This window comes from Capra hircus, chromosome 8 (genome assembly GCF_001704415.2).
Source record: "Capra hircus breed San Clemente chromosome 8, ASM170441v1, whole genome shotgun sequence".
Taxonomy (NCBI): Eukaryota; Metazoa; Chordata; class Mammalia; order Artiodactyla; family Bovidae; genus Capra; species Capra hircus.
In genome coordinates, this window is record NC_030815.1 from 69,000,128 (window position 1) to 69,250,347 (window position 250,220).

General features: G+C 52.1%; 12 protein-coding genes and 1 non-coding gene across 45 annotated transcripts; 7 read left to right on the top strand and 6 right to left on the bottom strand.

Annotated features, from left to right (window-relative positions):
- On the top strand, positions 9,381–23,664 carry NPM2 (nucleophosmin/nucleoplasmin 2). The gene is made up of 9 exons (XM_005683971.2): positions 9,381–9,406; positions 9,605–9,684; positions 9,853–9,938; positions 10,110–10,235; positions 20,652–20,742; positions 21,844–21,998; positions 22,123–22,157; positions 23,309–23,338; positions 23,461–23,664. Exons 2-9 carry the CDS (start codon positions 9,627–9,629, stop codon positions 23,480–23,482), a joined length of 603 nt encoding a protein of 200 aa, XP_005684028.1. The 5' UTR covers positions 9,381–9,406; positions 9,605–9,626; the 3' UTR covers positions 23,483–23,664.
- FGF17 (fibroblast growth factor 17) lies at positions 29,168–34,355 on the top strand. 2 transcript variants are annotated; one of them, XM_005683972.2, is made up of 5 exons: positions 29,168–29,367; positions 29,552–29,588; positions 32,552–32,729; positions 32,899–33,005; positions 34,057–34,355. In XM_005683972.2, the coding sequence occupies exons 1-5, from the start codon at positions 29,333–29,335 to the stop codon at positions 34,348–34,350; spliced, it is 651 nt and encodes a 216-aa protein (XP_005684029.1). In that variant the 5' UTR covers positions 29,168–29,332; the 3' UTR covers positions 34,351–34,355. The 2 variants fall into 2 exon arrangements, with proteins under 2 accessions (XP_005684029.1, XP_005684030.1); XM_005683973.2 differs by having other exon boundaries at positions 32,585–32,729.
- Positions 35,020–66,356, top strand: DMTN (dematin actin binding protein). Of its 11 annotated transcripts, none has more exons than XM_018052259.1 (16): positions 35,020–35,297; positions 52,873–53,079; positions 53,326–53,400; positions 54,137–54,292; positions 55,232–55,276; positions 55,616–55,715; positions 56,119–56,175; positions 56,426–56,578; positions 57,018–57,142; positions 58,006–58,111; positions 63,925–63,989; positions 64,136–64,184; positions 64,379–64,386; positions 64,571–64,636; positions 64,903–64,983; positions 65,108–66,356. In XM_018052259.1, the coding sequence occupies exons 2-16, from the start codon at positions 53,062–53,064 to the stop codon at positions 65,219–65,221; spliced, it is 1,218 nt and encodes a 405-aa protein (XP_017907748.1). In that variant the 5' UTR covers positions 35,020–35,297; positions 52,873–53,061; the 3' UTR covers positions 65,222–66,356. The 11 variants fall into 11 exon arrangements, with proteins under 11 accessions (XP_017907748.1, XP_017907747.1, XP_013821553.1 ...); XM_018052258.1 differs by lacking the exon at positions 35,020–35,297 and adding an exon at positions 40,036–40,235; XM_013966099.2 differs by lacking the exon at positions 35,020–35,297 and adding an exon at positions 41,271–41,394.
- On the top strand, positions 72,598–88,558 carry FAM160B2 (family with sequence similarity 160 member B2). Of its 7 annotated transcripts, none has more exons than XR_001918461.1 (18): positions 72,598–72,741; positions 77,861–77,939; positions 80,612–80,784; positions 81,385–81,489; positions 81,809–81,931; positions 82,145–82,369; positions 82,472–82,668; positions 83,202–83,310; positions 83,535–83,611; positions 83,965–84,154; positions 84,740–84,885; positions 84,994–85,122; positions 85,270–85,375; positions 85,697–85,840; positions 86,186–86,326; positions 86,544–86,644; positions 86,879–87,946; positions 88,131–88,558. XR_001918461.1 is itself a non-coding variant. In XM_018052266.1 (17 exons), exons 1-17 carry the CDS (start codon positions 72,697–72,699, stop codon positions 87,015–87,017), a joined length of 2,229 nt encoding a protein of 742 aa, XP_017907755.1. In that variant the 5' UTR covers positions 72,598–72,696; the 3' UTR covers positions 87,018–88,558. The 7 variants fall into 7 exon arrangements, 5 of the variants coding, with proteins under 5 accessions (XP_017907755.1, XP_017907756.1, XP_017907757.1 ...); XR_001918462.1 differs by having other exon boundaries at positions 86,879–87,242; positions 87,827–88,558; XM_018052266.1 differs by having other exon boundaries at positions 86,879–88,558.
- Positions 89,631–93,555, bottom strand: NUDT18 (nudix hydrolase 18). The gene is made up of 3 exons (XM_013966112.2): positions 92,867–93,555; positions 91,738–91,951; positions 89,631–91,368 (listed from the first exon to the last, which is right to left on the bottom strand). The coding sequence occupies exons 1-3, from the start codon at positions 93,026–93,028 to the stop codon at positions 90,773–90,775; spliced, it is 972 nt and encodes a 323-aa protein (XP_013821566.1). The 5' UTR covers positions 93,029–93,555; the 3' UTR covers positions 89,631–90,772.
- Positions 99,052–115,057, bottom strand: HR (hair growth associated). Of its 6 annotated transcripts, none has more exons than XM_018052274.1 (19): positions 114,728–115,051; positions 112,783–113,433; positions 111,188–111,968; positions 109,802–109,952; positions 109,535–109,722; positions 107,413–107,580; positions 106,466–106,555; positions 106,175–106,290; positions 105,067–105,148; positions 104,364–104,527; positions 103,993–104,247; positions 103,483–103,648; positions 103,206–103,275; positions 102,894–103,024; positions 102,652–102,771; positions 102,439–102,554; positions 100,437–100,601; positions 99,881–100,009; positions 99,052–99,741 (listed from the first exon to the last, which is right to left on the bottom strand). In XM_018052274.1, the coding sequence occupies exons 2-19, from the start codon at positions 113,392–113,394 to the stop codon at positions 99,679–99,681; spliced, it is 3,567 nt and encodes a 1,188-aa protein (XP_017907763.1). In that variant the 5' UTR covers positions 113,395–113,433; positions 114,728–115,051; the 3' UTR covers positions 99,052–99,678. The 6 variants fall into 6 exon arrangements, with proteins under 6 accessions (XP_017907763.1, XP_017907760.1, XP_017907764.1 ...); XM_018052271.1 differs by having other exon boundaries at positions 106,466–106,558; positions 114,728–115,049; XM_018052275.1 differs by having other exon boundaries at positions 107,413–107,577; positions 114,728–115,048.
- REEP4 (receptor accessory protein 4) lies at positions 121,875–125,892 on the bottom strand. 4 transcript variants are annotated; one of them, XM_018052280.1, is made up of 9 exons: positions 125,826–125,881; positions 125,366–125,553; positions 124,502–124,574; positions 124,046–124,122; positions 123,835–123,955; positions 123,306–123,419; positions 122,767–122,902; positions 122,461–122,615; positions 121,875–122,366 (listed from the first exon to the last, which is right to left on the bottom strand). In XM_018052280.1, the coding sequence occupies exons 2-9, from the start codon at positions 125,395–125,397 to the stop codon at positions 122,301–122,303; spliced, it is 774 nt and encodes a 257-aa protein (XP_017907769.1). In that variant the 5' UTR covers positions 125,398–125,553; positions 125,826–125,881; the 3' UTR covers positions 121,875–122,300. The 4 variants fall into 4 exon arrangements, with proteins under 4 accessions (XP_017907769.1, XP_017907768.1, XP_017907767.1 ...); XM_018052279.1 differs by lacking the exon at positions 125,826–125,881 and adding an exon at positions 125,672–125,819; XM_018052278.1 differs by lacking the exon at positions 125,826–125,881 and adding an exon at positions 125,666–125,819.
- LGI3 (leucine rich repeat LGI family member 3) lies at positions 129,688–137,696 on the bottom strand. The gene is made up of 8 exons (XM_005684200.3): positions 137,057–137,696; positions 136,113–136,184; positions 135,327–135,398; positions 134,941–135,012; positions 134,766–134,837; positions 133,590–133,759; positions 133,293–133,457; positions 129,688–132,392 (listed from the first exon to the last, which is right to left on the bottom strand). Exons 1-8 carry the CDS (start codon positions 137,260–137,262, stop codon positions 131,575–131,577), a joined length of 1,647 nt encoding a protein of 548 aa, XP_005684257.3. The 5' UTR covers positions 137,263–137,696; the 3' UTR covers positions 129,688–131,574.
- Positions 143,810–146,889, top strand: SFTPC (surfactant protein C). Of its 3 annotated transcripts, XM_005683986.2 has the most exons (6): positions 143,810–143,972; positions 144,702–144,860; positions 145,454–145,576; positions 145,819–145,929; positions 146,278–146,425; positions 146,623–146,826. In XM_005683986.2, the coding sequence occupies exons 1-5, from the start codon at positions 143,904–143,906 to the stop codon at positions 146,413–146,415; spliced, it is 600 nt and encodes a 199-aa protein (XP_005684043.1). In that variant the 5' UTR covers positions 143,810–143,903; the 3' UTR covers positions 146,416–146,425; positions 146,623–146,826. The 3 variants fall into 3 exon arrangements, with proteins under 3 accessions (XP_005684043.1, XP_017907772.1, XP_017907773.1); XM_018052283.1 differs by lacking the exon at positions 146,278–146,425 and having other exon boundaries at positions 143,846–143,972; positions 146,623–146,889; XM_018052284.1 differs by lacking the exon at positions 145,454–145,576 and having other exon boundaries at positions 143,847–143,972.
- Positions 147,643–193,375, top strand: BMP1 (bone morphogenetic protein 1). 3 transcript variants are annotated; one of them, XM_018052285.1, is made up of 20 exons: positions 147,653–147,821; positions 156,025–156,147; positions 159,136–159,306; positions 159,506–159,623; positions 159,926–160,104; positions 160,831–160,936; positions 162,580–162,704; positions 163,246–163,361; positions 174,314–174,416; positions 176,131–176,247; positions 176,500–176,645; positions 176,740–176,935; positions 178,598–178,723; positions 179,564–179,724; positions 180,348–180,528; positions 184,473–184,598; positions 187,598–187,725; positions 188,028–188,241; positions 190,212–190,462; positions 192,617–193,375. In XM_018052285.1, the coding sequence occupies exons 1-20, from the start codon at positions 147,668–147,670 to the stop codon at positions 192,749–192,751; spliced, it is 2,976 nt and encodes a 991-aa protein (XP_017907774.1). In that variant the 5' UTR covers positions 147,653–147,667; the 3' UTR covers positions 192,752–193,375. The 3 variants fall into 3 exon arrangements, with proteins under 3 accessions (XP_017907776.1, XP_017907774.1, XP_017907775.1); XM_018052286.1 differs by having other exon boundaries at positions 156,025–156,138; XM_018052287.1 differs by lacking the exons at positions 184,473–184,598; positions 187,598–187,725; positions 188,028–188,241; positions 190,212–190,462; positions 192,617–193,375 and adding an exon at positions 183,793–184,153 and having other exon boundaries at positions 147,643–147,821; positions 156,025–156,138.
- On the bottom strand, positions 198,796–212,245 carry PHYHIP (phytanoyl-CoA 2-hydroxylase interacting protein). Of its 2 annotated transcripts, none has more exons than XM_018052288.1 (6): positions 212,059–212,245; positions 210,838–211,073; positions 207,154–207,347; positions 205,562–205,736; positions 203,107–203,224; positions 198,796–200,944 (listed from the first exon to the last, which is right to left on the bottom strand). In XM_018052288.1, exons 3-6 carry the CDS (start codon positions 207,316–207,318, stop codon positions 200,410–200,412), a joined length of 993 nt encoding a protein of 330 aa, XP_017907777.1. In that variant the 5' UTR covers positions 207,319–207,347; positions 210,838–211,073; positions 212,059–212,245; the 3' UTR covers positions 198,796–200,409. The 2 variants fall into 2 exon arrangements, with proteins under 2 accessions (XP_017907777.1, XP_017907778.1); XM_018052289.1 differs by lacking the exon at positions 212,059–212,245 and adding an exon at positions 211,601–211,691.
- MIR320 (microRNA 320) lies at positions 225,985–226,070 on the bottom strand. Its single transcript, NR_129697.1, has one exon. It is a non-coding gene; the product is annotated as a microRNA 320 (primary transcript).
- On the top strand, positions 226,126–232,471 carry POLR3D (RNA polymerase III subunit D). 3 transcript variants are annotated; one of them, XM_018052293.1, is made up of 9 exons: positions 226,126–226,298; positions 226,487–226,656; positions 227,627–227,670; positions 228,898–229,049; positions 229,215–229,339; positions 229,747–229,915; positions 230,443–230,708; positions 231,402–231,554; positions 231,713–232,471. In XM_018052293.1, exons 2-9 carry the CDS (start codon positions 226,492–226,494, stop codon positions 231,833–231,835), a joined length of 1,197 nt encoding a protein of 398 aa, XP_017907782.1. In that variant the 5' UTR covers positions 226,126–226,298; positions 226,487–226,491; the 3' UTR covers positions 231,836–232,471. The 3 variants fall into 3 exon arrangements, with proteins under 3 accessions (XP_017907782.1, XP_017907780.1, XP_017907781.1); XM_018052291.1 differs by having other exon boundaries at positions 226,126–226,246; positions 230,443–230,720; XM_018052292.1 differs by having other exon boundaries at positions 226,126–226,246.

The following is a 250,220-nucleotide window of genomic DNA, read 5'->3' on the forward strand; positions in this document are numbered from 1 at the left end:
ATATGCTCGTGGGCTGGGCGTCACTCATAGACCCTGACAAGTTCAAGGATAAATATTATCCCCCAAAATATTTGGCAGATTTCATGAGCCAGAATTGTCAAATGAAGAACAGAACTGCCGTAAAAGGGACTATTTCTCATCCCCTTTGCTATGTAGGACCCAGATGTAAAAGCGTTGAGTTTCCAGGAACATTGAAAAGTATTAAAGTACTACAATATCTTGCTGTACCTTAATGCAGAGTGACATTCAGTAATCACAGGCTCTAGAGAGCCACTCTTGTCCACTAGATATACCTTTGTCTGCTGTTTTGGTCTCTGGTCCAAAGTTATTTCAGAGGCCAAAAGAATATATATTCTAATACCTAGAAGGGAAGTAGAATTGATTCACCTTAGTCAAGTCTGTTTCTAAGCCTAATAGAAAATGGCCAGTGTTCATTAATACGCAGAACACTCCAGTCACATGATCCCTTGACCTGGACTTCTAATTCTGCAGTAAATAAGACAAAAAATAACTTTCTCACAGATATTTGAACATGAATCCCTCTCTCCCAACTACCCTGAAATTCTGACTGATGAGCAGAACCCCATACCCCTCCCTCTCCTTCCACAAAAACAATTTCAGAGGCAAGAACCTCACTAGAGGTGGTGTCTCCCCAGTGCAGTCCTAAGCCCAGTCCAGTCATTACCAAGTGCCACAGTTAAAATCTTCCCCAACCACATCAGACTTTTTAAATAGTGAAGCTGCTCCTTTCTTGATAGTTATAAGAGGGATACCCCCAAAAGAGCCTTTTTTCCTGATCAATTATCAGCTATTTCACATGAGTCAACCTAATAAATGCAAAAGCCAGTCAGTTATCTTTAAACTTTGATTTCCTCAGGACATCTTGTGGAGCTTTTATTCAGTTGAAAAATTACTTTCTTTCCAGGCTATCCTAGGCATCAAGTCAAATGTCTCTGGACAGTGTTTCCCAACACAAACTTAACCTTACGTTGACAAAAACACCTAGAATCTTTACTGCAGATCATCAAACTGTGTGTATGTATTTGTTTTTGTTGGCTCTGCCAACAAATATGGTTATCCATCTTCACTAAAGTATAATTCAAAGAAAAATCAAATTTTAGGTTTTTAGATTTTAAGAAGTACTTTCAGCCAAGTACCAATTTTCTAATGACAAGTGAAAGCCTACTAAGTAATAGTTTTATGTTCTGCAGACTCAAACTTATTAAGAACTTGCTTTTTTCCCTATCAAGTGCTAAAATGTTCTAGTAACTTAGAAAGTTTTAAGAAGAGTGGAAGAAGACCACTTTTGAAAATACCCATGGTTGTGGGGTAAGATGAATTAACTCCAGAGAGCCAAAACACTTCTATCTTAACTACCACCAGCCAACCCGTCCTCCACCCAAGATTTTTAGCTAGATCTACAGCAACCCACTCCAGTACTCTTGCCTGGAAAATCCCATGGATGGAGGAGCCTGGTAGGCTGCAGTCCACGGGGTCTCGAAGACTCGGACACAACTGAGCGACTTCACTTTCACAGCAAACCTACATTGCCACATGAAGTGTTACCCAAGTGCTAAAGCAGAAAGGGAAAGCAAAGATGATTACAGGGAGACTGCAAAAACCATAACCGATAACAAGGGCTGGAAAAAATGTAAATAAGTATTACTTTAAAAGTCCTAGTTCTTTAAACCTTTCATGTTTAAAACATACTCACCAGCCATAATTAATACAACCACCAATCAGGTGAGAGAGAACATCTAAGCAGCTGCTTGCATCAGTAGTGTGTCTCCCAGGTCTATTACGTTTATCTTGGGTTTCTTAGATAACCCTGGAGTTCACTAGTCAGCCAGTTTGGTTTATTTCAGGATCAATGGGTCACTAAACAAATGAGCTGCCAGATAGTGGGACATCAGATGATCAAAAGGGAGGATGAAATCAAGCCTCGGATATTATCCTCTTCCTCAGAAAACCCTTACGGTTCTCAGGACTGCCTCACCACTGCTGCTGTCTGTTCATTCATCAGAATCTACTCTAAGCCATATAACTTTTTGAGGGTCAGCAACAGAAAAGGAAACTAAAAAGGAAAAAACATCATTTGCAAGGCAAACTGGTACAAACACCCCAAAACAATGTAGTGAACAATACTTACACAAGCACAGCTATACTTGAAATTCTGCTTAACAATCATGAAGACAGACCACTCAATAAACAGAGGCATAACAGCACCACCTATATGGGCCAGAACATCCCATTGTTGGGTTACAAATGAATGAAGAGTGTCAAGTGGGAAATCTAACCCCTCCTCAGTTCAGTTCAGTTCAGTTCAGCCACTCAGTCGTGTCCGCCTCTTTGCGACCCCATGAATCTCAGCGCACCAGGCCTCCCTTGTCTACCATCAACTTCTGGAGTTCATTCAAACTCACGTCCATCGAGTCGGTGATGCCATCCAGCCATCTCATCCTCTATTGTCCCCTTCTCCTCCTGCCCCCAATCCCTCCCAGCATTAGAGTCTTTTCCAATGAGTCAACTATTTGCATGAGGTGACCAAAGTATTGGAGTTTCAGCTTTAGCATCATTCCTTCCAAAGAACACCCAGGGTTGATCTTCAGAATGGACTGGTTGGATCTCCTTGCAGTCCAAGGGACTCTCAAGAGTCTTCTCCCAACACCACAGTTCGAAAGCATCAATTCTTCGGCACTCAGCTTTCTTCACAGTCCAACTCTCACATCCATACATGACCACTGGAAAAACCATAGCCTTGACTAGACGGACCTTAGTCAGCAAAGTAATGTCTCTGCTTTTGAATATGCTATCTAGGTTGGCCATAACTTTCCTTCCAAAGAGTAAGCGTCTTTTTAATTTTCTGGCTGCAGTCACCATCTGCAGTGATTTTGGAGCCCAAAAAATATAAAGTCTGACACTGTTTCCACTGTTTCCCCATCTATTTGCCATGAAGTGATGGGACCAGATGCCATGATCTTCGTTTTCTGAATGTTGAGCTTTAAGCCAACTTTTTCACTCTCCTCTTTCACTTTCATCAAGAGGCTTTTTAGTTCCTCTTCATTTTCTGCCATAAGGGTGGTATCATCTGCATATCTGAGGTGATTGATATTTCTCCCGGCAATCTTGATTCCAGCTTGTGCTTCTTCCAGCCCAGCATTTCTCATGATGTACTCTGCATATAAGTTAAATAAGCAGGGTGATAAGATACAGCCTTGATGTACTCCTTTTCCTGTTTGGAACCAGTCTGTTGATTGAACAACAAATTAAAGGAGTTCTATGTATATCTGGATGCAAGGTCTGGAGAACAACCAAACCCAGAATACAAACTGATTAACTGGACAATGGACTTGGCCTTTTGTGAAGATAAAAGGGGCCACGCCAGTGTCTGATATTGAAAGGATGGGTGAAAGTAAAAGCATGTCTCCCCTCAGCTCGGAAAGACTGATGACAGGGCAATGAAGATAAAGCTCTGCAAGGCTCCATTAGTTCAGCTGGAAAATTAGTGGAAATGAAACCATTCTTTGATCTAACAATATGACAGGACTTCATCATTTCTATTTAGCAAGAAATCAGTTCCACACCCTTTAGTCTGGGACATGTGTCACAAAACAAGTCATAAACTACCAGTCAAGCTACAAACGTTGCAAGGAAACCCTTCTACTCAGAGGACTGCCACTGCTATCTCTTCCTTCACAGTGTACCTTGTGCCTTTTCCTGGTCTGCAGGGCCCTCTCTTCTCGATGTAAACTTATTTGTTCTTTACCCACCTTTTCAAACTAAGAGTAGAGCTCTACTTGTAGTACCCCTACTGTCCCCAAGTCTCACGGGATTATCTGAGGCATTGCTAGCCCCACTCCCGCCCTGTCTCAGCAACCAAAACATGTTCCTTACAAGCTGGGCCTGACAGAGAGAGATTATACAGAAGAGATAAAAATGAACGAAGGGATGTGTATCAGGGGCGTGGGAGCGTCTGCAGAACCGGAGAGTGGAGGGTAGTTGGACCTCCTTTGGGTGAAGCCCCTGCGGAGAGATCCCAGGCTGCCTGCGTGGTGCGATTAAGCTCACATCATTACCATAGGCCTCTCTACCGAAAGGAAAAGGGAAGTCTCTGACACAAACCCCGAGGCTCTGCGAAGTAAAGAGGGAAAGAATTCACCCCTGACCCGGCACGACTTCCCGACAAGCCTCCACGCCCGGAGGCAGTTCGGTGCTGTCTTTCGGTGCCCACCCCCTCCCCCCCCACGCGCCTGCGCACAGAGGCCGGCTCCACAGGCGCGTGCTCTCAGGGCCGCCGCTCACCCCACCTCTGCCTCTCTGCGCAGGCGCAAGTCGTGACTCCCAGCGTCCACTGGCCGCGGTGGCGGCTGGGAGCAGGGCTGGGCTGCTGTATGGTTGCAGAGCGTTCCTGTTAGGGAAGGTCAAAGCTGGGCATTGTACTGGGTAGAGGTATCCACGGTGACAATCACAGAGGCACTGTTCAAGGACTTGATCCCTGGCTGGGAAGAACTCAGTGGAATGGGCAAACAGGCTGAAAAGGATGATAACTGCATGCTGTTTGCTCTGAGATACAAAGGAGAAGCCCCCAAGAAGAGCAGTAACAGAAGCAAGTTCGTCGAAAGAGGGCAAGGGAGAACATTCAAACAGCGTAAAAATCCTGAAGCACGAAACGCCTTGTACCTTTGTGGGGGCTGCAAAAACATCATGACTGGAGGGAGAGTGCAACCCTAAACAAGTCTGGATGAAGGGTGGAGCACAAGAGGTTGGGATTTGATACTAAAAACCATTAAGTTTGAAAGCAGCCTAGTGACCAATCTTTAACTCACCACTGGTGAGTAAAAGCCTTTAATTCACCGCTAGTGAGGAGCCTGGCATGCTGCAGTCCATGGGCTCACAAAGAGTTGGACATGACTTAGCGACTGAACAACAAATGAGTAATAAGGAGTTCGAGAGAGGTAGGAAATATTGGGGGTGAGGGGTGGACTCAACAGGACTTGGGGAGGGTAGAGAAAAGTAGATTGTAGTATGATTCCCCCCAGGATCCAGAGTAGGACAGCAGCTGAGTCAAGGCGGAGGAATCGTGGGACATTATGGGAAAGAGTGCTTGGTGAGCCTGAATGGAACTCTGATCTAAGGAGACTTCCCTGCTTTTACAAGCAGAGCACTTGGAATTCAACAAGAAATTAGAAGAGGAGGGAACAGTACTCAATCATAATAAGATATAAACAATCAAATCCAGGAATATGTCAAAAAGCATAATACATCATGAGCAAATAGGACTGGTCCTAGAAATGCAAGGTTGGTTTAAAACATTCAAAAAAATCAGTAAATGTAATTGACCATATAAACAAAGGTGAAGAAGGTGAACCTTCCAGTGAAGAAAAAGCGTAAGATAAAAATTCTCACCAACTAGAATTAGAAACATTTTTAGTATGTAGAAATATGAAATATTTCATAAAATATGAAATCAACTATATACTAAAAGATACACTATCACTAGATGAAATTTTGAAATATATACTATTTGCTATAGCATCCAAAAGTATGAAATACATCAGAATAAATTTAACAAGATATGTGCTGGATTGGAACACTAAGATCTATAAAACATCACTGGGGAAATTAAAGATCTAAATAAATGAGATTAAAACATGTTCATGGACTGTTGACTCAAAACTGGGATGGCAATTCTCCCCACACTGAACTACATTCTACAGGATCCAAATAAAAATCCCAGAAGGCTTTTTTCTTTTTTTAAAGAAACTGGCAAGCTGATTCTAAAATTTATATGAAAATGCAAAGAACCTGGGAGAGCCAAAATATCTGTGAGAAAGATGAGCATTGGCGGGTTCAACTACCTGACTTCAAGGTTTACTATCATGCTACAGTAGTCAAGACAGGATCGTATTGGCACTAGGATAAACAAACCAGTGGAACAGAATAAACTCCAGAAATAGACCAACATATATGGTTAGCTGACTTTTGACAAAAGTGCCAAGGTAATTCAATAGAGAAAGAGCTGTCTTTTCCAGAACTGGTGCTATAAGAATTAAATATTCACTTGAAGGGGGGTGGGGAATGAACCTCGACCCTTACCTAACACCATGCACAAAAATTAACTTCAAATGGATCACAGATGTAAAAGTAAAAGCTAAGACTACAAGGCTTCCAGAAGGAAACTTAGGAGAAATTTTTCACAACCTTGAGTTAAGAAGCAAAGATTTCTTAAAATATCAAAAGCATGATCCACAAATAAAACTATTTGACTTCAAGCTTTAAAATTTCTGCTCTTCAAAAGATACCATTTGTTTTTTAAATGAAAAGGCAAACCATAGACAGGAGTGAATATGTATGCCTAACACAGTCATCCGAGTATAAAGAACTACAATAAGAATAACTCAATTTAAAAATGAACAAAATAATTGAACATATTTTTTTTAAAAGCAGATACACAAATGACCCATAAACAATTGGAAAAAAATCAACATCTTTTGCTATTGAAGAAATATAAATAAAAACCAGAAGAGATGTCACTATATACATCCACCAGAATGACTAAAATTAAGAAGACTGACAATGCCAAGTGTTGACAAAGATGTAGAGCAACTGGAATTTTCATACATTTCTGGTAGAAATGCAAAGTGGTACAGGAAATTTGGAAATAGTTTTACAGTTTCATATAAAATTTAATATACACATACCAAATAACCCAACAATTACACTCCTATGTATTTATCCTAGAAAAACTAAAACATATTTCCATGCAAAGACTTGCTCTCAAATGGTACAGCATTTTTATTCATAATAATCTAAAACTAGAAACTACCCAAATATTCATCAACAGGTTTATCAGTCAGGGATGTAGCACAGGGAATTGGCTAATGCAATCATGAGCATTGGCTAGACAAGTCTGAAATCGGTAGGACAGGTTGTCAGGAAGAGCAGGTTGGTAGCTCTAGCAGGAGCTGAAGCTGCAGTCCAGGCAAAACATCTTCAGAGAGACTTCAGTTCTGCTCTTAAGGACTTTCAACTGATTGTACCAGGCCCACCCATGGTATTGAGGCTAATCTTTACCTAAAGGTAACTGTGGATGTAAATGTCAGCCACACCCTCATTTTGATCAAATAACTGGTTGCAATAACCTAGCTAAACTGACACCTAAAACTGACCAGCAGGTGTCTAGATATACAAATTGTGGAGTACTACTCAACAATAAACAGAAACAAACTACTGATACAGCAACAATATGGATAAATAAATCTCAAACACATTTTGCTCAGCAAAAGAGGGCAAACAAAAATACCCGATATGAATCTGCTTATATGAAATTCTAGAACAGTCAGTACTAATCTACAGTGTCAGAAAGCAGAGAAGTGTCTTATGCCAGTTAGTAAGGGGAGGATATTGACTGCAAAGGGAAACAAGGAAATTTGGAGGAGTAACAGAAATTGTAACTTGCCTGAGGTGATGGCTACCTGGTGTGTTGGTGGTAGTGTTGTTTAAGCACTCAGTTGTGATCAACTCTTTTGTAACTCCGTGGACTCTGGCCCATTATGCTCTTCTGTCTATGGAATTCTCCAGTCAAGAATACTGGAGTGGGTTTCCATTTCCTTCTCCAGGGGATCTTCCTGACCCACAGATGGAACCCTCGTCTCCTGCATTGGCAGGTGAATTCTTTACCACTGAGCCTGGTGTATACATCTGTGAAAATTCAAATTATATGCTTTAGTTCAGTTCAGTTGCTCAGTCGTGTCCAACTCTTTGCGACCCCATGAATCACAGCATGCCAGGCCTCCCTGTCCATCACCATCTCCTGGAGTTCACTCAGACTCATGTCCATCGAGTCCGTGATGCCATCCAGCCATCTCATCCTCGGTTGTCCCCTTCTCCTCCTGCCCCCAATCCCTCCCAGCATCAGAGTCTTTTCCAATGAGTCAATTCTTCGCATGAGGTGGCCAAAGTACTAGAGCTTCAGCTTTAGCATCATTCCTTCCAAAGAAATCCCAGGGTTGATCTCCTTCAGAATGGACTGGTTGGATCTCCTTGCAGTCCAAGGTACTCTCAAGAGTCTTCTCCCAACACCACAGTTCAAAAGCATCAATTCTTCGGCACTCAGCTTTCTTCACAGTCCAACTCTCACATCCATACATGACAACAGGAAAAACCATAGCCTGGACTAGACGGGCCTTACTCGGCAAAGTAATGTCTCTGCTTTTGAATATACTATCTAGGTTGGTCATAACTTTTCTTCCAAGGAGTAAGCGTCTTTTAATTTCATGGCTGCAGTCACCATCTGCAGTGATTTTGGAGCCCAAAAAAAAATAAAGTCTGACACTGTTTCCACTGTTTCCCCATCTATTTCCCATGAAGTGATGGGACCGGATGCCATGATCTTCGTTTTCTGAATGTTGAGCTTTAAGCCAACTTTTTCGCTCTCCTCTTATGAGTACATTTTTGTATATGAACTATTTCTCAATAAAGTCAGTATTTTTAAAAAATAAGCCCTTTCCTGCACAGTTGAAGCTCCACTCCAATCCGGATTCCAGAGGGATTCCTCCAGCACCATTTGTGGAAAAGACTATGCTTTTCCTTGACGCCTTTGTTGAAAATCAGTGAAGCTTATATGTAGGTGAGAAGTTTCCAGGATAGAAGTGATGCACAATGAGAGAGGTTCCTGGTTAATTCTGACTCCCAAACAGAGGAATCACTTAGAGGAGGAGGGGGTTAGATGAGTGGCCCTCGGAGTCACTGTGCCCCATGGTGCATTGCTCACCAGCTGCGTCTGCTGTCCCCTTCCTCATCCCCACTCCTTCCTGGCCTTGGGAGAAGTGAGCCTTTTGGAAACTGGGCTCTTCATCTTTGGGGACCACAGCCCTGGGGGTCCAGCCCTCTGGGCCTGGGGAGAGGCCCACACTTGGCATGGAGGGAAAGGAAACAAACAGAAAAAGGCAAAGGAAGGGTGAACAAGGCTATGCTTCCTACCAGGTGGCAAAGGGTCTCCACGGAGGGCGCGGGCGGGCTCCCGCCTCAGGCCGCAGTTAGTCCCCATTAGTCAGGACCGCGGTTCTCACGGTGTGGTCCTAGACACGCAGCATCCACCTCACCTGGGCACCTGTTTAGAAATGCTAGTTTTCTGGATCCCCCCCGTAGGAAACGGTGGAGGTGGGGCCTAGCGCTTGTTATTTTAACAAGCTCTCCAGGTGCTTCTGAGGCGCCAAGGGGAGGAAAGAGTGGAAGAACGGGATGGGGGCTGATTAGCCCCCTCCCGTGGCCCCTTCCCAGGCTTCATAACGACCCGCTGTGGGCGGCCGGGCCCTCAGGTGAAGCCGCGATAAGGTGGGAGTAAGGAGGCCCGAGAGGGAAGCGATCCAAGGAGAAGCCGATGAAGTGAGCGGAGTTAGGGACGGTGAGGTGGAGGAGAGGTTGCGAGAGGGCTGAGTCCCAGGGTAGGGTGGACCTGAGGCCGGGCACCGAGCCGCCTTCCCCGCGGGTGCCGGGCGCTGTACCTCGGGGCGCTGGGAGGGCCAGCGGGGCAACCCTTCCGCTCGGGGCGCTCCGCGCGGGGTCTCCAGCCAGGGGATTGCAATGGGCCTTTCCTCGGCAGCTGCTCGGCCCCCGCCCGCATCATGAATCGCAGTGCCATCAGTAGCACCTCCGAAAAGGAGACACTAAGCCTGCTCTGGGGTGAGTGAGGCCCCAGGGTGTCCTCGGAGCAGCGGGTGTCCTGGTGGCGGGGAACGTCTCTGGGGGAAGAGAGAGGGCTGGAAGGAGAGAGAGGACGCCTCTCTGGAGCCCTCCCTCCGCCCTCTGTCTCCCTGTCCCTTCGCCCTCTGTCTCCCTGTCCCTTCGCAGGCTGTGAGCTAAACCAGGAGAGGCCGACTTGGACCTTCAAACCCCAAAAGGTGGGGAAGCAGGACTGTGTGCTGTTGCTGAGTACGGTGGGTACCGCTCTTCCGAGGAGGGGAGAAAGGGTGGGGCAGGGAGGAACTTGGCCAGACAAGCAGGAGCAGGTGGCATTGCCTGGTCCCCACACCTGGAGCCAGGCTTCCCTCCTCCGCCCTCGCCCTGGGGGTGAGGACGCTCCCTGTCCCTTTTTCCAACCCCCTCAGATTTCCCTGGGTGAGAAAGCCAAAGAAGAGGTGAACGTCGTGGAGATCCTGCCCTCGGCAAGCCAGGAGGACAAGAAGAGGAGGCCCCTCATCCTGGCCTCGCTTCGGGCCTCGGTCCTCCCCATGGTGAGCTTCCCTGAGGGCCTAGGAAACCCTGGCTCCAGCCCTCGGAGGCCCTGCTCAGGCCTCAGCCCTTGTGTGCAGACGGACACAAAGGTGGTGTACAGGCTCCTACAGACGTGCGGCTGGTGCCCCAGAGAAATATTTTTTGTTGTTTAGTCGCTAAATCATGTCCCACTCTGTGACCCCATGGACTGTATGTAGCCCACCAGGTTCCTCTGTCCACAGGAATTCCCAGGCAAGAATACTGGAGTGGGTTGCCATTTCCTTCTTCAGGGCATCTTCCCAACCCAGGGATCAAACTTGTGTCTCCTGCATTGGCAGGCGAATTCTATACCAATGAGCCACCTGGAAAGCCCTAGAGAGGCGTATAGCCCAGCACTAAAAGCCTGGACCCGGGAGCAGGGAGCCAGGTTTCCATCCTAGACCACTGCGTTTTGTGGGGGAGAGGGGAGAGTTGTGTGACTTTGGGCAAGTTAAATAACTTTTCTTCCAATCCCATTTTTCAACTGTTTACTGCTGGTGACCGTATACTGTTGGTAATTTACACACTGCTTGTGTATCCAGACTGTGTATCCAGAAATCCTCACTTCTAGTCATTTGAGTTTTCTGTGTAGATCTTTGTGAATAATGGCAGTTTTTGTATTTGTCTTTTTTAATCCAGTACACGGGCTAGGACCTCCATTATAATAGTGGATAAAATAATGGTAGATATCCTTGTTTCATTCCTTTAAAAAAGGAATGCTTCTCACATTTCTCCATTCAGTATCAAGTATGTGGTAGATACCCTTTGTCAGGTTAAGAAAGTCTCTGGCTAATCCTACTCTATTTTGAAAAATTGACATTTCTTCTTTTTAATCATGATTGGTTATTGAAAGTGTTTCTATTCATATGATCACGGGCACTCTCTCCTTTAATCTGTTAATGTGGTAAATTATAGTAATAGAATAATATTAAGCCAACTTTGCGTTCCTGAGATAAACATTACTGATTGTATTATAAACTTCTAGATTTGCTGTGTTAATAAGACACTTTTTTTAAAACTTACATACTCATAAGTGAGCTTGGCGTGTAATAAATTATCTTATTTGGATATCAAAGCATATTAGCCTTATGAACCGAGGCATAAAGTGTTCCCTTCTTCTCTGTGGACAACAGTGATTTGAAGACCAGGATTATCTGCCCTTAAAGATCTGGGAGGTTGATGTGTAAAACTGCCCTTAAACCTATTTTTTTCTCTATCAACAAGATCTCCTTAGATCTATCCATTCCCATAGTTTTGCAGACCACCTATACAAATGAAGACTTGGAGATTTATCCTGTAAACCCAGTCTCGCTTGTGCTCCAGATACTCTGTCCAACTCAATACGTTAACAGTTATCTAATAGTTATCCCTGGTGGGTCAGCCGGTAAAGAATCTGCCTGCAATGCAGGAGACCCAGGTTCGATTCCTGAGTCAGGAAGATCCCCTAGAGAAGGAAATAGCCACCCACTCCACTGTTCTTGCCTGGGAAAATCCCATGGATAGAGGAGCCTAGTGGGCTACAGTCCATGGGGTCACAAAGAGCTCGGCACAACTGAGCAACTAACACTTCACTTCAACAGATATTACAAACTTAACCTACTAAATCCAAATTCTTAATTTTTATGTATGACCTCTTCCCCCATCCCCAAATCTGATATCCTCCCAGTAAATAGCTATTTAGAAAACCTTCGAGTAGCCATAGCTAGGACTTCAGAAACTATATTGAATAAAAGTGGTGAGAGTGGACATCCTTGTCTTGTTCCTGATCTTGGAGGAAATGCTTCCAGCTTTTCTCCATTGAGTATGATGCTAGCTGTAGGTTCAGAAATGGTATTTTTAATTTTTATTTTATTATTGTTCAGTACTAGCATATAGTTATATAGGTGGCTTTTGTACTAACTGACCTTGCTAAATTTGCATATTAGTCCTAACAGCTCTTTATTAATGCCACCGAATTTGCTATGTTCTTATACATGTCATCTGTGAATAAAAGCAGTTTAACATCTTCATTTTTTAATCTCTATACCTGGCATTTCTTTTTCTTGTCTTATTTCACTGACTAGGACAGCAAGTACAATGATGAATAAAAGTGGTAAGAGCAGGACTATCCTTGCCTTTTTCCAGAGGGCAAGTATTCAGTATTTTACCATTCAGACAGATAAAAGATTTTTGTAGATACGCTATGTTAGGTTTAACAGTTGTATCAGTCTTTTTCAAGAACCAGATCTTGGCTTCATCAGTCTTTCTCTATTGTTTATCCACTTTAGTATTTAATCTATCTGTTGTTAATTTCTTTCTTCTGCTTATTTTTGTTTTAATTTGATCTTTTTCTAGTTTCTTACAGCATAATCTTATATTATTCATTTTGAATCTTATATTATGTTTTAGACCTTTTTTGGATATAAGCATTTCATGCTATGATTTCCTTCTGAACATCTTTCTGGCTTCATCCTTCCAATTTTGCTAAGAATATTCATTTTAATTTAGTTCAAATTATTTTCTAGTTTTATTCTTCACTCCCTGGGGTACTTAGAAGTATGTTTGCTTTTTAATTTCCAAATAATTAGAGATTTTCCATTATTCATTCTTTACTTGATTTCTATTTTAATTCGATTGTGATATGAAAATATACATTATTCGATTTCCATCTAAATAGGGTTGTGACTTATTTTATGGCCCCTAATGTATTGTCTTGGTGAATATTTTATTTATACTTGAAGAACATGTATTCTCCTGTGGTTGGGTATATTGCGATGTAAATGTTGATTATTTTATGTTGGTTGATGATTTTGTGTGAGCCTTCTAATCCTTACTCATTTTCTGTCCACTTGCTCTCTTAGTCACTAAAAGAGGAATATTGAAAACTTCAACAATCATTGTATCTTTTCTCTATTTCTCTTTTTGATTGTCAGTTTTGCTCCATGTATTTTGAAGCTCTTTTGTTAGGTACATCCTAATAAATTCTGTGTTTCTAAGATTATTAAATCCTTTTGGTTAATTGATCCATTTATCATTATGAAATGTTCCCTTTTTCCCTGACAAACATTTTGAAGTCTATTTAGTCTGATTAATATAGTCAGTCTAGCTCTCTTTGTATTAGTGTTTGTGTATTTTTCCTATTCTTTTATTTTGTTATTTTACTGAAACCTCTGTATCTATAAATTTGATTTCTTTTCTATAACACATAATTGAGTTTTACCTTTTGTTTTTTTATACTTTGATCATCTGACTTTTAGAGCATTTGCAAACTTTTGAGCATTATTTCTTCGAATATTTTTTTTCTGTTCCATCTCCTCTCTCATCTCTACTGAGGAGTCCAATCATCAATACCTGCCCCACACTTCATTTCACTTTGTCTTAAAGTATTTTTCCTGTGTATTTCATTCTGGATAGTCTTTATTTATTCAATGTCATTTTTCTTTTCTTGCACAGTACCTAATTTGCCATTAATCTCATTAGTGTATTTTCATCTAATTAGATGATAAATCCACAGATCTAAGAAATTCTATGAACCTCAGTGTGTCTTATAATCAAATTGTTCCAAATCAGTGATAAGGAGAAAATCTTAAAAGCAGCCAGAGTTTAAAAAGGCATCTCACACAGGGGAACGAAGACAAGGATGTGAGTAGATATCTCCAAGTAATGCAAGCTAGAGGACAATGGGAAAATTTTTTCAACTGTTTCATCTTGAATATATCTGTTATTATATTCCTCTTTTTAAAACTCTTAGTAGTGCTTATCATCTTTCCTTTTTTCCCTTTGTTTCCATCACTGGGTATCAGCCTGTCTTTTGTTTTCAAAGAACAAGCTTTTGATTTTGTTGATGTTTTCTATTGCTTCCTTATTTTCTATTTTATTAATTTCTCTGGTTACCTGATTTTTGGTTTGCTTTGTTCCTTTTTCTTACTACCTGAGTTAGCTATTTAGTCCATTCATCTTCTAGCTTATTTTTTCCAAGTACATTTTGCTTATTTATTTTGAATATTATAAATTTCCCTCTGAAGATTTTTTAACTGCATCATTTAATTTGTGTTTTGTTATATTTTCACTATTTTATTTTAAATGTTTTCTGATTTCCATTATGATTCTTTTTTGTTTTGTTGGTTTTTTTTGTTTGTTTTGCCCATGCCTCAAAACTTTCGGGATCTTTCCCTGACCAGAGATCAAACCCACGCCCCCTGCAGTGGAAGCGTGGAGTCTTAACCACTGGACTGCCAGGGAATTCCCCCCAGTTACAATTTCTTATTTGACGCATGAGTTACTTAGAATTTTTAATTCCCAAAGATATGTATATATATACATTCTGTGGTATTTGAAACTTGATTTGTGGCTTACTACAAGGTAGTATTATAGGATTATATGTATGTCCATTAAATCAAGCTTATATAGTCAAACCTATATATATTTTTTCTCCCTAATCTGTTGATTACCAAAAGAAATGTTAAAACTTCCTACTGTGATTGTAAAGTTTCAGTAGATTCTTCTCATAATTTTGTTTACTTTGTATATGCTTATTCTTTAATTGAAAAAAATTGTTAGATAATTATAGATTCACATGTATTTATAAGAAAAGATACTGGGAGATCCCTGTATATTTTGCCTAGTTTTCTCCAGTGGTAACATTTTACAAAACTGTAATATAATATCAAAGCCAAGATATTGACGTTGATACAACACATGGGTATTGTTCTATACTACTTTATCACCTAAGTTTCTTTTTTAAATTTTATCTGTTATTTTCGCTGCACTGGGTCTTTGTTGCTGCACGGGCTCTTCTCCAGTTGCAGCGAGTGGGGGTTACTCTCTAGTAGTGGTGCACCGGCTTCTCATTGCAGTGGCTTCTCTTGTTGCAGAGAAGCCTAGGGTGCACAGGCTTTACCCTAGGTAGGTCAGTTCTTGGGCTGTAGACCACAGGTTCAATAGTTGTGGCCCACAGGCTTAGTTGCTCTGCAGCATGTGGGATCTTCCTGGACCAGGGATCAAACCTGTGTCTCCTGCATTGTCAGGAAGGACTCTTTACCACTAAGTCACCAGGGAAGCCCTCACCTAAGTTTTATATCCACTATCGTAGCCAAGATACAGATATCATAGCCAAGTTTCAACAGCCCAGAGATCCCGCATGTTTTCCCTTTATAACCACTCACCTGTCTCCTGTTTCCTCACCCACCCTCAAATCTGGCAACCACCAGTCTGTCCCCCATTTCTAAAATATCGTCATTGAAATATAATCAGACATACGTAACTTCTTAGGAGCTGGGTTGGGTACCCCCCCATCCCCACCGCTCAGCATATTCCCTGGAGATTCATTCAAGTTGTGTGTATGTTTTTTATTGCTGACTGGTATTCCATGGCACAGAAGTAGCGCAGCTCAACCAGTCATCTGTGGAAAAACTAGTCTGATTCCAGTTTGGGGCTCTTAAAAATAAAGCTTCTATGAATGTTTGTATATAGGTTCTTGTATAAGCCTAAGTTTCAATTTTTCCTGGGATAAATGTCCAGGAGTGCAATTGCTGGATCATATAGGGTGGGTGCACATTTAGTTTCTTAAAACTGCCTAATTGTTTTATAAAGTGGCTGTACCATTTTGCGTTTCTACCAGCAATGCATGCGTGGCTGAGTTTCTCTGCATCCTGACTGACATTCTTGTTGTCACTAGCTCTTGTTTTAACCATCCCAATATGTGAGCTTCCCAGGTGGCACTAGTGGTAAAGAACCTGCCTGCCAGTGCAGGAGACATGAGAGACATGGGCTCAGATCCCTGGGTTGGAAAGATCCCCAGGAGAAGGGCATGGCAACCCACTCCAGTATTCTTGCCTGGAGAATCTCATGGATGGAAGAGCTTGGTGGGCTACAGTCCATAAGTTTGCACAGAGTCAGATACAACTGAAGCGACTTAGCATGCAATATGTATGTAGTTATGTCTCACTGTGGTTTTAATTTGCATCTCCCTGATGGCTAATGACGTTGAACATCTTTTCATGCAGTTTTTGCCATCTGTATGTTCAGTTAAATGGTCATGTCTTTTGTTCACTTTCTAATTGCATTGTTACTGTTGAGTTTTGCTAATTCTTTACATACTGTAGACCCTAATCATTTGTCAAATACATGGCTTGCAAATATTTTCTCCCCAAGTTATCGCTTTCTTTTCATCCTCATCACAAAAGTTTTTAATTTTGATAGGGTCCATTGTATTAATTTTTCCTTTTATGACTTTTGATGTTAAGTCTAAGACTGCTTTACCTAGTTTGAGATCATGAAGGTTTTCTATGCTTTTTGTCCAAAAGTCTTACAGTTTTACATTTTACACTTTAGTCCATGATCACGGTCACATATGCCATGAGGTTTAGGTGAAGGTTCATTTCTTTGCCTGTGGACGTTCAATTGCTCCAGCTCCATTTGTCAGAAAAGCTTCCTCCATTTCATTGATTTTGCACTTTTGTCAAAAAGGTTGCAAGTATTTGTGTGGATCTATTTCTAGGTCTTATGTTCTCTTGATCTGTGTCTATCCCTCTAATATCACACTGTCTTGATTAGTGTACTGTAGTTTAATGTATGTCCAGACTATGTTGATACATATAATTTACAGGTTTATCTTTCTTGTAAAATTGTTACCTTCCTGTATAATTGTAAATATCTTCCTTATCTAATTCTTTTCTTTATGTGGTGATCTTCTTTATCCCTAAAATGCTCATTGAATTAAAGCCTGTATTGTTGTTGTTGCTCAGTTGCTAAATCATGTCCAATTCTGCCACTCCATGGACTGCAGCATGTCAGGCTTCCCTATCCTTCACTGTCGTCCTGACTTTGCTCAAACTCACGTCCATTGAGTCAGTGATGTTATCTAATCATCTCATCCTCTGCCACCCCTTCTCCTCTTGTCCTGAATCTTTCCCAGCATCAAGGTCTTTTCCAAAGAGTCGGCTCTTTGCATCAGGTGGTCAAAGTATTGGAGCTTCAGTATCAGTCCTTCCAATCAATATTCAGGGTTGGTTTCCTTTAGGATTGACTGGTTTAATCTCCATGCTGTGCAAGGGACTCTCAAGAGTCTCCTCCAACACCACAAAGTCTGTATTGTCTGATAATTATTTTGCTTCCCGGGTACCACTAAAACACTGACAATGTGATTCCATTCTTCTGATTTCTGATGTTGCTGTTGAGATCCTCAGTCTGTCTATCGTTTCTTTTTTGAAGATGTGTCCTCTCTAGCTGATGTTAAGATCATTTCTTTGCTCTTATCTGTCATTTCACCATGGTATGTTCAGGTGTGGGTTCATTTTTATTTACCCATTCATGGCTGAGGATCTGTCTTGGATTCTTTCTGAAGAACTCTTAGTTGTTATTTCTTGGAACACTGACTCCATCCTCTCCAGTCCCTAACTTTGATTGGATGTACAATGGACCCTCTCATCTGTCCACCATGTTCGAATCTTCATATTTTATTCATCTCTCTCTCTCTCTGCTGCATACTAGGTAGTTTCTACCCAGCACTTCTCCAGCTTATCAATTCTATCAGCTGGTTCACTCTGCTTTTTAACCATTTGTTCACTTGATTTCAATGCATATTTAAATTTTTATTTAAATTTATTTTTAATTGGAGGATAATTACTTTATAGTATTGTGTTGGTTTCTGCCATACATTAACATGAATCAGCCATAGGCATACTTCTGTCCCCTCCCTCTTGAACTTCCCTCCCACCTCCCTCCCATTCTACCCCTCTAGGTTGTCACGGAGCACCAGATTTGAGCTCCCTGTGCCTGCACTCCATGGGGTCGCTAGGAGTCGGACACGACTGAGCGACTTCACTTTCACTTTTCTCTTTCATGCATTGAGAGTCCCAGGGATGGGACAGCCTGGTGGGCTGCTGTCTATGGGGTCGCATAGAGTCGGACCCAACTGAAGCAAGTTAGCAGCAGCGATACAGCAAATTCCCACCGGCCATCTATTTTGCATATATGGTAATGTAAGTGTCAATGCTGCTCTCTCAACTCGCCCCACCCTCTGCTTCCCCCACTGTGTCCACAGTCTGTTCTCTCTGTGTCTCCACTGCTGCCCTGCAGTATTTCAGTGCTTACGTTTTTGATGTCTAGAAGCTGCTTTTGGTTCTTTCTCTTTTCATTAATATCTTGATCTTATGGTTCTGATTCCTATTTTACATTTATATAAATATATTCCTATTTTATATTTATATTGGTTTTCATCAAACTTATTTCATGTTGCTTAGGTTGTTATTCTCCTTTCTCAGATTCATGATTGTACTAGGCTGCGCCCTTCTGTTTCCGTCTGGTGCTTCCAGCAGTGTTGTTCCTTGTGTGTTTTGTAATTTTAGATGGTGAACTCATCTTCTGGTTGGGTTTGGTTCTGTTTTCTGAAAGAATTCTGCATGAAAAGAACTCAGTCTCCTGAAAGATTGCTTTCATTTGCATCTGCTATTTGCCCCAGATATATCACAAGCCTGGGGGTTTTATACAGTTCTCTTAACTTGGCAGTCACCACCAAGTAAATTCAGACTCTGTGTAAGTGACAGGTACAACCGCAGCTCTTAGCTTCTCACAAGAGGCTCTGTTATCTCACACGGGAGTTCTTGCTTCCCTCCTTTGATGGTGGGTCATTCCCAGTTGGATGGGTTGGGGTCCTTCAGTCCACTCTCCTCAATCTGTTACTGAGATGTAGCCATTTGAGGGTCCCAGCCTGCATGAGGGGCTGTGTTACAGCTCCCCTCTTGAGCCCAAGCCGTTTGTCTCCTGTCCACATGAGTGTCACAGCCCAAGGACATTTTATTCTTTGGGGGGCTGTGCTGGGTCATCTTTGCTGAGCGCAGGCTTTCTCTAGTTGTGGTGAATGGAGGTGGCTGCTCTTTGCCGTGGTGTTCGGGCTTCTCATTGCAGTGGCTTCTCTTGTTGCCACTGGTGGGCTCTAGAGCACAGGATCAGCATGGGGCTTAGTTGCTCTGTGGCATGTGGGATCTTCCTGGACCAGGGATGGAACCAGTGTCCCTTGCATTGCGAGGTGGATTCTTGACCACTTGACCACCAAGGAAGACATCTTCCCTTCTGCTGCAGCATCAGCCCCTACAAGGGCTGCTCTTTCTGACCACAGGGAGCCTCTTTTCTGTCTTACTGTTCAGGCAAGCAGTAAAAACATCAAATTACATTTTGTCTACCATTTCTAGGTGTTTGTGGCTGCAGAGTTTGTTTTCACTTATCTGCTCCCTGTCTGAAATAGGAACTCTAATTTCTCTAAGCCTCAACGTCCTTCTCTGTAAAGCAATAGCACCTCCTTTGTGGGCTCCTTGTGAAGATTTACATAAGATAGATGAGGTAAAATGCTTAGCATGGGGCCTGGCACATAGTAAGAACTCAAGGAACTTAAGTATCATTATTGTTACTCTAGAAAATTTGCAAGCTTTGGAAAAGTAAAAAGAAAATCAATACAGTACTGTGCTGTGCTTAGTCACTCAGTCGTGTCCGACTCTTTGTGATCCCATGGACTATAACCTGCCAGGCTCCTCTGTCCATGGAATTCTCCAGAATTCTGGTGGGTAGCCATTCCCTTCTCCAGAGGCTTTTCCCACCTGGTCTCCTGCAGGTGGATTCTTTACTGTATGAGCCATCAGGGGAGCCCATTAAGCAATAGTGAAACTATAACTTTGCATCTGCTTTTCTCATTCCATCAGTGCTTTAGTCAGCTTGGCCACAATCACAAAATACTAGAGTAAGTGGTTTAAACAGCAGACATTTCTTTCTCACATCTCTGGAGACTAGAAGTCTGAGATGGGGATGCCCACATGGTTCCTTTTTGACCAGGGACCTCCTCCTGGCTTGCAGGTGGCCACCTTCTTTCTGTGTCCTCACACAGCCTAGGGAGAAAGCAAGCTCTCTGGTCTAGCCTTCTAAGGGCACTAATCTCATGATGAGGGCCCTGCCCTTATGACCTCATCCAACCCTGATTACGTCTCAAAGGCTTCATCCCCAGTTACCATCACATTGAGGGTTAGGGGACTTCAGTGGGAGAATTTGACAGGATGCAGGACAGTCCATGGCTATAAGATTTCTCTGTTTAACAGCTGCCCCCCAGCTTGGAAGCCCACCTATGATCTTGGCAGGAATGAAATGATCAGATCCATGTTCTTCTCTGACAGAGTCCACCTCAGCAGAGAAGGCCAGGGGGTTGGGAGTGCAGAAGGTTTCAGGGAACCCCTGAAGTGTGTGGCGGAGGGGAGGGAATAAATTGAGTATTTCTGCCTGAGGCAAACCCCCCCACCCCATCCCACCCCCCGTCTCAGGTGCCAGGTCTCAGTAGCTCGTCCTGTCTCCCCCTCCTCCCCTCGCCCTGCCCCTCTTCCTCCCCCTCCTCTGCCTCTCCTTCCCTCCCCATGCCCCTCCATCTCCCCCTGCAGGTCGTTCTGGGGTTGGAGTTTTCCCCTCCAGTCACGTTCCAGCTCCGGGCTGGCTCTGGACCTGTGTTCCTCTGTGGCCAGGAACATTACAGTAAGTCCAAGCTTGGACCCTAGTAAGGTCTTCGAGTACAGTGCCCAGCACAGGGACAAGGACGTAAGAGGTCCTCAAACACTTGATAGATTCTTGAATGGTTAGAAAGGTTGCCAAGGCAACAGAATCACCAGCAGCCTGGACCAAAGGCGTGGGCACGGGTCCTAGCCCCGGTTCTCCTTTACCCTCCACCACATCCTCTGTGGACCACGGACCCCTCAGCTGTAACACCAGGGAGGGTGGGGGTATACTTGGTTTCATCTTCCAAGACTAGTTGTAAGGAATGCATGCCATATTCAGCAAAAGCACTGAACATAATTCCTGGTAGCAGCACACATTTAAACATTACCTGCTATGAAGTATTATTGGTCAGTCCCTGAGTTGTGTCTGACTTTTCGTGACCCCATGGACAAAGCCCAGCAGGCTCCTCTGTCCATGAGATTCTCCAGGCAAGAATACTGGAGTGGATTGCCATTTCATTCTCTAGGGATTGTCCCAACCCAGGGAGCAAACTCACCTCTCCTGCATTGGAAGGCAGATTCTTTACCACTGAGCCACCTGGGACGTATTGGGTTGGCCAGAAGTTCCTTCAGGTTTTCTGTTTGCTGTTATGGAAAAACCCAAACGAACTTTTTGGCCAACCCAATATGGAGCTGTAGCAGTGCCATGGTCCCCGGCAGATGGCTGTGCTCGTCAGGTCCCTTTAACTGCCTTCTTCTCTGTCCAGTGGTGCTGCTTTCATCAGGGTTCTCTCCTGCTCCAAACCCCAGAAGGTTCCGCCTCCCTCAGGATCAGGCCTGAGCTCCTTGGCTGCTGCGTCCCCACCTTCCCCCTCCTCCTCTCACATGCTCCTTCCCGCATCCCCTTCCTGCCACCAGAGCTGTACCTCACCCTGTTCCCCCACCCTCCTGCCACGGCCTCAGCCTCACCCACTTGAGCTGCACTTTGTCAGGGAGGCCAGAGAGTGTCTTTGGGAGGCGGGCAGGCAAATGCTTCCCACTCCCAAAACTGGGAGATCTGGGAAGGGGAGCTGGGCAGAGGTCCCAGGTCCCAGGGCCCCGAGGCCCTGCCCCATCTCCCATGCCATCGCTGACATTTCAGATGGATCCTGGGAGGAAGTGGAAGAGGAGGAGGATGACCTGGAGGAGGAGGAAGATGATGATGACGACGATGAAGATATTGATATGTTCCTGGAGGAGACGCCCATCAAACAAGTGAAAAGGCTGGCACCCCAGAAGCAGACAAGTGCTGGCAAGGTGAGGGAGGGTTGCCCCAGGGCTCCCCAGAAACCTGGGCAGAGGCTCCAGGCACCCCCTGCCAAATGTTTTCTCTGGCCCTGGCCTCGGCCAGACTCCCCCTAATGCTCGTGTTGGTTTCCAGGAAAAAAAGGTGGAAAAAAAAGACGAGGCAGTAAGGTAACTCTTTCCATCTATTAAATTAACTGACAATTAGTATCTCTTTTAACAGAGATACATAGTGCTTGAAAGAGAATGCTACACGTGTGTGCAGGTGTGTGGTACGCGGGGACACAGTGGGCTGCTACTGTTGGTTGGCAGAGCCTTTTTGAAAGGATTAAGCAGTTCTGATTTCATTCCACTTATGGCAGTTTCCAAAGAACCCCATCTGAAATATGGGGGAAATTATTCCCAGGTGGCTCTACCTGCCAATGCAGGAGATTCGAGTTCGATCCCTGGGTCGGAAAGATCCCCTGGAGAAGGAAATAGCAACCCACTCCAGTATTCTTGCCTGGGAAATCCCATGGACAGAGGAGTCTGGAAGTCTACAGTCTATGGGGTCACAAAGAGTCCAACACAACTTAGCAACTAAACATGTGCACTAAGAAACTTATCACTTCATTATTCTAATAATAGTATAAAATGGAAGCATTCTAACATCCATCTATGTAGCAACTGCTTAAACTGTCACGTCTTCTCAATGGGATGCAACATAATGCCCACGAAGAATACAGCAACCTGAAAAGTGTTTATGGAATTCAGAGAACAGGATATTGTTTTCATTTTATTTCACATGTTTTCAGAACAAAAAAAAAAAGTTCTGAATGGAAAAAAAATGTTAATATTGGTAGGAGGTAAAGAAAATTATAGGTAGTATATTCTCATCTCTATTTGCTATATTTTGTGCAAGGTGGTTAACATCTTTTATGATGAGAAAGAAATATTTGTGTCTTATACACAAATAAAGCAGATAGAAGTTTAAGAGAAAAAAAAATCTTGTTTTGAAAAGAGTCAGGAACTTCCATTGAGGGTCCAATGGTTAAGACCCCATTCTTCCACTGCAGGGAGCACAGGTTTGATCCCTGGTTGGGGAACTGAGATCCTGCATGCTTTGTGCCACAGCCAAAAAATAATTTTAAAAAATAGAGAGTTGGTTCCTGGCAGGTGACAGGTGGAGAAGTGAACCTCTAAATCAGTCCCTGCTTCCTGGGAGTGTCCAGGGCTCAACTCTGCAGCCTGGGCTCTAGTACGGGGCCTGGGGCTATGGGCATGGAGCTGAGTCTCTCTCTAATCCGTATTCCCGCCCCTTGTCCAACCCCACCCCATTCCAGACACCATCTTAAAGGGAGCCCTGCTGGAAAGTGAGTATTGCTAAGAGGCCGTCCTCCTGGGAAAGTGGGGATGGTCTCTGGGAAGGTGCTAGGATGGGGAGAGGGTGGGACACTGGAGCCTCTCTTCTCTCATATGCCAAATCCACACCCAGACCTAAAAAGCCAGGACGTTAAAAAGAGATGAGGAGCCAGGAGCGCCTGGCTGCAGTGACCAAGGGAGAACCCATGAGACCACCGTGCTGAGTCTGAATGTGATGGACATGATGGGGGGCGCAATGCAAGAGCCTCTCACCCCAACTCTCGGTTGCTGTAGGAAGAGCCCTGACTCACAGTCACAATAAAGTTTGCTTTGCTAGGACTTTGTTTCTGCAGTGTCTCCCTGTCCTAGCCGGCCGCAATGAGCCCACGTGTCCAGCAGAGGGAGGCCTTGTGCCAGCACACCAGGGCATGCCCACGCCAGCCAGCTATGTTCTGCTCTTTACCTTCCTCTCTTTCCCTGGCATCACCCCCATTCCCACCTTTGGGGGGAGGAACCAAGCGTCTCAGCCCCTTCCCTAGCTTTGAGAGAAGGAACTAGAGCTGGTGTGGGTCTTCCTGCATCCACACTCCCTTCTGGCAGGGCCTGGCTGTCCAAGATACACAACTGAGGGGTGATAGCTGCCCACCCCCACCCCCACCCCAACCAGGAAGGGGCCAGCCTGCATCTCAAGAGCCCAGCCTAGACCTGCTCTCCCAAGTCTGCATCCTTTTTGGGGGGAGCTCCTCACAGGGCGAAGGTCTGTGTCAGTCTGTACCTTCAAGGGAACCTCCCAAGTGGGGAGACAGGCAGGCTTCCTGAAGCCTTTAGAAGGTCTCTTCCAGAAGGTGGGCAGTGAACACTTTCAACTCCCAGGCTAGCATTCCCTGAGGGCAGCAGCCAGAGCCACAAGAACAGGGCTCAGTAAATTGCTGGCTTGAGGCCAACAGAGGATTGGAAGAGGGGTGAATGACTCATTGCCTGGCTCTGGGCTTCTGCTCCCAGCAGCCTGCAGAGCCACTTTGAGGCCAGGTTCAACCATGGTGACATGCAGGTGGCTGTCCCGTTGGGGTCTACTTGTACAACCTCTCTGAGCTTCTCCTTGCCTCTAATCAGCACCCCACTGGCCAGGCTGAAGTGGACCAATGGGGAACTGGCCCTGCCCTCCCTCCCTAGGACCCCCAAGTATGGGTTCCAGGAGGCTGGAGGTCTCTGAACACCTGCATCAGGAAGGCAGGCTTCAGTCTCCCTATTCAGCTTCTCTTGATGCCAGAAAGAGGTAGAGGTGGGCAGGGCTGGCTCTTTTTGGGTTCTTTTGGCCTTGCTGGGTGGGTGTTCATTGCTGTACGGACTTTTCCCTGGTTGCAGCCAGTGGAGGCTCCTCTCTAGTTGCCCTGCTCGGGCTTCTCACTGCGGTGGCTTCTCTTGGTGCAGAGCATGGGCCCTAAGGCACATATGCTTCAGTAGTTGCGGGTCACAGGTCCTACAGCACAGGCTCAGTAGTTGTGACACATGGGCTTAGCTGCTCTGCCGCACGTGGGATCTTCCCAGACCAGGAATCAAACCCATGTCCCCGGCATTGGCAGGCAGATTCTTATTCACTGTACTGCCAGGGAAGTCCAGGGCTGGCGTTCTTGCTTCTGCTTTCTACACCCCATGAGGCAGATGTGAGTTTTGTCCTGCCTTCTAACAAGGGAGGACACAGCACTGACCTCAGTCACCCAGAGTGACAAGGGACGTCAGGTCTGGCTTCAGGTAGGCAGCTGGCACTGACTGTGGCCTCATGCCACCAAGATATGGGGCGGGCAAGACAAATTCCTTCAAGTGGCCCGGGTCTAGTAGAAACAAAGAGCCAACAACATAATTTCAATGACCATCGAGCACTGTGGAGGAAGTAGAATAGGCTAATTTCAATGGCGGGGGTAGGCTGTTCAGTTAGATCTGAGAAGGTGCCTCAAAGGAGAGCATGGACAGGAAAGGGATGATGGCTACATGTGGAGCTGGCAGAAGGACATTCCCAGGAGCAGAGGGTGCAAAGGGCCTGAGGCGGAACAAGCACAGAGATATGGGCAGAAAGAAGGCTGATGTGATTGCGGTGATGACACTATTCTGGGCACTGCTCTGAGTGCCTTCAATGGATTCATGCCTTTAATCCTCATGACTCTGCCCAGAGGAGGGTATTATTAGCCCCATTTCTCAGATGTGGAAAGTGAGGTACAGAGAGGTTAAACAACTTGCCCCAAAGTCACACAGCCAGGATTCAGGCTCAGATAGTCTGGCCCTGTTTTTAACCACCCTGTGGGTGAGAGGGAGACATGAAAGTTGGAGGGCACTGGGAAGTCTCAAACTGAGAGCAGAGGTTAGAGTTGAGTCCGTGTGTGATCTTCTTGCCCAGGACTCCAGAGCTCAGTTATAGCAAAGCCTATGTTCCCCTCAGGACCTTCTTCCCTGCTCCAGCCTCAGGCAAGCGCCACTGTTGTTCTCCTTTCCTCTGACTCAGCCACAGGCAGTCAACAGCTAGACTGCTGATATTTGATTTCCACGTGCTGGCTGGTGGTGGGGATCAAATAGCAAAGATGGGGGGATATGCACTGGGGCAGAGGCCTTTGCCCTTCACCCTTCCTCGGCCCAACCTCTTGTTTGTCAACAGGAAAGGGGTGGGCTGAGGTCGAGCAGGTGGTGACAAGTGGCAGGCCTGCAGGTGGCCGCCTGTCTGCACAAGCTGGGCTGCTAGAGGCAGGCGTGAGACGTCCCTGCTGGGGGGGGGTGTTGAACTTGGCACTAGGGGATGGGATTAACCACCAGGGCCCAGGCTACTTCTCACTCCCCTTAGCACCTCCTGCCACCCCCCATAAATGTTAATGAACTCTACCCTTCTGCCCCCTCCCAGCTCCCTCATATCGGGGAGAAAGTCAAAGTTTAGGTAGACTGAGGATGGACTACATAAGAGGGTCTCTGCCTCTCTCTCCCTCATTCCTGTAGCTCTTGACCCTTTGCAGGAAGTGTCCTTCCTCTTAGCTGATGTGATGGATGGTAGTTTTGACATCGTCGCTTGTGGCCATTTCCTTTTGAAAAATTAGGAAGCTGAGACCAGAGAGGTGAAGGAACTTGCCACAGGTCACACAGCCTGGAAGGACCTGGGCCAGGGAAGGAGGATAAAATTCAGAGGCCGGGTCTGAAACATTCCTCACTTGGGGCCCATCACTAGGGTTCCCACGGGGTAAAGAAGCAAACAGAGTCAGAAACCAGGCCTGCAGGTGCAGAATAGGAAGGGATGAAGAGCACAAACAGGCTACCCAGCAGTGCCCCAGAGTCCCTGGCACCAGCCCCCTGGCTGAGCCCCAAGGCCAAGCTTGACAGCGGGCATCTGTTACCATGGAGACCCAGGCTGGGCTGGGGGCTGGCCAGTTAGAGCAGGCCCTTCCCCCACTGACAGGAACCAGGCTCTCTGGCTCAGAGACCTTGGACCTGGATGGAACTCCTCACACCTGCCTCTCCTCACTGCCTTCCATTCCCTGAGCTTACCCCATCACCCCAGACCCCAAGTTTAAGCCTCTCTGCTCTTACCTGTGAGTCCTAGGGATTGAGGTCAGAAGAAGGTAGCTCTTAATACTCTTCCAGGGAGTAAGAGCAGGTGAGGATGAGGGCATGGCTTCCATAGAGGGAGCCGGCACCAATCACAGTGGAGAGTTAGAATCAGGACATTGCCATGGGAGAGACAGAGTTTAAATGGGGCCCCTAGTGATGGTGCCAATGTGGAAAATGGAAATAACCAAGGGGACCATTGGTACCTTGTCCCAACTGCGCTGCTAACTAGCTGGGAGACCCTCTCTGGACCTCGCTGGCAAATGAGGAGGTGGGACCAGGTGAAGAATCTCCTAAGATCCCTTCCAGTTTTGACATTCTTTCCGATTGCATCCGGGGCTTCCCAGGTGGCACAACTGGTAAACAGCCCGCCTCCCAACGAAGGAGACATAAGAGACATGGGTTCCATCCCTGGGTGGGTGGGGGGAAGATCCCCTGGAGGAGAATATGGCAACCCTCTCCAGTAATCCTCTCCAGCCTGGAGTTGGGCAGGCTACAGTCCGTATGGTCGCAAAGAGTTGGGCACGACTGAGGTGACTGAGCATGCAAGCACGCATGCTGACTGCTTCCAACTCGGGCACATAGTTACAAAGATCAGGGCCAGGGCCGAGGCTGCAACCCCCAGGCCAGCTCAGGCTCAACTCACCCTTGAGCTCCCAGCGGGGCACCTGGGGTGGAGCTGGGAGTGAGCATGGAGTTGGACCCGGAGGTGTCCCTGCTTGTTGGTGGGTGGGGAGGGGTGGCAGACAACTTTGTGGATTGTTCCAGCTCAGGAAGGTGAGAAGGAGGCCTGAAGGTGAGAGTTTCTCCCTTTGCCTCATCTCTTTAGGTAAATAAATCCCCAGCCAGCACTTCCCCTTCTCTTCCCAAGCTGGGGGCACTGTGACCTCCAGGGAGCCTAGAGCTGAAGTGTGAGCTTCCCTCAGAGATGCCCCCTAAGCACTAGCCCCGTCCCACAGCCACCATCAGCCACCTTCTGCAGGGAAGGAACCCTGGTGTAGAGTCCGTGCTCATCAGCTTCCAGGACCAGGGATACTGGGTCATGTTGAACGGGTGCTGTGCTGGGCCGGGAGTGCGTGGACACAGCAGAAAGAATGCACAGCGGAGGAGAAAGAGCAGGGACTTTGGAAACCTGACCACATCATTCGCTAGATGGCTATGTGAATGTGTGTTAGTCGCTCAGTCATGTCTGACTCTGAGACCCCATGAACTGTAGCCCACTGAGCTCTTCTATCCACGGGATTTCCCAAGCAAGAATACTGGAGTGAGTTGCCATTTCCTTCTTCAGGGGATCTTCCCAACCCAGGGATTGAACATGGGTATCCTGCAGTGCAGGCAGATTCTTCACCATCTGAGCCACCAGGGACTAGCTGGGTGATCCTGAACAAATGACCTATTGGTGTGCCTCAGTTTTCTCGCCTGCAGAATGGGGTGATACTTGGCATGGTACCGGGCAGTGGGACCACTGGGAGGTTGCTGGGCACTTTATCCCAGACAGCTGCTGGGGTACGAGAGGAGGAGGCCCCAGGCTCCTCTCAGCTCCCAGAGGCACTAGAGATGGCTGCTGGCCTGGGGGGAATGCCAAGTGGGGCCCAGAAGATATATCTCTGGCTTCTGCTTAAGCGTGACAATCTCACTGGGTCCTCCAACATCCTGAGGCATCACTGTGCCCATCTCTCAGAGGAAACCGCGGAGACCCAGAGGCAAGCGGCTGATGCCGGCTCTCCTCCAGGGGATCCACCCAAAGCCCCAGCTGAGCGGTCTCCCTGCCCCTGGCTCCCAAGCTAGAGCACCCCCTATTTTCTGCTAGTCAGGAGAGCCTTAACCCCTCCTTCCTGGTGGTCAGACAGCAGATAGGGGGAGCAAGGGGTGACAGAGGCAGTGGAAGCGCCTAGCCAAGCCCACCTCCTGCCCCCTGGAGGGAGGTTCCTCCTTTTAAGGCTGCTCCTGGTAATTTACACCCAGAGAGCCAGAATCAGCGACCCCAGGCCTGGACTGATTGATACCTGCAGCTCACCCTTGGGGAGGTGGGCCAGGAGGAGGAGAGAGAAGGAGGGACCCTGTCGTTGAGGTCCTTGAGGGTCTGGAACAACACGGGAGCCTTCCTGATCCAAAGCCCCCCGCAGCTCCATCCTCTGCGCTTGGGTAGCCCTGCCAGAGGCTGGCAGCGCCCCGCCAGTGGCTGCGCTTTGCAGTCTCACTGGCTGGGAAGGTGGACTCCTCACACCTCAGTCTCCCAATTATACCCTCCTCCCCCTCCCCCCTCCGCCCCTCTCTCCTCCTCCCCTCTCTCTCCTCTTCACTGAAAACCTGTGGCTCGAAGAGACCTTGGCTTCTCTGGGACTCTGCCCCTGGGGACTGCCCACATCTGCTCCTGACTTTGGGGGCAGGAGGGCAAACAGCCCCAAGAAATCTCTCCGGCAATGGGAGCCGCCCGCTTGCTGCCCAACCTCACACTGTAAGTGCACTGCTGTAGGACCCCGCTGTCTTGTTGCCATTTCCAGCCTTGTTGCCATTTCCAGCCTCGGGGGCAGACTTAATGGTCCCGGGACTGCCACAAGGACCGTGGGGTGGGCACCTGGTGTGCCCTTTGGCTGGCTGTTCCGGCACCCACAACCAGGTCCACCTTGTCTCCCACACAGGTGCCTGCAGCTGCTGATTCTCTGCTGTCAAACTCAGGTAGGTGGGCATCCCCCCGACCCCCACCTAGCTTTTCCCCATCTCTCTCACGCTACCAATGCGGGGGTGGGGGTGCAGTCTCCTTTCGGTGGACAGAAGCATATCCTGGCCTCTTCCTCGGTGCAGAAGACTCAGGTTTGTGGGGCTGGGATGGCATGGGGTAGGAGATTTGGGGATTGATAGACGTTTTCATTTCAGCCCAGTTCCCCTGGGGTCTCTTCCGCTCCCTCCATCCCTCCACACTGGGTTCCCCCCAAGGCTAAATGCACAGGGGCAGCCAAGCCTGAGGGATGGAGCCAGGCAGTGGTCGGAAGAGGGCGGAGGTGATGGCTCAGGTGAGGCTTGTATCAATACTTGCAAGTTCCTGAGAAAGGACAGGTTTCCATGCAAAACCACCTGTGTGCACCCCGCACCCCACCCCACTCCCACCAACACAGATATCCTGCCAGTCCTAGTCCTGGGGGGCATCTCGTGGGCACTCAGAATGCCCAGCCAGGGCGGGCGACTCCTTACCTATAGGGCAATGAGGTCAAGCCCAGAGGTTTGTATGGGACAAGATTCAAGGGTTTGCTTCTCCACAGCCCCCAACCCCAAGTCAGCCTCCCCCCAGCCTCAGCCCCCCGTGCGAGGCTCGGTCCCTTTTTGTGATTCTCCATAAAAGTGCAGCTATTAAAATGCACTGGTCCAGAACCGCTCTGGGGAGACATCGCTTGGCTTTCCCAGGCCAGAGGCCGGCTTCTCTTCATAGCCAGTGGGGACTTTTTTTGAAGGTAAATGCCTTTTCTCTGAGCGAGGGAAAGGGGCTGCCTTTGAAGCGGTGGGGGGGTGGGAGAGAGAGAGACACCCCCCTTTTCCTTCCCCCTTTTGCTCTAGCCCCCGTTCCAGGCCTTTTGCTTCACACATCCAGGGAGAGCAAGAAGAAAGCCCCCAGCCCGGCCAGGAGGGGGCTGGGGGTGGGCCCAACCTGTTCAGGAGGGGGAATTAGCACAATGGTGCGGCTGGCCAAGGCGTTTATGGCCTGGCTGAGGCCCCATTCAGGACTCCAGGAAGGTGGCAAAGCTGTCCTTTCCCCCTTGAAGTGCCCCCTCTCCCCCCTTGGTGGGGGGGCCAGCAGGCCGGACCACAGCCATGCTTGAGGAGCCGTCTGACAAGCAGCTGTCTGCGGCAGGGGAAGGGGAGGTCCCCCACAACCCCCACCCCGCAGCGGGAACATGAAAGGGACAGGCCAGGTCCCGCGGGGAGAGCGACTTGTGGGCTGTGGGCTGTGGGGGGGCGTGGGGCTGCTTTTGTGCAGGGCTAGAAGGGGGATGGGAAGAGGAGGGAGTTTGGGAGAGGGGGCCCCCTCTCTGCTCCTGACCTGGAACAGACAGACAGGAGGAGGCTGCCCGCCAAGAGGGGCGGAGGGTCTGAACCTGGGCCAGGAGGCTGGGGCTGGGGCTGGGGACGGGCCGGACCCCCTCCCCCTGGCACGGAGGCAGGTCCCCTACCCCAAATGCTGGCCTTAGGTTTTCTCAGGGCCGTGGAGAAGTGGGATGGGCAGACCCTGCTCCCACGGGATGGGGTTGTGGCAACACTCCCAGGCTGTGGGGAGCTGGGGTCCGCCTTGGGCAGTGACACACACACATGAAGGGTTAACCCTGCGCAGGTTCCGCAGGTTCCGCTGTCAGCCTGGAGCTGCTCCCTCACCTCCCACTTCCTCCAAGCTGATACTTCCTACCCCTCCCTCCAGGAGACACAGGCCCCTTACAGATGCTGGGGCTGGGGGGTCTAGCTCTGTCCAGATGGCTGTGATTGAGCTGGGATCAAGGTGGACTCAGGAACCTGGGGCATGGAAAGGCTGTCCCAGCACAGGCCAGCAGGATCCACGTGGAGAAACATTTTAGAGCTAGAGCCGGAGCTGTCACCAGCAGCTGGGAAATGTCATCCAGGTGTGCACCTTGCCAGAGAGTGAGCAGGCAGGAAGTGGTCTGCTTCTTTCCCATTCAGCGCTGCAGATGGATAAGGAGAGACCATGCTGGAGAAGGCACTTGTCCTGGCTTTGTATGGAGCACAATGCATGGTGGCAACAGCCCCTTTCCCCGCTGGGGAAGCAGTGGGAGGCAGCATCACCCCCGACTGGCCATGAGCCTCTGTGGCGCAGGCAGGCGGCCTCCCAGAACAGCCCCTGGGCCCCCGCTGGTAGTACCTCTCCACTTCTTCCACGAGGGAGGCCGCTCAACCCTAGAGCGGGGAGGAATGCTGGATGGGGCAATGGCTTCTCTGAGGGCCCTGAGCACCCAGGGGGAGTGGCAGAGGAGATGGGCTTGAGCTCAGGAGTTCTAGCAGTGTAAAGAGGTGTAAAGAAATGCTTCCAGGGGCCCTGCAGGAGCTACAGAGAAGAGTCTTAGTGCCCCCACAATGGTCCATAGACCAGCTGCTGTGTGTGCACATACATGTGTGTGAGCATGCACACATCTATGTGTGTGCATGTGCTAGGCTTGGGCTGTGCAGAGGACTGGGGAGACATCTGGTCACCCTGGCTAACAGAACCAAGCCCCTGGCATTTTGGAGAAGGGACAAGCTCCCATCCTAGAGGCAGAGCAGGGGTCTGTCACTAACCAGCTGTGTGGCCCCATGCCCCTCCTCCCTAGATCACGGAGATCATATAGCACCAGCTTGAAGCTTCCCTCCAGCTCCCAGGGTCACCATTCCAGACCTGAACTGTGTCCCCAAGTGTCCCTCAAGCCTGGGCAGCTACCGGTCCTCTGCTCCAGGGCAGACGAGGAGCCAAGAGATCATGATGACTGGTTCACACACTGGCCTGGGAAGGGCACGGCCAGGTGCCCCCTTCCCCCACCCCCTCTACTTCACAGGGCAAATGACCTGCCCTCACCACACTCACCTCCGCACCCCTCCCCCGGATGGACCTGCGGTGGTGTCACCCAAAGCAAATTGACACTATTTTTCCCTTGGTAACCGCAAAGGGGGAGAATCACCCGTCTCCTAATTTTAACCAGTACGTGAGGGACCAGGGCGCCATGACTGACCAGCTGAGCCGGCGGCAGATCCGTGAGTACCAGCTCTACAGCCGGACCAGCGGCAAGCACGTGCAGGTCACCGGGCGTCGCATCTCCGCCACCGCCGAGGACGGCAACAAGTTTGGTGAGACCCAGCCCTCATGGGAGGCCATCCCCACACCCCTGTCTGGCCTCACATGATCCAAGGGCCTCCCCATGCCCCTCACCCCCACCCCAAACTCAGAGGTCAGGCCCCCCGCTGCACCCCTGGGCTGGCAGCCCCAATGGACGGAGGTTTCTCCCCCTCCCCACAGCCAAGCTGATAGTGGAGACGGACACATTCGGAAGCCGGGTGCGCATCAAGGGGGCTGAGAGTGAGAAATACATCTGTATGAATAAGAGGGGCAAGCTCATCGGAAAGGTGAGGCCTAGGGGACAGGGAGTAACAAATGAGTCGTCTTCCTGGGGTGAGGGCAGGCCGGGTCCTGCAGCATCCCACCACCCTCTGCCGGGCCCCACCCAGAACTGTGACTTCTCTCACCCCACCATTCAGCCTCTCTCTGATCCCTTTAGTCCCTGTGGGTCTAAAAGTCCTCTGAGAACACTGGCTGATCCATAAGGATCCTTGGCTCTGGTTTATGGGGTAATTTCTCAGTATAGTGAGGAAGAATTTTAGCACCTACATCACGTGCCAGCCCTCGTGTTGAGGGCTAAGGGCTGATCAGTGTTGAGAAGGCCAGAAGTTCCCCTCTTAACCCCTGCCCAAGGTAAGTGGAGTCCACAGGCTCCAAGTGGCAAAATTCATACTAACCACTTACTAGTGTAACCGCTAGTCACTCTCTCTGCAATGGTGGGTCCAGAGTTGTGCAGGGAGAATTCCACTTCCTTTTGCATCAGCCCATCCTGCATTCTGATTCTGGCTGTTCTCAAATATTTGCTTATTTTTGTCAAGTCTCAGTCTTCTCATCTGTAAAATGGGCATAGTGTCAAGATTATCTATAGAGCCAGATGGGTGGATGCCTGGTTCTCGACATAGTTGGTGTTTTACATACGTTTACCCCTTCTTTCCATCACATTGTTGCCTACCCTCCCTCCGCCCAGCAACACCATTCACCCAGATGGAGGACTGTTCTGCTTAATGAGTGCCCACTGAGTGTGCACTGAACTGCATAGTTACCCTGATCATTACCCCCAGCTGGATAAACCAAGGCTCAGTCTGGCTACATACCTTGCTTGAGGTGTACAACTTAAAGGACAAGGTTGTGTTTAAGTTCAGATCCGACTTCATCAAAGTTTGTTCCTCCCTCCACCTTTGCCTCTCCATCAAGAGTGCCCACCTCACCAGGCAGACATTCTTGGGCTCCCAGTCTCTGTGGTTCCCTCCCTGGTCCTATAACACAGGCCCATAAGGCAGACACGCCAGCCAAGGTGGGCAGACAAACTCCCCTTCTCTCCTTCCTACCCCCCGGCAGCCCAGCGGGAAGAGCAAAGACTGCGTGTTCACCGAGATTGTGCTGGAGAACAATTACACGGCCTTCCAGAATGCCCGGCACGAGGGCTGGTTCATGGCCTTCACACGGCAGGGCCGGCCCCGTCAGGCCTCCCGCAGCCGCCAGAACCAGCGAGAAGCTCACTTCATCAAGCGCCTCTACCAGGGCCAGCTGCCTTTCCCCAACCACGCCGAGAGGCAGAAACAGTTCGAGTTCGTGGGCTCGGCCCCCACCCGCCGGACCAAGCGCACGCGGAGGCCACAGCCCCTGACGTAGTCGGGACCGGGGACGCCGCCCCTCGCTCTAGGGCTTTCCCGTTCCCCTCCCTTCCTAATCCAAAGACTGGGCTGGGGTGGGGGCCGGGGAGTCAGAGCCCCCAAGGGGGATGCTGAGGACCACCGAGCATCACAGCCGCACAACCCCCACCCCACCCCCGCTGGAAAGGGGCAGGACTGCCACTAACCAGGGCGGCTCCCCGGGGCCTCACGCTGGAGTCTCCCCTGAGGGTGGGGCGGGCCCCCAGTAAGGAAGGTAGAAAAGTCAGTCTCCCTGAACCGAATGGGAAAGTCAGCGGATTCAAGGTTCCTCAAATTCTCCTCCCCATTTCCCTCAGTCTGCCCCCAGCCTCCGAATTCTTCCTGGCCAGACGGTAGGAAGGGACTTTTGTTTCGGTGTCAGAAAAAAAAAAAAAAAAAGTGGGAGGAAAAAAAAAAAAAAGAGCGCTGGCCATTCTTCACATTCCACTACCGAGGCCTGCACCCCCAATCCCTCAACTCCCAGCCCCGGAATAAAACCATTTTCTTGCAAACAGGTTATCTGAAGGGGCGCGGGAGAACTGCAAAACTGAACTGGGGACAAACTGGGACAAACGCCTCTCCGAGAGGAGAGGAGGCGAGCGCACAGGCCCGGGCGTGGTGCGACAGGTGGAGGCCGGGCTGGGCCCCGCACGTCCCTGCAGGGGCAGGGGACACGGACAGGGGCAGCCAGGAGGGAGGGATGGCCGGCAGGCTCCGCACCTCCACCCCGCAGGAGGCTGGCGGCCCACGGCGCGCCCCTCCTCCGCGGGCTCGAGTTTCCTGGCTGGCACCGCGCGTCCCGTGCGACCTGCTGGGGCGCAGAAACCCCAATCCTGGGGCCGGCCGGAGCCACCAGGGCCGAGGACGCCTCCAGGGCAGCCGCGGGCGCTGCAGCCTCCTCGCCCGGAGCCAGATTGCTTTTTTCCGGTGAGGAGGTCGGGTGGGGGAGGAGCGCGGAGGGGCAGAAGGGGAGGGAGGACGAGCCCGCGTCCCGAGTGCCCAGGTCCCCGCGGGGGGCGGGGCGGGGGCCACACCTGGGGGAAAACGCGATTAGAGGCTGCGGCTAGAAAAGGCGGGGTGTTCCGGGCGGCAGGGGCAATCCTCCCCGCCTTCCTCCCAGCCCCGAGCTCCTCTGGTGGGCTTTCCAGACGCCTCCAGGTGTGCATTTGGGGAGTGGAACTAAGAGGCCGTAAAACCCGCCCCTTTCCTCTTTTGCCACGGCTTTTAATCTTGTCAAGCGGGGAGGCCCTTCCTAGCAGTGGCCCCTTCTCTGCTCTTCTCTCGGAACACTCTCTCGGAGCCCTCTCTTCTGCGGATGGACCCCCCCCTCCCCCAGCCTCAATTTCCCTTCCCTTTCTGCGAAAATGTTAAGGGGAGAGGGGGTGTGGATTTTGGAGAGAGAAGAAAGGATGAAAGACATCCCTTTTTCCCCTCTCCTCCCAACAGTGGCCTAAAAATAAGGAAAGAATGGAAAGTGGTGGGGGGGATGGGGGCTGGTTTAGTCAAAAGGGGAGGTGAGTGGAGTGTGGTCCAAGTGGATGGGGGTGGGGGGATCAGTCACCTCTCCCTGGGTGAGGACTGGAGCCCAGGCTGACACCCCCAACTCCTGGGGAATTTAGACGGCCATAGCCAAGAGGGAGGTCCCCAAGCCATTCTCCCTCCAGCTTGTCATAATTGCTTTTCACTAGGTTGCTTTTTCCTCCCCCCCCCAATCACAAAGAGTCTTAATCCTGGCGGGGACTGCGGGAAATGTGTAGGGGTCGTTTTCTGCAGGGGAGAGTAGGGAGGGTGGTCTGGAACTACTGCACATAACAGGCGAGTTCAATGGGATTTTCAGGGAAGGGGCAACGCCCCGTAATTACCTGAGGACAAAGGGTTGGGGCCCTAGGTGTGGAAGACTGGACTTGGGGGGCTGAGGGAGGGGGCTGAGAAGGAGGTGTGCTGAGGAGGGGGAGTTCTTACAATCCCTCCGATTTCCGCAGGAATTTGAGACATTCTTTAAAACTCTGGACCATTTCCCCCCAGCCGGGCTCTCAGGCCCACCCCCACCCCTCCCTGGCTGGGGTTAGAGAGAGCTTCAAAGGTGCACGGGGCCCTTTGTCTTGCCTCCCCTTTCTTCTCTGCCTTTCTCCGGCCCCTCCCTCCCTCTCCGTGACCTCCCCAGCTCAGACAGGCCTCTGGGGGCCGGTTCCAGAAAGCCCTCACTGTTTCCTTTCTTGCTTTTTGAGGTGGTGAGACCTGGCGGGGAGGGACAGGGAACGGGGAAGGGTGAGAAAAGAAGGCAGCTGGGGAGGCCTGTGCCACCTCTGACAGTGCCCTAGCCCCACTCCCACCCCGAACCTGGCCAGTCTCGGCCCCACTTGTGGTCATGGGTCCCCGGCTGGGCCCTAGGAGCCATCTCACCCCACTGTTTCATGCCTCTGCGGAGTACAGGCTCTGCACCTGGGGTGCCTCCTCATGCTCTGTGGAGATATGGAGAGTGTGGAGAAAAAAAAGTATGTTCAGCTCCCACCTCCCACCTGGCGGTGATTTCCAAGATGCTAAAAGGAAGAAAGCAAAGGAATGGTCTCTAATAATGGGACCTGGTGTGGGGGCGTGGGGGTGCAGAGGTGGGATTGAAACTATCTGTGACTGTGGCAAGAACTTGAAGGAGAATTCCCGTAGACCTCCAATGGCAGCAGCAGCTCTGGTTGCTTCTGGGTGCCCTAAGTATTCCAAGCCAGTGTGAGGGTTGGGAATGGACATAGTGGGTTGGAAGACACTTAGGGTGAGTTGAACACATCCGCTTCAGGGAGGGTGTGGCAGGAGGGGGGCAGTGGCAGCTCACCTCAAATCCTGTGCTCCGTTTAGGATGCCCAAGAACTCTGGCTAAGAATAGCCTACCTATTGATTTCACCTTTTCTGTCCTGTCCTCCAAACAGCCAGCTGAGGCAAGAGGGCAGCTGAGGCAGGAAGTCAGGGCAGAGATCCTCTCATGCTTTAGCCCTCCAAGCTGGCTTCTAACTAACGTCTGTCTGTTCAGTCCCTCTGACTCCCCTGGCTGGGAAGTCAGTCACCCAGCCCCAGTCTTACTACCCTGGACACTTGGAAGGACCACCTGTCCTGGAAGCTCTTTCCTCCCTGGCCCGCCCTAAACCGTCCTTTCTTCCTTCTCTCCGTCTTAGACTGTTTCTTTCCTGGCCCTGCTTCATAGAAACATGCCCTGAGATTTGCGCCACTCGCTTATTCCCCTGTCTCTGAGAAAACCAGCATGTCAGCCTTGCACCCAACTGCTTTCTCCACCAAACTCTGCACCTTGGCTGGACTTCCCAAGGTGCAGAGACACTGAGCTCTGTCTCAATGACTGCAATGGCTTTCCACGTGGTCTCTCTCCTACACACACATTCCTCAGGACATCACATAGTTTGTTCAACTCGCCTTGCTTCCTCTTACACCACAGCTCTGCCTCTATCACACCATCTCTAGCAGACTCAGCATGGCTTGCAAGCTCCTGCCCAGTCCTGCCCAGGCCCCCCCTTCAGCCCTATCCTTCCAGCTCTCCTTCAAGAATGCTGGCAAAACTACAACTCTTGCCATCCAACAGGTACACTGGGCCTGTTTTTTTGGGGGTTTTTTGGCCATGCCACACAGCTTGTGGGATCTTAGTTCTCTGACCAGGGATCAAACCCTTTCCCTCTGCAGTAGAAGCATAGAGTCCCAACCACTGAATTGCCCAGGAATTCCCCCTGGACCCATCTTTGCTGAAGAGTTTCCCGTTGCCCAGGATACCCTTCACCAGCATGCTGGCATGTCCAGACCACGGCCATCTCCTCAGCTCCACAGATGCCCTTCACTCTCCCAGGGACGATGGCCATCTCTGCTGTCCCTGGTTCCTCTGGCCACAAACTTGCCCTCGCTTTAGGGCACGTATCATGGCTTTTCCAGAACTGTGCTTACTATGGTCCTAATAATAGCATAGTCCTGGTTCTGCGGGACAACACGGGACTCTGATGTAGATTTAGTCAGTGTTTGGCTCCCCCGTAATACCCAGCACAGTATGTTACACAGAGTATTTATTGAAGAAATAAACCAACTGGAGACCCAGAAAGAAGTCCAGCACCTTGTGGTCCCTGAAGGTGGAGGTAGGATGAAAAGTCAGAATCCTGCCTCTAAGCTCCATCCTTAGGTGGACTTGAGCAGGAGTGTCCTAAGCAGTTAATCCAAATCTTTATGTATTTCCTACAACATACAACCGCTGTGTTACTACAAAGATGGACAGGATAGTGTGTCATCCTCTGTCAAACTCAAGATGCTGGAAATTTAATCGAGGCGGGGGTGGATAAACCTATGGGGCTTCCCAGGTGGCCGGAATGGTAAAGAACCCACCTGCTGGTGCAGGAGATGTAAGAGATGTGGGTTTGATCCCCGGGCTGGGAAGATCCCCTGGAGGAGGTCATGGCAACCCACTCCAGTATTCCTGCCTGAGAAATCTCGTGGACAGAGGAGCCTGGCAGGGTACAGTCTACAAGGTCATAGAGTCGGACTCAACAGAAACAACTTAGCACATAGGCTATACCTACAAAAAGGCAGTTCTTTTAAGGACTGTGGGAATCTGTCTCTTACCCCTAATGGATATATCATAGATTGCAAAGCAGCATTTGGTACATTCATGGGAATTCCCTAATGGTTTAGTGATTAAGGAGCAGGGGTGTGGGTTTGATCCCTGGTCAGGGGACTAAGATCTCACATGCCACACTGTGGCAAAAAAAAAAAAAAAAAAAAAGGTGCTATATCCCCAAAGAGTGAAAGGGGAGGAAATAAAGACATTGATGTGTACTGAACTCCAGAGATGTGCCAGGCAGCACACAAGGCGAGCTCACATTGGAACCCCTCATTTAGTGGGTGAGATTATTCCCATGTCATGTGTGGATGGGCTCAGACTCCGAGATGTTAACTCACCCATGCCCGCAGACAGGGAGGAGGACAGTCAGGATTCTCTCCTGTCTGTGACACCTATAGTGCGATGTCCTCCACTCCTTGGCCAGGCACAGTGGCTCCAGGGATGTATACAGGGGGGCGGTGCTGGGAAGAGCTGGGGTTTGCATGATCTTGAAGAATGAACAGGATCTCTGTTAGCAAAGAAGACCCACAAGGGGGAAATATTGAGAGTGAAAACAGCAGGGGAAGAAGGGCTTTGAGACAGGGAAATGTTGAGATTTGTTACAGGGCAAGGAGGAGCTGTGAGCAGTGAATGGGTTTGGCTGGCACTGAAAGTTTGCATTCAGGCAGTGGCAGGAAAGGATTGAGCCACGTTATGGCGATTAGGTCTCTGCTGCCACAGGAGGAAATGGTGAGGGGCTTTGAGAAGGGAGGTGACCAGGTGCGATTGTGGGGTAAGGGACTGGAGGAGAAGGGCTGGTCTGGGGCAGCCGCTGGGACTAAGGTTCTGGGATCTGACAGTCAGTCCAGTGTTTGGAGATAGGGGATGTATCTTCCAAACTGATGAGAAAGGCTCACTCGGAGGCCCTTGTCTTTCTTTTTGTTCTGCTGGCCCAGTTCTCTGGCACTGTCCCTTCTGGGCCGCCCAGGGGCCCAGCCAGCCTCTCCAGGAGTTAATGTTTAGACCTCCTCGGGCAGGTCATGCAGGGGGCGGGGCAAGGGGTACTGGAGTGAGACCAGAGGAGGGCACAGGCCCCAGGGAAGGGGCAGGCTGCAGGGCCAGCATCCAGTCAGGATAGCTGGCACCAGTGACCTTGCTCGGGAAAGAACCAAGAACTAGGTATCTTGGGCCTGGGACCACCCTTCTGAGAGGGGCAGGAGCCCCCGCCCCCTCCTGTGGACTCCAGCACCCATCCTCAAGGCCTTGAGGCACTGCTGAGCCTAAAGGTAAGCTCACTCCTCCTATTAGCAGCCCGCTGGGTGCAGCCCAGCGGTGCCCAGGAATCCTGCCCAGGCCCAGCTTACAGGTAACCTGGTGTTCAGGTGTGCTTGCTTCTGGATTGAAGCTTTTTGCCTCCAGTCTCCTCCCAGCCTGATGGGGTGACCGGCAAGCAAGGGGGAAGACTGGACCATTCCACTGGCCTTGAGGAGTCTGGGACCTCCGCAAGAGAAGAGGGCTAGAGGCAGAGCAAGTCTCCCCATAGGGCAAGACCAGAGATGAGGGGAGGCAGGCGAGGGAAGGCCTTCTGGTCTGGCTGTGCCCTCGCAACACACACACACACATCACATACACACATCAGGATCCCTCAGCAAGGAATGACCTTGACAGCTACCAAGCCTCAGGTCGACAGAGGGAGCCCTAACTCCGCAGTCCCCTTGGCTCCAGGGCTGGCTCTTGGGAGTTTCACCCAAGGTATTGGCCTGCCCCTGGATGGACGTTCCTATGGACTGAGGGACTGTGGGAATGGGCCCTTTGGGAATGAAAGAGCTCTCTTCCGAGCTCCGACCTTCCTCTCAGTCAGGGGAATGAGAGAGTCTATGGCTGGGAGGAGGTGCTCAGAGAAAGTGGAGGGGTGGCACCGGGAGACGTCTGAACCCCCATGGCCTGAGTGCCCAACCCCAGCCACACCCAGGGCCTCTCCTTCCTGCCAGAAGCCGCCCTCTGACCCTTCAACAGAAGCTATCCCTCCCTTGTTCCTACTGTTCTTCCCAACTCCACGCTGTGCTTTCTCCACTGGGGGATGTTGCCCAGTGCCGTCTCCCTCCCCAAGACAGGCCTGTTATCTGGCCCTGAATTAAGGTTCTCCTGAGGCCTCCTCGGAGCCAATCCCAGAGCCTTATAGAAGGAGAGGGAAGGGGAGAGTGGTGGGGCTCCTGAAGCTCCCCCACCCCCACCCCAGCACTGAGGCCCCCTCCCTCTATCACCGAAGAGGAGGCAATAGGAGTCACAGCCGCCTCCTCCCCCCTCCCTGCCGCTGCTGCCTCTTCGGCTGAGCTGGCAGGTTGTCTTGGCAACCGGAGGCGGAGAGGAGATGCGCCGAGGGATGGAGGTGTATGTCACCGAGGAAGCCGCTGTGCTCCTGCCCCACGCCCCAGGCCCTTGAAGGTACCAGAGAACCCCCCATCCCCCCCTCCCCCTGCCCTTTCCCCTCACCCCCCAACTCTCTATCCAGGGTGCTTGTTTCCCTGGGGAATGCTCCACTCCTATCCATTCCTCCTGAGCCACCGCATTCCAGGCCCCTGTCCCCGCTGTCTCTCCTGGCGACAGCTCATTCCAGCCCTACCTCTGGGGACCCTGGCACCGGAAGGCAAATCTCCTGGACTGGAGTCTGGGGGAGGGGGTGGCACATGGAAACAGAGAAGGAGCCGAAGCAGTGGGAAAAAAGGAAAAATTCTAAAGGGCTCTCTGGCGTTTGGTCTCCTGGAGTGGGAGATGGAGGCTGTGCAGGACTAGGGTGGGGCCAGGACAATAAGGGTGGGGCTGCAGGGTCAGAAAGCTGAGAGGCCAGGCTGGCTGTCTAGAAAGGCCTGGTTCTCCTCTGCTGGGTGTGTGGCCTGCTCCTGCCACATCACGGGCGCACCTCTTCCTGCAGCATCTCCTGGCCTTTTTCTTATGGTTCCATGGATCCTGTGTTTCTCCCTGTCTCCCCGTTCCACAGTACATCCATCAGCTAAGCCCAGATTCTTTCCACTCTTCCTCAGCCACTCAGCGACCTGTCGTCTTAATTTCTCCTTTCTGGAGCCCATCCTTCAGGATTCTTTCTTCTCTGTCTCCCACTAACCCAGACACATCTCTCCCTTCCTGTCCCTACCTGTCCTCTCCTGCCCTTCTCTCTTTAGAAAGAAGTTCCAGAGCACACTCTCACCTGTCCCCTCAAGACCCTCCCCCTGTGATTTTTCCATTCTGTTACCCCAGAGACCCCTCCCCAGATTCTAGATTTCCCCAAAGACAGCTGATAACATCAGCTGAACGGCTGTGGGCAGTGGTTACCAGGGCAACAGTAAGGACTGCCTAGGTAGGCAAGTGCACAGAGGTGGAGAGGGGGCAGGGCTGGGGCCAAAGTCAGCTGGCAGGGTTCCCTCACCTGCTCCCAGGGGTCACACATGAACCAGACTCTGGGCTGAGCCCAGAGGGAACCAAAAGGCCAAAGACAAGGTCCCGGAGTGGGGGGTGGTTTTCCCAGTGTCTCTGTTCCCACAGTTCTACGGAGGGGCCTGGGCATGCCCTGGCAAGAACTTCTCTTTTGCAGACCCCGCCCTGGAGAGAGGATTGTGTCCTTCCCACTAACCACTGCTGTGCTCTGTCCCCCAGAGATTTGGGTTATGGAAGGGCCAACTTGGTCTCTTGTCCTGAGGACCTGGTCTTCTGAATCCTCCCATTCTGTCCTCCCCAGGAGAGGGTTAATCCTTGGGTAACCAATTCTGGCATCCAGCCCACACACTCCTCCCCTTCAGTCATCTCTGGGCTTTCACACCCTTCACACCCCGGCGGGGGTGGGGGGCAGCGGTGTGGAGGGGGAGGCACAGACCCCAGAGGCCTGGCTGGTGGTGGGTGATGAGTGGGAGAGACAGGTGCTTGGAGAAACCAAGTGTTGTCACCCCTTCTGTGGTCAGTAGAGCCCCCTCCCCCGTCCCCCACGCAAATGCTGGCTGTTTAGGAGGCTCGAGGGGCTGTGTGTGTGAGCATGAGTGTTGCTGGGCAGGGGGTGGGTGTGGGAAAGGGAAAAAGGCCAGCGGCTGGCCGTGTCTGCTTCCGATTCTGCTTCGTCATGATGCCTGGTTAATGCTTCTCTTGTTTGAAATGGATTGAGCTGCAGCGAGCAAGCGAGGTGGAAGAGCCGACACACAAACACACACCCGCAGGCCAGCGGCCACACGCTATCAGCTGGAGGTGGGGAGGGTGCAGGAGTGGGGAGCTGTGGCCCGCCCTGCCGCCGTCTGCCTGGCCTGCCCACCCGCGCACACGCCCTCCCGCCTGGCCAGGGATCGAGATCCGGGATCAGCAGAGGAGTAGGGTGGGGGTGAGGGAGTGGGGACCCAGAGGGTAGGTCCCCTCCTTCGCCAGCTCCCCACCCACTCGCCCACCCCAAGCCAGCTTTTATCTGGTTATTTGTACTCCGGGAAAGCACGCTCGGTTCCTGGAAGAGTCTCCTATTACCTGGACTCTGAGCAAAAGCTGCAGCCCCGGATCTGCGTCTGCCCCTGCCGGCTTGGGGCCTCAGAGCATCTGGGCCTCAGTGTCTGGGAAGAGGTAGGTGGCAGGACCCCTGACATCCCCCCCATTCCCCTCCCTGCCTCTCTTCTCCTCTGTGGGCATTTTGGCCATAGCACCTGCCTGGAAGTGAGGTTCTGAGTGGGGGTAGGAGTCCTTGGGGAGGGGTCAGCTGTGGCCCCTTGTTCAGTGGGAGAATGGGCTGGACCCTGAGGCTAGCCGGGTTTGGTCTGATCCACCTCCTTCTGATTTGGGGGGCTGGGGTGAGCCGTGGTATCACCGGTATCACCGGTATGACCGAGTAGCCCTCTTCACCTAGCTATGCTGGCCAGAAGTCCCAGTGATGGTGGGTTGTGGGGGGTGGGGTGAGTTGCCTGGTTTGGTTGGAGAGCTTTCTGTCTTTGCTGAATGATGGGAGGGGAGTGGGGGCTGCCGGTCTGCCAGTCTCCTGCCACCTTGCCACAGATGCTCTTGAGAGGGGAGTAGTTCACTCGGAGGCCTGAGTGCCATTGGTGTAGGGCCTGCTCCTTCAGGGAGGGGCCCAAGGAGCCCCCTTCCAGCCCTTAGCTGGCCAGGCTAGGTGGCAGGGCGTGGCCACAGGCCTGACTACGGTGCTCTCCGTGTGGGCTGTAGAAATGCTTGAAGGGGAGGTGGGTGCAGGGGAGCTAAGCAGATGCAAAGGCACCCAAGGAGGATCAGAAGTACCCCTTGCTAGCTCTGCCCCTCCCTCTGCCTGGCAGGTCAGGCTCCCTGCCCTTTAGGGGCAGAGTGTTTTCTTCCCAGGGGACTGGGTTGCCAGGATTCGAGTCAGGGGAGCAAGGACAGGTATGGGAAAAGGCAAGCAGTCTTGCTTTGGGAAGGAGGGGACACGGGGAGTGCCCACGGGATGGGTCAGTGGGGGCTCTGTGTGCCTTGCCATGCACATGCTTGGGGAGGGGGTGTCAACCCATGGGGCAGGTGACTGTGAGCCTGGAGAACAGCAGACAGGTGGGGGGTGTGAGCGGGTGTCAGAGGCACCGCATGGCAGCGTGGGGGGTCCTTGCTGGAAAAGTGGGGGCGTGATCTTGCAAGCAGTGTGCGTTTGCTCTGCACCTGTGTTTCAGCGGGGGCTGCCTGTGTAGGTGAAGTGCCTGTGCCCCTAAGGGGGAGTCTGCGCTCCGTGCTGCCAGCCTTGCCATGGCCACATGTCCAACACCTGAGCCAAATTGTCCACCTGGGGGTGCAGGTCTGAGGAATTCCTCCTTCGGAGCTTATGCGTATATGTAAAGACCAGGATAGGGATGCCCCCAGGATTCAGGAAACTGAATTTGAGAGGCCATCTCCCTTGCATCTCCCTTGCACCAGCCCTATCCATCCAGCTGGTTAAAGTGACACCACCATCTGCCCACAAGACCAGCTATAAATAGAGGCCAGAGCAGGAACAAGCCGAGGACCAAGCAAACCTGAGGGTCTGGGGGGCATAGAAAGATGAGCCTCTTCAGAGCTGGGGGTGTAGATTGAGGATACAGAAACCCAAGAGAGAGCTAAAAGAAACCGGAAGATGAGATGCATATTTAGGGGAGCGGGGAGGAAGGGGGTGCCTAGGGCCGGGCCCTGCTGTCATCAGAAGTAAGGGGCAGCAGGGCCTTGAGCAGGTTCCCGAGATGGGACTCAGATTTCGGGCCCTCCTGCCCCTATGTGATGATGCTTCGCCAGAGCGTGAGGGGGTGCTGTTGGGGGTTGGCATTAGAGGAACCTCAACCCTACTCCTAGCAGATAGACCAGGGCTTAAACATGGGGGTGGGGAAGAAGGATAAAAAGAGAGGAGGGGAGTGGAGACTCCAACAGTCTTAAAAAGGTGCAGGCGCAGGCTTGGCACAGGATGTTTCCATGAACCACCAGCCCAGGGTAGGGGAATCTGAGGGGCGACTGTGGGTGTCCCCCCCTACCCAGACACAGACACAGACCCCACCCTCAGGGCCTCCCCTGTAGGGCCAGGCTGCTCTGGCCCACCCTTCCCCTCTCCACCCTGGGATGCTGTTTTGGAAACTGGTGACCTAGCTGGATCCTGCCTTTATTTCTGGCATTGAGTTGTTGCCACAGTAACTGCGGGGGTGGGGCCGGGAGGGGGAGAGGGTGAAAGGGAAACAGAGCCAAGGGAAGAAAGATGAAGAAAGGAAAGAAAAAGGGGATGAAAAGCAGAAAGAGCGGGATGGGACTCAGAAATGGAGCGAAGCAGGCAGGGACACTGTAAATGAAACTGGTGAAAAAGGAGAGTAGAATCGTGCTCGCCTGACCCTTAACCTACGGGGACAGCCTGCCCATTGCGTAACCAGTTTACCCGTTTACTGTCTGCACAGCCAGCCTCCAGCCTGGCTTCTCCATGCCCCAGGGCACAGAGCCCGTACGCCAACCCCTTCCCCCAACCCCCAGCCTCTCTGCTCCTTGTCCACAGGCCAGTTCAGCGGGCAGGATTTTAGTGGCTCCGCAGTATAAGATTAGCGCACGGGACCCCAAATCGCAAGTCCCTATTAAAGTGGGATCTTTGGGGACCCACGGAAAAGAGCATTCATTGGCTTTGATCCGAGATAGACCTGGGTAGGAATTCCAGCTTGACTTTTATGGGGAGGTGCGAGGGTAGGGGCCGGGGGGGAGTTGGCAAGTTAATCTCTCAGCCGTATTCTCATCGCCTAATGGGGAGACGTAAACGTGTGTGAAGCTAGAGAGGATGGGTGCAAGTCCCTGGCCCAGAGCAAGTGGTGGTTGGTTTAGAACGCGGGCGGGGGAAAGCTGACTAGAGGATCCAGACCACCGGTCGAGCCTCCATTTCTCAAAGTCCAGGGAGCCGAGGCAGGTTCAGCTCCTACCTGGAACCGGCCCCTGCGAGGATGGGTGGGCGGGCCTTATCACCCAGGCCAAGCGGCTCTAGTTGCTATGGAGACGGGGCGGGCGGTGTGAGGTGCAACCGGGCTGGGGGTTAAGATAAGGCGCAGCTGCACAGCTGGGGGAGGGTGGGGCGGCGATGGAAGGACTGGGAGCAGCGGCGCAGCTGAGATGGCCCTTCCGCCACCTGGGCTGGCCTTCCTCCGCGGCGCTTTCCCTTTCCTCTCATTGAGCCCTCCCTTCCTGCTGCAGCCTGCCCTCTTGGTCTGTACACCGGAGGCAGCCCGGACCTGGGAGTGCACGTGCAAAGACCAGGGGTGTGCACCGGTTGGGAGCAGGCGCGGATCGAGTAGGGGTAGCTAGTGCGGACGCGCGAGGAAACTGGCTTTGGGAGGGGCTACGCGTGGGTGGAGTAAGCAGTTCGCGGGCGTAAAACGTGATTTGAGAGAAGCTGCGAAAACACTCCCTCCGTCCCTCCCTTCCCCTTCGCCTTTCCCTCCCCCCACGCCCCTTACTCCACCGCGAAGCATTTTCTCTGCTGGCTTAATATTTCACTAGTAAGACCTTCACTCCTTCAGGTTAGTCCCGAATTAACATGCCAGGTCCCCGAAAGGATAAGATATTAACAATTGCCGCAGGGTGCTTTCCAACACACCAGGCGCTGTGGAGAAAGAAGGTGGATCAGAGCAGAAAGCGAGGAGACCCAGCCCAAGGGATGAGCCGGGCGCTGTGGAGAAGGGGCCGGGGCTAGAGCGGGGACGTAGTTATTCTGAATAATTTGAGTGGCTGCGCCTGTAGGACCGTGTTCGTGCAGGGGAGAGTGGGGCGTCTCAGTTCAAGACCTTGTAACCTGTGACCTGGTTCACGGTGGCCCTCTCCCCTCCCTCTCTGGGCAGTGACCACGCTGATGGGCAGTCACTGCCCCACGCTGTAGCCACCCGCAAATGGTGTTCAAGGGAAGGTTGCATGGGCCACCCCCAGCTTCAGCCTGAGGCTCCAGGACCCGTAGAAGCTCTGTTCTCCCAGCTGCTCAGCTGTCCACAGGCCCCACCATGACCCTTACAGTCCTTTCTACTCTCTTCAGCCTCTGCCTAACCCACCTGGGCTTCCCTGGTGGCTCAGATGGTAAAGAATCCTCCTGCAGTGCAGGAGACCAGGGTTGCATCCCTGGGTGGGGAAGATCCCCTGGAGGAGGAAATGACAACCTACTCCAGTATTCTTGCTTGGAGAATCCCATGGACAGAGAAGCCTGGTGGGCTACAGTCCATGGGGTCACAAAGAATCTGACACAACTGAGAGACTAACCCTTTCACTTTCAACCCACGTGTTGGGTCTGCATATGCCCTTCTGTCAATTTTCCTGGGAAAATAGAAGCCTCCTGATTGGGATCAGCTCCCTCTAAATGCCCCTAGGTTGCAGTTACCAACTTCCTTTTCTTCTCCTTTCAGAGGAGCCATAATTTCTTTCTCTCTACTCTTCACTCTCCACTGAGAGCCTTTACTCCTCACTCCCCACTGCTTACAAACCTGTTCAAGTCTCCCTTTTCCTGAAAAACCTTCAACCAGGCTCACCTCCTCCATAGTTACTCTCCTGCCTGCTTATCACACTTCTCAGCACTGCCCCTCCCTGGCCTACGCATCCTGGCCACCTGCACCCCTCCACCCTGCCCCCCATTACTAACAAGGAGGCTTCATGCTTCCACCTGCACCCCTCCACCCTGCCCCCCATTACTAACAAGGAGGCTTCATGCTTCCTTTGCAGATCCTCTCAGAGGCTGCCAAGGCCTTGACAGCCAAACTGATGAGCTGTCTCTCCTGTACACACATCTTCCCTTCTCTGGGCAATGGACTCTGGGCTTCTCGACATTCTTTCTCTTAAAAAAAAAAAAATTATATATATACATTTGGCTGCACTAGGTTTTAGTTGCAGCATGCAGGATCTTTAGCGGTAGAATGTTCCCTGACCAGGAACCCAGCTTTGAGAATGTAGAGTCTTAGCCACCAGACCACTTGGGAAGTTCCTTCATGACATTCTTTCTCAACCCCTCTTTCCCTCCCCAAATGTCTTTCTTTCCAGGTGGCACAGTGGTAAAGCATCAGCCTGCAATGCAGGCAACTTGGGAGTCAGGGCTTCCATCCCTGGGTTGGGAAGATCCCCTGGAAAAGGAAATGGCAACCCACTCCAGTATTCTTGCCTGGAAAATTCCATGGACAGAGGAGCCTGGCGGGTTACAGTCCGTGGGGTTGCAAAGAGTAGGACACGGCTGAGCATGAGCACACACCACCCTTTCTCTCATATTTATTGCACCTTCACTGTTTATTAGGTCCTTTACAGAAAATACAAAGAATCACTAGGTATACCCCCAGCCCTCGTCTTTGCCCTCCCATCTCCAGATCCTTTTTTTCTTCTAGTCCTCTAGGTACTTCCCAGAATGCTATTTGTGATCTTCTTTCTCCATTGGCAACCTCATGTGCAGACTACCACCTCTAGCTCAAATGGCTCCCAAATTTGTGTTTCCCGCTACTGCCCCCACCTCAATATCAACCTGGCAAGAAGTGAACTCATTGCCTCCCCTTCTCCTGTCACTATCTGCTGCTCCTTTTGGTGGGGTTTCCAGATCCAGCTCTGTTTTGCACATTCTGCCTCTTCGGCCCCAGGCCCAAGTCTAGCGCCTCACCATGCCCTGCCTGGACTGCTGCCATAACTTCCTGGCTGGTCTTTCTGTGGACCTGAAAATTCATCTCCCAGTCTGCAGCCAGACTCATTTCCCCAAAGCACTGCTTAGATCTATCACTTCTTCATTTTGAAAAAAGTTCCTAAGCATTCCATAGCCCCAGTTGCCCACGGAATACATTCAGAATCCTCTAGTCTAACTCAAGGCATCTACAGTCTGGTCCCCAGCCTCCTGCCCTAAAACTGTCTCAACCTCCTGAGCTCCACAGTTCAGCCATGTTTGCTGTCCCCAGACAGACAGTGCTTCCCCGTGTCTCCAGTTTCCATCATGCTGCTATCTCTTCCAAGGATCCCTTTTTAGTTTTTGCAGGATCTCCAATTAGTCATTTTTCAAGGCCTGCCTTAAATACCTCCTCTTGAAAGAAAGGATTTTCTTTGGGGCTCAGTCAGCAAAGAATCTGCCTGCAATGCATGAGATGCAGGTTCAATCCCTGGGGAGGGAAGATCCCCTGGAGAAGGAAATGGCAACCGACTCCAGTATTCTTGCTTGGAAAATCCCATGGACAAAGGAGCCTGGTGGGCTACAGTCCATGGGGTAGCAAGAGTCAGACATGACTTAGTGACTAAAACCACCAACACCTCTAAGAAATTTTTTTTTATTCCCCCCTCTTGATATACTCCATTAGGAGTGATTCCTCTCTCCTGTGACCTCTCACAGCCCCTTATACCATCTTTTTTTGTTTTGGCTGCACCTCATAATTTGTGGGATCCTAGTCCCTCAACTAGGGATTGAACTCTGGCCCTCAATAGTGGGAGTACAGAGCTCTAACCATTGTATCACCCCTTATACTATCTTATCTGGCATATGTAACTGTTTGTTTGCATGGGTATTATCTACACAGATGGCCTCATTTCTGGAGAGGCAGCTTAGCTTCTTTGACTCATCACTCTATTCTCCATAAGACCACAATGGTCTGTGGTCATTGAAGAGTAGGTGCTCAGAAAGTATTTGGTGAATGGATGGATAAAACAATACACAACCCGGTGGGTAGGTGGATGTATGTATGTATGGGTAGGTGGATGGGTGGATGGGTGGATGGGTGGAAGGGTAGGTGGATGGATGGATGAGTGCTTGCCTCTAGGACTAAGTCAAGTGTATGGCTATTTTGATATTGTCTGTTAACACGGTAAAGATGAAAGAGGAGTAAGAAGGAGCTAATAGCTCTTTGAATATATACTAGAGTTTATTCTGGTCCTCAGACACCTAGTTAAAAGCATTACAAAGTAAGTATTAAGAAAGCAAGAGTAAGATGAAGCTCTGGAATGAAGTCTTTCCATGGGCACCAAATACCTAGTGTAACCCTGATGGTCAGAATCTCATCTTAGAAATGCTTGACTCTAAAATTCCAAAAAGACTTAAGAAGTGTGGCAAATGCTAGTCTGTCCACACCGTGAACCTGACACAGTACTGGGAAGGCACTATGACTCATGCCAGTGCTGAAGACACAGTCATTTTCACCTCCACAACGCTGGACAAGTTTTAACCTCTTTGAACCTCAGTTTTCTCACCTGTAAAACAGGTCTACCTTATAAGGTTGTCAGGGGGATGAAACAAAATAATCCTTGTAAAGCGCTTGTCAAAATACCCAGCTTAAAAAAAAAAAAATACCCAGCTTGAGTATTCAAATAATAGCTATTATTATTGTAGAAATTAGCAGTCATTCTAGTTGGCAAAAATACATATCAAGCAACATATAATCAAGGACTGAGTTACATGGCCTCTGTTTAAGTTCCACTGGAATTCAGAGTAGAGTTTATCAGTGAGGACTAGAATAACTGGGAAGGTCTCCTAGAGAAGTGTTAAGGATGACCCTTGAAGGATTGGTGGGATCTGGAAGAAGAGAGTAGTTCAAGGGCATACACGAAAGCAGGGGAGTGGGAGTGAGCTGCCTATGCTCAAGGAGGCAGTTTGGTGGTAGAGAGATAGTGAGAAATAGAATGGCCTGATATAGAGTAACAGATAAGACTGGGAGCACCAATGACCTGTCATTCATGACCTTCTGTGGCAAAGAGTGGCTATAAAAAAAGCCATCTAAATTCATCAGTCCTCAGGGAGATAGACATCATGCTGCTGCTGCTAAGTCACTTCAGTTGTGTCCGACTCTGTGCGACCCCATAGACGGCAGCTCGCCAGGCTCCCCATCCCTGGGATTTTCCAGGCAAGAACACTGGAGTGGGTTGCCATTTCCTTCTCCGATGCATGAAAGTGAAAAGTGAAAGTGAAGTCACTCAGTCGTGTCCGACCCTCAGCAACCCCATGGACTGCAGCCTTCCAGGCTCCTCCATCCATGGGGCAAGAGTACTGGAGTGGGGTGCCACTGCCTTCTCCGATAGACATCATAATAGTTAACATTTTACATAGAATTTATATTTCAAACACATCACATGTTATAACTTGCCTAATAATCAGAACAACCCTATAACAGATATTGTGACCATCTTCCAGTTTACAGATGAGAATATGAGTCACAGAAAGGGTAAGTAACTTGCTCAAGGTCACACAGCTTCTGAGTAGCCGAGTCTCCTCTCCCCAGTCACTCCAGTCCAGAGCCCACACTCTTAACCACTACATGATTGCTGCCTCTTCCCTGTACCTTTTGTAGCCATCAGCTTTCTCATCCTGTGGCTTACTGCCAGCAGCTGGAAGACAGTCTCACTGTCACCATCACATTGGAAACTCAGCCAGGCATTAAATGAATGGTTATTATGTGTTTGGTCCAGGGGTGTGTGGGGAGGATGGGAGGATTGCTAAGGGAGTTACCGAGGAGGCAGATCTGGGCTGTGCCCAAAGGGGAACTCCTAATCTTTGCAGCAGATAGGACCCAGCTCCCCAGGATCCAGCCCGGAGGCCTTTCTGCTGAACCAGGGGGCTCTGGCTTTACAGCAAAGTAGTACCTCAGAGGGCAGCCTCAGCTCAGGCATTTGAAGATGGTAGGGAAACTGGGATGTGGCCTTGGTCCCCAGGGTGCTTTACCAAATGCCTGCAAGTGAGATTGCCTGTTGTACCGGGACAGGCACAGGGGGCTGTGGCTCCCTCCCTTCTCCACTGGGCAGGGATCCTACCCAGGGCAGTGAGACAGTTCCCAGTCAGTGGCCTGACTGCTTCCCACCAAGTTGCCTTCGCTCCGTCCTTCCCTTCTGCTGTAGCCATCTCATAGTATTACTAAGACCTTCTGTGTTAAAGCTTTCTGGGGTGGCAGGGGACTTCCCTGTCAGTCCAGGGAAAGTTAAGCCTCTGTGCTTCCAACGCCCAGGGTACATGGGTTCCATCCCCTGGTGGGAGAACTAAGATACTATATGCCATAATGTGGGGCAAAAAAATAAAAACAAACAAAAAAACCACCACACCTTTCTGGGCTATGAGAGGGTGTGGTACCTCGGATAGTAGGTTAAGAAGGAGAGGGGCAACGGCCCAAGAACAGAGCCAAGGAAAGGTCATGGCAAGGGAGTGAAACCCTGGGCCTGAAACTGACCGCAGGCCGGGCAGGGCAGGTGTGAGGAAGAAGGGATGTGGAGACTGCCTTGGGAACGGCTGACCCCTGCCGTCATTTCCTTTCCAACCAGAGAACAATGGCTTAAAAACAAGTGCAGCCCGTCCGCTTTCCCGTCTCGCCGAGGGCCACAGGCGGCTCGCTTTCCCCGAGGGCCGAGCAAATGAGAAAGCCGAAGCCCTGCTCCCCGGAGATAAGCTGAGCCAGAGAGGGCTGTCCTCGCCCCCGCCCTCAGAGATTGCGGGGTCCGACAGCCCCGGCTGGCACGTTCTCCCTCCCCTTCCAGGCCCTGCACTCGGCCAGCAGCCTGGACAGTCACCGAGGGATGAGGGCGCCACAGCCTGGGGGAGCGCCCTCTCTGCTCTCGCGGCCCCGAGCGCGCAGCGCCCAGGAGCTGGACAGAGCCTGACGCCTGCGTCGTCTCCTCTCGCGCACAGGATCCCGAGAGTGATCCGACCGTCCACATCCTTGCTGCATGGAACGGCTGCAGAAGGTGCGCGGGGCTGCACCCACGCAGGGGCAGTGGGATGCTGGAGACAGAGGGGCACGCCGTGGGGTCCCGGCTCCCTGCAGAGGGTCAGGTCCGGGAGTCAAGGGTGCCACCTGGTGGTTGCCCATGGCACCGCACCCCGCGGCCCCGGAGGCCTAGGGAAGCCCTCCTCTACCCCAGCCCGCTTGCTCCAGCCCGGCCCTGACACCCACACACATTCCCACCTGCCTGCCTTCTCGCTCTCCCCAGCAACCACTTACCTCCCCTGGGAGCGTCAGCTCCTCCCGAGACTCCAGTGTTCCCGGCTCTCCCTCCAGCATCGTGGTGAGTACCCGTTGGCCCCCAGGCGTCCTCAGGCTGGGAGGAGGGAGGAGTCAGGGACAGGCTGTGTGCTGGGCAGCTTCACTCAGACGACGATGGTCCTGCCAGGGTTGGCAAGCAGAGAAAGCCCCAGATCCAGAGAAGATTCCACGCACCCCCTCCTGCTGGTCTGGTCCTGTCTCCTTGTATCCAAAGTGCTAGGTGAAGGACCATCATTGTTTTAAGATCACTCTAGCATCACCGACTGAATGGACATGAGTTTGAGTAAACTCTGGGAGTTGGTGATGGACAGGGAGGCCTGGCATGCTGCAGTCCATGGAGTCCCAAAGAGTCGGACACGACTGAGCGACTGAACTGAAAACCCCTTAGGGGCTGCCCTGGTGGCCCAGTCGGTAAAAAATTTGCCTGCAATGCAGGAGACCCAGGTTCAATTCCTGGGTTAGGAAGATCCCCTGGAGAAGGGAATGGCAACTCACTTCAGTATTCTTGCCTGGAGAATCCCACAGACAGAGGATCCTGGCAGGTTTCAATCCATGGGGTCACAGTCAGACACAATTGAGTGACTAACACTTTCACTTTAAACCTTTAGAATGAAAAGAATAGAAATGTTAACTTATAGGAGCTGGTCTCTATCATGGCTGCCCATCTTCTTCCTAATAAATTGAAATCGGGCTCATAAGGTCAGTATTCTAGATGAGGCTTTTGGCTCCTCTGTTCCATGGGTACCATTTCCCTTCAGGCCAAGATGGACAATCAAGTGCTGGGCTATAAGGACTTGGCTGCCATCCCCAAGGACAAGGCCATCCTGGACATCGAGAGGCCTGACCTCATGATCTATGAGCCCCATTTTACCTATTCTCTGCTGGAACATGTGGAGCTGCCCAGAAGCCGGGAGGTAAAGGGTGGGAGGGTCCTCTTGGACGGGACTCGGGGCAAGGGGTCCCCCAGCTGCACTAGGTGGGGGGCAGGATCCCTCTCACACTTTCCTTCCTGGAGGCCAGATGCCAAAACAAGAAAGAGAACCTGTGCACGGGAATCACCACTCAGCTGGTGACTGAGTGTTTGTACTACAAAGCAGGTAGAGATGGACTGGCCTCTGGCCGGTTCCAGGTGGAGAGCAGGAGAGGCCACGTCTGAGTGGTAGCACCACAGAGTGAGGTCATGCAGGAATGGGGCGCGAGTGGGCAGAAAGTGAGCACATTTGTGGAAAGCATGCAGAAGCCAGCAGCTCAGAGGTCGAGTTTAGCAGCCTGAACTTGGAGGCCGGAAGTCCTAGCTGAGTGTGAACTGTGTGATGGTGTGGTCTCAGTTTCCCCTCCTCCAAAATAGAAGTGATACCTTCGCCCGTCCACCTCACCAGGTAGTAAATGCATGAGATAACTCGGGACAGGTACTTTGCAAACTGTATTGGAGAAGGGGGCTGTGTCATGGCTGAGTGGAGAGAGACGGCCAGGCTATGGGGAGACTTAAGCCTGGTGAGGGGCCCTGACTCCATCCTGGATACTGTGGGTCTTGTCCCTTCCCGTCGTTGCTCGGCTCTGGGATCAGAGCCACCTTCAGCTGGCCCTCAGAGCACATGGACACTGCTCCAGAATCCTCAGCTTCTTCTGCTTCTTCATGGGTCCTCGGGAAAGTTTCAGGACCCTCTTCAGGAAAGAGAGGGTGGAAGGCCAGCCCTGAGAGCTGGCAAGGACTGAGAGAGAAGAGGTGGCCCAGAAATCAGCGGAGCAATTGCAGGATTGGGCGCGGGGGAAGAAGTGGCCCACCTGGGGCCTTAGGGACGAGGGTTTAATCCCACCCTTGTGGCTCTGACCAGCCTCCTCTCCATTCACAGCGCTCGCTGTCACCCAAATCCACATCCCCCCCACCATCCCCAGAGGTGAGTCTGCCCCGCGCCTGACACCGGTCCAGCCCTGCTCTGATGGGGCTAGCCCCTGCCCCACACACATCCAGGCTGGGCTTGGCAGAACCTAGGGGGTGATGGAATCAGTGGACCTTGTCCTGTCACTGGCCAGCTCTGGGTCCATCTGTGTCTGACCCAAGATCTCATTTAATCCTTTCTCCTGGATCAGGCATCATTAGTAGATCAAGTCCTTGGACAGCCCTCCTCTGCCCTGGGGTTGGGGACGTGTGGGCTGCTAGGGTGGGAGCACCAAGATAGTGGAAGGGGTGGGGTGGGGGCCTGGGAGCTGCAGGGAACCGCACTTCTGCTCTGCAGGTGTGGGCAGAGAGCCGGTCTCCTGGAACCATCTCTCAGGCTCCAGCCCCCAGAACTGCTGGGACCCCCCGGACCAGCCTGCCCCATTTCCACCATCCTGGTAGGTTTTACTGTCAGCATGGCTACGTCCTTGCCCTAAGACCTCTTTTTTTCCTTCAGGAACCCAATTGCATTACTCTCAGTCCCCTATTCTCTGGAGTATATGCACACCACCAGAACTGGCTAATGCTGGAACCCAGGCAGAGCTCCCAGAGAGAGTGGACCTGTTGTATTTTCCCTCCCACCCAGACAGAAAAGTGTGAAACATCCCAATCCCTGAGGGAGGGATAAATTCTAGGATCTCCAGTTCTGTCTTGGCTCTTGGCAGGCCCCTGAGAACTTCCTACCTCCTCCCAATCCATGTCTTCATTCCCTTCTCTGACCCAGCCTTCCCGTCATCATCACTGTCATCTCTCCCCATCATCACCACCTCCTTCTCATCCACTGTTGCTCCCTCTCCACAGAGACCACTCGCCCAGATTCCAATATCTACAAGAAGCCCCCCATCTACAAGCAGAGAGGTGAGGGTTCCCCTGACGGACCAGCACCCCTGTTCCCACCACCTGCTGGGAGGCTGCACTGAGGGTGGGAGGGCCATAGGAGCAGAGATGTTCATAACATGCCCTGTTCTCTTCCTCGCGTATTGCTCTTGTATCCACGATCTTACAGGTGTGAAGAGGGAGACGTGAGCAAGTGGGAAGCTGAGGTGGGAGGTGGCCTGCTGAGCAGGGTATGCCCGGGCTGACCTTGACCTCCCCTCCACCCCTGCAGAGTCCACTGGAGGCAGCCCTCAGAGCAAGCACCCCATTGAGGACCTCATCATTGAGTCCTCCAAGTTCCCCGCAGCCCAGCCTCCCGACCCCAACCAGCCAGCCAAGATCGAAACGGACTACTGGCCGTGCCCCCCATCACTGGCTGTCGTGGGTAGGAGAAACTGCTGGAGAGGGGAGAGGGAGGCCCAGACACGGCCTTGTAAGCCCTGCTGAAGCCCCAGGAACCCACTCCCACCCCCTACATGAACCCAGCATCCGCATCCCTCTCAGTGTAAATGACCCTGCTTGTTAGTCATTCATTCACTTTCCGTTCGTTTCTTTCACTGCTTAACAGATATTTGTTGAATTTCTGCTGCATCCCAGGCTCTGTGATGAGAGTTCTGGAAAGAGAAAGAGAAATGAGACGAGGTCTTGGTCCCTGGTGACTTTTAAGTCTCATGAGCATGTGTCTTGCATCTTCACTGCAAGACTAGAAAACATTGCTTTGATTTTAATGATTTGCAGTGTTCCCTTCAAGGTGCAGCCCTAGAGAGATGCGAGTTGAGTGCGTGGTTGATTGACTGATGTGCCTGTTTGCCTGTGTTCCCTAGAGACAGAATGGAGGAAGCGGAAGGCGTCGAGGAGAGGGGCCGAGGAGGAGGAGGAGGAGGAAGATGACGACTCCGGGGAGGAGATGAAGGCTCTCAGGGAGCGGCAGAGAGAGGAACTCAGTAAGGTAGCGTCTGGAGACCCCCGCCCGCCTCCCTATGTCATCCTGGGCTTCCTTCCAACGTGGCGGCTGGAGAGGAGAGAGACCCAAAACTGGAAGCTACCAGCCCTCTCAGAGCCTGGCCTCAGAAGCCACAGGGCAGCCTTCCAGTGTCCCATTCTGATCTGAGTGACTTCATGTCTGAAAAGCATGCTGGTCAGAACATGTGAGGAATTCCCCTTCTTTGCCAGGATGTCAGGCTATGCTTTGACGGGGACACAGGGACTGCATGTCACTGTGGGGGACGCCACTTATGATTAGGACCAAAGGCACAGAAAAGGGTGGCGTGGACAGTGCTAGGCTTCAGCAGCCACAGTAGTTCATGGGATGAGGAGAAAGGAGTGAGCAGACTGCTGGCCTCCAAGCAGAGAGAGGGGGTCCAGGGAGTCAGAGAAAGGCCACTGTTGGTGACATGGGCTTGTGCTCTGGGCATTGTGGCCTGGGATACAGAGGCCCGTGGAGCAGAGGTAACACCAAGCAGCTCTGACTCTTTGCTCTCAAGGGTGACCAGACCCAGTGCGGCAGAGCTTCCCACAAGAAGGACAGGCTCCATGGGCTCCAGGCTACCAACCAGCCCCTCAGGAGCTCTGTCCCCACTCCTGCCTGTGCTATACCAACTCCAAACCTTTTGGAGATGAGAAACAAGTATCAGGACTTCCCTGGCAGTCCAGTGGTTAAGACTCCATACTTCCAATGCAAGGAGCACGGGTTCAATCCTTGGTCAGTGAACTAAGATCCCAGATGCCATGCAATGCAGTCAAAAAAGTTAAAAACAGAAACAAACAAGTACTGATGCCGCCTTGGATCCATCTTCCTTTCTCCTTCCGCAGGTTACTTCCAACTTGGGAAAGATGATCTTGAAAGAAGAGATGGAAAAGTCATTGCCTATTCGGAGGAAAACCCGCTCTCTGCCTGACCGGACACCCTTCCATACTTGTGAGTGTCATCGAGGGGGCTGAGAATCACCTGGCTAGACCATGAATCAAATACTCTGCTGAGTCTGTCACGTGCCCAGCCCTGTGCTACTGTGGGTGTACAAGAGGGAGAAGATTCTGGTGCTGGCCCAGGGTGCTCACACTCTCCTTAGGGCAAGAGCACCAGCTATGGAACAAAATGAGATGACAAAAAATGGCATCAGTTAAAACAGAATTAGCATATTTCATTTAATTCAACAAGCATTTATTGGGTGTCTACCGTGTTCTTAGGGCTTCCCTGGTGGCTCAGAATGTAAAGAATCTGCTTGTAATACAGGAGACGCAGGAAATGCAGGTTCTGTCCCAGAGTTGGGAAGATCCCCTGGAGAAAGGAATGGCAACCCACTTCAGTATTCTTGCCTGGGAAGTCCCATGGACAGAGGAGCCTTGTGGCCTACAGTCCGTGGGGTCACAAAGCATCGGACGCGCCTGAGTGAGCAACTCACACTTCACCATATTCTTGATCCCCGGGGATATAAAGAGTAAAACACTATAGTGCTGCCTTCTGGTAGCTTCAGGGCATGGGGAGAAGTAACATGGAAATGGCTTTTAGCACAGCATAGCAGGTGCTGGGAGATGAGAGCTACATTTGGAGTTCTTTGAAAGGATGCTGACAGGGCCTGGGTTCCAGAGTTGGAGTCTTGCAGAATGAGACACAGTGAGTGGGGGAGAAGGGCAGTGAAGATCCCAGGGATGGTGTGGGAGCAAAGGCCAGGAGCAGCAAACATCCAGACCACGGAGAAGGCCTCTGGAAATCTGGAACTACAGAGCACAGAGCCTGTGGTGGAGTGGCCAGGGCTTTGGTGCCATAGTGCTCATCACCAGGACTAGCCTGGGCTTCCTTCCAACATGGTGGCTGGAGAGGAGGGGGGCAGATCTGAGAACCCCAAACTGGAAGCTTGAGGCCTCTCGCTGCCTGGCCTTGGAAGCTGTAGGGCATCCTTCCAGTGCCTTCTTCTGGTCAGAGCAGGTCATCAGGCCCCCCAGACACAAGGGAGAGGAAAGAGATTCTGCTTCTTGATGAGAGGAACCACCCAAGGGCACACAGGCTCAGAGATGATGTTGCAAGCCATCTTTGGAGACAATCTGCCACCCTTCCCAGTTGTCTGGGTATAAGCTAAAGATTTTCATAGGCCAGGGAAGAGGGAATGAGTTTGAAAATTATACAGAAACAGTCTGTATAGTAATAACCCAGAACTTGAAATTTTTCAATTTTACAATGATGCAAAAGCAATATGCATTCAGGAGAAACTAACTGTACATCCAGTTTTGAATGTTACATTTTCCCAGGCTAGTGATGTACAGTATGATGCTCTCTTGACTTTTTTTTTTTTTTGGCCACATTGTACAGCATAGGAGATCAAACCTGTGCCTGTGCCCTCAAGAAGCCCAGAATCTTAGCCACTGGACCACCAGGGAAGTCCCACGGTGCTTTCCTGAGATGCTGGACAGCATCAGTGAGCCATAGCTCCCAGTCAGTCACACCATCAAGACAGGAAACAACCCGTGCACTTAACAACCCCAGGGGGCTGTTCTGTTTCTCACTTTGAGTACAGTATGCAGTAAACTACATGAGCGATTCAACACTTCATTGTCAAATAGACTTTGTGTTAGAGGATTTTGCCCAGCAGTAGGCTCCTGTAAGTGTTCTGAGCACGTTTAAGGTTGACTGGGCTAAGCTCTGATATTTGGTGGGTTCAGTGTATTAAATGCATTTTTTTTTTTTTTTTTTACTGTGATGGGTCTTCATTGCCATGCAGGCTTTCTCTAGTTGCAGCGAGCTTGGGCTAATCTACTTGTGGTAGAAGTGCCTCTCATTGAAGTGGCCTTTCTTACTGTGGAGCACAGGCTCTAGGGTGTGTGGGCTTCAGTAGTTGTGGCACATGGGTTCAGTAGTTGAGGCTCACGGGCTCATTAGTTGTGGCCCATGAGTTCAGTTGCCCCGTAGCATGTGGGAATCTTCCTGGACAAGGGACTGAACCGGAATACCTTGCATTGCAAAGTGTATTCCTAACCACTGGACCACCAGCAAAGCCCTGTTAAATGCATTTTGACTTGCGATGGTTTATGGGCTCGTGACTCCATCATAAGCCGAGGAAGGTCTGTAGAGAAGTTGTAATCAACAGGACTGAGTGGCTGATTGGATTTGGGCAGTGAGAGAGGGATGAGTAGGGGGTTTTGCCTTGGGTTCTGGGTAAAGACAGACCTGGGGCAGGTGTCAGGGGAAAGGTGAAGACACTGTTTGGGATATGTGGGTCTTAAGTGCATGTAGGTGGGATGCTGAGTTTGACTGAGTTGGAAGCTTGAGGGGTGTGTCAGGGCTCAGGTAGAATCTTCAGCTTTTATGTGGTAATGGGACCATGAGAAAAAATCTCATTGTGTAGACAGAGAGGAGAGAAGGACAGGCACCGAGGGCTTAACAAGGTTCACCGAGGGCTTAAGGGTTTGAGGAGCACTTAACTATGCTCTCCTGGGAGCACTGGCTGGGAAGAAGTGGGGAAAGAGACCCAGTCTTAGGATGCAGGAGGCTGACCTTGAAAGGGTCTGGGACTTGGACCTGGGAGCAGGCCACATGAGAAATTGGGCAAAGAATCAGCCTGCGATGCTGAAGACCTGGGGTTGATCCCTGGTTTGGGAAGATCCCCTGGAGAAGGGAATGGCAGACCACTCCAGTACTCCTGCCTGGAGAATCCCCATGGACTGAGGAGCCTGGCAGGCTATGGTCCATTGGATCGCAAAGAGTCAGACATGACTGAAGCGACTTAGCCCACATGCACGCTGAGCTCAGGGTGAGGCTCAGTGAGAGTGGTGAAGGTTCAGAACAGTTTCTGCTGGGGATGGGAACTGCGTAGAGGGTTTAGGGTCTGTAGTGATACTCATCCACGCGGGGCGGGCTTCCCTGGTGGCTCTGAGAGCCACACAGGGTGGTGCTTCCCATAGCCTGTGGGCTGAAGGGGAGCACAAGGTTGTTGCAGATTAGATTTTTTTGTTTGTTTGTGTTTTAACAAGAGGAGTTTTTTTCTTCATATTAAATGTTTAAAGTATTTACTTTATTTATTTGGCCGTGCTGGGTTTTAGCAGCAGCAGGCAGGATCTTCGATTTTCATTGTGGCATGCAGGATCTTTAGTTGCAGCATGTGGGATCTAGTTCCCTGACCAGGGATCGAACCCGGGACTCCTGCATTCGGAGCATGAAGTCTTAGCCACTGGGCCACCAGGGAAGTCCCAGGGTTAGAGTTTTGTAAGGCAGGTGCTGAGGGACTAAGTGCCCAGATGAGCTGCTAAGTGTGGATGGAAGTGTGAAAGTAAAAGTGTTAGTCGCTCAATCGTATCCGACTCTTTGGGACCCCTGTAGCCCACCAGGCTCCTCTGTCCATGGGATTCTCTAGACAAGAATACTGGAGTGGGTTGCCATTCCCTTCTATAGGGGATCTTCCCAACCCAGGGATCGAACCTGGGTCTCCTGCATTGCAGGCAGAGTCTTTACTGTCTGAGCCACCAGGAAAATCCAAAATACTCAAGGTTATATGCCCAGTCACAGGTTGAAGGTCAGGGGAGAGTGGGGGATGCAGATGCTGGAGGCCCCATGAGACTGACCAGCAGCTGTGCCAGCAATGTGGCTGATGGAAAACTTCAAACAAAGAAAGGCGCTGTGACCCCAAAGTGGGATACCCAGGCTTCAATGTCAAGGTGAAGCTGCTATGGACAACAGGATCCAGGAGCTGACCATTGGAAGGGGTTGCCTGCTATGGAGCAGAAGTGAAGGTCACTGGGTTGGGGGACTCAAGGAACTGTTAATGCTCATATATGGCTGGGACATCCACCTGGTCATCGAAGTGATATTTCAGCTGGATGATATTTCAGTGCGGGTGGGAAGAGTCATGGTAGGCTTTTTTAGAGAATGTAGAATAAATAGTTAAGGCCTGAAGAATGAAGCAGAAAGAGAGAAATGTCCCGGAGGTTGGATTCAGCCCTCATGCTCCACCAGGATTAACGAGTCAGGCAAAATTAGCTCTTTAATGTGCATTTGGCCTTGCAGAGTTGAGTAGTGAAACGCCTGCGTCAGCATCATTGTTGGCATCCCTGAACTTGTATGGGACCAATGGTCACATGATCAGCATAGCTGATCAGCCTTGACAATTGCAGAATTACAAACAGGCTTGTCATTCTGACTTAATGGTGACATTGAAAGTAATGGTCACTTTCAAACATAATCGAGAAGTAATTAGGAGTGAAAACCTTATGGCTAAAATTCTACTGGTCCATCAAGGGAGAAGTGCATGCTCACTATCACTGAGGTGAAGCACTTCAGTAGTGAATGAAGGACTTCTCTGGCGGTCCAGTGGCTAAGACTCCACACTCCCAATGCAGGGGCCCCAGGTTCGATCCCTGGCCAGGGAACCAGATCCCACAGGCCACAACTAAAACCTGGCACAGCTAAATAAATAAATACTATTTTAAAATAGTTAATGAGGGTTGTGTAAACAGACAATTCTCTATATAAAAGTAAGGAGTATCAAGAGGGAAAAAACGAGGTTGCCCTAAACACATTTTATTCTCACAAATTTCCAAATAACATATCTTACAAGAATGTTTGAAGAAAACAATTATTCCTCACAGTTTTGAGTCTATCCAGGCTAAACTTTCACATATACACACAAAAAAATGCTGGTCAAAACAATTGCTATGCAATGTCTAGCCAGCAATGTCTAGCCTCTGGAGATGAAGGAATTTTGAGATTAGCCCAAACAAGCTTTCTAGGAAACCTGTTACTGAAAACCAATTTTCCTGAATTATAAGATGTAGTTCTTGAAAGCTTAGTGATGTTGAAAGTGAAAGTGAAAGTTGCTCAGTCATGTCCCACTCTTTGTGACCCCACAGACTGTAGCCTGCCAGGCTTCTCTATCCATAGCATTTTCCAGGCAAGAATACTGGAGTGGGTAGCCGTTCTCTTCTTTAGGGCATCGTCCCCACCCAGGGATCAAACCCAGGTCTCCGGCATTGCAGGCGGATTCTTTACCATTTGAGTCACCAGGGAAGCCCTTAGTGACATTATTAGAGGTCTAATTGCAAGTGGCATCTGACTTGGGAATGTCAAGTCTAAGCGACCGCGGTGCCAGCTAGCAGCTGACAGTGCTGGGAGAATGACTGCTTCTGTTTTATGACATCAGGCATTTGAAATTCGATTACTAACATTGCTAAACATAAAACTAATAATTCTATCCTTTTTACTTATATTAGACTTCTTTTTGTATCCCAGAGGTTCACTGTATGATGGTGAGCCTCATCACCTGGGGCTTCCCAGGTGGCGCTAGTGGTAAAGAACCTGTCTGCCAGTACAGGAGAGATGTGGGTTTGATCCCTGAATCGGGAAGATGCCCTGGAGAAGGGAATGGGAATCCATTCCAGTATTCTTGCCTGGAGAATCCCATGGACAGAGGAGCCTGGCGGGCTATGGTTCACAGGGTCGCAAAGAGTCAGACATGACTTACCTCATCATCTGACTCTGAATTTGAACACTTGGGCCTTTGGCCCAAATGTCTATTTCGCTCACATCCGTTAAAGAGAGGTGAGGCGTTAGGGGCAGTTCAGAACTGCAGCATGCTGTCACCTGCTGCAGGTAACAGGCAGGAGCTGGAAACCAAAAGAGCTCCACTGGGTTCCCCCGATTCCCCTCTCCATGGCCCTGCCCCTGGCAGGGGCGGCCAAGGAATGACCCTCAGGAATGACTGTCAGGCCAAAGGGACTGAATCGGGGCCTCCTGCTCTCTTCCAGCCTTGCACGCGGGAACGTCTAAATCTTCTTCCCTCCCCGCCTATGGCAGGACCACCCTGAGCCGGGTAAGGTCCCAGCATCGAACTCACAGGTTGCTAGGGAAGAGCGGGCATGTGGGGCCGCCCGTGAGGGATGGGGTACTCGGGCAGGGGGTGAAAGGGAACGATGCAGTACACTCCCATTTCCTCTGATCCTTTTGTGTCCTTTCCAGCTCCAGTCTACAGACTTCAGCCCATCTGGGAGTGAGGCTGAAAGCCCAGGTGAGAGATGGAGCTGCCGTGATGCTGGGCAAGGGGCTTGGGCAGGCCCCGGGGGCAGCCTGTGCGTGCGACGCGGGCAGGGCTCTGCGGCTGCAGGTGGGGGAGGCTGAACTGGCAGGCTGGAGGCCTGCTGACCTCAGGCCTCCAGCTGAACCTCAGAGCCACCTCTGAACAGTGACTCTTCTCTCCCGCAGGCCTGCAGGTGAGTGCCCTCTGCAGGGGAACATGTGGACCACGGAAGTCACGGATGGACGGGGAGACTGGCAGTGCTGGGGGAGGGGGTTGTGGGGCCACGGAGTCACCTGGTGAGGCCGCAAGAAGCACATGAAAAGGCTGGGGAGGTCTCCTTGCCGCACTCTGGCTCACTGCGGCTTTGGTCTCCCCAGAATGGAGAGGGCCAGAGGGGGAGGATGGACCGGGGGAACTCCCTGCCCTGTGTGCTGGAGCAGAAGGTGAGGGGCAGGGGCAGAGGCAGGGGGTGGTGGGCAGGGGACAGAACTGTCTCTAGCGGGGGAGGGCCAGCTTGGGAGAAGCCAGAGAAGTGAATGCACTGAGGGGTCCTCTGGGCTGATGTTGGGAGGGGCAGCACGGAAACTGAATGGCAAGATGGCATGAGACCCCACGGCCCCTTCAGGCTGATAAGCGGGCCTGGGGGACGGCAGGGGTAAGGTTGACCACTATGCGCCTAATACTACCCCGCTGTCCTCCCAACCCCCAGATCTATCCTTATGAAATGCTGATGGTGACCAATAGGGGGCGAACCAAGTTGCCTCCAGGTGTGGATCGGATGAGGCTGGAGGTATGCAGGGACAATTTGCAGGGTGGGTGAGGGGCTTCCTGCTGGGGAGGACCACCTCCTGGTCACTCGGCCCAGCCCCACCTGTGCCTCCTCCCCTAAACTGCCCCCGTGTGTCCCCTCACAGAGGCACCTGTCAGCAGAAGACTTCTCTAGGGTCTTCTCCATGTCTCCTGAAGAGTTTGGCAAGCTGGCTCTGTGGAAGCGGAACGAGCTCAAGAAAAAGGCCTCTCTCTTCTGATGGCCCCCACCTACTCCATGACTGATCCTCACCCCTGCCGCTTCAGGGCCCTGGAGCTGGGGTCCCAAGACCCCAGAGCATCATCTCTTGGTGGGGGGGAGCAGGGAGATGGCGCAGGGGTGGGGTTGGCTCCGTCATCCAAGTTGAGGGGGAGCAAGAAAGACCTCTGCCGTGTTGGGGTTGTAGAATGTGGACTTTCTTCCCCATAATGAGCCAGGACGGGGGAGGGGGCTCTCCTTCTCTCATCCCTGGTCCTCACAGTACAGGGCAAAAGCAGTGTGGACTCCCTGTGAGTTAACGTTTGCATCCTCTCCCTGCCCCACCCCCACGTGAATGTCCCAGAAGAGAGTGATGAGAAATGAACATGGCACTTAGTGGCCAAGCCTGTCTGCTGGGTGGGGAGATCTCTTGGGCCTGGTAGGAGGTCCCGTGAGGATGGGGAGCAGCCAGGTAGGCAGAGAGCACCCCAGTACCCCATGTGTACCCAAGCACTCCTCTGCAGCTCACCTGGGACAGGTTCCCCTGCATTTGGGCCTCCCGCCTCTCAGCCTCCAGCAGGGAGGCCACCTGGTCCTCCAGCTCGCGCCCTACCCTGCCCTTGTGACCCCCAAGCTTCGAAGCCTCTTGCTCTAGCCCCGTGGCTTCCCCAGAAGCCTGCGGCATAGAGTGGAGATGTCGCCTATACAGACCCCCAGCCCACCACCAGCCTGCAGGCGGGGTTGGCTAGAATGCTGCCTTCTAGCATCCAAGTCTTGGGTGGAACTCATCTCCTTGGATGGGATGAGGAGCCAGGCTGAGAGTCCTGGCCACTGGTTCCGCCCATGCCTGTGCACCCCCCCACCACGCTCTCTAAAGAATGTAATTTATTGGGGCACCCCCAGCTGCTTTCCTCACCTTACTCTCCACCCTACCCTAATCACGCTCCCAGCTTTTCTTCTCTCCAAATACACATGTGTATATAATTATATATATATTTTTGCCCGGGTCTGGGTTTTGTTCCTGCCCAGACCCTGAGATCCCTTTCTGCAGTGTGTGTGTGTGTGTGTGTGTGTGTGTGTGTGTGTGTCTGTGTGTGTGATCATGCTGGGGGAGGGGGACTCTGCTTGGAATTAAAAGGTTGCAATGGGGCCCCAAATCTATTTGTTCTTTATGAGCTTCCAGATCGGGGCAGGAGGGACAAGTGATGCCAGGCTGAGAAAAGCCATGGAGCAAGGGTTCAAATGAGGGAAGGGGGAAGGCAGAGTTGGAGGAGGGAGAGAGATGGCACACATACTACCCGCCCCCTGTCCTGCCCCAGGAAAGCCGGGGCAGGCTAGCAGTTCCTGTCTGCTTCCTCTCCTTCAGGGGCTGAGCGATGGTGGCATGGACAAGGGAACAGAAAGTCACACTCTGGAGGGTGATATAGAGCCAGCTGGGAAAAAATGCTCTGTCCTCCACTGAAGCCCTAAGTGTAGCCTTTGGCAGTCAAGCTCATCAATAGTCAACATGGTTGTACCCTTCCGGGCCTGTGATACCCACAGTTTAATGGGGAGGCCAAACACCCAGGAAAGGTCAACGGTGTGTGAGTGGGCAGTGAGCTGATTGTCAAGGGTCAGGAGGGAAAAACTGGGGGCTGTTAGTTGTGTCCAACTCTTTGCGGCTCCGTGGACTGTAGCCCGCCAGGCTCTTCTGTCCATGGTGGGATTCTCCAGACAAGAATACTGGAGTGGGTTGCCATTTCCTCCTCCAGGGGATCTTCCCGACCCGGGGACTGAACCCACAACTCTTGCATCTCCTGCATTGGCAGGTGGATTCTTTACCACTAGCGCTACCTGGGAAGCTGGGTGAAGAAATGATGGGTGAAATCTAGCAGGAACAAGGGTCAAGCGGAGGCTGAAGGAGAAGGGGTAACTTGGTTGACTTGGCAGGACCGTCCAAGGCAACTGGGCAGGGAACAGTCCTGTTTGAGTGGGTGGAGGGGGTGAAGACTGCACTGGAAGATCAGAAAAAGGACTTTGGCTGTGGGTGCTGGTGGGGGCAGGCTCAGATCACCCAGCAGGATCAGAACCTGGGTTTGGGGACCTGAAGAGGTATGCAGTCTAGAGTACCTGGTGAGTTGGAGGAGGGCCCGACTCTGAACCCAAGACTGTACCTGATACCTGAATCAACTTTCCTGCCTCCCTGAGTTTCTAGGCCCTTCAGCTGAAAAAAATCAAAGTGGATAACAGTTGCTCAAATGGGAATGATTACTTCTTTTTTTTAACTTTTATTTTGTAGAGTATTTATTTATATGTATTTCTTTTTAGCTGCACCATGCAGCATCAAGATCTTGGTTCCCAGACCAGGATGACCAGGGATCAAACCTCAGCCCCCTGCATTAGGGATGTGGAATTTTAACCACTAGACCACCAGGGAAGTCCCTGAGTGATTGCTTTAAATGGTAGGAGTTCTGTGACATCCAAAACATTGTTTGATCTTCTTAACAAACTCGTGAGGTCAACAACACACATAGGTTGTTTTCATCCTTTTCCAGAATGAGAGAATTGTGGAATAGAGACATTTCATGTGAAGTTTTCACTAGAGGCTACAAGCAACTAACAAATGCAGACTGGAGACACACATCCCAGTTTCTTCACCACTAAGCTGGGACTTTCCCAGTACAGACAGTTGTCTCTCCAAGGGCAGCAGAGAGAGGAATGGGTATTTAGTGAATGTTTGGAAGGCTTACCGTGTTCTAGCATGATGGACAGGAGCTCCCAGGATGCTTTGTACCAAGAGGTGGGAGGAATGTTTGATCCCAGGGCACTCTGGGAAATGTTTACAGTAGGGGCTCAACTGGACTTGAGGTCCTAAAGGATTTGAGGTTCCTGAGAAATTTAGAGCAGCTCAAAGTAGAGTGTGCGAGCTCAGACTCTCAGTCATTTCCAGCTCTTTGCAACCCCACAGACTGTAGCCCGCCAGGTTCTTCTGTCCATGTGATTCTCCAGGCAAGAATACTAGAGTGTGGTGCCATGCCCTCCTCCAAGGGATCTTCCCAACCCAGGGATTGAACCAAAGTCTCATACCTTCTGCATTAGCAGGCTGATTCTTTACCACCAGCACCACCTGGGAAGCCCTCAAAGTAGCGATCTAAAATAAAACCTAAAATAAAACCTTGGTGATTATATAGTCCAGTGGTTTCCAAACCTTTTTAGTAGCCAGTCTTTTTTTTTAAATTAGATCTTACTATTAGTAATTAGAATACATTTACAAGTGAATTTTATAGTCAACTATTATGAAATCAATCAATGAGAATAAGGAAGCTATTTGATGGATATAAAAAATTTAAGCCAGGGATTATATATGACCACTGCCCTTTCAACAAGTGCAGGACCTAAATTACTCTTATTTTTGGTTGCAAAGTATCAACAAAATCCTGATTCACATAGATTCAGATAAGGAGCTCAGTCATGTCCAACTTGTTTGAGATCCTGTGAACTGTAGCCTGCCAGGTTCCTCTGTCCATGGGATTTCCCAGGCAAGAATACTGGAGTGGGTTGCCATTTCCTTCACAGATAAGTAGTTTACATAGATAAATAGTTACAAAATTTTGGTGGTTTAAAAATGCACACAAGAGACTTCTCTGGTGGTCCAATGGTTAAGAATCTGCCTCGCAATGCAGGGAACTCCTAGTTGGGGAACTAAGATTACACATGCCCTGGGTGACTAAGCCTGTGTACCCCAGTGAAAGATCCTGCATGACACAAGGAATATCCATCATGCTACAACCAAGACCCAATGCAGTGAAATAAATAAATAATTTAAAATAATGGCACACACAAATGCGAACAGCCACATTCCTAGTGTTGAGAGATAGCAGCTAAGTCCCGTCTCTTTGAATCTGGGCTTAGTGACTTGCTCTTTCAAGCTGTTTCTTCTGCAACAGCCTTCTACCTTCATTTACATTGACAGAAAAGAAAAAAAAGAAAAGTGAAGTCGCCCAGTCGTGTCCAACTCTTTGCGACCCCGTGGACACCAGGCTCCTCCGTCCATGGGATTTTCTAGGCAAGAGTACTGGAGTGGGTTGCCATTTCCTTCTCCAGAGAACTTCCCGACCCAGGGACAGAAGGGGAGGTTTATTCAAACCTCTTCTCAGTAAGGTAAACTGGCAGCAGAATTTAGCTGCATCAGTAGGCTCTAGCACATACACAAGTGTGTCCACTGACATTTATTAGGGCTTTTAAAATTAAAAATTAAACCAAATAAAATATCAGGAAGTTCTTATACACTTCCCCTATATCCTACATTTCCTTGAAATATCTTGAAGGGGAAAATAAGTGGATTTAATCTATCCAGCCTGCTTCCTTTACCTATGAGGAAGGAGACCCAGAGAACAATGTTGGACTACACTCTAGATTACTTCTGTTTTAATTTTTTTTAATTTACTTATTTTGGTGGGATCCAAATACTAGCTCAGCCCGGGCTTGGCCGAACTCTAGCCTCTGCATCGCTGCACAGGCTATTCTCTAGTTGCGGCGAGGGGAGGCTCCTCTCTAGTTATAATGTGCGGGCTTCTCGCTCCGGCAGCTTCTCTCGTTTCTGCAGAGCATAGGCTCTAGGGTGCGTGGGCTGCAGCTGTATCAGTTCCTGGGCTCTAGAGCACAGGCTCAGTAGTTATGGTGCATGGTCTTAGTTATTCTGACATATACGGTATCTTCCTGGACCCGGCATCGCACCCTGGTCCGAAAATACTGAAGATGATCTTATTTGCAAAGCAGAAATGAACACACAGAGAACAAATGACTGGATAGCAAGGGGGGAAAATGGGGGCGGATGATTTGGGAGGTTGTGAATGACATCTATACAATACTATGTATAAAATAGATAACTAACAAGAACCTGCTGTATTTAGCACATCGAACTCTACTCAGTGCTCTGTGGTGACCTAAATGGGAAGGAATTCCAAAAAAGACATTCCAAAAATGTCTCATGCATTGTTGTTGTTGTTCAGTTGTCAAGTTATGTCCAACTCTTCGTGACCCCAAGGACTGCAACACGTCAGGCTTCCCTGTCCCTCACCATCTCCTAGAGTTTGCCCAAGTTCATGTCCATTGAATTGGTGATGCTATCCAACCATCTCATCCTCTCCTGCATTGGGAGGTGGATTCTTTACCAATGAGCTACCAGGGAAGCCCTAGATTGCTTCTTAATACACAATACAGGCTTGTTTCTTGTCTTTGTTCTTATATTTTATACTTTTTTAGCTTAAAAAGCCTCCTCTCATTTCCCATAGGCTTTTCACCAGGAACCAATTGTAGATGAACTGTTTGAAACATCTATTTTTCCCCCAAGCAGCTGCCAGAGAACTGAGATCCAAATACTAGTGCAGCCTGGGCTCAGGGGAACCCTGGCCTCCCCATGACTTAGTTTGGACTGCAGGCTCCACTCCACGGCACACAGCCACCTCTGGGCAGGTGCTGCCTCTGGGGCCTCAGTCTCACTGGTGAATGGGGCCCCCAAGGCAGGGCTGGAACAGTGAAGCTCCAGAATTCCACAGCTCCAGGTCCTCAGATCTGTGACAGGGGCTACCCCCTTCCTTCACAGAACCCCTGGTGCCTTACTTTCTCATCAGATGGTGTCAGGGGTCAGCAGGAATACATTCTGAACAGACATCAGCCCTGTAGTTGTGAGGAATATCTTTCCATTCTGGGCAGGTGGAGGGGTGAGGTGGGGAATGGGCTTTGACTCGGCAGAGCTGGCTGCTAGAAAGCCTCCTCCCAGCTTTGGACATTAGGGGAAAGTCTGCTCCTGTTGAAGGTTCTGCCTGTGTGACTCTGGGGTGTACTTTTCCAGTGTGGCCCCCCACTTTTCCAGGAGACCCACCATCTGTATCTTTCCTTGGTGTGTCTACAAGGGCAAAATGGGGCCAGTGTGACTTCCTTGACAGGAACTATGGACCAGCACTGTAGCCACTTAAAGTAACAAGCATCAATGAAATTAATTTTTATAATATACTTTGGTTAACTCAATTTACCTGATTGCATTTGAACTTGCAATCAACCTAAAACATCATTGTGTGTGTGTATGTGCCAAGTCACTTCAGTTGTGTCCAAATTTTTGCGACACTATAAACTAACTGTAGCCCTCCAGGCTCCCCTGTCCATGGAATATCTCCAGACAAGAACACTGGAGTGGATTGCCATGCTCTCCTTCAGGGGATCTTCCCCACCCAGGGACAGAACCTGTGCCTCGTATGTCTCCTATATTGGCAAGCAGGTTCTTTACCACTAGTGCCACCTGGGAAGCCCAAAATATCCTGTGACAATTTATTTTTAATTAAAAAAATTTTTATTTATTTATTCATTTATGGCTGCACTAAATCTTCAATGCTGAGAGGGCTTTTCTGCAGTTGCAGCAAGCAGGGGCAACTCTGTAGCTGCAGTGTGAGGGCTTCTCATTGCAGTGGCTTCAGCGTCACAGAGCACGGGCTCAGGGGCATGCAGCCTTCCGCAGTTGCAGCAGGTGGGCTCAGTAGTTGTGGCAATGGGCTTAGTTGCTCTGTGGTATGTGGGATCTTCCCATACCAGGCACCAAACCCACGTCTCCTGCATTGGCAGGCGGATTCTTTACCCCGAGCCACCAGGGAAGCCCCGTTAGTGACTATTTTACATTCTTTCCTTTGTCTGACATGTCTTCAGCATGTGTCAGTTAGGAGTAACTCCATAGCCACAAGTGGCCAGTGGCTACTGTGCTGGACCGGGATGGGGGAAGGAGTCACACTGGCCTGGTTCTGCCCTTCTGGACTCAACAGGGGAAGAAACAGTGTCTAACTTGGGGAAGGGGATAGCACACTGAGAAAATCAAGGCCAAGGATTACATAGGGAGAACCCTCAACCAAGCAGGGCTTCCTGGAATGTTCAAAGTTGGGCCCTTTGGCAGGGTGCTTTCTAGTAGGCAGCTCTGCCAGTTCAAAGCCCATTCCCCATCTTCCCCCCCAGCGCTCCCCCCCCCAGCCCCCCAGGAATGGAAAGAGATCCTTCATCACAAGGCAGTCAGCCGTTCAGAATGTATGTCTGCTGATCCCTGACATCGTTACGATGGGGGTGGGGGGCGGTAGGCATAATGGGATCCCAAGAGGGACATCTAGAGACTTCCAGACCCATGGACCTTCTCATCCCTCATGGGAAAAACGTGCTTGGTCCCACGCGCCCTTCCCTAAGGGTCGTTCGCACGCTGCCTCCGGGCTTCCCCAGGGGCCCCGGCGGACTTGACCTTGTCTTTCTGCTGCCGCGGCGGGCGGCGGGCACCCCCAGCCTCGGGGCCCCTCCTCGCTGCCCCGCCGGGCCACGTCGGCTGCCGGCCTCCTCTCCGACCCCGCGCTGGGCCGGGCGGGGGCTGCGGGGCGGGGCGGCCGGGGCCCCGCCTCCCTCGCTGCGCCTCCGGGTCGCCGCCTGCGCCCGGGAGCTCCGCCACCGCCCCGGAACCGGGAACCGGGAACCGGGAACCGGGCCGCCGTCATGCTGAGCCGGCTCGGGGCGCTGCTGCAGGAGGCCGTGGGGGCGGTGAGGCCGGAGCGGGGCCGGAAGGGCGGGCGCGGGGCCGGGAGAGGAGCCGGCGGGCGCGCGGGCGGGCGGAGGGCGCAGGCCGCCTCGGGGAAGGGACCCCTACCCGGGCCGCACGGAGCCCCGTCTCGGGCCTCTTCGCTCGCCCGCCGCGCCCCCTCCCGGACCCCTCTTCCCGTTTCCAGTGGCTTCTTTCTTGATCGTCCCTCTTCTAGCTTTTCTCCAGGTCGCTCCAGCCCCTAACCCTTCTCCCCGAATTGCTTCCTATTTATTTTCCCTGCTCCCGGAGTCTCCCAATTCCCAAACTCCTCCGTGCCGAGTGCTCCCCTGTCACCCAATAATTTCTTCCCAAAATTCCCCCCAAGTCCCCTCCCCCAGCCTGTGGGCCTTCCTCTTCCCCCGCGCTCCTCCCTTCCTGGTCACCTGGCCTTAAAAACTAACTGCCCCTTCCCCTGGTTCCTTGCCTTCCGACGCCTCCAAGACCTCACTCGCGCTGTAGGCCTTCTCACCTTCGACTTGGGAAGTGCAGGCCCCAACTGCCCAAGTCCCCAGGAAGGGTACAGATAACAATCGAAGTGTGTTGGGGGGAGCGGCGCCTAGCCCAGGAAGCAGTCTTATCCTGGGTACAAGTGCCGTTTCCAGAATGTTATCTCAATCCCAGGCCACCGCAAGCCCCGTTGACCTTGAGTCCAGAGGGGCCAGCTCTGGTGGTGCCTGGGGTGGCCAGGGGGGGCAAGGAATTTGTGCTTCTGCCATTTTGTGTTGGGTTTGAAGGCTGGTCAGAGGCGCCCACAGTTCACTCAGCAAGATAAAAGTGCGGGTTTAGATAGGGTAGGCAGGATGCCTTCCAGTCAAAGTAACCCTGCCAAGAATCTGCCTGTGAAGTTAACAATTCTTTTGTCTAAACTCTCCTAATTGATCAGTTGAGTGTATCAAATGTTCTCAGGAGAAACAGCCTTGGGTTCTATCCTTTTCCTTCTCAATGCATGCCTGGGTGCTCAAGCTCTCAGTCCAGTCATTTCCTACTCTTTGTGACCCCATGGACTGAAGCCAGCCAGGCTCCTCTGTCTATGGGATTTTCCAGGCAAGAGTATTGGAGTGGATTGCCATTTCCTTCTCTGGGGTATCTTCCTGGACCAGGGACCGAACCCACATCTCCTGTATTGGCAGGGGGGTTCTTTACTGATGAGCCACCAGGGAAGCCCCACCTCCCCAACACACAGCTCAGATCAGGGCTTATGACTGAGAACAGTCTCAGCCTTAAGCGAACTCGTGGAGAAAGTGAAAAGTTCCTGCTTTCTCAACTCTGCCCTGCAGGCACCTCGGGCCATCCTGCCTCCGGAGGGGATTCCAGAATGATCTCTGCTCCCCTCCTCTCTGTCCCCAGTCAAAATAGCTGTCATGTTAGAACATAGTCTGACACTCTTTCATACCTGTCTGGGAAAGCTCCAGACACAAGGTGGGTGAACAGGACAGACAGGACCCTAGCCCTGAGTGAATTTCTAAGGCTTCCTCTGTAGAAATTTCAGTGTCTTGCTGGAGGCGAGTTGGTGGTCACGGGAGATATTTTTAGGCAGGTGTCCTTAGGCCCCTCAGTATACAACATATAGTCGATGCCCTAGAAATTTGGCTGGTCCCATGTGACCACCAGGGGAGATGGTCCCCTCTCCCTCCTCAACCCCAAGCTTGAGCACAGATCTTCCCAGGGCTGGGTCACTAGGTTAAAACCCCCAGCAAGTGTTAAGGAGAAAGAGTGCTCTTTCCTGCCCTCTTCTGACAAAATAGAATAGCAATCATTACAGTTATTTGTAAAAAATAATAATAATAATAATATTATCTTTAAAAAGAAATCATTTGGTGCAGTTTCTTTTTTCTGGAGTTACAGTAGCTAACAATATATTCAGGTAAAGATTATCTAATGAGTTTTTTTTAGCTTTAACGGTCTGTTTTGGCTAACTTTTGTTCTGTTTCTCCTTTTTTTTTTTCCCCTGGGTTGTTCTTTTTTCATTTAAGTCCAGCTTAAGGCTTTAGGAGACTATAAGTGAATTTTAAGGTTAGATGAGACCCCATCACAGGCTTGTGAGACGATCATAGTGTGGTTAAGGGTCAGAGGGTTTTCCCAGAAAAAGGAACTGTGGGAAGGGCTTAAGGAGGGTTGTTTCTGTTTTTTTCCCAATGTATTTACTTGTTATTTATTTATTTTTATTTTGGGCTGCACTGTGTCCTCGTTGCTGCGTGCGGGCTTTCTCTGGCTTCGGCAAGCGGGCCTGTCTTTCGTTGCGGTGCTCGGGCTTCTCACTGCCATGGCTTCTGCTGTTGCGGAGCACTGGCCCCGGGTGCATGTGCTTCAGTAGCTGCAGCCCTTGGTTCAGCAGTTGCCACCCTCGGGTTCTAGGTGCATGGACTCAGTAGCTGTGACGCTGTGGGTTTAGTTGCTCCACGGTATGGGATCTTCTTGGACCAGGGATCGAACCTGTGCCCCTGCATTGGCAGGCAAATTCTTAACCACTAGACCACCAGGGAAGTCCAGGTTTAAGGAGTTTGCTGAGATATTTTAGTAAGTATCAATGAGTAGTCACTCTGTGCAGAGCCCTTTAGGGGCTCTCAGAGATAGAAACACAGAACCCTGGCCTTGAGGGAACTCACAGTCTCCTACAGAGATGATTGTTCACCCAACAATAATAGCATCATGTAGACGGTGATAAGATGCAGTCACTCCATATGGTCTGTGTGTTTAGAATGACTGTGGGAGGTGCCACTTCTATAAAGGTCAAGGCCCCCACAGCTGACTCTGAAAGAAGACTGCCCAGGCCACCAGGGCAAGGGGCAGTATCTCTGATTCAGTGTCATTTCTTCCTCCCCTTGTCATAATAGCCTGCTAAACCTTCATTTTGCATTTGTCTCCCACACACTTACCAGATGACTCTTCTTCAGGAGCTCAGAAGATGTCACTGACCTGCACCCAACTGCCTGCAAAGAAAAAAAAAAAGGGACTTCTTGGTTTTGCCAAGAAGTTTAATGCCCCACACACTCATCTATCCATCCTTTTGCCGGACACACTTTGCAAAGATCGTTCTGCAGGAAACGTCTCTCCTGTGTCTCTTATTGTTGAAATCAGACCAGTTCTTCGGGTTTTAGTTCTCGCATGATCTCAGCATAGCCTCTTCATTTCACTTGTTGGAACTGACCCTTCTTCGCCCAAAGGTCACTGTCCACCTCTCCTGTGTTCTTACACCACTACTGCTTCTTTTATTTGACTGCCCTGGGAAGACCTTTTGATTTTCATTGTTGCATGTGGCATCTTCTGTTTGTGACATGGGGCATCTAGTTCTGAACCAGGGATCAAACCCAGGCCCCATGGATTAGGAGCATGGAGTCTTAGTGACTGCACCAGCCACTATCTCCCACTATTTCCTGTGGTTGAGTCATTCAGTGCATTGTATATTCTCTTTTCCTCCATGGCACGTTTCTGGAGGACTGGCTCTTAGACATCCTTGTGTGGCTCATAGCATCAGGCATGGTGTTTCGTACACAGTAGGCATCAATAGATACCTGCTGAGGGAGTTATGGAAGGAGGAGACACCCTGTCCTGTGGTGCAGTAAAGCATGAAGTTAGAGAGAGGTGCGTCCAGGGACCCTGGAGACAGCTTTGTGGAGGCAGTAGCTTTGAGCTGGACCTCACTGGGGACTGCTAGGACCTAAACAGGTGTAGGGGGATATACAGAGTCTCCTAGGCAGAGGAGCAGCTAGAGGAAAGACCATAAGGTAGGGATGTGGGTAGGGACTACTGGAATATGCATTTTTCCCCTGGGAACATTCACTCTGCAAGGAAAGAGAAGAAATGCCCTTTTTGGAGAAGTTTTCAGAGGTAGTGGTTGTTACCAGTTCAAGGTTAGTTCCAGCTGGGGCATGGGAATGGAGAGGTTGCTTTAGGAGAAGGGGGAGGTTTGAGGGCTGCTCATGGAAGATCAGAATTCCTTGGGGTGATTGAAGGAGCTGGAGGTGTGGACATGAGCAGAACTGAGAGAAGATAGGGCTGCACACCTCACACTGTGAACAAAAGATGCAACATGTTATAAGTAAGGTGGGCCTCCCAGGTGGCACAGTGGTAAAGAACCTGCCTGCCAATGTAGGAGACCCAGGTTCAATCCTGAGTTGGGAAGATCCCCTGGAGAGGGAAATAGCAACCCATTCCAGTATGCTTGCCTGGGAAATCCCATGGACAGAGGAGCCTGTCGGGCTATGATCCATGGGTCACCAGAGTTGGACATGACTTAGTAACTAAAACACCACCATAAGTTAGGCACTTTTTGGTGGATGCAAGCCACATGGCACATGGGATCCTAGTTCCTGATCAGGGACCCAACTGGCGCCCCCTGCATTGGAAGCACAGAGTCTTAACCACTGGTGTGCGTGTGTGAAGTCGCTCAGTCGTGTCTGACTCTTTGCGACCCCATGGACTGTAGCCTACCAGGCTCCTCCCTCCATGGGATTCTCCAGGCAAGAATACTGGAATGGGTTGCCATTTCCTTCTCCAGGGGATCTTCCCGACCCAGGGATTGAACCTGGGTCTCCCACTTAACCACTGGACCCCCAGGGAAATCCCACTTGCTTCATATTCTAACATTACCCACCTAGCTGAATTGAGTTGTGATGGCCTTCAACCCAAATTTTCAGACCCATTTCACTCAGAGTGAAATGGACCCAAATGCTTTGTCTCTGCCACATTTTCCATTTACATTTTGTTGTTTTGGGGGTGCTTTCCTGTTTTCCTGTACATACCTCTATTGTAGCATAACCACATTGTACGGAAATGATCTGTTTCTGTGTCTTGTTTTCTGTACCAACCGTCTTAGCCACTCTGGGATGGGGGGTGATCATGACATGTTTTAAAACCACAACATCTCAAGGAGGGAGGGGGTGTCTGGGGAGAGGACACAGGAGATTATTGGGAGATATGAAGACAATGTGCAGATGTCCTGGAGAAAATGTGTTACTAATTCAGTTTGAGAACCCAGGATCCCAACTGCCTCCGCCAGGGCCCAGCAGCCGTCCAACACTTAGCAGATGGTAGAGTGTCATAGTGGCAGCCACTTAGGTGTGTCTGCTCTCTCCACAGCGGGAGCCCAGCATTGACTTGCTGGAGGCCTTCGTGGAACACTGGAAGGGCATCACGAACTACTACATCGAAAGCACAGGTGGGGCCTCGTCTCCTTCCGTGTAGGGATCCCTGAAGGGTTTGGGGAGTGAGGGGTGGGTGGGGGTCACCCCACAGCTCAGAGATGCAGGTGTCCTGGGGAAGGTGACATCCACTGCCCACTTCAGAGTGGGGGCTGCCTCACCCTGACCTTCCAGGAAGGGACCTGTGTGAGTAGGAGTAGGGACAAGGAGGCTGGGTTTCACTGGCCTGACTCTGCATCCAAGATGTTGAACTCCACTTGCCCTTAGCTGGGCAGAGTATCCAGGCCTTCAGTCCCCAGGTACCTGTGCCCAGGGCTTACCGACTAAAGAAAAGAAGTGGAATAAATTCCTCTTTTCCTTGAGCCAATTTAGAGGGCATTTCCCTTGTAGAGACCTGGCACAGGAGGAAAAAAACCAAGGCACGTAGCGTGCCTGGTCCTTCTCCCCCAGCTGACACTCTAGCTCTGGTTCATCTGGGCCCACCAGGATAACTCACTGAGGGGGCAGCGTCTCATTGGCTGCTTGGTAATCAGTATGCTGGGCTTGGTGGAGATGCACTGGTTGCTAAGTAACCCTCCCTGCATTCCTAGCCTTCCACTTCCTAGAGTTCAGACTGGGGATTGACTCCAGTTTTGTCGTTTGTGGTTCAGTTGCTCAGTCCTGTTCTGTCTGACTCTTTGTGACCCCATGGACTGTAGCCGGCCAGGCTCCTCTAGAGTTTGCTCAAATTCATGTCCATTGAGTCGGTGATGCTGTCTAACCATCTCATCTACTATTGTACCTGCCATCTGCCTACACCTTTCCTAAAGGCTTTACTTCCAGCCTGAGCCAGCCCCCAAAATTAAAAGTGGCCTTAGGACACTCTGAGGGGCCCTCTGAGTGTTCTGTTAGACCAAGGTCCTCAGTCTTGGCACTGGTGACCTCTGGACTGGATCATTCTTTGTTGTAGGAGGTTGGGGGGAGGGTGGTACACCGTATGTTTAGCAGCAACTCTGACCTCTACCCACTAGTTGCCAGTAGCACCCCCTCCCCATCGTGATAAGCATAAATGTCTCTCCAAACATTGCCAGATATCCTGGGGAGCAGGGGCAAAATTGCCCCCAGTTAAGAATAATTGCTTTAGGTGGTGCAGTGGTTATGAGTCCTTGCTTCCATAGCAGGGGGCATGGGTTCAATCCCTGGTTAGGGAGATAAGATCCTCATGCTGCACAGCAGCAAAAAAAAAATCCTGATCCATACCAATAGGTCATTTTATGGGATTAATATAAATGTAAAATATATACTATTTTATATAATCTAAAATAACAAGCAGTAGTTTTTAAAAAGAATGCTTTAGATTGACGATCTCTTTTTTTAAATTGAGATATAATTGACATATAACATTATGTTAGTTTCAGGTGTACAACATACTGATTTGATACATGGATATGTTGTGAAATGATCTTCACAATAAGGTCTAGTTAACATCTGTCACCACCTATAGCTACAATTTTTTTTTTTCCTGTGATGAGAAATTTTAAGATCTTCTCTGTTAGCAACTTTCAGATATACGATATTATTAACTCTAGTCTCCGTGCTGTGCATTACATCCCCAGGACTCATTTTACATCTTGAATTTTACACCTTTTGGACTGAAGATCTCTTGTCATGGAATCACAAGCAGAAAACTAGGAAAAGTTCTAGAACTGCCTCACGTCCACCTGGGGCTTCACCTGGCCCAATTCATTAATTACCAGATGGTCTCTGGACCAGAAGTGCAGGGCTGGGTGAGGTGAGCTGCCTTGCTCAAGAGCCTATGCTTTCAAGAAAAGCTAGGGGGTGCTGCAAGGCCAGTCCCAAAGTGCCAGAACTTTGTAAAAATCCTCCACCCTGTGAGACTGACTGAGAGACCTCCACTGACCAGCAGGACCTGGGCATCAGGCAGTGAGTTTGAGTCTGAACCCATGGTCATAAATGGATTTTTTTTTTTTCAGCTTTTTTTTAAAAAAAAGAAAATAGAGTATTGCCTTCCATGAGTATAAAAGAGACATAAATAGGCCCCTGGAGGTTATCTGTTAGGAAGCTGAAGACAGCTTCTAAATTATCAGAGACCCCTGAGCCCATAGCTTCTCACTCAGGCCCAGAGCTAGCCGGCAGCCCACCAACTGTCCTTCCCCAGAGTTCAGAGAAAAAAATGCTGCTTGCTTTTCTTTAATAAAGTGCTGGGACCTGTACACATGTCCTGTCATATAGCTATATCCTGGGCTTCATCTAAAATGTCTTTCATCTTTTTAGCTAGCATATGCTAAGTCAGTTCAGTCATGTCTGACCCTTTTGCAACTCCATGGACTATAGCCAGCCAAGCAACCCTGTCCATGGGATTTTTCAGGCAAGATTACTGGAGTGGGATGCTATGCCCTCCTCCAGGGGATCTTCCGACCCAGGGATCCAACCCATGTCTCAGTCTCCTGCATTGGCAGGCAGGTTCTTTACCACTAGCGCTACCTGGGAAGCTCTTTTTAAGGTTAGCTAGAGAGGGATCAACTGTAAACTTCCCTTTGCTCTGGTCTTTGAAGAAAACTGTTAACCTGGCCTTCTCTAGGCTGTTCTGTCTTCCCAACTACCTCCCCTAGACCCTGTGGGTTGACCCTTTAAGCCACAGTGTCCCTGGACTTCACCCCATTCACCTTGTTTCCTGGATCTCTGTTAGATGAAAACACCCCCGCCAAGAAAACAGATATTCCCTGGCGGCTAAAGCAGATGCTGGATATCCTGGTGTACGAGGAGAAGCAGCAGGCAGCGGCTGGCGAGACGGGGCCTTGCCTGGAGTACCTGCTGCAGCACAAGATCCTGGAGACCCTGTGCACACTGGGCAAGGCCGAGGTGGGCCGGACCTCGGGTGCCTTTGCAAACTTCCGCCTGAGCTGGGGCCCCAGGGATCCAGGTCTTTCTACCTGTGCTCCTCCTAGTGCCCACCCTGGGGCAGGGGGTCGGGGGCGGGGTGGGATTGGGGTGGGGTGGGGTGCGGTGTGAGCTCGGTGGGGACGGGATCACTTGGGATGGCTCAGAACAGCCACCACCTTTCCCAGGCTTCAGGCCCTCACTGCTTTGCCTTGGTGGCCTGTTCTCGCTGTCCTTGGGTTGAGGACATGCTCCCTTTCGTTCAGTCCCCGTTCGTTCATCAGTGATGTACTGAGGACCAACCATGTACCAGCCGCGGCCTAGGCGCTGGGGACCCGACAGTGATTGAAACAGGCGAAAATTCTAGTCAGGTGCATCAAAGGAGCCCACGGATAGTATGTTCAATAACGATAAGGTTAGGGACAAAAATTAAGGGAGAAACGGGCAGGGCAGCAGCAGGAGGCCAGTTTCCTAGTGTGAGAGGAGGAGGCGCTGGTGGAGAAGGCAGTGAGGGGAGGAGCAGTCCAGGCGGGGGTGTTGCCTCGCCGACTGACTGACAGGCGCTCCGTCCCTGCCCCACAGTACCCACCTGGCATGCGGCAGCAGGTGCTCCAGTTCTTCAGCAAGGTTCTGGCCCAAGTGCAACACCCGCTCCTGCATTACCTCAACGTCCACAGACCGGTGCAGGTGAGGGGCCCAGAAGGTAAGGGGTGTCCGGAGGTGAGGCCTGTGCTTTCAAGCCAAGCTGGTGGGGGTGGGGTTGCTCCAAGGCCAGGCCCAAAGCACCAAAACTTCCTTGACAAAACGCTCCGCTTTCTGAGACCCTAAAAGAGCTCCCCCTGCCCCCCGCTGCATCCCCGGCTTCTCCATCAGGCCCCGGGCACCGTGCCGCAGGACTTGAGTTTGAACCCTTGGCCGTGCACAGATTCTGTTCCCTGCTGCCCCATTCTTCCATCTCTTCCCCGCCACCCCATCCCCCCTTGTCTCTGTCCTGCTCCCCTTCTAGAAACTTCTCCGACTTGGTGGGACAGTTCCTGGATCCCTCACAGAAAAGGAGGAGGTGCAGTTCACCACAGTCCTCTGCTCCAAGATCCAGCAGGACCCAGCCCTGCTCACCTATATCCTAGAAGTGAGTGCCTCTGGGGAGCAGGAGGGGGAGGGCCCAGACCCCAGGGCAAGCCCCTGGTGGCCCTGCTGAGGGGCAGAAGGATGGAGCAGGTACTGAGGAGGCACTTGGCAGGCTCCCCTCCAGCTCTACACTGAGGCCCCCTTTGGACTCCCAAGGGGCTGTCATGGAGAATGGTCTGCACCGCGGCCTGGCCTTACCCATCCTCCCTTGCAGGGTAAAAAGACTATTGGTAGGAAGGCATCCAGAGAAGCCACCGCCTGTCTGAGAGAGGCAGCCAGTGTCAGGGACAAGGACCGCCCACACAGCAAGGCTCCGGACAGTGGTACCTGTGGGGCCTGGGCCTCAAACACCCAGCTGCCTGCTGAGACCCAGGAGCCAGATGGAGCCATTGGGGAGAGCAGCCTCATTACCACCCTGATTGGCTTGTGCAAGAGCAAGGTGCTGGCAGCCTCCAAGACGCAGGGGGCGGGGACGGGGTGGGTGAGTTGCTGGGAGGTGGGGATCAGCCACAGGTCTCTGAAGTCCTACCCTTATTCCCAGAAAGGTCGGGTGGCCCTGAAGGCCCGGGAGAACCTGCTGCTCCTGGTAACTGTGGCGTCCCAGGCGGCCACCACCTACCTGGTACAGAGCAGCCCTTGTTGTCCTGCCATCGTCGAGCACCTCTGCCAGCTGTACCAGTCCCTGCCCAGCTCCCTGGACCCTGCAGACATTGCTGCTTTAGAGGGCATCAGCTGGAGGTAGGCGCTTAGCCAGGGAAGGCAGGTCTACATTTTCAGCAGCTGGAAGCCCTACCTGGCATATTCCTGGTAGCCTCTCTTGTTTTCCAAGGGGAATGGGGACCCCTGCTGGCCACCCTCCTCCTGAGGTTATAGCCCATGCCAGGGGCCTTCTCACCCTCCAGGAAAGCATCACTCTGGTTTCTGCCCTCAGGGAAAGTGAAAGTGTTAAGTCACTTCAGTTGTGTCCAACTCTTTGCAACCCCCTGGACTATAGCCCGCCAGGCTCCTCTGTCCATGGGATTCTCCAGGCAAGAATACTGGAGTAGGTTGCCATTTCCTTCTCCAGGAGGTCTTTCCCACCCAGGGATTGAACCCAGGTCTTCTGCACTGTAGGCAGATTCTTTACCTGCTGGTCTGAGCCACCTGTCTGCCCTCAGAGCCCCCAGTAGAACGGCCCTCTGGCAATGGAGGTTCCAAGGCAAAGGGTGAAAGAGCCCACTTCCTGGCTATACCTGAACCAGGCCTCACACACTTCCTTTACTCTCATGCAGGTTACCCAGCGCCCCATCTGATGAGGCTTCCTTCCCCGGCAAGGAGGCCTTGGCTGCCTTTTTGGGCTGGTTTGACTACTGTGACCACCTCATCACAGAGGCACACACGGTGAGCAGAGCGGGTGCTCCGCCCCATCTCCAGCTTCATGCTGCTCTGTTCTGTCTCTACCTGGAGGACCCAGGGGATCTCTTGGGAGCTGGGCAAGGCCCAGGATCAGCAGACCCCCCCTCTACTTGTTATGTTAGGCTCTGTACAAGGACACAGCTATTTCTCAGTGGAAAATTGTCGGTGGTCGGTAAAACGCGTTTTAAGACATGCTCTTTGGCACCCAGGTGGTTTCGGATGCCTTGGCAAAGGCTGTGGCTGAGAAGTTATTTGTGGAAATTCTGCAGCCCCAGCTCCTACACGTGTAAGTTCTATCTAGTTCCTTCCAGGTGTGGCTATGCCCCGGGCGAAATGCCCACCCCACCAAGCCCTTTCCTGTGCTTGAGGCCAGGGACCTCCTTGGCCAGAGTCATGGGGTCAGTGGGCTCCATTGGTCGGTGTTCCCCTTCACACACTTGTGACCCAGAGCCATGTGGGCTAACCAAGGCCTCCCACCCTCAGACTCTAGGACCTCAAGTGGAACAGGGAATGAACAGAGAAATACCAGCAGAAGATGCAAGAGAACCAGGAAGGGGTTCTGCGCCTCTACACCCTGTCCCTCCCTGCTCGTCCTCTGCCGTCCCCTGCCTGGCGTGGCTCAGTGCACTCTCCCCATAGGTCTGAACAGAGCGTCCTGACCTCCACTGCCCTGCTCACAGTCATGCTGCGCCAGCTCCGCTCCCCGGCGCTGTTGCGGGAGGCTGTGGCCTTCCTCCTGGGCATGGACCAGCAGCCTGCAGCCCCTGAGGACAGCCCCCGCACCCTGTGTGCCCACCTCATCAGGCACTGTGACCACCTCTCTGATGAGGTGAGGCGGGCGGCCCTCCTCTCTATTCACCTGCACCCCACCTTGCCCATGGGATTTCCAGAAGCTTCTTCCCATTTTCATTAGTTTTCAAGGCGGTTCTACCTTTGAGGCATTGAAACCCAGCTCCCTCTCACCTCCAAGCAAAGAAAGACAGTGACCCAGTGACTGGTAGCTAAACTCTTGTCCCGCAGTAATTTTCTGTGATTACAAACTTACGATGACACTTTTCATTTTTACAAAGTGCTTTTATTATATTCACTTGGCTTGTTGGAGGCTGACAGCCGCTCTGTGAGGTAGGCGAGGCCGGTATTCCATTTTTCAGACATGGAAACTTAAGGTGCAGAGGAGCCAACTGGCTTGCCCGATACCACACCTCAAATTAGTTAATGGAACCGAGACCAGCCAGACTTGTGGTTCTCAGGCCAGCACCCATTTACTCCCCTTGAAACCTGCCACCTGAGCCCCCGGCCAGAGGAGGCAAACCCCCATCCTAGGGGACCTCTTCTCACCTGGGTGAGCAGTTTCCAGGCACCCCTGGAGGCCCGCATGGGGAAAGGGTGTCCCGCTGACTCCTTCTTGCCCCAGATCAGCATCGCCACACTGCGGCTGTTTGAGGAGCTACTGCAGAAGCCCCATGAGCAGATTGTCCGGAGCCTGATCCTGTGCTACCTGGAGGGCCGTCCTTACGTGGCCCGTGGCTCACCTGAGCCCGAAAGCTACGAGGATACCCTGTAAGTGAAACCTGGCGCCTTGGAGGAGGCCTGGGGCCACTCAGAGCCCCTCCCCAGCCCCTGCTGGTTCCTATGCTCACTGGTGCTGCGCTTTTCCGCCCGGCACAGAGACCTAGAGGAAGATCCCTACTTCACCGACAGCTTCCTCGACTCTGGCTTTCAGCCCTCCGCAAAGCCTCCCCCGGCCCCTGCCACCAACCCTGATGGCAAGACAGCAGTGACCGAGATTGTCAACAGGTAGGGGCCCATCAGGAAGTGCAAGCCACCTGAGCTTTGTTCTGTCTTTGGCCAGAGCCCTGATGGGGCACAGGCTGGGATGGAGTGCTCCCAGGGGCTGGAAATGGAGCAGGGCAGCCCAGGCTGGGCCCTCCTCCCCACATCTAGGGTCCTGTCTCTCAGTTTCCTCTGCCTCGTTCCTGAGGAAGCCAAGACATCGGCCTTCCTGGAGGAGACAGGATACGACACGTACGTCCACGATGCTTATGGACTGGTGAGTGTCGAGGCCTCTGCCCGTGCTCAGTCCTTGCCACTTAGAGTGTGGGGTTAATGCACTCTGCCCCTGTGATCTCCAGCCCAGTGCTCCCAGCTCTGGCCAAGCGCCCGAGCCCCATCTGCCTGTGTGGCTCTCCCAGTCTGCTGGCACCCCTGACCACTGGCGTGTGTTAGTCACTCAGTTGTGTCCGACTCTTTGTGACCCCATGGACTGTAGCCTGCCAGGCTCCTCTGTCCATGGGATTCTCTGGGCAAAAATACTGGAGTGTGTTGCCATTTCCTCCTCGGCCTATGTCCTTGACTCTCCCGCCTCTTTTAGTTCCAGGAGTGCAGCTCCCGAGTGACACCCTGGGGCTGGCCACTGGCTCCCCCACCCCTGGACCCCCATGAACCCGAACAGCCTTTCTTTGAGGGTCCCTTCCTCCAAATGCTGTTTGACCGCATGTCCCGGATTTTAGAACAGGTAGACAGCAGGGCTGGGCCCTTAGCCATGGGGTGAGGTCTCCGGAGTCCTTCGGGAGAGCAGGGCCCAGCCCTGGGGGTCCAGTCATCTTCCCTTTTCTGGCTCCACGACCCCCCTCAATCCCTACCTTTCTCCAGCCGGGAAGCCCCGTCTCGCCTCTGCTTCACACGCCCTAACACGTCCTGGCCCTCAGCCCCAGGGAACCCATGACGCACACATCACGTGCGTCTCCAACCCCCGCACACGTTCACACTGGCCAGGCACAATGTTGGGGTGGAGGAGGGCAGGGGGTAAAAATGCTAAGCACCCCTGCCAACCCTTGCTTGTCCACTGCGCTCCCCACAGCCATACAGCCTGAACCTGCAGGTGACCTCAGTCCTGTCCCGGCTCGCCCTCTTCCCCCACCCCCTTATCCACGAGTACCTCCTGGATCCCTACACCAACTTGGCCCCTGGCTGCCGAAGCCTGTTCTCTGTGCTCGTCAGGGTAAGGGCGCCCAGGCCAGGCCAGAGGAAGCATGCCAGTGCTGGGGGCAGGAAGGGAGGGCAATGGGATGGGGGCGGGCTGGGGGCTGCAGGTGTGGGCACCCTTGCCAGCGCCAAGGGAGAACCTAGGTACCACCCACCCTCCCATGGTATGACCAGGCCAGGGACCCCACAGCAGGGTCTCTGGTCTCATCAGTCCCCTCTTGTTCCCACTCCAGGTGATCGGGGACTTGATGCAGAGAATTCAGAGGGTTCCCCAGTTCCCAGGCAAACTGCTCCTGGTGCGCAGGCAGCTGATGGGCCAAGTCCCCGGGGAGCAGTAAGTACCCGAGGGAAGCGGGTGCCCAAGGAAGAGCCCTGGGTTGACATGGCGAGGGCTTCCAGGTGGGGGAGACACCAGGCCAGGGGCAGAGGAGGGCTCATGGCTGAGGCCTGTGGTCCCTCATAGACCCTCAGAGGTGGCTGTCCCTGGGTAGTCCCTCAGATACTGGGATGTCCCACTGGGCACACTCCTCACACTTCCCAGCTGTGACCCCTGTGCTGTCTCCCTCAGGCTGGACCACCAGACCTTCCTCCAGGGCGTGGTCGTCCTGGAGGAATTCTGCAAGGAGCTGGCTGCCATTGCTTTCGTCAAGTTCCCCCCACAGAGTCCTCACCTGCATCTCTCCAAGCCTGGAGAAGGGCATGTCTGAGTCAGGAGGGGAGACTCCCGTTCACGCCTCTGCCCAAGAGCTGCCCCCTGCCTGGCGGTGGTGCTGCCACTGTCCTGGAGTGGGGGGCTGGCCTTGGCTCCATCTCCTCTATATCCCAGGGACTTCCACCTGTGTGGAGGTCTGGCCTTCCACTCTTGGGTTGACTCAAGACCACCTTGGCCTGTTGGCTGCACCAGACTGGATTTCAAGGAGTGGGTCTCTGAGGTACCAGGAACCAAGGAGCCAAGGTGGTGGCTTCCTGGGCAGCATGGTGTCCTTGGGGCCCTCTCTGGGGAGTTGGGTGACAGCCAGGTGAGCCCCCCGAGCCAGAGCCTCATTTGCTCTGTGCCTGTCACCTGTGTCCATGGGTCTTCTATGGCCAGAGCCAAGACCTGAGACTCAATTATAGGGGCACAATGGGGAGTAAGTCAGTGGCTCTGAGGCTGGTCATGCCCCTAGGCCAGAGAGATGGGGGCACGGCCCTGTCTCTGTCCCACTAGGTACCACAGATACTGCTGACACTTGATGTTTTTTCTCCTGCCTTCTCGGTTTAACCCTTGGGGAAGGGGCCATGGATGGCAGGGGAAGCCCCTCTTCCAGCTCACCCTCCTAGAGACTGTTGCAAAATTCCAACAGCCTCGTGGCAAATGCCCAAAGCATGTTCCACAGCCAGGCGGGGGCAGCTGCTAATGAGAAGCTTGATGTAACTGCAGCCAGGGCAGGAGAGGGCCTGGGAAGCCGGGGGGCTGGATGCCAGGCTCCAGCTCCAGCTGGTTTCTCGTTGGCGCCTTCTGAACCCGTCTCGGCAGGTCCACAGCACCTGGGCAGAGGGGCTCAGAGACCTGGGGAGGCCAGGCCTCACCCCAAGCATTCGGCTGGGGTCCTCCACAGAATACTGTTCCCAGCAGAGCCGGAAGGTCCGGGTCCAGGTGAGGCCAGGGTGCCCACCGGACCGCAGCCTGCCCCCACGTCCCTCCCCCACCCCCTCTCGACCCCAAGGCCTGGCAGGGTGGGGCTGGGGCACAGGCAGTCCTTTGCGGTGCCGTTCTCCCAGCGTGCCCTCTGCGGCTGGGGCTGCCACCCCACCCGGCCCAAATCTGTCTCGACCTGCAGGAACACACAGGCGGCGCCAGGCATTACCTCACAGCAAACTGCAGTTGCTGGCTTAACTCCTGGGCAAGGAGGAGCAGGCCAGAGCCCCTTTCGCTTCCTTTTCCTGCCCATGCCGCTTCTAGAAGCCGGCCACAGGTTGCCAGGAGGTGACATGAAAGCAGAGGAAACTCAGTGACCTCTACCTCTCCTGCGTTCCTCCAAGCTGGGGAGGATTTACCTGCTGTTCCCGAGGACACCGTGCAAGTCCCTGCGTGTGCCCACGCATGGGCATTAGCATGGAACGAGGCGGTGAACTGGGTCTGGACTCTTCGATTCAGAAAGAACGTTCAAGCGTCCGGGAGTCAGACCCTCCCCTCCTCAATGCACTTGGGCATTCGCACAGTGTCTCCCCAGACAGCATGGCAATAAATGGTGTGGTTGCGTGGTCATGGCTGCCCCATTCTTCTCTGCCCTCCCCGTGTCCTTCTGCCCAGGGCTCCACTGCTCATTCAGGCACATCTTCCTCCCTAAGGAAGACGAATTCCGTTCCTCTCCCAGCACAGGAGCAGAGGGAGGGCAGTGTCTGTGTGGTGGGGGCGGGTGGTAAACAGGGGCAGGCTCTGGCAGCGCAAGTGTGATGTTCCCCCAGCGCCTGCCAGGAACCGGGAAACCGGCCTCTCTTGGGCAGGGAGCTCTATTTCTGCTCGGCCTGCCTACAGCTGAGAGCCCGCAGCTCCAGAGACACTCTAGGGAATGGGCCACCTGGGGCATCTGTGCACAAGTCTCCTTTGCAGGGTTTGTGTTGTGAAAGGTATGACTGCTTTAGTGGTGAACAGTGGGCCTGATTTTTATTTTTTGCAGCACTATGCAGTGTGTGGGATCTAGTTCCCTGACCAGGGATGAAACCTGTGCCCCCTGCATTGCGTGTGGACGCCAGGGAAGTCCTGGGCCTCATATTTTAAAAAATCTAGTCCCTGAGTGCGTGGAGATGCTCTGGGGAGGAAGAGTCCTCCAGGCAAGGCAAGAGGGAGGGTTGATCAGTGGCTTTCACCTCCTGGCATGTTCCAGTCACTTGGGCTGCTTTTAAAAATACCGATGCCCTGATCCCACCCTCCCTCCATCAGTTAATCAGATCTCTAAGGGCACACCCACAGTTGCTCTTTTAAGGCTCTCCAGGTGATTCTAGTGGGCACCTGGGGTTGAAAGTGCTAGAGTTAGGTGCTCAGTCGTGTCCGACTCTTTCTGACCCTATGGACTGTAGCCCGCCAGGCTCCTCTGTCCATGGGATTCTCCAGGCAAGAATACTGGAGTGGGTTGCCGTTCCCTTCTCCAAGAGCTCTTCCAGACCCAGGGATGAAATCCAGGTTTCCTGCATTACAAGTGGATTCTTTACTGTCTGAGCCACCAGGGAAGGGTTGAAAGCTACTATTAATAATAGGCTAAATAATGGAAGTAAAGGTCACTGTCCAGTGTGCTTACAGACCGGTGGGTCCCTCAGACACTAAGAGAAGGGATCCAGAATAAAAGGGTTTGATTCCTTCATTTGGAAGAAGTCTTTAGAGGGAACAAGTGGGTTCCTAGCACAGCTCCAGAGGTCAGAAAAACAAGATGGCAGCCCAAAGAGGCAGGGCAGGGGGCCTCTGAGGTTGTCCTGGTCCTTGGGCGTCAGAGTGGAGTTACTTCAGGAGGGAAACCCAGCCAAGTATTTTCCCTGCTCAGAACCAAAACTGTACATCCAGTGATGCGTGTATAGCAGTCAGTACATATTTCTTCATTTCCTTTGGTTTTCCCTTAAACTTCAGTAAAGTTCTTTAAAAAAAAAAAAAATTACTACCATGATTCAGCTGAGCTAAGGGGAATGAAGAGAGGGTTTTGGTCTGGCTTTGGGCTGGAGTTGTACCAGGGCAGAGGCAGGAATGAGCCTGGGGGTGGAGCGACGCTGATCCCTCAGAGAAACTCAAGGAGAAAAGAGACGGGCAGCTCTCACAGCTCCTCGCCCACCTGAAGCTTCTGGGCATCTCACCGCTCAGACCTTGGAGGGGATGTGCCCACATCCCACCCGGCAGGCCTGCGCCAAGCTGTGGTGGACAAAGGGAGTCTGCCAGCCGGTCACCTGCTGTCTGGGAAGGCCTGTGTGGTTTCCATGGGATGAGCGGAGGAGCTTCTCTTGATAGCAGTTCCCCCTTCCAACTCAAGTCCGACCCACAGAAACATATAGGTGGGAATGCAAAGTCAGTAACACTTATTTACTCAGCCAGGGACCCTCTCCCTTGGAATGACCTCCCCCACACCCATTCCATGTTCTAAGTGCCTAGCATCTGGCAAGGGCACAGAAAATGAGGAGATGCCACCTCAGGTCCCGAAGGTCCTCACGTCCCCTTAGGGAGTCCTGCCCTCATTGGAATTTCAGGGCAACTGGGTCCCCGAGCTCTGGACTCCTTGTTCAGCTGAAGGCATTGTCCCTTTGGGTGCTGTGCAGGGACCTGCTCCGTGGTGACAAGAGAGGGCAGTCCCCCTGGGAGCCAGGAGAACTGCTCAGGTCCTCATGCAAGAAGATCTCTGACTGCCACACCCCTGCCCTGCTCCAAAGCAAAAACTTCCTCCAAAGCAAAAACTTCCTCCAAAGCACGAATGCCTTGCTCCGGCCCACTGACGCCCACCTCCTATCTGTTGATTGGGACGACAGATGAGTCCCGAAGCCGCTGTAAAAGCTGGTTTTGCAGGTCTTCCTCCACCACCTTCCACCAAAAGAAGTTCTCACCCCGAACCTTTGGGGGCTCGTTTTGGAGACCCGGATTCCGAAAAGCCACGGTGACCAGCACGTTCATGCAGATGCCATCCGTTAGGTCTTTGCCCAGGTGTTGCAGTCCAAGCAACCCCTTGGTCTCTACTGCCAAGTGGTGCAGGGTCAGACACTCCTGTAGCAGCCGCAGGACGGCCATCTTGATGCCACCCCTCTGCTCCATGGGAGCGAAGCCACAGGCGGTGACAGGCAAGTGAGGCGTCCCCACTGTGCCCACCAACACCCACACTGTCTGGACGCTGGTGAAGGTGGCCACAAGTCGCTGGCAGACCAGACTGCAGGGAAGCTCTTGGGGAAGGAGGAGAGGGTGCCTGGCTCGCTGGTGATACTGGGCAGCGAGGTTGACCAGATGAAGAATGTCCTGGGCCCGCAGTGGGGTAGGCAGTGAGGTTCGTGGGTACCAGCCAGCCTGTAGGGACTCTGCATCTGCTTCCTTGGGAGTCTTGAGAATTCCACCTGGTGGAGATGCAGGGGATGTGCTCAGTTGTGTCCAACTCTGCAACCCCACAGACTGTAGCCCACCAGGCTCCTCTGTCCATGGGATTTCCCAAACAAGAACATTGGAGTGGGTTGCCATTTCCTTCTCCAGGGCACAGGGAGGGAGAAAAGGTCTATGTTGAATGAAGTGCTGGGCCTGGTAGAATAAAGGGCCACCCAGGGTTCCAGCTGTGACTTAGGGGGGAGGCCCAGGATCAGGTGTTCAGTCTGGAATCTGGAGATGCCAGGGTTATCCTAGCCAGACTAGGGGCTCATCTCACCTGAGGACAAGCCAGGGGACTGGTGTCTACTGCCCTCAGCCCACGCTGCCCACCTGCTGGGCCATACCTGTGGGGCGGGTGAGGAATGCGAAGCGGATCCAGGAGGGGCCCCGCTCCTCCACAGACAGCAACGTCAGAGGCTCACACTGCAGCCCGGCCTCCTCCTTCACCTCCCGCTGCAGCGCCTCCACAATGGTCTCCCCAGGCTCCATCCGCCCCGCAGGAAGGTACCACGACCCACGGCACTCCTTCTTGGCCTCCTGGACCAGTAGCACCTCATCCTGAGGGGGAGAGAGAGGGTCCTCGCCCACCACAGCTGGGATGGGAGCTCCAGGGGGGCAGCAGAGCCAGCAGCCTTCACTTGCTCTGGGTCCAGCTCCAATCTCAGATATAGTCGCTCAGTACCCACATCCCAGGGGCCACCCTGAAATTGCTGAGTTCTCCAGGGGACTGGCCCTGGGTATGGGGACTGCAGCGGTCTCTGCAGTTCATCTTTCCCTGCATTCAGGTTTCCATTTCAGAAAGGGGTTAAGAATTCTGGTAGCTACTTCAGGGGCTGGAGATTAGGCCTCCAAGGAGGGTTGCCCTGCGTCCTGCACTGATTAGCATCTGCACAAGTCACAGTATATCTCTCACCTCCCCTCACGGTTTATAAACTCTGTGTGGCCTGCTTAGGCTTTAAAACACACCCCAAACCCTCATGCCAAACAACTCCTACCTATGGCTCTGACCCGTTCTAGCTGTTGTTACCGCACCATGTACAGGGATCAACACCAATCAGAGGATCAAACAGGGGGTCAGAGGCCTGGGTGTAAGGAAAAATTGTGCACTTACTGCCCATGGGGCCCAGGGGAAGCCCCTGAAGCACTGGACAGGTTTTTAAGCCCACTCCGTGGCGGGCACCGCGCTAGCTTCTGGGGAAAATGGAAGAGGAGTAAGACAGCCTCCTCTCAAGGAACTGAGGCCTGGTGGGATTAAACAGGCTCGTGAACCTCAGTTTCCTCCCTTGTACGTTGGGAGGATCGCAGGGCTGCGCTGCTCAAGGCTCAGATGTTAAGTGTGAAAGTGCTTTGCAAAACTGGGAAGAGCCACACACCAGGAAGCTGTGGCTGTTGCCGGTACGTCCTTTGTTCCCTACCGGGACTGGCTGCGAGCCCCAGAGACGTGGGCGGTGGGCCCGACGGGCGGACGCTCACCTGCTCGTTGAGGAACACGGCCAGCACCACGTAGCAGACATTCTTCCGTAGCCGCACCGGCGCCGGCGGCTCCCCAGCCGGCCCCGAATCATAGTTCTGCACGAGCAGCCCCCGGCCCCCCAGCACGGCCGTCAGCGCCCCTCTCAGGCCTTCCGAAGCCATAAGGTCCCCCGAGAGGCGGCGGGCCGGGAACCGCAGATCGGCCGAGCCGGGTGGGCTGTACTTGGGTGACAGTGGGGCCCGTCGGCCTCGCCCCCTCCCCCTGAGGACTCGGGTCGGGTGCGCTCGCGAACACGGAAGCGCCCGGCGTGTTGTGGACGTTGATAGGCTGCGCGTCACCGCGGCCGGCTCGGATTGGCTGGCGCGCAAAGGTCACGGCGGGGGCGGAGCCAGTCCATAAGGGGGCTAGGCGCCCAGCCCTGGTGGTGCGAACGCCACACCGCATCTGCCGTTGCATCGGTTCCTCCTCTTTCCCGGCATCTCAGGCCGCCAGCCTCGCTAATTCCTCCGGCGCGCACTTGTCTGCACGGGTTCCGACGGTGACGTCACCTGCCCGCAGGCTGCGGAGCGGCGCAGCAGCCAGCGACGGTGACATCACAAACCCGAAGACGTCACCGGGCCCGCGGCGTGGACCCAGTGTCCACCACTTGTAAACAAACCACGGCATTGCCCTAAATGACACTTCCCAAATAACCTTATTTCTCTACTGAGAAAGTACTGGCTGTCACGTGGCAGGGAGGACAAGAACTCCTGCCTTGGAGAAGATTCTGATCTAGTTGGAAAGGTGGACGTAGACAAATAATGGAAAGCCAGCTGACTTATAAGGCGAGTGCTACAGGATTGGTTCAAAAAATTGATTTGGGCATGAGATGCTGCAGGCGCTCAGAGGAGGGAGATTGCAGAGCTGGGATGGTCGAGCTGTGCCTGGCCATGGGAGGCAGAACTTGGAGCAGAAATCAGTGCGCGTAGCCGTCATCAACCTTGTCCCGGCCTCCAGTCCAGCGCATTTCCTAAGCAGGGTCCGGGCCCTCTCCCGTTCAGGGGATGGGTACTGCTCCTTCAACTTTGTTATTACCGCCCCTGCCCCCTCAGCCCCTCGCCTCCCCTCCGCCCCCCCTTCGCCCCCTGCCCCACGCTCCGCCACCGCTGCGTTGGTGGGGTTCTGGTCTGTTGAGAGCAAGGTGTGGGTTGATTTCAGGAGCTCCTTCTTCTCCCCCAGCCTGACCTTTCCTTCTTCCTCTAACCTCTTCTCAGGACTGAGGAGCTCAGTGCCAGTGAGGGCTCCCTTTTCCCTCCTCCTGGCTTTGGTCATGCCCCTTTTTGGGGGGACAGTAGCTTGGTGGAGCTAAGCATTGGACTTGGAGTTGGATGCCCAGCCATTGCTCCCTGGTTGATCCTGTGCCCTAATAGCGTCAGGGACTTGTTTGTGGGTCTGTTTTGTGGGCCTGTTTCCTTGTCTTTCTTGTTGTCATTCAGTTGCTAAGTCATGTCCAACTCTTTGTGAGACACGGACTACAGCACGCTAGGCTTCCCTGTCCTTACCATCTCCCAGAGTTTGCTCAGACTCATGTCCATTGAGTTGGTGATGCCATCCAGCCATCTCATCCTGTCGTCCCCTCCTCCTGCCCTCAATCTTTCCTAGAATCAGGGTCTTTTCCAGTGAGTTGTCTCTTCACATCAGGTGGCCAAAGTATTGGAGTTTCAGCATCAGTCCTTCCAATAAATGTTCAGGGTTGATTTCCTTTAAGATTGACTGGTTTCATCTTCTTGCTGTCCAAGGGACTTTCAGAAGTCCTCCAACACCACAATTTGAAAGCATCAGTTCTTTGGCATTCAGCTTTTTTTATGGTCTAACACATCCATACATGACTACTGGAAAAACCATAGATTTGACAATATGGACCTTTGTTGGCAAAGTGATGTCTCGGTTTTTTTCTACAATAAGTTGCTAACAGCTCTTCCTTCCCAGGACTACTGGGAAGGTGAGCCATCATGAGAGGAACTCTCTGGACTGTCCAGCATGGGTCACCACCACCAAGCAGCCCAGCAAGGCTCCAGCCTGGGCTCTCCTGGCCACAGCCTTTGTGGCTACCAAACAAAGGCTCACTTATGAAATGTGCCTAAGGGCCACCATGAACTAGACCTTAGTCTGGGGAATTCCAGCCACACCAGATAAGCCTCCTTAGGCCCTTCTCAAATACTAAACTGACTGCAGGGTCTCTGGAGGCAGGGCACTGGATTAAGCTGTGGGTTATCCCTGGGGGAGCTGCAATCATGTGAGGCACTTGTGAACGCTGCTGCCCCCACCCCAACCAAGACCTCAGATGTTCCAAACAACTGAATTCACAGGGCTGAAATCAGGCTCCCAGGACTGCAAAGCAACTTTTTCACATATTTGCCAGGCACACACACATGTCTGTGTGTGTTTAGACCTTTATTTTCACATCTGTGAAATGGGGACAGCATTCATCCCAGACTCCCTTCTGCCTCCCAGGGATGATTTGAGAGAGAGTGAGATCATGTCTGGGCAGGGCTCTGAAAGCCTCAGAGGCGGCCTAAGATAAACACCAGACAGCCTAACTGCCTGGAAGAGCAAAGACTGTGGCAAACCGCGGCTCCACTCTCCCCATTATCACTGGGCAAAGCGTTCCTCGCCAGTTGAGTGGACCTAATCACCCCGGTGATGGGAAGCACATGAGAGAAACTTGAAAACCAGCTGTAAACAGTGAAGGGCCCCATGGGTGGAAGGCCCTAGAGGGGGTTGTGCTGTACCATGCTAAGCCACTTCAGTCATGTCTGACTCTTTTTGCGACTCCATGGACTGTAGCCTGCCAGGCTCCTCTGTCCATGGGATTCTCCAGATAAGAATACTGGAGTGTGTTGCCATGTCCTCCAGCAGGGGATCTTCCTGACCCAGGGGTAGAACCCACCTCTCTTATGTCTCCTGCATCGGCAGGAGGGTTCTTTACCAGGCCTTCCGAGATGCTGAGAAGGACAACAGAAAGTGACTCTCTCCAGGTGTCAGAGGGCACACACCAGATGGAGACAGGAGACAGGAGAGGCCCTAGGGCAGAACTGGAAAAGCTGAGGGAGGGAGAGGTGCTGAGATAGAAACCTCTAGAACCTGAAACCAAGGTAGGGCTCCATCAAATGTGCTCTGCGTCCTCCATTCCCACAGAGGCTAGAGCACTGGCTTGTGTGGGTGGCCGCATGCAGCCCAGTGGACAGAAGTGGCTGAACTGGTTGGCCCTGCAGTGCAATGCTTCCAGCGCCCACAGGAGCCAGGCTTGGACCAGCCATTTCAGGGCCTGTGGACAAGCATGTGCATGTGAGCACGTGTGCAGAAAGACAGTGTAGGCAATCTCAGAATCGGGCCGGGCAAGCAAGGTGGGGTAAGGGTGTCTATAAAGTTAGAGTTCTTTAAAGGAGCAGCAGCCCTGGCCCTGGACAAAGCAGGAAGGGTGAGGAGGGCAGCAGCCCAGGGCACTGGGAGGAGGAGGCCGGACTTCAACCTGTGCCCTACCACTAGCTTCCCGAGTGACCTCGAGGGAGCCACATCTACCCTCCAGGCCACCTGTAAGGAAAATGAGTGGATCCTCAAACATAACTGGTGAAAGCCCAATAAAGTCTGTTGCTTAGTTAATAGAGTTGTATCAGTACCAGTTTCTTATATTTTGATCACTGTACCCTGGTTACATGGGCTTCCCAGGTGGTGCTAGTGGTAAAGAACCCACCTGCCAATGTAGGAGATGTTAAGAGACAAGGGTTCGATCCCTGGGTTGGGAAGATCCCCTGGAGGAGGACATGGCAACCCACCCCAGTATTATGCCTAGAGAGGAGCCTGGCGGGCTACCATTCGTAGGGTTGCAAAGAGGTGGACACGACTGAAGCAATTTAGTACTACCACCATGGTTATTTAAGATGTTACCATGCGAGGAAGCTAGATGAAGGCTAACTGGGAACTTCCTGTAGTATCTCTGCGACTCAACTGGAAACCTCAAATCATTTCAAAATAAAAAGTCTAAAAGAAAAAAAGAGACTTACCACCTTCACTGCCTAGGGCTTGGCTTCAGTCCTTGTTGGGGAACTAAGATTCCACAAGCCACAGAGTACAGCGCCCCCCGCCCAGAAAAAAAGCCTAAAAAATGTATTTGATAAGAAAAAAAGAGAAAGGCAGAGTTGGATATGTACATTCTGATGTCACGTCCGGCTCTGAGGTTGTGAAATCTGGGCCAGTGAGCAGGACTAGAGCAGGTAGACCACAGGATGCTGGGAGAAACAAAGGCCCAAAGGACAGGGCTGGACTGGGGGTGGCCCACTGAGCCTCCTTGAGGAAGAGGGCCACCAAGGGCCCCAGGTTGTTTCAGGGTCAGTCCCCACCTGGACTGGGCTTCATTCCCAGGTGAGTCCTGGAACATTTGGTCCACCTTCTGTTTCCTAGGAGCCCGACCCAATATGCCCTCAAGGATGCTACAACGCGCCACGAAAAGGAAGGTGGCAGAGAGGACTGGAGTGGGGAGAGGCCCGGAGAGGGGAGAGGCCCTGTCACGAGGCCTTCCCCGTCTTCCCACAGGAAGGACCCCATGTAGGGAGTTCTGGGGTGACATTAGGACACAGCATTACAAGGTGAGATATAGGTAAGGACAGCTCACTCTGTGCCACTTGGAACAAGAGCAGCTGAGAAGTGGCTGTCTGTACTGGAAGGAAGAGGACAGAGGAGACAGCAGCAAGGCCATCTGCAAAGCCCATTAAGTGTGAAGGCTGTGATATCCATGAGGTAGCTCAAGTCAGGAGACCTGGCTCCAGCCCCAGGGCTGCCAGTAAAATTGCTGTGTGACCTTGGGTGATGCTGTGTGACCTTGGGTGTGACTTAACCCCGGCCTCCCTCTTTCCTCTTCTGTAAAACAGAATTAAATAATATTGACCCCAGTTATGGGGGGAAAGTTAAGATAAAGGGTTTCAATGAGATCAGTTAAAACACTGACACATCAAAGGCAGCAGTTCCTTAATTTTCTCTTCTTTTCCTATCCCCAGAAAAAAAATGAAAATAGCCTAGCCTTGCATACAAGGAAGAAATTGAATTATTTGGAAAAATGGGCGATGTTTATGTAAATCACTGCCAAGCCTAAAACAATATAATTGACCATTTAAAATAAATTGGCTTCCCTGGTGGCTCAGTGGTAAAGAATCTGGAAGCAATGCAGGAGACTGGGGTTCGATCCCTGGGTCAGAAAGATCTGCTGGAGAAGGGAATGGCAACTCACTCCAGTATTCTTGCTTGGAGAATCCTATGGACAGAGGAGCCTGTGGACTACAGTCCATAGGATGGCAAAGAGTCGGACACAACTGGGCAACTAACACTTTCTTAAAACAAAGGTTAGAGAGCAACCCAGAAAATGATGATGATCAGTGTTAAAGAAAGAAACTTAATGCAAAACACCCCCAATTCAACCATGTGTAAAACAGATCCCTGGAGAAAAAAAAACTAAAGGAAATACACCAACATAAGAGTGGTTGGATTGAAGGTGAGTAGAGATAAATAGTATACAGGTTTCTTTTTCTTATTTTCTAAAAGTTCTGAAAGTATATTAAATTTATAATAAAAAATTTTATTTCATAAAAAAAATAACATTCCCAGAACCACCGCAGGAACAATTGTAACAAGAGTCAGAGCGTGTTGAGGGTGAGAAATACAAGGAAGAGGGGAGGGATGGAGCCACACCAGAGGGCCCTAGGGGTGGGGAGGGACTGTCAACTGTCTCCAGCACCAGCCAGTGGGCATGGGGCTGGCCATGGGCACCGACGGCAAAAGGCTGGTCAGGGGCTTTCTGGGGCCAGACTCCCAGAGCTCCAGTTCAGACAGGAAAGATGTTTGGCCTGAAGTTTGCAAGGTGAGTTAGGGCTTCTGGGGCTCTAGTGTCACACAGGGAGATGCCATGCTGCTGTGACCGAGACCTCCGCCTTGCCTGCTGTCAGGAGCATCCTCAAGGTCAGCCCCTCTTTGCTCCTCTGTGGGAGGGAGGGACACAGCGCCCTCCCCCACCCTAAGAGGAGCAGGCACGGGTGTCTGAGGTCCCTGTCACCACTGCTTCAGCCCCCTCCCACCCTGCTCCAGTTCCAGGTGTCCCCCTCCCTCCCTCCCTGTCCACGTGGCCTGCAGGAGCAGGGCCAACCACAAGGCAGCATTCACAAAACAACAGCATTTAATGGAAATCCAGAAGGAAGGAGGCAGAGGAGGGAGCAGGGATGGGGCCTCACCCATATCTATCGCGCCCTCCGGCCAAGCCTAGATGGTGACCTGAGGCCGTCCCCTCCCCACACTTCACAGCTCTGTGGCAGGAAGGCGGGATGTCAGTGACCCCTTGTCTAGCACACCTGCAGGGAGAAGGGCCTCTGGGAGCCCAGGAGGCTGTGGGTGGTATGAGCAGAGCTCAGACACAGGAGACAGCAGGAGGTGAAGCAGCAACAGAAGGTGTCGCTTAAGCCAGAATGATGTCTGAGGTCCCCCAGGGAAGGGCTGTTTGTCTGCTGGGTTGGGGGCAGGGGTTAGGAGACAATCACCCCCAGTCTGGGTCTGATACTTGGAGAAGGGCTTAGGGGCAGAGCAAGTGCCAGTATGCAAAGGGCAGGTGTAAGCTTCAGTGGCACTGTGGTTGTTGGCATCAGGGCTCAGGTCAAGGGCAGGGAACATGGTGCCTGCTTGTGTCCAGAGTGCGGAATTGATCCAAAGTCCCCAAGTTCCCCAGTGCCATTCTCTGCTGAAGCCATGCCTGCCCCTGACCTCCACCCCAGACACCTGGGACCTCCCACCCCTATTTAGCCTCTTGCAATGTTCCCACAGCCACCTTCACTGCTTGGAACACAGCCCAGTCCATCTAGGAGAAAGAGAGAGGACAAGGAGTTTACAGTCATGCCCCTGGGCTCACCCTGCCAAGAAGGCCCTCCCTGGACCCAGCTCTGCTTGATGGCGAAATTGGGCAGCACACCCAGGCTCCTGGCCAGTGTTCCACTCACCTGGGCATAAAGCAAGCGGTGGTCAGTGGGCGGGCTGGGCCCCTGGTGGCAGAGCTGAGCAGAGAGGGCAGAGGTCTCAGGGGACATGAAGTGCTGAGTGACGCTCACTGTGCTTACCAGGCCCTGCACCTGTGCCAGGGAGGAGACAGGTCGGGGGGGCGGTCAACGGAGACTCAGGGTGACGCATCCTGCCCCTCTGATCCCTGAGCTCTACTTCTGGTTAATGAGCCCCACCCAACCAGCTCTCAGAGAGCGGATGCCCTGGATCCAGCAAGGGGCACCACAAAGGGTGTGGCCAAAAGCAGGCCAAAGGGATGCCAGAGATGGTGCAGGCAGAGCAGACATCGAGGAATAAGCTTGATGCCCAGTAAGCTTGATGCCCAGTAAGCTTGATGACTTCAAGACCACAGGATTCTCCTCTTCCCTCCAATGGAGGCATGACTTCCTGTTCTGCCTAGCTCCGCAGGAAAAACAGAGGGTGTAACAGCCTGGGGACTGCTTCTGATACTCTGAGCTCTCTGCAGAGAGCCCCCACTGGCACGCGCTGGGGAAGCACCTGGTGGGGAGCCCCCGCGGGCACCAGCACGGCTTCTCCGGGGGCCTGCAGCAGGGTCCAGCAGCTCACACCCCACTCCTCCCGCAGGCGCCGCCGCAGCCCTGCGTCCAGGTAGCACCTGCCAGGGGTACCAGGCTCCAAGTTTCCTGCCCCAGTGGGGCACACCTCAAAGAAGAGAAGGAGGGATGAGCAAGTGGAGTGGGGGAGAGGCTAGGGTAGGGCTGCAGGAAGATGGGGCGTGGGCTTCCCAAAGGCCAGAGACACAGGTAGGAGCTGTAGAGTCTTGAAGGGCAGGTCGGGGAGGATGTAGAGGTGACGGGGACAGGACCCGGGTACTGGGGCCTGGGGCCGCTTAGGCCAGCAAAGCAGAGATCTGGCTGGAAGAAGATCAGAAGGAAGGATTAAGAGTCTGAGGCAGAGGGTTCAAATCTCTGCTTTTCCTGGGGATAGATGGCTTGAATAGCCTCTGTGTCTCTGGCCCTGGGCTCTCTGCTCCCTCCTCCAAAGGTACTCCTTTCTCCAAAACCCAGGAAGACATCCTGCAGAATCGCAACTCATAAACTGTCTATGCCAGGAGCTCTTAACTTGGTGGAGCTCTTAACTTGGTGGAATCCTGGGACATCCTGAACTGCATGCTAAAGTGGATGAGTAGGTAGCCATATGTCCCTAGGAAGACAATTTGAAGCTTTCATCAGATTCTCCTAAGATCCCAGATCCAGACTCAGAAGTTCTGACTCTCAGTGGATGAACCTAGACTGTCTAGGCTGAGGCCTTTGAAGTAGGCAAAGCTTTGGGGGGCCTTCACCACCCCTCCCCTCTCCAACCAGAGTGGGGAGCTTCTTGTGCAGACAGGGGGCTCATGGAGGCCAGGGGCCAGGGGAACCCAGCCTTGTACTCCAGGTGCCCACCAGCTCCTTCCAAGCCCTTCAGTTAGGACCTCAGCCATTATCCCTGGGCTCAGGGTTCAGACCTCCAAGACCAGGCTGATGAGTCAGGCTGGACCGTAGGTTGGACTGTAGGGTAATCCAGGCAGGTGCCAAGAAGTCCCACCTGGAATCTGAGCAGTGTTTCCCAGGCCTCTCAGTGAGGCTATGCCCCTCTGACCCTCCCCATGAATCATCGGCTTGGCCATTCAGGACTGCCCACATCCGGCCACACCCAGCCCAGACAAGGCCATGTGTGTGTGAAGGCATACTGTGGTCTGCTCCACTCTGTGTGTTCCAGCCCACGTGAGTCCACCCATCTTTCCGCGCGTGTGGGTAGGGGGGTGGTGATGGACAGCCGCGCTGACACTTGCATGTCTGTGTGTGCACATGTGCCTGAGCAGGGGTGACCCTTGGTGGGCGTCCCTTCCCTAGGACAATCAGGGCTCCACTGGACTTTGGAACCACAGGGCCTCGGCCACCTTCTGCTCAACCCCTCCTCTTCTCCTTCCCTGCCCCTTCTCTAGGTCCCATCTCTCCCTCTGCCTACTATGGCTGCCCCCCCTCAGCTGTTCCTTGCTAGCACCCCAAAGGGCACCTCCTCATAAAGTGTGTGGGTTAGTCACTCAATCCTGTCTGACTCTTTGCAATCCCATGGACTGTAGCCTGCCAGGCTCCTCTATCCGGGTAATTCTCCAGGCAAGAATACTGGAGTGGGTTGCCATTCCCTTCTCCAGGGCATCTTCCCGACCCAGGGACTGAACCCTGGGTTTCCTGCACTGCAGGCAGATGCTTTACCATCCTGAACCCCCAGGGAAGCCCTACCGAATGTGGTACCGGTGACAACTGACGAAGACGATAGACCCAGGGCCCAGCCGGTGGCAGCTCGTGCCTCACTCCATCACCAGGTCCTGCCTCAACCCCCCACTTCCTGTGCACCCCACCACACACCTCTGCCTCCTCTGCACCTGTCCAGTCCAGCTCACCTGAGGCGAGGGAGCGAGCACACAGGGTACACACAGAGGGAGAGCTCCTGGGGCTGGGAGGGGAAGGGGAGGGGTCCCCGGCTCCCTCCTCACCATCTGGAGAAAGCGGCGGATGCGCTGGGCGTCCTGTGCCCGGAACACATGCCACACGGTGCTGACCTGGCTGCCCGGGGACCACAGCCCCTCTCCGTCCAGGCCTGAGAGGAAATCTGGGAAAGAAAGACAGCTCAGGAGGACCCGGGGCCAGCAGAGACACCACTTCGCCTCAGAAGCTCGTGCCCACCCTGCTTCCAGCTGAGGACGCACCTTTCTGTGTCCGGTGCCAGGCGGGCAGGGGGGCTTCAGCATGTACCAGGACACTAACCAGGTCGGTCACCTCCACACAGAGGTTCTTGGTCCCCAGGTGCCCACGGTGTGGGCTCACACCTGTATGGAGGTGGAGAAAGGCTAGTTGGGAATAGGCCCCAGGACCTTGGCACAGACTCATGGGTTCTTGGGGATGATAGGTAGAGGGGTAGGGACTGGGCAGGAGTGGAGTGGATACTCACCATAGGCTGCCCACAGCTGGGGCTCCAGTGGACGCAGGACAGGGCCGGGAGGGAGGTAGGAAGCCAGGTTGAGTTTCCCATGGCGGGCACAGTACTCTGGGAGTGGGAGGCTGGCAGCCAGGTTCTCTACCCTGTGTTGGGGCGGGCAGGGGGAGGGTAATGTCACACCCAACAGACTCAACTCAGGCACCAGGGACCCTGTCACAGCCCCTGAGACTAGGGTAACCCCCCTAAGGCAAGCACAGAGCACTGAGGATCCCAAGGCCAAACAGGAGATGTAGGGAGGCCCGGGCAGCCCTTGGCACCACATACCTGATGGTGTCCTCGTCCCCCAGAGTTCTGTGCAGTAGGAACACCGAGCCCTCATCTGACTTCGGGCGACCTAGCAGGGAGACAGAACAGCTGTTGGCTCAGGGAGAAACCTCATGGGCCCAGAGGGCCCTGCTCCCATGGTGGTGATAGAGTCTAGTTTCTGCAGGGGGCTCTGCTTCTAGTCTCCCCCAGGTCCACTCTGAGACTCCACGGCCTTGCCCACTGCCACACCCCAGGCTCAGGCTCCCGCCTCTTCCTCCCCATCTGTGATACTCACTCTCAGGCCGGGAGAATCCCTCCCAGAATGTTGCGCTGCCCAGGCTGGTGGGCTGGGGAGGCCCAAGGGGGGTCAGTGCCTGCACCTCGCCTCTGAGAGCCCCGAGAGCTTCTGACCCCCAAAGGTGGCCCTGAAGTGTCCTCTGAATTCCTGACACCAGCACAGGCTGCAGTGGGAAAAGAAAGGGGAAATGGGGAGAATGGAGCGGGTACCCAGTGGGGCCAGACTGTAGCATTTTGTCGAGCACCAGAACTGCATGGCGACCAGCCTTGTTCCCTCTGAGTGACTGACCAGGTCTGCCTTGGCCTCAAGATCAAAGACCCTGTGTATATTCGGAGGAGGGTGGTCATGCCCAACAGACTCAACCTAGACACCAGGGACCCCATCACAGCCCCCCTGACTAGGGTAACCCCTCAAAGCAAGCATAGAGCACTGAGGATTGCAGGGCCAAAGAGCCAGGAAGCCTCCTTCAGGCCTCTCAGGCAAGGCCGTGAGATCTGGGAGCCTCACCTGGCCCTGCCTCCAGTGCTCCTGGAAGAGGTGGAAGCCTCGCTGAGGCCTGGGCTCCTGCAGCCACAGCAGAGCTCCAGGGGGAGGCAGCCGGGGCCGAACGGGGGAGAGGGGCAGGCCCAGGCCCTTGCGCAGGCCCGGCCCGGCCCGCATTCCCGGCCCTGCCCGCAGCCCCGGCCCCAGGGCTTTTTCCTGGATCTTCCGCTCCACGACCTGCGCGATGATGCTGTCCAGGATGTTGGTGATGCGGTCGTCCTGCGGGGAGGGAGGAACAGAGGGGAGGGAGTACTTAGGACCCACCTGAGCCTACAGGGGAGGGTAGCCCAGCTTGGGTCCCGGGCCCCCAGGCCTCCCTTTATGCCCTTGCTCACGCTGGGCAGGGCCGGAGTGACAGGGGCAAAGGCCATGTGTATCCGTTCATGCCCCAGGCAGAGTTTGACAGCGGTGGAGGCAAGCAGTTCACACAGAGAGGGACAAGGCAGGGGCCCTCGGCTGGCACGGTCTTCTGCCGGGGTCTCTGTGGAGTCTGGGGTCTCTGTGAAGGAGGAGAGGGGTGCGGGGCTTCACCTTTCTGTAGGGGTTCCATTGCCCACACACGTGCTTCCCTCATCTCCTGGCTATGCCTGTTCAGCCTTGCTCATCTCAACTCTGCCCTAGATGCACTCACCTCCCACCAGCTTTCCTGGCAGGGTCTCTAGGGCCTCTCCAAACGAGGGACTCAGATCAGGGGTCTGGACAGAAAAGAGCTAGAAGTCTTGTCCTAGATTTTACTGAGATTGATTTTCTTTAGATGGAGGAAGGCATGGCACCCCACTCCAGTATTCTTGCCTGAAGAATCCCATGGACAGAAGGGCCTGGTGGGCTACAGTCCATGGGGTCTCAAAGAGTCAGACACAACTGAACTGACTTCACACACACACGCACACACATACACTACACTTTCTTTAGGAAGACTTGAGGAGAGAAATGGTGATGGGGATAGGGATGGCTAAAGCAATTCCAATCTCTCCTGGGGATTCCAACCTGACTCAGCTTCCCCCACACAGTCTGAGTGAGGGGCAGGGGGCTGCTCACCTTCTTTAATGTCCTTGGTCCTGTTGGTATCCCCATTGCAGGAAGGTTGTGGAGTTGGGGGAGTTTTCTCCGTCGGCTCCTTCTGTTAAACCCAGTCACCCCCCCCCCCAATCCAATCAGAGATGTAAAAATGGCAAATGCAACTCAATCCAATTCAACCCCCAAGTATTCACAGTGGACCCCTGTAAGTCCTAAAATGGTGTTTACAAGGAGCAAAATGTCATATGATAGAGCATTAGGTGGAGAAAAGTTGCCCATGGACTCATGCGTGCAGCCGGATCTAAAGTCTATGTAAAAGAGGCTGGAATAAACATGGAGGCAAATGATTGGAAAGAAATATGTCAAAACGACAATGGTGACATTAGAAGCCATTGCTGTTTTCTTATCTATATTTTCCACATTTTCCACAGCTGGAATGTATACAGTATCTTAACACACAAAAACCATTCTCTAAACTATTTATTGAATATATGACTTTTACAGTTAAGTACATGAACTTCATAAAAAAAAAAACCTGTGAAATGCATATTGAGCACCTGCTCTGTCTTAGGTGTGGGGAATACTAAGAAGAGGACTTCCTACGGTGGCTCTGGTGGTAAAGAACCCATCTGAATCAATGCAGGAGACATAAGAGACGTGGGTTCGATCCCAGGGTCAGGAAGATCCCCTGGAGGAGGGTGGCAACCCACTCCAGTAATCTTGCCTGGAGAATACCATGGACAGAGGAGCCTGGCAGGACACAACTGAAACTGGTGAATACGCGTGTGCATACTGAGAAGATGGGCGCACACTCTGCCTGCAGGCGCGCTCTCCCAAGCGGAAAGAAGAAACGCTGGCAGTTATACCAAGAACACACATAAAGAAGGTGGGAGCTCCCGGCAGGCAGAGTGAGGACTTCTGGGGCCTGGGTGGGGGCAGATGCTCGAGCTCACTCCAGGGATCCTGGTCCCCAGGGGAAGAAGAGAAGTGTCCCAACTTCACCCAGCTTCCACGTCCCTCTTCATTCCCACTGAAGGACCAAACCCTGCCGAGGTCAGAGATTTGAAGACACACTGCCTTATCCTGGGCCCCACAGGCTAGCGCCCTATCCCATGCCCTGCTTTCTTACCTGCAGGCCTCCATCCCCAGCAGTCCACACTCGGGCATCAGCTTGGCAGGGGCAGTGCCCCCGAATGTCAAACTTGACCCAGACCTGGTGCATTGCAGCGCTTAATTCTGCCAAAGCTGTAAGGGGTAGAGGGGAGATGGGACTTGCCAGTGACGGCAGACAGGGGGCCACTCCTGCACTGCTTGGCCTCACTCACCAGGAAGACATGGGATAGCGCTGAGGGATAGCCACACAGGAAGCTGGCCCCCTGAACCCGCCCTCTGTCCACCCTGCCCCTCCAAGAGAGCTCACCCTGACTGGAGACAAACTGGGTGAGCATCAGGGAACCGGCACTGTGCCCAGCTTCCTGGCCACACTTCTCTGTGGACTGTCCCTGAGAGCCTGCTGGGGTGGGAAGGCAGAAGCTGTGGGTCAGGAAATCAAGGTAACCTCAGGTTAAGGTCAGGAAAGAAGGGCAAGGGCGTGATATTTCAATCGGGGACCTTGACAATCTACAAAACACGGGCCTTCTGGGAAACTTGGGTTCCATAGTGACATAAGATCCTCTGCTTGCAGAACACAGAGCCTTTAATATGCTGAGTGCATTGCAAGATGATCGTGTAGAATACGGTGTTCCGAAAGGTTTCTGACCCTGGAACTCTTTTTGGCCATGTCTGTTGGAACACTGGGAAACTTCAAGTGTTGAGGTGGCCGAGTTGAGCCAAGGGAGAGAAAGCTGAGAACCATGAAGACAGCAGGACTTGGAATCAGAAGACCTGACTTTAAATCCTGGACCTAACACTTACTTGTTGTGTGACCTTGGGCAAGTCACTTAACGTGAGTTTTTCTTCCTATCTGGAAAATGGAGGCAATAATATCCACCCCCCCAGTGTTGTAAGGTTTAAAAAGGTACAAGCTGAGTAAAGGGAGGGGCAGAGAGTAGGCATGTGACTTCTTTCAAGGGTGGGCTAGAACACAGGCATGGCCCTCTGATCTGGAGAGGAAACTGCCCGGCCCAAGGGGCACTGAGCAGGCTGGGGAGGGAGACTCTTGGGGAGACTCAGCCAAGAAATGGCCTTGAACTCTTTTTTTTTTTTTGGCCCATGCCTTGGGGCATGTAGAATTTTAGTTCCCTGACTGGGGATTGAACCCGTGCTCCCTGTAGTGGATGCACAGAGTCTTAACCACTGGACCACCAGGGAAGTCCCTGACCATGAACTTTAAAGCAGTCCTTCCGAGGCCCCCAGCTCCTTTCCTACCTGCTTTCTCCCTGGTCCTCCCAGCACCTGCCATGCGACCACAGGCCACACACAGCCGGTGGCTGCAGCGAGGGCATCGCCAGTGGGTATTGAACAGTCCGTGGTGGCAGTGGCTGCAGCAGCGTGGAAGGCTTGGGTCGTCCTCAGTCCCGACTGGTGCCTGGCCTGCTAACCACAGGAGAGAACAGGGTCAGAGGGGCCTCAAGCCAGTGGCCCCTTTGGGGACCTCATGTGGGAGGGATGCACAAACAGGGGCAGTTTTCACTGAGGGGCTACCCCAAAAGGGAGACAGGCCTCTTGCAGTCACCCTGGATCACTCAACAGCCCCTCTACCACACCACCATCTGCAACCAACCCACCCAGGACAGCTCAGTCAGTATGCCCCTCCAATGCCTGTCCCAGGGCTTCCAGATCCACCCAATACAAACTTTCATCCCTCATCCTCCAGGGCAGTGGGGTCTTCTCAGGGGCATGTGTGCTAAGTCACTCAGTCATGTCCAACTCTTTGCGACCCCATGGACTGTAGCCCACCAGGCTCCTCTGTCCATGGGATTCTGGAGTGGGTTGTCAAGGATACTGGAGTGGGTTGCCATGCCCTCCTCCAGGGAATCTTCCCAACCCAGGGACTGAACCTGCATCTACTCCATCTCCTGCATTGGCAGGCAGGTTCTTTACCACTAGTGCCACCTGGGAAGACCATTTCCTCAGGGACTCCTCTGTATCTCAGAAGAGGAAACCTTACTCCCTGTCTCACCCAGAGTTTCAGACTAAGCAATTGCTGGCAGGTGGGAGGTCGCTGGTGAGCAGACGTTCATTTACTCATTAGACACACACTTGTCCCATCTCGGACTGGGTGCTGGTAGTTCAAAGCTGGTCAGAACCTGGTGCTTGCCCTCCCAGCACTCACATCACAAGGCGAGAGATGAGCCCACGAACACGGCAGTGATCATGGCATCACGGGGTGGCTGCTAGATTATGAGCGGGACGGAAGGGTGAGGGTGGGGACAGTTGCCCAAACGGGCCCCAAGTGATGAGTAAGTTTTCATTCACCAGGTAGGAAGGGAGGAGAAGGGCATTCCAGACGAGGGATCTGAGGGTGCCAAGGCCCGAGGGAGCAGACAAGCTCAAGTGAGCTGTGCAGACAGTGATTCGGTGTGCCGGGAATCCGGACGGAGGGAGTGGTAGGGTGGACAGGAGCTGGCTGTGAGAGGGGAAGGGGCTGGACTTTCTAGGATAGGAGGGAGCCACCACTGCCTGGATGGGAGGGAAGGTTGAGGGAGAGTGGATACATATATATGTGCGGCTGAGTCCCATTGCTGTCCACCTGAAACTATCACAACATTGTAACTTGGCTATACCCCAATACAAAATTAAAAAAAGAGGGAACCACCTATGGGCCTCACCCAGGGAGTAACAAGGCCGAGGGTGTGTGTTTTCCAGGATCCCATGGAAGGGAGCCTGGAAAAGACCCTGATGCTGGGAAAGACTGAGGGCAGGAGAAGGGGTGACAGAGGATGAGCTGGTTGGATGGCGTCACTGATTCAATGGACATAAGTCTGACCGAACTCGGAAGATGGTGAAGGACAGGGAAGCCTGGCATGCTGTGGTTCATGGGGTCGCAAAGAGTCAGACATGATTTGGTGACCAAACAACAACAAACAGTAGGGAGAGGCTGGAGCCAGAGGCACTAGCTGAACACCTCGCCGCCTTTGCTGACCTCTAACCTTGGCCCTAATCCTACCAGCCTCCCAGGGCCTGACAGCTGGCCGCCCCGGAAGCCTTCCCTCCCGTGCAAAGCCACAGGGAGCTCCCCTGCCACCTCCTGGAGCTCTTACAAACACTTGGCATTCAATCTTGTTTCCCTAGCAAGCCCAAAGCTCTAGAAGCGTTGGGCCAGACCAGGTTTTACACCTTCCCAACATCCTCCGCCCAGGCCAGAAACTTCAGAATACAAGTTGACTCAGAGCCTGAGCTGGAAATATGGGCACAGCAAGGCAGGAGCTCCTGAGCTGAGCTGGAGGCACGATGGGCAGGCAGTACTGGTAGGGAAGGAGGCCCCATGAGAAAGCAATGGCCACAGGATCAGGCCCTCGCAGGGTGAATACCCCATGGGCGCACTCACCTTCCTGGTGCGCCCAGACCAGGGCCTCCCGCTCCCTCCTCAGAACGCGGCACAGTCGGTCTCCCAGTGCGCTGAGCAGGTGCTTGGCGAGGCCCATGCTGAGCCCAGCCTCCGGGCCAGACCCTCCTCCCTCCTCAGAGCTGGCTGCCGAGTCCTCCTCCTGTGGCTGCTCCCCTCCCAGCGGCAATCTGGAGACAGGGTGGAGGCAGGTGAGCGGGGAGCCCCCACTGGGAGGGTGCTGGGGGCAGCCAGGGGCAACAGGCTCACCTGGACAGTGGCTGGGAGTAGCGGGCAGGCCCTCCCGTCTCGCCAGCTGCCTGGGCACAGCCTTGGCACTGAGTGATGCCTGCCACAGGAGGCACGCCAGGTGTATCCTGGGGCCCTGGGGCCTGCAGGCTGGCCCCGTCGTCCCGGGGTCCTGAGAAGATATGGCAGCAGGTCGGGCATCTGGGCCTCCTGGGCTTTGGTGAGCCCCAGGCCCTGCCTTAGCACCCAGCCCGCCCCCACGTGGGGCCAGCGCAGCTCCTAGGCCCAGGCCTATGAGGCCTGATTCGGAACAAGAGAAGCAGGCCTCCAAAAACTTCAAAAGAGCTGAGCCCTGACATGGACTGATGGGCCATGAGGTGGGCTCTACGATACTAGGGTAGCTGGGGCTCTAGATACAGTTGGTGTAGACTTGGGATGGCTTTGCCTCAGGCTCAGTGATGCCACTGGCTGTGTGAGAGCGTGAAGAGGCAATCCCAACGTGGATGGAGGGCGCTGGAAGGTGAGAAGGCCGCAGAGTTTCAACACAGGCCACAGGTGCAGTAACCCAAGAAGGCGGTGGAGGAGCCAAGAGCTTCCACTGCAGGCAGAGGCCTGGGAGAGTGCAGAAAGACCCGTGCCAGGTGCAGGGGTGCAAGGCCAGCGAAAGAGTCCTGATTCAGGCCCAGCTTCCAGGAGGCCAAGAAACTGAGGTGGTCCCGAGGAACCGAGGCTGGGTCGGCAGTGCCAGCCTCTGTGAAGGGCACCGCGTGACACAGGGGTCCGAGTCGTGCCCAAGTCCTAACACCAGCAATGTTCACACTGACTTTCCATGATCCAGCTGGCCCAGAGATTTGTCATTTGTTCCTGGGGCAGGACAAGGGGTCCTTCAGGAGAGCCAATTCTCCAATGGGGTTTGTAGCCCAGATAATCACAGAGATGCCTGTTCATTGGGTGCTTACTTAGTGTCCTTCATGTGAATGATATGGTTTCATCTCTGCAGCAGTCTTTACGAGGTAGGTGCTGTCTTTATCCCCATTTTATAGATGAAGAAACTGAAGTCCAGAGAGGTGAAGTAACTAGCCCAAGGTCACACAGCACCGAATCAGTCAAGTCAGGACCCAGGTCCTTTGACTCCACGCACTGAACCCTGTCATTATATTCTCACTAGTATGCCATGACTTGGGAGGAGGCACAGGAAAATAGGAGCCACTTGCTGGAAGGCTCTGGCTTGTAGATGCTAAGGGACTCAGTGAACTACCCCATTGAGGTAGACAATGGGGCAGCTGGGTGTAACCCACTCATAAAGGTATACTGACCCCACCTCCCTGGAAAGCCCCTGTCCCAGTGGTGCCCTCCCAAGTAGGGCCCCCAGCAGCCCCCGCTTCCACCCCATCTCGGTCCCCTTACCTCTGTGGTCATCACGCTGTTCTGTCTCCGCCTTGTTCCCAAATAATGAGTCCAGCACTTCCTGCCGGCCTCTGGCCCCCTGACCCACACTGCCTGGGAAAGGACCGGTCGGGCGCTTGGCAGCTGGGCTGCTCGCTGTTCCCTGGACCTCGGGGCTGCTTGACCTCTTGCGGGCTGGCAGCTGGGCTGCCGGGCTCTCCTCCTCCCCAGGGCAGCTGTCTGGGCACCCAAACTGCTCAGAGTGTCGAGTAAGCCACGTCTTCTTCAGCTTGGTGTGATGGCTGGGCGGGCAGGCCCTAGGACCGGGGGTCTTATAGGCTTCCTCGCTGGATTCACTGGGCTCACTGGTGGCCCCCTCCAGGTCCTCCTGGCACTGCCCACAAGGGTCATCTCTAGCTGGTGGGTGAGATGAGCAATAGCCTGCCTGGGTGATAGGAGGTCCAGGAGATGGGCACCTTGTTGCGGCTGATGGCCCCAGCTGGTACCCAAGGCTCCCACCTCCAGGGACAGCCCAGACATTGCCAAGAGTATGAACCAGGCCTGGGGAACAAGTGGGCCACGGGGTCCGGGCCACAGTGTCTGGATGTCCCAGGAGAAGGGGACAAAGGTTCGGATGCCTGCCAACTCCTGTCTCTCCATCCCTCTGGTGGAGAGAAGGGTGTTCCACCTCCCCAGTTCTCTGGAGATGCCCACGAGGGGCTGAGCCCAGCAGCCCAGGTTCCACAGTTGCCAATGGGTCCTTTGCCAGCCTGAGTATGCTTGGATCCTTGTGGTAAAAGCCCTAAAGAGAGGAGAAGGGATTAAGCTAGTGCTGACTTTGCTTCCCAGTGCTTAAAAGGACAAGAACGGGTGTGTGCCTGTGTGGCTTTAAGAGTTGTGAAAATACGGAAGAATGTACTGGTTAATAGGCACTGGATCTCTAAATGCCTGCTCCACAGCCTCATAGCCTTGGATATCCCAGATCCTTCCCCAGGATTTCTCAGGTCTCCCCACAATCCAGCAACTAAAGGGTTAATGCCACACACAGTCAAAGGGCTTTCAGGATCCATTCAGATGGTATGATACCCTGTACCATACTGGATTCAAAATATTTTACATCTCATCCCCGAGATGACCCTGGAGGCCACTTGGAGGAGAGGTGCCATAGGTACAGGTCATAGGACCACCAGCACATCCCAGAGGACCTTGTCTGCCCCTCCTCCCAGAACAAGACCACACATTTCTGAGGCCCCAGTTCCCAGGGTCTCCTTCTGGGTGGACAATGGGTGAGTCAATTCCTGAAATGGCCCAAAGGCCACAGGGTCACTCTTGGGATGGCCACCCTTATGCTCAGGAATCAGGGGGCTGTAGCGAGGCAGGCAGAATGCCAGCGGATGGGTAAACATCACCTAATGAGAAGGCTATGCCCAGAAAAGGAATTGCTTGGTGTTGACTCTGTCTGAGCTGATAGCCTCCTCCCCAACCTGGGTACCACGTTATCTTTTCATCAGAATGGATTGGCAGAGTGGTCTGGCCCTGCCAGTGTTGCCCCCGGGGCCTGCTGAGCTCCCATGTGTGGCCTCAGCCCCAGGTACCCTCTCTGCTCCAACACTCACCTTGCTGCCTAAGCTGAAGGCGGAGGGCACTTTGGGCTGGCCCCCGGAGTACACCCAGGGGTGTGGGGCCAAGGGCCAGTCACATGGATGCTCTGGGGGCAGGCTGGACACTAGGTAGGGTGGCAAGCAGGTGGGCATCCAGAAGGGAGCTCGCTCCAGGATCTTGGTCTCCAGAAGGAAGGGGCAGTGCAAGGGTCGGAAGGCCACAGGGTCACTCTTGGGATGGCCACCATTATGCTCAGGAACCAGGGGGCTGTAGCGAGGCGGGCACGGTGAGCCACAGAATGCCAGTGGATGGGTAAGCATCGCCTCCTTCCAGCGCAGCCCATCCTTGCTGCTTGGCCAGCCAGCCTTCCTCTCTCCATTCCGGGGACCTTCACCCTCCACCAGAGGGAGCGTGTCCTTGGGGCTCTGCGGGAAGCCAGGGGGCAGCCAGGAGCCTGGGGTGCTCAGGACACCCCTCCAGAAGGGAGCGGGCTCTCCCAGGCACAGTGCCGCAGGGCGCAGGCCATCTCGTGGTGGGGTGTCTAGATCCCGTCCTGCGATCCCATTCTCAGGGGCTGTCTTCTCCCAGGCTGGGCTGTCCTTCAGGAAGCTGGGCGGACCCTCCATCACTCTCCTGCCCTCATGGGGCTCTCCCAGAGGGGGTCCCTGGAGCAGAACCATGATGGCATGAGTTGCTTAGAAACATGCTTCAAGCACCCCAGTTCCTGGCACCGCCCTTGCAGCACCAAGGCACCCCAAACCAGTAAGGCAAGTGCCAACCTACAGCTAGGTTCCATGCTACCTGCCCACATGAGACTCAAAGGACCTGCCTGGGTGGGATGCCCCAGTAGGGGGGAGGTTACCCTTTCCCCCAAGTGCCTGGGACCTGACAGCCCACCTGGGCCAGAGCTCCTTGTCAGAGACTACCATTTCTAGGATGACATGTCCTGGCCTCGCTGAGCCTGGAACTGGTCATGAGCCATGGGGAAGGACAGAGGGTGAGAACCCAAAAGATGAGCTCTGTAGAAGGTGCTGCCCTGGGAGACAAGAAGGTTGGATCCTGGCCCTGATCCAGTCCCCTGCTGTGTGACCTCAGGCAAGTCAGTTCACTCCTCTGGGCCTCAGTGTGCCCTTGTGTCAAACACGGTTGGGAGATGCACAGTTTCGGAAGCCTCTTCCTGCACTGCATCTTTGGTTCCTGGGGTGCTGCCAGGCCACCCCGAGCCCCACCTGGGCTTCTGTGGATGGGCAGTGCAGGCAGGGCAGGCTGGAGTCATCGGGAAGAACAGGGCTGCTGGCCCGAATCCGTCTCTACACAGAAGCAGCCTCTTAGCGGTGCTTTACAGTTTCTTGGCTCTTGAGGTAGAGCCCAGGACAACTGCTGGGGGCTGGGGTCCCCACCGCTGCCCCAAGGGAAGGAGTGAGCCAGTCTGGGAGAGGGGAGTTAGAGGCCTCAGGCCAGATGGGTCTATATACCCCAGTCTAGCCCGCAATGCAAGGGCGGCTGTGGACGCTGGTAACTGCAGCCTGGCCGGGGGGGAGGGAAGGAGGCGGGGAAAGCAGGCTGGGCCCCAGAGAGAGGCAAAGGAGGGAAAATTGAATGTGCGTGCAAAGGACCAGGATGACAGGTGGTACCGGAGCTGCTGCACTCTCCCAGCAAGGCGGCATGGCCCAGTAGGGGAAGCCCCAGGAAGGAGGCGAGGGAACCCAGGAGAGCCGTGACAGAGGGCGCTTGGGTTTTCTGGGGCCACTGCTCTGACACAGTCCAGCCCTGTCGGGCATCCTAACTTTCCGAGGTGTGTGGCCCAGCCCAGAGGAGCAAGCAGAGCTCCTCTGCTTGTGGCCGGCTCGGTTCGGAAATACAGGGCTATGGGCGTCTCCTGTGGCCGGCTCGGTTCGGAAATGCCCGGCTATGGGCGTCCCCAGAAGGCGCGGGTCTGGCGCCCGTCTCTGCGCTTACCTGGGCTTCACGGGCCCGGCGCGGCGCGGGCGGCGGCGGTCGTGGTGGCCGACACCGGGCGTCCTCTCCCCATGGGCCGGTTCCGGGGCCTCCTGGCCGGCGGGCGAGGACTCTTTCTCCCGCTCTCTGCTCAGCGCGCTCGCGCTCTCTTTCCCCCGGGGCGGCGGGGGCGCTCTAGGGCCGCAGGCTGGAGGGGTCGGGCTCCGGGATCTGCAGGATGCGGCACACGGCGCGAATCGGCCGCACCAGCTTCTGGGCCGAGGCCGTGGGTTGCGCCATGGGACGCCGAGACTCCGTGCTGCGCCGCGGGGAGGGCCGGGCCGGGGCTAGGGAGCGGGTGCCCCCGGAGGGAGAGAGGGAGCCGGGCCGGGGGGAACGCGCGCCCCGGGTCGGAGATGGCGGAGTTGGGGGAAAAGGCCGGGGGGCCGGGGGGAGGGGGTTGTGCCTGGAAGGGGGGCCGATCCCGCGACCCGGGAGAGAGGCACCAGCGAGGGCGCAGCGCGGAGCGGCGCGGCTAATGGAGGGAGAGCCCAGCGGAGAGGGCAGCAGGACCTCTGATCGCCATCGCCAGACGCGCAACTGAGAGTGGGGAAGCTGCTCCGCCGGTTTCCTCCTCCAGCACCCTGCGGGAAACAGGAGCCCGTGATTCGGCGGCCCCGCCTGGGCCTGCCCCCTCCCGGGCCCCGGGGGCTTCCGCCAACGCCCCGGCGATGCCACCGGCTGCGCACGGGGAGAATGAGCCCTTTGTTCCCCCCTCCCCCCCGCGGCACCCGGGCGCCTGCCGAGAGAGGCTCCCCCGGGGCAGCGTGCCAGCTTCCCAGCCGCCCCACCCTCCCGTGGGCCCGGCCCCGGAGCCTGGCAGGCGGGCAGCACCCCCACTATAGGTGCCAAGCCCGGGAACTGGAGCAAAGGGCGGGAGGGGCCGGACCAGGCCACCGATGGGGCGGGGTGCCCCCAGGGGTGCCAGGGCAGGGCGGCTGGGAGGGGTCAGTGCCAGAGCTGGCAGGGGCAGTCGAGTTCTCACGGGTCAGTGATGGGCGCTCTGACCCACGCCAGCCACCCCGTGCCTGCTGGACCACTGGCTCCTGGTCGTCTCCAGCTCTGGCACGCAGGCACACTTGCTGGCCCCACTCTGCCCAGCCTGGTCCTCATCTGGCCAAGCTGCTGTCCACCGTTCCAGACCCAAGCCCCCTTCCAAGGGGGTGTCCTGCACTAGCCGTGCTAGAAGGGTCTAGACTCTATTCTGTTCTTGGTCTAAGGGTCCCAGTTTCATCCGTTGCCCAAAGAAGTGGGACTAGATGCCCTCCCACCCTATGTTCTGGGGGTCGGCCCCTGGCCTGGGATCCCAGTATCTCCAGGCCCAGGACTGGAGAGGAGCCCATGGGAGTGGCTCCTGGGAGGGAGCAGAGAGGAGGAGAGGAAATGGGAACGCAAGGCACCCTCCACCCGAGGAAGCATCCCAGCTCCTCTGCGGGGGTGGTTCCAGAGCACAGACACAAACAGACAGATTCAAACACACACAGACAGATTCAGACACACACAGAAACCCACACGCCCAACGGGCGCTTCCCTTCCCCTGGGGCACCCACCACCCACCCCGCACAACTCCCCTGCCTCCTTGTGGAAGCCATCCTTGGCCTGCCTTTACCCAGCCTGGGATATGGGCAGTGCCACCCCACCCACCCCCGGTCCATTGAAGGGATGAGTTCACGGATGTGGCCAGCCTTGTCCCGGGTCACTGCACCATTCCTGGAGAAGGGTGCCATGAAAGGCCTGAAGGGAGCCTTCCTCGAGAGGCCAGAGGGGAGGCAGGGATCCTTGGACCAGCTGAGAAGAGGAGGGGTCCTGAGGAGAGGAGGCTTGAAGGGGTCAGCACCGGGCACGACTTAGGTCATGTTGGCATAGATTCTCCGGCCTTTTGCCTCCCTCCAGAGGCTGGCTGGTAGGGGTTGTTTACATGACTGAGTTGTTAACACTCCCTTCCTCCCCTGGCTCCCCTGAGGGGTGGCCTGGACCTGAGTGTGCCCGAGGAAGTGATCACGGAGGGTCTAACTCAGATTGCAGTCCCGAGGCCCCCGAGCCCTATCCTCCCATTCCTAGGCTGGTTCCGTGATGCGGATGGGGGCCGGGGTGTGCCCATGGTCCCCCATTTGTGTCCTCTGGCAGCCGAAGCTTGTGGGAGAGTCCGGGGGAGAGTCCAGGGGGAGAATCCTGCGGCTCGAGGCCTAGAAGAGGCTGGGCTGGTCAGGGTGGGAGTCTGGGCTGTCCGGGGCCCCGAGGGCCGGTCACTGTCATGCCCCAAGGGGATGGGGACTGTCCTAGGGGAGTGGAACAGGCACCCATCCCACCCCATTTGCCAGTCTCTCGGGTCACTGGACTAGACCAGGACTCTCAGGACAGGCTCCTAAAAATGCCCAGGGGGTTGTGGGGGGGGGAGTGCGGCGAGAAGGAGCCCCTTTCCACCCTCACCAGTTTTCCATCCTGCTCCATAGCCCATGCCACAGGCCCAGAGCCCTTGTAGCCGGCTGTTCTGTGCCTGAGGACAGAGCAGGTCTGAGGAGACACACAAAGACACAAACACAGAAGGAAAGCCACGCAACGTGGGGACACAACACCGGCTCCGGCTCCGTGGACAAAGGCGAGCTGACCAACACCCTCCCCCCACGAGCAGGCCGCTCCTGCCCCGCGCCGACCCCTGGAGAGCACACACACTCACACACACACACTGAGACACACGTTCCCGCTGACCCGCGCAGCAGCACTCACAAGCCAGCTGACCTCACGCTGTCCCCAGAGCCCCTTACCTGGGCAAGCACAAGTGCCCCTCGGGCGGAGCAGCCCCCTGCCCAGGGGAGGGCAGCAGGCGGGGGCGGGGGAAGGAGCCCCGGAGAGTCAGGCCAAGCTGCCACTAATCCGGGCGGGGAGAGGGGGGGCACCCACGTCAGAGCGGGGACTGCCGGGTGGAGGGCATCTCAGGACATCCCCTCCCACACACGCGGCCGTCTGGGCACCTAGCCCTGCTTCCCCAGCCCCTCCATCCTTCAGACAGCTGAGGCCGGCCTCCCCCCCAACCCCCCACCCTTGTGGCAACGCCTGGGGCGGGGGCAGGGGGGAGGGGGAATACCGGGGAGATTTCTCCCAGGACGTGGGGGAGGGGCGGAGGAAGGGAAGTGTGGAGATGCTTTGGAAGCCAGGAGGAAGCCCTGTGGCCGATGCCCGCTCCCCTCTGACCCACCCACCCACCCACATCTCTACCTATTTCCTCTTCTACCTCCCCGGTGCCCCTCCCCCCTCAACCTTCCCTCTCCTGCAGTCTAGCCACCCCGTAGAGAAAGCCACCTCATGCTGCCCCAGACTCACTCAGGACCTTCTGCCTAGCAACCCAGCTCTGGTCCCCCACCCTGGGGTTTCCCCAGCAGGGCATCATCCTCTTGCCCAGGCTTCTGCCCCTACCCAGCTACGGGGCATCCCTGATACTCTGCGGGCAGCGGTGAGGTGGGGACAAGGGATGAGTGCCTAAGAGTTGTGTCCTCAACCCTCTCAAGGGTGGGGCCGTGTCAGCCAGGACTCCCCAACTCAGCCTGGGCCCGGGCTGTGTTGAAACAAGAGGCTAACCACGCTGCCGCCGCCCACAGTAACACTGAAAAATGCACCAGTGAGGCTGGGGCACCTGGAGGCCAGAGGTGGGGAAGGGGGACCAGGATCCAGAGGAGCCAAAGAGGCAAGGAGAGAAAGGAGCTGCCTGAAAGGTCCAATGGACTGTGGGCGTGGGAGGGGGGTGCTGTAGGGAGGAGGGAGTAGGAAGATCTGAAAATGAAGGACCACTAGGGAACTTGGAAGCATTGGGGGGCATCCCTCAGAAGCAGGCCAGGTGGATGGGGAGGCTGGAGTGAGCTCAAACCAAGCAGGGCTGGTACCTGGGCCAAGCAGAGGTGTGTGCTTCTAAGGGGACTGGCCTAGGCTCTTTATCTCTGTACCGATGCCCGTGGCAGCAGAACCTGGCCCATCTGTGCTCCAGGCCAGTTGGAATTCTGGCCAGCTCTGATTCTGCCTGGGGAGGCAGTGGGCACACTTGTGGGTAATGGGGATGGGGGTGTGGGCAGGCCAGGGCACAGCCCAACCTTCCCCTAGGGGCCAGGCCAGAGAGGTGGCGGGTTGGGCTAGGAACCCCATGCAGAGGGAAAGGATGCCAGGCAGGTGTCTCAGTGATTCTCAGAGGGAAGCCCAGTCTGCATCCAGTGCTGCAGTCTCAGTACCACACGTGCTGGTTGAGAACTTGGATTTCTCCTTGCCCCTTCCCCTCTGGCCCCAGGAGGTCTTGGAACCCATACAACTGCAGCAGACATTCACCAAACATGATTACAGAGACTCGGGCATTTTCAAGGCTCTGTGATGGGCACCCAGGAGATTCATAATACAAAAATGAACATACAAGTTTCCCTGGCATCGAGGAGCTTCTGCTCCCTTGATGCTTGTTCTTTTACCAGCAAACATTTGCTGAAACCTCTCAGGTGTCAGGCCCTATGCTGGGTGCTGTGGGTGAAGACTGGGGTCAGGCATGTTAACAGACTATTAAGGGGTTTCTGGTCCCAGGCTGGGAAAGTCAGGGGAATGTCACAGAGGGGGCAATGCTGAGCTCAGAAATGAGAGAACAAGTATTTCACCATGAACCACAGTATGTCACCTGCTCTAACCACTATTTGCTCCAGGACAGGATACAAAAGTAAGATGTAGATCTGTTCATTATGAAGCCACAGTGCAGTGTGGGAGGTGGTCTGGATGAGCAATCAACCCCAAGGGGACATGGGGAAGACTCACAGAGGGCTTCCTGGAGGAGGTGATGTTTGAGTAAAGTTCAAAGGGTAAATAGGAATAGGACGGAACATGGTGGGGGGTGGGGGAGGGTGGAGAGGAGGACAGGAAAAGAGCCTGGAGTCATGAGGCCAGATTGATAAGGTGGGGAACAAGAAGCTATTGGCATCTGGATGGGCAGGAAGCAGAGCAGGCAAGGAGCATGCAAGCACAGCCCAGAACAGGGTGAACTGGCCAGAGATCAGGAGCTTCACAAGGGCCTAGAGTCAAGGAAGGCTTTTAGGTGGCATCTGATCATGAAGAAACACTGTGACAGCCTGGAAGGAAGACCATAGGAAGCACAGGAGATTTAGAGAGCGGAGCAAAGGCCTAGAGGCTGGTGCTGGAATGAAAGAGATGCTTCCAGAGACAGAAATAGGAGCAGCGGGGGCAGCCAGGCTAATGAGAAGGCTGGGGCCATCTCTAATTCAGCCCCGGGGCCCTAGTGACCCTGCCACTCACTGTAAGGTGCCATCCGAGGAACAAGGGCAGGTGAAGCCCCACAGCTCCCAGGAAAGCTCCCTTACTGCCACACACTGTCAGCCTCCTGCAGCTGCTCCCTGCTTTGTGTTTTTATTTCATTTTGACGATTTATCACATGCTCCTCTGTTTTGTCCTTTTGGTACGGCGCTGTGGATCCTGCCATTCCACCCCTACCAAAGCAACCTCTGGGCAGACTTGCCTCAGGAGATGGTGCTCTGACCCAGGGGCAGCACAATCGTGGAAAATTGCTTTATTTTTCCAAGTCTCATCCTTCCAGCTGTAAAATGGCTATAACTCCCACCTGACAGTCTTGTCAGGAGGATTTAAGGAAATCACCTCTTTAAAATGCACAAGGTCCGGGACACAATCAGTATTTCATCTCTACTAGTTTCCTTCTCCTTTTCTCCCTGGCAAGAAACTTTCTCATTTACTCTCGTTCTGCACAGTGGTTAAGAATCCTGACTCTGGGGTCAGACTACCTGGTTTCCAAGCCCAACTCTGCCACTTACTAGCTGTGTGACCTCAGGCAAATAACTCGCCCTCTCGGTCCCTGTTTTCCCTTTTGTGAAATAGAGATTATAATAATAGTAACTGCTCTGTAAAGATTGTTGTGAGGAATAAATTAATACCCGTTGGGGGCTCAGAGCAGCCCCTACTGGGGCAGCCATAGTCTAGATGCTAGCTATTACTAGACTTTGCACCCCAAGTTTCTTGAAACATGCCTGGTACCTGGCAGATGCTCAATAAAGATTTTTTGAATGAATAAATGAAGAGATAAGGCAACCCCATGATGCAAGGGAACATCAAGATAGGAAATCACTGAACACCAATCTGTGAGGAGCTAAGCCACCCAGCAGATTAAGTACCTCTCCCGAATAAACCCGGATAATCCCCACACCAAGAGTTAATCCACACTCCTCAGGTCACTCTGGGTGACTACCCCATATCCCCTCTTCCCACCTGACACTCTCCCCCATCTCTCGACTTAATCAAAGGTGGGAAAGGACAGCAGGCGTATGGGTGGGAGAGGGGAGCAGCCCTAGGACACTACAATAAGACCAGGGCAGGAGAGGGCAGGGCTGGGCACAGGCTGCCCCAGGGATTAAAGGATGAAGTGGAGCCAGCAGACAGCCTGGGTTGCAGAAGAGATTCGAGGATGGGGCAGGCTGAAGACCAATGACCACAAGCAGCAGGGAGGGCCTTTGGAGGCAGAGCCAGGGTTCTTGATCAGCCCTCCAGCCATCCAGCGGCCAGGCCCCTGCAGGGGCAAGGCTCTGCTCAGCCTCCAAGCCCCGCCCTTCTTGACCTGGAAGCTGAGGGCAAACCAGACTCTGGCAGCTGCTGCCCCCCTGTGGCCACTCCATAGAGGTGCAATGCTCCCACCGTCAACCTGAGGGTTTGCAGACCTAGGCACCCCTGGAGGTGCCCAGAGGCCCGGCAGGCCCTTGGAGGAAATCGGCCTATCCAGGCCTCATCTGGCATAGCTCAGGCTAATCCCCTGTGAGATTATCGTGCTACCTGAGGTCCCTCCCCACCTTCACTCCCACTGGTTTCTACTTCCCGTAAAGGTCCGCTTCCATCTCCTCCTGACTGCTTTGTTAGACTGTCCCCTTCCAGGGCTGTCCCCCAACTCTCCTATCTCTGAGGTCCCCAGGAGCTTTCTGTAACAGTATTTTCCACATCACAACTATCTGTCAATGGCCATCTGGCCCTACTGTAGTCTCAGGCCTTTCAGCACTGGTCCTAGGCTGACTGGCCTGTGGCGGCTGTTTAATAACATGTGCTGTGAGGACAAGGACTACAAACCAGAAGAGATGGAGCACTTTTATGAGTTTATTTATCAAAACTTCCACAAACCCAGCCTCATTCATCAACACAAACCGTACAATGAGCAACCCCCCGCAACCCCACACACACACAGGCCTTGGAAAAGGCTGTCAAGTACTTTAAAGGACAGGAAGGAAGGAACAGAGCTGGGTGACCTTTGGGTTTCATTTTCCAGGGGTCTGGGGAGGGCTCTGGTCCCACATCTGGGAAGGTAGAAGGGCGAGGAAGGCAATAAATAGAACCGTAAGCCCAGCCTGCTTTGGTACATTGTGGGTGCTGCCCTGCACGTGGCCAGGAACCATCAGCAAGAGCCAGGAGGGCCAGGAGGGCTGCTGGTATGGCCAGAGGTCCCTCGGAAGGGCCCCAGCACCCCAAAGGGCAAGAGGTAAGACCCGGCCTGGCTCCGCAGACCCTAGCTGTCCACGTCTGAGGGTGCGGTCTTTTTCCTCGTCCGAACCTTCAGGGAGCGCGAGGTGCCCTGTTGGGGGAGAGGAGGCAGGCACATTGTGAACAGTCGGGGCTGCGCCGGGGTAAGGATAGCCCCCTTCCCTCGTGCCTGCCTCACCACCGACCTCCCGGGCCAGAGGCTTCCTCTTGATCACACGCAGACTCTGGCTGCGGCCCAGCGGCTTCTCTCGGGGCCGGGCTGGTGGCTGGGGGGCCACTTCTGTGTCGGACCAACACTCATTATCGGTGTCACTGTCTCGCAGGCCCCCTGCCCGGTACCCTGTGTGGAGGAGAAGGAGCCAGGAGGCAAAGCTAGGCACTGACACAGTCTGAGGGCTGGGGGCAGACTGAGCCAGGCCTTCCTCCGCCCCAGGGGAGGAAACCATTCCTCTCTCTGGGGGGCACAGTTTCAGGTCCCTCTGCCCACTCACCGATAGGTGGCCTGTGGCGGGGTACCTGGTCCTCCAGGTAGAGGGGATCCTGGTAGGTGGGGGCGGGGCCGTCAGGGATGGTGCGCAGGTCCTGCATGGAGAAGCTCCGCAGCCTCCCGGCCAGTGCACCCTGACTCTGCAAGGGAGCAGGAGCCGCTGCACCACCTGATGGAGGGGGCAGGGCTTCGGGCAGAAGGGGCCTCAGGCAGGGGAGCTGCCCAGGGAAATCAAGGCTGACCTGTGAGCAATCCCTGGGGCACAGGCCCAAAGGCAACATGGCAACCCTTCTAGTCCTGCGCCGGGGCGCCAACAGCAAGGTTGGGCCCAGAGACAAGGAGCAGTGGCTCACAGTCAATGTTAGAGCGAGAAAGTCTGAACTTCAGCTCCATGCTCCCGCCAACACCGCAACCTGTCACCTCTCACCCCGGCTCCCTGGCATGGACAGCTGCTATCCCTTGGCTCCCTGACTGAGAGCTGGACCCGCCCAAAGGGCCCTGGGGGTGGGCGTAGGGCTGTTGGAAGGCTGGGGCCCAGGACACCTTGGTAGCAGCCTGCACAGCAGCAGAGGCGGCAATGTTGAGGCCCCGCTTCCCAAAGCTGAGCACCGTCTCGTAGCTGCGCTCCTTGGCTTGCACAATGTAGGTGTCGATTTCCTGCAGATGATGTTGGGGAGGAAAGCTCAGGCGGACCACCCGGGTCACTCCTGTACGGACCCAGAAAAACCACTGGGAGTCATGCCTCCTGGTCCACCCCGTCCACAGAGCAAAGGGCTCCCCACCCACTCACCCATTCCTCCACCTCAATGATCCACCACACTCCAGGCTCCCCACACCATCCCCAAACCAGCTTCTTGCTGATGTTTTACACCCTCCAAAGATCATTCACCTGTGCACCCATTTGATTAGTCCAGAAGAGGAAGAAGGCAAGGCTCTGTCAAGGTCCCACAGTTCAACAGCAGTAGGACTGAGATTAGAGCCCAGATGTCGCCCAGTGTCTCAGGCCCCAAATCCAGGGCTCCTCCCTTTGCACCCACCCCTACGCTGCCCACCCTGCCTCCCCCTGGGGTACCTTCTCATGGCGAGACAAGGATGGGTGGACAAACTTTCGGTAAAGCATGCTGGCTCCCCTGGTGTAGGGCGAAAGCAGCCACAGCACAAACGCCATCTTGATCTCGTAGTAGAAAGGGAACCTGTGAGAGCAGAGGGGCAAGGTCCACCAGGGAGCCAGGCCAGGGAGAGCCAGCCCCTCCCCGCAGCCCACAGAACCCCGGTGCCCATACCAGGAAATAAAGATGTCCGTGAAGGTCTCCACCGCCATGAAGAGCGCAAAGACGATCCAGTACATCATCCATCGGACCTGGATAGGGTGAGGCAGGGGGAGATGTCAGGAGCCAGAAGCTGAACCGGCAATACCAACTCCCCTGTCCTGGGCTGACCCAGTCCAGAGATTCCAGAAAGCCCTTCCCACTGCATTCCCCTGGCACTTGGCTGGCCTTACAGAATTGCCTCTGAGAAACTGCCACTCATTCCTGTACCCACCCTCAATCAGCTTCACCCACAAGATCTTACAAAGAACCCCAACAGCCCACCCTCCATTCACGCCCATGCTGCTTCAGGATATCCTACCAGATTATACCCCTGAAAAAGAGGGAGCCCAGCTTGGACCCCACACACCTCGCCAAATCCTACCACACCCCCCACCTGGGCTGAGCCCTCCTGCCCACCCCCACACTCACATATTCACGAATGTTCTTGGTCTTCACAGCCTTGTAGGAAGCATAAGCTGGGTACAGCATCCCAAACACCAGCCTGAAGTGCAGCTCCCAAAACAGAGGAGAAGTGTGAGGGGCACCATTCCCCACCCCCTGCCAGGTGGCCGCCTCCCAGGTTCAAGGCGGCAGTACCTGCCCTGTTCTTCCCGCTTGGCTTGCACAACCTGTGCCTGAGTCAGTGCCCTGGAGGCCACCTCCCTACCCTGCTGTTTACAAACACCCCAAGCCTGCTCAGGCCTGCATAAGTGGCCCATGGGTGCATGATGCAGGGAGAGCACAAGGTGGGTGGGAAGCAGGCTTCGGAGCTGTGAGAACACCAGGCTGGACGTGCCATCAGGCGCAGGGCCATCAGATCCGGCAGTGCCAGGTTGCAGACAGAGATATTTCAGCCAGGTGCTGGAGTACCGAAAGGTGACAAGTAGGACTGAGGGGGGAGGCTGAGGCCAGGATGGTGAGTCACGTGAATGACTACTCAGTTGGGAAGCGCCCACAACGTGCCACATCTTGTGTCTGCCAAGGGGCTGCTGGCCGGCCTGTGGTCCTCTCTCCCCCACGCACCTGCCTGCAATGTGTGTCTGACTGCAAGGGGTTTCGCCTGGGCGTCAGCCAAGTAGGCTTGAGGGTGAGGGTACCAGCGCGCCCCACCCCCCACCCCCGCATGCCTTGTGCAGGTTCACAAATCCGTTAACCCCCGCAGTGAATGTTGGAAGGAGGGAAAATGTGTAAGGGAGCTCAGAAAGCCCCCTTTCCACCTGACAGTCCCAGTTTCCACCCCAGGGGCGGGTTGAAACCCAGGGACAGAGGGAGTATTAGAACGGCCATACTCACACCACCAGGCGACAGATCATCCACGACACCATTCTGCAGCCTTGGGAAGGAAGGGCGATCCCTCCAGGAAGACGACCAGAGAGAGGGACGCTTACGCCACGGTGGAGGTGCAGGAACCACAGGGGCACTAGGGTTGCCCCTTTGTGGAGGCGGAGCCTGCCGCTCACTAACTTCTCTGTGCGGAGAGCCTAAAGAAAGGGGAGATGAGCGGGCCGGGGCAGGCAGGACCGACTCGGGAGCCGGTACCCGCCAGCGCGCTCCTTCGCCCCGCCGCGCCGCTCTGACAGTTACAGCCCTGACCCGCACTTCCTGCTCCGGAGAACGAAGCGTTCGGCCCTTGCCAGGGGCGCCGGGAGTCCCGGGCCAAGGGTGGCTGGTCGCAGCCTGCGCTCGTGCAGGTCCCGGGACCTCAGTGCGCCGGGCCACCGGCACCGGCTTCGGGGCGGAGTTTGCAACTCACTTGAAAGTTGCACGGAACTGGGCGCTGCCCAACCCCAGGTCTCCGGCGCGGGGCGCAGGCGCAGAGAGGCTCCGAAGGGGGCGGGGCGAGGTCAGGGAGGCGAGAGGCCTGCCCCTTAAAGTGGCGATGCTCAGCCGTCTCGCGGCTGGGGCCCATAGGTTGGAGTAGCCCTTGAAATGGGAAATTTGGAGGTGGGAAGCGGAAACAAAAAGGTGGGGCCGGGGGAGGAAGAAACGAAGGAAATTCGGAGTCTTGACTTTTCGGGGCTCTTTACTGGCTCCCCTCTTTTACCTCGTTTTCCCGCCCTCTGTAAGATGGGAATGGGCGTGAGATGGGTGGAGGTCCCGGGTTAGAGGCTCAGTAGAGAACTAAAGGAGGTTTGGCTGAGCGCCGGCAAATCTCTCTCTTACAAGCACTAGGTCAGGAGATGGATAAGCGCTTCAAAGATGCTGAGGTGACCTAGACGGAAAGCGGAGAGGACTCGGAGGAGAGGGAATCTGAGGGACTCATCACCCCCATCCCAACTCACCCTGAAGGGTGGGCTGCAGGAGTTGACCTCTCCCACGTCCCTGGGCAGGCAGATTTGAGAGATTCTGGGTGAAGTCCTCAATCCATCTTCCCCCAAAGTTTGAAATGCCACCTATTTTCGTGAGTCAGGAGCACAGATATCCCTGAGAGCTTTAGTATCAAGAATCGCCACTTTGTGGTGCATTTTTGAGCACAAGGCTTGAACTTTACAAGACCCCTTTTTACCATTTAGGAAGTAGGCTCAATGGTGGAAAGTAACTTGCTCAAGGGCACCTGATGATGTTTGACGGTGGACTATAAACAAATGTTTGGCTCAGCCTTCTTTTGAGGGCAGCTCTAAGAAGGGACAGGTAATGGGAAAGCTCCTCTAGGAGGAAGGTATGTATCTGGAAGAAGGTGGGAGGCTAAAAGAGAAGACTTGCAACATTGTAACACATATTTTAGTATATATGCCACTCGACTGAGTGATATATATATATATATATATTATATATATATATATATATATATATATATATATATACATACGAAAGTGGTAGTCACTCAGTCGTGTCCACCTCTTTGTGACCCCATGGACTGTAGCCACCAGGCTCCTCTGTCCATGGAATTCTCCAGGCAAGAATACTGGAGTGGGTAGCCATTCCCTTCTCCAGGGGATCTTCCTGATCGAGGGATTGAACCTGGGTCTCCCTCATTGCCAGCAGATTCTTTACCATCTGAGCCACCAGGGAAGCCATATATCTATTTCTATAAAAATTATTTTTGAAAAATCAAAAGAAGGCAATCTTTGCCGCTTCTACAGCTTTGCAGGTGGGGTTGCATTCTTTGTACCTCTTCTGCTAGGTGCCCCATTCCTCCTTCTGGACATGGGGAGCACATCACCCTCCCCCGACCCAGCACAGCCTCTTCACTGCCTCACGGAGCTAAAGTGAGGATGACAGCTGAGCAGCCCCTGGGAGCAATTACTACTTTTTATTACAGCCATAGTTAACCCTCGCCATCTTTCAGAAGGACGGAGTAGCTAATGATGGAGGCCAGGGAAAGGAGGCTTCTTGGGAGTAAATAAACACTCAGTGATTATACAGTCATAATTATGATCATCAGTTTTATTGGTACTGCTGAGTGGGAGAGCTTGCAGTGAAACCAGCCCACAGGAGAAACTCCCCCAAGGCCCTGATGCCTCCTTCTCTCCGCCCCCACCTGCTCATGCTTTTTGGAGCTCCCACCTAGACTGGAGGAACAAGAGCCATCCAGGGCTAAGGTAAGGGCAAGAAGGTCCTGACCACCATGCAACATTGTAACAAAGGTGAAAAATACCCTTGTCTTCTTGGGGTAGAAGGATGTGATTGATCCTCTGGACAGCTCAGGAGGAGCAGGGTGGGGAAGTGCAGAAAAGGGAAAAGACATCGATTCTTCTGGAAGTAAGGCTGCCTGGGCCGACTGTGTGCATGTGAACCTCTAGCAGCCTTCAGTACTTGCTGCAGATCGGCCTCTCCTCCCCTACCCTCAATGCCTTCCAGAGTCACCTGACCTCAGCATCACAGGCTTCGCTTTACCCCCATTCACTGGAGAGGAGCTCCCCTGTGCCCACTCTAAGCCAACCCAACTGGGACTATCTCTCAAAGGGAGACTCTTGGTCCCAGTGACTGTGCTTGGAAAATGTAAGAGACAATATGCCAGAGGTCTGTGGCTCAAAGCAGAGCTCAGCAGGGAGGGGCGTGAGGCTGACAGCTGAGAGGGGTTACCCTCTTGGGCTTTGGCAGAGTGAGTGGACTCTACCTCTCACGCCCTTTGGTCCTGAGCTGTTGACACAGTCACCCAGTTACATTGGGTTGCTAAGCAGCTCTCTGGACATACAGATGACCTGCCCCTGTCAGGTGACCATGCAGGCATACGGTGGATTCCAGCCCTGCCTTGTGCAAAAAGCTGGGCATTCAGGAGGGGGAGTGTCTCTCTTCCCCGGGAGGTGCCCTGGTGGGGGGTGGGGAGCGACACAGTGATGTTTATCTTTCTACTGGGTGACAAAATGCCAACATGTCTAGAAGACTAAACCCACTGTCCCTGGCAACCTCTCCCCTGGCAGAGGATGAGACCCCATTTGAAAAAGTAGGACAGGCATTCCCAGGACAGTATGGCTGGGGGACCCAAGAGGTCCCCGTGCTAAGCCAAGAGCACGTGAATGTGGTTTCAGAAGGTGGAAACCCAGACATATCACCTATGCGGTTCCCTGTTGTGAGAACTGGGCATCTGAGGCTAAAGGTAAGATGTACGGTACAGGGGCTCTGTGAAGATACTGAAGGACAGGGAAGCTTGGCGTGCTGCAGTCCATGGGGTTGCAGAGTCGGGCATGACTTAGTGACTAAACAACAACAACAGGGGCTCTGAGACCCAAGACGGGTAGGAATCCTAATCCATAGAAAGCGGGTCTCCTCAAAGATCAGCCTTCTCCCTGCCATTAAACAGTCTTCTGTGAGACACTTGGGTATCTCATAGAGTCCTACAACCAAAAAGTCTTAGCTTTGTGCCAGACACATGATTCTAAGGGTCATACATATATTATTGTTGTTCAGTAGCTCAGTTGTGTCCAACTCTTTGCGACCCCATAGACTGCAGCATGCCAGGCTTCTCTGTCCTTCACCATCTCCCAGAGTTTGCTCAAACTCATGTCTATTGAGTCACTGATGCAATCTAACCATCTCATCCTCTGCCGCCCCCTTCTCCTTTTGCCTTTGATCTTTCTCAGCATCAGGGTCTTTTCCAATGAGTTGGCTCTTCACATCAGATGGCCAAAGTATTGGAGCTTCAGCTTCAGCATCAGTCCTTTCAATGAATATTCAGGGTTGATTTCCTTTAGAATTGACTGGTTTGATCTCTTTGCTGCCCAAGGGACTCTCAAGAGTCTTCTCCAGCACCACAATTCAAAAGCATCAATTCTTTGTTGCTTAACTTTCTTTATGGTCCAACTCTCACATCGGTACAAGACTACTGGAAAAACCATCGTTTTGACTATATGGACCTTTGTCAGCAAAGTGATGGCTCTGCTTTTCAATATGCTGTCTAGGTTTGTCATAGCTTTCCTTCCAAGGAACAAGCATCTTTTAACTTCATGGCTGGAGTCACCATCCACAGTGATTTTGGAGCCCAAGAAAATAAAATCTGTCACTGTTTCCATACATACATCAACATATTATAAATCTAATGCATTCAAATCTCACACTAATCCTGTCAGGTAGGTAGCATGGTTAGCCACATTTTTCAGATGAGGAAACAGATTCAGATAGGTGAAGGAACATGCTTGAGACCTCCCAGCTAGTAAGTGGCACAATCAGGATCGGGCAAAGTAGGTTTTATTATCTACTTTACAGAAAGAGACGCTCAGCTGGGGGAAATCAGTCCACTTGCTTGAAATCTCACACCAGGTCTGAGGGTGGCAACCATGATGCATGTTTGTCCAGCAGAGGGGGATGGAGAGGCGACGAACCACTGAGCTTGTCCTTAGCCCTATTGGTTGGACTTGACCTGACCGAGGGACAGACTCTGATCTCAATGGGCCCCAAGACTGTGATCTCCAGGAAGGAACACTTGGCCATGAGTCAGCCCCAGGTGATGGAGACTAGTCACACTGGCCCAGCAGCTGAGTGTCATCAGCGTGAACTCCTGACCCCAGCACCAGCTGACCATGGGATGCTTACTCCTTCCTTAGAGGGAGGGGAGCAGGGAGGAAGGGGGTCTGACATCTGATGCTGGTCCCCTCTAAGCATCAGGGACAGAAAACACAGCTTTGTTCTTAAGGAAATAGGAGCTGCAGATCATCGCTATTGGATACCTGAGAGCCATCAGTGGGGTGGGATTTTTATTTGAAACAAGTGAATCAGATCATTGCCCCCAAGTGCCTCTTGGGGTGGGATCTTGCTACCTGGGGGCCCTCACACCATTTGGGCACAGGGAAGAGCCTCCCCACCCTGCGCCTCCCCCACCAATTCTGCATCTCAGAGCCTTCTATTCCCAGTGTACAGCAGAGGGCAGCAGAAGCTTGGCTGTCAGGGGCCGCTTCCTCAGGACCCTCCCTCCCTCCCTCTCTCCCGCTTGAGACTCAGCTTGCACTGAAAGGCAGTGCTCTTGGGGTGTGTCTCTGTGGTTCAGAGGGGTGCCAGGGCCCCCAGGGTGCTCTCCACTCCTGGCACCTGCCCAGATACCTAAGGTGCTTGGCCAGCCCATGGACACACCCAAAGGAGCCCACACAGCACAGGGTCCACGTCCCAAAGGTAGGGCTGAACCCAGAGGGCAGCCAGAGGCAGGGGCAGCTACAGGAAAGAAAAGCAGAAGGCCTTTACCTGGGTGGTCTCCTGTGAGTGAACCAGATTCAGGGTGAGAGAAGGAACCTCCAGTGAGAACAGAGACAGCGCTGGGAAGAAGTCAGGGTCGGCTGTTGTTATTGCTTCAGGCAGAGGGGCTTTGCCCCCCCAGGAAGTCCGGCTGGTACCCAGAGGCTGGTACCACCATTCCCGTCTTATCGGCCATGGGTGGGCACACCAGGGGGTGAGTGGAGGAGGACCGGTACTATGTGCCCCTCCAGGAAGAGAGGCAAGGTCACGGAGGAGACCCCCTTCAGGCAGCACTGAAGCTGTACATGTGCACACGGAGACAGGCGTGTAGACAGATGTGTGTGCATGTCACTGAAGGAGTGTGTCCACGTCCACATGTGCCCACAGAGGGCATGTGGCGTGGGAGAGTGTGCCCGGCAGCATGAAGGATGTGGCCACGGGCTGCAATGCGGAGCGTGAGCAGGTAAACAGACACCCGGAGCACCAACAGGAAAGACTAGAGGGTCAGAAGGTTAAGCCGAAGAGCAGGAGGGAGCAGTTCAGCCTCCCTCCCTCCCTCCCTCCCTCCCAGGACCCCTCCCCAGGCCAGAGCATGTGGAAGGCAGCAGAGCAACAGCGGCCGCGGGCGGGGTCAACAGGCGTCCATACGTGGGAGGGCACTGGGCGCTGGGTTGCCAGGTGTGCATATAAGTCTTCATGCTGATTCCAGTGAAGATTAAGGGGCATCCCTGGGCTATAGTTCATGGTGCGGCCCATGCTCACTGGGGTGTGTACACGTGAGAGCACGTGTGTGGATGGGCTATGTGTGTCTTCCCACAAGCGCATATGTGGCTCACCTGGAGGCTCCCACCCAGCCTCCGGCGTTGCCCGAGGAACCCCGAGGCCCCCGCAGCTCCCTAGGCACTGAGGTCCACCACCACATGTCGGTACACCAGAGTCTGTCCCTTGAAGCTGGGCGCCAGGAGCAGCTGGGCATCCCCAGCTGGCATGTAGCAGAAAGCCCGAGGGGCCTGCACTGCCAGCTCTTGGAACCGCAAAAACTTCTGCCGCCCTTCATCCCACTGGTAGATCTGTGTGAAGGAGAAGTCGCTGCCTAGTGCCAGGTAGCGGCGACCGCCCACCAGGAAGGGTTGCAGGGCCAGCGAGCCCCGGGAGGGCAGGGCCTGCACCTCAGAGAAGCGGGCGCCCTCCCAGCGCAGGATCTTGGAGTCACCGATGTAACGGCTGAGGCACAGGTAGCTGTCGCGGCCCGCACGGAAGTGTTTCACTGCCTGGGCATCAGGCACCTGAGTCACCTCACCCTGAGTCACAAACTGCTTCTGGGTGCGACTCCACTGATAGATGACGGGAGCCTGCGAACTGCTGGACACGATCAGACGCGGCTTTCCCTCGCCATCCACAAATTCCAGGTCGGTGTCACGGTGCCAGGGGTGCAGGGCCTGGTGGGAGTAGAAGCCATTCTGGTGCCAGCGGTAGAGGCTGGTGGCACCCGCCTTGGAGCTGTCGGCCACAGCAAAGTACCAGTCACCATCGATGCGGAAGGCCTCGAGGTCGTTGGGCTTGCGCACACGCTGAGGGTCAATATCCTGCAGCTTGGTGAAGCGCGTGGTGTTGGGGTCCCAGTGGTAAATGTAAGAACCCCCAAACAGCTGGGCCACCACCACGTACAGCTGGCTGTCCACCACCATCGGCTTGCAGTGCACTGCAGAGGGGGCTGCAGGGCGGAGGGGAGCAGTATTAGGGGGCCCCCACACCACACCCTCAGAAAAGAGGGTCGGGCCCCTCCAAATAAGGCTCTCTGCTACAGCATTCTCTCCCTGCTGAATATCCATCGTGTGCTCAATGCGTTCGAATTGTCTCACAGCTAAGAATCCATCTCACCGTCACCCTCCCTTTGCCTTTGACCCCAGAGTTCCAATATAAGCTTACACTGAGCACAAAATAAGTGTTGCTAGATACTGACCAACTGAATAACCATCATGTCAGTATATTGTATACAAAGGCTCAGTGGTAAAGAATCACCTGCTAGTGCAGGAGACACAGGTTCTATCTTTAATCCAGGAAGATCCCACAGGCTTCAGAGCAACTAACCCAGTGCACCACAGCTATTAAGCCTGTGCTCTGGAGCCTGGGAGCTGAGACTACTGAGCCTACCTGTGCTGAGCCCATCCGTGCCACACCTGCTGAGGTCTGCATGCTCTAGAGCCTGCGCTCCACAGTAAGAGAAGCCACTGCAATGAGAAGCCCATGCAGCAACGAGGACCCAGCACAGCCAAGATTAAAATACATAAATAAGTAAATATATATATATATATATATATATGATTCAGCTTAGGCATCCCCTCCACCAGGAAACCTTCCCTGATTGCCCAAGGTAGGCCTCTCCTTTGGCCCCCAGAGGATTGTGGTCATATCTTCCTCCTAGCACCTATGTATTATGTGGATGTTATCTGTGTATGTATCAACCCCCGCCCCTCGCCAAAGACTAGAAAAGTTCTTCTTATGGACAGAGACCATGTCTCATCTATCCTTCTACCTGTAGGAACTCAAGGAAGAGGAACAACAGAGCCCACCCCACCCTCAGGGCCACAACAGCCAGGCCAGGCCTAGATACCTGGGATTCTATCATAGTCTCGAAGCTGCCTTTCAACGTAGTCCCACTTGAGGATGGTGCAAGCGCTGGCTCCTGGCTGGGCCAGAGCCAAATAAAGATCGCTGGAGTAGAGGAAGGGCTCGGCTGACACTGCTGGGAAGGACAGCGTCTGGTACAACACGAAATCTGCAGGGATGAGGGGTTAGGGGTTAGGGTTAGGTTAGGGAGAAGGGTTAGGGCTACTCGACTAGCAAGGCAGGGCACCGGGAGCATCCCAGGGGAGACCCAGCCTGATGCCCAAGGTGGGGCATCTCCTACCTGTGGTGATGCAGTCGAACTCACGCAGCGGTAGATCCTGCACCTTGTGCTCTTGGAAGCGGGGTGGGCTGGCGCAGTAGATGGGTGCCACCGTGGTGTTGGTGTGTGCCAGCCACTCCACCAGCCACTTCACCTTGCAGTCACAATTGAGCGAGTTGCCCCGCAGGTCCCTGAATCATGAGGGTGATGGAGGAGGCACAGAGAGGGGCAGGCTCTCAGCTGCTCTGCCCACCCAGGCCCTCTAGGTTTTCAGTAGATGTTGGCAAGGCTGCTGCTGGTTGCTTATGTGGCATCTTTGTGCCAGTTAGAGAGAGGTCCCCCATGGGGTGGGCTCAGCCCCGCAGACATGTGCTTGACCAGGAGAGTACAGGCTGAGTTTCAGCCCCTGCTTGTCTCCTTGGCCAGGTGCCTTTTCCTGTGTATGACTTCCATATCAATCTGTTTCATCCCCGTTCCTCCAAACCTTCCTCAGTCTGGGGCTTTTGTTTTCTTGTAGAAAAACTGATCAATGACTGTGGCTATGCCACTAGACTTTAACACAGATTCAAATCAAACATATGTTTTAAAAGCATATATTCAAAAAGTACAGTGTAGGAAGAAGGCTCAAGAGGGAGAAGACACACGTATACTGATTGGTTTCCCAGGGGGCGCTAGTGGTAAAGAACCCATCTGAGATGAGGGTTTGATCCCTGGGTGGGGAAGATACACTGGAGGAGGGCATGGCAACCCACTCCAGCATTCTTGCCCAGAGAATCCTATGGACAGAGGAGCATGGCGGGCTACAATTCATAGGGTGGCAAAGAGTCAGACACGACTGAAGCAACTTGGCATGCACAGAGCTGATTCACGTTGTTGTACAGCAGAAACCAACACATTTTAAAGAAATTATCCTCCATTTAAAAATAGATTAAAAAATAAAATACTTCCCAAATTGGAAAAAATATACACATAATGTCTTGCATGCATTTTAAGAGGGTCCACAAATGCCTTGAAGAACCTCAACTTGAAAGGCTACCAATCTCTGTATAAATCAACCTAGCCTTCTTCCCCGCCCAAATCTAAACCCTCCCAGCCTGTCAAGACCTTATGATCTTCCAATTCTGGCTCCCACACTGCTCCCTCCAGGGCCACGCCCTTCTGTGCCATTGTCAACAAAAGGTAGAACTCAGGCCTTACAATTCACTCAGGATGTCCAGGGGCCGAAAGATGTCTCTAGGCAGTGTCTGCAGGTTATTGTTGGCCAGTGAGCTGAAAGAGAGACCTCTGGGTCACCTACCTGAAGGTCATGCCCAAGGCCAACGGCCACAGGAGACAGGGGCTTTGGGCCGGTATATGAGCGTGATGTACTCACAGGTGCGTCAAAGACTTGAGTCCTCGGAAGGTAAACTTGGATAATGCCCAGATGTCATTGTTCTCAATGAAGCTGGAGAAAACAAGAAATTTCAGCTGCCATTCAGCATCCCAGACCACTTCCCCCAACCCCAGCTGCTTCCCTATGGCCCTCCTAGATTCCAGCCCATGACCCTAAGGCAGGCTTTCATTCTGAATCGGGACAGGAAGCCTGTGGTGACAGGCATCCAAGCAGGATGGTTTACGCAGAGGGATGGATGAAACGACCTTCTGCTCGGGCCCTGCAGTCAGAGGATTCAAGGGCTCTCTTCCCACCTCCCCTCCAGCCCTCCTCTCTCCATCTCTGTTCTCAGCCCTTCTCCCAATTCCCCTTTCCTTCCCACGCACAGGTACTGCAGGTGTGACAGTCCTGTGAAGGCATTGTCTCCAATCAGTGTAAACTTGTTGGAATTGAGTAACCTGCAGAGACAAAGGCGGATTAGTGTTTCCAAGGGCATGCCTGCTATGCCAGCTTCCAGCCAGTTGCCTCACCCCCAAGCCATGCCTCCCACCCTGGGGACCCTAGCAGAGAGTCCAGGAGCAGCCTGGGTGGGAAGTCCAGGCGGGAATCTGCTCTGGTCCCAGAAGCTCCCAGAGCCCCCATTTGCTCCTAGGGCATGTCTCTCCTGTCAAGTTCGGTCCTTCCCCACCGCTCTGCCTCCCACCCTCACCCAGCTCACTCCAGTTCCTCTCAGACCAATGGCAACTTTGAGGATAATCACGTTTATCTTTTCTTGTGACTGGGGCTTCACGCATAAATATCTCCCTTTAGAATTCCAGACCCTCCTGTCTTCCCTCCCTTTCAGCTCCAAGCTCTTTTTTCAAACCCTGATCCTTGGGGTCACTTGTCTCTAAGGTGACCTCTCTCACCTGCACTGTCCACCCTCTGGCTCCAGCCCAAACTACCGCACCCAATTCTTTGGGGTCTCCAGAGGACACAAGTCCATTCCTAACCGGGCCCCAAATATCCCCGTCCTTTGCTTTTGCGTGGAACCTGGACCTTCCTTCCCCAAATTGCTGCTCTCTGCGCCCCTCCACAGACAACTTAGGACCACTCTCCTCTCCCCTCCCCCTAGTCTGAGATCCTTCCCTTCCCCTGCCCAACCCTGCCCTTCAGCAAAGCCCTGTCCATACAGGAACTGCAGCAGTGGCAGGTGGGAAAACGCTCCATCCTGGATCTCCGAGAAGGCAGCATTCACCAGCGTCCTGCAAGGTACATCTGAGTGTCAGTAACCAAGGGGAGAATATAGGACTGTGCTGGGATGGCATGAGGTGGACAGGGCAATGTCTTCTGTATACACTCGCCTTGGAAACTCCCCATGTCACCTGGCTCCACCCTCCTCTCCCTCAACCTGAGGCTATTTTCCCCTTCTCACAAGCTCATTATCATCCTTCGCTACTGACTCCCTGAGTACCAAGGACCTCGGCCCAAAGAAGGTTCCATTACCCATACCTGCTTCATCATCCAAACACCCACAGTGTGCTGGGTGCTGTTGAGGGATGGAGCACTGGGATGGGGCGGTGGATTAGCATCTTTCCCTCAGGGACCAACCACACAGCCTATCTAGTCCCTGAGGCTGCTTGCTGCAAGTGATAGGCTGGCTGGCCCCGTGCAGGGTGCTGGCGAGACCAGTGGCAGGCGTCCACCAGTGCCAGGGCACGGTAGGGGTGTATCTCCCTTCCACCCTTCCACCCTTCCCCCTGCTGCCACCTTCCCCCTCCAAGAGGCCTTCTGTCCTTGGTATGACATCACAGGCAGGGGCCCCCATGCTCATGTAAACAACCCCCTCCCTCCAAGTCCAGCGCCCGCACACAGTAGGTCTCATTAATGCTCATGGTGGTGATGATTCTTTCTTGGCCATAAACACTCTTTTTTCCAGCCATGGCTGCTTTCCCCAGCACGACTGCAGAACTCCCAGCCAGGCTGCTGCCTCTAATCTCCAGTTCCTGAGGACCCCTGGAGCCCTCCTGGTCCTCACACTCTGTAGAGAGGGAGCAGGGGTTCTCCCCAGGGCAGGGTTTTTGCCTTCTTCTTTCCAGCTCCCCCACCCAACCGCACCCCAGTCCAGAGCACTCACAGAGAGATGACCTCGGAGGGCAGGTTCCTGGGCACTGCCTTAGAGTCCACGCAGAAGGCAGTGTCCCTAGTGCAGGAGCAACTCGGGGGACAGGGGGGCGTCTTGGGGGGTCTCTTGGCGCCGACTTGCAGCATTAGGCAAAGGCCCAGGGTAGACAGCGCCAGCAGCGGGAGCCCTGAGACCCGCCTGGCCTGCAGCCCCGCCATGCTGCCTGCGAGCTTGCGGCCCCCGCCCCGCCGCTCCCGGCCACCCCGTGCGGGCGCTCCCGGGCAGCCGCTGTGACAGCTACGGCCCCCCTGGCTGTCCTCTGCAGAGCTACTTCTCCGGCCTTCGGGCGCCGGCGCCGTCCCCGCCCCTGCTCGCTCTCGCGAGCCGAGCACTCGGAGAGATGCAGAGATGCGCGGAGCCGGGGGCCCAGCCAAGGGCTGACAGGTTGGGAGGACGCGGACTGCGGCGGGCGGCGGGGGCGCGCAGGGCGGAGCGGGGGAGTCCCCAGTGCAGGGAGGGGAGTAGCCACAGAAAGGAGTGGTTGCGCCCCGGTCAGCCGCTGCGCGCCCTACCGGCGGTCTCAGGGACCATCGGCTTACCGGCCTGGCACCCAAAGCGGCTGGGCGTGTGTGTGTGTGTGTGTGTGTGTGTGTGCGTGCGTGCGTGTGTGTGTGTGTGTGTGTGTGTGTGTGTGTATACGCGCGCGCGCGCGCGCAAGATCTCCCTGTGAACCTTCACGCGTGCACACTTGTCTCTGCACGGACATGTATTTCCCCGGGGCAGGCATTTCTACGCTTTGGATATATGTGCCTCTGTGCTTCTATTTTGGCCCCCAGCGGCTTGTAAGCAGAGTTCGTGGGCATGCCATGTGTCATAAGTGACATGTGTGTATCTGTTCACATCTCCAAAGGCTAGTCAACAGAATGTGCCTTTGTGTCTGTGCGAACCTAAACGGGAAATATCACTGGAGCTGGAATGGGAACGTGTGGAAATCCAGAACATTCCTCATGAGGCACAGTCTATGGTCGTGGGTACTGGGAACAGCCTTGGGCATTTCCAGTCCAACCCTTGGTTTAACAAAGGAGGAAACTAAAGCCCCAATGCAGAGGAAAGCAGCCAACCTTGTTATCACATCTACCAGCGTGCTGTGTACTCTGTGTACTTAATCGCCTCAACCTTTTGAGGTCTTTGTTATTAATCACCTTTTGCAGATAAAGAAAGTGAGACCTGTAGTACCCAAAAAAGAAAGTGACACCTGTAGTACCCAAAAAAGAAAGTGACAGCAGGGATTTAAAATGCACTCTGCCTGGTAGCTCCTTGGGCTCCCTGGTAGCTCAGCTGGTAAAGACTCCGCCTGCAATGCAGGAGACTCTGGTTTGATTCCTGGGCTGGGAAAATCTCCTGGAGAAGAGATAGACTACCCACTCCAGTTTTCTTGTCTGGAGAATCCCAAGGACAGAGGAGCCTGGCAAGCTACAGTCCATGGGGTCACAAAGAGTCGGACACAATGAGTGACGGAGCACACACTACCTGGCTCCAGAGTCAACAACTGTTCCACACAAGGGATTTTCAAAGTCTGGTCCAGGGAGCCCGGGATCTGAGGACCTTCCAGGGAGTCGTTGAGGTCAAAACAATTTTCCTAATCATGTTAAGGCATTATTTGCCCCTTTCATTTTCACACTCTTACAGAAGTACCCTGGAATTTTCCAGAGGTCACAAGACATATCTTCTATGAAATTAAAGAAATTTGCAAAAATGTAAAACAATGACTTCCTGCTCCATAATTTTTTGTTTTGTAAAGTAGTTAGTTTCATTACATAATTTATCTTATGTGTGCTACAAAACATTGGTATTCAGTCGCTAAGTGGTGTCTGACTCTTTGCAACCCCATGAAGTGCAGCACACCAGACTTCCCTGTTCTTCACTATCTACTTGAGTTTGCTCAAACTCATGTCCATTAAGTCAATAATGCCATCCAACCATCTCATCCTCTGTCGTCCCCTTCTCCTCCTGCCCCAAAATTTTCCCAGCACCCCAGGTCTTTTCCAGTGAGTCAGCTCTCTGCAACAGGTGGCCAAAGTATTGGAGCTTCAACTTTAACATCAGTCCTTCCAATGAATGTGCAGGGTTATTTTAGCTAAATTAATTCATTTTAAAAAATTTCTTAGTAAATATCAATATGGTAACTATCAATAGCTGTAAGTCACATAAACAAAAGCACTTTGGGGTTTTCACTGCTTTTTGAGAACTGCTGCTCTCTACTACGTTATTTCCCAAGGGTGTGTGGGCGGGGCGGGGGGGTAGGGAGGATTGTCCTGAGAGCTCACAGATACAGTCAGGTGGAAGGGCTCCCAGTTCAGTGCTCTTTCCATCAGTCCAGAAAGCCAAGATCACTGGGTAGAAGATGCTTCCCCAGCTGTCCCTGGCCTCTGCCAGACAGGGATTCTCTGGTGTGAGTGTAAGCCCATGTTCTCCCAACCAGGGATGCCCCTGCCCTTGGATGCTCACTTGCTACTGCCCATCCAGCTGCCCGTGCTGCCCTCCCCATGCCAGTTTGTGGGAAGACAAGCAGTGGGGGTGGGGAGGGTGGTGTGGGCAGCTGGACAACCATCGCCACCCGTCCCTGGCACGGCTGTGCCCAGCACACAAAGGGCAGAGTGAATCTTGTCCCTCCCCTGCAGCTGAGGGGCCAGAAGGAGGAAAAGAGAAAGCATACACAGGAGTGGCTACCATGGGCTTCTCCATCACCCATGGTTCTTGGAGAGCTTTAACTCAGATACAGACAGAATGGGGGAGTCTGTGTCCTATTCTTAGCCAGTGGGAAGAGGTGCCCTGGGGATGAAGTCCATGATGATAATCATGACGACTGAACTTGCACATCGTGATGTCATTGGATCCTTACAACAACTTGGAGAGAGGAGCAAGGTAGGCTGCATTAGTCCCCTTTCACAGATGAACACGTAGGTGCACGCGAAGTTACTTCAGTCGTGTCCGACTCTTTGTGACCCCATGGACTGTAGCCTGCTAGGCTTCTCTGTCCATGGGATTCTCCAGGCAAGAATACTGGAGTGGATTACCATGCCCTCCTCCAGAGGATCTTCATGACCCAGGAATCCGACCTGCACCTCTTATGTCTCTGGCATTGGCAGGTGGGTTGTTTACCACCTGGGAAGCCCACAGATGAATACACTAAAGCCAAGAAAGGCAGATGACTTATTCATGGTCCCAGAGCTGAGCTGATCAGTGAAGCACTGCGTCTTCTACATACTGAGGGAATAAACTACTGACCCCTCATTAGGAGCCCTGTCTTGTTTGGTGACGGTCTCATTATCACTGAGTAGAGTTACAGGTTGGCTGCGTGCATGTGCCTGGCCCTGTGTGAAGCCTCAGGAAGGCATGGTCTCAGGGCTGGTCCCAAGGGCTGGCAGCCTGGTTGGGAAGAAGGGCAACACAAAACACCCACAGAGCTGAAGGGGACAGCAGTGCCTGCTAAGTGGCAGGTGAACGTGCAAGAGGGAAGGGGCGCTGTGGTCTAGGGTGGGAGCACAGAGGGGGTGCCACTGGCTCTTGCCTGGTCTTTTAGGGTGGGTGGTATTCAGAGAGGTGAAGAGGCATTGAAGGTACGCTTTCCAGCAAGGAGAAATGGCCTAAGTAAAGGCCAAAAAGTGAAAAGCCCAGAGCAGAGGGCTGGGATAGTGTGTGGAGGGGGGTGGTGAGAGCCCTGCATGCTTAACTGAAGGTCCCTTGCCCCTTTCTGGGAGGAAGAAAAGAGTCCCAAGGCCTTCCATGTCAGTGCCAGCATGTGCATTTCCCTTATGAAACTTGAGAGCACCCTTCCTTCCCCAACTTCCAAAAAGGCAAAAATGAATTAATAAAGAAAGGGATAAAAACAAAGTTGTAAGAACCACAGCCTAAGGGCAGCCGGCAGGGGAGACTTTCCCCAGCAGACAGAGATGCTGGCAAGCTCCAGGCACAGCGCCTGCTCAGAACAAGCCCCACAGCTGGATCTTGCCCCACCCACCCCCAGGATGCCCACAGGGACCCCCGAGATGCTTGCCATTCTCCTTGGTTCTCCCGCTGGCCCACTGCCCATCTGGCTCAGGTCCAGTACGTGTGAGTCAGCCAATCAATCCCAGTGTTGCCAGGACAACTGGGGCGGGAGTGGGGGCCCTGGGGCCAGCAGGGGTGGGCATGGCAGGCGGGCTGTCTCCTGCATCTGGCACCTGCAGCAGCTGAGGCTGCATACAGTCCCCAGAAGGATGCTTCTCCTCCCTCCTTCTTCCTGGACTCCCATCCCTCTCTCTCCCTCCTCCTAGGACACTTGCTGCTAGAGGCTTAGGCAAATATGTAAAGCGGCAGTTGGGGGTGAGGAGGGTGGTGGGAACAAACACTTCTGTCTCTCTCTGCTTTCCGGAGCTTCTCTTCTGGGACTCTCAGCTCAGATGCCATGCCATTGTGCAACCTGGAGGCTAAAGGCTCTCCAGCTGGAGAGGGGGTCCTTGTGGAGACAAGGGAACCTGCCACGGCTGGAGAGTTGGGGGCCAGCTCGTGACTGAAGGGCAGGGCCAAGGTGGGAGGGGGTGCCCAGCAAGGGACAGGAATTGGGGTGAAGTGTTGGAGTTCAAGTACAAGGAGAATAGGGTGAGGCCAAGAGAGGAGTGAGGTGTGGGGCTCTGACTTACACTCGAGTTAAAGTTCAGAGGTGAAGGCAATGTAGAGACCACTTGGCCCAGCAAGTGGAGGAACCTGGAGAGAAAGGAGGCAGTCATTAATTGATGAGGTTTAGTACTACAAAGCAACAGAGATGACTTTTGGGAAAGAGACAGGAAAGGGGTAGAGAGGAGAAGAAGAAGATCCAGAAGCGGTTCAGATCTGGGTAAGAGCATCCTCAGAGGATAGAAAAAGAAGAGTGTTGAGAGGGTAGGGTGCAAGGCAGCACTAAGCAAGTGGGCTGATTCAAGGACAAAGAGATGGGGACCCCCATCAGACACCACCACCAGCCCTGTGCAAGGCTGTCTGGGCATAACTGTCAGGTGAGGAACTGCTATCAAAAGCCTCCAGCTTGGGACTTCCCTGGTGGTCCACTGGCTAAGACTCCACACTCCCAATACAGGGGGCCCAGGTCCAATCCTTGATCAAGGAGATAGATCCTGCTGCCACAATAATGATAAAAGGTCTCAAGTGCCCAGTGCAGCCAAAAAAAAAAAAAAACCAAAAAAAAACCCACCTCCAGCTTGATCTCTGAAAATGGTTTGCTCCTTCTTTGATGCAGAAAACCCACAGAAACATGCAAACCCAGAAGTTCAAACATTCGTGTTCACTTTAGGAATATTCATGAAACGGCACAGGCTATCAAGGGTATGTATATCCCTAAGGCCACCAAGTGTTTGAAGGATGTCACTTTAGAGAAGCAATGTGTGCTGTGCCCTTGTTCCAATTGTGGAGCTGGTTGATGTGCCCAAGCCAAACAGAGGGGCTAAACATAGATTTGGTGACCCAAAAAGAATGCTTGAGTTTTGCTGCACGTGCTTAAAAATGCAGACAGTAATGCTGAACTGAAGGGTTTCGACGTGGATTCTCTGGTCAACAAGCCCCCAAGATGCTGCACAGGACTTCGCAGAGCTCACAGTCGGATTAACCCCTGCAGGACTCCCCCCGGCACACAGAGATGATCCTGACTGGGAAAAGAGCCAGTTATTCCTAAACGTGCACAGAAACTTGCGCGGAAGAGAAAGCTGTCCCAGAAGAAACTGAAGAAGCAAAAATGTATGGTCTGGAAAATAAATTCAGCATAAAATAATTTCAGGGACTTCCCTGGTGGTCCAGGGGTTAAGAATCCGCCTGCCAATGCAGGGGACACAGATTCAATCCCTGGTCCGGGAAGATCCCACCAGCCCTGGGACAACTGAGCTGGTGTGCCACAATTTCTGAGAACTCACTCTAGAGGCTGTGCTCCGCAACAGAAGTCACTACAGAAGAAGCCTGTGCACAGCAACTAGAGAGTAGCCCCTGCTGGCTGCAGCTAGAGAAAGCCTACAAGCAGCAGTGAAGACCCAGGACAGCAAAAATAAACAAATAAATAAATACAACTTAAAAATAAATGCAAAAATGGTAAAACCAGGTTAAAAAGAAAAAGCCTTCAGCTTACAAACAAGCCCATACAAAGAAAGAAAAACTGCATGTTAGTAAGAATTTATAACTAGAAGGGACAGTTTTCAGAATTTGGGAAAGAATGACCAGGGGCATGTCTGAGGTTAGGTACAAGACATGTGTGAATAGGCAAAGAAGGTATACTTGAATTGAAAATCTGACACTCCCAGGAAATTTATGAACCATTTATGAAACTCTGCACTGATGCCAAAGCACCTCGTGCCTTTGGTACTATCCCTGCGGGTCCACAAGATTTCCCCTTCCTGGAGCTTAGGCTCCAGGGGCAATTTGGAGGCAATTCTGGGAGCAAATCTGTTGGGAAGTGTGGTGGACCCACTGGGTCTGGCCCTTGGTTGCCAAAGAGGTTCAGCCTGGCAGAAGAACAAGAAAAGCCATAAGATGGCAGGGGCAGGTGCCAGCAAGAATGGTAGGCATGCCAGGAAGACACCCACAGTGAGAAGTGCAGATTTCTCAAGGGCACGGTTGCTCAGCTTACCCAGCTTTGCTTTCCCTGGGGCCAAGAGGACTCACGCGCCAGGGCCAAGGGCCCTTAGGTGCTCTTGCAGCTGGCTTATCCGGCCCTTGGCTCTGAAGGGCCAGGAACAAACAGGCTTCAAAGCTGAGGGCTTGGTTGGCAGACAGGGGCTGGGTCTTTTACCTCTGTCCTGTGTCCATGCTGGCACATATAAGACCCTAGTCATACTCAGAGATGAGGAGGGAAGGTGTCTACAGCAAGATGGATGTGGGCAGCAAAGAGGTCTTGATGGAGAGCCCGCCGGTGAGTCTGATCGTGTGTACATGTATGTGTGTGTGTATGTGTGCAAGAGTGTATCTGTGAACGATGGGCTCTGCCTCCTCCAACTTCTCCGGGCCTGTTTCCTACCCAAATTCATTCACTCAACTAACCTAGGACTGTGCTAAATTAAGACAGGGACGCCAACCACTAAGACAGAGACTCTTGAAGTAGCAGACTCAGCAGCCACTAATTCCCATACAAGGGGCTGTGAGCCATTAAAGGGGTCTGTGGAAAAGACTGTAGAGAGCACTGGGAAAGGAGCCACTACACGGGAGGTCACAGGAAGCTTTGCAGAGAAACTAACATTTGAGCTGGCTCCAGAGGAACAAGCCAGAGCTCAGCAGGTGGAGAAGGAGGAAGGCATTGCTGGAAGAAGGGATCATACACCTAAAAGCATGGATTTGGAGGGGAACTGGAGGGGATGGGTGTGGCTGGGATGTCAGAGGTGTGGAGGAAACAGCAGCAAGTGAGACTGGTGAAACAGGCTCTCTTGGATCTGTTCAAGCTAGACCTCACTTCTAAGCATCTATGAGTTTGTTGGAATCCAGGCCCCCTCCTCCAGGAAGCGTCTAACCGGCTCAGCCCTCTTCTGCACATCCATGGCATTCTTTGTTCCGTCCCGGGAGAGACTGGGAGGGTGTCCCGGTTGTGCAGGGAGAAGTGGCATCTTCATGACCTCATACCTGTCTCCTCGCCTGCCCCACATGTCAGGACTACTCAGCAGTCCCCAGGGGCCGGCTCCGCATCCCCTGCTGTCCCGTGAACATCAAACGCCTTCTCATCGTGGTCGTGGTTGTGGTCCTTGTCGTCGTGGTGATCGTAGGAGCCCTGCTCATGGGTCTTCACATGAGCCAGAAACATACAGAGATGGTGAGTAGGCTTGGGATGGGGTGGGCAGTGGATACAGGGCAGGTCAGATAGAGGCCCTGGGATGGGGTGGGCAGAGAGCAAATTGCCCATGGGGAATGAGGGGAGGAGGCAAGTGACACCTCAGGGAAGGACAGAGGTGGAAACAGGGTGGCAAACTCTGCCTGGGCTTTTTCGCCAGCCCCCACCCCACAGTTGGACAATCTGTTCCCTCCAGTGCCTGGTTCCCCTGGGCCTTTCTGAGCTCCCAGGGAAGAAAGAATTGCATTTGAGTAAAGAGGACTGGGGCCTCCCAGGTGGTGCTAGTGGTAAAGAACCTGCCTGCCAATGCAGGAGACATAAGAGATGAGGGTTTCATCTCTTACCGGTCGGGGAAGATCCCCTGGAGGAGGGCATGGCAACCCACTCCAGTAACCTTGCCTGGAGAATCCCATAGACAGAGGAGCCTGGAGGGTTACAGTCCACAGGGTCTCAAAGAGTTGGGCATGACTGAAGTGACTGACCACAGCACAGCACAAAGGGAACTGAGGGTGGGCATGAGGTGCAGGGATGAGTGGGGAAAGAGGAATGCCAGGCAGCACGATGCCCTCCTCTAGGTTCTAGAGATGAGCATCGCAGGCCCGGAAGCACAGCAACGCCTGGCCCTGAGTGAGCGTGTGGGAACCACTGCCACTTTCTCCATCGGCTCCACTGGCACTGTGGTGTATGACTACCAGCGGGTGGGTATGCGCGGACCTCTTGACCCCAAGGCTAAGGAACCAGTGATCATTCTGTGCTAGACCTCTTCAGCTTTGGCCTTCCTACAGGTTCATCTCTCCCCACACCCAGCGCTTTTGCTAAGCGCCAGATTCCTGTACGACTCCTTCCAGTGCCCAGCCTAGAGGGGGATGGCCTAGGACCAGAGTTAGGAGTGAGCTAGGCAGCGCCTTTCGAACTGACCCTCGTATGTTCCCATGCCCAGCTCCTGATTGCCTACAAGCCAGCCCCCGGAACCTGCTGCTACATTATGAAGGTGGCTCCGCAGAGCATCCCAAGTCTCGAGGCTCTCACTAGAAAATTGCAGAACTTCCAGGTGGGTGTACGGGTAAGAGGGAGTGGGCTGGTTTTTCCCAGGGCTGCTGGCAGGAGCATTTCAGATGATGATTTTGTCACCTGTAAAATGCTGCTCCTCGTGGACTGCCAGGTGAATGTTCTCCCTGGATCCCCCTGCACCGGAACCTTTCCTAGCCAAGTTCCCCATCCCTGCCCCGCAGCCAAGCTGCTGGCTTAGCTGAGCCCACACACTCCCTGGGGGCTCTGACTCCAGCACAACACCTTCTTTACACAGAGAGACTGCCTGGTACACCTGAGGTCCCACGATAAGGACCACAGGTGAGACAGAAACTCAGTTCCCAGGCTCCAAACCAGATGCTCTTTCCAGGCCAAGCCCCCAGTGCCTTCCTCGAAGCTGGGCCAGGAGCAGGGCCGTGACGCCGGCTCAGCATTCTCTGGGGACCTGGCCTTCCTGGGCAGGACCGTGAGCACCCTGTGTGGCGAGGTGCCCCTGTACTACACTTAGGACTGGTCAGGTGAGCAGGTGTGACCTCCAGGGCACAGGAACAGACGCAGTCCTGACAGTTTGGGCCACCTCTTCATGTCAGCTGACCAGGCACTGGGGGACCCAACAAGATGGGGTCACCTACAGAGCTCCAGGGAGGGAAGGTTCACAAACACCCCCTCCAGTCCTTCTCCCTCACATAATAAACAGTATTTCTTCGCTTCCCAGGGCCTCAGGAAGCCCCAAAGGGACAGCGGAGATCCAGGAGCAAAGGGTCTTGTGCAGACTGGCAGGAAGCAGATACTGTCGACACCACTGGGACTGACCCTGGAGAAATGGGAGCTGTGGGGAGAGGTGGGCAGAGGAGAAGCAGTTCCTAGGGCCCAAGGGGGCTCCTACCACCAAAGATTAAAGCATCCTGATTGCAAAACGCGTCTGTCCTCTCACAGCCTGGCTCTTGGTGGGGGCCGGCCAGGGGAAGGCTAGAGCCTTGGGGGCGCCAAGCCGGCTTTCCCGTTCTCCCCCATCCCAGGGTAAGGAGACTGGGGAGCAATCCGCGGGCTCCAGGCGCCCTCCAGTGGCGTCTCCCGAGGGAGGGAGCGAGACGGAGACGGCGAGCGACCGAAGGACTGAACTAGAGGGACAGGGACCGAGATGGGCGAGAGCGAGGGTCCGAGAACCCGAGAGAGCGAGAGCCGCAGGCGGGGAAACGCAGTCCGAGACGAGGAGGGCTAGAGCGGGGCGAAGGCTGCACGATCGACCTGACGGCGTGTCCGGAGGCCCAGGAGGGGGCTCGGGCCGGACACCCCGGGGACCGGCGCCCCCTTCCCGGCCCCGCCGCCTCGCGCCGCGCGCCGCCCGAGCCCCCTCCGGGTCTGCCGGCTCCGTGCCCTCCCCACCTCCGGCTGGCGTGCGTCCCGGCCCGGCCGATCGCCGTCCCGGCCCCGAGGGGGGCCGAGCTCCGGGCGAAAACCCGCCCTCCAGCGAGCTCATTTCCCTAAAGAGGGGGAGAGGGAGGGAGGGAGAGAAGGAAAGAGACGGAAAGAAGGGAAGGGAGAGCGGAGAAGCCGGGCCGGAGAGGGGGCGGGAGACAGGAAGGAGGGAGGGCGAGCAGAGGGAAAGGGAAGAGGTAGGGAGAGCGCGGGGGGAGAGCGGGCGGCCGGGAGCGCCCTCCCCTCGCCGCCAGTCCTCCGCTTCCCCTCTCGCCCGCTCCCGCGTCCGGGCGCGACCCGCCGCCGCCGCCGCCGCCGCCGCCGCCGCCGCGCCCGCCAGCATGCCCGGCGTGGCCCGCCCGCCGCTGCCGCTGCTGCTCTGGCTGCTGCTGCTCGCGCGCCCCGGCCGGCCGCTCGACTTGGCCGATTACACCTATGACCTGGGGGAGGAGGACGACGCAGAGCCCCTCAACTACAAAGACCCCTGCAAGGCGGGTAGGTGCCCCCGACCCTGCCGGCCCCGTCCCCGGGGCGCCAGGGCCGGGTGCGGGCGGCCCGGGGCCCGGAGGGAGGCGCCGGCTGCTTGAGGGTTCGGGGGAGGACAGTCCGGTGTGGGAAGCTGGGAGCTGCCTGGTTGGCAATGCAGTGGGGAACAAAAGAAAGGGAGAGAGTCGGGGGTGGGGGGAAGTTTGGGGGAATTGTAGGGACTGAAGTTTTCCTGCGATGGGTGTGAGCTGCCCAGTGGCTACCTCTGGTGTGACCCTAGGAGGGTTCCTCCCGGGATACCCGGAGGAAACCTGTGGCCAAGGAGGCTTTTCCTTCTACTGGAAACTTTTCCGGCCAAACTCTTGTGTGTGTGCGTGTGTGTGTGTGTGTGTGTGTGCACGCAGTTTTCCCTTCTGCCAGATCCGGGGCTCCAGCACACTGGTGTTTTCCATCCTGTCTGTCTGGGCTGCCCTAGGGGCTGCACATCTGTCCGGCTGGGTTCAGGGAGGCCTCAGTCTCCAAGCAGCTCTCCTGAGACCTCCCCCCCAACCCAGTCCAAGTGGAAGAAAGTTTTTTTCAAGGGATCCTCTGAGATCATGCCCCCTGGGGATCCCATTTCCCCACCAGCAGCAGCAGCTTACTGAGACCTCAGAGACAGCTGTCAAAAGTCAGAGAAGCCAGCTCAGGGCTGGGACTGACTTCTGTCCCCGTGTGCCAGAGGCCCCTGCCAAGGCCAAGTGGTGGTGGAAAGGGGGAAAAACAGAACTCAGATACTGTATATCAGCTCTCTCCATCCTACAGACATTGGAGGTTAATTAGCCCAGGTCAGGGCCCCGGAGGGTGTGTGTGTGTGTATGTGTGTTCTTTGTCCATGAAGACCTGGTGTAACCCCTTCACTCCTGCTGGGCCCAGAGGGATTCCCCCCTGCCCCCCCTACCAGAGTGACCAGATGGTCTTGCACTCCAGCCGTTTGCCTGATCGGGTGACCCTGAACAGGCTGCCATGGACAAGAGAACACACAGGGCATAAGATATCAGAACCTTTCCTCGACTTCCAGCCTCTGATTTCAGACTGTCTTCAAATAGCCAGGGCCAGGGGAATGACTCGGGGTGCTTGGAATTCTAGACATACCTGTGGGTGGCACGGGGGACTGGGGGTCAGGTTGCTCTGGTTCTGACCCAGGGGACCCCTCTTTGGGTGATGGAGCAGAGCAAACTGCAGGCATAAGGGACCTTCCAGTGGGAGGAGGAGAAGCCAAAGCCTCAGCCCTTCCTCCTTCACCCCAGCTGGGCTGTGAGCAAACCAGATGTTAGCCTCCATCTTTCTCACTGGGCTTGGGGTGGACATAAGGCTAAGTGGCTAGAGTGTGGGCTTTGCAGGCAGGCAGACATAGTTCTCAATCCTGGACCCACAACTCATTAGCTGTAGCATCTTGGGAACAGCAATTATCTCTGGACTTTGCTTTTCTCACCTGTAAAATGGAACTGATAATACGTTTCTCCATAGACTTGGTGGTAAAGATTAAGTGTGAAAACACATATAAAATACATATTAGAGCTTAACACTCAGGAAGCACTAAATAAATGTTGGTGGCTTACCCCCTGTTTTCTGTGCCTCACACACTTACTTCATTTTTTTTTTTCTGAGAAAATAGGCTTGGTTTTCAGGAAAAGAGAATAGCTTCCTAACCCCATCCTGTGTCATTTATTCATTCAACTGCCCTGCATTTGGGCTTCCCCGGTGTCTCAGACAGTAAAGAATCTGCCTGCAATGCAGGAGACCTGAGTTCAATCCCTGGGTGCGAAGATCCCCTGGAGACGGGAATGGTTACCCCTCCAGTATTCTTGCCTGGAGAATTCCTTTATGGAAAGGTGCCAGGCCATGGTCTTGATGTTGTGAGAGATAGAATTATAAGCCAGGCTCCCTGCCTTCAAAGAGCTTACAGTCCAAAAGGGGCAAAAGACATCTGTGGATGAACCAACTGCAGAAACCAAGATATCTTACGTGCCATCTTGGAGGGAAAGCCCTTAAAGGCTCAAGGAACCTCTTGCCCCATGGTAGTGGTGCTGGCAGAGAAAGAGTGATCACAGCATGCCGGGAAGGTTTGGGAGATCTTCACGGAGAAAGAGAGCTGGACAAGGCCTTAAAGAATAGGAAAGAAGCCAGGCTGATGTATTTCACTACCAGTTGGAAATTGGAGCAATTTTTTGGAGCAGCGAAGGTTCAGGGCTCCATCCCAGTCTCAGATTTCATGCTGGCTGGGTGGGGCTAGCTGAGTTGGAACTTCAAAGGAGGGCTTTGGAGCAAGTTCTCCACTAGGGTGAAGTGAGGCTCGTGGGGAGCTGGGCCAGGCCTAGGGGTGGCCAGGAGAGCCTGACAAGGCCAAGACTTGGGGTTGGAGCAGGCTTCCCTCCTTAGTGTGACTGGTACAGCCCTTCCTCCCTCCTGCCTGCCTCCTAAGACCCCATATCAGTACCCTTGGGCCTCAGGTCCCCAGATTCTTTCCTCTGTTTGTGTTAACTTCTCCTGCCTGCTGTTACCTCTTGCCCCAGCTGAGCCCTGACCTCCAGATGCTGGTGGCAGATGGTGTCTGTCTTAACTTCCTTTGAATGCACCTGGCTGTACCTGCTTGATGCTCTCCAGCTCCCTTCTCTTCCTTCTCCTTCTTCTGACTGTCAGAGTTCCGGTTACTGTTGGCAGTAAGGACAAAATGAAGACCCTTGAGACCCAGGAGAGGTTCAGGCAAGACCAAAGCAAAGGGCAGGAAGCCAAAATAGCCTGTGTGTGCTCAGAGCTGTTTCCACCAGGCCCTCTTTTTCTCTCCCAGGGAGATTGCGACTCAGCCCTCATTTTTTGTATGCTGGGATGCCAAACCATCAAGGAAATCGTTTCCCAAGATTCCCAGTTCCTTCTGGCTGCCCCAGATGACTCAGGGTTCTGGGAGAGACCATAAAGGCAAGAATTGGGACGCAGCTGCTCCATTCAGCAGAGAAGCCCACAGGGATGCTCCTGAGCCAGCAAGGAACTTAATTCTGCCTCAATTGGCAGCTCAGAGATATGCTATGGGGAGGCCAGGTGGTCTAGTAGCTCACCATCCTTATCCCAGGGGCTTTGTAACCCAGATTTGGATTTCACAGGGCCTCAGAGGAGTAGATTATAGGCTCTGGAGGTTGAGAAGCAATTCCTTCTCCTGCCAGACCACTTTCCCCCTCCAGACACGCTGCATGAGTCACCCACCCACCTATACCCCTGCTCCATGAGTCACCTTCTCTTTTCGGTGCCCCAAGGGAGGAGGAAAAGTCTTATAATCTCCCTGGACTCGGGATGAATGGCAAACAGTGGGACTCCCCTGGAAGAAGAAGCTCTCAGAAATTCTAGTTTCTCCAGGGATTTTGGGAGAAGATATTGGGGGATGAGGTGATGTAGTAGAGTGCATCACTCCTCAGGCCACTGAAGACCTAAGGAGAGCTAAGGGATTCAGCTACTTTCCCTTTCTCCTCTCCTCTCTCCATTTCTAAAGGTGCCCCTCTCCTTCAGTGAGGGGGTGTAGCCTGTGAAATGGAGTGTGCACATACAGTTCTTTGTATATTTGAAAACACTGGGATTTGCACAGGGAAGCAGTTAGTGTGTTTTTACACGTCTGTGGGTGTGTCCCTGCTTAATGGGCAAGTCTATTCATCTGTGCATGTAGGTACTCCTGAGAACATGTGTATGTGCAAATATGCCCCTGTGTGGAAATGTATGCCTATGATTAAGTACATGCAAACACTTGCAGGGGGGCTTCTAGGTAACACTAGTGGTAAAGAATCTGTCTGCAACGCAGGAGACCCTGGGTTTGATCCCTGGGTGGGGAAGATCCCCTGGAGGAGGAAATAGCAACCCACTCCAGTATTCTTGCCTGGGAAAATTCCATGGACAGAGGAGCCTGGTGGGCTACTTATCCATGGCGCCACAAAGAGTCAGATATGACTGAGTGACTAAACACACACACAAACACATGCAGGAGCTTAAGCATGTCCTCCCCCAACTAGAAGCTTGCTAGAAGCCTGCATTTGTGTGATGGGTGGGACCTGTGTAGGATGCCTGGTACACATGGCTCTTTATCACACCAGCCAGGCTCCTCTCCATTCTTCCAAAAGAGGAGGCGACTCTGTGGAGTCCCAAGGCCAACTGAAGGATGTGCTCAAAGGATGCAGCTTGATGTCTTTCATCTCCTGCTTGAGGTGGGGGGACTGGCTATGGAGCATTCATAAATGCCCCTGGCTGATTTATAGCCTGAAAACAAAACAAAACATTGGATTCCATGTTGAAAACAACTACTACTCTGACCTTGACCCTTCCTTCTGGGTGAGGAGGGTATTCCTGGACTCTCCAGAATCCAGTTTCCCTAACTGCCCTGGAGGGTATCGCGCATGGTCAGGGCCTTCAGCTCCTGGCCATAAGGCTCTCCTGCCCACCCCATCAACCCTTCCCCCTCGGTTCCCTCGCATTCCTCAGTCATGACACTCACACCACTGGGTGCTGCTGACAGTGAGTACTCCACTCCTAGACTAGCCCAGGGCTGCTAGACTAGCCCAGGCCTCTAGCCTAGCCCAGGACTGGTCCTGCCTTCTGCTCAGCTAGCCCTCCACACTGCCTTTCTCCCGCAGGCCAGCACAGTTCTGTGGCCTCTGTACTTGGAATTAAAGGTTCTGCTTCTCAGGGGCTTCACTGAGCCCAGAGGCCTGAGTGGGTGAAAACTGTATGGCCTTGAAAGTAGAGAGCTGACCTTGAGACCACAGGGCTATTATTGGGGTGATGTTAACAGTGGCCATTTAGTGGGTGCTTACTATGCTCCAGGCTTTGGGCTGGATGCTCTCTTTACATGCTTTATTTTGTGCAGTTATCCTGGGAGACAGATTCTTTTATTAGCTCCTTTTTTTTTATGTAGGGGAAAATTGAGCTTTAGAAGAGTTTTTGTGACTTGTCAGTGAGAGGGTAGTCACTCAGATTCAAAGCAGATCTGTCTGACTCCAAAGACCTTGTTCTTTGCTGCTGTGTCCGAAGATGAGTTTAAATATCCAGTCACACTGCATCCCTATGATGCCTATGGTTGTGGCTATGTGAGCCTGAGGGTACAGTGTCTGTGTAGAGGTGCAAAGAGAGAAGAGGTGTAGGGGCATTTACACTGGGTGCTCGTGTAAACTTTAGCACATAGGACCCGCCACCACCTCTGTGGGGTGTATCTCCCATCCCATGCCCTTGCTCAGACCACAGCTGAGAAGCACCTTGTATTGCTGTCCCATCAGTTGCTGAGCCAAGGCCACCAAGGGTGATGTTTTCAGTAAGAAAATTTTTCCCATGTGGAGAAAGAAGTTCTGGGCCACTTACCAGTTGGTGACCTTGGCCAAGTCGTTTCCCATCTCACATTCAAGTGTTCTGATCTCTCAAGTCAGGGCTGGTGTGAGTGTGCGTGCTAAGTCACTTCAGTCGTGTCCGACTCTTTGCAACCCCATGGACTGTAGCCTGTCAGTCTCCTCTATCCATGGGAATCTCCAGGCAAGAATACTGAAGTAGGTTGCCATGCCCTCCTTCATGGGATCTTCCCAACCCAGGAGTCAGACCTGGCTCTTGCATTGCAGGCAGATTCTTTACCACTCAGCCACCAGGGAAGGCCCACTCAAGTCAGGGAAGAGGGCTCAAATCTAACCACTAGGTTATTTCTCCATGAGTTTGTAATGGGATGCTCCTTGGCAAGTGTATGGCTGGAGTTTGGCTTATTGGGAATATCCCTGGTGGGCCAGGATTAATGAATTCATTAATGTGAGAGCACTTCGTCAACAGGAAAGCACCAGGCAAATTTCAACAGATATTTACATAAGGTGTCATTATTGCTACTATTACTGGCTTAAAGGGTTTGGAACTTGCTGTTGGTTTGTGTGTGTTGGAGCTTCTGCATGTGTGTTTTAGGACTGTCTCTGATGTGTGTATTTTTTGGTGGATGTGTGTTTCTGAATGAGTATTTTTGTGTATATGTATTTAGAATATGGGGCTTCCCTAGTGGCTCATTAGAAAAGAATCTGCCTTCCAATGCAGGAGGTGGGAGTTTGATCCCTGGGTTGGGAAGATCCCCTGGAGAAGGAAATGGCAACCCATGTCAGTATTCTTGCCTGGGAAATCCCATGGACAGAGGAGCCTGGCGGGCTGCAGTCCATGGGGTCGCAAATGAGTCAGACATGACTTAGCAACTAAACAAACAATTTAGAATGTGGGTTCTACAAGCTGACAAACTCGAGTGCAGTGAGCACTGGACTGGGAATTGGGAGGCCTGAGGTATAAATCCAGCCTTGGTAGTGACTAACGCATGATCTCCATTAAATCATTGCCCTTCTGGGCCTCAGTTTCTGCATCTATAAAATGGGACACTGGCCTAGACAATTGCTAAAGTCATTCCACATTCTGCCCATCCAGCTCCAGATCACACCTGTCGAAGAGTGAGTGTCTGTTGGCACATGTTTGCATGCCTGACATACGTCAGCATGACGCTTCACTTGAACAAATGTATATCGAGTGCCTCCCACCACCAGAAGGGGTGGTGTGGGTGCTGCTTGTGTGTGCAGGAGTGTCTATGTGACTTTTGTAGCTCTCTTTTGGATGGCACAGGTGTGGATGTTACTGTGAGTCTGGCAGAGCACTGACGCCTGTGTATGATGCTGTGGTGATGACTAGGGGTGTGTGTGTGTGTGTGTCCACCCAGTGGGCCAGCTGGTGAGGAAAAACCTGTGTGCAAGGCCTCAAGGTTAGAACAGTTTGTGTAATGCTGCCCGCCAGGCCTCTGTAGCACTGGGGATGAGAAACAGATGTCGCTGTGGGTGGGTCTGCGGGAGGCTGCTCTCTGCTCCACCTCCAGCATCGCCTCCTGCCTCCCCCACGGCAGCCCAGTGTAAAGCTTGCATCTGAGCACCTTCCAAAGCACTTTCCAAAGGGCTCAGCTCCCCCTGTAATTCTCAGAAAGCAGACTGTTCAGTCCATCCCTCTAGAAACCTCATGAAAAGATGTTCAACATCACTCATTATTAGAGAAACACAAATCAAAACCACAATGAGGTGTCATCTCACTCCAGTCAGCATGGCCATTGTCAAAAAGTCTACAAACAATAAATGCTGGAGAGGGTGTGAAGAAGAGGGAACCCTTCACTGTTGGTGGGAATGCATACTGGTACTGCCACTATGGAGAACAGTATGGAGATTCCTTAAAATAAGTTGGGAATAGAATTGCCATATGACCCAGCAATCCCACTGCTGGCTGGGCATACCCCTCAGGAAACCTCTCCCCACAGCACCAGAAATCAAAATGCCCTGGGGTGGGGGACTCTTTTCCCCCAGATCTTTCTCCCTCCCAAGAGGGGACTTGAGACTCAGAACAGGAATCACTGTTAAACCTTTTCCTCCAAGCCCATCAGGTGTCCTGACTTCCCTACCACACTTTCCTGCTCCCATTTTTATTCATAGGGTCCCCCTCAGTGTAATTGAAATGGCAATTGTTAAGCGAATTCCATATGCCCAGCACAATGCCAAGGTTACGGACCCCCAAAGTAGACACTCTGTCCTCTTAACGCCTTTGATTTTGTTGGTAATACCCATCCCTTCCTGGAATTCTCCAGCTCTGTTTTTGTTTACTTGTATATGTTTGAAGGTCAGTTTCCTACAAGCGAGTGGGAACCACTTCTGTCTTGCTAATCACTAGAGTAGCACCTGGCCCACAGTAGGTGCTTACTGTGTGCTCAGGCTCTTTGTGACCCCATGGACTATAGCCCACCAGGCTCCTTTGCCTGTGGGATTCTCCAGGCAAGAATACTGGAGTGGGTTGCCATTTCCTCCTCCAGGGGATTTTCCTGACCCAGGGATTCAACCCCCATCTACATCTCCTGCTTTGCAGGTGGATTCTTTACTGTTGAGACATTACTAGGCATTTGCTAAAGAATGATGGAAGATGTGAAATGACTCTGTCTTTGAGAAGTCTGGTGGAGCTGAGCATCAGCTTTGATGAGATTTCAACTGAAAAATGAGCTTGAGTTTCCCTAAAGATCCTCAAAGCTGGCCCCCCACTACTGTTCTTCCTTAGAAGGCATTTGAGGATTACAGCTGCAGTGAGGGCCAGGGGCGGTGGCCACGGGGTCAGGCTGTCAGTGCTGCACTGGGGGACTGACTGTCCTTGCCTCTTCTCTTTCCAGCTGCCTTCCTTGGGGACATCGCCCTGGACGAGGAGGACTTGAGGGCCTTCCAAGTGCAGCAGGCTGCGGATCTCAGACAGCGTGCAACCCGCAGGTCTTCCATCAAAGCTGCAGGTACACTGGGTACGGGCCAGCCCTCCTCTGTCCCAGAAACGGGTTCCAGAATTGGAGAAACAGGGAATGCCTCTGTTCTCAGCCAGGCCCTTCCAGGACAGAGGTGGTGAACTTGAATCCAGCATAAGGGCTTGTCTTCTCCTAGTGTATTTTTATCCCTTCCCCAGCGTAGTGGCAAGTGTAGACATACCCAGAAGCTAAGCACCCATGTTGTTTTTGCTTACAGTTTAGGAAGTACTTTCAAAAACATTATCTAACTTGACTGTCCCCAACCACCTTCAAAGGTAGGTCAGGACAACTCCCACTTTACAGACACAGATCTTCCTCACCTTATGATTGGGCTGAAAGTGTCAAAAAGTCAAAGTTTTAGTTGCTCAGTAGTGTCCAACTCTTTGTGACCCCATGGACTGCAGCCCCTCCAGGCTCTTCTGTCCATGGAATTCTCCAGGCAAGAATACTGGAGTGGGTAGACATTCCCTCCTCTAGGGGATCTTCCCGACCCAGGGATCAAACTTGAGTCTCCTGCATTGCTGGCAGATTCTTTATTATCTGAGCCAAGATGCGGTACATCCTAATAAACCCATCATAAATTGAAAATAGCTGAAGTTGAAAATGCTTTTAATACACCTAATCTACTGAACATTGTAGCTCAGCCTAGCCTACCTTAAAGGTGCTCAGGACACTTACATACACCTATTACTGGGCAAAATCATCTTAACACAAAGCCTATTTTATAATAAAATGATGAATCCCTCATGTAATTATTGAATACTGTCCTGAAAGTAGAAATAGAATGATAGTCTGGGTACAGAATGGTTGCAAATGTGTGGGTTGTTTCCCGGTACGATGGTGTGGCTGGTAGGGAGCTGCAGCCTGCTGCCACTGCCCAGCATCTCAGGAGAAGATACTGCCTATTGCTAGCTCAGGAAACTTAAAATACGAACTTTGAAGTATAGTTTCTCCTGAGTGCGGATCACTTTCGTCCCATCATAAAGCCAAAACACGGTAAGTCAAACCATCATAAATCAGAGACTGTCTGTACAGAAACCAAGAATCACAGAGGTAAGGTGACTTGCTCAAGATCCCAGAGCTAGTCAGTGGCGGAACTAGGACAGGAACCCAAGCCTTCACACTCTAAATCCGAAGTTCTTTGCTCAGCCCCACAATCCCTCCTGGCCTCTCCTCCTGCTCCCATTTTGCAAGCCTCTACGCATCCTTCATGGCCCATCTCAAGAGCTTCTCTTGGGAATCTTCCCTGATCGTCTCCCAGGCATGACCAGGCCACCATTTGCTGTGCTCTCTCTGCTCTGGGCTTATACTATTAGCACCTCACAAGTTGAATCACACTGCAATGACTGGTTTATACCTCTCTCTCCCCAACTGGACTCGAAGCTCTTCAAGGTCAGGGGTGGGTCCAAGCACCTCCCAGCCAGCCTGGCACTTGTGAATGGGGGAGGGGAGGGTGGGGTCGAGGCCCTGGGCTCTTTTAGTTCTGTCCAGCCTTCTCACTGCTTTGCAACGTGGTCCTGCTCACAGATAACCCTCCCCTTGCCAAAGTGGGGGATTCTCACTTGGGGCCTGTTCTGGGCACACTCTGGTGGTGTTGGGTAGTTGTCCAGTCTGCATGAGGGAGGATCTTCTCTGGGCAGTCCATGGAGTAAAGGTCAAACTATGCCAGTGAGCAGCTGGCACTGGAGGGTGACCTGGTAGCCTGATAACTGGCAAGGCTTATTTGACCTTAGTGGGGGGACTAGGATACATGGGATAAAGGGAAAGACAAGGGGAAAGCTGAATGGAGATTTGGATCACCTGGACCTGCCACTTACCATCCGACTTTGGACAAATCTTAGGCTTTAGTTTCTTTATCTGTCAAATGTAGATAGTGACACTTGCCCAGTCCAGCATGAGAGCTACTGTGTCAAATGAGGACCTGTACTTGGGAATATTTAAAGAAGACATTAAGTTCTGTATGCTCCACAATTATGAAGGTTCCCTGGTAGCTCAGGCGATAAAGAATCTGCCTGAAATGCATGAGACTCAGGTTTGATCCCTGGGTCGGGAAGATCCCCTGGAGGAGGGCACAGCAACCCACTCCAGTATTCTTACCTGGAGAATTCCATGGATAGAGGAGCCTAGTGGGCTCTAGTCCATGGGGTCACATACAGTCAGACATAATTGAGCGACTAACACTTTCATTAGCTGAGCAGGAATATTTCCTAGTCTCAGGTTCCCTGTAGGTCCATGGAAATGAGTACACCGCTGTTCTCTTATTCACTTGTAGTCTATTCTTATTGTTCATGACAGTTACAGTTTATAGTTATAAGGTTATAACTATAACCTTATAGTTAGTTATTCCATAAAGTCACTGCAAACGCTGAATTAGTGAAGTCTGAGCCATTACTCCTAAGAGAAATACAAGGTTAAGTTCCTACAAGCCTCTGGTCACATTTTCATCAACTTGTTAACGCATAACCAAGTCATATATGTGTTTCTATTTAAAGACATCTTATTTGCTATATCATTGATTTATTAACACTGAACTCATGGTCAACAGCACTGTAAGTCAAGCCTGAATGAAGATTATCTAACACAGGTATTTTCTGTATATACATCCCAGCCCTCTTGTACCTGGGAGTTAAGGGGAGGGTCATTTTAGACAGTGAAATCACCAAGAAAAGGCATAAAAATGCAAAAAAAAAAAAAAAGTGGCGCTAACTAAATTATGAAGAAGATATTTACCTACAGAATGAGCTGAAACAGGGAGGCAGCCTGTCCCCTTGTTCAGGCTCAGCCCAGGTCATGTACATTGGGTGACTCAAATTTTTCACTGCTCTGTGCGTCACAGCCAGTGACCATGAAAGAGCTGATGGTCTTGATTTGGGGGTTTTACAAATTTTAGTGAGTGGGCAGGTACAGAACCCCTAGACAATGAGGATCAGTTGTCATTTGCTTCCTCCTGCCCTTCATGCTCTTGCTACTAATGGCTTCCTTTTTCAGTTTCAGGAAACTCCTCTACCGTCAACAGCCAGAACGCTAGTATGAAGCCTCAGAGGAGAAGCCGTGGGAGATGGAAAAGCCGGTCCCGGAGCCGGCGGGCAGCAACGTCCAGACCAGAGCGGGTGTGGCCTGACGGAGTCATCCCCTTTGTCATTGGGGGCAACTTCACTGGTGAGCATGATGCTGGGGGCGGTTGGGGGTGGGGGCCCCCGAGCAGCCTGCACCCCACCCCAGCCTCGGCGCGGCCCCGTCCTGTGCGGTGGGGTGAGTGGTGCCTTCTGCCTGTCTGATGAATGGCTGACTCTTTAGCGGAAGCTGGAGGTGAGCCCACCTGGACACTGTGGCAGCCTGGCCTCCTTTGTCCCCACAGGCAGCCAGAGGGCAGTCTTCCGGCAGGCCATGAGGCACTGGGAGAAGCACACCTGTGTCACCTTCTTGGAGCGCACGGACGAGGACAGCTATATCGTGTTCACCTACCGACCCTGCGGGTGAGCAGGGGCCCCTGGGCGCTGTACCCTCGGCCATCGCCCTAGCCCGTGTTCGGTCCTGGGCACTGCAGCCGTCCCCCCGGGCACGGCCCTGGGTCATCTGTCCCCTCCCGCCACGGGGGCATTTCCCCAGGAGCTGCCCTGGATGTGGCTCAGACCCCAGCACACAGCCCGGGCATCACGCGCTCAGGCCCCTCCTCCACCCCTCTGCTCCTTGGCCCCCCTGGCAGCCACGCCCGGCCCCTGAGTGGATGCACTCCCCCAGCTCGGGACCGCCCCCCTGAGCTGGCCCCGCCCTCCAGGTGCTGCTCCTACGTGGGCCGCCGTGGCGGGGGCCCCCAGGCCATCTCCATCGGCAAGAACTGTGACAAGTTTGGCATCGTGGTCCACGAGCTGGGTCACGTCATCGGCTTCTGGCATGAGCACACGCGACCCGACCGAGACCGCCACGTCTCCATCGTGCGGGAGAACATCCAGCCAGGTACAGACCTCTGCCTGCCCCTCCAGGGTCCCTGGTCAGGGTGGGGGCTGCTCCCTTAAGCCATCACCTTTGCTCAACGTGGTATTACAGTCCCAGCTGTGCCTGGGGTCCAAACACTCCCCCTGAAACATCTTCTCTGGGTCAGTGGCAGCTCAGGGACCACAAATCCATTGTCAGATGGGGGCCGGGACAGGTCTAGGTCCTGCACACAGGGCTGCCTGGAGCAGCCAGGACCCACCTGGCCTCCAGGGTGGGGGTTGGGCAAGGGTCGGCCCTTTCTCCATGTTTCCCCAGGCTTTCTCTTCACTCTTACCGTCTGCAGCTCTCTGCCTATTCTGTCCTCTAAAGGGTTTTTTCTCTCTCCTTTCTCCCGACTATGCTCTCTCTTCCCTCCCTTCCTGCTTCCTCCCTCTCCTCCCCTCTTCACTGCTCTCATCTCCCCGGTGGTTCTAGAAATGGGCGCCTCCTTCCTATCGTCCCTTGAGTCATTTCTCCAGCACATCCTCACCCCACCTACACCCTGCTGGACAGACTCTTCTAGAGATTTCATCTCTCCCCAAGGCTTCCCTGGGTCGCTTTTGGACCCCCAGGTAGGGGGGTCACCTCTCAAGAGCAGAGGGGACCCCATCCCTGACCCTAAAGAGGTAGCGCTGCAACCCCACAGACCTGCCCCCTCCCGCCCCCACCCCCTCCCCCTCCCACACTCCCTTCTCCTGGTCTTCACAGGGCAGGAGTATAACTTCCTGAAGATGGAGGTCCAGGAGGTGGAGTCCCTGGGGGAGACCTATGATTTTGACAGTATCATGCACTATGCCCGGAACACATTCTCCAGGTGAGAGATGGGGGCCCCCCTCTTCTGGGGCAGCCCAGCCCTGCCCTCTGTAGACCTCCCACTTTGCACTAGCCTGCCCCACTGGGGTCATCAGTGAGGACAGCAGTGGGCCCCTGGGTGGTTGAGGACCCATGGGTGCTGCCTGCCCTGCTGTTCTCTTCCACAGTGAATCGGTGGCAGGACTGGGACTCCCAGGGCCTAGGTTCCTCACCTAGTACTGGGCACAGTGGGCCCAGGAGGGTGAAACCCAGCTGCTGCCCAGGCACATGGGATGCCAAGGCCCGGAGCTGTATCAGCCCGAGGGAGCTGAGTTTTTCCCTCAACCATCTGCCAAAGGGGGCACATTTTTCTGGTGGGTCTGCCTTTTGGTAATTGACTGATCTGTACAAAGGCTGGCTTCTGTCCTGGATCAGCCCCGCTCCCTAACTCATGAGCACATATACACCTACTCTTTATCCTGAGCCCAGGCTTCCTGGTGGCTCAGACAGTAAAGAATCCGCCTGCAGTGGGAAAGACCCGGGTTTGATCCCTGGGTTGGGAAGATCCCCTGGAGAAGGGAATGGTAACCAACTCCAGTATTCTTGCCTGGAGAATCCCATGGACAAAGGAACCTGATGGGGTACAGTTCAGGGGATATTGCAAAGAGTCAGACAGGACTGAGTGACTAAGCATAGGTTCCCAGAAACCACAGGCAGAACCCCCAGCGGTCTTGGCCCAGCCTCCCCATCCCAGCTTCTCCTTAGCTGAGTATGGGACTCTGCCCCTCCCCCTCCTCAGGCTTTCCCTCACCCGCCACGCCTGGCCTTTCCCATGCCTGGCTCTGCCCTCTTCCTCCATCTCTGCTCTCCCAGACACTGGCCCTTCCCCTCTCCTCGGTCGCTCCTTCTAGACCCTCTCTTCCTGCCTCCAGACCTGAGGGAATAGACCAAGGAAGGGTGGTGAGGTCACCCCAGCCCCCACCCACAGACCACCCATTTCCCACCAGTCCCACCCCAGCTCCTGCTGAGGTCTACCCAGCTGGGTGTGAGTCAGGGGCCCTGGGGAGGTGGAGGGCTGCCTGCTCTGCCTGCATTCTGATCTTCCCAGATGGAAACACCCGGGACCCAGCAAGCAAGAACTGGGGGGACAGGAGACACGATGGGTCAGGAGCTGGAGGGGCTGTTTTGGGGTCTGGTCTGGCCACAGTGAAACCTGCCCTTTGGCCTTGTCCCAGGTGCCATCAGGAAGGAAGAAGGGCTGGCCCTGGGTAGTCCTGGGAGAGGTGTCAGCAGGGCTGATACACACAAGGGGCCTCAGAAGCAGGGCTGAGACACGGCTGACTAGGGGGTCTGAGGTCTCCCAGGGTTGGGAGGTGGGCCAGACAGAGCTAGGGCACGGGTGGGTCCCCAGGGCCTCCTAGGTCTGTGTTCTCGACCTCCCAAGTGTTCCCGGGGCTCCCCCAGGCCCTGTGGCGTGGCTGCCACGGAGCAGAGTGGCAGCTGGTCAGTGGGCAGTGTAATGACAGGGTGAGATGTCTCCACCCGTCCCCGACCCTGCTGAGGAATGTCTGGGCTCTGGCAGGGTCGTGACCTTGGGTGCATGCAGGCGAGCCGCCCTCCTTCCGATCGATTCTCACCCCAGGCTGGGCTTCTCCTCCTCCCCAGGGGCATCTTTCTGGATACCATCGTTCCCAAGTACGAGGTGAATGGGGTGAAGCCCCCCATTGGCCAGAGGACACGACTCAGCAAGGGGGACATTGCCCAGGCACGCAAGCTCTACAAGTGCCCAGGTCAGGGCAGGGATGGGGACGGGACAGGGTGGGGTGGAGGGCAGGCCCTGGGGCCAAGAAGGTTGAAGCTGTGAGACTTAGAAGTCAGAAGCAGCCTGGTTTCTGAGGACGGGTCACCCAAGTAGGAGCAGTGTTCAAGTTACAGACCCAAACTGGGGCTTGGATCTAGTGGGGAGGTGCTGAGCCACCCACCTTCTGAGGGCCTCTGAGAGTGAGGGGCAGTGGGAGTAGAAAAAGCCAAGGGCAGGGGGGCGTGCGTGCAGAGCAATTCCCAGGAAGTGAGACAGAGTGAGGCCCTCCCAAGGAGCTTGACCTTAACTCTGGGAGGCTTGTTGCCTTGACAACAGGGCATCCCTGGCACTAGGTAGAAAAAGAGGAGAAGGAAGTGGATCTTAAAGGGACAGAACCATCCCAGACTCTTTCCTCTGCTCAACCAGTCTCCTGTCCCCCAAAGGGCACCAGGGCTCAGGACGAGAAGCCAGAAGGTTGCGGGGTCTGGGTACCTGCAGCAAGCAATCTGATCATTTCCTTTCCTTGACAGCCTGTGGAGAGACCCTGCAGGACAGTACAGGCAACTTCTCCTCCCCCGAGTACCCCAACGGCTACTCTGCCCACATGCACTGTGTATGGCGTATCTCGGTCACACCTGGGGAGAAGGTAACTGAGCATTACTTCCTCTGCCAGGACCCCCGAGTAGGAGAGCTGAGTCCTTATGGCTGTGAATGACCTTCCTGGGAAATATACTCATTCACCCCACAGGAGGATGGAAAAGTGTGAAAGTCGCTCAGTCGTGTCCAATTCTTTGTGATCTCATGGGCTGTAGCCCGCCAGGCTCCTCGGTCCATGGAATTCTCCAGGCCAGAATAATGGATTGGATGGCCATTCCCTGCTCCAGGGGGGTCTTTCCAACCCAGGAACTGAGCCCATGTCTCTTGCATTGCAGGCAGATTCTTTACCATCTGAGCCACTAGGGAAGCCCAGGAGGATGGGAGGCTTCTACTGATAATTGTATACAAACGCTAACTCATGAAGAGCATTTACTATGTGCTAGGCATTTTTCTGCTTGCTTCTCAGATCCATTCACAGGCTTTTCACGTGGAGTCTGGACCTCTCACCCACCCTTGGGCCTTCCATGTCCTTCATATTTTTATTGCACCCACAGCTTTTCAGGCTTTATTTCCTTTGACTGGAACTTGGTACTTAATGTTCTAGTGCAACCTTAAGCTGGGTTAGATTTTATTATCAGTCACATTGCTTATTCCAACAGTTCTCAAGATCATTTTGAATCAGAATTCCACCATCCACCAGGTAGTCATTCTCACTCTGTCATGAGCTCATTGGATATGCATGTCTTCTGGGCCTTCCAAACTCAACCTTTGATCAAAATATTGAACAGAACATGAATCAAAGCAGATCCCAAGATCTCCCTCTGAATTGACATTGACCCAGTAATCTGCAGGCTTCAGGCAGAGCTATTCCACTAGCAATGACTACTTTAAGAGTCATTACCAGTCAGCCACAGGTCACCACTGGGTTGACCAACCACAGTAGGAGGCGCTTCTGAGACCAGGCCTGTGTCATCTGTATGTCTTTGACATAGGAAGTGATTAATAAATACCAAATAGGTGGGTGGATTGCCTTAGCAAACATAAGTACTATTTCACCAGTTGGTAAAATCCCTTTTAAAAAGGAAGTAAGATTTGTCTAATGTGTCTTGTTTCCAGTGAACCCAGACTGGCTCCTAGCAATCAAATGTTTCTTTTCTAAATGGTCACAGGCTGTCTGTTTTAAATGGTCTGACCATCTGTTGAATTGGGGATTAACATTGAACTCCATGGTTTGCAATTCCCAGAATTAAACTCCAAACTCTCCTCCCCAAACACTCATACGTACGTTCTCGCACACACCCCTTTTGAAAGTTGGAAAGATTCTGTTCTGACTTCTCAAGATTACAGACACTGATCACATCTGCAAGTTATTTGAATGTCCTCTGATGTCATTTTAAGTCTAGAGACAAAAGCCAATTTAAATAGGCGCTTGCTGACTCTCCTCCTATATTATTGAGCTTCTCTTTCCTTTTCAAATGATGTTTACTTTTTTGTAATTTGAAGATTATCCTTTCTTATGAAAAACTTTCATTGAGAGTTGAGTAATTCCCTGTCTCTCTTGCTTAGTTTTCTACCATCGTCCCTCTACAGTGAACCCATCCCTTCCTTGTTCTTCTCCTTGTTCTGAATCTAACTTAAAAATTGCAGTCCTTTTTGCTGTCTTGTACTGACCTTGCCCTGGATTCTTTCATTCCTCTACTGAGGAATTTTGAAATCTTACCACAGATAATAACAACATGTAATGACTACTGAGCATAATGATTGGCCAATCACATGTTAAATTCTTTGTGTTATGTCTTTTAGTTAGCCCCACAACGTTAAAGGCTGGGTGCTAATGTTAGCCTTATTATTATTTGTTTGGCTGCACCATGCAGCCTGTGGGATCTTAGTTCCCTGACCAGGGATCAAACTCGAGCCCTTGGAGTAAAAGCACAGAGACCTAACCACCTGACTGCCAGGGAATTCAGGTTGGCTTCATTTTGTATATAAGAAAGCAAACTTAGAAAAACTAACTTGCCCAGGATCTCGTAGAACCTGGATTATGATATCAGAGTCTGCGATTGTAGTACTATGTGTATTCCAAAGCCTATTCCGTTCTTACAACAACTACTTAAGTGCCCTTCGGCAACAGTGTTGTCTGGGCACTTTGTGCCTGGCGCTGGGCCTGGCACCGGAGATGGACAGGTGCCCGAGATAGTCCCTGGCCCTGAGGAGCACTGAGAAGGGTAGAGCATCCTTTCTTTCCTGTTTAGGAGGTTTGCTTTGTCAGAAGGCATAGGGCAACTTTTGTCAGGACCCACTTCTTCCCTTCCTGCTCTGGGCTGATATGGGCTGGCCCTAGTCTCTAGAGCAGGGGTTCCTAACCTTTTTGGCACAAGGGACTGGTTTCATGGAAGACAGTGTTTCCACAGCCCAGGGTGGGAGGGATGGTTTCAGGATGATTCAAGTGCACTGCATTTATTGTGCTAATGATGGTATTTGTAGCCACTCCCTGGCACTGGCATCACTGTCTCAGATCATCAGGCATTAGATCATAAGTGTGCAACCTCTATCCCTCGCGTGTGTAGTTCACAATAGGGTTCATTCTCCTGTGAAAATTAAATGCCATGGCTGAACTGACAGGAGATAAAGCTCAAGGAATAATGTGAGCAATGGGGAATAGCTATAAATACAGATGAAACTTCACTCACTTGCCTGCTGTTCACCTCCTACAATATAGCTAACAGGCCATGGCCTGGCAATTAGGGTGGGGACCCCTACTCTAGTGGACACGTGGGCTTGCCTTAGAAAAATCTGTGTATGCCTTGAGTCTGCTCCCTCCATAACTCCCACAAGACTCACCATCCTTTTTCAGCGGTGTGCCCAGTGCTCCTGGGAGTAGGCTAGAGATTAAAAAAAAAAAAAAAAATTTCAGATTAACCAAGGCACAATTGGAGAATTCCATGAACAGAGGAGCCTGGCAGGCTACACTCCATGGGGTCACAAGAGTCAGACACGACTAAGTTACTAACACACACACACAAAGTATACCCATGGTCCTGGTTGAAACCATAGAATTATAACTGAACCAAAGATGGAACTGTCGGGGACAGAAACATTTAAAGGCTGGGGAGAATAGAAGAAGATGACATCATAAAGCTGTCACAGCCACTCCCTGTGGCCAATTATGTGCAAAGTATTGGCATCCTATTTGCATGATCTCTTTATTCCTCACAGCAGTGTCGTGATGTAGGTACTGTTATCCCTGTTGGAGAGAGGAAGGTCTCGAGGCTCAAAGGGCAGAAGTAGACCTGGCCAAGTTTGCTCTGGTAGCAGTGGTGGAACCAGCACTCAATTCTAGCTATCTGACTCCAAAGTCTACTCTTTCAACAGTAAACCTTAAATAAATCCAACTGCATTAGCAAATGGACTTTGACATCTTTTTGGCTCCTGAGAGGTTGTTTTTCACTCACCTCCCAGTTCTCAGCTTATTGCCAGCAATGCACGTGATATGTGAATCTTATCTTGTACAATCACGCAAGTCTCAGTGATGTCAAACAGATGAAAGAGCCACTTTGGAGGACTTCTCTGAGGATCCCTAAGCCTTTACGCTGCAAGTGATTAGCAGCTGTCCTGAAGAGTATTTACAGTGTTTCCCAGGCAACAAAGGGAACTCCTTTATGAGCAGGAGAGTGGTTTCAGGACATGAGAGTCAATTGTTGCAGAGTAGCCAAGAAGATAAGAGAATACAATGTTTTTTGGATTTGGCGTCTCCACCCTCCTTCCCGTCCCTACTTTCCGACATCCTGACTCTTCCTCAAGGTCCAGCCCAAATTCTGCCTCCTGTCTAAGGCCTTCCCTAACCCCTACTTCCCATTCCCCAGCTGGGCAGAGATGACCCATCTCCTCCCTCCTCTGCAAGGTCTGGGCTGAGTCCACCCCTAAGTCTCTTTTCTTGGGCACTGAAGGGCATGGGGCATCGAGGAGACGTAGGGAAAGCTGATGCTCTTTCTTTGTACAGCTGTTGGGCAGAACTGATTGGTAGGCCTGGGAAGGCCACAGGGAATAGAGGTTAAAGGCATAAGTTTAAGAGCCAGAATTTAAGCCTAGGTTTGACTCTCAACTGTGTTCTTTTTTTAAATATATATATTCGTTGTTGTTCAGTTGCTAAGTCATGTCCAACTCTTTGCAATCCCATGAACTGCAGCACACCAGCCTTCCCTGTCCTTCACTATCTCCTGGAGTTTGCTCAAACTGATGTCCATTGAGCCAGTGATGCCATCCTGCCGTCTCATCCTCTGTCGCCTCTTCTCTTCCTGCCCTCGGTCTTTCCCAGCATCAGGGTCTTTTCCAGTGAGCTGGCTCTTCACATCAGGAGGCCAAAGTATTGGAGCTTCTGCTTCACCATCAGTCCTTCCAATGAATGTTCAAGGTTGATTTCTTTCAGGATGACTGGTTTGATCTTTCTGTCCAAGGGACTCTCAAGCATCTTCTTTAGCACTACAATTCTAAAATTAATGTATATGTTTATTTGTATTTATTTGGCTGTGCCTGGTCTTAGTTTCGGCATGTGGGATCTTTAGTTGTAGCATGTGGGATCTAGTTTCCCAACCAGAAATCGAACCCAGGCACCCTGCTTTGGGAACACAGTGTCTTAGCCACTGGACCATCAGGAAAGTCCCTCAGCTGTGCTCATTACTGGATGTATGATGTTGGGGAAGTTGCTTATGCTCTCTGAGCCCTTGTTTCCCCATCTGTAAAATGGGCCTGGTGATAGTACCTCCCTCACGGGGTGGATAACAAGAGTTAAACAAGTTAATGTACATACGATGCTTATAGGGCACTGCCTAAACATAGTAGGAATTCAGTGTTAGCTGCTAGTATCATTCTGTGTGTGTATGTGTGTGTGTGTGTGTGTGTGTGTGTGTGTGTGTGTGCTCAGTCATGTCTGACTTTTGTGACCCCATGGACTAGCCTGCCAGGCTCCTTTGTCCCTGAAATTTTCCAGGCAAGAATACTGGAGTGAGTTGCCATTTCCTACTCCAGGAGATCTTCCTGACCCAGTGATCAAACCCATCCTTTCTGCATTGGCAGGTGGATTCTTTACCACGGCACCACCTGGGCCATCCTATAGTCCTGATCTATTGAGGCCTGGCGTGCTGCGATTCATGGGGTCGCAAAGAGTTGGACACGACTGAGCGACTGAATTGAACTGAACTAAACTGATTAATGAATACTGCTGCTGCTAAGTCGCTTCAGTCATGTCCAACTCTGTGCGACCCCATAGACGGCAGCCCACTAGGCTCCTCTGTCTCTGGGATTCTCCAGGCAAGAACACTGGAGTGAGTTGCCATTTCCTTCTCCAATGCATGAAAGTGAAAAGTGAAAGTGAAGTCGCTCAGTCGTACCCAACTCTTAGCAACCCCATGGACTGCAGCCCACCAGGCTCCTCCGTCCATGGGATTTTCCAGGCAAGAGTACCGGAGGGTGCCTCAGTTGCCTCCATCTATTTTCCTGGATTCTGGTGTGGACTATCTTGTGACCCAAATATCAGACTATCTAAACTCAACTCTAGGAGTAAAATCCACATATATTGAGTGGCATACACTGCCATACGGATGTGTAACATGTATGTTTGACCCCGGTGTCAGACAAGGTCTTAAATTTTACATGTAGTAATTTAATTCCCCTAAACTCTAAGAGGCAGGTACTATTGCCATTTGTTGTTGTCATTGTTGTTTAGTCACTAAGTCCTGTCCGATTCCTTTGTGACCCCATGGACTGTAGCCCACCAGGCTCCTCCATCCATGGGATTTCCTAGGCAAGAATACTGGGGAGGCGGTTGCCATTTCATCCTCCAGGGGAATCTTCCTGACCCATGGATTGAATCCATGTCTTCTGCATTGGCAGGTGGATTCTTTACTGCTGAGCCACCAGGGAAGCTCACTATTACCATTACCATCTTACAAATAAGGAAACAGGGGAGTTCAATGATGGGCCTAAGATCTGCCTGAGGCCAGCCAACTGGTCTCCGAGGATTGATGTGTTCTCCCAGCTCCTCCCTGAGACCACTCAACACGCATGAGGAATACTTCCCACATGCAAGGTTCACCTGGGGATGCTGCACCCCTATCGCATTTTCCCCACGACTCCCCAGTGGAATCCTTATGATCGCCTCCATTTTTCAGACAAAGACAGCGAGGCCCAAAGTCAGGCTCTGGGCCAGAGTCACCAGCTAGGAAGTGGCAGAGCTGGCCAGGTTTTCCTTGGCAAAGGGCAGTGCCCCTGCCATCAGAGCACAGCTGTTTCCGCACGACAGAAGTCGTTACAACTCTTAATTGGACACCTCCGGTCTCAATATAGCCACAGCTGCGCCTCCCTATGAGATGCGCCAGCCCAGGGCTCTTCCTCCTACTTGTGGTGACCTCTGCTTCCTCTTGCCCGTGGAAGGTTTCGGGTGGGCCTGGTAGGGGTCTGCCAGCCGGGCGTGGTTTCTTTTTTGGGGGCCTGAATGTATCCATCCTGGACAGAGTCACGGTTGTTTCCGGGGAAGAAGGGAAAGTGGCTGCTGTTCTCCGTGCAGCTGCTGAGCGGACTTGATTGGCAGGCTCAGAGAAGCCACGTGGAGTAGTGGTTAAGAGAGTAAGTTTAGGAGCCAAGAAGCCCTCACTTGGCCCTCTGCATTCCTTCTTCCATCCAACCACTCTTTTTTTTTAACATGGATTTTCTTTGTTGGCCGTGGTGGGCCTTCGTTGCTGCACACGGGCTTTCTCTAGTTGCAGAGCATGGCTTTTCATTGTGGTGGCTCCTCTTGCTACAGAGCACGGGCTTCAGTAGATGTGGCTCTCGGGCTTAGTGGCTCGGTTACATGTGGAATCTTCCTAGACCAGGGATCAAACCCGTGTCCCCTGCATTGGCAGGTGGATTCTTAACTGCTGGACCACCAGGGAAGCCCCATCCAGCAACTCTTTAAAAGATATTTTTGTTGTGTGCTAGATATAAAGATAACATATGCATGTTATTAAAATTTTGAGCAATATAGAAATGCCTCAGGTAAAAAATGAACTTTCTCCATTTGATTATCCTTTGAATGCTACTCCTCAGAGGTAACTAAGCATTGGTAACACTTGGGATGTCCTTCCAGGCCCTTTTAGTGTGTGTGTGGTCTTCTGTAACTTGCCTTTCATTCAACAATAAATCATGGTCATCAGCACACATATTATCTAGCCCAATCACTTTTGAGGCTGCTTGGCATCCCATCATCTCAATTTAATTATTTAATCACCCCCTGCAGGTCTCTTTTTTATATATAATTTTGTTTTTATTTATTGTTGACGGTGCTGGGTCTTCATTGCTGCGCACGGGCTTTTCTCTAGCTACAGCGAGTGGGGGCTGCGCTCTAGTTGCCGTGCATAGGCTTCCCGTTACAATGATTTCCCTCGTTGCAGAGCATGGGTTCGAGGTGTACAGGCTTCAGGCTTGTGGCGTGTGGACTCTGTAGTTGTGGTTCCCCGGCTTTAGAGCACAGGCAGAGTAGTTGTGGTGACTGGGCTAGGTTGTTCCTCAGCTTGTGGGATCCTCCCAGACCAGGGACCGAACCCATGCTTCCTGCATTGGCAGGATTCTTTATGACCGAGCCCCCAGGGAAGCCCACCCTGCAGGTTTCTTGATGGACGCTGTTCTAAGTTTTCCCAACCTTTCATTACTACCAAAATAAACACCTTGACACTTATATCTTTATACACTTAGGCAAGTTTCTCTGTAGAACAAATTCTAGAAAGCAAAATTCTGGTCAAGAAATGTTTACTAAGCAACAACTATGTGCCGTGCACCGAGGATTCCATAATGAATTAAACTTCCTCTGTGGTCACATTTGATCATTTTCTGAAAAGATAAAATATTGGGTAATAAGACAGTGGCTCTAGAGCAAGAGCTGGAACAGATTTTCGACTTCAGTTTTTCAAAATGTCAGGACTTGTCTTTTTATCATGATGATACTCCCGATGATGATTAGTCGTCATCATCAAGAGTAATATAGTGTACTTTTGAAGGGCTTCCTGGTAGCCTGGTTAGGGTTCCGGGCACTCACTGCCATGGCCCAGGTTCAATTTCTGGTCAGAGAACTGAGGTCCTGCAAGCTGTATGTGTGAATTCAGTCGTGTCCAACTCTTCGTGACCCCGTGGACTGTAGCCCACCAGGCTCCTCTGTCCGTGGAATTTTCCAGGCAAGAATATTGGAGTGGATTGCCATACTCTCCTCCAGGGGATCTTCCCAGGGATTGAACCCATGTCTCTTATAACCTCTGCCTTGGCAGGCAGGTTCGTTACCGCTAGCACCACCTGGGAAGCCTGTGCAGTGTATCCAAAACAAACAAACAAACAAACCCAAAAAAGAGTAATATAGTGTACTCATGTTTTCAAAACATGATCTCACTTGATTACCTCTTGTAATCCCACTTGATTACATCCAAGCAGCAAAATTAATGAAAGCCTCCCCAGTACAAACATATTTAAACTCATGTATGAATCAAAAGAAAAAATAAAAGGTGGACCATGGATTCCAAACTAGGTCAGGATGACATGTGAATAAATGGGGGTGAAAAGCAGTGAAAATATGATGGACTCAGTAGATTGAAGGTTGTAGTGAATTGGAAGGATTGGGCTCTATGCACAGAGGGAGTGAGTGAGAAAGAATGGGCCACATGGACGGAGAATGGGGTCCTTGGGTTTGAGACTGAGAATGTTAACAAGATTTAGGGCATGATGTATTGGCTGGGAAGGGGCAGAGAGAGGGTGAGAGAGGAGGACAGGGAATGCAGAGGTCAGAAAATGGCAAGGATCATGCAAGTCGATGGTGAAATCACAAGGAGTTCTGACGGGGTTGGTGCTAAAGTGACCATAAGCCAGGAGCTCTTCTTTGACCAGTGATAGCATTGACCTTGGCTGCAGACAGCAGCTGCCAGCGCCTGCTGTGGGATCTTTTTCATTCCAGCCTCTACTCTGTGTGTTAGTCACGCAGTCATGTCTGACTCTCTGTAACCCCATTGACTGTAGCCACCAGGCTCCTCTGTCCATGGAATTTCCCAGGCAAGAATACTGGAGTGGGTTGCCATTCCCTTCTCCAGAGGATCTTCCTGACCTTCCTGACCCAGGGATTGGAACTGGGTCTCCTGCATTGCAGGCAGATTCTTTATCATCTCAGCCATCCTGGAAGCTATGGGATCTTTTTCATTCCAGCCTCCACTCTGTCTGCCTCTTACATTGCAGGGAGCCAGAGGGGAGATGGACTCCCTTGTCCCTTTCTCCTCCAGCAGGGAATCTAGTTTGCACCTAACAGGTGGGCCCCTTGGAGCTTCACATGCTCACTGCACACGCCTTGCAGATGGGCAGGGGGGCATTCTCTGGAGTCCCTGCTTATTGGACTCAGAAAGTATAGCAAGCTTCAGGGCTCACTCCAGAAACTACTAAGCAAGAAAGTGTGCTTCTCTACCTGTTCATGAGCCCACCTCCTGGGGAGACTTGGTACTTACCAAGGTGTTAGAGGTCCCTCCAGTATTAGGTGAACATTTGATGAGTTCAAAGGCCGAAATGAGTATGTGCAGAAGGTGCTTAGGGCAGTGCCTATACCCATGAAGGGCTGTGTCAGGGTGAGATGTCTTTCCTCGTTTTACGTACTAGGTAACTGAGGTTCAGAGAGGTCAAGTGATTTACCCAAGGACTCACAGCAAGAAATGCAGAGATGAGATTCAAACCCAGGCTCAAATGACTGGGTTTTCACTCAGTGATCTTTTTAACATTATGCTTTTTAAAAATGATTTATTTGGCTGCCTCAGGTCTCAGTTCCAGCAGGTGGGATCTTTCACTGTAGCACACAGACTCTCTAGTTGTGGCTTGCAGGCTCAATAGTTGTGGCACACGGTCACAGTTCCTCTGAGGCATATGGGATCTTAGTTCCCCTGCGTCCCCTTTCATTGCAGGGAGGATTTTTAACCACTGGACCCCAGGGAAGTCCCTCATTAGGTGATCTTTTCATGCATGTCTTATTCTTCTAAGTCCTAACTTCCTTGATAGAGATGTGTGTGTGTGTGTTTGTGTGTGTGTAAACTCAACTATACTGTATAGTTGAGTATCTCAAACCCATTCATGAGAGGCATACAGACCTGATGGTCTCCTCAGCGGTCAGCATGACCCCTGCTCAGGACCAGCATTTAATAAATATGTGATGACAAGTGACCTCTGCTCTTCCCCTCTGGACCCTGCATTCCCATTCAGACCCCTCAGGACCCAGATACTGTCCTGGGCCCTTCCTATCACCAAGGAGACCTTTTCCCTCTAAAGATGCTGTAATTTATATTATTTAAGTTGACCACGAGAAGAGCTAGGTTTGTGTAACCCTAAGCAAAGGCTCCTTAACTAAGGAGATCAGTAAAATGAGACCCTGGGTTTCAAACATATATTCAGTGAGGTCGTGCATTTTAAGTGAGGCCTGGCCCGGGATGTCTGGGAAGAATGCTGACTAGAACTGGCAGATGGCTGGGGAGGAGGGACATTTCTGTGCCAGGAGCTCCTTTTTGGAACTCTTAACTATTTTTTTTTAATTTATTTTTGGCTTCGCTGGGGTCTTTGTTGCTGAGCACTGGCTTTCTCTCTAGTCGTGGCAAGCGGGGGCTACTCTGTTGCGATGCCCAGGCTTCTCACTGCAGTGGCTTCTCTTGTTCCAGAGCACAGGCTTTAGGGTGGGAAGGCTTCAGTGGTTGCAGCATGCAGACTCAGTAATTGTGGAGCACGAGCTTTTGTTGCTCTGTGGTGTGTGGGATCTTCCCGGACCAGGGATTGAACCCATGTCCCCTGCATTGGCAGGTAGAGTCTAATCACTGGACCATCAGGGAAGTTCTAGAACTTTTAACTATTTATAACCCATGGCAGATGGCCTTACAAGGCAGGCAGTGGTCATGGGACTGATGAGTGAGGTCAGCGAAGCATGGGCAGCAGTGTAACCTTCTTCCTCCCCCATTTTGCCAGATCATTCTGAACTTCACGTCCATGGACCTGTACCGTAGCCGCCTGTGCTGGTATGACTACGTGGAGGTCCGAGACGGCTTCTGGAGGAAGGCACCCCTTCGAGGTATGGGCCCCACTCTCGCCTTGCCCACTCCGCAGTCGAATCCTTGGTATAACTACTCGCATCACAGCCTGCATCCTCCCTGACACCAACACCTGGCCAAGGGCAGCACCATGGCGTGGAAGCCAGGAGTCCTGGTGTAGTCAGTGCTGCCAGCTGCATCGAAGTGTGTGACTTTGGGCAAGTCCCTTCCCTAGTCTGGACCTCATGGAGACCTTGGTATGGGCTTCTGGGCTTCTCGCAGATGATGGCTTATCAGTGTACATGGTGGGGAGTCACACGAGGTAACAGAGGGAGATGGACAGGCCCATCTTCTCAGCTCCAGGCTCTCTTGCTCATCTGGGCAATGTCAGAGGCTCTGTTTCTTGTTTGTGAGATGTGGCCTGAGGGTGCCCATGATGTAGCCTGGTGCATCATGGAGGCCTACATTCCTGGCACAATGGCCCAAACTTGTTTGCACAGGATGCTTTGTCTTGGGGTGGGGTGGTAGGGGTGGGGGAGTGGGTAAGTGGGGGATGAGTGGGTCAGAACCACAGGACAGAAGATCCTGTAATGGACATAGAGCCTGAGGGGCTATCTGAATTTTCCTTCTCCAATCTGAACCTGATCCTAAGTGGCTCAGGACTGCTCATTAGCTGTAGAACTTCTGTCCCGTAGCTTGTGCCTGAAGCAAGCTGACAAGTCCTCACTAATCATCTCTTCCCCCCTCCCCCAAGTTTGTTTCTGATGTTGGCCTATTTCTTATTAGTCACCCAAAGCAGCTGTCTTTATGATACTTCCTGCTATGAAGTGTGAGTGTTTCCAAGATTGCAGTTTCTTTTTCAAAACTTGCATTCCTAGGGCAGCACCCCCCTTCCCCTGCCAAAAGCTGGGAAAACACCCATCTTACTAGGAACACACAAATCATCCCAAGTTGATTCTTGAATACAAAGGATTTCACAGATGGCCAGCCTCACCCGCTTATGTGGATTCTTGTCAGGTTTTACGTCAAAGAAAGCATTTTCTGCCCAGTTCCTGGATTCAGGGGTTTATTTGGGCTCCTATGGCACATCCTGCTTTTGAGCAAATGACAACATTTTGTCATATCCAAAGAAAGCTGTGTTTGCTTTTGGTTATTGCTTGTTAGCATGGATAGCAAGTAAGAAAAGATAGGTAACGATGATAATGCTCTTTTTAAAAAGTGTCAATAAATAAAACACAGGTATCCTTGGTTATGGGCTTCCCTGGTAACTCAACGGTAAAGAATCCACCTATAGTGCTGGAGATGTGTGTTCGATCCCTGGGTTGGGAAGATCCCCTGGAGAAGGGAATGGCACCCCACTCCAGTATTCTTGCCTAGAGAATCCCATGGACAGAGGGGCCTGGCAGGCTATAGTCCATGGGATCGCAAAGAGTAGGACATAGTGACTAAACAATAGCACCATTGGTTATGGTGAGGAATCTCTTTCCTCCTAGACACAGACTCCTTCCTATCCTTTCCCTCAAGTGCATGAAATCTTCTAGAGTGGCCTCTGGCTCTTTAAGGCCATACTGGACCTTGGATCAGATACAAGCCAACTGGAGTGTGTACGGTCTTGAGAATGTGTGTCAAGGGCAGACCAGGGTCCAGCACCCGCCCGCAGAGATGGGGCGGGCTCCCTGGAATTGCAGCCCTGGAGCAAGAAGGGCAGAGGCCTCGTTCGAACCTCACTGCCCTCTGTCTGCCCCATCTGTGCAGGCCGCTTCTGTGGGGGCAAACTCCCCGAGCCCATCGTGTCCACCGACAGCCGCCTCTGGGTTGAATTCCGCAGCAGCAGCAACTGGGTCGGGAAGGGCTTCTTTGCGGTCTATGAAGGTACTGAGGCAAGGGAAGAAAGGGGGGTTGGAGGTGGGGGTCCCTGGACACCCTAGAGCCACTCCCTCCTGGCACCCCACGGGTAAGGCCAAGGCCCCTTGAGGGAGGAAGCAGAGATCCCAGTGGGATTGGCTGGGGCCTGGGACCCTGGGAGGCTAGGGAATGTGGGTGGGACTGGAAGAAGGAAAAAGGAGCTCAGAGCATTCTGACCAACACTCCCCTCTTCCCCAACCTTGTCCCTTGTCCCCAAAGCCATCTGCGGGGGAGATGTGAAAAAGGACAATGGCCACATCCAATCGCCCAATTACCCAGATGACTACCGGCCCAGCAAAGTCTGTGTCTGGCGGATCCAGGTGTCTGAGGGCTTCCATGTGGGCCTCACCTTCCAGTCCTTTGAGGTGGGTCAGGGACCCCCCCTCCTGAGGGCTTCCAGGGCTTGGGTCTGGGCCACCAGGGCTCCTCTTGCCAATGAGCCCCCCACTGCCTCCCCAGATCGAGCGCCACGACAGCTGTGCCTACGACTACCTGGAGGTGCGGGATGGGCACAGCGAGAGCAGCACGCTCATCGGGCGCTACTGCGGCTACGAGAAGCCCGACGACATCAAGAGCACGTCTAGCCGCCTCTGGCTCAAGTTCGTCTCTGACGGGTCCATTAACAAGGCTGGCTTTGCTGTCAACTTTTTCAAAGGTGCCTCCTTTCCTGCTGCCCCACCATGCCCACCCCTGTGGCCAACCCATCCTCTTTGGTCCTTCTTTTTCTTAATTTTATTTGCTTGTGGTAAGAACACTTAGTGTGAGAGCTATACTCAGAACACAACTGAGTATACAATTCAGCACAGGTATAGTGCTGTGCAGCTCTGTCAGCTTGACTGAAACTTTTTTAAAAATTGATTTTAAATTTATTTTTTGGCTGCACTGCATGGCATGGCAGATCTTAAGCTCCCCATCCAGGGACTGAACCCAACCCATGCCCCCTCCAGTAGAAACTCGGAGTCTTAACCACTGGGTAAGTGTTATCACTCAGTCATGTCTGACTCTGTGACCCCATGGACTGTAGTCCGCCAGGCTCCTCTGCCCATGGAATTCTCCAGGCAAGCATACTGGAGTGGGTTGCCATGCCCTTCCCCAGGGGATCTTCCTGACCCAGGGATTGAACCCAGATCTCTTGCACTGCAGGCGGATTCTTTACCATCTGAGCCACTGGGCCACCAGGGAGGTCCCTTGGCTGAAAATTTATGTCCTCTGAGTTGTGACTCCCCACGCCCCAGGCCCTGGCACCGCCATTCCACTCTTTAATTTTATGAATTTGACTGTTTTTGATACCTCATGTGAATGGAATCATGTACATTTTAACTTTCTGTGACTGGCTTATTTTAACGTAATGTCGCAAAGGTTCACCCGTGTTGTCACGGATGGCAGAATTTCCCTCTTTCTTAAGGCTGAATAGTATTCCACTGTGTGTCCAGATCAGATTTCCTTAGCCTGATCCATCAGTGGACACCTTAGCTATTGTGAATTGTGCTGCTGTGGCTTCATTCCTACCTTATTCAGTCACTCAACACACTCCTAGAGATGTGCAGACCCTGGCGCCCTGTCCTTGAAGTTATGTCCTAACTGGGCAGGAAAGGTCCCAATGAATAACTACATATGATACCTTGTTGAGTAAATACCACACCTAGGTGAAAGTAGCCAATACATGGTAGGTGCTCGACTGAGAGTTGACGTAATTGAAGAGTTGCTTTAAAGCCCACACGTTTGTTCAGAAGGGGTGTTGGTGAGAGGCAGAGACAGGAAGTGCCATAGCAGCTCAGGAAGGAGGCAAGATAGCGTGGACTTTTTATTGGTGTGATTCTGGGTATCGAGGACATTCTGCCCAAACTTCCTTTCCTTGTTTTAAGCTGGGGACAGCAACAGCCCCTCCATCACAAGCTTCACACAGGGATTGAAGGAGAGATGCAAGAATAGCAGTCAGCCAGGGACGGCGCAGGAGGGACACCGGTGAATGAAGGTGGCCACCAGCCCAGCTGGTGTGGTCAGAAGGAAGGCTCCATGGGCTCCATCTGCCCCTTCCTTCAGGGCCCTGCCTTTGGGGCTGTCTTCAGCCGGATGCCCTTGGGAACAAGTGGGGTTCTGAGCAGCCGTGGAAGGCTGGGTGGGGCAGGGAAGCCCTTGTCCTCGGAGCTGAGTGGACAAAGGAAGGTCACAACTGACTTCTTCCCCTTGGAATGGGGCTAGGAGCGGTCGCAGCAGCCTGAGGGACCCTGGGCTTGGCTCTCAAGCAGAGGGCAGGAGGAAGAGGGCCCTGGGTCCCAGACTGGGAGTCACTGACACCCTTGCTTTCTGACTGCAGAGGTGGATGAGTGCTCTCGGCCCAACCGTGGGGGCTGTGAGCAGCGGTGTCTCAACACCTTGGGTAGCTACAAGTGCAGCTGTGACCCTGGGTACGAGCTGGCCCCCGATAAGCGCCGCTGTGAGGGTGAGTGCCCCCAGACCACCCAGGACCCTGTGCCCTATCCCCTTCCAAACCCTCCAGCCCGGGTTTCTTATGCCCCTCAGACAGACTTTTTTCTGGAAAAACTAGGATTCCCTGGCACTTTGGTCACCACTGGTTGATGAGGAATACATTGTATATTTCAGTCCCCTAGAACACACTGTGACCAGGTGTGATGTACTTTGGGTTTTTTTTTGTTTTGTTTTCATTCTTGTTCTTCTTTTAAATGCTGATCTTGATTGATTTCATCACCCACCAGAAGGTGGTGATCCACCATTTGGCAGTTCTCAGACGGGCACTGAGTTTCAGCCTCTCATTATAAATGTTCCTAGGAGGCTAGTGAAACCCTATCTGGCCAACTGACTCCAGCTCAGCCTGATCTTGCTACCGGCTTCTCTCTGTTCACTTCTGAGCAGCTCCTTCTCCCTGCCTCCTGGTCCCCACTCCCCAGCCCTCCCTGCTATCCTTCCAGTCCTCCCTGTTTTCCCCGCCCACTGCCAGTCCCCTCTGCCTCCCTCCCAGCACTTTCTGCCCGCTTGCACTGCCTTTCTGGAGCCCACCCCCAGCCCAAGCAAGTGCCTGGCCTTTTCTCTCACAGAGGAGATAGAAATGACCACACAACTCCTCAACTCCCTCTACTCTGAAGACACCCCCTCACCCTGCCTCTTCCCCCTCTACCCCAGAGACACCAGACACAAGCCCCCGCCTTGGGCTGGGGAATCCACAAACCCTTCCTTCCTCCTTCACGCACCCCAGCCAGTGTTCATGCCCTTTCTCTAGAGCCGAGACTCCTGGGGGGTGACACTGCCTTCCTTGTGCCCCCAGCTGCCTGTGGCGGATTCCTCACCAAGCTCAATGGCTCCATCACCAGCCCAGGCTGGCCCAAGGAGTACCCCCCTAACAAAAACTGCATCTGGCAGCTGGTGGCGCCCACCCAGTACCGCATTTCCCTGCAGTTCGACTTCTTTGAGACCGAGGGCAATGACGTAAGTGCCCACCCCAGGGGCTGAGGAGACTCAGAGAGGTCCAAGATGTGGAAGCTCGGCTCAGTGTCTGTTTCCTACCCTCTGAAAGAAACACTCCAGGAATGTAGAGATGGAGAGCACCTCAGGGAAGTGGTGGGGCTCAGGGAGGAGGGCCCAGGAGGCCATGGAGCATGTGGCATGTGGGAATGAAGGACATGGAGTCCGGACGCCTTTGGAGAGAGACGGGGCTGGGGGGCTTGTGTGGGGAGCACAGGAGGAACTGACGGGGCGGGGGTGGCACCATTTTTTAATTATTAGATGTGGCAAAAGAGATGTGGGCTTCCCAGGTGGCACTAGTGGCAAAGAACCCGCCTACCCATACAGGAGACACAAGAGACGTGGGTTTGATCCTTGAGCTGGGAAGATCCCCTGGAGGAGGGTATGGCAGCCACTCCAGTATACTTGCCTGGGAAATCCCATGGACAGAGAAGCCTGGCTGGCTACAGTCTGTGGGGCAGAGTCAGACATGACTGAGCACATACATACAAAGGCGAAAGGACCCGCAGAACAAGGAGCCTCCCTAGGTGGGGGTGGTCAGGAGTGGCTTCCTGGAGGAGGTGGCCTGGAGCTGTGCTGCCCCACAGGTGTGCAAGTACGATTTTGTGGAGGTGCGCAGTGGACTCACGGCCGACTCCAAGCTGCACGGCAAGTTCTGTGGCTCTGAGAAGCCTGAGGTCATCACCTCCCAGTACAACAACATGCGTGTGGAGTTCAAGTCCGACAATACGGTCTCCAAAAAGGGCTTCAAGGCCCACTTCTTCTCAGGTAACCCTGGACTGCCCCGCTTTGGCCCCCGCCTCCCCTTCTTACTGCCGCTGCACCCCCTGCACTCCCCAGCCCCTCTGGTGCCGGGTGGCACGGTCTGTCCCCTGCTCCCCCCACTAGCCCTCCACCACCAGGCCAGCCCCTTCCTGCCTGAACTCTATTCCTGAGCCCTCAGAGCGGTATGGGAGCCACCCTGAGGCCGGGCAGTACATAGACGTGCAGAACAGAAGGGAGAGGGCACTCCAGGACTTAGGAGCCCCAAAAGAGGGCAAGCCCTGGGAACAGGGAGCGCAGTGAGGTGGACATTGCCCCAGGCAGAGGAGGAGGGTGTTTGTGTTGGACTGTGGGACAGATTATCTGGCAGTGGTTGGATCTTTAATCAGACCCTGCATGTGCCAAGTGGGGTCATACTGGGGGCTTCACAAGAGATGAGGAGCCCCTCCCGTCAACCCCAAAGCCTCCCCACTACCCAGGACCCACGGTGGGGGGATTCAGATCCAATCAGCACTTGTCTGTTGAGAGCTGCTTCATGTAAGGCTAGGGGTCAGTCCCTTTGATGGCCCCATCTCCGGGCAGACTCATTGATAGTTAGAGCACCTGCCCAGCCTCTCCGAGCAGACCTCCAGGGATCCCCAGACACCTCTCCTCTGCTTTAGTAACCCCCAGTCCTTCACCTGGGACTAGGCTGGGAGGAGGCTGGTAGTCTTCTGGAGGCAGTAGGACCTGGGACACTGACAGCGTTTAGGGTGGGAGAGAGTATGTGGGGGGGTGGGGGGCATGGACTGGCTGGAGTGGCCCAGGGGTCCTTAGCACACTTAGTGGGCCGGGCATGGGTGGCAGAAAGGCCAGAAGCCCCCGGCCGGGTCCCTGCCGCCTTCCTTCTCCCCTCCTCTGCCCAGAGTCCTGCATCCTTGAGCCCCCTGTGGCTGCCCTGCACCCCCGCCTACCCCACTGGATGCCATGCACTGTCCCTGTGCACTGGTTCCCTGCTTGGCACTGCCAGCCACCCTGCTCTGCATACAGTGCCCCCAGCCCTGGCCCCACTGCTGGCTGAGACCACCCCGCAATGCAAATCCCTCTCTTCCCTGGGGACACCCCCAGAACTCCTCAAGGTGCTCACCAGAGGGCTGAGGGGATGTAACATCTATACTCAGAGGTGGGCTCGGCGCCAGAGAAACCATTACCTGCTTACTCTTGTCTCTTCCTGCCCTTCTGTTGCTCTAGTTTTGGGGGGTGGTGGGGGGGACCAGTACTGCGTCTGTCAGACCTAGAGCCCAGGGCTCTCCACCCATGGTTGCTGCCCTGCCCTGGCACACCACTGTGTGCACCCCACCCTCAGCCCTGCATAGATGCACGCGCGCACACACACACACACACACACACATGCACGCACACATGCAGTGCCCTTTTGCACAAGAAACCTGCAGAGGACCCTCGCCACTGGGCATCAAGGTTCAGCCCTCAGGGCCCCCTGGGGCTCCTGACTCTGGCCCCTCAGGAGAGGGGCTGTTTGGACTTTGGGACACCCAGCAAGGAGACCATAAGGCAAGAAGAAGAGAGAGCCTGAAGACCTTCAGTGTGACCCCAGCCACCTTCCGGGGCATTTGGCACTGGAGGGTGAGTGCCATCTCCTTGTCCCAGCCTGTGTCCACCCCTGCTCCTGCCCTTCTTGCAACCTGCATTCTTGGCTCCCAGAAGAGGCCACCCCTACCATCACCATGCCAGAGCCTCGCCCCAGGCACTGTAGCAGGCCCTCCTCGGGGCTCAAGGCTCTCACTGCCGCACTCAGCCACACTCTCCCACTCAGTTGTTCACTGGGCAAGTATCTCTTTGAACCCTACAATGTGCCAGGCATCATACTTGGTATTTAGGGGAAATAAAAGGAAGGTTTAAGGGTCAATTTCAGGAAAATCTTTGCTCACTCCATGGAGCTGCAACCCCTGAAGCTCCCAGCATAGGGTCACCAGTGTGTTCCTCAGTGAACTCCCAGGATGGGTTGTAGGGTGCTAACCACCCCCACATTTTCACAGGGCTTGTGCAAAGGCAGCTTCCACAGGGCCCTCGCTCAGGGTCCCCCATGGTTCTCTAACTTAGGAGACCGGGGGAAGGACTTGGCGACTCCACCTCTTGACCTTGGGTTTTTCTGGATCCTTCTTGGCCTGAGAGGGGATTGGATAAGCAAGGCCACCTGCGAGTCTATGCTCCAGCCCTCAGGCCCTTCTCCCAAGGGAGACCAAGGACAGGGCTCCTGCTGTCACAGATCCCGCCTGGCCATGTGAGTGCCAGCAGGCGTCTTTCTAGCTTGGGGTTCATCTCTGGAATTCTTGTGTTCATCTCACAACCCTCTTCCCTGAATGCCTGCCTCCGTGCCAGGTACCCAGTGCCCAGAATGACTGCGGAGAGACTGGAGAGCATGTGTGTGTGACGTACAGCGTGCCTGTGACCATGTGTCTCTCTGTGTATTAGTTTCTGTGTTCATGGGAGTGTGCATGTTCAGACCAACCCGAGCCGGAGCAGCTGGATGTATGAGCCCTCTGCAGGTCGCTGGTCAGCCCAAGGTCTCTGAGTTTGAGTGTGTCTCTATTTGTAGCCACGTGCAGGGCCCTGAGGGCAGCTGTCCCCCCTGTGTTTGCACCTGCGTGTGCTTCCTCACATGTGAGGAGTGAGCAACCAGCATCTGTTTGTGTGTGCACATGTGCACAGGTGGTTGATGGCCGATGTGTGTGCATGTGGTGTCTGTGTGAGAGGGGCTGGTGTGTATCCTGTGCACCTGTGTGTGTGTGTCCCTGTGGGTGGGTGTCTGTGCTGCCGGATCAGGAGGACAGTGCGGGGTGAGGGATCCTGTGTCTGTTGCTGTGTTGATGTGAGGGTGTGTCTGTCTGTAACACACTCTGTAGCCACAGCACCAGGAGGACAGAGCCAAGTTCTGGATCAGGCCCCTTCCCATGCCCGCTCCCCTCTGCCAGACTTCAGTCTCCTTCCCCAGCGTGCGGCCTCTTCCTCACACCTAGGCCTTGTCCCTGCCGCAGGCTTCCTCCCACCCGTCCCCTGTCGCTGTGCCTTGCCCCTACCCCGCTGCCCGTCCGTGACCTGGCTGCGCCGGACATGGCCATCCTGCATGTGTGTCCCGCTGCCCCCCCACCCCGCCCCTTGCCCTGCCCATGGACCCCCGCCTCTGAGCCAGGCCTGGTTTTCACTGCTCTCCCTCCCTGGCCCCCGCCCTCCACCCCCCGGTCCCTTTTCTCCTTCTCTCTCTCGTTTCAGAAAAGAGGCCAGCTCTGCAGCCCCCCCGGGGACGCCCCCACCAGCTCAAATTCCGAGTGCAGAAAAGAAACCGGACCCCCCAGTGAGGCCAGCCTGGCCTCCCGGACTCTTTGTTACTCAGGAACCTCACCTTGGACGGAATGGGCTGGGGGCTTTGCAGCCGCCCACCCCCACCTCCGCTCGGCCTTGCCGGCCCACCTCCCTCTGGCCGGACAGAACTGGTGCTCTCCTCGCCCCCACCCCCCTCACATGGACAGGGGCCCCTCCTTGCCCCCCGCCCCCTCCCATTTTGATGGTGTCTGTGACATTTCCTGTTGTGAAGTAAAAGAGGGACCCCTGCGTCCTGCTCCTTTCTCTTGCAGTCTGCTTGTCCATGTGTCTGTTTTTCCACTTGTCCGTCTGTCCAGTAAGCAGGTAATGGTAGAGGGTGCCCATGCTGGTCAGCTCCAGACCCCAACCCTCCCTCCGTCCATTTCAACTTTCTCTCCGCACAGCTGGGCCCCCTCAGCTGGCTCTGCATGAGGCAGTGCCCTGGACCCCCACCATCGCCTTGATCTCTGCTCCCTGCCCTGTCTCCCCCAGGGTGGGGAGGATGCCCGGCCAGGCCCCCCACTTCCCTTGGGGTGCCACTGCCCTTGGTCCGTGCACAGACCGGTCCTCCCTTGCTTGCTCCCCTGCAGACAAGGACGAGTGCTCCAAGGACAACGGCGGCTGCCAGCAGGACTGCGTCAACACCTTCGGCAGCTACGAGTGCCAGTGTCGCAGTGGCTTCGTCCTCCACGACAACAAGCATGACTGCAAGGAAGGTAAGTGGCCCGAGTGCCCATGGCCAGCTGGCAGCCTGAGAACCAAGACCGTGGAAAGGGCTCAGAGATGCCGTCTCCCTCGGCCTCTGTTTGGACTCAAGTAGCTGAGTGACCTCTGAGGTCACCTCATTTCGCCTTCCATGCTCCTCCCTCCACCAGCAACATTCAAGACACACACACTTACGGAGGGGAGGGGCTTGCGGCTACCCCCAGGCCCTGTTGTCAAGCTGATCTGGTAACTAGCGCTCCTTCAAATCCATGTTCAGGTGTGTCTCTTTGTTCCAGCCTCCCTCTGTCAGGGAGGTGAGCTGGGACAGTGGTGAAGAGCTGGGCTCTAGAGCCAGGCTGCCTGGCCTAGCCCCACCTCTTAGCCAGCTGTGGGCCCTGAGCCGCTGAATCCCTCCCTCCACACCTGGATTTGCTCGTAGGTGCTGCCTGGTTGGGCGGTGACACTGTGATGTGCTCCAAGAAGTGCCCTGCTCGTAGCAAGCACGATCACGTGTGTCGCCATTACTGGTCACATACTCTGACCCCTAGGGACACCTAGAACAGGGCTGCGGCCTCCCTGACATTGAGGCTCTACAGAAGCTCAAAAACAGTTCTCGTGTCCTCTCCCATATCATGTGATACCTCCTCTTCGTATACAATACAACCCTGGCCTGCTCCCTCTGATCAATACCACTGTGGCCCATGCCAGCTGGTGATGCACTGTCCCCAGCTACACAACGCAGACTCGCCTTTGACCTTGAGTGTCTGTGTGCTCTTGGGCTCTTGAACTCACCCCTCTGAGTTCAACTGTCTCACTCATGAGGTTGCCCTAAGCTTTCGAGCCCCTGCTTTGAGCACTTAGCACAGGGCCTGGCAGATGCCTCTTCCATACCGTCACTGTGTGGACAACGAAGGTGCCAGTAAATAAACTGCCAACTAGAATAAACACAGCTGAAGCCCTGAGTAGACACTCCAGAGCTTTTCACCCCCACTTCAGTCTCCCAGATACGGAGTTCACCTGACTCATGGGGCCCCCGCGTCTTTTAGCTAGGGGGAGGACCTTCTTCTGATGCTGTTTCCAAACTGCATGCCATCTCTGTGCTCTCAGTGAAAATGAAGGTTTTGCTAAGGAACCTTCCGCACCAGCGTCAACAAGAGAGCAGGAGCAGGTGTAAAATTCCTGGGAGGGTAGCCTGTGTGTGGCTCTGAGTCACTTGAGAAGCACACATGGTTCCTTACTCAAGTGATGGGCTAGCAACAAATCAGTATTTCCTGACCCCCCAGCAGAGGGTGCAGCACCGTGCAAAGTTCTGTGGGGAATTAAAGATGGGGACCCCTCTGCTCTCGAGGAGACTGCTATCTAGCTGGGAAGAGAAGCAGGTGTGGAAATAAATTAGAGGGCGGGGAATACCAGTAAAAGTGGGGAGATAGTGAGTGTGGACAAGGAAAGCTGAGGATGAGTAATAGAAGCAGCTCATAGCTCAAATGTGGAGACCAGCAACTCCACACAGCCCGAGAGGGCCCTGTTCCTCTCTGGACCCTGGCGGCCTTGCATTCATCCTGTGAGCCTCTGACTATAGGCGCAGCTGTGTGGGCTGCACACCACCCGCCCCTTTTTCCTTCTCATCCCAGCAGTGCACTGGCTTTTCCTCAGAGGGACCTGTCAGATTGGATGATAAGGAATAAAGAGCATCAGCATTTCAGTTGGAGTTGTGAGGCTGTGCTTTTCCGAGGCAGAAAGCAGATTGCCATGGATCAAGGAGTCATGAGCAGTGAGAACGTGACATCGCACGTTTTCTTGAAGAAAAGGGAGATACGAGGGATGGTAGTCAGAAGGGAGTGTTGTTTTAGGATGCACAAAGTATAGGAAGGTTCGTGGGCTGGATGAGCTGGCAGAGAGAGCGAGCGTGGGTAACGTGTGATACAGAGGTCCCCGGATGGTGGGCAGCAGTGAGCTCCAGCTGATGAAGGAAAATCTACTCCTGCCCAGGGTGAGGGGCACCTTCTCTGAGATGAGGCAGGAAGGAAGGTGAGTGGAAAGGTGAGTTTGCAGGTAGGGGTCAGGAAGTTGAAGTTGTTCATATTTGCAGACTCTGCCTTTCCCTAGGAGGCAAGAGGGGAGGTGGTCTGCTGGGAGGGGGAGCTGGGAGTTGAGGAGAGGGCCAAAGGTTTGGAGCCATAGCTGAGGAGGTGAGAGATGGAGCTGGTGAAGGGTGAGTCCAAAGAATACCAAGCAGTGGGGGCCCAGCCATGCTTAGAGACCACAAATGGGGTTTTCCAAGATGGTACAGTTCAAGCATGGCCATTGATGAGCAATCGGGGTGATGGGCCGTGTGGTCCAGCTGATAGAGAAGCAAGGTAAGTAAACCCAGGAGGAAGTATTGGGAGAAACCAGCAGGATCAACACCGTGGAGGTCTCTCTAAAGTTGACAAGGTGTTAAGGGAAATGGGGGAGGGGGGTGCGCTGGCACTGAGTGCCCTGGAAGAATGAGAGGTGGCCACCAGCACCAAGAATTTGTGGGTGACGGCAGAGCCTCGTGGGGAAGGAAGTGAGAACTCAGAACTGAGAAGGTCAGGGGAGGTCAGCGTGTGGGTGGACCATCCACGGGTTTGCTGATGTCACCTAGGATGGTGGCAGGAGTGGAGTGGAGAGAACTGAGTCAGGTGCCAAAGTCTTCTGTGAATATGGAAGCATGGCAGGAGATCAGAGGATGGGGGCGGAGGAGGTGTGGCCAGATGGCCTCAAAGGTCCACAGGCTACCTGGGAGGGCTGCTTCCATAGGTGCTGCCAGGTGAGGGCCAGCTTGGAACCAAGCAGCCAGATTTCCCCAGGCTGGATGGCTGAATAGAAAACAAGTCGTGTGAGCCTTCAGCTCATTTCTAAGTGGAAGACAAGAGAAACAAGAAAGGAGTGGGTGGGAGGGAGGAAACGGCTCCCTTCCTTTCTTCATAGGGGCCATTAGAACCCAGGGGTCCCCACTGATCCCCTTCCCTGCCTCACCTCCCCACAGCGGGCTGTGACCACAAGGTGACATCCAGCAGCGGCACCATCACCAGTCCCAACTGGCCTGACAAGTACCCCAGCAAGAAGGAGTGTACCTGGGCCATCTCTAGCACCCCTGGGCACCGGGTCAAGCTGGTAAGGTGCCACTCCCAGGCCTGCTCCTCCATGCCATCTATGCATCACTTACTTCCCATCAGCTCCAAAGCCTCACGTCACTCAGAGCACCTTAGGCTGGCGACTGGCTGAGCCCACAGAGGCCCTTTCCCCAGCATCATGGTGGGGTATACCTGCCATTGCCCCATTCCTAGGTCCTCCCTCTCCCCATCCACCAGCAGCAGCCACTGTCCTGAACTGGGGTCCAGAGGTCTTGGTTTGTTGCCCACGTCTCCTGCCCTTGGCCATATTCCTGATTCTCTGTTCTCCCTCACACCTTCCAGACCTTCATGGAGATGGACATTGAGTCCCAGCCTGAGTGTGCCTATGACCACCTGGAGGTGTATGACGGGCGTGACGCCAAGGCCCCCGTCCTGGGCCGCTTCTGCGGGAGCAAGAAGCCCGAGCCTGTCCTGGCCACCAGCAACCGCATGTTCCTGCGCTTCTACTCTGACAACTCCGTGCAGAGGAAGGGCTTCCAGGCGTCCCACTCCACAGGTGATCCCCGCTGCAGGCCAGGTGCCCTCATGCAGTCATTTGTCCTGAAGGCATCTGCTGATTCTGGTCTCAAATGCAGACTGGGGGCTTGGATGGGGGGCATACAAAAAGCTCCTGAAGACAGACAGGCCCAGCCCCTGGCCAGGTGGGGAGACAGCATGTCCTGAAGGCTGCTAAGCTGATTTCTGCCTCAGGACCTTTGCACCAGCAGTTCTCTGGCTTGAAACACCTAAAATCATCTTCCCTGGAATCATTGCTCTATCTCATTATTTGAGACTCAGCTCAAATGCCTCCTCAGTATAGAGACCTTCCTTGCCCATCTAATATAAAGCAATGCCCTCTTCTTTTTTTTATATATCATTCAGCTTTATTTTCACCAACTGGAATTATCTTATATATTTGTTTACTTGCTTATTATCTACTCTCCTTGCCCCCCTAGAAGTAAACCTTCACAGAGCAGGAACTTTCTGTCTTGGCCCTGCTGTCTTTGTAGCAACTAGACTAGTTCTTGGCCCCAGTAGGTGCTCAAAAAATATTTACTGAATATTTTTTTAAATATTACTGAAAGCAAAGTAAGCCTTCTGCGCAAAGGAGGGTAAGTCTTGATTTGGGGTATGAAGGTCAGAAAACAGGGCAGTAACAACAAGGGGTAGAGAACCCAGAGATGGGGAGGGAATCTCTGGAGTCCCTAGTGGCAGGACACTTGACTGTGCAGTGGCCCATCCACATCCCACCCCCCAAATCCACTCGTTCATTCATTAACATGCAGCATGTATGTTACAGCATCCTGAGCGTGGGTCACAAAATGAATGAAGCAGACAAACCTCAGTCCTTGAGGGATTTGCTCTGCATCTACTTGTTCATTTATTCAATGACTTTTTATGGAGCCCTGGCCCCCTGCAGGGGACTCAGAGGGGCATGGGGAAATGAATCAGCCATGAGCCCTTCACCTTGCCCACCTGGGAACCCGCAGCCTGGGGGTGAGACGGGACCCAGACAGATAATTCCAACAGAAGACAAAACACGATCAGGGCCTTGCTCTGGCTATGAGATGATGGGTCATTGCAGGCGGGAGAGGAGCCCAAGCACAGCCACAACTCCAGATAGCTCTGGATGTACATAGGTGAATGCAGGTCATGTAGTGTGGCTAGAGCAGTGGGCATGTGATGACAGCAGTCAACTGGGGATGGTGTGGCTGCAGAGAAAGGCTATAGCCTAGTCCTGCGAGGCCTGGGATGTCAGGCCAGCCGTGGTCTCTGAGGGCTTGGTAGGCTTCTTGGAGTCTTAAGCTACCTGTTGGGGAGGTCGCAGAACTGATGGGTCCACAGCCTCCCCTCCTTCCCTTCAGCTCAGGCCTGCCCATCTACTTCTCTCCCCCACAACCCCCACCGTGAGCCCAGGTGTCCTGGAGGCCAGAGGACATTCAGAGAAGTTGTACACGGATGGCCTTGCCCTCGTCGGCCCCTCCCAGCACAGGGTCACACACTGGAGGCCCGGAACTCCATATGGCTCTCAGAGCTGCTATGTTTGGCCCACAATGTGTTTTTTAAAAACCTGAGCCAACATTTAAAAATTAGGAGTTTTCACATAAAACCCAGATGGACATCTTCTCGCTTAAGAACGGGAGCTCTGGCGTCACAGAGCCCGCATTCTTCCATGACAGCTATCAACTGGAGCAAATTAGCAACGTTGTCTTGCAACAAGTGCACCCTCCCTGGGGCCTCCATGGAGAACGGCCTTTCACCCGCCGTGTCCCCGGGCCTCCGTGGGCATCTCTCCAGAGAAAGAGCAGCAGAGCACTAGTTCAGGCCAAGTCCTGGGCTGGATCCAAACCCACCTATCTCTAGCCATGTGGCGCTGTCCCAGGGCCTCCATCCGGCCAGGAGGGCTGCACGTGGGGAGGGACAGTGCCTGGGCCACGACTGTGCTCCGGGGCGGCAGCTGACCTTGTGTCCCCCTCCTCCCTCTAGAGTGTGGTGGCCAGGTTCGGGCAGAGGTGAAGACCAAGGACCTTTACTCCCACGCCCAGTTTGGCGACAACAACTACCCGGGGGGAGTGGACTGTGAGTGGGTCATTGTAGCCGAGGAAGGCTATGGCGTGGAGCTGGTGTTCCAGACCTTCGAGGTGGAAGAGGAGAGCGACTGCGGCTATGACTACATGGAGCTCTTCGACGGCTATGACAGCACTGCCCCCAGGCTGGGACGCTACTGTGGCTCAGGGGTGAGGCCCCCACGCTCCTCACCTCTTTCACCCAGTGCAGGGACCCCGTGCCTCTGTAGACGTGTGCAGCAGCCCCTGCCTGGCACTTTGCAGGAGCCAGAGGTCCAGCCTGCTGGGTCTCTCAGCTAACAAAGGCCCACCTGGCCCTGGGCCATCCCCACCCAGGAAACCAGGTCGTTTCTGGCTGACACTGAGGTTCCTGCAGCCTCTGGGATAGACCCTACCCTGACCCAAGCCTGCTCAGCACCACTTCAGTTGGGTCTCCAAGGCAGTTTGCACTGGAGTTCCCTCTGCCCCCTCATTCCCTTGCCCTGGTCCAGAGGCAGCTGAGCAGGGCCCGGAATGAGGGCAGAGGCTGGGGCAAGAGCCAGGGCCCAGAGCTGAGCTGAGCCGCACTGGGCAGTTATCCTGGCCGAGCCATAACAATACCCTCATCTCTTCCACTGCCAGTTTCTCTTCTTGGTGACAGGCCAGCTGGTCCCGAAGCATATTGGTGCTGCTGTCCAAGCAGACACTGAGCATCATTTCTTGGTCCATAAAATGGTACTTTCAGAGGCAGTGGACAAGAATTTTCTTGATGGGGTTTTAACTAAGGTCACAGGAAAACCACAGAGGTGGATTTATTTTCTTCCAGGCAGAGCCTGTGAATTCTTTGGTGTTTTTTTCTTTTCTTTTCTTTTCTTTTTTAATCCTCTCTTCCTTCAGAGATTGCCATCTTCCCCTTCCCATTCTACATACCCACACACACTTTGGCACATGTACTCACACTCATATGTACACTCAGACATGCCCTCATGCCCATCACTTCCTGCTCCCCTGCCTCTCATGGCCGTGCTCTAGGACAGCCTGGGTGCCCCAGAAAGGGTTAATCTTCCCAGGAGCTGCAGCAGCTGCTGGACCCAGCATTGGCCAGTGCAATCTCCCCTTAGGAGCAGAGCTTCGGCCTTTGTCAACTGGCAAAGGCTGGATAGGACTGGGACAGAGTTGGGGGGATGGGGACATGGAGCACACAGCCCCCTTGCCGACCGGGCTCAGCTGCTCTGGATCCCTGGGCTGCCAAGCGAGCGCCCCCTCACCCCTTTGCCCTTTGCATCTCCCTTGACCTGACACCTTCGGGTGAGTCACACACCAAATCGGGTGTCCCCAGGTGGCTTCTTGCAGAGACTGCCATCAGGCTGGAGCCAGTGGGAGGGGACTGGGGAGGGAACCCAGTTCCGTCAAGGCTTCCTGGCATGGTTGCTGGAAATATCCCCAAGGTTCTCGGAAATGATCCTTTCCACGCCTCGAGGGCCAGGGCCTCCGTGTGCTGATGCTCCATGGGCGGCTGCCACTCAGCGCTGCACACAGAGAGCCTCGGAAAGGGCATCACCTGGAGCCCACCATGGCCCGCGTCTGAGGAGGGGAGGAGGGGAGAGGCCGAGTCCAGGTCTGGGGACCCAGCTGTCCGGTCTTCTCCAAGAGACAGCTGGATTGCAAGAAGGCAGCTGACAAATTACTCCCTTTGCAAATCCCTTTGCAAAACCCTGACACAGGCATTCTCTTATTTGTCTTCCCTGCCCCCGCCACCTCCACCCACCTTTCTAGACTTGGAGAGCAGAGAGCATTTGCTCCTTCCTATTTGCTTTTGAGGGGAGTGAGGCCCAGAGAGGGGCAGTGCATTGCCTGAGACTTCACAACTAACTAGTTAGGCACTGGGTACAGAATGGAAGTGTGACTCTGAATTTAAGACCAGCCCCCGGTACCTTCCCTACTCCAGTGTGTGTGCTAAGTCGCTTCAGTCATGTCTGACTCTTTGTAATGCCATGGACTGTAGCCTGCCAGGCTCCTCTGTCCATGGGAGTCTCCAGGCAAGAATGCTGCAGTGGGTTGCCATGTCTTCCTCTTGGGAGCCTCCCAACCCAGAGATCACACCCATGTCTCTTGCATTGGTGTGCGGATTCTTTACCAGCAGAGTCACCTGGGAAGCCCTCCCTCTACTCCAAATGCCCTGTTAAACTCCAGCTCATAAGAGTCCTCCTCCTGCTTCAAGGCACTGGGGGAACCTGGTGGGAGTCTGAAGCCACCCGCCTCCCTTATAGCAGGAGAACTTGGGGAGGGAAACAACAGTCCCGGCCCCTGGTGCTCAGCCTCATGCCCACCCCTTTCCTCTAACAGCCTCCTGAGGAGGTGTACTCGGCTGGCGACTCTGTTCTGGTGAAATTCCACTCAGATGACACCATCACCAAAAAAGGCTTCCACCTGCGATATACCAGCACGAAGTTCCAGGACACTCTACACAGCAGAAAGTGACCGCTGCCCTCACACGGCAGGGATGGGAGACCTGCTGCCCTCAGTCACCTGAGATGGACAGCGGGGGGCGGGCAGAAAGTGGGTACCCTGTCCCAGTACTCCCGCCCCCTGGTGCCAGGACCTGCGGGCTGACGGTCCTGGTGAAGCTGTCCTCGGGAGGTGGGGCACTGGACTCCCACATGAGCTGCTGCCCCACGATCCCTTCCTCCCTCGCCCCCAACCCTAGGAGTGGGGCCAGGGCCAGGGTGCCAGAGCTTGCCCTGAGACACTTGAAGTGGCCATTCCTCCCTGGGGGCCCAGCCCGGTGTGTGAGGACCCGCCCACCTTCCCTGCCCATCTCCATGCACCCTATTGTGTATAGCCAGTGGCATATATTCATTGTAATGTATGTCTCCCACCCCTCCCCCTCCCCTGATTTGGTTTTGTTGGAAGCCCCCACCCCCCCACCCCCGTTTCCTGGGGCGCGAATTTCCGTGCATGTCCCACAGGAGCCACATGCAGCCAGCGGCAGCGGGAGGATGAAGGGGAGGGGGTGGGGGCAACAAGACAGGGCTTCTCTCAGGCCCAGCGGCTGGTCAGCCACACCAGGGCACCCCAGCCAATAAACCGAAAGTGTTACAGCCAGTGTCCTGTGCCAGAGGCTGTCTGGGATGTGGGGGTGGCAGTGGAGGGGGGTGGTGCTGGGCGCACATCTTCCAGATGTGAGTCTGAGGCCTGCACATAGCCAAGACACCTGGCCTCGCCGGCTGCCCTTCCTGCCTTGATTCCAGGGCCCCTGAGAGTGTGATTTCACACTCGGGCACACACAGATACAGATGCCTTGCACACTTGAGCCTGCAAGCACCCCTGTACCTCATAACCCTCCCACACAACCCAAGGGGCAGAACAGAATGTTCTGTAAAGCGGCTGTGCAATGGGAAGGGAGGAGGATGTCAACGGGATGATGGCATGTGTCCGTCTAGGCATTCTCCACCGGGGTCTTCTGTCTCTGGGTCCGAGTGGTGGGCTCTTCTAGCCCACCACTCGGACCCAGAGTACTATCATCAGCCAGAGCAGATCCATCAGTCAACTCCCAGTACCTTCCTTCCTGAAGGTCAGACCCCCAAGTGCTGGCCCCTTGGGACCATCTCTCTTCAGGGAGACAAGAGCTGGACGCTAGGCAGCCACAGAGCAAACATTCCAGCTCTGGCCCCCTCTCCCGAGGCGACCCATGGCTGTGTCGTGTCTGGCCTCTCCTTCCTGCCTCTGCCTTCTCCCTCGCCAGCCAACAGTGAGGTACAGACCTCAGACCTGTCTCCCCGGAGGCCAGCAGGAGAAAAACCACATCCCTGCTCCTTCCTTTCAAAGGACCCTCTCTCCCTACTTTCCATGGATCTCACAGGGAAAGAAAACCCAGAGAAGACCCAGCTTCCCTGCCTAGACTGGCTACTCCCAGATTCCAGAGCAAGCCAGTGGTCTGCTCCAAGGCCTGGGGCTCCCTGAGGGCCTCCAGTGGGACTGTGGGTCTTTTCCTGGCCCTAGACTTCTCCCTAAGCAGAGTCAGATGTGCCACATACTAAATCTGGACTCTAGTGGGGGACCCGCCCCTAGGGAACAGTATGGCATGTCGCATCCCATACTGGTCCTTTAAACAATGGGAACCAGACACACGGCTAGTGTCCGATGTGCAAATAGGCTGATGTGACCCCACGATCAGGCTGCAGCCCTCTCTTCTAGTCCTGACTGCAGGTGAGGGAATGGGTGATGGTTGGAGGGCCAGCTAGGTCCCAGGCTGTGATGTCATGGCCACCCCTCCACCTCCTCTGACCAGAATGTTCAGCACAGCCCAGAGGACTATGAACAGAACAGAAAGGCCCCCAAACCACTTGGAGCCGCCCAGACATCTCATCTGGACACTTTGCCAAACAACCTGGGCTCAGCTCTGTAGCAGAGTTCATTGTCAGTGGTCCCAGCTCTCCTCACCAGCCCCCTAGGTTGCTTGGAAGCGCAGAGGACCACACTCTTGGTACACAAGCCACATGTGTGAAGGGAGCCAGGATCCTAGCCCAGGTCCAGGCTGCAGGGCAGAGAGTACCCTGTCCTCCCTCCTGGTCAGCACAGCCAGACGCAGGTCAGGACCGACCCACACAGCTGCCTGGGGGACCCATCCCTAGGCTCCATCACTGCCATAGACTCGGGCCCTTCTAATGAGCCAGGGGCCTGTGCTGGTTGGGGCCTCCATCTTCCCTGGGCCCCTCTTCCCAGAGGCTACCTCTGGGTAGTGAAGGCTGCTTGGGAGCTGGCAGCAGGCCATTGATATACTTCCAGAACTTAATGAATGATTCTCCAGACCCAGCCCATCCTCACCTTCTGGCTGCTTGCAGGCTTCAAGACTAGATGAACCCCAGTGCAGCTGCCCAACCGTTCAGGTGATTCCACGTCAGAGGACAGAACCCTTCCAACTCCAGCTGTCCCCAAGCCCCTGAGTTCCCTCTGAGGTCCCCTGGTCCTGAGTGTGTGGCCAGCAGCAGATTAATTAGAATGATCCTGCCCCAGATGGTGCTCCCAGCCTGGAAACCCGGGTGGAGATAACCCCAAACCCTGGAGCCCCAGGCTCTCCCCTCTGGGTGCACTTCTCTAACCCCTGGAAGACATAGCCAGCCCTGGCCTGGCGGTCAGGAGACCTAGCTCTGCCTTGCTTCGCCCTGTGATGTTGGCCAGTTTGTCCCCTCTCTGGGCCTCTGCTCCCCAGTCTGTCACCTTTCCCCAGTAACCCTTTCTGTCAGGGTGTAGTCTCCAAGAGTCAGGCCCCTGAGGCAGCTGGGAGCTTCCAGGGCTAACCGTTGGCTCAAGTGCAGAAGAAGGAAGGTTGGATGCCCCTCACTGCTCCCTCACTCCTTTTTGCCCCTCTCTTTCCCTTTCCTGCACTCTAACCCCACATGCTTCTCAGTCGGTTGGGAAGTTATAAGCTTGAATGTAATACAGCCAGTTTCTAGACTTCCTGGGCGGTCCAATGGTTAAGACTCTGCGCTTTCGATGCAGGATGTGCAGGTTCAGTCCCTGGTCAGGGAACTAAGATCCCATGTGCTGAGAGGCATGGCCAAAAAAAGTTTAAAAATAAGTAAAGTATGATAAAATAAGAACATAGACGATTTTGAATACAAGCTTTCCCATTTGGTGACTGTGTGTCCCCGGGTGAGTCATTTAACTGCTCTGAAACTTGGTTTCTTCATCTTGACCCAAAGGATGATAACACAGAGAGAAAGGAAGAGATACACATTGAAGGGAGCCTGTCAAAGCGCCTAGCAAATAGGCACTCTGTAAATGGGTCTTCTTTTCCCATCATCTGCCGAACAATTCTCCAGTTCCCAGATGACGTGCTTCCTGCGCTAAAAGGAAATGTCTGGGTTCACCAGTCTCCAGTCGTGCGTTAGGAGTTGAGCGCAGAACTGCATCTGTCTGCCAGAAAGGGCAATGCTTATGCTACAGCAGGGCGGGGCTTGCAGGGTGGCAGGCGACATATTTCTAAGCTGGTAGACTTTCTGGGCACCTCCCAAGTCACACCCTGTGCTTGACTGTCCCCACACACAAGGCTGATTCTAGAATCTGTGAAGAGATCTGCTGTCCCAGTTTGCAAAAATAGTAGTGCCTGACTTGGGGAGCAGCTAGATGTTTCTCCCAGTCAGGAGGCCCCCAACCCAGGCCCCACCACCCTGCTGACCAATCTGCTTCTCCTGCTCCAGCTCCCTCCCAGCCTCCCAACTCTCCCCTCCCCCATCCCAGGAACATCTGGTTCCAATCTCTTCCAGATGCTGTGGCCAAGCTGTTTTATGGCCAATCACCTCAGCTCAGCTTCCTGAAGGCCTCCCTCCATTTCGGGGAATGGTCCCTCCTCGTCCCCTTCCTTGGAACCCCTACTGCCTCTTTTCCTAACATGGAAAAGAGACGCATGTCAAAGCCAGATGAAACTGTGAGGGTCCTCGGAACTGGTGCCTTCTCTCCCACTTCCTTGGGGGGCCTGCCATCCATCCAGGATTAAAAGAAAGATGCTACTCCGGGGAAAAGGAACAGATAGGGAAGTATGGGTATATGTCTGGGCAGAGGAGACTGCATATGTGTGTGAGTCTGTGTGTGTGTGTATGTGTTTGTGTATGCACATGTGTGTGGTGGAGAGTTAGGAGTGTGTGAGGCCATGTCCATGTGTTGAGTGTGTCTGTATTTGTACCTGCACAGCAAAATACCCCACCTGTAACCTAGAAGTGCCCTTTGGTGGCCAGCCCCCACTGTCCCTCCCTGCCTGCACTGGAGCAGGGCTAACTTGAAGCCCCTCTGCTGGACAGTGGCTGCCTCAGTCTAAGGTTGTCCTTTACCTTGCAGCTCTCTGTGGTCACCAAGGCTATCTTCCATATCCAGCCCAGGGAAGCAGTGTGTGTGCGTGTGTGCGTGCACATGTAGACCTCTCTCCTTCTACCAGGTCAGATTAGAGGGGCACTGATCAAAAAGGACCCCAGGGCAGACGCCAGCAGATGACCTGACCCAGCTCTATTGGACAGGTGCCTGGAGCAATGCCGGAGTGTCAGAGAGTGGCCATCTGGGGAGAAGCAAGAAGAGGCTCTCCAGAAGAAACCTACATGCAACCCCACCACCACCCTGCTTCACCTGGCTTCTTCATCTTCTGCTAAGAGGACCCTGGAAGCCAATCTCTTCTCCTAAGAAACACACAAAGGATTTACAAAAGGAAGATTGAAGCCTGTCCCTCTTGGGGACACTGAAAACCCCTCAGGTCCTGCCCAGAGGTGGAAGGATGGACCCTGGAGGTCACCGCCCCATCCTTAGAACCCTGTGCACACCAAGTCACTTCAGTTGTGTCTGACTCTTTGTGACCCCCATGGACTGTAGCCTGCCAGGCTCCTTTGTCCATGGGATTCTCCAGGCAAGAATACTGCAGTGGGTTACCATGCCCTCCTCCAGGTGATCTTCCCAACCCAGGGATCAAACCCATGTCTCTTATGTCTGCTGCATTGGTGGGAGGGTTCTTTACCACTAGTCCCACCTGGGAAGCCACCCTAGAACCCTGGGCTCGGAATATTCCCCCGCTATGCCTTTAAAATAAGCTTCCTTGGCACTTTTGACTCCACAGTGCCCCCTGGTGTTATTCAGGAGCTAGGCATGGACTTGATAGACCAGAAGCTCTGTGGAGACCCTCCCAAAGGCAGCCGTGACAGAGATCTGCCCCACCCCTGTCTTAGAGTCCCAGGGGATTCCTGGCATACACTGGGGAGACAGGGCAGTGAAATAGGAAGATTCTAGCTTCTAAATCAAATCCAGGGCATTGCTACCTACTGGTTGTTAGACACGGGCAAGTCTTTTAACCTCCTTGTGCCTCAGTTTCTTCATCTGTTAAATGGGAATCATAGAGGGTGGGGGACTAAAGGAGTTGTGTGTGAAAGCACCTGGCCGGATGCCTGGGCACATAGTAGGCCCTCGGGAAGTGGCATTTACCCTTCAGCTTTCCTTCCTGGTGTAAGGAGGCCAGGACCCAAGCTTTGGATGACACATGTTCATTTAGCCCTGAGCCAAGCAGTGTCACAGAGGTGACTCTAATTTTTCTGGAGCTTTTCCACTCCAGCAGAGGATCATTTTAATAAGTCCATAATAACAGACGCAGAGGTGACTCAGATCCACAAACGAGGAGCCCCACTGGGGACGGGACACTTGGGCTCTGGGGGAGGGGAACTTAGTGGCATGTGGGGCTGATGCAGTCCAGGTGGCTGCAGTGGGAGGGGCTCCAAACAGGGGACCTGTGGACCTGGGTCATGCTTCCAGATTGCTTCAGGTTCTCCCCGAAGAGGCCTCAGTTTTCCCATCTGCAAAGTGCAGAGTAACATCACATTGACCTCCAACGTCCTTCCCAAGCTGGAGATGTGGCTCTGCTTTCAGAGCCCTGGCTCCCACAGTGAGTCCAGAACACCCTTGGAGAGGATTCCAGGTGGCCTGTGCAAGCTCCTCTGTGACTTTACAGCTCGTCCACCCCTCCCCTCCCAGAGCCCAAGGAAAGGCAGGGCTCTCAGGCCATGGTGGTTTATTGATGCAAGCACAGCACAGGTGGGTGTGCCCCCAGCCCAGGGCAGACACAGGGCCGGGGGAGGGCAGCGGGCCACCCCCTCAGCAGAGGGGAAAGGGCCTGGGGCCCACATTCTCTCCTCCATGCACCTCCCACGGCCCCCAGCCCTGATCCAGGCCACAGAGACAGATGACCACACCATTCCCTGTGGCTACAGAAGAGGCCACCAGCTGTCCCATTCGCCCACTCACTGAGATATGGCCTTGTTGGCCTGCTGCCCCCTTCTGTCTTTCATCACAGAAGTCCGCTGTCATTGTGGAGGCTGCTCTCCTTCACCTGACATCCTTCTGCCGCCCCTCAAACAGCTGGATGCATTAGTTGACACCTCTCCTCATCACTCACCGGGTCTGCTCGTCTCCACGGTCCACCCTCACCACTCCCATGACCCGTACAAAAGTAGGAAAGAGGTGAAAACATTGAGTGGCCCAGGAAAGACTTCACCAAGAACTCCCCAGGGAAGGGGCTCTCCGCCAGGAGGCTGGCTTCGCTGTGAGGTGAGGAGCCAACAGTGCCAGGGGGGCGGGGGCGCGAGGTGGGGGTGGCGCGGGGAAGCCGCAGTCCAGATGACACACAGGCACAGAGCAGTGGCGGCGCCCCGGCAGAGTGAGCGAGCAAGCGCGCAGCCAGGTGGGGTACCAGGGCCCTGTGGGAACGCCCTCGCTTCCAATTCCACGCCGGGTCCCCTCAGCGTGAGGCCATCCACTCCCAACTGAGGAAGGGGTCCCTCTGGGTCTCAGGGGTCTTTGGCCCCCTCCTCGACCCCAGTGGCTGCCACTGCACACCCCAGCACTCTGAGCAACGGAGAAAGTCCGCTGGGATTTATACCATCTCCGGGCAGAAGAAGGGGAACCCCCCCAGCAGCCAGGTGCCGCCAAAACCAAGAGAAAGAGGGCCCTTTTCTAGAGGGCAGGTGGAGAAGGAGAGGGACGGCTCTCCCCATGCAGGAAGAGGGTGTTCCGGGGCAAGTAATAACGGGGTGGAGTTGGGGTTGGGCTCGTCACTGCTGTGCAAGAGACTATTTATAGAGGGAGAGGGTGGAGCCTGCAGTAGGACGCCCCCAAGGCCCGGCTCATGGGGGAGGGGCATTCTGTGATTGGCCCTGAATGGGGTGGGTGGGGCTAAGGAAGAACACGCCCACAGCCCTTGGCTCGCTTCTGGAGGCAGGCAAGCTACAGGTGGGTCTTGAGAGGGAAGGCTTTCGTGGGAGAACCCTAGGTGGGGCAGGTCTCCTGAGATGGAGGCCTGGGAAGAGGCAGGAAATAGCAGGGCAGGGAAACCAAAGGAAAGGGGAAGTCTCCAGAAATCCACCCGCCCTCCCCACCAACCTGCTGAGGCTAAGAAGCCTCCCCAATTCGGCCAGGCATGGGTAGGCCGTGCCTGCCAAGGGACCACCCTCCGTTGCTTCTAGTGCCCTGGGGAGGGGAAGGGAAGAGGGAGATGGATGGCGTGGAGGGAGCAGGGGGGCAAGGGAGAGAAAGCCAGCTCCCTGTGTTTATGCCACCCATCACCACCCTGCCTGCCATCTCTCCCTAACTCCCTGGCTCCCCAGGAGTCCCTAGCGGCCCACGCTGATGTTGCAGGTCTTGCAGCTGGGGTCTTTCTTGGCGTCGGCGGTGGACAGGCTCATCAGCTGGTGCCCGCTGATCTCCCCCAGGGTGCCCAGGGACAGGTCAACCGGCTCGGTGTAGATGATCTCCAGGATGAGGTCCTGGGCATGGCGGAAGACCAGCTCCCCATCCTCCACGCTGCAGGTCAGGAACTTGTTGCAGGCAATGTCCAGGAGAGGCAGACGGTCGCGGCAGAAGCGGTCCCCCAGAGAACCCTTGGGGGCCAGCACCAGAATGGCGTAGTGGTAGGCCGTGTACATACAGTAGAAGTCCGCAAAGTAGAGGTTGGTGCTGGGGTTGAAAAGGCGCTGGGCGGGGATCTGGAAGCGCCAGCGGCCGTAGGGGGAGTCCTGCGGGGGCTGGCCAGTGTTGAACTCCGTATTGCAGCTGAAGAAGACACCGTGGAGCATGCCGCTGGTCGGGGAGCCGTGGCTGCCGCTGTTGTCCTTCAGATAGGGTTGCAGCATGTTCCCGCAGTGGGTCCTGCCCACCGCAGGGGGAAAATGAATGCCAAGAGGAAGAGAAAATGCTTTTGGTTAGCTGGACTGAGGCTTGGCAGCTGTGGTGTGACCAAGAAGGAAGTCATCCCAGCTCCCAGTTCTCCCACCAGCTACCGCCTCCACTAGTCACAAATAGAACATTCCAGAAGGCAAGAGAAGGGAGGGCCCTAGAGATGGGGCTGATCCAGCCCACTCCTTCATGGAGGAGAGATTTGAACCTGCCACTCCCCAGCTTAAAACCCTTTTGATGGGGCTTGCACAGAAAGCAAGATCAGGAAGATCTGGTCTTTCTGGCCCCACCTCCCACCACCCCCACACTCACAGGTAACACCCTCCAGCCATGCAAGAACCCCACCCCAGGTGTTCCCTGCCTCTGTACCTTTGCAGTGCTCTTCCCTCTGCCTGGACTGCCTTTTCTACCTTTTCCCACCTGGCCTGGCAAACTTCTAACCATCCTGCAAAGTCCAAAACAGGTGTCCCCTCCTTTCTGCTCTAAAACCTTCCAGGGACTTCCCTGGCGGTCCAGTGGTTAAGAATCCGCCTTCCAATGCAGGGTGTGTGGGCTCAGTCCCTAGCTGGGGAACTAAAATCCCATGGGCCTTGGGGCAACTAAACCTGTGTGCACTACAACTAGAGTCTGCACACTGCAAAAAAACATCCCACGTGACGCAACTAAGACCCGAGGTAGCCAAATAAATAAATATTAAAAACCACCACCAACAACAAAACCTTCCAGGAACAGCAAACACTTATATTCAAAAAAACTTTGACGGCTTACTACGTGCAGGGCACTGAACCTTACTCAGCAATCACACACACTTACTACATTCCATCCGGCTGTACTGGCCCCTTGATAGACTCAGGTTTGCAGGAGCGGGTTTGGCTACACTCTACAGCATGCAGTGATCTTAGTTCCCTGACCAGGGACTGAACCCTGCAGTGCTATCATGGAGTCTTAACCACTGGACCACCAGAGAAGTCCCTATTCATCTTTATATTCCAGCGTATATGGATGCTCTGCATCTCTCCCTTGCTTGCTGATAGAGGAGCCCAAACCGGGCCAGTGTCCTCCCCACTCACCTACTGCCTCCCTTCTTTAGTACAAACACAGAAGACCCCCTGGGGATCAGGTCAGAACGTCCCACCCCAGCTGACTGCTGTGATAAAAACAGTAACAGTGGCAACTTGCCCTGGCCCAGCCTTAGAAGGACTTGGAGTGGTATCAGGTAGCGAGGAGTGGATGGGCAGTCCCTGGATCTGCTGGCCCTCTGGGCCTCAGTCTCCCCATTTGCAGGCTGAGGGTGTTGGATCAGATCACCAATTTTCAGACATGTTGAAACACTTCAAACGTTCAAGCAGAACCCCTCTCGTATCCCCCAAGGAAGTTACACACAGGCAGGCAGAGGCAGCAAACCTGAAGCTGCCCTGGCTGGATGACGGGGCAGGGCTCACCTGGCCTCATCCTCTGAGTTCCTCGCTAACCCTTCAGCACCACCCTAGGGTGCCCTGAGACCCTCCCCCGGAGCCTCCAGGCTTCCCAGCACACAGTTTGAAGATCACGACCCTTCTTGCTCAGAATCCTCTCACTCTGTGTTCCCCTCACCACCTCCCTTGAGACCAGGGCCTGGACTGGAGGGACAGCTGACATGCAGCCTTGTGTGCATGCGTGCTCAGTCACGTCCAACTCTTCGTGATCCCGTGGACTGAAGCCCGCCAGGCTCCTCTGTCCATGGGATTTCCCAGGCAGGGATACTGGAGTGGGTTGCCATTTCCTCCTCCAGGGGACCTTCCTGTCCCAGGGATCAAACCCACGTTTCCTGTGTCTCCTACATTGGCAAGTGAATTCTTTACCACTGTGCCACCTGGAAAGCCCAACCTGCAGCCTTAGAGCTCAGCAAAAGGGACTCTCTGAAAGGAGGATTAAACCCAGGACCTCACTCACTGTTAGTGCAGTGCCTCCAGGCAGCCCCATTCTGAAGCCCTTTTCCTCCTCTGGAGCCCAACACCCCCCCCCAGAACCAGCCTGGGATATAGGGCGGTGGTGAGGACACCACAGGAGGGTCTGGCAACTAACAGGGTGGAGGTGACCTCAGAGGGCCAGGGTAGTGGGCAGAGCCGTGGCAGGAAGTCCAGAGTTGGCCGTACCTGGCATGCTGGAAGTACTCCTTGTGATGGTTGCGGTAGAAGACAGAGAAGCGGAGCATGCGGCCTGCAATCTGCTCAGCCTTCTCCTGTAGCTGGGCCAGGTGCTCCTTGGCATAATCTGAAAGAGTCCAGGTGGGTGAGCTGAGGGCCAGGTGGAGGATCACAGCTTCCCCCTCAGATCACCCATGGCCCACCGTGAATATCAGCCCACCTCTGTCCTCAGGGTGCAAGGGAAACCAGACAGTCACAGCACCTGGGACCAGAAAGGACCACCTGGCCTGGCTGGGAACGTGGGCAGCTGAAGGCTGTGTGTCCTGTTGCCTCAATGCCCTGTGACCAGAGGCTCAGGGTTCTGCATTAGAAAAGGGCAGAGGGCTGCCCAGTTATACAGTCATGTTGAGGGACCCAGAGACTGTAATCCCAGACCATTCTCATGTGAAAAGAGACCAAGAGGCAAAAGACTGAGAGGAAAGAATCTGAGGTCCTTTGGGGAGAGCCCCACAAATACAGCAAATATGAGCCTGTCCACACCACTATATGGAAGTCAGGTATAGTTTCAGGACAGCAAGGAGATCAAACCAGTCAATCCTAAAGGAAATCAACCCTGAATATTCACTGAAAGGACTGATGCTGAAGCTCCAATACTTTGGCCACCTGATATGAAGAGCGGACTCACTGGAAAAGACTCTGATGCTGGGAAAGATTGGAGGCAGGAGGAGAAAGGGGGGACAGAATGAGACGATTGGATGGCATCACCAACTCAATGGACATGAGTTTGAGAAAACTCAGGGAGATCATGAAGAACAGTGAAGACGGGCATGCTGCTGTTCTTGGGGTTGCAAAAAGTCAGACATGAATTAGCAACTAAACAATAACTGAGGGGGAAACTACAGACAACTGAGGGGAAGGCTTAGCCAAGGGTCAGGGGCAATGACTCTGCCTCAGCATCCCAGGAGAAAGGAGGAAGCCTGGAAACAGGATGGTAAAACTGGACTGGATGGGCCAGGGCCAGAGGCTAGGACTGTGGGGTCCAGGCAGCGCTGCTGCTCATCTAGACAGCACCTTTGAACGAAGCAGGAAAAGCTGCCCTTTCCTCCTTGCTAATGCAGCCCTGGCCAGGGCACTGCATTGACAAGAGAAGGAGGATCTGGATTGCAGCCATCCCCAGCTCCCCAGTTTGAATGAACTCTCACTGCACGTAGAGTTCTGGGGTATACCAAGAGACTTTCCCTGCAAGGTGCAGGAGTACCTCCAGAGAGTGGGGTTTTGAAGCCAAGTTAAGGGAAAAAACACCACTCAAAAGCGAAAGGCAGGTCAAGGAGAGCTGGGGCACAGACCTTGGCAGAGGATGGAGTCAGCAGCCTCTGAGGCCTGAGGCTAAGGATGTTCCTGCCCCTTCCTTGTGACAGAAGAAGATCTGGAGCAATTCTCACGTGGACAACAAAAGAATGGAAGATTGTGGGGCAGATCCTGGGTCACCAGTGACTCAATACGCAGAAGCCCCAGTGTCTGGTCATGTTGGGGTGTGCAAGCTAATAGGCGAGTTTGTGGGACCATTTTCCAAGGCTGAGTGAAAGCTCAAGACAAACAAAATGTGATGGTCTCACCAAGTGTCCATCAACCAATGATCAACAAACAAAATGTGGTCCATCCACACAATGGGGTGATATTGAGTTTTAAAAAGGAAATAAATTCTGACACATGCTACAACACGGATAAACCTTGAAGACATTTTGCCAAGTGAATAAGTCAGTCACAGAAGTGCGAATACTGTGTGATTCCCTTCATATGAGATACTGGACTGTAGCCAGCCAGGCTCCTCTGTCCATGGGATGCTCCAGGCAAGAATACTGGAGTGGGTTGCCATTCCCTCCTCCAGGGCATCTTCCCAAACTAGGGATTGAACCAGGTCTCCTGCATTGGGAGGCAGATTCTTTACTGTCTGGAGCCACCAGGGAAGTCCCATATGAGATACTGAGAGTTGTCAAATTTACAAAAAAGAGTAAGGTTGGTTTCTGGGGCATTTAATGAGGGGAGAATTTAAGTTGTTGTTTACGGGGGCATTATGTTTTGGTTTGGGAAGATGAAAAATTTCTAGACATGGATTGTGTGCCAACATGAACATACTTAATCCTGCTGGACTGTACATTGAAAAATGGTTAAGGTGGTAAATTTATGTTATATGTGATTTCCCACACGTATGCTTGCCCCAGGCCAGAGAAGTAACTCCATCGCTTTCCAGAAGTGGTATCGTCAATGCAATTAGCAGTGCTCGCATCTGCCTCCTGCATCAGACTGCAGGCTTTGGGGTGGCAGGAGTGGGTCTCATCCCTGGTGTCAGCCAGAGCATGGTGCCTACATATAGCAGGAGTTGCTAAATGCATGCTGGGTTAAGAGGAAGCCCCCTCCTGGCCATCGCTAAATCAGCCAAAGCAGCTGGACTGCAGAACCTCACCCCCAGTGCAGAACTCGACCGTCTCACTCCAGCCAGACACCAGGTACTCCCCGTCGCTCTGCTTCACGGCAGTCTGCACTGCCACACTGTATTCAGTGCGGGGACTCAGGAACCAGTGGCCTCTCACCGTCATAGGCAGTGGCACAGCCTTGGCAACAAGCTTGGTGGGGACATCCTGAGAAGTGAGGTGCAGACAGAGAGCCAAGAGTCAAAGTGGAGGTCACGTCCACCCTTGGCATTCCCCCAGGCCTCCCACTCCCCCGATGGCCACCTTCCTGTTGAAGATAGCCGGAGTCTCAAGGACTCAATGGCTCGGTGCCCTGAGCACCATTTTTTCCTGCAGAAGCAAGCAGTGGCCATTGGGAAGGCTGTACAGACCCTCCCCGGCCTCCACCCCCTTAACCCCGATTCCTGTTCTCTTGGGAACGGAGGAGAAAGGCCACTGGGGTGGAGGCCCGCAAAGTTGAGGGCGGTGAGACCTTCATTTTCGAGGGACACTTCGAGAGCGCTGCACACTGCAGCACCGTCTCCACGGCAACGGCAAATGCTGAGAAGCCAGGGAGGAAGGGAAAATATGCCTTCTTCTTTGGGGGGAGGAGGGTTAAGGGGGTGGTGTTGAACATTCACGTCACCGTGGCAACTGGCCTGCCAAAAGACACCCAGATTGGAGAGCCAGTTCCAAAGAAAGAGAGGGTGAGTAACCCACACGATGCGGTCGTCGTGGGAACCAGCTCCTTCCCACCTCACTCTTTCCCCTGCCTTGCTGCCAGCTCGCCAGCTCAAGAAGATGGGAGCCTTCCTCCTGCCCACCCCCACACTAGCTCTAACCCAGGGAAAGGACACCCCAGCCATCAGAGGGCTCACCACGCCATCTCTTTTCTAAACCCAGTGAAGGATAGGCCAGAGGGTGAGGGCAGAGAGGATCACGAGGACCTGCATGCATGTGAGCTCAGTCACTAAGTCGTGTCCAACTCTTTGCGACCCCATGGACCGTGGCCCTCCAGGCTCCTCTGTCCATGGGATTCTCCAGGCAAGAATACTAGAGTGGATTGCCTTGCCCTCCTCCAGGGGATCTTCCCCACCCAAGGATCGAACCTGCCTCTCTTATGTCTCCTGCATTGGCAGGCAGGTTCTTTACCACTAGCGCCACCTGGAAAAGCGCCCCTCAGGGGCCTGAGGACCAAGCAATGGGCCCCACCCCTGCCCAAGGCCCACCCCATCAACAACAAGGCTGTTTCCTGAGTTAGGGGCTTTGTCAGACCCCTGAGACATCCCCAGGTGTGACGTCTGTGGCCCCACCCTGGCTTTTCCCACCCCGTGTGAAAGTGCCATCACGATGCTGATAGTGCTCTTCATGCTGGGCCCAAGTCAAACACCACACAGACAATTACCTCCATGAAGCCTCTCACAAGCTGGCATTATTATTATTATTATTATTGCGCCCTTTTTACCGGGGGAAGAGAGAGGTTAAACTTTCCCAAGATTCCCTAGGAGGAGCTGGGCTGGAGTCGGGCCCCTCTCTAGGCATTCTGCCGGCAGCCTGCTTGGAGAGCAGCCTCTGGGAGGAGGCACTCTGGGCGGCCTGCGCTTACCCGGTGCTTGAACTTGTTGGAGTTCTTATTCTCCTTCTTGTTCAGGTCGATGAAGTAGTGGGTGACCCTCTCCAGGTCACTATTCTCCATGGCCCAGGAGATGCGGAATGAGTCGCAGGTGACGTTGCTGACCTCGATGCTGTGGGGCGTGGACAGCAGCTCCATGCTCCCCGCTGGTTTGTCTTCTGTAAGGACTACAGGGGAAAAAGAAGCTTCAGTATCTCCCTCCCCGCCGTGGAACCTTCTAGACTGTCTTGCTCCCACCATCCCTTGCCAGGTGGAACCTTGAGGAGCCTTCACTTGTACCTGCCTTGTAGGATCTGATGGGAAGATGGCATGGAGAGGGCTGGAGGGGTGGGGCCCAAGGTGGGCTGGGGGGACTCCTTGGTGGGGGGGTGCTCTTGGCTCTCTCTTTGGAGGGGTCTGCAGAGCAGACGGCACCTGACAGGTGGCGGAGGCAGTGGGAATGCTGCAGACGCAGGGCGGGACAGATTTGTAGCAGATGGAGCCGCGGAGGGGGGCCCGCAGCCAGCAGGCGTGAACAGAGAAGGGGGGTGCCGGAGGTGTGGGAGTGGCGAGAAGCACCGTCGGAGATGGGCTGAGGGCGCGGCAGGCAGGGGCACCAGCAGCCCAGAGGCCTGGGCGCCAGGGCTCTCGAGCCCAGGCCCTCTTCCGCCCTAGGGGTGACTCAGCAAGGATCACCACGGAGGGGCTGGGAGCACAGGCACCATGGAGATGACACGGATCCACCAGGGGCAGGAGGGGCAGCAGGCCGCAGCTCTCTTGCACCTGTAACTTTTCAACTCCATTTTATTTTTCTTTTTCTTTCAGCAGATCCTGTGGTTACTTGACTCTTCAATGACTAGTTTTTAACCTTTACATCTCTTGCAGGCCAACTACGTGCTAATAATTTCACAAACATCATCTCATGCAAGCCTCACAATTATTATTATTATTATCCCTATTTTACTGATTAAGTAGCTGAGGTCGGGGTGGAGGGTGGTACTAAGATGCCAAAGGCCACTCAGCTGGAAAATGATTGGAATGCAGGTCTAATTCCAGAGGCTAAGCTCTTTATCTTTAAGCTAAGGTTATGTCCTCTTGTGTGTGTGTGTGTGTGTGTGTGTGTGTGCGCGCGCGCGTGTGATATGCGTGATACATGTGTTACGTGCGTGTGTATGTCCAGGTGCTCATGGTTCTACTGCTATTTATTTTTCCTCTTTCCATCCTTCCCTTTCAAGGAGTTGCCTTCGCTCTCACCTCTTTCCCAGCTGCTGTTCCGGGTTTGAAAGGACCACAACATCATCACTGTCACCTGTACTGTATCTAGGACAAGCTGGCTCTGGCCTTGACTTTGGCCTGGCTCAGAGGACCTCTGAGGAACAGGGTGGGGAACTGAGAGGGAGGAGGAGGTGGCAGGGGCTGTCTCTGGGCCAAAAGCACGTGATCAGACTCTGCCCCAGGGTGTGTTCTCCATTCCCTAGGGAGCTCCTGCCTTCCTCAAGCCCAGTGTCAGCGCACTCAGACTTCTGGGGGTGTCATCTCCTTTTCTCCCGTCTCTCTCCCTCACCCAGGCACTAATGGTGAGGGTACCTTGTACCTTCGAAAGCAGGTACTTCTAATTATAGCTCTCATGAGATCCAGCCCACACTCTCCTGTCAATTAAGCCTGCTCCGGAGCCTGGCACCTCTGAGTTAACCCATGGGCTGCCTGGGTGGCAGGCACGGGGTGAAGAATGTGGGTGATGGCTCCCACCAGTCCTAGGATGTCACCTCAGTCCTTGCTGCATCTTAGCTTTCCACCCTAAAGTGTGTGCCTGCCTGTGATGAAATACAGCGAAATGCCAGTGGCTCCGTATACGAGAATCCTATGGTAAATAAGCACGGTGTTGCTCCCGGGTCCACTCCCGAACCAAACAGAATGGGATGGGCGTCTAGAAACAACTGTGTGGTAATAAAACAGCTGGTAATTCATGGGGACAGGTGTGGAGTGGGGGGAAGTTGCCGTCCCTCAGGCTCCCAGTGAGGAGCTCCTTGGGAGACACACATGTGCCCCCTCAGATGCACCCACACACATGCACCCACGCACACCAACGCAGACACACACAAACACATCCCCCAGAGGGCCTGAGTGGCCGTCTCCCACCCACATGGGATGCAGTCTACGCTGACCCTGAGGGTGGACACCCACCCCTGCCCCCCTACTCCTATTCTCATACTCTTCCCAAAGGCTGGGGCAGCCGTGTTTGGTGGTGGGGTCTCCAGTACCTGGCTCTTCCTTTCCTCTCTCCAGTTCTAGGAGGGCTCAGATCTAGCTTTGGGGAGCCCATACTAGCTTTGGGGGGTGACTGTGAGTGACACTGGGAGAACAACAAAGCCTAGAGGACCAAGGGTGGGCGTGCACCCAGGTCTCTAAGCCTAGATGATGGGGAAAGGCAGGGTTTGATGGACAGGCTGAGATAGCACCTGAGAAACACCCATGGTCCCATGTAATCCACCCCAAGACAAGCATTTACACACACCCACACGCAGAGGCACACACACCCACACGCGGAGGCACACGCACTGGATCTACCCACCCACACCTGCCACACCTCCTCAGACATGCTTGTCCTCCTCACTCACCTATGCACTCAGGTCCCCTCCACCACCTTCTGCATTCTAAGAATGTCCTACAGCTGGCTCTCCACAAGCTGTCACCTCCACACAAACCCACGCATGTTCACATCCGCAGGCTCTCACACACACGTATGTGCATACACGCCTTCCCACAAGCCATATTTGGGGAAGAAAGGAGGCCACAGGCACTAACATGCATGCGTGCCACCTCTGCCTGCTTGCACACACGTGTGCATTCGCACACACATCAACCTCTGGCCATATTCTGGTATTCTCACTCACAGCTCCTCTGGGCTCAAAGCCACAGACTTGGAGAATGTGTTTGTCTCTGCCAGGCTCTGCCAGCCCCATCCTTCTCATGCCAACAGGTTTGCGCACCTACGCAGGTGGACCTGCCCATGGACAGAGGTTTCTGCCCACTCTCTCCACCTCCATCCCTCCTCCTGCTCCGGAGTAGTGCTTCCCCACCTAGAAACCCTCTGGTCGCATGCATTCCCCTCCCCCAACAACAAGCACTCCCACACACATGACAAGTGATATGTCCATCCCAGAAATATACTGCCTCACATCACCCCCCGCCCACACAGCCCCCAAGCTACTCAGATAACTGGTCCCCCACACATGGACCTCACATGCAAAAGAAACATATGTTTCCAGACACACCACGCATGAACATAAGTGCAGGCAGACAGAACTATGTACGCAAGCAAGCCTCTAGTCCCCTGACAAGCAAGCACTAGTGCTATACACACTGATGACTCCAGGCCACCCGTGCCTGTTCAGAGCAGCCACTGCATGCCAGAGGGAACGCGTCCCCCCCCACCCCATCCCCGGTGGCATCGCTGACTGCAGCAGAATGGTCACGGGGTGACAGTGGTGCCCTGGGGACTGAGTCCAGCTGTGAACCCCTTTGCTGAGGGCCCAGGGAAAGGGGGACAAGGTCGTCATCCCTAGCACTCCAGGTGGGCACCGAGGGCAGTGGCGGGACCCTGGTGCCCCCAGCTCCTAGCCCCTGGCCACGTCTCTGGATTGACAACAGGATGTTCTGGGGAGGAAGAACACTCACCTGGCTCCACTGGGCTCTGCAGAGGAAGATCTGGACGAGAGGGAAGGGAGAGACCTCTGTGTGGACGTGCTCCTCCGGTAGAGGGGCAGCAGCTGGACGTCTAGGTCACAGGCAGCAGCACTCGCTTGCTCCCCTAGCTCCTTTCGCGAGTGCCAAGGAGGCTTCTTCCATGCCCCGCTGGCAGCTCCCGCCTGACTCTGCAGCGCAACGCTTCTGCCCCCGGAGAGGCAATGCTCCTAGCCAGGAGAGAAGCGAGAGCGAAATCAAAGCGGCGTGGAGGAGAGAGAGGCAGAGAAGGCGAGAAAGAACGAAAGAGCCAGACCGAATCTGGCTCCACCAATGGGATCAGTGGCTGCCCAGCGTCAGGTGACAATAAGCAAGCTTGGTCCCTGCCTGCCTGGGCTGCTGGGAGGGGGGAAAGGGCAGAGGGTCTCTTAGGGAGCTCAATCGATGTCCTTGGAGACAGTGGCAGGGATCACCTTTCCCTAATGCTCCCAGGACCGGCTGCCCCCAGAAGTCTCTCCAACACAACCCTGCTTGGGAATCTCTCACTTGAAGCAGCCCCTAAACTTCAAGATGCTGGGAGAGGGGTGGGGCTTAGCCTAAGGGCTCAGGAGCTCCAAAGCCTGGATTCTGGCTGGGGGATGGGGAGGAGGAAGAGTACAGGGGCGAGTCCACCGGGAGTATGCGAGCTGCAGGGGGCAGGCATAGGGGGTCTGTCTACAGTCTGGATTCTTGCTGATCCGTGGCTCCATTTTCTTACCAGCTCTATCAAGAGCTATCAGACCTGCAGCTCCAGGGCCCCCTGATCATCTAGAGAGAATGTCTGGCTGCTTAAGTTCTACAGGGAAAAAACAAGAGAAAGAAGTTGTGGGGCAGTGAAGGGATAGCAGAGACGGGAGTAGGAGGAGCTCACAGAGCTTGGCGTGTTCCCATCTCAGCCAACTCCCTGGGCTCAGAAGAGCCCAGCCCTGAATACCTTGGCCAGAGAGATTATCATCTGCTCTCTGATTAGCAGGAAGGTTTTCTACCACTGAGAAAGGAGGACCCCAAGGATGTCACGGTGAATAACACTCAAGGAAATCTGAATCAAGCAACCAACAGTGACAAAGCGTATGGATGGTGTGGAAAAGCACAGACTTTGCAGTCAGACAGATATGTACGGTCAAAAATTCTTGCTCTGTCACTTTCTAGCTGGGTGACCTTGGACAAGTTACTTACCCTCTCAAGGCTTGTTTCTGCATCTGTTAAGACGAATAATGACACAAGCTCGTTGTCATCACTGATGAGAAATTTCGTAAATCATGAAGCTCTGGCTGGTCCAGGAGATATGCCCAGTCACCCAGAGTCACTGATGCCCAGTCACATCAAAGCTGTTATCATCAGCATCATTGTTGACAGTGCCTGCCTGCAAGGAGCCCACAGCCTTGTAGGGGAGAAAAGACAGACATCTAGAGATCCAATTAGAGAACAAGGAATATACGGCTAAACTGAGGGTATAGATGGGGATTCGAAAAAGGAGGAGTGGGGACCAGCTCCAGAGAACAGGTAGAGCACAGCCCAGAGACTGGGAACAGCAGTGTGGTGGTGGTGGGGAGGGCTTGGTGCAGGGCCAGCAGACTGACCAGGCCGGCCCTGGGTGAGGGACTCAGAGAGCCACAGGGGGCCTGAGCTGAGCATAGGGACCCTCCCTGAGAGGGACTCAGAGACTGCAGGCATCGGCCACAAAGGTTAAAGGAGTTGACAGCGGTTAGGAAGTGAACAGTTTACTGAAAGTGAAAACAAGCAGAAGCCAATCCTACCCTAAAGGGGTGTGGAGAACCAGGGCAAGTTGGGTCAGATCCGGAACCTCACAGTGCGATGTGTGGTGTTACACGGAGGCAGGATTAAGCACTCCCTTGGCCGAAGAAAAGGAGGTCCTGCCCCTCACACACCTACACGGAGATGTTGAAACTCCAATGCCATGCAACATGTTGTCTCCTGATTATGGCCAGCAGCAGACATCTGGATCAAAACCTGGCCCTGGAGCCAACCTACAGACAGCAACTTGGTTTCCCCTTCGGTAAAGGAAGACTAGTTTAAGCACATCCCTGCCTCCCACCTTCGCGGGATGGCACGCCGAGACCACATGAGATCATGCATCTCAAACAGAGAACAATAGCCATCTGAATGCGCTTTTGTGGGGCTTGGTGCTGGCTTCAGGTGAAGGCACAAACCCTCAGAGCTCCTGCCTTTTCTTGCCTCAGAGAACTTCTCTGCAGATCACATGAGGAGACGCATGGTAAGAAGAAAGCATAACAGGCCAAATATAACTAACTCCGGATGAAACCAAAACGACCGCCAAGATGCACTTCTGCTGCATTTTTATTTTTAATAACTTTTTATTACACAAGTCATACATGAAAAAGAAAAATTAATTCTAAAATTTGAGAGCATTATAATTGCTTGTTTCCTCACCATTTAGAAATAGGCATATAAGATGCATATTTTATTAGCAAAAATAGAAGTATAAATACTGTTCTATACCTACTTCTTCCACTTACCAATACCTTTTCTGTTCATCACATAGTTTTTCTACAGCATTTTTTCCCCCCTTTGGCTGCACTGCTCTTAGTTCCCTGACCAGGGACTGAACCCAGGCCAATGGCAGTCAAAGCGCGGAGTGCTAACCACTGGGTGGCCAGGGAATTACGTACATTACTATTTTAAATTTAAATATGTTCTATTTCTTTGAAGCTTATCTTTTCTATAATTAACTTATTTTACTTTTTCTCCATTCTAAACAACACTGCAATGAACATTCTTACAGCAAAATCCCTTCCCATGCCTTAATTATTTTTCCAATAAAATATTAAGTGGTATAATAAATATAAAGGGAACTTAACTGGATACTGATTTAAACAAACCATTAAAAAAATTATGTAACAACTGGAAAATTTGAATACTAACTGGATTTTGATAATATTTAGGAACTGGCAACCCATTCCAGTATTCTTACCTGCAAAATCCCATGGACAGACGAGCCCGTCATGCTACAGTCCATGGGGGTCACAAGAGTCAGACACGATTTAGCAATTAAACAATAACAAGGAATTATTAGTTCTGATCATCTTTCAGCGTTATTCTTTTAAAAGAATATCCTTCAGAGATACATATTTATGGATGAATGACATGATATCTATGATTTGTTTCAGAATAATCTCAGGGGACTCAGTGGGATGTGTATATGAAAGATCAGCATGGGTGAATAATTGTTGAAGCTGTGCACTTTGAGATTCAATAAGCTATTTTCTCCATTTTTATGCATGCTTGGAAGTTTCCCTGTTAAACATTATATCTAAGCTATGATTACAATACAGTCATAACAAAAGCATTTATTAAGTACCAAGACACAGTGCTAGGCGGGAGATTCTCATAACAGCCTTGAGGGGTAGATCTAGCAACCCTTTGTTCGAAAAGTGGATGGTGGAAAATGAGACCATGGATGGACTTCTTATGGATGGTGGTCCATAAGAAGTCAAGGTAGAGTCAAATTCAGGTTTGAGTACAAAGACTGGGTTCTTCATGGTAGAAGGGCACAGAGCAATTATAAAGTTTTAGGTAACAGAGAATGAGGCTGTACATGAAAAAAATCTACAGTCTTAACATTGCTTGTGCACTTTTTATTTATTTTAAAAATTATTTTATTATTTATCTATTTTTGGTGTGCCGGGTCTTTGTTGCTGCCTGAGGCTTTCTCTAGATGCAGCGGGCAGGGGCTGCTCTCTAGCTGTCACGCATGGGCTTCTCTTGTGGAGCACAGGCTTTAGGCCCCCGGGTTCAGTGGTTGTGGCACACGGGCTTAGTTGCTTCTTGGCATGTGGGATCTTCCCAGACCAGGGATCAAACCAGTGTCTCCTGCACTGGCAGGAGAATTCTTAACCACTGGACCACCAGGGAAGTCCCTCATGCACCTTTTAGACTCAAAATGTTTACGTGTGTTTCCCCGTGGTTGAAGTAAGTATGGAAAGTTCAGAGGCCAATGAATGCAGACACACCCAGATAGCCCATAAAAATCACCTTGTTCATTCACAAGTGTTGACAATGACAGGAGTGGGCAGTGGCTCTTTATGAGAACTGTGTGGATTTCTCAGTGCTTATTTATTTTACCTGTTTGAAATTATGTTTAGGCCGCCTACAACCCCCCCCCCCATTTCAAACTTATAAAGAATATTAATTCTAAAAACTGGACACATTTCTGAGTATGGACTCAACTAAAGAATATAATACACTTTAAAGCTTTTTGAAAACTTAAATATGTAACAATTTTAAGTCAAGGAAAAATACCAAATTATGTTTAAGGAGACTGAAAAGTTATTAGAAGAGACATTAATGAAATGTTGGAGGAGTTAAATTTCAAGGGAAGAAGATCAAAAACAATAAAGAAAGAATCACAAGTGAAATGAGAAGGGGAAGAACTAATCAGATGGAACCATAGTGCTGGATTAGTCACTAAACTATGCCTGAAATGGACCAGCATAAAGTTGGGACTATGGAATACCTCTGGGCACTGCATGGCAAGATACTTGGGTAACACTTAGACATATTGAATACTCGAACTCCTACCGTGCTGCAAAGGCTCTCCTCCACAATAATTCTATTTAGAGAACTGCATAGAGAAGAACCTACAGAGAAGACATAGGAAAAGGCAACACAAAAATGGCTTTTATACCAACAGTGTCAAAGTTAAATTACTGAAAAAATCTATCTGGAAACAATCCACCCTTATTTTTCTAATGCACATAGTGCTACTTAGCCTCACCACAAACTGAAATCCATTCATTCATTCAAGAAAAATTTATTGGATGCTTCACTATGTATCAGGCATTGTTTTATGCAATGAAGATATTGTTGTGGGAGGAGAGAGAAGAATCCCTGCTCTTGGGGACTTAGTTTCTGGCAAGGTGAAGAGAGACAGTAAATAAACTCTATATTAGGTGACACTCAGTGCTATGGAGGGACTTTCCTGGTGGTCCAGTGGTTAAGAACATGCCCTCCAATGCAAGGGACATGGGTTTGACCCCTGGTTGGGGAACTAAGATCCCACATGCCATGGGGTGACTAAGCCCGTGTACCACAACTACTGAGTCCATACTCTGCAATTAGAGAGAAGCCTGCATGGTCTCAATGAAAGATCCCAAGTGCCGCAACTAAGACCTGACAGAGTCAAAAGTAAATAAAGAAATATTAAAAATAAGAAGAAAACATTCAATATTTCAAAAAAGTGCTATGGAGAAAAATAAGTCAGATGTAGGGATAGGGAATGTCGTGGGGGAGTGTGTGCGTGCTCAGTTGTGTCTGACTCTTTGCAATCCCATGGACTATAGCCCACCAGACTCCTCCTCTGTCCATGGGATTTCCCAGGCAGGAATACTGGAACTGGTTGCCTTTTCCTTCTCCAGGGGGGTCTTCCTGGACCAGAGATCAAACCCACATTTCCTGCATTGGCAGGTGGATTCTTTACCACTGAGCCACCTGGGAAGCCCCCCAGGCAGGGAGAGTTGGAAGTTACAGTTTTAAACAAGGCCATCAGAGAAGGCCTAGGAAAGATGATTTTGGGCAAAAAAACAAAAACAAAAACATCCAAAGGGAGGGAGGCATGCAGAATTATCGATATGTGGGGGAGGAGCATTCCCGTTAGCGGATGGATGTAGGGGCCCTGAAGCGGGAGAGAGCCAAATTGTTCCAGATACAGCAAGAGGACCAGTGCAGCAGAAGGGAGGGAGCGAGGGGAGGGTGGCAGGAGTTGGGGACAGAGAGGTGGTGGGTGGAGGGACAGATGATGCAGGGGTGTGTAAGCCGTTCTCAAACCTCTGGTTTGTACTCTGAAATGGAAAGCTATGGGGAAGTTTAGAGCAGAGACTGACCTGATATGAAATATGTTAATTGTGCTCTCCCAAGGCTGGCGGAGGGGGCTCAGCTGGAAGCACGAAAGCTGTTAGAAGCCCCCTATAATAATCACAGCCTCCTCACTAGAGGTGGCCTGGACCTAGGTGGGGTGTCAGTGAAGCTGGTGAGAAGCAGTAGGACTCTGGCTATATCCGGGGAAGCTGACATGTTAGATGCACCACATGAGAAAAAGAGGCAAAAATAACTAAGATTTTGGACTTGAACTCCTATGAGGGAGGAGTTGCTGTGTACTGAGATGGGGAGCACTCCGGAGTAGTTTGGGGAGGAAAATCAAGGGTTTGGCTGTGGATATAGGTTTGAGATGCCGGGCAGACATCCCCGTGGAGGTGTGGGATAGGCAGAGAGATGTAGCTGGAAGGCAGAGCGGTCCAGACGATAAGCCCTGAGGAGTTGTCACATACAGCACACAGTTCAAAGCTGAGAAACTGGTCCATTGCCGAGGAAGCAAGTGTAAGAGAAAAGGGAAGTTCTGAGAATTGAATCTTACAGCTCTCTAGTGTTTTGAGGTCAAGGAGATGAGGAGGAACCAGAAAATACATGGCTTCAAAATGATGTAAACAAATTAGGATAAATTATTCATAGATCATATGTAATAACTTGAACTCGGATAACATTTCCAGACCACATATTCCTTTTATTCTACTGAAATGTATTCAAAAGGGTTCTTTATTCATTTAGCATTTCCATTGCCCATCGAGAATTCATAGACAGAATCTGTTAAACCTTCTGAAATCTGTATTTAGACTCCAAAAATCCCTTCTTGAAGACGTTTTATTTTTAATTGTAGGTTAATCGCTTTACAATGTGTTTTGGTTTGTGCCATGTAACAGTGTGACTCAGCCATAGGTATACACATGTTCTCTCCCTCTTGAATCTCCTCTCACCCCCTACCCCATCCCACCCCCGTAGGTTGTCAGAGAGCATCAGGTTGAGCTCCTTGTATGATACAGCAACTTCCCACTAGTTATCTGTTTTACATACAGTAATGTGTATGTTGAAGCCCAAGTGGTGGTAGTGGTTTAGTCTCTAAGTCATGTCCAACCCTTTGTGACCCCATGGACTGTAGCCTGCCAGGCTCCTCTGTCCATGGGACTCTCCAGGCAAGAATACTGGAGGGGGTTGCCATTTACTTCTCAGAAGCCCAGGTGGCACCGTGGTAAAGAATTCACCTGCCAATGCAGGAGATGCAGGTTTGATACCTGGGTTGGGAAGATCCCCTGGAAAAAGAATAGGCAACCCACTCCATTATTTTGCCTGGAAAATTCCATGGACAGTGGAGCTTGGCATGCTACAGTTCATGGGGTCAGAAAGAGGCAGACATGACTTAGTGACTAGAGAATACAACATACAGGTTTCAATGCTACTCTCTCAATTCAACCCACACTCTCATTCCTTCACTGTGTCCATACGTCTGTGATTACTAATTTCAGACAAAAATGAGAATGAAATATGTAAAATTTTCATATTTACTATGAAATATGTAAAAATAAAGTATAATAAAATGTTATTAGTAACAAATTAAAGTCTGTTTGGCTAATAATACTTTACAACTTTTATTTGAGGCTAGATAAGAGAAGGAACCCTCCTCCAGAGAAAATAAGGGAGGGGTGGAGCAAATTAAGAAAGACAGCAGAATGGTGCCAAAAGTATATCAGCCTAATTAGAGGGAAAACCGGAGTGTATTCTTAGTGGGGAATTATAGTAATTGTTGTTAGGAAATAAGCCCCCAAACGTAAAAGGTATTAATAGAAGGCTTGATTTAAGCATTCTCTCCTCTTGTCCTTTAGGCATGAAAAATGCTATGTAAATCCAACAAGCATTGCAGTAAGAAAACTAGTTAAATAAAGTATGGTGTACAAGAACAATGAGGAGTACTATTTAGCCATTAAAAACAATAGCTTAGAAGAATATTTAATAACTCAGAAAAATAGTACACGATGAGAAAAAAGCAGATTATAGAACCACATAAAAATGTTTCAATTTTTATTTTTATACAATTTTTAAAGGTTACTTTCCACTTAGAATTATTACAAAAAATTGGCTACATTCCCTCTGTTGTACAATACATCCTTGAGCCTATCTTTCACCCAATAGTTTGTACTTCCTACCCCGCCCCCACTGGGAATCACTACCTTGTCTATATCTGTGAGTCTGCTTCTTTTTTTTGTCATATTCACTAGTTTGTTGTGTTTTTTAGATTCCACAAATAAGCGATATCATACAGTATTTGTCTTTCTCTGTCTGACTTTCTTCACTTTAGCATAAAGCCCTCCAAGTCTCTCCATGTTGCTACAAATGGCAAAAATTCACTTTTTTTCATTCTTATTTATGGTTGAGCAGTATTCCATTCAATATGCTACTGGAGATCAGTGGAGAAATAACTCCAGAAACAATGAAGAGATGGAGCCAAAGCAAAAACACCACCCAGTTGTGGATGTGGCTGGTGATAGAAGTAAAGTCCGATGCTGTAAAGAGCAATATTACATAGGAACCTGGAATGTTAGGTCCATGAATCTTAAGGCAAATTGGAAGTGATCAAACAGGAGATGGCAAGAGTGAACGTTGTCAACGTTTTAGGAATCAGCTAACTAAAATGGACTGGAATGGGTGAATTTAATTCAGATAACAATTATATCTACTACTGTGGGCAAGAATCCCTTAGAAGAAATGGAGTAGCCATTATAGTCAGTACTTCGATGCAATCTCAAAAACAATAGAACGATCTCTGTTTGTTTCCAAGGCAAACCATTCAATATCACAGTAAACCAAGTCTATGCCCCGACCAGTAATGCTGAAGAAGCTGAAGTTGAACGGTTCTATGAAGACCTACAAGACCTTTTAGAACTAACACCCAAAAAAGATGTCCTTTTCATTATAGGGGACTGGAATGCTAAAGTAGGAAGTCAAGAAACACCTGGAGTACAGAATGAAGCATGGCAAAGGCTAATAGAGTTTCGCCAACAGAACACACTGGTCATAGCAAACACCCTCTTCCAACAACATAAGAGAAGACTCTACACATGGGCAAGACCAGATGGTCAACTTTGAAATCAGATTAATTATATTCTTTGTAGCCAAAGATGGAGAAGCTCTATACATTCAGCAAAAACATGACCAGGGGTTGACTGTGGCTCAGATAAGGAACCCCTTATTGCCAAATTCAGACTTAAATTGAAGAAAGCAGGGATGACCTAAATCAAATCCCTTACAATTATACAGTAGAAGTGAGAAATAGATTTAAGGGACTAGATCTGACAGACAGAGTGCCTGATGAACTACGGACAAAGGTTCATGACATTGTACTGGAGACAGGGAGCAAGACCATCCCCAAGAAAAAGAAATGAAAAAAAGCAAAATGGCTGTCTGAGGAGGCCTTACAAATAGCTGTGAAAAGAAGAGAAGCCAAAAGCAAAGGAGAAAAGGAAAGATATACCCATATGAATGCAGAATTCCAAAGAATAGCGAGGAGAGATAAGAAAGCCTTCCTCGGCGATCAGTGCAAAGAAATAGAGGAAAACAAGAGAATGGCAAAGACTAGAGGTCTCCAAGAAAACTAGAGATACCAAAGGAACATTTCATGAAAAGATGGGCTCAATAAAGTACAGAAATGATATGGACCTAACAGAAGCAGAAGATCATTAAGAAGAGGTGGCAAGAATACACAGAAGAACTTATACAAAAAAGATCTTCACGACCCAGATAATCACGATGATGTGATCACTCACCTAGAGCCAGACATCCTGGAATCTGAAGTTAAGTGGGCCTTTCGAAGCATCACTACAAACATAGTTAGTGGAGGTGATGGTATTCCAGTTGAGCTATTTCAAACCCTAAAAGATGATGCTGTGAAAGTGTTGCCCTCAATATGCCAGCAAATTTAGAAAACTCAGCAGTGGCCACAGGACTGGAAAAGGTCAGTTTTCATTCCAACCCCTAAGAAAGGCAATGCCAAAGAATGCTCAAACTACTGCACAATTGCACTCATCTCACATGCTAGTAAAGTAATGCTCAAAATTCTCCAACCCAGGCTTCAACAATACGTGAACCGTGAACCTCCAGATGTTCAAGCTGGTTTTTTTTCTTTTTTTTTTTTCCAAGCTGGTTTTAGAAAAGGCAGGGAACCAGAGATCAAATTGCCAACGTTCACTGGATCATGAAAAAAGCAAGAGAATTCCAGAAAAACATCTATTTCTGCATTATTGACTATGCCAAAGCCTTTGACTATGTGGATCACAATAAACTGTGGAAAATTCTTCAAGAGATGGGAATACTAGACCACCTGACCTGCCTCTTGAGAAATCTGTATGCAGGTTAGGAATAAACAGTTAGAGCTGGACATGGAACAGCAGACTGGTTCCAAATAGGAAAAGGAGTACGTCAAGGCTGTATATTGTCACCCTGCGTATTTAACTTATATGCAGAGTACATCATGAGAAACGCTGGGCTGGATGAAGCACAAGCTAGAATCAAGATTGCCGGGAGAAATATCAATAACCTCAGATATGCAGATGACACCACCTTTATGACAGAAAGTGAAGAACTAAAGAGCCTCTTGATGAGGGTGAAGGAAGAGAGTGAAAAAGTTGGCTTAAAGCTCAACATTCGGAAAACAAAGATCATGGCATTCGGTCCCATCATTTCATGGCAAATTGATGGAGAAACAGTAGAAACAGTATCAGACTTTATTCTGGGGGGGCTCCAAAATCACTGCAGATGGTGACTGCAGCCATGAAAGAAAAAGACGCTTACTCCTTGGAAGAAAAGTTATGACCAACCTAGAAAACATATTAAAAAGCAGAGATATTACTTTGCCAACAAAGGTCCATCTAGTCAAGGCTATGGTTTTTCCAGTGGTCATGTATGGATGTGAGAGTTGGACTATAAAGAAAGCTGAGTGCCAAAGAACTGATGCTTTTGAACTGTGGTGTTGGAGAAGACTCTTGAGAGTCCCTTGGACTGCAAGGAGATCCAACCAGTCCATCCTAAAGGAAATCAGTCCTGAATATTCATTGGAAAGACTGATGCTAAAGTTGAAACTCCAGTACTTTGGGCACCTGATGTGAAGAGCTGACTCATTTGAAAAGACCCTGAAAGATTGAAGGCAATGGAGAAGGGGATGACAGAGGATGAGATGGTTGGATGGCATATCACCAACTTGATGGACATGAGTTTGAGTAAACTCCGGGAGTTGGTGATGGACAGGGAAGCCTGGCATGCTGCAGTCCATGGGGTCACAAAGAGGCAGACACGACTGAGCAACTGAACTGAACTGAACTGAACTGAGTATTCCACTGCATATGTATGTATGTATATATATACCACATCTTCTTTATCCATTCATCTTAGGTTGTTTCTTACAACACAGGTTCTATATCTTGGCATTTATAAATAATGGTGCTGGGAACATTAGGGTGCATGCATCTTTTCAAATCAGTGTTTTTGTTCTCTTCAGACATCTGCTTAGGAGTGGAATTGCTGGGTCATATGGTAGTTAGCATATTCAAAAGCAGAGATATTACTTTGCCGACTAAGGTTCATTTAGTCAAGGCTATGGTTTTTCCAGTAGTCATGTATGGATGTGAGAGTTGGACTGTGAAGAAGGCTGAGTGCCGAAGAATTGATGCATTTGACCTGTAGTGTTGGAGAAGACTCTTGAGAGTCCCTTGGACTGCAAGGAGATCCAACCAGTCCATTCTGAAGGAGATCAGCCCTGGGATTTCTTTGGAAGGAATGATGCTAAAGCTGAAACTCCAGTACTTTGGCCACCTCATGCGAAGAGTTGACTCATTGGAAAAGACTCTGATGCTGGGAGGGACTGGGGGCAGGAGGAGAAGGGGACGACAGAGGATGAGATGGCTGGATGGCATCCCTGACTCGATGGACATGAGTCTGAGTGAACTCTGGGAGTTGGTGATGGACAGGGAGGCCTGGCGTGCTGCGATTCATAGGGTTGCAAGGAGTGACTGAACTGAACTGAACTGATGGTAGTTCTATTTTTAGTTTTTTTAGAAACCTTCATACTATTTTCCACAGTGGCTGCACCAATTCTCATTCCCACCAACAGTGTACAAGGATTCCCTTTCCTCCACATCCTCACCAACATTTGTTATTTATAGACTTTTTGATATTAGCCTTTCTGACAGGTGTGAGGTGATATCTCATTGTGGTTTTGATTTGTATTTCTTTCATAATTAGTAGTATTGAGCATCTTTTCATGCTCAACATGTGCATTTCTTCTTTTGAAAAATGTTCAGTTCTGCCCATGTTTAATCAAGTTGTTTTTCTGATATAGTTGTTATTAGACTCCATCTGCATTTATATAATATTGGCTATATTCTCCAATTTGTATAATATATCCTTGTAGCTCATTTTATACATTTATACCTAATGGTTTGTACCTCTTAATCCCCTCCTCCTATGCTGCCCCTTCTCACTTCTCTCTTTCCACTGGTAACCACTAGTTTGTTCTCAATATCTGTGAGTCTGCTTTTTTGTTACATTCACTAGTGTTTTGTATTGTTTAGATTACATATACTAGTGATGCCATACAGTATCTTTCTCTGTCTTACTTATTTCACTTAGCATAATGCCCTCTAAGTCCATCCAAGTAAATGGTAGGCAAATGGCAAGCTTTTGTTCTTTTTAATGGCTGAGTAGTACTCCATCATGTGTGTCTTTCTGTGTGTATATATACATATATGCCTATGTGCTGTGCTCAGTCGCTTCAGTGGTGTCTGACTCTTTACAACCCCATGGACTGTAGCCCGCCAGGCTCCTCTGACCATGGGATCTTCCAGGCAAGAGTAATGGAGTGGGTTGCCATGCCCTCCTCCAGGGGATCTTCTGAACCCATGGGTTGAACCTGAGTCTCCTGCCTCTCCTCCATTGTGGGCGGATTCTTTATCACTGAGCCATAAGGGAAGCCCATACACTTATATCCATATCTATATATATTTGGATGCTTCTTAAAATTTTCCAAACTTTCTATAGTGAATATGTAACTCTGTAAAAAACCAAAACAGAACAAAACAAAAACCTAGGAGCTGCGAGAAAGCTGGTGGACCTCAAAGCCCAGAGAATGAAATCAAAGCAGCTCTAGCGCCTCAGTGGGAAGCTAAGAGCTATTGTGTGTAGCTCTTAGGGGACAGGAAGTGTTTTCCTTTGGTTAGGTTTAGTTATCATAAAACCAATATGGAGAAAAGTTGAAACAAGTCTGGTTTAGAAACCAACACAACAAGATTTTACTAGAATATTAATAATTATTAAATTGACAGAAAGGTTAAATTTTTGAAAGTCAACACTCAAAACAATGTGGTAAAATGTTATGCATATTCTCATATATGATATATATTCATGTATACATTTTTATTGGTGATGCATATCGGCACAATCCTTTTTGAAAGTAATTCAGCAATATGTACAAAAACCCATAAAACGTGCATGTTCAAAAGGGAATAGCCACTATGGAAACAGTTTGGCAGTTCAATAAAATGAAGCATACAACTATCATTCAACCCAACAATTGCACTCTTGGGCATTTATCCCAGAGAAAGAAAAACATACAAAAACCTGTACATGTATGCTCATAGCAGCTTTATTCATGATGGCCCTTAACTGAAAACAACCCAGATGTTCTTCAAAGGATGAATAGGTAGACAAACCATGGGAATTCAGCAATACAAAGGAATGAACTAGTTATACTTACATGATACATGCAACAGCTTGGATCATCTCCAGGGAATTATGCTGAGTGAACAAAGAAATCCCAAGAAGTCACACACTGTTTTCCATCTTCGAATGATTTCCACTCTGGAAATAACAAAAGTATAAAGATAGAGAACAGATTAGTAACTACCAGGGAGGGGTGAGAAGGAGGTAAGGGCGGCTGTAAAAGGGCACTTGAGGGATCCTTGTGGTGAAGGGCTATCTTGTATGTGATATTTTGGTTGTGATACTATACTAGTTTACAGTATGGTACCATTAGGGAAAGTAAGTAAAGCATACTTGGTATCTCCACATGCTTTTTTTAACCTTTTTATTTATTTGGCTGTGCCAAGTGTTAGTTGCCACACTTGGAATCTTCCATCTTTGTTGAGGCATGTGAAACACAGTTGCCTGACCAGGGTTCAAACCAGACCCCCTGTCTTGGGAGCCCCAAGGCTTAGCTACTGAGTCACCAGGGTAGTCCCTCTGCACTATTGCATACAACTACTCATGTATCTACTATTACTTCAGAGCAAAACAAACAAAAAATTAAAGTACATCTTCTTTTGACCACTTATCGCCAAGTCTGGAAATTTGTCCTAGGAATAGAACCCAAAAGACTAAAGTACTTTAAAGGCACCAGATGTTCAAAACAGCGGTATTTACAACAGGAAAAAAGAACCATTTTGTGTCCAAACAGCGACACAGGCAAATCATGACACAGCCACCCAAGAATTATGCAGTTGTTTGATACAGCCACAAAGAAATGTTATTTGAAAAGGGAGGATTCAAAACTGTGGTACAATATGAAATCTCTGTGATGGGGCTGGAATATATTGCAAAAGTTTTAATAGTTACTCTGTGTGAAATTCTAACAAATGTTTCCCTTCCCTCAAGCTATCTCTAAAGTTACATGGTTTGGGAGTGGAGGGAACGACAGTAAAGGACATTTTTTATGTTTAATTACAAACGTCAGAGTCACGACGAAAGTTCTTTAAATCTGTCCCTCCCAGTAGAACGAACTTCGTTTTTCAGGTTCCAGGATTGGAACAAGCGTGTATACAAGGACCCACAGTCATGAGCCTAGGGCAGGGGCGATTGAGGCACCCCCCTCAACCGCTGCAGCTGCTCCAGCACTGTGCTCACTGCCCCATGTCCACAGCCCCACCCCCAGGACCCCACCAGGAGTCCGACGAGGAGATCCCCCGAAAGAGGACGAGGACGCAGCCCGGAGGTGCAGTGACCACTCCAAGGTCATCATCAAGCCGGCAATCGAGGCTCGGCCGGGCGCAGCCTAGAGCTTCAGGACTCTGAGTCGGGGTCTCGCAATCTGCCTCGCATCCCCACCCCATCCAGAGTCTCGACCCGGAGGCTCCCCAGCGACGAACTCCCAGGTTGCGTCCAGATTGCCTCTTGGCCCCCAGATCTGAGCTGGGCGCCCCCACCTTATGCCCGGGGCCAAGACCACGCGAACGTACCCTTCCCCTAGACCCTTCCCCTCTTCCTTTTTCGCCCTCTCAACCCAGCTTTTCCCGACTCCGGGAAGAACCGGGAAGAGAAGGCGGAGGCGAGCGAGACGCCGCGGGATAAATACTGTGGCCCGGCCCCGCCCACCGACATCACTTCCGCCCCGCGACAAGATGGCGGCGCCCCGGCCCTGCCACGCAGACTTCCGCCCGGCGCCGAGACTCGGAACCCGCTGCGCGTCGCGTCGGAGGTGAAATCGGGACACGCGTGGTGTGGAACTACACCCTAGGTGCGGAGGGGTGCGTCTTTGCCTCGTGCCTGGCCGGGGGCCTGGAGAGAAGGCGAGCCAAGGGCCCTAGCCGGGGTGTTCGGGGGAGTCCCGCCACGTGGGAGGGGGAGGAGCTGAGTCTCTGCCGGAGGGACGCGCCGACTCGGGGGGCGGGAGGCCACGTGGGTGGGGTTCCGCTCAGGGTCCGCGAGTCCTTCTCCCTCGAGTGACTTCGTTACCCCTTTTCGCCTTCTTTCTCAGGCATCATGTCGGAAGGAAACGCCGCGGGCGAGCCCAGCGCTCCGGGAGGGCCCCGACCCCTCCTTTCTGGGGCGCGGGGGCTTATTGGGCGAAGGCCGGCACCTCCCCTCACCCCGGGCCGCCTTCCCTCCATCCGCTCCAGGGACCTTACCCTCGGGGGAGTCAAGAAGGTATCCGACGGCACCTTTCTAAAGAAATCCAGCTACGCTGAATTCCGGGCACTTGGGGGTTTGACTGTAGGGCCTACTGTGTGCCAGGCGTGGTGCTGGGCCTTGCGAATCTTGTCTTCAGACTTCCGCCTGCAATTTTTGGGGAGCCTGCCCTACCTTCAAGTCAAGATACTGGGTCCAAGATGTTGACATGGCTCTCAGAGATGGCTGAAGAGCAGAGAATCCTAATTAGCTCAGAAGCAACTTGAGCAGGGTTTATTTCCTTTTGGTGTGTCTTGGATACCTTTCAGAAACCCATGAAAGCCACGCAGACATAAACTTTGCCTGCAATTTAAGAGAGTTCTGAATTTGCCCTGGATCCCAGTGTGCAGACTTCTGGTCCAAAGTATTGAGTCTTAGGTGTGATAGTAGAGCCTCTGTGTCTTATATTATGTTTGTGACTGTAGATGTGACGGGTAGACTGTCAAGAGAATGGGGAGGATGACAGAGCATAAAGCAGCCAGTTTTTGAAGACCTCAGTTTCCCTTTGTAAATTCTGGTGGCAGTCTAACCCAATCATCAGTTTGTGAGTGCTGACAGAACTGTCTTTCCCATTTGAACCTTGCTGGTAGAGCTCATTCTCTATAATACTGTCTGGTCTTAGCAATTTGAAGATGAAGTGTGAGAGTAGGTAAATTCCTCTACTGTTAGAGTCCTGAGGGTTGTCCTTTCAGGAGGCAGAAACTGAGGCTGCCATTTAAATGTTTTTTGATGCCCCCTTCTATATATAGCTTCACCGTTGCCTTGGCATGACATTCCTCCTTTTCAGGCACCTGTCCATTTCAGTAAATCTTTGACAACAGTATGGAATATGCCAAAGAGAGCCATATTGGTCTTCATCCATGGAAGATGCTCTTTGGAAGTTTTTCCTTTCCTCTGTACTTTGGGACCAGAATTTACCAAATCAGTGACTCCTGTATTTTACTTTCAGAAAACCTTCACCCCAAATATCATCAGTCGGAAGATCAAGGAAGAGTAAGTAGCCAGGCCTCCTGAATCCTCGCGCCTTGTTTGTGCGTCTGTGCTCAGTCACTCGCTTGAGTCCGACTCTTTGTCACCCCAGGGACTGTAGCCCGCCAGGCTTCTCTGTCCATGGGATTCTCCAGGCAAGAATACCGGAGTGGGTTGCCATGCCCTTCTCCAGGGGATCTTCCCAACCCAGGGATGGAACCTGTATCTCTTGTTGTCTCCTGCATTCTTTACCACTAGTGCCACCTGGGAAGCCTTGCCCCTTTGTTTACTTGCTCTGAATTTGGACCTTTGGGGAAATAACTAAGTAGGTGGCTCAGAAGTTTAAATTTGTAGATTTAGTTCTTTGCAGTAGTGATTAGCGACCCTGGCTCCCAGGTGATTCTAATGTGCAAGCTTTAAAAAAATACTGATGCCTGGGAATCCATCCTTAAAATTGTTTTAACTTCTTTGCAGTGAAACAGTGATTATCTTTTTTATTTAACTTTTAATTTTTTATAGGGGTATAGCCATTTAACAGTGTTGGGATAGTTTTAGATTAACAGTGAAGGGGCTCTGCCATATATATGCATGTATCCATTCTCCCCCAAACTCCCCTCCCATCCAGGCCTCCACATAACATTGAGCAGAGTTCTATGTGCTACACAGCAGATCCTTGTTGGTTATACATTTTAAATACAACAGTGTGTACAAGCAGCCACAAGTTCAATTTCTAAGTCTGTAAGTCTCTTTTCTGTTTTGAAGTAAATTCATATGTATAATTTCTTTTTAGATTCCACATATAACGGATGTCATACAATTCTCCTTCTCTGCCTGACTTACTTCAGAGAGAGATTATGTTTTATAGCCAGAGTTGAGAGCCAATAGTTTGGGCAGAGATGGGTCAGGTTTTCCCTTTCGTTCTTTTGTATTGCAACTTTCCCGCTTCCAGTTAATACCCCCCCCCAAAAAAAAAATCCACATTTGGGGGCAATCTCTATAATTCACCTTTTGTGGTATAGTTCTAGTATACACTCTTCAAAAAGGTAAAGTACAGTAAACTGAAGGACTATGCCTCATCAAGGAAGTGAAAAAGGTGCTAGACCACCCACACAGGTGGGTGCTGTGCTTCTCATGATATAGTTGTTGGCTCATAAACTCCCCTCCGGTGGAGCAGAGTGGTGTGGGAGAGTAAGACCAGTTCTCGGACGCAGGTGACGTCAGTAGTTTCCCTTGACCCTTTCACTTTTCCAGGCCCAAGGAAGAAGTAACCATCAAGAAAGAGAAGCGTGAAAGGGACAGAGATCGACAGCGAGAGGGCCATGGACGGGGCCGGGGGCGCCCAGAAGTGATCCAGTCCCACTCCATCTTCGAGCAGGGCCCTGCCGAAATGATGAAGAAAAAGGGTACAAAGCTGCCGGGGCTCTGGGAGGAAGGAATCAGTGGATTTCAGTGCAGACTGCCCAAGAGAAGGACCAGGATGGTGGTATTCCCCCGCTTGCTCCCAGTTTAGCCTCCCTTGCTGTTGGCTCCTCCCTGACTCCTGGTGAACTATGGGTGGTTTTCCACAGGGAACTGGGATAAGACCGTGGATATGTCAGACGTGGGGCCCTCTCACATCATCAACATCAAAAAGGAGAAGAGGGAGACAGATGAAGAAACAAAACAGATCCTGCGCATGCTGGAGAAGGATGATGTAGGTACCAGTGGACTAGGGGAAGGGGCTGCTTTTGTGATGAAAAGCACTTCCAGGGAACCAGGATGGGAGAAGCTCTCTAATGTCCTGAAAGTCTAGTGAGCGGCAGGAATCTTTGATTAGAAAAGAGCTAAGATGGACTGTGGGCTTCCCAGGTGGCTCAGTGGTGTAAATCCACCTGCAGTGCAGAAGATGCAGGAGACACAGGTTTGATCCCTGGGTCATGAAGATCCCCTGGAGAAGGAAACGGCAACCCACTCCAGTATTGTTGCCTGGAAAATTCCATGGACAGAAGACTCTGGAGGGCTACAGTCAGACACGACCCAGTGGCTGGGCAAGGTGGACTGCCCTCCAGGTAGGTGTGTATGCTGGCCCTGCTGTGTGACCCCCCGACTTTTCTTTGGCAGTTCATTGATGACCCTGGGCTTAGGAATGATATTCGAAATATGCCTGTGCAACTGCCGCTGGCTCACTCGGGCTGGCTTTTTAAGGAAGAGAATGAGGAAGCAGATGTGAAAGCACGGCTGGCTGGCCCCAAGGAAGAGGATATAGAGGTGGACATGCCTGCTGTGAAAGGTACTCTGTGTCAGTTAAGGTCTCGTCTCCTTTTCTCCAGCTGTTTCCGCAGGAGTGAGCCTGCCTGACTGTTTTAAGATTTGTTTATTTTTTGGCTGTGCTGGGTGTTCGTTGCTCCACACCAGCTTTCTCTAGTTGCAGCAAGTGGGGGCTGCTCTTTGTTGTGGTGTGTGGGCTTCTCATTGCGGCTGTAGGGCGTGCGGGCTTCAGCAGTTGCGGCTCCTGGGCTCTAGAGCACAGGCTCAGTAGTTGTGGCACGTGGGCTTAGTTGCTCTGTAGCATGTGGGATCTTCCCCAGACCAAGGTTCAAACCTGTGTCCCTTGCCATTGGCAGGAGGATTCTTAATCACTGGACCACCCTTTCTTAAATAAGTCACACAACTTTTGGATCCCTCTTTCTAAGCACAAAGTTTCCCTCCAGCTTCTTGGCTGAGTGACAGTGGAGCAGATCAGGTGGAAGGGGTGGGTGCAGTCAGATGGCCTAGAGGTGGCCTCTCATAGCCTTCCCTTTCTGTTATCTCGGGCAGTAAAAGAGGAGCCCCGAGATGAGGATGAGGAGGCCAAGATGAAGGCTCCTCTCAGTGCAGCCAGGAAGATCCCGGGCCTCCCGAAGGACGTGTCTGTGGCGGAGCTGCTCAGGGAGCTGAGCCTCACGCAGGAGGAAGAGCTGCTGTTCCTGCAGCTGCCAGACTCACTCCCCGGCCAGCCACCCACTCAGGACGTCAAGCCCGTCAAGACGGAGGTGCAGAGCGAGGATGGACAGATGGTGGTTATAAAGCAAGAGAAAGACCGGGTATGCTCATCAGTGAGTGCTGTGAAGATGCGCAGGACCTGGAGGGGGAAGCAGAGTGGTGTCGCCCATAGTGAAATTCGAGAATAATACGCATTTGTTCTTTCTGCCTGTAAGGGGCTTGGGGCTCTCTGTGCTTCATCCCAAATTGTGTGTGTGTTTGTTTTTCACAGTGAACTATTTTGAACATATACAAATGAGAGAATATAAGTTCTCATGTACTATCACCTAGCTTCAGCAGTTACTGATATTTTGGTCATTTATCTGTGGTTTGGGTTTTTTTGTTTTGTTTATTGACCAGTGGCAGGCATTCCCAGGAAAAGGCCCTCTCTGGGAAGCTCATTCTTTTTTTTTTTTTTTTTTAAATATTGTTCTTTTTTTAAAGGGCTTCCTTGGTGACTCAGATGGTAAAGCGTCTATCTGCAGTGCAGGAGACCCGGGTTTGATCCCTGGGTTGGGGTGTTAGTTGCGGCATGCTAACTCTTGACTGTGACATGTGGGATCTAGTTCCCTGACCAGGAATCGAACCCAGGTCCCCTGCATTGGGAGTTCAATTCTTAGCCACTGGACCATGAGGGAAGTCTGGGGAGCTCATTCTAACCTTTGCTGCTGATGCCTCCTTTGGGAAAGGGTTTGTTCTTGAAGGAGGGAGGAGATAGTTCCTCAGCCAGTTTCCGTCCCTGATCGTCTTCACAGGAAGCCAGGCTGGCAGAGAACACTTGTACCCTGGCTGACCTGACGGAGGGACAGGTTGGCAAGCTGCTCATCCGCAAGTCGGGGAAGGTGCAGCTCCTCCTCGGCAAGGTGACTCTGGACGTGACGATGGGGACCACTTGCTCTTTCCTGCAGGTGAGAGTGAGCCTGGTCGGGGTGGAGGCTGTTCAGGATGTTGACAGCTTGGTGCTGAGTACAGGGGAAGAGCTCTTGGGATCATCGCATGAAAGTCAGAGGACTGAGCAGTGGGCTGTGTGGTCTTGCCTTTCATCTCCGTCTCTGTTGATTGGCAGGAGCTGGTGTCCGTGGGCCTTGGAGACAGCAGGACAGGCGACATGACAGTCCTGGGACACATAAAGCACAAACTCGTCTGTTCTCCCAACTTCGAATCCCTGTTGGATCACAAACACCGGTAAAGCGAGCAGATGGAGGACGGTGGTGACTGTGCCCACGACTGCTGCCTGCTCCAGACGTTTTGTTCTCAAATCTGTTCGACCCAGAAGGGGCCTGTTTAGCCCACCCACTCCAGCCATTGTCCCAGTTTTCCCCACAGGGCCCACACGTGGCTCCCTTCCATGGCGGCTGTGAACAGCACGATGACCTTCCCACAGTGAGGAAACCGCACACCCGCACTGCTAGGGGGTTGGTCCCTATTTATTTTTATATTTATGTCTTAGCTGTTCAGTGGACTGCACCCTCCCCAGGCGGAGAAGGATCGGTCTGGGCAAGGACAGGCTCCTTCTTTGGGGACGTCTTGGTTCTCAGGGCAGGAGACGCTATTGTTCCCTCCTTCCTCCCAAGAGGCAGCGCGTGAGAGAGAACAGAGATATCTGGAGTCTGAGATTCGACCTCAGTTCTATCCATTACTAATTGTGTGACTGAACAAACTACCTAACCTTTCTGAGCCTGAGTCCTCATCTGACAAATCGAGGACGATACCTACCTCACAGGGTTGGCGTGAGGATGCTGTGGAATACTGTCGATGAAATGTCCTTGCACAAGGCTGGACATACACTGTAGGAGCTCAATAAATGTTAGTTTAGTTTTCCTTCGCCTGAGTGTTTTCAAACAATAGAGAGATTCCAAGGATCTCTCAGAAAAGGTGAATGGAACTGCTTCTCCCCACATTCTTACTCCATGTCCCATCCCTCTGGACTGATGCTCGAAGGTTTGGGTTTGGGCCTCTCTGTGCCCTTTTTTCTCCTAAGCATCTTAGGCAAGCACTTCCTGTTCATTGCTGTGAGCCCCTAGCCATAGGAGCCATCAGAAGAGAGGAAAGCAAAGACTTGATTCCTCCCAGCCCTACACGTGCCTTTGGGTGTCACAGTGGTCCCAGGACTTATTCCTCCCACCCTCACCTCTTCCAGCTCCGCTTAAATTATTTCTCAGAAGAAACCTGTGACTGCTCATAGATAATTATCACCCCACCAACTCAACTACTGCTGAAAAACAACCCTGGGTGAAAAAGAAAGTAGAAATGATTGAATAATGACCTCAACAACACTGGACAGATGATCTCTCACTTCAAAAGTGTTAAGTTTGAGAAGGCTGCCTCTGTCTCCTGTCCTGGCATTGGCTTGGATCCTGCTCTCCCTGGCTGCACGGGCCTTGTAGTTCATTGTGTCGTCTTGTTCCTTTCAGCAGCTCAGTACTCTCTTGACCCATCCAGTGTGTGGTCCCTGAGGAGCAGCGTCTCTTTCCTTATTCCTTGTCTGCAGAGCAGGGTCATGGAGACACCTTGGAGGTTAGCGAAAACCGCCTGCTGCAGTGTCTGTGGTCGTTAGACACAGCATTGCAGCTCCCTTTGCTTCGAGCTTAGCAAACTGCCTCTGGAACAGTTGGGAACCACACAGGCTCCGTGAGAAATGCTCCCTGCTGATTTAGCTGGCCCTAGAGGTTTGGGAAGGATGCTCCTTTCTTCAGTCTCCTTTCTGTTCCTTGTGTTAGTTCCTCTGTTGTGTCTGACTGCGACATCATGGACTAAAGCCCAGACTCCTCTGTCCATGGAATTCTCCAGGCAGACATACTGGAGTGGGTTGCCATTCTCTTCTCCAAGGGATCTTCTCAAGCCAGGGATCCAATCAAGGTCTGTCAGCACTGCAGGCAGATTCGTTTTCTGTCTGAGCCTCCAGGGAAGCCCTTCTGTTCCTTGAGCCTGTTTTTAAATTCATCACCGCTGGGCTTTTCACTAAGCCCTTCAAGCTGCCTCACCAGCGGCTAGGAGGCAGGATTGACTATGTAGTCCCCACATTGCCCCTTAGGTAAGAGCTCATTGAGCTCTGCTAGGTGGTGCTGTTCTGGTTTCTCATCACTGTAGAGGGCAGCTGAGCAGAAAGGGTCTGGAAGACGTGTGCCATGGAAGTCCTATTTGGTCTAAGACAGTTTTGATGAACCAACTGCTTTTTTGTTCTCTGAGCTTTAATGTTTGCTCCTTTCCTACAGCTGATGCCTTGCCAGTAAGTCTCCACTGTAACCCTTTCTCTTGGTTTCGCAGGGGGCAGGCTGTGGTGTGTGGAAATCTTAGGTCTGTGACCAGGGATCCAACCTATGCCCCCTTCAGTGGAAGCATGGAGTATTAACTGCAGGACCACCAGGGAGGTGGTCCCTCTCTGGGTTTATTTGGCTCAAAAGCTCTTCTGCTTTTCTGGGCTAACTCAAAGTCCCTGCCTCAGTAGACATTTGACGTTTCACAGTCTTTAATTCTCTGATTCTTCCACAAAAACTTGAGGAAGAGTATGTATCGCTTTATAGCTCACTGTTGTGCCATTTCAAGTGCTTTGGGGATTGAACATTGCGACCCTGAATCAGAGTCCCCACAGCCTGTCTTATATTCCTGATATACAGGTTGGACAGAAGTGTGGGGAGAAGACAGGACACATCTGCTTTCTTGGACAAGCCTCCAAAGCATACATTTGTACTGACAAATAAATACAAGTAACAGTAAAAAGCCCAAAGCCAGATTCACGTATGAGTGAAAATGGATGAAAATTTATTACAACCTGCATCTATGTGTATGTATTTTGTTAAGACATGGGAAGTAAACTATAGGCTTGTTCATTTCTTAACTATGTAAGTGACAAAATGTGGGCTTTAGAGTCCGGATTGAGTTTAACTCCACCAGTATAATTTTGGAGGGCTTTAGAGTCCAGATTTAATAAAATTGTTTTTAAATTACAATGGGCACAAAGTTTTTCTTTTATGTAAGACAAAAGAGTGCTGCTATCAGTATGTGATCAGCACAAGGAGCAGAAAACTAGACTGACAGTGATGTGAGCAGTGGGATGTTTAATTATCTCATGTAACCAGCAGTCTGGAGATAAGATGGTTCCAGGGTCAGGTAGCAGCCAAAGCATCCAGATTTTCTAGGATGTGTTTGTTCCACCATCTTTGGCATTCTAAAGTGGCCATAACAACTCAGCATCATTTCTTAAAATTAGAGAGTGTTCAGAGCCAAAGCAGAAAGCAAAGTACAAAACAGTAAAGGAACTTTCTCCTCATTCTGCTCATATCAGGGAGGAATATGCTTCAGAGGCCCAAAGAGCTTTGGCCCTGTGTCTGATACAGCAGACCACGTACCCACCGTTGGCTGGGCACTGGCAAAAAAGGATGGGTGGACCCATTTGTCCCTTAGCACTGATGCCTTGTTGCCTGTGAGGTAGGATTTTGTTCGGAGGGAGGAAACAGGAAAGGCAGGTTCATGATAGGCACCACAATGATCAAAAGATGCTTTCTATTGTTAAATGATAAAGTCTATCTAGGTAGAATTTTTAATGTTCAGTTATCTTTTACTCTAAATAACCAGTTTTAACATTTTAGTGCATATTCTTTCAAGCTACAAAATTGTGTGTTACATATATAAACATGCTGTTTTATTACTGATTTTGTCTCACTCAAATACAGTCCTTCCTGGTTAATAATAAGTATCTTGTACTTCAGATATTTCTGAACTAGCTGAAAATATCAGAGACAATGCCCTTTAATTCTACCAGACCTACCCACACGGTCTAATTGATTCACACTTGGCTGTTTAAAGGGAAAGAGGCTTATTTCGTAGGTATGTGTTATATACTCAGTCATGTCCGACTTTGTGACACCATGGACTGTAGCCCACCAGGCTCCTCTGTCCATGGAATTTTCCAGGCAAGAATGCTGGGCAACTTGCCATTTCCTTCAGGGGCTCTTCCTGACCCAGGATTGAACCTGTGTCCCCTGCATCTGCTGCATTGGCAGGCAGATTTTTTACCGCTGCGCCACCTGAGAAGCCTAGTCACAGTGGAAAAAAGTGACATCCATTGCATTGCCTCATGCAGGATACATCACCGTTGGGGCACTCCCCTCTTAAGAGGGCTACAGCTGTGGTGACAGATGTTAACAGCTGCTCTGGGATTGGTTCAGCTGCCACAGTTCTACTGATGGAGGGTGGAGACTAGGGTGGGGTTGGGTCTCAAGGACATCATTTGATAACATGGAGACAGGTTACCAACTCTAGGAGCACCTCTGTGTGGCCAACTGCTGCCTTGGTTCTTCTGAAGCACTTCTGTCCCCTTCCATTGGAGCACTCACTGGTCCAACACCCTGAAAGCTGAGGCAGAGGTTGGACTTCCTTCTATTTGGCTAATTTACATTTAAGACCCAGTTGGTTGGGGAAAATTGCAGTTTTGATCATCATTGGCCCAACAATTTCATCTTGCATACTTTTCAGGATTCAGTGGAGAAATATAAACCACTCTAGGTACCCTAAATAGAGAAGTTTAAGGCAGGAAAATGCATATTTTTAGACCCATTGGAAAGCTGGAGGAGTGAGCTCTAGGTTGAATCTCCAGGACTCAGAACCCTGGAGAACTGGTCCACCAGGGGAGCTATAGCCTTGGCTAAAACCAGGAAGGCAGAGGACCGGGATGGAGCTATGGGTTCCAGAACACCCTGTGTGGCTGCAATCCAGGGATCAGGAAACACCCACAGTCTTCAACTACCTGGAAAACCACAGAGCTAAAGGTTGCACCCTGGAAAACCTGAAGAAAAATCCCCAGACAGGTACTGAGTGCTGTCTGTGTGCTCAGTACAGTTCCAGTTTTAGGACTGGTCAGTGACAAGACAGAAAAGCCTCTGTCCTGGGGGAATTTGCCTTCTACCAGGAGGGAGGGAGACAGTAAGTAAGTAGATAGCACTTAGACGGTGATGGGTGCTTAGGGATTGTTTTTTTTTAAACTAAGTCTGACTGGTAGTGTCACAAATAGAGTAGGCTTTGATGAAAAATTATCTGAAGAAGTGAATTAGCAGATCGGTAGGAGGTGGCTAGAATCAGGGTCAGCATGGAGACTGGCTGGAGCTGACACCATGAGGGGACACAATATTGGAGGTGGGGTGAGTGGCCCAGATCCTGCAGGGCTTTGAGGCTGTTGTAAGGATGTTGGCTTTATCCTGAGGGAAGTGGGGCTTCCCATGTGGTGCTAGTGGTAAAGGACCCACCAGCCAGTGGAGGAGCCAGAGGAGAGAGGGTTCCTATCTCTGGGTTGGAAGATCCCCTGGAGGAGAAAATGGCAGTATTCTTGCTGGGATGATCATATATCCATGGGGTGAAAGAGTCGGACACGACTGGGGATTGAGCACACACGCACTCAGGAAAACGGTTAGCTGTCACAAGTGTCTCTTGGGTTTCAAAAGGCTCACATTAGCTGTGGGGTTGAGGCAAGGGTAGAAACGGGCACCGGTTTGGAGGGTGTTGCGCTGACCCAGGCAACTGATGGCAGTGGCTTGGACCAGGGTTGCTAGTGGAGGTATTGGGAGGAAGTTGGATTCTATCATACACACTTAATTTAAAGGTAGACTCATCTCGATCTGCTGATAGAGGAGGTGTGGCAAATGACAGAAAGGGAAGAATCAAACAGCTGAAGCAATAGGAAGGTGGCCTGTGCTTCCACGTTTCAAATCCAAAACGGTAAAGCCTAATTCACACCCAGAATCCTAGCACAAGAGAGTTGGGGAAATGCAGCACCCCGCTTCTAGCCTCAGTAATCCAGGCTGACGTTTTATGAAGTGGTAGTTGATGTGTGCTGATCAATCGTACGCACAGAAGTTGACTTAAGGACTCAAGATTTGAAGGTAAAGCTTTCTGTGACCATGTCATGCTGCCAATACAAGTTCTCTCTGATTCATTCCCTCAAAACAGTGTATTCCAAATGAAAACACAATACCTAAGCCTGACCGTACTGAGCGTGACTCTCACACCTCTCTCCAGCGCAGGATAATACAGGAATTATTTTAGAAACAGCTCTTCCACTATGTAACATAACATTAATGGCTACATTAGACTCCATCTTTTTCACCCAAATATTCCCTGATTTCTGAACAATTTTGGTCTTTCCAATTTTTCGCTGTCTTTAAAAAATGTGATAATTTTATAGTTAAATTGTTTCTGATATCCTGTTTATTTCCTTAGGATCTTTTTTAAATTAAAAATGGCTTTGTGGTGAGGGGGAGAAGGGGAGTGGGACTTCCCTGGTGGTCCAGTGGTTAAAACTCTGAGCTTTTAATGCAAAGGGCATAGGTTTGAGCCCTGGTTGGGGAACTTGGATCCCACATGCTGTGAGTTGTGGTGGGAAATAAGTCTCTTTTTTACCTTAAAAGTGTCAAATTCTCTGATGTCTTTAAGGCTTTTGGCAGAGGCCGTCCTCCAGAATGCTTGCACCTGTCCACATGCCCATCAACAGTGTGTAAGAGTTGCTTGTGCAATTGTAAAGTTAGATGTATAATCAAGATTCTGCTTTTGAGCCTTATAAACATACAAAGACGCTGTGCTCATGCTCAGTTGTGTCCAAGTCTTTGTGACCCCAGGAGCTGTAGCCCACTGGGCTCCTCTGTCCGTGGGATTTCCCGGGCAAGAATATTGGAATGGGTAGCCAGTCCCTTCTCCAAGGAATCTTCCCGACCCAAGGATTGAACTTGGGTCTCCCATTTTGCAGGCAGATTCTTTACCATTAAGGCACTGGGGAAGCCCCAAAAGATGCTGACCTATACTCAGCTGATCTGCTCCTCATATCCTTCCCCCTCCATATCAGGCCTTCGAGCATTTCTCTTGGCTATCTGCTCTCATTCCCTCACCATCTCACCAGAATCATGGCTTTAAACTCTGCATGCCTATGATTCTCAATGTATTATTGCAGCCAGGACCTCTCGCCTGTCTCCCAACCTTATACTCAGCTGCCACTCTTTCATCTCTTCGTGTATGTCTAGTAGGCAACGCACCCTTGGCTACCAATTTTGGGAAATACAGACTCCAAGAAGCGTATTAAGATAACCCATGAGGGTCCCATCAGCAAAGCCTTGAGTCTATGGGACGAATGACTCAGGTTCTCCCACCAACTGTAAGGAAAAAAAGAAGAACCTACAGATTAAAAAGAGATTTGAAAGATAATGTTAATTGGTTGTAATACATAAACCTTTTTATATTATTATTTTAAAATTTATTTATATGTTTTATTAAGTATACTTATTAAGTATTAAGTTTATATAAATATATAAATAAAAAATATTTTATATATTTTATTGAAGCATAGTTGATTTACGATTTGTTTCTAATGTATAGCAAAGTGATTTCGTTATACATTCAGTTATATATTCTTTTTCATATTCTTTCCCATTATAGTTTACTACTGAATATCAAATATATTAATAGTCCCCTGTGCCATAGAGTAGGACCCTGTTGTTTATCCACCCTCTATCTAATAGTTTACATCTGCTAATCCCAAACTCTCAATCCATCCCCCTCAACCCCTCCTACTTGGTAAGCATAAGTCTGTTCTCTATGTCTGTGAGTCTGTGTCTGTTTCATTTGTGTTATATTTTACATTCCACATATAAGCAATATCATATGGTATTTGTCTTTTTCTGATGTACTTCACTTTGTATGACAATTTCTTAACCCATCATGTTGCTCCAAATAGCATTATTTGTATTAACCTTATTTGGATAGCGATTCTGAGAACTGCAATGAACTCTCAGCATGAAGACTCCAAATCTTGTACTGAAAAAAAAAAAAAAAAATCTTGCACTGAGTGTCTTGACCAAACTTGAACGTGGCTTCTTCTATCAGCTTAAGGTCATGTGTCTGGGGTTACCCAGCCTCTTTTGAGTTCCTGTTTGGAAAAGCTTAGAGCTGTCAAAAAATATCTATTGTTTGTCAAAAAATAATTGCCGTTTGTTTTGGATGACACCTGACGTAGCCCCCACGACCTCCCTTTATTATTTATTCAAAAAGGGTTTATAGTTATGAATCCATTCTCTATCCCTTTGAGATGATACATATCTTCTCTAACTGTGAATTGTCATGTCTCAAGGACTCAAAAACCATTCCTGAAAGGTAATTATCAGGAAAGAGAGGGCTTCTGTCTGCCAGTCTCTGGGAAGATAGAATCCTAAAGTCCATAATCACCAGCCAGCAGATACTGCTAACCTAATCACGTGTGCAGGGACAGACCCTTTGTAATTTTTCACAGGAGTCCTTGCCCCCATTCTCCCTTTACACTGCCTTTTTGCAAATCAGGATGGAGCTCAGCTTTTTGGCCTACTGTCAATAGTTACTGATATTTTTTACAAAATTTTTAAAAAATCATGAGGCAATCATGATTGAGTAGATATTTGATAATATTAAATTACTGTTGTTAGTGTTTTTAACTGTGATGATGGTGTTGTGATTATATTTTTCAAAATAATAATTTTAAGGAATTCCTTGGTGTTTCAGTGGTTAGGAGTCCGAGCTTTCACTGCTGAGGGCGTGGGTTCGATCCCTGTAAGATCCCCCAAGGCACATGGCCAAAAGAAATTTTTAAAAAAATCTATTGAGAACATTATCGATTCTTACTACTCCCAGCATCATTCCTCTTGACCAAATAACATCCTCTCCTGTGGGATTTTTAACAGTTACCCTTAAATGATCTGCGGGCTTCTATACCCAAATCTCGCCCCCCCCCCCCCAACACACACATCAATCTGCTCTCAACTCATCAGTCAGAGATACCCTGGTAAAATGTGCCATATTATGCCACTTCCCATCTCATTCAGACTAAGAGCCAAGTCTGCAAGACCTTATAGGATCCTCCTGTGATCGCCGTGACCTTGGGTCCAGCTCTACTGGACACTCCAGCCGATTCTTGTGTAACAGAGCAGGCAGACTCCTGCTTCCGGGTTTTGCGCTTTTCCCCTCCTGCCTAGAACCCAGTTTTCCCAGAGAACTTCATGTCTTGTTTCTTCATTCCTTCCAGGTCTCTAGGCCTCTCCCTGACCACCCTGCATAAACTAGGAAACTTCCATTCCTGACACTCCTTTTTAACCCCTTTCCTTGCTCTTTTTCTCCATAACATCTGTCCTGTTATCTATTTCCTTCTTTTTAATCTGATATTCCCAGTAGAACATAAGCTATGCGACAGTAGAGACTATTTTGTTCATTATTGTATCCCCAGAACTTAAGATAGACTCTTGCACATCAGTTCAGTTCAGTTCAGTTCAGCCGCTCAGTTGTGTTCGACTCTTTGAGACCCCATGAATCGCAGCACGCCAGGCCTCCCTGTCCATCACCAACTCCCAGAGTTCACTCAGACTCACGTCCATCGAGTCAGTGATACCATCCAGCCATCTCATCCTCTGTCATCCCCTTCTTCTCCTGCCCCCAGTCCCTCCCAGCATCAGAGTCTTTTCCAATGAGTCAACTCTTCGCATGAGGTGGCCAAAGTACTGGAGTCTCAGTTTTAGCATCATTCCTTCCAAAGAAATCCCAGGGTTAATCTCTTTCAGAATGGACTGGTTGGATCTCCTTGCAGTCCAAGGGACTCTCAAGAGTCTTCTCCAACACCACAGTTCAAAAGCATCAATTCTTCGGTGCTCAGCCTTCTTCACAGTCCAGCTCTCACATCCATACATGACCACTGGAAAAACCATAGCCTTGACTAGATGGACCTTAGTCGGCAAAGTATGTCTCTGCTTTTGAATATACTATCCAGGTTGCTCATAACTTTTCTTCCAAGGAGTAAGCGTCTTTTAATTTCATGGCTGCAGTCACCATCTGCAGTGATTTTGGAGCCCCAAAAAATAGTCTGACACTGTTTCCACTGTTTCCCCATCTATTTGCCATGAAGTGATGGGACAAGATGCCATGATCTTCGTTTTCTGAATGTTGAGCTTTAAGCCAACTTTTTCACTCTCCTCTTTCACTTTCATCAAGAGGCTTTTGAGTTCCTCTTCACTTTCTGCCATAAGGGTGGTGTCATCTGCATATCTGAGGTTATTGATATTTCTCCCGGCAATCTTGATTCCAGCTTGTGTTTTTTCCAGCCCAACATTTTTCATGATGTACTCTGCATATAAGTTAAATAAGCATGGTGACAATATACAGCCTTGACGTACTCCTTTTCCTATTTGGAACCAGTCTGCTGTTCCATGTCCAGTTCTAACTATTGATTCCTGGCCTGCACACAGATTTCTCAAGAGGCAGGTCAGGTGGTCTAGTATTCCCATCTCTTTCAGAATTTTCCATAGTTTATTGTGATCCACACAGTCAAAGGCTTTGGCATAGTCAATAAAGCAGAAATAGATGTTTTTCTGGAACTCTCTTGCTTTTTCCATGATCCAGCGGATGTTGGCAATTTGATCTCTGGTTCCTCTGCCTTTTCTAAAACCAGCTTGAACATCAGGAAGTTCACGGTTCACGTATTGCTGAAGCCTGGCTCGGAGAATTTTGAGCATTACTTTACTAGTGTGTGAGATGAGTGCAATTGTGCGGTAGTTTGAGCATTCTTTGGCATTGCCTTTCTTTGGGACTGAAATGAAAACTGACCTTTTCCAGTCCTGTGGCCACTGCTGAGTTTTCCAAATTTGTTGGCATATTGTGTGCAGCACTTTCACAGCATCATCTTCCAGGATTTGAAATAGCTCTACTGGAATTCCATCACCTCCACTAGCTTTGTTCATAGTGGTGCTAAGGCCCGCTTTGACTTCACATTCCAAGATGTCTGGCTCTAGTTGAGTGATCACACCATCATGATTATCTGGGTCATGAAGATCTTTTTTCTACAGTTCTTCTGTGTATTCTTGCCACCTATTCTTAATATCTTCTGCTTCTGTTAGATCCATACCATTTCTGTCCTTATCGAGCCCATCTTTGCATGAAATGCTCCTTTGGTATCTCTAATTTTCTTGAAGAGATCTCTAGTCTTTCCCATTCTGTTCTTTTCCTCTATTTCTTTGCATTGATCTCTGAAGGCTTTTTTATCTCTTCTTGCTATTCTCTGGAACTTTGCATTCAGATGCTTATATCTTTCCTTTTCTCCTTTGCTTTTCGCCTCTCTTCTTTTCACAGCTATTTGTAAGGCCTCCTCAGACAGCCATTTTGCTTTTTTGCATTTCTTTTCCATGGGGATGGTCTTGATCCCTGTCTCCTGTACAATGTCACGAACCTCATTCCATAGTTCATCAGGCACTCTATCTATCAGATCTGGTCCCTTAAATCTATTTCTCACTTCCACTGTATAATCATAAGGGATTTTATTTAGGTCATACCTGAATGGTCTAGCGGTTTTCCCTGCTTTCTTCAATTTAAGTCTGAATTTGGTAATAAGGAGTTCATGATCTGAGCCACAGTCAGCTCCTGGTCTTGTTTTTGTTGACTGTATAGAGCTTCTCCATCTTTGGCTGCAGAGAATATAATCAATCTGATTTCAGTGTTGACCATCTGGTGATGTCCATGTGTAGAGTCTTCTCTTGTGTTGTTGGAAGAGGGTGTTTGCTATGACCAGTGCATTTTCTTGGCAAAACTCTGTTAGCCTTTGCCCTCCTTCATTCCGCATTCCAAGGCCAAATTTGCCTGTTACTCCAGGTGTTTCTTGACTTCCTACTTTTGCATTCCAGTCCCCTATAATGAAAAGGACATCTTTTTTGGATGTTAGTTCTAAAAGGCCTTATAGGTCTTCATAGAACCGTTCAACTTCAGCTTCTTCAGCATTACTGGTTGGGGCATAGACTGGGATTCCTGTGATATTGAATGGTTTGCCTTGGAAATGAACAGAGATCATTCTGTCGTTTTTGAGGTTGCATCCAAGTACTGCATTTCGGACCTTTTTGTTGACCATGATGGCTACTCCATTTCTTCTGAGGGATTCTTGCCTGCAGTAGTAGATATAATGGTCATCTGAGTTCAATTCACCCATTCCAGTCCATTTTAGTTTGCTGATTCCTGGAATGTCGATGTTCACTCTTGCCATCTCCTGTTTGACCACTTCCAATTTACCTTGATTCATGGACCTGACATTCCAGGTTCCTATGCAATATTGCTCTTTACAGCATCGGACCTTGCTTCTATCACCAGTCACATCCACAGCTGGGTATTGTTTTTGCTTTGGCTTCATCCCTTCATTCTTTTTGGAGTTATTTCTCCACTGACCTCCAGTAGAATATTGGGCGCCGACTGACCTGGGGAATACCTCTTTCAGTATCCTACCATTTTGCCTTTTCATACTGTTCATGGGGTTCTCAAGGCAAGAATACTGAAGTGGTTTGCCATTCCCTTCTCCAGTGGACCACATTCTGTCAGACCTCTCCACTATGACCTGCCCGTCTTGGGTTGCCCCACGGGCATGGCTTAGTTTCATTGAGTTTGACAAGGCTGCGGTCCTAGTGTGATTAGAATGACTAGTTTTCTGTGAGTATGGCTTCAGTGTGTCTGCCCTCTGATGCCCTCTTGCAACACCTACCATCTTTCTTGGGTTTCTCTTACCTTAATAGACACCAAATAAATGTTAGTTGAAAGAATGAGGGAATGACTACTCCTGTGTGAAGGCTGTGTGTGCTAAAGAACTGACGGTTGCATTTCTATGTGAGTGCGTGTTTAGTTGCTCAGTCTTGTCCGACTCTTTGCAACCCCATGGACTGTTGCCTGCTAGGCTCCTCTGTCTATGAGACCACCCAGGCAAGAATACTGGAGTGGGTTGCCATTTCCTCCTCCAGGGAGTCTTCCCCACCCAGAAATCAAACCCGGAACTCTTGTGTCTCCTGCATTGGCAGGCTGATTATTTACCACTATGCCACTTGGGAAACCCCAACTGCCTTTCTGAGCAAGTCTAGAAAAAAGACTTTTGAAGCCTTCTAGGCTTCCTCCCAAGGGAAGAACGGCCCTCACTTTTCCAAGCAGAACACAGAAGCTGGCCAACCTTTTAGGCAGGGCTTTGGGCCAATTCAATGGACTGTCCTTGTGGCTTCTGCTGCTGACTGTGTAACTTGGCATTTCATGAATGTTCCATGAATGCTCATAAATGCCAGAAGGGATGATACCGATGGGGGATTGCTGCATTTAGAGAGGTGCTAGTGTCTTTGGGACCCCATAACCCTATGATCCCTTTGAGCTAAAAATCTTTCTGATTGATTCTCTTTTTTTTTCTTTTTTAAAATTATTTATTCTTGGCTGTGCTGGGTCTTTGTTGCTGCGCTCTGACTTTCTTTAGTTGTGGTGAATGGGATTTTCTAGAAGCACAGGCTTCTCGTTGCAGTGGCTTCTCTTGTGGAGCACGGGAGCACAGGCTCTAGGTGAACAGGCTTCAGTAGTTGCTCCGCGGGATGTGAAATTTCCCAGATCAGGGATGGAACCCATGTCCCCTGCATTGGCAGATGGATTCTTATCCACTGGGCCACCAGGGAAGTCCTGATTATTTTTTTGATCAGAATGTTTGCGAGGCAAAGGAAGGTAGCCTCCACTGGGAGGTGTCTCTTGATGGGGTTTGTTGTCTCCCTGACAATGCTAAGAGGTATACCTCTTTTGAAAAGCATCTCTTACCTTGCTCTTGGGTTTTGGTCAAAACTTGTTAAAACAAACACTTATAGAGGGCGTGTGATCAATATTGGGGCTGGGAGGGGAGGTTAACTCAGACTTAATAACTAACAATGTGGGGAGGGCCAAACAAACCTCCCTTGTCAGATGGAAATGATGTATTTAGGTCTTCTGGCCCCAGGGGCGTTTTCAGGTTTACACGACAAACAGGCAGCCTCCCTTTGGGGAAAATGTTGTCCTCCACTCCACACCCTGAAGCAAACCACTCACTCAGTGGGGTTCTCAGGCCACAGTTGGGGTTGTTGTCTAGTCTCTCAGTCATGTTCCACTCTTTTGCGACCCCATGGATTGCAGTACACAGGCTTCCCTGTCCACTATCTCCCAGAGTTTGCTCAAACTCGTGTCCATTGAGTCAATGATGACAACCATCTCATCTCTCTGTCACCCTCTTCTCCTCCTGCTCTCAGTGTCTTTTCCAATGAGCTGGCTCTTCATATCAGGTGGCCAAAGTACTGGAGCTGCAGCTTCAATGTCAGTCCTTCCAATGAATATTCAGGGTTGATTTCCTTTAGGATTGACTGGTTTGCTCTCCTTGCTGTCCAAGGGACTCTCAAGAGTCTTCTCCAGCACTACAAATCAAAAACAACAATTCTTTGGCACTCAACCATTTTTATGGTCCAACTCTCACATCATATATGATTACTGGAAAAATCATAGTTTTGACGATAGCGTTTGTCATCAAGGTGATGTCCCTGCTTTTTAATACACTGTCTTTTTGTCTTTGCTTTTCTTGCAAGGAGCAAGTGTCTTTTAATTTCACGGCTTTGGTCACTGTCTGCAGTGATTTTGGAGCCCAAGAAAATAAAATCTGTCACTGCTTCCATTTTTTTCCCCCATCTATTTGCCTTGAAGTGATGGGACCAGATGCCATGGTCGTAGTTTTCTGAATGTTGAGTTTTAGGCCTCAGTGCTTCCCCTAAATGTCTGGGCCTGGTTTGCTAATGGTTTGGCTAAGCTGAACTGCATGGTGTCCATGGTGGACACTGTGCTGTGGCTATTCAGCTACACGGAACAGAAAACAGATGTGATCACTCTGCTTGGTAGGCAAAATTCAAAGCCGTTCTCACAGCTCCAGCCAGTAATCCTTGATGAAACTTGTGATATTTTTGCTGACTCTTGTTTAGGCTGTTGACAATGGCCCAGCTGTTTGGTCTGCCACATGGAAAACTACAGGCTGGCAGACTGAAGGCTTCCCTCTTCAGGGTCACCAACCATGGACACAAATCATGGCTGCTGGTGGAAACATCTGGTCAGTCTTATAGGTGCCCCTGGTGAGGGCCCATTCCCTGATAAGACTGACTGGAATGAAGCTATAGATTGAGCCTGCACCACCCAGATAGCCATCTTTGCTGCCTGGACCCATCGTTGAACCAGACATGCAACACACCTACCACCATAGACTGGGGCCCCAGTAAAGGGCTCTATGTTTCAGATGCACCAGCTACCATTGCATGCCAGGCCTGCACCTCCTAATAGAAGGTCAGCTGTTGGTCTCGGTGAAGAAGGCCCATTGCATAGGGCAAAGCCATCAAACCTATGTCTTCCTCCTGGGGCTCACTGCTATCGACAGTTTTTCAGGTTGTAGTGTTGCCATCTCAATCTAGTCAGCTGACTCTGGCCAGACGCTGTAGCCCTTGAAACTAATCTTTGCTACATTTTTGGCTTTCTATACATTTGCGGTCTGATGATGACGTACCTTTAATCGCAATGGGCTCTCAAACCCAAAGGTAATTGATGGACTTTCCTATTGGCCGACCATCCATAGGCATGTGGGCTTGTTGAGCATGGGAAGGGCCTCCTCAAAAATCATGTCAGGTCTTTCCTGGTGATGCAGTGGTTAGGAATTCACTTGCCAATGCAGGGGACACAGGTTCTATCTCTGGTCCAGGAAGATTCCACATGTCTTGGGGCAACTAGGCCCACGTACCACAACTACTGAGCCTGCATATGCTAGAGTCTGTGCCCCACAGCAAGAGAAGCCACCACAATGAGAAGCCCACATACCACAACTAGAGAGTAGGCCTGGCTCACCACAACTAGAGACAGCCCATATGCAGCAACAAAGACGTAGCAAAAACTAATAAAACAAAAATTTAAAAATCAACTCAAAGGGATTTCTGATCCTATTCCACCACCCTGTGGTCCATGAGCAAGATCATGCAAGGCAGTGTGGTCACTACATATGACTGTTTTAAGAAAGCTGTCTGGTCTTCTTGGCTACTCCCTGGGTACTAACCAGAATGAAGAGGTGGAATATCATGTAGACCTGTTTTGAGAGCTGGGGATCCCCTTTTAGGAACACTGTTTCTTATTTCTCCTAATGGCAACCCCAGCAGGCATGATTGCTTTGCTCTTTGGTGGCTGCCTGGTCAAAAGGGGGCCTAGGGGTTTCAAACCGAATGTTAAGTTTTATTTTTAATATTAATTCTTTATGCAATTTGTTAACATTCACACTCTTAAATAATATGCAGTGTGACAATCTGATTTTGAATTCTTTTCCCCAAGAATTTTGTCCCCAAAACTGAGTAACAAGTTTGTTTTCTAATTCAGTTTCCAAACTGGGTCCTGAGGCAAATGAGGGTGCCTTGGTAGCAAGCCCATGGAGCACAGTTGACCCTTGAACAAGTGGACCCTTGAACATTGCATGATCTTGCATGTATGTGAGGTTTTTTCAAAAGTAAATATTGTAGTTCAACAAAACTTGTGGTTGATTGGATCTGTGGATATGAAAACTTGAATACAGGTGAACCTTGTATAGAGAAAGCTGGCTGTAAGTTGGGCTTCCTTGGTGGCTCTGACAGTAAAGAATCTGCCTACAATGCAGGAGACTCAGGAGACCTGGATTCAATCCCCAGATTGGGAAGATCCCCTGGAGAAGGGAATGACTACCCACTCCAGTATTCTTGGCTGGAGAATTCCACTGTCTACGGGGTTGCAAAGAGTTGGACACAGCAGATATTGACACAACAGATATTCAACTGTGTGGAGGATCTGTGTCCCAATCTGACATGTTGTTCAAGGGTCAACTGTATTTTATTAATTAATTAATTTATTTTTACTGGAGTACAGTTGATTAACAATGTTGTACCAGTTTTAGGTATACTGCAAAGTGATTCAGTTATACATATACAAATACTATTATTCTTTAGATTCTTTTCCTATATAGGTTATTCCAGAATATTGAGTTCCTGGGCCAACTATATTTTAAATGTGCAAGAGAAGCACAGTGATACTCAATATCTGTAGGTAACCATGCAAACAACAAGTACAAGGTAGATCATTGGTTTCAACATTAGACTGTTTTCCTTTTAATAATGCCATATCTTTGCAAAGTTGGGTTTTCTGCACTTGCTGTGATAAAAAGCAAATACTGCGTGAATCTCAGTGTGGCATAGGAAATGACTACGGCACTACTGAGTCTGAGTTCAAGGTCTGAGAAGTTGTACAGCACCCAGCACATCCCATTAGCAAATAATTATGATTATAGCAGCCCTCCACCCGGGCCTCTTTATCCATGGGGTTTATGTTCCAAGACCTGTAGGAGATGTCTGAACCTCAGATAGTACTGTTTTAATTGCTCGAATCTTCTGTGATTATTGGATAACTCTCTTTTTCTCTCTTGGAGAAGGAAACGGCAACCCACTTCAGTACTCTTGCCTGGAGAATCCCATGGACAGAGGGGCCTGGAGGGCTGTGGTCTTTGGGGTTACAAAGAATCAGATACAATTAAGCAACTGACACACACACACTCTTTTTCTCTAGTAATAGTTTTTGCTTTAAGATTATTTTACCTGATACTAATATAATAGCACTAGCTTCCTTTCTTTCCTTCCTTCCTTTCTTTCTCCTTCTCTTTCTTAGTTTCTTTCTTTCTTTCATACTTGCCCACTGCATTTCCTTTTAATCATTTAACTTTTGATCTTTTTCTATTATTCTGCTTTATATCCATCTTTTTCTTTTAAACACCATATAGTTGGGTTTTGTTTGTAAATCTAGTGTGGTAATCTTTGCATTTTACCTGAAAAGTTTAGCCCATTTATTGTAATTACTAATGCAGGAGGATTTATTTCTGCTATTTATGTTGTTCTTTCTCTTTGTCCAGATTTTTCTCACCTTTGTTCTTTCTTGACTTTCTTGTTTGGATTGATTGCATTTTTCTCATTTTATTATCTTTTTCCTGTCCTGATTAGAAATATATGGGCTTTCTTTCTTTTGTAAATATCACAGATTTGAAGTCATATGATCCAGCAATTCCACTTTTGGGTATTTTCCAAAGAAAACAAAAACACCAGCTCCAAGGATATATGCATACCCTACCATGTTCATTGCAGCATTATTTAAACAGTCAAGTTGTGGACACAACTGAAGTATCCATTGATGGATGAATGGATAAAGAAAATGTGATACGTATACACATGCATGCACGCATGCACAATGGAATATTATTCAGCCATCAGAAAATGTGAAATCTTGTCATTTGTGACATGGATGGAGCTTGAGAGCATTATGCTTAGTGAAATTCAGATAGAGAAAGACACATACTGCAAGACTTCATTTATATGTAAAGTCTAAGAAAACAAGCAATATGTGTATATATGTGTGTGTATATATATACATAGATAAAAAGATTGGTGGTAATCAGAAGCAGGAAGTGCAGAAGTGGGAGAAATTGGTGAATGTGGTCATAAGATATAAACTTCCAGTTACAAAATAAAAAATCCTGAGGAGGTAACGTATAGCATGGCAATTCTGGTTAATAATGCTGTATTGCATATTCAAAAGCTGCTGAGAGTAAATCTTCAAATTCTCATGACACAACAAAATAATTTATAACTCTGTAAGGTGATGGTTGTTAACTAGACTTATTGTGGGGATCATTTTGCAATGTATACAAATAGTAATCATGTTGTACACCTGAAACTAATGAAATA

Excerpts from the sequence above, each read along its gene's own strand:
- HR (XM_018052271.1), bottom strand. The coding sequence starts at position 113,394 with ATGGAGGGTCCGCCCAGCTTCCTGAAGGACAGCCCAGCCTGGGAGAAG. Across the intron at positions 111,969-112,782 it reads CCTTCAGCTTAGGCAGCAAG|GGCTTTTACCACAAGGATCC; the intron begins GTGAGTGTTGGA and ends TCCTCTCTTTAG. Across the intron at positions 106,291-106,465 it reads CCAGTTTGTCTCCAGTCAGG|CTTTGGCAGAATTAAGCGCT; the intron begins GTGAGCTCTCTT and ends TACCCCTTACAG.
- BMP1 (XM_018052285.1), top strand. The coding sequence starts at position 147,668 with ATGCCCGGCGTGGCCCGCCCGCCGCTGCCGCTGCTGCTCTGGCTGCTG. Across the intron at positions 159,624-159,925 it reads TTCACCTACCGACCCTGCGG|GTGCTGCTCCTACGTGGGCC; the intron begins GTGAGCAGGGGC and ends CCCGCCCTCCAG. Across the intron at positions 179,725-180,347 it reads TTGAGACCGAGGGCAATGAC|GTGTGCAAGTACGATTTTGT; the intron begins GTAAGTGCCCAC and ends GCTGCCCCACAG.
- POLR3D (XM_018052291.1), top strand. The coding sequence starts at position 226,492 with ATGTCGGAAGGAAACGCCGCGGGCGAGCCCAGCGCTCCGGGAGGGCCC. Across the intron at positions 227,671-228,897 it reads AGTCGGAAGATCAAGGAAGA|GCCCAAGGAAGAAGTAACCA; the intron begins GTAAGTAGCCAG and ends TCACTTTTCCAG. Across the intron at positions 229,050-229,214 it reads CGAAATGATGAAGAAAAAGG|GGAACTGGGATAAGACCGTG; the intron begins GTACAAAGCTGC and ends GGTTTTCCACAG.
- REEP4 (XM_018052281.1), bottom strand. The coding sequence starts at position 125,397 with ATGGTGTCGTGGATGATCTGTCGCCTGGTGGT. Across the intron at positions 124,123-124,501 it reads CCAAGAACATTCGTGAATAT|GTCCGATGGATGATGTACTG; the intron begins GTGAGTGTGGGG and ends CACCCTATCCAG. Across the intron at positions 123,420-123,834 it reads CCTTGTCTCGCCATGAGAAG|GAAATCGACACCTACATTGT; the intron begins GTACCCCAGGGG and ends CATCATCTGCAG.
- PHYHIP (XM_018052288.1), bottom strand. The coding sequence starts at position 207,318 with ATGGAGCTGCTGTCCACGCCCCACAGCATCGAGGTCAGCAACGTCACC. Across the intron at positions 203,225-205,561 it reads GGTCGAGTTCTGCACTGGGG|ATTATGCCAAGGAGCACCTG; the intron begins GTGAGGTTCTGC and ends GGACTCTTTCAG. Across the intron at positions 200,945-203,106 it reads GAGTACTTCCAGCATGCCAG|GACCCACTGCGGGAACATGC; the intron begins GTACGGCCAACT and ends TGCGGTGGGCAG.
- NUDT18 (XM_013966112.2), bottom strand. The coding sequence starts at position 93,028 with ATGGCTTCGGAAGGCCTGAGAGGGGCGCTGACGGCCGTGCTGGGGGGC. Across the intron at positions 91,952-92,866 it reads CCGTGTTCCTCAACGAGCAG|GATGAGGTGCTACTGGTCCA; the intron begins GTGAGCGTCCGC and ends TCTCCCCCTCAG. Across the intron at positions 91,369-91,737 it reads ATTCCTCACCCGCCCCACAG|GTGGAATTCTCAAGACTCCC; the intron begins GTATGGCCCAGC and ends CATCTCCACCAG.
- FGF17 (XM_005683972.2), top strand. The coding sequence starts at position 29,333 with ATGGGAGCCGCCCGCTTGCTGCCCAACCTCACACT. Across the intron at positions 29,368-29,551 it reads TTGCTGCCCAACCTCACACT|GTGCCTGCAGCTGCTGATTC; the intron begins GTAAGTGCACTG and ends TCTCCCACACAG. Across the intron at positions 29,589-32,551 it reads TTCTCTGCTGTCAAACTCAG|GGGGAGAATCACCCGTCTCC; the intron begins GTAGGTGGGCAT and ends GTAACCGCAAAG.
- DMTN (XM_018052259.1), top strand. Across the intron at positions 55,716-56,118 it reads GCCCCATTTCCACCATCCTG|AGACCACTCGCCCAGATTCC; the intron begins GTAGGTTTTACT and ends CCCTCTCCACAG. Across the intron at positions 64,637-64,902 it reads CCTGTGTGCTGGAGCAGAAG|ATCTATCCTTATGAAATGCT; the intron begins GTGAGGGGCAGG and ends CCCAACCCCCAG.
- LGI3 (XM_005684200.3), bottom strand. The coding sequence starts at position 137,262 with ATGGCGGGGCTGCAGGCCAGGCGGGTCTCAGGGCTCCCGCTGCTGGCG. Across the intron at positions 136,185-137,056 it reads CCCTCCGAGGTCATCTCTCT|GACGCTGGTGAATGCTGCCT; the intron begins GTGAGTGCTCTG and ends TGTACCTTGCAG. Across the intron at positions 133,760-134,765 it reads CTGGACATCCTGAGTGAATT|GGACCTGCGGGGCAACTCGC; the intron begins GTAAGGCCTGAG and ends CTCATGATTCAG.
- SFTPC (XM_018052283.1), top strand. The coding sequence starts at position 143,904 with ATGAGGAGGGAAGGTGTCTACAGCAAGATGGATGTGGGCAGCAAAGAG. Across the intron at positions 145,577-145,818 it reads TGGTGTATGACTACCAGCGG|CTCCTGATTGCCTACAAGCC; the intron begins GTGGGTATGCGC and ends TCCCATGCCCAG. Across the intron at positions 145,930-146,622 it reads GAAAATTGCAGAACTTCCAG|GGCCTCAGGAAGCCCCAAAG; the intron begins GTGGGTGTACGG and ends TTCGCTTCCCAG.
- NPM2 (XM_005683971.2), top strand. The coding sequence starts at position 9,627 with ATGAATCGCAGTGCCATCAGTAGCACCTCCGAAAAGGAGACACTAAGC. Across the intron at positions 21,999-22,122 it reads AGCAGACAAGTGCTGGCAAG|GAAAAAAAGGTGGAAAAAAA; the intron begins GTGAGGGAGGGT and ends GTTGGTTTCCAG. Across the intron at positions 22,158-23,308 it reads AAAAAAGACGAGGCAGTAAG|ACACCATCTTAAAGGGAGCC; the intron begins GTAACTCTTTCC and ends ACCCCATTCCAG.
- FAM160B2 (XM_018052266.1), top strand. The coding sequence starts at position 72,697 with ATGCTGAGCCGGCTCGGGGCGCTGCTGCAGGAGGCCGTGGGGGCG. Across the intron at positions 83,612-83,964 it reads CAGCCCCAGCTCCTACACGT|GTCTGAACAGAGCGTCCTGA; the intron begins GTAAGTTCTATC and ends CTCTCCCCATAG. Across the intron at positions 86,327-86,543 it reads TGTTCTCTGTGCTCGTCAGG|GTGATCGGGGACTTGATGCA; the intron begins GTAAGGGCGCCC and ends TTCCCACTCCAG.